Below are 288,358 nucleotides of genomic sequence, written 5' to 3'. Positions count from 1 at the left end.
ATTCTAGTGTATGGACAGAAAGCACAGCTAATGCAGGCGTCTCTCCCTTTTAAGAGGGTCATTTCCATACTAAATCCTGTTTTTTCCTGTCCTGAAGTTGTGCTACTAATTCAATATTTTTCACTGCTGCTGCACTTTTCTGACAGTATGTCTTAAACTGCAGTCCTGAGCTGTTAAATTCTTTTAGCCAATATATTTATATTTTCATTTTATAGAGTACTTTTATAACATGTTGAAGCAGCAGTAGCTTCACCTGTCTGAAACCTCCAAACTCCAAAAGATGCAGATTGTAGCTGGCGTTTCTTGATGAGGAGAGGTGCTTTGGAGAGAGGTGAAGTGAGACTGGAAGGGTTCTTCTCATCCTGGATATATCCAAGCCAGGTAAGAGATACTCATGTGGAGCTCTGGAGCAGGGAGCTTCACATGGACAAAATTGTATGGCTAAAATAACACCATGGAGCCTACTCTGTGCCTGGCTCCTTGCTCTGGCAAAAGGACCCTACATTTAAGAGGGCAGTAGCTGTTTCAGAAGGTCCCTCTGCCATTTTTTTTCCCCCCTGAGCACCATTTGAGCCACAGACACATGAGTCTGGGGAGGAGAAAATGGATTTACAAACTGTTGACTATACATGCTGAGGGTTTATAGTTACATCCCCACTGCTGGGAATTGTCTGTCTCCATCCATAACTCCCAGTGGTGTGTGGCTGGGATCTGGATGATTTGATACCATGGTACTTTGATTAATCAGGAGTGTATCTATTCACACACAAAGCTGCCACTGTGGCTCTTCTCTTGCTCCCCAGATGTGATGCAGAGGTATTTAATGTCCCTCTCAACCAACTTAGTTGTTGAAATAATAGATGAATTTACAATTGCTTTTGGTTATTTGAGGTCTACAACTATCTCTGGTGCTATGCCTTTATCTACAAAGATTGGCTTTCACATGCAAACCAGATCATTGCCTGAGCAAATAATGACTCAGAGTCCAAATTTGTTTGCAGAAATACCACTTGACATGTGAAAAATTTAGAATTGTATGATGAACAGCTGAGCCTGGTCTCCTCAGGCAGTCAAGTGGAAGAAATCAGATTCTGAGAGGCACCACCATGTAGAGATTTTTAGTTTCTAGTGTGGCTCACTCTGGTATCCTCCATGATACATCTTTCCTGTCTGCTAAATTAGCACATGCGTGATGCTTGTTAAGTCATGATGTCCCAAGACTCTGCAACTGGCTTCCAAGAAAACTCATTTTAGCTCAGACATTTCTGAAGACTCGGAAGAGGTCTCCTGGTCTCCTTCATCAGGTCTTTCTTACTGTCTTCCAGAAGGCAACCAAAATCTGTCTCGGATGAAATTAGAATTTCCCTTCACTTCTTACTGGAAGCTTTTCCAGAAGATCTCTGCTCCTTCCCACCCCCACCCCCCCTCCAACATATTGAATATATTTTTATTGTAATGCAATCACAGAAAAGTACAGTTTCAAGGTGTTGTATCTAATTTTCAGTTTATCTTGCATGTAAATTCCAGTATTTCAAAGAGTGCTATTAAATATTCTGAGTATCATTTAAAATATTTACAATTCTCTTAGCCAGATAAGACACAATATTTTTAGTTGAAGATATTCCCCAGACATCTGCTTTTTTCTAGCCCATATGGTGGAATGTGTGGCACATCTCATCTGTACGTTATGCCGTACAATTGCTGCCAAAAAGGATTCTAAGTTACTATCTAAAGCAAAGCTACTCAGTAATCTGGCAAAAACCCTTTCCAGAGCTCTGTATTTCATAATCTCTGAGCAACCAGACAGCAGTGTCTTATTCTGCCCTTTTTTTTTGGAATACTGTTGGAATGTGATGGACTCATTAGTGGTGTGCTGGCTTAGTCCAAGATCCTCTAGAACAAGAGATTATTCACAGTCCTCCAGCTGATCTGTACCTGTTCCACAAGGACCCTTCACCAATGGATTTTTTGACTCTGGTCTCATTAGCATAAACCAAAGGCTGCAGTGAAACTCTCTTGGTTACTACCTAAAGATTAAATAACAGCAGAAATGTGTACTGGGGCTGTTTTGTTGCTAGAGCTACAGTCTTCGTACTTTCTCTGCAATGTTTTGGGGAAGTGAAGTTTGGTTTAGGACATCCTCCAATTAAACTGTAATTTATAAATTATATTAAATGTGACTTATAAACTATATTCTGTTATTTCAGCTAGATTTAAATGGTAGAGAAAAAGAGAGAAAGAGGGAATCATCAAATCTTAAAGGGTGGGGATGGACCTAAAAATCATTTAGTCCCAACACCCCCGCCATGGGCAGGGGCAACTTCCACCAGACCAGGTTTCTCCAAGCCCCATCCAGCCTGGCTTTGAACACTGCCAGGGATGGAGAATCCACAGCTTCTCTGGGCAACCTGTGCCAGGGCCTCACCACCCTCACAGTAAAAAATTTCTTCCTAATATCTAACCTAAATTTTCCCTCTTTCATTTTGTGCCCAATAATCCTTATCTTATCACTACAGTTTCTGGCAGGGTCCCTCTGGTTTCCCTGCAGCCCCCTCAGATACTGGAAGGTGCTGTGAGGTCTCCAGACAAGTTTCTCTTCTCCAGGCTGGACAGCTCCAACTTTCTCTGGGGAGGATTTCATAGGGGAGTTGCTCCAATCATCTTATCAACTTTGTGGCCTCCTCTGGACTTGCTCCAACAGTTCCAAATCCTTCTCATGTTGGGGACACCAGAATGTCCCAGCCAGTTCTTTAACCACCAAGTAGTCCATCCATTAAATCCATGTCTCTCCAATTTGGAGACAAGGATGTCTGTCATGAACCACAGCATCATATACATATATATGTGTGTGTGTGTATATGTATGTATGTATATATATATATTTGAAATCCTTGTATATAGATTTGACATCAAGAATTGACACAATTAAGATTCTGAACTTTGATTAGAGCCTGGTGACATTCCAGGTTCGTACCCCAAATGCTGGTGACCTTTTCTCATGCCAGAGGTGCAAGTGTGTAAGAGTGGATGCACATTTCAATGAGAGCCTAAATTGCTCAAAGCACTGTGCTTTAAAACCTCTTACTACAAAGTCTGTTCTACAATAATAGGAGTCCCTGAGACTCTCATTTGAGCTGTGTCACCTCTCTGTGCTCCCTGAAATATTTTGAGCAGCTGTGTGTTGTGTGCATCAAATGAGGGGTTCTACTTTTACACCAGTGGATATTGTTATTGTGTTAATCACCCAATACAGGCATCTGGCTGAGTTTAAAATCACTGCTGAAAAACCTTCTGTGCCTAGTGCTCAAAAGAATGTCTTCTTATAAGCCTCTTCTTTCTCCTTTCTTAATGATGCCAACTTCTTCACCATCCCCATGGAGTTAGCTGCAGCTCCTGGGCAATTAATGTAGGAAGACACATAGGATATTAGCTCAATAAACCCATTTCTGCTGTATTGCTTATCAGCTAGGCTTGACTTAGTTTCATGCATTTATTCTGGAGACAGAAGTTGTTTGCATGCAGCCTTCTTACTGCAAATGATATTTTCCTGATCTGTGGTCTAAGCCAAACACGATGTTTGCAGCAGAAACATTGCAGGGAAGAGGAATCAAGCTTTTTAACAAGGCCGGGAATGTAGAAGATTCTCTCTATTTTCATGTCCTAATCTTGAAAGAGGTGAAAGGAAAACACCATGAGCCTGCTAAAACCCCATTTCAGTTTCTGCTCTCCTTGCCCCTTTCCATTTGAGGAGTTGCCTGTTTCTTTCTCACCACTGAGGGAGAGGTGTGAAATGCTCTTTAATTTGGTTTCAGTCCTGTGAGTAAATCCTGTTGCTAGATCCTCTCAGTTCAGCTGTTCTCTGTTGCACACACCTTACAGAGTGTCTTTCAATTGTTGTCGCTATTACCCATCTGTGACATTTATTTTCTCTTGCTATAATTCTTGTCCCTTCCCACTCTCAGCAGAGGTGGGTGGTGGGGAATAATTGCACCCCTTTTTATTTAGGTTTTGGTGCCTTTCACTGGAATTTTTATAGACCTCTTGATATTCTGAGGACCTGTCTTTGCCTTTCCCAAGTGTATAATTATTCTTGTTATCTTTAATTAATATGTGCACATAGGTATATCAAATTAATTCCTTCTCTTCCTTGCCTTATTATAGCTCTGCAATAGGGGCAGTTTTGTTATTCTCTTATATACATTTGTTATTCTTTCCCTGTTTGGGGCCTCTCAATTTTTGCTAAGGGAGAGGTTGTGCTGTGAGGAGGGTTTTCTGCTTTTTGGTAGGGTCACCATTCCAGTTAGAGAGCCCAGGTCAGCATGGTTGGATGGCAGGCTGCAATGAGATGCTGTTCCACCAAAAGTTGGCTAAGAGAACCAAAGGGAAATAATAACTTCCCAGCTCTATTTTTCTTGCAATGTAAGTTATGTTCACTTCATGTATTTCAGAGTATGATGAAGACCCCTGTGGTTTTTTGAGTACAAAGCATAAATACGTATCACAGAATGATGGAATGGTTTGGGTTGAAAGGGACCTCAAAGAACATTAGATCCAGCTCCTCAGTCTTGGGCAGGGACAGCTTCCACTAGACTAGGTTGTGTATAAATGTATATTAGGCCCTCAATTCAAGGAGAACTCTGCAGTGCTGTGCTTCAAGGGACAGCCTATGGGATATGTGGAACTGGAGCATTCTGAGCATGGTCAGACACGACAATAAATTGCAGAAGTCAGTGCCCATTAAAAAGCACAAAACCCCCCAGATTTTAGGAATGCGTGTATTTTTGTATCTTATTGGCAGACAAAGGAGCTGGACTGCAGAGATGTTTCTGTTGTACCTATTTTGTTCCCCTTTACAGTTCTCCACAGGGTGTCAGGGAAGCTGCTGGTGAGAGAGCTCAGAGTGCTGCTGTTGCTGGGAGGGGATTTTGCTTTCCTCCCCCAGCACAGAGATGCAGGCAGCACCCGCCCTGGGCACAGGACTGGCCAGAGAGGAGCATCCACAGCTGGGCTAATGAGCACCAATTAAAAACCTGACCCAGGGTAACCCAGCACGGGCAGGAAGGGTAGAAAACACAGGACAAAAAATTTTGAAATAGCCTCTTATGCAAATAATGCAAAAGCCTTTCACTTGCCTATATTAATCTTGAAGAAATTAGCATTTAATTTCTATAATTAGCCTTTCATGCACTCCAAGGAAGCGAGCGTACACTTACACACTCATTCCTGTTTCTTTTAAATCTTGAAGGCTTTGCCACTCTGTTGCTAAGGGGAAGCAAAGGTTGGAGATGGAGAGAAACAAAAAGCAGAACTTGCTCCCAGGTGTTGGTGAATCATCAGGGAATGGAGGTTTTTAATAATGTCTAAAGGAAGGCAGAGGGGAAGTGTGTGGGTGTAAATTTAGTTTTCCTGAAAGGTGCAGAGCTGACAGAGCAGGGGCTGCTGTCCAGTGAGTGCAGAGGACCAGAGGGGACAGGGCTGGTGTCCTCTCTGTCTGAGTCACCCCCTGGGCAGGATGGTCCTGAGCATCAGACCAGCACCCTTGGTGTTCCTTTGGGCAGTGATGGCCTGAACAGAGTCTGTTCAGCACAGAGAAGAGAGGGTTTTTAAGAAAAGAGAACACACCATGGAGGTATAAAGTCTTAAATCTTAAAAAAATTGATCAAGGTTTTCTGTTTCCTTAATTTCAAAACCAGGAAGATACTAGGTGGAGCAGGAAGGTAATGAATAAAAAGATGAGAATTGGAAGGAATTCTCCCACATATGTTGATGATAACTGAGTCTGTGGAGTAAACCTAGGGACTTTTATACCATGAATTTTCAAAGTTAGTACTGTCTCTTAAATGTATATTTCAATATTTGCACCATAAATCTGATCCTGAGAGTTGCATTTTTAGTCCTGTGGCTAAAATTCCCCTGTCAGCAATTGATGCAGATCAAATGTTGAATTTCAAATATATGCAGCAATCCACAGATCAAAGATTGTGCATGGAAACCTTAGCAAACAGCTAAGAAAAAAAAAAAATCCTGTATTCTGCTTGTAGGTAGCTGGCAAACAAGAAGAGCTGGGGGGTGGAGAATGACTGGAGTAGTTTACTATGAAATATCTCTGGGATGTAGTTTGTCATCTGTGGATGAACATTATAAAGTGCTGCTGCAGCCCTGCCAATGAAATACTGATAGTGGAGCTGCTGCCCAGCTGGAACTTTCTCAAAAAACAGATACAATTATTTAGGTCCCGTAGTCTTTGGACATTGATCATGTCAACAAAGACATCCCACAATTATTAGGTGCCAGGTGATCTATGTTAGTGTTCTGTGAGAGGTTCACACTTCCCCTGCTGTTCTCTCAGCAGCTTTTCCATGAGCCTGGGACGTGCTGAATGATTTTATTCCAGATCAGAAGAGCTGAGCTGACTTGAGCCCTTGCCAGGGGATGGGTGCATCACCTTCCAAGCTGTGCTCAGCCACCTTGGCAGCCTCCTGCTCCATGCACTGTGCCATGCAGGCTCTTTTCCTCAGGAAGGGGTTTTCCTTCCCTTTTTCGTGGAATCTGTGGCTTAATCCAGCTGGTGGTAGTACCCAAAACACAGATCTGCCTGGGATACCTTCTCCGCACCACCCTCCTCACAGAAAAGACTGAAGGAAGATGAAAATGGTGAATTAGGAGAATTGGACCTCAAGTCCAAATCTACTGAAAATAAAATAATCAAGCAAGATAAAGGACAATAGGCAAATGAGAAGTTTTTGGGATGGTCCTCTCTTCCTCAACCCACTAACAAAAAAAAAAAAAAGTTGATATTCTATATTCTATATTCTATTGACTGTGCCAAAGCCTCACTTGGAGATGGAAGTTGTATCCTTTCATCTAGAAGAAATGATAAGAATTAAACAGTAGCCAAATGTCAGCTTGGTTAGTCAATATATTGCCTCTGACTTTCTCCTGAAACTCAAATACTGCAAAATTTTGCCAAGGAGATTATTTTCTGCCCTGTTTGTTTGGGGATTTTGGAGCCTTGTTCTTTCACTTGCACGCAGTGGATGACCTTGTCTTTGTCCTTCTGTTCTGCAGCAGATAAACTTCACAGCTTTTAATACCTGTTAGGGTTTTAGTGTGGTGTGCAGGCTTTCCTCTTGTGGTATGACTGCAATAAAAAGTGTCTTCCATTTTGAAACATTCTGTTAGATTAAGGTTTTAAAAGCAGACATGCACTTTCTTCTCTTTTTAATGTTTTTGGTATGATTTCCCCACCCCACTGCTCCTCTTTTCTCCACTGAGTCAAGACTCCACTGAATATTTCACTTTTATTTCATCTTGGTTCTCTGAACATCATTACTGAGTGTGATGCAAGCTCCAGAAAGTTGTTGATTATCTTTATTAGTGTCTTGAAGCTCATCAGTGAGCTGCCAGGCTCAGAGCTGGAAATGGAGCCATTCCTTGTGAAAACTTTTTAGGAGGGAGAGGTGTAAGAGCAGAGTCATTCCTCCACACTCTAGTATCAGAAATGAGAAGCCATTTCTCTTGCTTGCTCCTGCTTCTAGCAGTCCTGCATATTTCAGATAAGTCAGTAATTTAGGACTAGAAATGTTACCTGGAAATGTCATCTGAAGTCAAAGAGGTTAACTGAAACTGCATAATCCAGAAACGCTGAAAATACAAGAAAAGCACCAGGAAGTTACTGGTGCTTGAAATTTTGTTTTGCTGTCCCCTGCAAACAAACACAAAGCTTGATGATTCAGTGCATCTGCAGTTTCAGAGACATATATTGAGATTAGAAAGTGAAAACAACATTATACTGCTATGCAAAGCCTGCAGCAGGCAGGAACATATTCTCACACTTCTGTGGGACATGAACAGGTAAAACCCAAGCAATACCTCATCACCTTGGAATGAATTTGATTTGTTCAAAAGCATGGGACAATTCAACAATAGGAAGGGTTATTTGAAGTTCATTATGATAAAGTTCTCAAAAAAAAAAAAGAGTTCATAACAAGACATTTTATTTACTTCTGTCTGTGACTCCTCCTAGAAAATCTAAGAATAGATTATCTACAAAATGTGACTGGTATTTTTCTTGCTTCTTTCTTCCCTTGCCTTTTCAAAGCAAACCATGTAGGAGTGTAGGAAGAATACCTTCCAGTTTCTCAGGCATTATTTCCCTCAAGATTATTATGACAATAGCCTGGCAGTATTTTTGTATATGTATATATATGCAACTTGAATTCAAAACACCAACAAAACCAAAGCTAAAAACAGAATATAAAACTCCAGGCACTTATTAAATCTAAGCTAAATTCCCTGCTGGTGCTGTGCTGGGAAGAGAAAGAGTGCAGCACTGCTTGGAGGGCAGCGTGGCAGTGAAGCCACTTGGAGCTGTCACCTCCACTTGGGCAGGGTGAGAACGTGTCAGGGAGGGGGAGACCAGAGTATCTGCCTGTGCTTCATGCTGAGAGAAGGAGTTGCTGCTAGGAATAATTCCAGCATGCTTCTTGCAGAGCTCTGTGCTTTTAAAAGCAGCAGTAACGTGTAGCACAAGCAAGTTGCTGTACACTTGCTGGTCGTGTTCATGCTGTTCTGTCAAAAGGGCCCATCTGTGTCCTAAAAACCAAGATCTCTGGCTGTCTCTGTCATGAATCCTTTGGAACACCCTTCCAGGTGCTTCCCCTGGGAAGTTCAGGATATTCAGAGTGTCTAGGAAATGCCATACCTATGTTCTACAGGATTTTCTTTCCTGCAATCTTGGTCTGGTCAAAGGCATTGCACCAAGCTATGTGTCTTGACCCTTGCTGCCACTGAGTACCACACTAGCAGATCTTTTATTAAAAAAGCCTCTAAATCACATGTACAGGCAGTTGTTACTATTATTATTATTATTATTATTATTATTATTATTATTATTATTATGTTGCTGTTGCTGTTGCTGTTGCTGTTGTTGTTGTGCCACCACATGTTCAGGCCCCAGGCTGGTAACCCTCAGTGCAGTGTGGGCACAGGACCTGCTCTTGCCTCCTCCATGTCATTTTTAGGGACTGTGATTTGAGGAGAAGCTCCTGTCAGCCCCAATTCTGGGGCTGAGGGGCTGCAGGGACACGTTGATGTTGCAGATGGAGGAGAGGACCGAGTTTGTGACCTCCCCATTCATCATTTTGGGGAATTAGAGTTACTTGCTCTTTGGCAGTGCCCAACCACTGACTGGGAACACGGACAATCTTCTTTAAAGGTGTTCTCAGGCAGAAAAGCTCCATAAGGAGCCAGCAGCTGTGAGCTTTTGCTGTGGTCTGCAGCAGTCCTGGAGCCAATTACATTAACATGGGTGAATTTACTCTCCTGGACTCCTGCACCAGGGACTACCCTAGCTGTGAAAGCCAGAGCCCAGAGTAAAGAGTTCTGGCTGTGCTGCTCTGAGAAGAAAATACGTTACAGAGAAATGAAAATATTGAGTAGGTGGCTTGCGGGTTGATTGCTAAAAGCTCTGTTTAACAGGCTCAGGTGCTTGGGTACCAAAGATCCTTCACTATTTGCCTCTCCCAAGGGTAAAAGTGTGGGGTCAGTTTAGTTAGAGCTAAGCTTTTTTAGCCATATAAGATTTTGCATCTGGCATTAGTGCACTGGCCCATACAGAAAAAGAACTGATTGTCATCCTGCTTTAAAATTCAGATCAATAAAAAATTAAGCCCCTGCAGAAGTCTTCTGTTTTGTTTTCTTTTTACTTAGCTCGATTGGAAGGACTTAGAGGATTAATTTCTCATATGGCTTCTTTCTATTCAGGTGCAAATGAGCAGAACCAGTGACTGCATATGTTGAGTTCTTTATAATTTGTAGCTGAAGCATCAGAATTTGAAGTTTTTCTGGAAGCTGTTTTGGGACAGAGGCCTTGTGGTTATCATATGAATGATGGGCCAACTGCTATGTTACCCATGTGGTTACAAGTTTAGGCCAGGCCAAATGGCCACAATTTGCTTTATCTTGGGCTCTCTCCAAGCTGTAATGAGAAATTTTTTCCATCCTATCTCCCTGCTTTGATTTCAGTGGTGGATTAATAAATCTGCAGGACCAGAAGAAGAATTATTGACCATCTATTCTGACCTCCTCCTCAATAAAGTTGATAATGTTTCTCAATCAAAACACTTACTTGAACTAAGCTAAATCATTATTTAAAAAAATTAAAACTAAATAATCCTGTCTTCAATTAAAAATTTTCTGAAATGGCAAATCCAATGGTTTAAAACTCGGGGAAGGAGTAGTCAGTCCAAAATTTTTATAACCTTGGGATTTAACCAGGTTTTTAAAGCTACTTTTTACAAGCCTACTTTCAAGGTTCGATAAAAAAAGCCTCACAACTCCCACCACGAAGTTCTGCTAGACTTACTATCTACTTTCAGTCTTCAAAGCATGCGTGGGTGGTGATGGATGTAGATGTATTGCAGAGTGAATATAATTGTCAAAAATGTTAAAGCTCTTTGAATTTTCTGTTTCTATAGAAAAATGAATCTACTCCTTTTCTTCACCATGAAATGCTGAAGTTGATATTCAGTTGTCTTGTTTATGGAGAATGAGGATCAACACATGTTGTTTTGTTAAGTTTGGGTCTGATTCCCACACTAAATATGTTGTGGTTTGTCCAGAACTGGAATAATAGTGTTCCTTGCTGAAAACAAATACAGATCCATATCTTGTTCATATATATAAGATGATTTATAGGTGCATTACTCACACATCTTTTTAGTTTGGATTTTAAATGTAACATCTAGTGCACATTTGAAATATGTCCGTGTTAATTCACCAGGAGAAATCCTTACCCCATTTTATTCTGTGAGGCCGAAATTTATTGTCATTATTTTCCCTTACACTAAGTGTAAGTTTTTATTCTCCACAAAGCACTGGTGTATGACACTTCATTTGAGGTGTTGCATCATTTTGTCACCTACTTTTATGGATAATGAAGCTTAGAGCCCTGTTTGTGGCAGGCACCCCAGACACCTCCAGGGCCATGGTCTGCCCTGATTGCAAACAGAGCAGACAGAACCAGTGCAGAGGGAAGCAGCTTGTCTGGGATCCCAGAGGAGATCAAGAAGGGAGTTGGGAACAGGAGACACTCATCCTGCCACACCACGCCAGGCTGGGACACTTCTTGTGATGTTTAAATCTGAGACTTCCCAAAGAATTGAAGAGCACTCTGTTAGGAACAAAACTTTGCTGGGATAGCAGTAAAATCAGGTGGTCTCTGAGAGTGGCAGCTAAGCAGCAATGTTACAATAGTAAATAATTATCAAAGTGAAAAAAAACTCAGTTAAAATTAATATTGTTTTAGCTGTTTAAATGCTGACCTTGCAGCAGTGACTGTGGCAGTTCAGAGTCTGAAGGTATAATTCTGAGTTATCTGCAGAGTTGTGTGGCTGCCAGCTGATGATTATTTTTCTTGAAAACCATTTTGTGTGCATATATGAAAATATTGTTTGAGAAAATTCGAAGCAGCATTTTACCAATTTCTCTGTGTATCACAGGAAACATGTCAAAGCACAAAAATAGCTGCCACCAGAGCACTGCACTCATCCCTCCCTGTTTGGCTTGGGCTTGTGTGGGAAGTTAAGCTACAATAACAAGAGGCTCCACCTGTGGTTATCACTGCAGCTCATTTACCTGCAGGGAGACTGATGAACTTGGAAGAGCAGCATCGTTTTGTGCTCTTTGTCTTGGCCTGAATGAGTCTGTACAACTAATTAGTGAATTACCACAGCTTCGAAGAGAGAATTTTACTTACTCTGAAATAACACAATTTTTGAGAAAGGTATTTAAATATATATTTTTCTTGAAGCAGTGAATAAATTGAGAGGATCAGTATTTTGCTTTATCAGGTTATAACTGGATAGAAAATGGAGGATTTTGGTAAAGTTGGGATTCTAGATTCTGAATGTGAGTTACAAGAGAAACAACTGGATATGAGGCAATCCTGGAGATGCAGATACTGGGGAAAAGAGGTAGCAAAGGCCATAGACTTTTGGGAACAGAAATCACATACCTGTTATGTTTGACCTTGTATATTAAGCTGTGGAGGTGAAGGCAAGAGCTGGGCTTCTGAATTTAAATAGACCCAATTTCCCCAGGATGAGGGAATTGATGGGCATATATAATTGGGTGATGCTACTGCAGGGTCACAGTGGAGGCGGGGAGGTCAGCCTGAAGGTAAGATTGCAGCTGCTAATGGCTCAGCAGATCATGTTCTTTCTGGAAATAAATATTTAGAGGGGCTGGAATGACTCTGTCTAACAAAGAAATTATGCATGCAAGCTATGAAAGAAAGCAAGGCTTATAAAGACTTTGGGATGGTTACATGGAGATCGGTCAGAGACACAAAAGTAATTTAAAAGAGGGATGAAAAGAGAAAATGTTACATACAGTCTATAAAATCAGTTTAAAAGATAATTTTTTTACTCTGGAAAAACTGGTCAGAAGAGGTAGTATGTAGATTGGTTACTGCATATTTAAACACAGATTGAAATGTGTCTGTTACAACCATACTTGTTAAGGAACCTTTGAAACAAAGGGACAGAGAAATCCTGATTTTTTTTTTTTTTCTCCTCATTTATTTGGAGTAGTCTGCAAGGATCCTGGAAAAAATGATTGCACATTCACATCATGCCATCATCCAAGTACATGGAAAATGTTTTGATAGGTTGCTGAAGATTTGCCACCAAACTACAAGGGCTTTACATCACATCTCCAACAACCTTCAGCACTAAGAAGGTACAGTTAAACTCTGGGGTTTCTCTGAAGTATCTTGTCTCCTTCCCTCTTCTGCTTTGTTTTATTTTATTTTATTTTATTTTATTTTATTTTATTTTATTTTATTTTATTTTATTTTTATTTCCTTGTGCTTTCTCCTTGATTCTGGTGTTTGCTGCAATGTGGTCATTGGGGGTGCTTCAGTTTTAGATTTGATCAACAAGCTTGTGACAATGTCTTCTCCAAAGGACGGTGTGTCCTCCATGAATATTGCAGTGTTTTTTTGTTTTATTGTACCAAACATTATCTGGGGGTTGAGGGGTGTATTTCAATAGAGCCTTAGCTGAGATTTTCATGGTCACCAGAACTTGTGGGTTCCTCATGAAATATTTCATGAGGTGATTTGTGTTTTATTCTTGAAAGGACTTGTGGAAGTCCAACTCCCTCCTCTAATCAAGAACAGGTTGCTCAGGGTCTTGTCAAATACAGTTCTAAACATCTCCAAGTATGGAGACTCAAGTTTGGACAGCTCATTTCAGAGTTTCACTAAACTTAGAGAGGTTTGTTTTTCTTTTCTTTATAATTTCTTTTCTTTTTCTTTTCCTTTTTTTTTTTTTTTTTTTGAGGAGGAGGAGGAGGTGGTTGTGATTTATTCGCCCAGTCTTTAGCTGGAATTACCATCCTGTCCATTTTTTCTTGTCCTATCTTTATGCACCTTTAAGAAATATCTGATAGTAAATCCTGCTAGTAACCAAACAAGATGTTTGCATTTCTGAACATTTTTACAGAGAGGAAATGGAGTCCTCCTTGAGGTCACCTGCAGTTTTAAGTGTGGAAACACCTAGAAATCTGGTCATGACCAGGCAGTTGTGGCAGTAACAACTTCTCCCTGGTTTATCTCTGTTTCACAGTATTTGGTATCACAGTTAAATTGTGTTATACCTCAAGAACTTAGGTTAGAGAAATGCCCCAGAAATGCCAAAACAAAGCAAGGGTAAAATATGTGTGGAAACTTGGCCTTTCAAATGCATTTTTCTTCTCTCAATGGTGGCAGCTGAATTATCAGGAGTTTATTCTATTTCAAGTCCTTCTTAGGCTTGTCAAATATTCCAATATTTTCCAAATTTAAAGCATTTCAATTTTAAATCCATCAAAGTCCTTTTGAGTAAGATATCCAGTAGACAACATCCAATCTCTAGTAGACATTGGTACATAATTGCAGTGTTCTCTTAAGAGTAAGTTATTAATTAGGCTAACATAATATTCATAACTGCATAATTCAGACCTGCTAAGCTCTAAATGCAGAGATTTTTTGTTTCTTAAAATCTCATTCTAGCTTGTAATTAGTGTCTTGAAGCAACTGAAGGATTTTCTGTTTTTCTCACACTAAAATAAAATTTTCCTTCCAGTCTACTTATTTTTATGTGAAGCTTGATAAAAATGTGGCATTTGCAGGCAGATTCTGGGGAAGACATGGGAAATGAGATATACATTTGGAAAAATCTCAAGAAATATTTCAAGTGAACAATTATACACAGGGAGATGTTGGAGGGATCTTAAGGCAGAGAAATGGCATCTGTGTCAGAAATTGTATATATCTGGATGCACTCACTGTGGAATTGACTGCAAAGATAAGAAATTAAGGCAATCACTCTGTGCTTCTGATGACAGCCAGCATCAGTACCCTCCTTTCTCAAGTTGCTGAAGCAACAGTGCTATTAGCAAAGCTTTATTTATTCATTTATTTTCACCATCATTTATTTGACCTGTTCTTGTTTTGTTCTTAAGAGGAAACAAAGGAGATGGAATGTCAAAGACTTGTCTGTGGTAAGTGAGGGATGAGGCTGGGTAAAAATAAAGAAACCAGGCAAGAGAGTGTCAGGTTTCTCCACTGCTGGTGTGTTTTCCTATCTGCTTTCCCCTTGCTTTGCACAGCAGCACAAGGGAATGCTGTTATGTTGACTCTGGTTTGTAGTATTCGTGTTCAGCTTCAAGTCTTCAGTGAGGTTCAGCTATTCTCTCAGTGCCTATAAGCGGAATCTTGAAACTGAATTTCTCAAGTTTGTTCAGTGTGTTGCAACTGGCTGAAATACCCAAACATATTCCACTTCAACTAGATTTATCTTCTTGTTGGTTAAAGCTGTATGAATCACAAGTGTACCCAGGTAGATTCAATGCTTTTTGAACCAGTACGAAACCAGAAGATTTGGAGTCAATGCTTTGTTCTTTAGTCCTCTTGCAGCCATCCCAGATCACCTGGCTGACAATGAATTTTGTCCTCAAGTTTGCTGTGGGGGTGACTCCTTCACTGGTGCCTGTGACAGGAATCTTCCAGCTTGAAAAAGATTTTCCCTTCAGGAGAAGGGAACCTCCAGGTCTAAGACGGCAGACGTCCTCAGGCTTTGAAAGGGACACTATTCCTCTCTCAAAGCCTTTCTTTGTGCTGTCCCATGTGAGGATTTATGTGGTCCTAAGCCCCTGATGGTGAGCAGCACAGGCAGCTGGGGTGGTCTCATCCCACGGAGCTGTTTTGGGAAGCAGCACTGACCTGCACCAGCTGAGGATGCAACCAAGTTCTTCCAAAGCCTAACCTCAAATCCTCCTTGTTAACACAGCAGCCAATGCACCCATTGTGCTTCAATCTCCTCCTTCTCAAGTAAACATATGCTGAGGTTTGTTCTTTATCACTTTGAAATAAGGTTTTTCCCAACTTTGCTAATTAGCAGTGTTGCCCAAACAGAAAGAAACATATGGCTCGTGCCGTGCTGACTTGAAGCCTTTGGAGTTTCACTGGAGAATAATTAAAGTGATTTTGATTTACTGGCGTGATGAAGTACGAGCCACTCTCATTTGGCCTTATGTCTAGAAGCTCTGAGACAGTAAGGCACCTTAGCAGGAGAGCTGTAATAATTAACACCAGCCAGATTGTTATTATTGAGATAGCTTTGTTGCCGTTAACAATCATTTGTAATTACCAAGAGGTTTTACATAATTCATGCTAAAATCTCACGTTTACCTGTCGCTGGGGCCTTGTGGTTAGCTCAACTTATTTAATACTGAATGCTTGAGGTATTGCAAGGTTTCAATTCTACTTGAAATCATGTAGCTGGTTATAATGAAAAATCCTGTCAAATGAAATTCTTTCCTTTTTTTGTTTACTGATAACATCAAGGAACATGCTGTCCACTGAAGATTTTGGGAAGTATATATTTATCTCCATGTTTCATTTTGAAAACAGATGTGCATGAAAGTGCATATTTCTTCACTGAAAAATTGAAAAATTATAATACTATAATTTTGACTAAGATATTCAAAACCAGGTCAACATCTTCCCTGGAAATCAAAAAATAAGAGATTCTGATATACATAAAAACTCAGCTTCCTCCTAGGAACAAATTAAGGCAGAATTTTTGCCAGCATGGATAATTCACTCTGTGCTCCTGTGCTCACCATGAACTGGAAATAAGTGAGCTTGTTTGCACATCATTGTAAATTTTACTCCTCAGATGGCTGCTTAACAAAAGGTGTGTCATCTCCTGCAGGTTACTTAATATGAACACAACTTCCTCTGAATAACTTGAAATTAAACTGTGTAATGTGGGTAGTGGATGTCATAAATAACACACTGCTTATAAATATGCACCTCTTAGAAAATGCAGAATAAATAACTGATGCCAAAACCTTCATTCAAAGGCAAAGGATGTGAAAACCATGAAATAGGAAGAGCTTGATTGAGAGTCATGCCAAATAATTTTCAAAATAGGGTTCTCTGGACTCTGTTTAATGTAAGCTTCTAGAGATGCTCCAAGGTGTCTGCATCTAAATCTGCACAAGTTGAAACTAAAGCCAAACCATGGTTTGGTTTGAATTCGGGATGAAATCTCAGGTGCTTGGCAGGCTCTGGTGAAGCTGAACAAGCAGAAGGATGCCTGGAACCAGATAAGTTCATGAACATCTGGTCAGGTACAGTCTGATGGGGACAGTTCCTCTTGAAGGCTTCATCCTGCCCTGGAACTGAAATTGCTCTTTTAAAGTTTTGAAGCTAAAATCATTTGACTTTTTCTCTCAGGCAACACATCTGAATTGTGTCATCTGAGCTACAGAACTTGTTTGATGCTATAAATGGGACTTCAGGAAGCTTTTGAAAGTTTTTAAACAACTGAATTTTTAAACTTGATTTTTCTTAATTAATAGTAGGAGGTTTCTTTGCTTTAGATAGTGAATCTTCTAAACTGATGTAGAAATCTTACCTCATAAGTGGAAAAATTATCTTAGTTCTGTAAATTACTGAATATTTCATGTGTCCCTTTCAGAAAACAGATGGAAATATGCACTTTGGGAATGTTCCTCTCTAATGTAGATGAGTGACTTCAGGTAATCTAGAACTGTCATTTTTTTTTTTTTTTTTTTTTTTTTGGAGGTAGAGGGAATACATCTAAGGTTTTCTTGTTTTATATTACCAGAGCCGAATTCTGTGTTGGAAAGAGCTCCTTCTGTTTTTCTTGGCATAACCTACTGTGCACAGATGTCACCTTCCTGCTTTTGACCAAACCACAGAATCCAGGAAAGAAATTTCTTCCCCATCCTTGCTGGCATCCCCAGGAGGCAAGCTACTTATGACTCTGATGTGAGACAGAAATGGAGCAGGATTTTGCTTTGGTCTGAGGAAGTCAAAGTTAATCTGTGCCTGAAGAATCAAGAAAACTTGCATTTTGTATGGGCAGTTGCCATGCAGCTCCCTGCTCTGGTGAAGAACATTATAAAAACTTTGGTGCCTAAGTAATTTATGATTAGTTGAAAACTGTTGTGTTTCATTGCTCACACATGTTCTACTCAAGAAGAAGCTGTAAAATGGATCTGGGGCCCATCCTAAGTGTGAATCTTTGTCTCTCTCTCTCAAAGAGTAAAGCTCTCTTTCAAAAATGTAACGCTGTGTGTGACGCAGGAGTTGCCATGGAAAAATACATTGAGCCAATCATTCATGATTTATTTATAGCAATTAGAATGCACATCCCAAGATCCAATAGTAACTTTGATTAAAAAAAAATAGAAAAATTATCCAGACAAAGGATTGAAGCATGTAAATTTTTGGGAATGTTTTTGAGTCTGTATGGTTAATATATTATTTAAAAAATTGACTATGTATGTTCCTGGACAGGGCTTTGAAGTATAAGTGATGCTGATACTTGCTTCTATATTTTTTTCTGCTGATAATTTTATTGCTGTTGTCCTATACTTACCATCTGTTCAGTGCCTATTTAATGGGTATAGTAAATAGCAGTTCAAAGTGATATTTTTCTTCTAATCATCTCTTTTGGAAAACATTTGTGTAAAAGTGAACGCTTTGGAGAAATCTGTACACCTGTATCTTGCTGGAAACCTGGTGCCCAAGATCCTTAGAGCTGGATACACTTGTCTGTGGTGCTTTAGCTACTACAGGCAGTGAATGCCTCCCTCCTGATTGCTTCCAATTGCATCCAGTGAGAAACCTCTTAGTTATCTATTTTGATGAACATTTACTGTATTTCATTGATGACTTTTTTGTAGGCAACTGCTGAAGGATCAAAAATTGTGATCTCCTGCTCATGGGGTAATCTCAAAATCCATCCTGTGGATGCCCTAGACCTGGAAGTGTTCAAGGCCAGCTTGGATGGGGTCCTGAGCTGCTTGGTCTAGTGGAAGGAGTCCCTGAACCAGAGATGATTTTTATGGTCCCTTTCAACCAAACCATTCTATGATATTTGCTTTATTTTGGGGCAATTATAAAAATCAAACAACAAAACCCACAAGTTTTCAAGCTAAAGTATTTCTATTTCTCTAATGCGTGTTTTCTTTTCTTATTTTTCTTCTCCAGGTACATGTCTTATGGATACTTTGACTCTGTTAGCAGCTAAGGAACTTCTCTGGAGTTTATTGCCCTTGTCCTTCTATGATTATGTGGCTTGTTGAATTTCATTTCAATTTGGCAGTTCATGGAAGTGTCAGCTCTCTTTGATGTATATCTCTCTCAGAGGTTAAATCAATAGTGTTTTAAGCATACCTCTTGCTCTCCATGCGGGAAATGCTGGAGGAACTGTGATTTTTAAGCTTTCATATTTTGCACTGACAATGTAATGTTGAGGAAAAAAATCTACCTTAACGAAAATCTGAAAGCAATTATGGTGTAGCTGCTTTTAATTGACCTGGAGTCAATATGAGGAGTAAAAAGCCTGAGTTTTCAGTGCTGTAGAGCTGGGTAGGGAAGAGATTTTTCTGATCATACTTGTGCTTGTCTCATTCTGTGTGGGAACTCAAAATGTCCCTCAGACATTTTTGGAGGTTCCAGGCCCTGATCAGAAGCATTTGAGACCCTGGCAGGCAGCTGGAAACAGCTGTGATTTTGGGTTTGAGCCATGATTTACCAACCTTGCGGGAAGAACAAGAAGTCACAAAAGTTTAGATATTATAGTAGAAGTAGTCACAAAGTAAAGGGAAGAATTTTTGAGTGCTGTACAGGGGGGTTTTAAGTCCTGTACAGGGGAGTTTTAGTTTTGTACATGGGGGTCAGAGGTTTTAAGATGGAGGGATTTGGGCCTGTCCTGTCCTCCTTCTTTCTTCTTCCTTACCTCCATGTTCTTGGTGATGTTGGCACTCACAGATTGGTTTAGAGTAGAAAGGCACCATTTAATATAGGTAATAGGCATTGGGGAAAAACTGTAACCATGTAACACGTAATGTACCATATAAAAGATAGAAAATCACCATTTAATATAGGTAATAGGCATTGGGGAAAAACTGTAAACATGTAACACGTAATGTGCCATATAAAAGAGAGCAGCAGCCCTGGTGGGGAGAGAAGAAGCAGTCAGAGTCAGAGAGGATGTCAGGGTGTGTGTGTGCCTCTGCCTGAGCTGCTGGGCAAACCACAGCAGCCTGAGAAGAAAATCGTTTAGATAGCTTGTAATAAAGTGCCTTGAGACCAAACAACAAGAGGCTGCTGAGCTTTTCTTTGGAAGCACGGGTTGGAGGAGAGACTTTTCCACCACATGGAGCCACCCCGACCTAGGATGGTCTTTGACAATTCTGCACCAGCTCCATGAATCAAGGGACTCCTGGTGGGAAAGGCTGCCAACCAGCTGCTGGAGCTCCTGAGCTTGTACTCCTGCGCCTGCAATCAGTCAGGATTCCTAGGAGAGGCTCCTCACCAGGGAATGTTCCTTCATCTGCTCCCAGCTGGTCCTTCACAGGCTCCAGCTCCCCCTTCCAGCTCCACTGCAGCTGTGTGAGAGGTGAGGTGAGCTGGGGAATGAGAAGGGTCAGAGGCTTGGGTAGGATGCCTGGGATTGTCAGGAAGCCCTTCCACAAGAGAGAGAGGCTGTCACAGCTATGCTGGCCACACCAGCAGCGTGAGGCTTTGAGGATCTGTCTGAGCTGCTGGTGGGGCCACACGATGCCCTCAGCTGGGTGGGGATCTCATCCCTCAGCTGCCTCCACATCCTTCCTTGATTTGGCCACAGGTAAATAAACAGCTGCTCCTGAAGGGGTTTGCTGTGTCACTTGTTGTGCCACAGACTGTACCTCACTGTGAGGGGGTTTCTCTGGTGTGAGCAATAACTTTGTAGCCACAGAAAGATTTAAAATAATCGTGGGGTTCTTCTGGAAGTAGCAATAGAGAGCTGTGTCTGTTGAGAGAACAAAACATCAGCAGTGCTGGAGCTGAGTAGAAGTTACACCCTATATCCTGTCTGCAAAACCAGGCTCAGAAACTTCACAGAGAAACAAGCTGACAACCAAGAGATTGTTTTCCTGCTTTGCCACTGGGAATTACACCTGCAGCTGACTGGAAGCTTCCTTTGTCTGCAGGCTGAAAGCGTGGCAAGCACTCTCCCATCTTTATTAGTTCAGCTTTCACCTCCAGCGATGCAGAGAAATGCCTGGGGTTGGGATGGCATTTTAAGCTGGGATTCATCAGCTTCAGCTGGTAGACATCCGCACTTCAAACAGACTTATTGTTGAGTTTCCCTTCAAAGCTGATGGAGAGAGCTAGATATATTTAAGAAGTGATTTATTGCATACCATGAGAGCTATCCAAAATCAGTCCCATGTACTGAACCTTAGAAGTTTCTCTTCCTTTGCTGGTGAGAGAGGAGTCTGGACAAACAACTTTTTCTTTGTTTTCATTTTGCTTAGTTAAATCTAAACCTTGCAAGTTGTATTATTTATGCAAGCAATTCTTCAGTCAAAGGAGACTAATATCTAACAGAGGATAAGCTATTCTCTGCTTGTTTCTTTTGTGACAAAATTTGCTGGCCACAGATTCTTGCCTTGAGTGAATTGCCCTTAACTTTTCCAGTGATACAGACACATGGACCTGTTAATATTTGCAAGGATCAACTGGATGGCTGCTCAACTGTATTCTCCTAGACAAAAGCTGACAGGTTTTTGTTTCATTTTTTGCCCTAGAGTGAACACTTTCCAAGGTGTAGCTGTCAGCTACTTGCTAAAGCTGAAGAAACAAGAAATGTGTTGACCCAGCCATAGCACTGGCCTCACTTGCATGCCTGAAGGCTCTATCTCCAAATCAGCTCTGACACTATCTGCAATTCCCATTCCTCTCGTTTTAGGTTTATTAGGTTTTTTTCCATGTGTCTTTCTAGTCATGCGTTAGATGTTTATGTTTAAAACTTCTACAAAAAAATATCTGGGCTGGGTGTGCCCTCCTGTGAGAGGCTGCTGTGGACAGCTGAGGCATGGAGACACTGCAGTGTCACTTTCTTGTCCTGGGGAGGGCACAGCACAGTGCTGCAGTTGCCATCTCAGGGTTGGTGGTGCTTCTCTGCTGGTCATGGGCAGAGGAAGAAAAATGCAAACTTAAATTATGTTCTTACATTGGTGAAATCAAGAGAGCTCAGATGTTTATTCTGGTGTAAATGGCAGGTTAAATTGACCTGCAGCCACATGGAGCTGAGATGTGTGATGGACAGGGACTGTTCATTTCCTGGCTGGGCTGGAAAATGCTGCTCAGCACTAGGGGTGTACCTACCCCAAAGGATGCCCTAGTGTGCACTGAGTGATGCTGAAGAGCCCTCCCTTCCCTATGTGACAGCAGACTTGTGCCCTCTGAATCTCCTCTTAACTCATTTGTTCCATCCCTGCAAGACTGTCCTTGAGGAGGTGAGACTTATGTAATTCTGTCTGCCCCAAATCAGTTTCTACTGATGGAACCTGGAACAGGAGAGGAGTTTCTGACAATGAAGCTAAATGTATGTTCAGTAGTGCCCCTCAGCATTTTTTTCCCACCCTGAATGTGTTCTTTGAAAATTACTGGGGTATGGATGGTGGAGGCATTTTACTTTATGTGGGAGGACTGTGCATGTGAAAAGCATTTGTTAATATTTCATCTGGGTTCATCTCCTAATGGCAGGAGGGTTTCCAAACCTAAGGCTATCACAGGGGTGCCAGTGCTGATGAGAACTAGCAGATTTATGATCTTCCTCCCCTCACTGGCAAACAGGGAATCATCACAAACAAAGGCAGAAGTCTTGCAAAAGCTGATGTGGGGGGCACACATAAAGCTGTTGAGGAGCTGAGTTCATCCACCTTTGTGTCTGCTGGGAGGTCACCCCAGTGAGCTGTGGTGAAGCAGGGATGGACAGATGCCAGCCTCACATCCTCCATGGGCTGCAATGAACACGCTCCTGCAGCACCCACCCCAACAGTTCATGTTCCAACAAACAGCCTGATCCTGTGATTCTGGGGTTCCCAGAGCAGTTAGGAGATAGGATAGGCCTGCTTTGATATGTTCTTGGAAGTATTACAGAGCCCAGTATTCGCCTCTCCTGGCAGCAATGCAGAGTCTGGCCACTATCACATCCCTGGGCAGCTGCCAGGAGCTCTGGCAGGGTTCAGCTGCCCCTTGTGGATTGAGTGGTTCATGCCCTGGTGTTGGGAAGTTCTGCTGACTGTGTGCCTGCTCTTTGTCCTGGCTGTGCCAGTCTGCAGAGGTGGGCACATTTGCTTAGGTCATAATTCTTTGATACTGGATTTTTTTTTTTTTTTTTTTTTTTTTTGTCAGTGCTGGAGGGACTTGTGACTTTTATTTATGGCACTGTAATCTTTGCCCAGTTACCAGTGTGCAGATTTGGAAACATGCTCTGTTGGACAATTGTCTTCTCAGTTGCTCCTCACTACCTAAAGCCATCCCAAATCCTCCTCGGTGTCTGTTCTTAAACATTTCTCCATCAGCAAGTGCCTGCTTCCTCCTCTTCTCTTTCTTCAGCTGGAGGCATGGCATCATCTCATTCCTCTGTCTTTCCAGATTGTAACAGGGCTTGGGTTGAAAGCAAATTTGGGGAAATTTTAGCTGAGTCTGGCCCAAGGGTTGAATTAATTTTGGACCTCACAGTGCTGTGGAACCTGGAACAGCAGCAGTGAATGCCACTTGCCATGTGACCAGGAGAAGAAACTAAAAGGCTCCAGCAAAAGAGCTGTTGCCACAATGGGTGCATTCCTCAAAATCACTGAGGGCAGACCAGTGCCATGTTTGATGTTTTCTCAAATTGGCTACTTCTAGTTTTAAACAGTACAAGCATTTCAGGAGGGTGTGAGCCAATGAGGTTGTCTGTAAAAATTAAGATATCAAACAGCTTAAAAATCTCTCCTAAGTTCACCTAGGTTTGAGTTAAAAGATAAAAAGCTGGAAATAAACCCAGAGGCTTATTTTGTTTATTCAACAGTAGCCCTTAGATCTTGGTTTATGACTCAGATTTCTATTCCATTCCATGCAAATCCCCAAGGCTGGCAGGAGTGTTGAGTGTTGATCTGCTGGAGGGTAGGAAGGCTCTACAAAGGGATGTGGACAGGCTGGATCAATGGAGTGAGGCCAATTGTATGAGACTCAACATAACCAAGTGCCAGGTCCTGCATTTGGATCACAACAACCCCAGATAGCACTACAGGCTGTGGGAAGAGTGCTCAGTTTGTGCCAGGAGAGGTTTAGGTTGGATATTAGGAAGAATTTCTTCACTGAAGGGATGCCAAGCACTGGCACAGTCTGCCCAGGGCAGTGGGGGAGTCACCACCCCTGAAAATATTTAAAATAGTGTAGATGTGGCTCCTGGGGCCCTGGTGAAGTGATGGGCTTGGCAGAGCTGATTCAACTGCTGATGATCTTAAAGGTCTTTTCCTACCCAAATGAGTCTAAGATTCTGTGAGAAGAGAATCTCTTCTAAAAGAAGACTCTCTCTTTTTAAAACTGTCTACTATGTAGGCTATGTATGAGACTTCCTTCTCAGGCAGGAGAATAAATATTCCCATATGATATTAAAAAACCCCTCAGCATTTTCTTGGTCACCCCAAAATCCATCCCAATTCTGCATGTAAAACTGTGCAGTTTCCACTCTTAAAACCTGAAGTTTTAAGTAATCTATAGGCTGGTAAAGAGTACAAAAGAGTAAGTGAAGTTAATGCAGTCTGTGAGCCACTTCATTTTTGGTTGCTGAGACAACCAAAAAGAAAAAAACCATTGGTTCTCATTAGGAACCAATACTGACTTGTGGGAATGTGAACCTGGAGAATCCCTGAGAGCCCAAACTGCAGCATCACAAACATTGCAAGCTTGAGCCCAGCTCTCTGCTGGAGCATTAACTCTTCCCCCCAGATGCTTTTTGTGGGGCTGCCAGGCTGAATCACCAGCTGATGTGTGGGGCAGAAAGGAACAATGCTCATTTAACCTCTCCTGCCAAACATGCTGCAAGGAGAAGGAAATCTGTCTGCAGGAAGAACTTCCTTTGTGTTGCTTTGCTGCACGGGGAGCAGGGGTGAAGGCTCATTGCCAGCCATGGGCAGGAGCTAAACTTGATGAAGTGCATCACTTGCTGCTGTGACACGGCACAAAAAGAGCATTTCTGCCCCGGATCCTCTGTGGATTGGGATGCTTTGTAAATGTTTGTAAATTCTTGTGCCTGCTTCCTTTAGCCTTCACCAGGTGATGCAGCACAGGGAAAGGGGGGAGAGGCTCAAAGTTGTTCTCTGGAAGGCTTTAGGGAGCTTCTCTTGGTGGGAGGGAGCATGGTAGAAGCTGGGGTTTGAAATCATAGCCTGACTTCTGGGTAGTTCAGAGCTTTTGATTAACCTGAGAGATAAAAAGGAGAGCAATAATTTGAGTGGCATTGAAACTGTGCACAAATGATTTAGATTTGGTGAGATTGAAAAGCTGACTTGCACCTAAACTTTTTGTGTCAGGTTTTTCCTCAAAAAACAGGTATAATAACCATTTTTTTTGCTCTTGTCCACCTTACACTTACCTTTGTTTTAAAAGTTTTATATAAAAAATGCCTCATATATGAATTTCCACTTAGCATAATGGAACATGCATAGCAATTGCATTTCCTATTGATGCTGCAATACCAGCAGTTTGTTGCTCACAAACCCATTTTATTTTACGTCTCTACAACAGTATAGAAAAATCAATGAACTTCTAATTAAGACTTTAAAAGAAATTTAGGCTAGTACTCTAATCCTAGATCAATTTGCTTTTATTTCATAACAGCATAAAAATTTATCTTCTGAGACTATTATTAACTACTTCAGCTTTTGGATGCCCAGATACAACACTTTGGAAGAAGTGCAATTAAATTATTTATTTCACATCCATTCTGAAAATTCATGAATAGTAATAATATTAAGGGAGAGGACTTAAAACACTGGTTTTGTACTGAAGGAGGGGGAAAAGGCTCTGGATACAGAACACATTTGTTGCATGAAGTCGTCTTCTCTGTGGAAATGTAGGTACCACATACTATTGGTGTGAGGTTTTGCTCAGGAATGTTGTGAATATTTGTGCAAGAGCAAACAAACAGCAAAAGAGCATTTTTTTGGTAATTTAATTTTCAGAACTAAAACCCAGAGATGTATCTAGTGAATATGGACTGCTGACAGACAAAGCTCAGTGCTGGTGGTATTTAGTCTGCGATGTTCTGTTACAGAAACCAAACTACTGCCTCTCCTCCACTGTACCAAGTTCAGCTCTCAAAAACACATTTGGAAACAATTGCAAAGTGTAGAAATAGCACCAGTTGTAGAGCTGCAAATAACATTATTGGGTTTTAAAAAAGGGCACCTAAAACTCAAAGCAAAATCTTTACATCCCATTCCTGCCAAGTGTTTCCAGGTCTGATAATTGGACAGAACACAACTTGCAGAAGAACCTAGAAGTTCCATCCTCTGGTTCCCACCTCTTGCAGATGCTCATTTCTTCCCCAGTCAGAAGATAGGATATGGGAGTGCATGTAGAGGGAAAACTCCATGCAGTAAGTTTCTGTACTCAAAGGTAAGGTTTTGGAATACTTCAAAATTAGTTAGTGAAATGTGTAATTATTAGAACTGTGGGACTCAATGTGTTTTGAGATAAATCCACTGAGGGACTCAAAACTTTTGGAGGAGTTATGTATGTACTCACACTGCCAAATGGCATCTCTTGTGCAAGATTAATTCTGTTTAGAAATGAAGGCAAGAATGGTAATGGTGACAGAAAGATGTTTTTCTTCCAAAAGAGATTGAATAAGTTTTGAAATTGACATAGGAAAATTAAATCACTGCTGGACTAAAGAAGACCTTGCTGTCAAAAGCATAAGCTTTGGGACTATGTCTAGAGAAAAATTGGCAGTTTTTGTGAATCCCTGCTTTGTGTTAACAAAGCCAGTCTATTATAGTTGGATTGAACTCCTTTACAAGGTGTGCTTTGTGGATGATACAAAACTCTTTGAGATCAGAGAAGGAACAGCACAGGATCCTTGTCCACTCACAAGCAGACAGTGTGAGAACTGCTGTATTCTTAAATTGATTTTCTGGCAAGCAAAAAGTAAAATGATTTATTTTCTTTTATTAGAAACCTATTGAATTATAAAAGTAGTTGTGCGCTGCATTTAGAGGTGTAATAAGTTTAAATTCTGTAGGTGAGAAAGTTCCTCCCCTCTTGTTATCTGACATGTCTGGTGATAACCTCTAGTTCTGTACTGTCTGCGTCAGGATGGTGAAACCAGATATTGAACTGCCTGGATCTGTTGTTATTAGAACTGATAGGACACAGGGTCTGTAAGGAACACAAAGCTTCCATTTGACCTCCAAAGGCAGAGGATCAGATTTAGGGAGGAATACAATGCTCTGCAAACAGGTCCCTTGCAGAGTTGGGGAGGGGGTGAAATGGATTCATCTATATGTTTCCATGTTTGAGCATGGGAGGATCTGGGCTTAAATTCAGCTTTCAAAATCAAAGTCTAGAGTTTTACCAGAAAGCTGCTCAGGATCTGATGTGAGCTCACAATAGGCTCGTTGATTCACCCATTGCCTTAATGCAGGAATTGTATCATATTTAAGCCACTTTATATGGTTCACATAATAGCAACCATCATGTTGATAATAAAGTCCCACTGGAATCTGCCCAACAAAAATGCTGTACTTTTTTTGTAGGAACTTTCTGCATTATTGGTTTATACATCTGAAAAGTAGTTTGAGAGGACTGCTGTCTCCACTCTGCTTTAGAGTGCTGGATCCAGAGCTTTTTAAAGAATTTATAGTCCACTTTGACCTGATTATACTTCTGGAATGGCCTTTCTGGCATGTCTCAGCATGGGATTGACAGAAGTAAACCATCCTTTTTTTCCCCTCCCACAGATTTCAAACGCCTCAGACCTGCTGATTGCAGCACAGCCTGGACAGCAGACATTTTTTCTGCATGTTGCTTCTGTTCAAGGCTTGTATTTGAAGTGCAAAGAGAAGACAGTAGCTTGCCCAGGTACAAAGAGCAGAAGTTTTCCCCTGTTTCTCTGCTGCAGTGGGCAGTTACATTTATGTTTTATCTAACTGGTTCCCAGTAGCACTTCTGGGAGAGCCAGAAGTGCACAAAACATGGTTCAGCAAGTGGAGTGAGCTTTGCTTTGCTGCCTGCATTGTGCTCCTGCCCAGAGGGTCTCCTGAGAGTCAGCAGAGGTGGCACTAAGGACATGCCAGGTGTTGCTGGGAGGAGCTGCAGCTCCTGGAGTAAGCCAGAGTTAAGCAGGGAGAGACAATGCATAGGTGGCTTCAGGACAATGGAAAGAGCAGTGAAGCTGGGCACCACTTGGAGCATCCAGAGATGTGTCAGGCCACCAACCTAGCTCCAGATTCCTTGGGATACCCTGCATTCCCATGTTAGCTTTGTGTCTGGAATTGCAGCTTGTCTCCTGTTGGCAGTCACCTGTGATTATCATCTCTGGCGTTGGAAGAGCAGGAGGAGTGGTGCTGCCAGCCTGACCCGGAGGTTATTCTCCTGCAAAAATAATCTCAGTCCTGTCCACCACTCCACTGGAGTCCTGCCTTGTCCCTGTGCCATTACCTGCCCCAGCAGACAGAGGGGACTGCAGCTTGTTTAGTGGTGCTCCTTGGCCAGCTGAAAGCCCTGCAGCAAACCTTGGGATGTACATGCTGCTATCTGAGGAGACTGGGCCGCCCCATTTCTACAAGCCTCATGCAAAAAGCAGATTGCTGAAGGATGTTTCCTCCTCTCGCCACTCTCTGCGTGGCTGATCCAGAAAAGGGTGGTTTTGTTGAGACTTCAGTAAGGAAGGGGGGCGTGTGTATGTGTGTGTGGGGAATAAAAAAAGAAACATTAGCGCGTTCTGACGGAGTCGCGTCCCCACTTAACTTAATGACAACCACCCACCCACTTCACAGGGGTCAAGATTTCTGTATCCTGCGTGTGGGGGATCTGTCAGTAATGCTGTCCTTGTTACAGCAGTAGCTGAACTCCTCTTGGCATAGCAGGCTACAGGGAACTGCCAGCTAGCAGCTCTGTCGCTTACGCTCCCTTCATCGAGTGTTTGCGTTTGATTGCTATCTTGATTAGCCAAGAAGGCTTCATGTTCCTGGAATGTCCCTGGAGTTATCTTAGTGCTGAAGGAAAATGAGGGAAGAGTCTCTCAAACTGGACAGTTAAAATCTTGGGTCTCATCTTACCTGAAAATCACCCTTACCTCCATCACCTCTCCCCTTTCCTCTTAAACACTGTAGGCACAGAGCCACCCCTGACTTATACTGAAATTCAAACCTTTCCAGGCTTGTCTCTGTATTAGGTAGAAGTCTTCTGGGATCTAATACACTAAAGGAAAATAAGCATGGACTGAAAAATTGCTATTGTGACCCTTGGGAACGAAAGAAAAAGATAGCAACAACCATTTAACAGTGACTTCATACCCAATGATTTGAAACTCTAGAGCTGTCAAGGCTCTCTAGACACTTAACTTTGCTCGAATAATTTTCTGAAGATGTCTGTTCAAACAAACCTCTACAGAGGATGGTTTCACCTGTGCACAGGAGCTCTTTTATCACTCTACTATTCAGGGTTTAGTTGGGTTTATTCCTTCCACAACCTTCTTTTGCTTGGTGCTATACAGACAAAATTCCCCCTCTCAGAATTATTGGTAGGGAGTGGATCTAGCTCAAGAACAGTTCATCCTCCAAATGACTAGAAAATGAAACATTTTTGAAGCACTGCATCCACTGTGGAAGCATTAATTCCTCCAGCAGTGGCTCTCTCAGTAATGCCTGCATCCCTGTTGTGCTGGGCTGAGGTTCAGAGTTCTTACTAAAACCAACAAAATCTCTCATGTTTCTCAAATACCTGATCCTTGTACTTCCTTTACAGCCTATTTTAAATACAGTGCTGACTTCCTGAGACAATCTGCATCTATTTTCTTACTTTCTGGTCAAGGTCTTCATAAACTTCCAGATAAAGTGATGCATGTTGGAACTCAAAGCTGCTCCCCTCCTGCTTACAGGGATCTCTTGATGAAAATTTTGGTCACTGCGAGCTTGACATGGACTGTATCTTTTTATTCTTCACACCTGTGCAACTTCTGACATGGGTAAAATGTTCCATATTTTACAGCTTCAGAGTTTTGCCAATAAAAAGTTTGTGTTTCAAGCTAGAAATAGCACTTGGAAAACTTGCATTTCTTCAGTTGAAAAGTAATGCTGTTTTTGTTGTGAATGCTCTTCTGCTCTATAAATCTGTCTTAAAATCTGGAAAAACTGGAAAAGCTTTACAGGCAGTGCTTTTTTAAGTCCTACATAGGTTACATTTTGTCATCCATGTTCTTATTTCTGCATTTCCTGTGGGTTTTTTTTAGCTTTGTATACATAGCCATGCCCCATTGTCACTAAATTTGCCAAACATGATGTGCAAGTGCTGCAAAGGTTCCTCACTTCCTATTGCAACTTTAGATCTGAGCTCTAAAGTCACCCTTTCTAGACTCATATAGGACATTTCCAGTTAAAATCCCTTCCATGTTCTTTCCACTGGGCATCTGTGGCTGCACCTTGGATCAGGAGAACAGATTTTCCACATCCTGGAGGTGTCTCCATTGGCTCTGTTGTCTGTGTGTATTTGTTGAGGGTTCTCCCTGATCCTCCTTTGTGACATGCAAATGATAAATACTGATAGCAATGTTTTAACCACAATAGCATTAAAACTTGGGAGGATGTAGCTTTTCTTCACATGAAAAAGGCACCAAAAGCTGATTTTCCAGTTGTAGCTTCAGCTTAATGTGGGGAGGCATGTGAAGAAGAGATTGTTTCTTGAAATTTCATAAAGTTAATCCTACTCACTGGAGGTTAGGATTTGTAATTTTAAACTGGCAAAATATTAGATGAACAAACTATTGTTGTTACTCTCAGGAAAGAGATTGATTTATAAGGAGAAACAAAAAGTTGTTTATAGCTCATTATTTATTATTTTATCTTTAAGAGGTAAAGAAAAGCAGGGACTTAACATTGGTATGACATGGAATACATGGCAAAAAGTAAGTCCCCCTTGTTGTGGTTAGTGTCTGATAGATTAATTAATGTTAGATTGAGTAATTAGAGAACAAAATAAGAGAGGATATGAAGTGACAGGTCTGGAGTTCAGGTCTTTTTTCCCAAATGACTAGCTTGTTTAATGTGAGATCTTTTTAGACTAAATGAAGGATCTTGGTAATATACAAGATATTGTGCAATATTTTTTCATTATAGACTATTGCTGCAATTAAGTAAACATATTTTAATATTACTGTGACACAAACGAATGCACTTATCCTAACCAATTGACTACTCCATATCTGTCAGATTATATGCAAAATACATAGTTAATAAGTAAACATGAAGATGAAAAGGGGATTTTGGAGCTGTTTCTGAAGATGATGTGGCATCTTGCCTGCTGCTAATCATGTTTCTAACACAATGAGGTTTAGGCTGGAGTTAGTTTAAACAAATTCTTGTGAGGCTGATTAACTCAGTTTGTTTGGTTTATGTGAACACGCTTCTCTAACAGCTTTGGTCCTATTTAACAGGCAAGGGGTTATCAGTCTGAGAAATAAGCTAATAAACTGGAGAAATAATTAGATCTTTCTGAGCAGACAGATGGCAGGGTCATGTCCTTTGATACTGAGAATACCAACAAGCTTCTCTAGTTTTACAATTAGATTGTTTCATCTGATAATGAAAAAAAAATACAAAAACAAACCTAAAATAATAGCTGAAAAAATCCAAACAAGACAGATCATGGTATAAATCTTGTTTTTTTTCCTTTATAGGCGATCTTTAGTGTAGCAACATTTTTACCATGATCTAAAGCCCAATAAAGCTATTAGTGGCATCCTAAGTACCAAGCCAGACAGAATACTGGCATGCTGTTAAAAAAATAAAAGGAAAAAAATAAAAACTTCAGGGTTATGAAAGATTCCTTCAAAAGCAAAATGTTTAAGCTCATCACTTTTAGGAACTAGGTCTGGCGTTGGAAGGCAAGGAGGAGAATATGGACTGGTTGAGAAAACGTGCAAACCACTAGAATAGCAGCAGAAAGACATTTGCATTTGTGCTGGATTTGGGTGTGCTGAGTTCATAAGAGGACATCAGCTGGGAGGGGGCCACAGGAAAGTCCAGGGCAGCACTGGTATAAATGAGGAGGGGGCAAGAAGGGTCCTGGCCACCCCAGTGTAATCAGACTTGAGTACAAAGTGGGTTGGAAAGGTCTAAGCAGTACCAAGAAGTGTTACAAATTTGGTTATTGCTGAATGGGTAATATCTTAGCCTTTTAAATGGGATATTGGCCATTCTTGGAAGTCATAGAACCATAGAACAGTTTGTGTTGGAAGGGACACCTTAGAGACCTTCTTGTTCCATCCCCCTGCCATGGGAGGGGACACTTTTCACTACACCAGGTTGCTCTAAGCCCCATCCAGCCTGGCCTGGAACACAGAGATGGAGCATTCACAGTTTCTCTGGGGAACATCTTCCAGTATCTCACCACCTTCACAGTAAAGAATTTCTTCTTAATCTCTAATCTAACCCTGCCCTCTTTCAGTTTGAAGCCATTCCCCCTCATCCTGCCACTGCATGACTTTGCCAAAAGTCCCTCTCCTCCTCTTGTATCCCCTTTAGATACTGACACGTGCTCTAAGATCTCCCCAGAACCTTCTTTTATCCAGACAAAAAAACATTAAAAAAGGTTCAAAAGCACTGCATCCCAAAGAGGAGGTTAAAACTGTGGTACTTAATTCACAAAGACCTCTTGGTCATTGTATGAGGTTCAGAAGGGAATAAAAGGCTGCCACTGAGAAAGAAACATGGGAATGTTTAGTTCTTCATAACTGCTATTTATAGGCATAAGAAACAATATTTAGGAGACTCAAGCTCTTACAGTAGTGTGATTTTAGAGCTTTATGTACCAAACTGCACCTATTTACAGTCTTTGCCATGCATTGTTCTCTACATAGTAGTAAATTTATGTTTGTAGAACAGTTTATCAAACCTTTCAATCATTAAAATAATTCCCTACGCACCTCAGAAATGTTCTATAATGACTATAAAAAAGCAAAAAATCTTTTCTTTCTTAAAATAACTTGGAGTGTAGGAGAAGGCTTTGAGTTCAGTCTAGCAGTCTCTGTCTTGCTTTCACTGATTCTGCTATTGACTGGGTGTGATGGATTCACTTGATACTTTATCCAAATAAATTCAAACAGCAGACTGGCTCAAGACTCAGTCTTTTGTTTTACAGGAATTACATAATTGGATCTCTCAGTCTACTTATGAAATATGGGAAGCTGTCTTTTTAATTGCTTTGGTCATTACTGTTTTATGGAAAATGAGTATTTCAATGGATTTCACCCAGTTTATCACAATGCCTCTTTCCATACCAGGTTTTGAAATAATAGTGGAGATCCTAAAATATAAGTAGTTTTGGAAGGTTGTGGATGACCACAAAGACTATTCCCTTTCTGAACAGGTAGCCTTTTTAAGCTTAGTTCAGAACTGATGGTAAGAGATGTGATCCTCTGAGGCTGCATCAGGACATCTGAACTAGGTCTGTCTCTCTCTCTACAGGAATCTGTTTCTCTTCACTGACTATGGATGAAATTTAGGAACCTTTTCTCCTCGTGCTGACACAAGCCTTTGAATAACTGCTGAAGACTTCATAACTTTTTCCTTCTAATGAGGTCCATTAGTGCAATTTAAATCCCATTAAGCTAATTGTAGTCTGTTAGACTACACGTCTCTGAAAATATGTTTAAAAAACATGAGGGATGTTTAACTCATCAGCATGTTATATGAAGTACTCAATTAATATTCAAGTAAATTTCCCTTGCAGTTATGCTTGTATCTGGAGCAGTTGGGCTGAGGGGATATTCACCATAAAACATCAGTGAAGTATTGTGAAGTAATTGCCCTTTTCTATCAAATATAGAAAGTTCTTCCTAGAAAGTTAACCCCTTAGAGTGATGGAAAGATGAAATAATACTCTTGGAATATATTCATTTAGGGGATGGGTCTATATATCCAAATTTTGCCTTCTGTCAAAATAAAAATTGAAGTGTCCTTGCTTCTGGGATCCCTCCCAGATGCATTGACATGAATGCTACTGCCTACCAGTAAATGAGTGCTTTCCATTTCCGTAAGTTTGAATTTCTTTAAGAGGTCTCCCAAAGCAGAGACACCCCAAATCCCTGCTCAGCCTAGGAAAAATCTTGGCTACCATCTAAGGCTATATGACAGAAATAGAAGCGCCGGCTCTCCTGCGTTAGAAAGCTCTTTGACACATTCGTGCTACTGCAAAAACTTCTCAGATCTTTGTTTCTCCAAAGACATTTCAGGCTCAAGCCTTGAATGAATTCCTGCTGGGGAAAGTTGGATTTGCTCCCCGCAGGCAGCCAGACGTGGAGCAGGACCCGTTTCTCACAGCAGGGAAGGAAGTGGGGCCCTTCCAGAGATTTTTGCCAGCAATATGCTGGGTTTGGCAGGGCAGCCCCAGCCAGCCCTGTTGTTCCTGGGGAATGAAACAAGCTCTCAGATCTTATTTCATGCAGGTTTTTGTAGGTCAGAGCTCACATGGCTCTGACTGGGAGTGTACTGGGGCTGTGTGTTCATAGCCTTCACCTGGTGAGGAGCTGGCTTCTTCCTTCACCACCTTTTTCTTCTGGTGTGTGTCTGTGCTCTGGCCCACTGGGATCAGTACAAGAAAATCAGTGTCCTCTAGAAATGGCAGTGGATGTAAGTCAGGTTAGCAAGAGACTCAAATAAGAATTGGTGGATTTTTTTTCTCATATAAAACCAGAAAGTCATCAGTTTTTCATGTTGAAGCTATCTCTTCCCCATCCCAGCTCACCTGAATTGACACTGAAACCTCTGCAAACACTCATAGAGAACTCAGACATTAGAAACTTAACTTCTTTCTTCCTTTCTTTCCTCTGTATTTTGTAGTCACTTGACTTCCCAAATCTGAATCTTGGTCAGTGGTACAAATCCTCTTTGGGCTTGTACCCTACTGGGCTCATGAAGTCTGCAATGAGTGGAAGTGGTGAGTTGCAGGGGAAGGATTTTGACATCTGAGAAAGACCTGTGAGAGAAGGCTGCTCTAATTAGTAAAACTTGTGATTAAAGTAAGTATGGAGTAGGGAATGAGAGAAGAGAGGTTGCTGCAGCGACAAAAGCTGTGCAGGTGCTAAATGTGCTGATTATAAGCTTGAACTCCTTGGAGAAAATGGATCCTAACAGCTTATTGCTGACAAAAAGTGGTTAGGGTGGAAAATTGAAGTGTAACAAGTTTGGGTATGTGGAAGTGTTACTTGTGGCTTTCAAAGCAAGAGAGACACTCTCCATTCTGCTTAGGAATAGGGGAAATTAGTGTTAAATTTGGGGGTTGTAATAGGAGGAGAAACTGGGAAGCAATGAAGCTTCCAAAATCAGGATGATAGATTATTGCAGTGTTTGGTATGAAATCTTGTAATGGTTGTGTATATTTCCAGTGGAAAAATAGCTACAAAATAGAGTTGTGTGTTTCCTGTAATGATGCAAGAAATGTGCAGCTACTCTCTGGGTTATGGGAACACTGAAAATAGGGGTGGGAGGTGACCCCCACCACCACTGATGTGGCTGGAGACCAAGGAGCAGTACCAGGACAGTTACTGTCAGCCAAAGCTGTTTTCATTTTTAACACTCCCTCTTATTTCAAGAGCAAGGATTTTGTTGTTGTGGTTGTTTATTTAAATCAGAAGATGCTCTTTGCATCATATCTTTCCAGAGATGAAGAGTGAGAATAAAGTATAGACAAAGTTGGTCAGGTTCCTTGGTATGGTACCAGGAAGTATCATAAATGAACTCCAATAAATGAAAAAAAGCAGTGAAGGGAAATATGGAGGGAATGGAGGAGAAATACCCTGAAAAGGAGGAGAAACATTAAAGCAGCTCTAATCTACGAAGACTGCAGGGCAATATGAATTTAAGAGCTAGTAGGGAGATTAGGCAAATGTTAGGGAACTTTTTTGCTCTTTGAGTTTGTTTTCTTTTTTTATTTTCTTCCAATGAGATGTTTAATCTGGAGAAAAATTGAATGTTCACAACAACAAGGCTAGACTTAAGTTCAGGAGGTCAGGTCCTCATCAGATTTTTGTCTTTCAGTCATAATTCAGAGGAGAACTGAATACAAAAGAAATCTTTGTGAAATCTGTTTGAGAGCACACTGAGAAAAGCATTGAACTATGTCTCTTATGCTCCAGTCAGGCATATCTTTGAAGCAATAACATTTCCCCATGGAGGTAGGAATTGATATGCAGATCTGCCTGTTGTCTCTTGACTTCCTGGCACCAAACAGATGAGTCTCTGTCCTCGTTGCTTTTCCTCTGACTTTACAACTCCTGGGTCATTCCCTAGGAAAAGGCTTTTAATTTGTGCACTCTTGTGCAGAAGGCAGAAATCAGGGTGGACAGATCAGCTGCTAAGTGCAGAAGGCTTCACCCTGAATTTTGATTTCCCTGATGCACTTTTCTGCAATCCAGGATAGACCTGTGTGCAAGAGTGTGGCAGTTTGACACACACGTGTCCTCTTGACTTCAGCAGTGGTTGGCTTTGGGTGTCGCTTACTCAGCGCGTCAAAGTGAGAACTCGCGTGCAAAGCATAACTGAGCACTGTGAATTTTATCCTTTGAACAGCGTTTTTATGCACGTGCAGATTTTACCATCAAACTCGTGCCCTTTTAGCTTCTGGCATCAAAATGCTAGGGCTCTATCTGATGCAACGCTTGAGCTCAGCTGGGGCATTTCTGAGACTTTGAAAAACGTGCTTTGGCTTCTCTCTCAAATATCTTTTGTCTTTTACTGGTAGAGTTCTAAAGAAAAACATCTTATATAAAAGATACTTCACCTTGGTTGAAAGAACTCAGATGCAAGAGTATGTTCTGGCATATTTTACCTTGGGCTGTGGCTAAACTCGGCATACATTTTGCTAATTTCTTTTTGAACTTCAGCTTCCACTCTTTCCATCTTATTTTGCGCCATTGTCAGGCACTCAGCTGTATCTGAAATCTTGCTCCCAGAAGCATTAGAATAGCTGCAAAGTGCCAGTCTCTAAAGCAGACACTACGTAATGTGGTAAAACACAATAAGCAACAGTTTATTAAAAAAAAAAAAAAAAAAACCAACAAAAAAGATATGTACATGTGCATCTCACTGCCTGATTTGAGACTTCCAGGTGATAAAAGAACCTGGCACAATGAGGATGTGGTTTTGTTCCTCTATTCCTGTTCTTTAATAATATGAGAATTTGAAAGGCATAAATATGCAAGAATTTTTTTCTCCCAGTTATTTTTATATCACAAGGCATGATAAGAGAAGATACTTTAGGTGAGGTATTTTAATAATGGTCCTTTTTCAGTTGCTGATGATTGAAAACCAGCAGCAATAAGGTACAAAACTTGTCCATGAGGCAGCTTCTAAATAATTACTAGGCACAAGCTTGTCAATGCTATATTAAAACATTATTAAAGTTAAGGGAATTAAATCAGCAAGAGTTGTTTATCAGCTTGCTCATGTATCTGGAACAAGTTGAAACAGACTGTTAAGGGGCTTTCACAGCATGTGGGAGAAGGCTACAGTTCTTTGTTTGGGTGGATTGTCCATAGTGGAATTGCTTTAGCAGAGCTGTGCAGAACTTCCCCTTCTCCTCTTCTAATGAGTCCTTGTCCCAAAATTCACAAACAGAATGGGGCAGACTTTCACAAAAGGGAGAAGGCTTTCTGGTGGGACCAGCTTTAAAGCTCCATTTTTCTGCAAAAGTTGCTTCTCTTCTAAGTAAATAGATAAATGATGTTGTCTAGTCGTTTGACTGCAGTAATCCAGACTCTAATGAATGTGACAAGGAGGAGGCTCAGCTGGAGAGTGAGGAAATATTGGGAGACAAAGTTTCATGGTTCCTCATGGTTTGATGCATTTTCTACCCCATGAAGAATACTCTATTTATTTAGGTTTAGAAAGCTATAACACATTTGATATACTTGAATATGTAAGTTAAGCAATCCAAAGCTGAAGTATGGGACACAGATATAATATGTGATAGATTTTATGTATTTCAGTATATCTTCAATATTTTTCCCATAATTGTGCTGAATAATCCTTAGAGTGAGAGAAATTATACTTTTCAGTTCACATACAGGTTTTTGGTAAGTAAAATCCTGTTTCTCTCCATCTTCCTCCTTTTTCCTTTGGAAATCTGGACAATCAAAAGAATCTGGGAATGCTGCTATAATTAAATATGGGGAATTTAGTGCAGTGGCCTTATCTCCTTGGTCTCTCCCACAAGGAAAGCTCTGGGGTGGGATGTGTTTTTACAGAAAAGACAATGGTTATCACCCTCATGACACAAGATGAGGCACAATTAGTTGCTCAGAGATGGCTGTAGACAGCTGATGCTGCCTCAAGAGAGACGGACTGATGTCTCTTATGTTATTTGCAAAATCAACAGTGTAATTTGTTCATAATTGTGTTTTTTTTATTGCTTGGCTGAGAACTAAGCCTTTCCTAATGGGAGCACATAGAATTGATTTGATCAACTGTTCCTTCTGAAATCCTGAGGAAGAGAAGAAGGTCAGTGCAGCACAGTCCAAGATGGACCATCCTTATTAGACCTTGCATTATGGGCACAAATGGGAAGGAAATTCTGTTTAAACATATGAAAATACTTTTGCTGCAAATGTGGTCCAAGAGTGAAACAGAGTCCCCACAGGGGGTGGTGAAATCTCCATCCTCTGAACTATTCAAAACCTGACTGGGCACAGTCTGCTCTCCTTGGCCGTGTTCTGAGCAGGGGATTTCAACTAGAGCTTCCTTCCAGCCCCTGCCATGTTATGATCAGAAAGTCCCCCAGACCAGGGGTGGCCAGTCTGCTCTGTGTGCTGTTTCCAGTCTAATGCCCCATGGATAAAGAAAGGTGGGGTGAGTCAAACACAGCGTGAACAGATAACCTGCAAAATTACATGTATTAAACATTTCCTTCTGCTGAATTCTCTTTTGTCTGTCCCTTAACTATCACTATTCAACCTTGAGTCCTACTTCCCAACATCCCAGTATGTTCTGTCATTTACAGTGGCCCTCTCCAAAGCCAGGTGAAATTTCTGTGTTGTTTCCTTCTGATTTTTGACAAACAGGGATTCAGATCCTAATCTAGCTTTGTTCTCTGCTGGTGGCACATCAGGGTTGTAAAGAGGAGGCATTTTCCTCATTAATGACTGAGTCTCATGTTGCCTGGCTATTCTCAGTCAGGATCTGATGGAAGCTGCTGTTCTGGGTCTCTCTAAAGGAAAAACCTGAGATAAAAACTCAGTTTTGAGGCAGTTGATGGAACTGCTTGGGATATACAAACTAATCACCCTCCAAAGTGATTTGTCTGTAGAAATTACTGCTGTGCTGTGGCTCCGTGGAGCCTCACTGAGTGTGTGCATGCACACACACTTCCTGCCAGTCCATCCTCTCTGACTGGCAGCTATTTTTGCAAAGCTGCCTTCTGTTTTGTCTCCTGCTTTGCTGCCTCTGCTCACACACGTCTCTCACTGATGCCATCCCTCCCTCGGATGGGCAGGGAGCTCTCCCCCCACTTAGAGCTGCTTTGCTTTTCATCCCACTCCACCATCTTCCCCATCATGGGCAGGGCTCTGAGAACTCTTTGCCTTTTCATTTGGAAGGGCAGATTTCCAGTTTGTTATTGACTATTACTTTTAATTCATAGCCACATGCAACATGTCTTTTTTTTTTTTTTCCCCACAGAAACTTCCTTTGCTGCAACCTTTGTCTTACAGGCACCTGCAAGCTCATTATTGATTTGTCCTGCCAGCTCTCCCTGCTCAGTCTCCATGCTGTCAGGTCCCTGGCTCTGTTTACTTCCTGCAGCTTTTATCTCCTCACATAAAGGTGAAGGCAGATATACCTGTGAGGCCTCTATTGTCAGCAAAAATGGACTTCCACTGTGGCCAGAAGTATAAATATCTTTCCTGTGATATCATACAAAAAATAAATTTAAACAAGGCCTTTTTATCTGTCTGCACCCACAAAAAGTGCAAAAACTCTACCAGTGTATTTTCTATAGCTTTATAAATAGACTGTTCCTTTCCTTTCCCTGCTTGCTCAGGGTAGCTGAATGAAAACCATCCAGGGACATTTAGTGCCCTCCACCCCCTCAATAGACATGGCATTAAAAAGAAAACAAAAAAGATAAAAGGGTTTGATGTAAAATGACCATTTGCTTCAAAAGAGCATTGACTGAATAATAGATCAAGCTTCACTTTGGTGCAGTGTTTTTAATAAAGGATGTGCCTTTGCCCACATATTTCTGCTCAGCATTAACTTGAGAAATTGAAATGTTTGAGTATTCTCTCTAATTTAATAATCAGTGGTTAATTCTCCTCTGGCCTCTTCTGATACTTTTGCTGGCATGTATTGGCCACTCAGAATATGAAGCTGAGATTTAAATTGAGCTCAAGCCTGCAAAGCTTTGATCAGCCGACTAGCTTGGGTTTCTTTGGCAGAAACTAAAAAGTGTTGGCATTCAAATTCCCAGCTAGAGCAGAACCAGAAGGTGCTTCTGCAATTCCTGCAGTGACACTGATTGGTTTTGGTGACACAACTGAAATCTGTGGTAGGGGTAGGGCTGACTCAGCCACACTGAAGTTTTAACTTTAGACTGTCTCATACTTTGCAGGGAGTTTTCCAGTGGTTTAAAATAGAGAATTTGAGGTTGTGCATCTTGGATCCCAGGCCCATGTCATTACAGGTGACGTGTGACTTGTCCCCAGCCCCCTTGTGCTGCAGGAGTTCTGCTCCTTCTGTCAGTGCACATTGCTATTTTGGCTTTTTCTCCTCTTCCTGCCCCATGGAAAATTCCCTCTTTCACCCTCCATGGGAAACTTGGTGGAATTCTCATGCCCCCATCACATCATGACCTCTTCTACTCCTGACACCATGAGCTGAGCTGGATCAATGGCAGTTGACCTCCCCAGGCTGAAGAATGACACTGGTGGCTGCTCTAAACTGAAATTGTACTTCCATGGGCTAATTTAATTTAAAACCTCACTCTGGCTTTGCTGAAAGGGAAAAATAAGATCTTTTGTAACCCATCTTGTGTTGATTTGCTGTGTGTTAGCCTTGACTTTATCAATATTACCTCAAAGGCTTTGGGGACATTTGTTTGAACCTCTGTGAGATGGGAAAGGATAATTCCAGATTTCCATCTGGTTAATTAAAATCAATCCCTGCTCTTCTAAGGGGGGAAAAAACCAAACCAAACCAAACCAAACCAAACCAAACCAAACCAAACCAAACCAAACCAACAAAAAAAACCCCCACCAAAACAAAACAAAACAAACAAACAAACAAACAATCAAACAAAAAAAAACCCCAACATTTTTATTTTTGTAGTTTCCTCATGGCAATCTTCTGTACTTGCTGAGACCCAAATTCTCTAGAACCTAAGGTAAGATTTATTTAAGCTTCCAGTTGCTCTCTATGGAAATTTTGAAATTTACTTGAAGGACAATAAATTCAGTTCATCACCATCAGCATAAACCCCTATTGCTCTCATCCAAATTCAAATTCCTTGCTGATAATTTGAGCAGTGTACTGGCTTTGATAAATTCCTTTCCTCACATTATTTTATCATCATAATTATTTGGTGTTCTGCTTTGAATCTGCAAATTATCTCGTACAGTTATATTTACATATGCAATAAAACTGGGCACATGATTTATTGTCTTGTCAACAGCAAAATAAATAAAACAGTTTGTCAGAGATTATCCCTGACTTCTGGGCAGAGCTGTAATAAATAAATAAACAAATACCTAGATGATAGATTTTTAGAAGGGATAATCTTGTATGAAACAAGTTTGAGGCTCAAGACTTTAGCAAATACACAGCTGTGGGAGTTTTGTCTGAAGGCTGAATCTCAGGTCCTATTCAGATTAGAGATGGAATTCCAATAGGTTTTTCATTTTGAAACATGTGCTGCTAAAATATTCCTCTGCAAAAGGAACACAGCCTTTGAGTTGGAGCATTTGGAGTTTAGTCAATAAACCTCTCTAAAAGACACAGTGGATGAAGGTCCATCAATCACGTATTATGATAGCAATGTGGCAAAGAAGTAATGTACCAAATAAGTGTTGAAATTTATGGCTGTAGCTTTTATAGGTTATAAAGAATAAAAGCTTGGGAGATGTATTTTTAGTATTGTTGGTAAATTGCTTGGGTATTTTGATTGCAAATATTATAAAATTAGATGTAGAATTAGTGGCATGCATTTTTATTTCCAAGAATGTGTAAAAAATGCTGATTGAGAGGACCACCAATCTCATGCAGAATAAAAATCCACACATATGCATTTTTCTAAAAAATTGTCTTAGAGCCGTTTCTCATGGTTTCTACAATTTTTTAAATTATTTTCCTACATTTACTGATAACCCAAACTTTTGGTTAAAAATATTTTTAATTAAACCAGTTAAGGATCTGAGAGTCTCATCTGAAATTACCAAGGTAAAAATTAACAAACCAAATTTTACTTGCTCTTCATTTTGAAGCTGACCCATGAACCTCCACAACACCTTCAAGATTTGGTGACAAATCAGCACACTCTATTTACTGAACAATAAATAATGCATGAGCAGTCAGCACCCTGACAGAAGTTGAGAAAGACTGTTGCTGAAATGTAACTGTAAAAAAAAACTGAATTAAAATATGATGGTGGAAGTGATTTTTGAAACGGAAATGGGTCAACAATGTCAAATTACCAATTTCTTCTGAATGACTCACCAAGCCATAGTACTTATAGTAATGTGCAGTCAGCAAGAAGGAACTGGGACAATAACTGTGGATTTCCTTCCTTTTTCCCTCACATTGACCTAAAATTCAAACTGTCCCGAGAACTGCTAGGACAGGGTGTATCTTTGTCGGAATCCAGAGCTTCCCTCTGGCTGCCCTGGGACCCTGGCAGGGGTCAGGAACCCCCCTGGACAGAGCCCCCAGAGACACTGTCTGTGATCTCTGGCCATGGAAAAGAGTTTTCAATCTTACAGGATGAATTACCAGCTCTGAGTGTTTGATATAAATAATAATTAAGTGTGGCATGGGTGCAAAAGTAAAATTTTAGGATTCTAGATCAGGGGATCAAAGGGGACAAGATGGAGGAAATTGGGTGTGCCTTGTCCTTTTTCTCCTTCTTCATGCCCTCCATGTTTCACTGTGGTGTTGGCATTTTTCTGTTGGTTCAGGCTGGGGACACACTGTTCAACGTAGGTGACAGATATTGGCACATTATTGTAAATCCAGCCCAGGGAGTTTCTGGTATTTAATGTTTGTAACATCCCACTGAGGGCAGAGCCCCACACGCTGCCCTGCAGGACAGAGCTGGGCAGGGCAGCAGAACATGTGAGAGATAAACAGAATAAACAACCTTGGAACCAGCACAGACCAATTATGGCTTCTTCTTTGGCAGGGGGCAGAAAGACAGAGACTTTCTACAATCTCAGAATCACCAATCCACAGATTCCAACATATCTTAATACCTTTCCTAAATTTGTCCATCCTCTCTTCAGTCCCCCAAAATGTAGTGGCAGCTCTTCAGGTCAGCAACACCTTTTTTGTTACCTCCTGTTCTCAGTTTTCCCTACCTGAGCAGAGGCAGGTTTGGTCCCTGCAGTGGTGAAAGTCTCTTGTGAGGAATTGTGGTTGCCCTGCTGTGCTCTATGGAACAGGCAGGGCCTCTCCTTGCTGGGCTGGAGTTCTGGCTGTGCTAACCCCATGGCCAGTATGTTCCTGAAGATGCCATCAAACATCCAGTAGGCTGGAAAAGACCTCTGGGATCATCGAGTCCAACCTTTGACTGATCACCAGCTTGCCAAGCAGACAACAGCACTAAGTGCCACATCCAGCCTTTCCTTAATCACCTCCAGGGATGGCTATAGACCAAAGGTCTATGATGACAAAAATCCTCCTCTAGACATGTCTCAAAAAGATTTTAGGTGACCCACTCTGGATAACCAACAGCCTGTGGATATACCCAGGTGCAATCAAATCTCACCTCACCTTTAGGACTGGCAGGAACTTGGTGTCTGCAGAGAGGAGGCTGGGCTCTGTGGAGTCCTGCCTGGAATGGGAAGACCAGACAAAATATACAAATTATTAGTGCTTCTGTAGGCTTCTGCTCCAGCCTGTACTCTGCTTCCAGCCCAGGGCTGGAAAGGATGAGGAGATCTTGCTGGTGACACGCTGTGTTCTGCTGTCAATGTGCCCTCAGAGCTCCTCAGCTCCCCTTCAGCCTTCTGTGCAATACAAACAGAATTTTTTCTGTCTCTCCCAACTTGTGGAGTGTTGCCCATGGGGATCTTGGCAGGTCCTGGAAGCCTCTGCCTTTCAACATGGACAAATGATTGTCAGGTACCTGGAATATGGGTGGCTAGGAGATTTTCTCTGTGCTTCTTCTGCTAAAGGATCCTTTGATCTTTCAGGCTAGGAAGCCTTACTCTAATAAGCCAAGGTTTGTTTGTTTTGCTGAAGAAACATCAAAGAAGGTAAAGACCTCTTGGGTTGTGTAAGAAATAACTAGACATGATCCTAACCTTGTATATATGCAATGGCTGATCTGTTTGTCTGGAAGGAATCAACACAGACTCATCACACTTTGAGAAGTGAACAAAAGCAGAGCAGAATTACTGAAAGCAGCAAACCCCAAGCTGTGTATCAGGTGAATCAATTCAAAGGGAGCTGCAGTGAGAAACTCAGCGTGGGGTTTTTTTTTAAGTCTTTGTGTGCAGGTTGCTGCACTAGAATGTCTTCTCCCAACCTGCAATACTTAAAAAATTACTATAGATTTCTTGTAAATCGGCACTAATAACAGTTGTTGAAGGACTCTTTGCCAGTCCTTTTGCATGGTGCTGGAAGTAATCAACTCTGTGTAAAGTAATGTTTGTGGAATGCAACATTGCCCTGGGGAATGATTTTTCTTGCCACATTGACTTGTCCATACCCTGCAGGTACGCTTTCCTTAGCTGTGATTGCTTTGCAAATACAGATATTTACTTTCACGTAACTGCTTAAATGCTGCTGTAAATATGAGCCTGGGGTGGTTGTTCATTCACCTTTTGGAGCTGTTGGAATAAGTCCTTCTGGCCCTTACCTGCAGTGATGGATGTGGGAAAGGATTAGAAAATATTAACTGTTTGCTCTTTTGGCTTGCACATGGGGTGAGAGAGGATATCTGCTTTAGTTTTGAAATTACTTTGCTGTTGGGCAGAGCTATTTGTGCTCTGACTTACTCTAGTGCACTTCTGGAAGGTATCCTAGAGAGTCATGTACCTTCCCACAGATATGTGGGCACCTTTCCAGGCACAGGAATGGGCAGAGTGAACTGAACTGAGCACATGGTAAACAATTTTGCTTGCTCTGTAAGGTGCTAATGTTCCATGGTCTTTGTTTGAGTGGCAGCACCTTGCAGTCATTGCTGGAGTTGAGCCTTGCTGAGCTCTGCAAAGGAACAAAAGTGGACTGATAATTTCCATTTACAGCTGAAGAAGCTGAGATCTCTGTCAGATCCAGGTAATTTCTGTGAGGTTGTGCAGCCCATACACAGCTGAACTATGACTTGAAGTAGAGATTCCAGCAGTGTCTAGTTCTCTTGACACAAATGAAGGTCTCTCACCATTCTTGTCAGGCGATTTTCTAATGCACAGAGCAGAGCTACCACACTGAAGACTGTTTCTCCTGGACCACTCACACCTTTTTCCAGGTGTGCATGGTCTTTTTTTGAGGACTATGGAGCACAGCTTCTATCTGCCACCTCTGTGCTCTGCTCTCCCTATTGTGAATGGGTGAGCCTTGAGCAGAGCCAAGTCAGCTCTTGGCTGCTCTTTCTCAATGTGGCCATCAATGATGCTGAGGACATGAACAAAGGGGAGACTTGGAGTCTGGTGGTGACTCCCAGAAAAAATGTGCTTTCTGTCCAATTTTTGACAGGATGGAACCTGAGGTCAGTCGTTATACAGGGCTTGTGCCCAAATTGCAGGATATCCCAGAGCCATTCCCCTGCCCAGTTTTTTTTCAGGTCTTCTGGAGTTGAATTGTGTGTTATAGCATGTCCTGATAACTGTTGCATTTAGCAAAACTGCAGCTTGTGTTGGCCTGTGGGTAACAACCCTTGTCATTATTGGCAATTAATTATGTCCTGGAGTCTTGCTGAGTATCCTGTGTTTACCAGAATCCCTTACAAATATTGCTCACCTACCTTTTGTCAATGCATGTATTGTGCTCTAAAAGCCCTGAGTGCATTGAGTAAGTTCAGAGGAGACTGGCTCACATTTCAAGGTAAAGAAATATGGGTTCTGCTCTTTAGAGTTAAAGCCTTCAGGGATCTGAAAACTCTTCCCTTGAGTATGCAGAACTTTGTCATTCTATATCCTCAGCATCCATCCTGCACATACAATATTCAGAGGCCTCCCTGCAAGAATGCCCAGCTCTGCCAGCATATTTGGGCATTCCCTTTCTCTTGGGAAGTTCTACTTCACATGAAAAAATTAAATGCACCTGGAAACATAAAATGAGAACCATGGAAATGGACAGCATGAGCCAGTAACAATTTTGTATTTTTTTATATTATGATTATATTCATATGTATTTGTATATTCACACACACACACACACACACACACACACACACACATATATATATATATATATATGAAAACATATTTTCATTAAAATCCAAAAATCCAGAAAATGCACTCATTCCCAAAAGCCATTTAAATGCTGCCTGTCAGAAGCTGGAAAAGCACCCCTATGCTAATTTAGCAGGGATAAAATGGCTGTCTTCCAAATAAGGACTTTATAAACTGGAAATGCTGGGTCTTTAGTAGGAGAAACAATTTTGTAGGACTTCTGCTTTGAACATGGTTATAGGTTTTCAGTGAAATATCTTAATTTCTCCACAATGCAGGAATTCCTCATGGAGTTTTACCTGGTGTGGGGCTGTACCAGAGCAGGGTTGCACTCACACACCAAGGGGTCAGGGCACAGTGGGAAGGATGTTTCAGCGTGGAAATTTGGGGCATTTGTCACCTGAGTAGCAGAAACCCTCCACCAAACCAAAATATCACAGCAGGCTATTCTTAAATGTTCCAGCCACTGGCAAACTCACCAAAGCAGTGCTGAGGTGTACACACTGTGTATCTGTTGTGGATCTCCTCAGCTGTATTAAAGATTGATTGAGCTGCACCAGCCTATCTCAGCAGTCATCTGACTCAGTGCACTCTAAAACCAATATGAGCCTGTAAACCTATTTAACCTTCCCATCTGGGAATGCATTTCGTTGAAGAGGGCAGCCTGATGTTCATTAAAATTAAAGACAGAAAATAATAATAGATAATGCAGTGCTTTTCCCTTGGCAACGTAGAGCTGGCACCTCCTTGATGTTCCAGCTTGACCCTTTGTGTTGCTTTGAGAAGATATGTTTTCATGTTATCTGGGATATTTTCTCTCATTTCTCCCCATACTACTTGTGCATTGGCATCACCCAGTTTGTCTTTCCCCATTCAGACATTTTTAGGAGGACAGAATATCTAAATAGAAGAGTTTTCCAGCTATTGGCCTCTCTTTTAGCATATATTAATTGTCAGTAGAGACCACTGGACTTGTTGTAAGACCAAGAAGAACAAAGGAGATTCAGCACGCAAGGTATATAAAAAAATGTTTCTTTCATTATGGGCATCACTGTGGCTGTTTGGGTCTAAAACAACAACAATAATGCTAATTTTGTAGATATTATATGCTGGTTACAGCTACAGAGGTATCTTTCCAGTATTGTGTGTGCGAACTTGTTGGATCAGTAGTTACAGGATTTTTCAACCTTGCACAAGTCTGGCTTACCTCAAGTTCTGGAATTGGACTGATTTCTCTTGAAAAGTAAGAACTGGAAATGAATAGTAGTTTTTAAAATGTTGAAGGTGGAAGATAGTTCTCACAAACTGTAGCCCCAGGACTAGAGCAGTTACAGATTCAGAAAGGCAATATTTCAATATTAACATGTATAGACCCAGTACAGAACACCAGGATTATGATAATCAAATTAATGTGTGCTGGGTGTTCAGCTGTCTGAGGTCACTGCTGTTCCAGCAATGCTGCTGATGTGCAACATAAAAAGAAAGAGTGCTCTGGTATTTTTTTTTTTTTTTCCTTTGTGGAGAATTGTTGCTAAGCAATTGAGAAAACAGTAAGGCAAAAGATATGAAAGCGTAATTCACTTTGTAAACAATAAAGATCTTTACAATTTTGGAAGAAACTGCAGCAATAATACATAACATCAGAAAGGGGAAGCTCTACAGAACATCAATAGAACATTATTCAAGCTGGGTTTTTTTTAAGAGTGCCAGATTGACAACTTGATGCTGATGTAGAATTGAGTTACCATCACTGATATCAATCATTTCCCTACCATGGTTCACAGAACCTAAAACCACAATGAAGTTAGAGAGGAATGCACATGAACACACTCACAGTGCAGATATATTTCACCAGTGTAACTTCATCATATCAAAACTCCTGACAAGTTTGAAGGTGGGGGACTTTTCTTCACATTAATATGACTTTGTACAGTTATTGCTTTGCAGATGGTTTTGCATTTTTTCATTTTGTTTTTCAAGGGTGTCAATAAAGATCTGTATTGCAGTGGCTTTTGTGTATGAATTAGTACAGGAATCACTGATTTCTCAAAGACAGAAGAAAATGTCTTGATCCTAGCAAAGGCAATTTCTTGTTTATCACTTTTCCAAAAGTGTTGACTCCCTTGTTGGGCATTTCCAGGTCAGCACCTACCTGGGTGTTCTGCAGCATTATTCCTTGTATCAATCCTTGTCTGATTAAACTGATGAAATCAATGGAGTGAAGTAATTTTACATTTCCTGAGGATCTGTTGTAATGTAGAAATATTTCCTTTTCTCTCAGCTGGCATTTTCATCTGTCTTGGAGGTGAGTTTGAAGGCTGCAATATACTTTCATCTTTTAAATCAGCTGCCAATTCATTAAGGAAGGGTGTCATAATCTGTTCTCCTGTCATCTTTATAAAAAAGATCCATTATTTTCTTTGAAACTCCCAAAACAGCGAGTCCACAACTGCTCAGTGCTTCTGGGTACTTTCTGGGAGATTGCTCAAGCCAGCTTTGGGTGTTGTGCAAAGATAGATGAGGGAAGATCACACATCTTTCATCTGGGCCTGTGAAATTGGGCACAGAAACTTTATTTCTGCCTGTGGTTGCTGTATTTCACTACAAACTATTCTCCTTCAGGAAATTTAGGGGAGAAGACCCCAACATTCCTTGTAAGGTGTGTATTCTGGCATCCTCACCTGAGCCAGCCCATGATGTGGGATGGGATGGGATGGGATGGGATGGGATGGGATGGGATGGGATGGGATGGGATGGGATGGGATGGGATGGGATGGCATGGCATGGCATGGCATGGCATGGCATGGCATGGCATGGCATGGCATGGCATGGCATGGCATGGCATGGCATGGCATGCTGGACCTTTCCAAGCTGTGTCCCTTCTGCCTTCAGCAGAAAGGAGACCTGCAAACACGATTGTAAATAACCAAATGAGCACCCACATTGAATGCTGCCAGGAAAGCAGCCTAAATGGAATTCTGGTGCTAAACCTTTAATTAAAGGCCTGAAATGAATTTCTAACAAGTTGCTATGTAGCTTTATGATCCTTTGAAACCAATGGCCCAATTCCTGTTGATTACAGTGGGTCCAGGCTTTCTTCTGAGGTGTTTCTGCTATACTCACACCCTCAGAAATGCTCAGGATGTCAAAGTGTCTGTTAATTTGGTGAAGATTCTTCCAAGTTCACAAGGAGACAGAAAAAAAAAAATTATTACTGTGGATTTTGGCTAGCTACAGACAATGTGAATATTTGTTTCTGAAGTTGCACTTTGGGTTTTATATTTTCATTAAACAGCAGCAATTCAGACTTCTTTTCCCACACAATTCTGGTAATATAAAGAGTTTGATACATATGTGAACTCATCCATAACAAATTACATGGAAACTATGGAAACACACTGCTTAATGGAGTACAAGGTCAGGCTGTCTCATACTAAAAAATTAATCATTCCTCTGGCTTTTTTTCACAGGATTTCTTAGGAGGTGGGGAAAAGAGATTCACATCAGTAGGACATGGCAAGACTAAATAGTGGAATTGATTAGACCTAGATGAATTAATCATTGAGGACAAGCTGCCTCACAAATTTAATTTTTTCTTTTTCCTTTTCCTTTTCATTTTTCTTTTTCTTTTTCTTTTTCTTTTTCTTTTTCTTTTTCTTTTTCTTTTTCTTTTTCTTTTTCTTTTTCTTTTTCTTTTTCTTTTTCTTTTTCTTTTTCTTTTTCTTTTTCTTTTTCTTTTTTTTTGGTGGTTGTTGTTGTTTTTTTTTTCCCCTTGTGTGAAAGGAAGTGTTTATTTCTGCAACTATTTGCCTGGCACATTCTGGAGCACTCGTGTCACTCACAGACATGCCCTTGTGTCCCTTGGGATCCTTTGCCCTTTCTTGCTCTGCAGTGGCTTTGCTGGTGGTCATTCAAACAGGCCACTCTGCTATAGAATACCAAAATATTTTCAGGATATGAGACATGGATTTTTTTAATTTCTACTCTGTCTGACTGCAGGAAGTTTGGTTCTGTACTGGGTGTTTTGATTAATCCCAAAATGAAATGTTATATTTGTCTTTGTGGCAGCAATGATCTCCTCTTTTCCACGTAGACTTCCTGTCCAGGACAGGTTTATCCAGCACTGCAGAACAAAGATAACTTGTCATGGAATTTATCTTAGATTTATTTGGGGTTTGGTAAGATCTCAAGTTTTTGCCCCCACTTCAGTGTTTTCAGATTGTGATAGAAGCAGAACCATTATTTTAAAACTGAGATAATTCAAATGGTTGCAAATCCATTTAGTGTGTAAACCCATGTATGTTTGGACTCACAGCATACAACACTTATTACTGAGGAGAGCTTGCATATCAGTCTTTCCCTGGAGCTGAATGTGATACAGCCAGGTCTGTATAAGAGTGAATCCTGAATTCCAAATGGAGAAGGTTTCATGGATTCCAGGAGCAGGAGAAATGAGCTGCCAAATATGCAAGCTTGCCACCCTTAGTCTAATTTTATTTAATGGAAGTACTTCATGGAACTGAACCAGGTAGTTTGACTTCAATGGGATTTTAGCATATGCTTGAATGTTCTACTGATTCTGAGATCACAAATCTGGTTAATTTTTATCATCTTTCTGAAACAGTGCATTCACAACTACAGTTTTCTATAGAGGTGAGCTGTTTATAATGATATTTTCTTTAGAGAGGAGATAGGGAAGAAGGTATGGAGATTCCACTGCCAGTATTTAGGACTCTGGCTGGGCTGGCAGGAGAAAACTCTCCAGGCCTGTGCCCTGCCTGTGTCAGAGACCTGATGTATGAGGAGCTTGGATGGGAACCAGACAGGCTCAGGGTGCTGAACCTCAACATTTCCATCCTCCCCATCCATTTGTCCAGAGGAGGAGAAATCAAATCTCTATTTTGTGGCTACGTTTCCATTCAGAGAATTTCCCTAAAAACCTTTTAATCTTCTACCTTTCTAGTTTTCTTGGTGATTTTCAACTATTCTTCCTGTGAGATTTGAAGTATTCTGCTTCAAGTTTTTGTCATTTTTTAGTTTTTCCTATTTTTCTTTTTTTTTTTTTTTTTTTTTTTTTTCTTTTATCATGTAGGAAAGACTCACACAAACCCAGATGAGACCTCTGGGCTCATCTCACACCACCACAAATCTGCTGACCAAGGTTTGTCATTTTTTGGTAGTGCTGAGTGTTCTGCAGCCCTGCAGATCAGTTTCATTGCTTTTCCTGACACTGAATTCTCAGTTTTGTATTAGAACACTTGTGTACAGTTTAGTATTTTGAACAGTCACAGAAAATGCCACTTTGCTTATCAATTATTGCTTGAGTTTACTTTCCTCTTCAAGCTGTTCTTGTTCCCACGGTCCATAGCTCTGCTTTCCTCAAGTTTAGGTTACAGTTGATATTCTCTGAGTGCTGCCTGGCTGAAAGTCCTCCCTTGCCATTTATCTAGGCTGGTATGAGCTAAGAATGCACATCCATTTTCATGAGCATCCCCTCTACTTTGTAAGGCCAGAAAACCTGCAAGGATTTGGTTTTTACTGCCTTTCCTATTTAGGGTTATGGACACAGGCACACCCGAAGCTTTTCTCTCTAAAGCTGCTTGTGTGGTGTCACTCTGCGACATGAAATAACTCACTGAAGCAGGCTAGATGTAAAAGGAAAGAAAAAGAACCCAAAAAAGCAAATTTTATTTTCTGATTCCTTTATATATATAATAGCAAAAATGGCAGTGGGTTGGAGGGTAAAATTGCCACCTCTCCAACCACACCGGTCAAACCAACAGTCCGTCAATTCTCTCCTCTTCTTCACAAAGAAGAATTAAAAACAATCATTATTTACATGAACATGCATGAGAATACTCAGCTAAAATATGTAAATATCAGAAGGCATAGGAACTTTTAGAAGAACTTTAAAACTCTCAAAAGAACAGGGTGACAATGTGGGGATGACTGATGCATGCAGGGAGAGGATAACTTAAACCTGGGCAGGAATCTTGGGTTGCCATTCCGATTTCTTGATTAGACCCTCTGGCTTGTATACTTAGAAGGAGCATGAATCACCCACTTGAAGCTTTTCTGCAGCTGAAATCGACTTCCCTGCAGGTTGATTCAATATTGCCACAGCTTTGTCAGCTCCCCCAGGGTGAGTTCACCCACCTTTTCTGTAAGGAAAAGAAGCTCACATCGAGCACCATTAACAACTTCCCTGCGTGTGGGGATGCGTCCACATCTACTCCACTCCCAAACTTAAACCAAAAGTAGTTCTGAAACTCAGTACAGGCTTGTTCTCCTTCTGCCACCCCCTTTACCTCCAGCTCAGCAACCTTCTTCTGCAGGCAGATGGCTCCCACCCCCTCCCAGCTCCCCTTGCCACCCTGCCAACACCATGCCCAACCACCCCTGTCATCTGCCTCTTGTCTCTAACCCAGTTCTCTCTGAGATGACAGACTACAGTCTCCTCTTTTTCTCTAAAAAGCATGCCAGTACCCAGGAACCCTGGTCAAACAAATGGGGATGGGGATCAGAGAGGGAGTGCAAGGCCTTCCTGTGAAGGTTTTTTGACTTTTCAGACAATATACCTGACTTTTTAAGGGTATTTCTTTCTTCCTTTCCAAAAAAAAAAAAAAAAAAGCACACCCTCACTTCCTCCTGCCAGTCTGATTAGAAATGCTGCTGGAGCACAACGTGGGAGCTGCAGTTCAACACTTGGTGCATCCATTCTCTCACGAGGCTTCCTGAATTCCTGAACACCCCCCAACCAGGGCACCTTGCCAAGCCTCCTGTATCCCATTCCATGCTTTCCATCGGAAACCCAGGCTGGAGAGATGGAAAGAGCAAGTGGCATTTCAACATCATCAGTCACCTGTCATTCTTGTTGGCTATTTTTACAATACAAATGCTTTGATTTTCCATTTTCTCTAGCGCATTGAATTTTTTTTTTTTTAAAGCAGAATCCCTCTTTTTATAGGACAAAAGACCCTAACAATCACAAGGTATTTTCATTCCCTCAATTTATCTTCAAAATATTATCAACTTTAGTAAAAAACTGATTTCTGCAACATGTAAAGTAGCCTTAAATGTGACTTTTTTGGAGACATCTCTCTAAGATGTGCTGGCTCCAACTCAATAGGGTTTTGGTTTTTTGTTTGTTTGTTTTGGTACTTCTGAAGTCCCCTGATCACAGCACTCTGGTTAAGTTTTCTTTGTGTGTTAAACAACGTTGTGTTCTCATCTCCCAGCACTAGACTTGCACACAAACCTTTGCAAATTGGCCCCAGGAGAAGCTGGGGAATTTATAATCAGGATCACAATATAATTTTCAATAAAGTGTCCTCATTTAAGATTTCACATTTGAAGTTAGACATGTCCCTTTCTAGTTCAGGGAACAATTTGGGACTGCTTCTATCTTTAAACTTATGGCTATAAAGTACCTTTAATCCATTGCCTCCCACTGGCACACTGGGCTTCCAGTTAGGCAACATTTCATCCCTTCTTTTCATTGATCTCTTGTTTGTTTAATGTAGTTTCCATCCCTCAGTCCTGCAGCAACGTGATTCTCAGCTGTGTTTGGATTAGTGATAGTGGAGAAGGCAGGTTTAAGAAACAATCCTGATTTTCCTTACTTTTTTAATACCTAAACACAGAAGCTCTGTCAAGAGAAAAGTACTAGTACTGCAGAGGGTTCTAAAGTACTTTTAGAGAGACTCTTCAAGCTTTCTCAGTGCTTGATGTATATTTCAGAAGACACAATCCCATGTAAGGGAACTAAGAAATCAAGGAAAATACTGCAATAATTTGTCACCATGCAATATACATACATACTATCACATTAATAGATATTTATCTGTACCTTGAAAGCATGCCAGGGGATGTAGAGAGGTGTACTCATGCTGCATTCCTTGGTGTTGTGGAATCTTTTGGGGCAGGGGACAGCTGGTCTTTGCTGTTCTCATTTTGCTTTCATTTGAGTTATCAATGAGAAATGTCAGCTTAAATTTTCATGGTTGAGACTGTGCTAACATTTGAAAAGCTCACTAATTCCATTTATAAACCTAACAGAGGCCAGGCTGGACAGGGCTTGGAGCAGCCTGGTCTGGTGGAAGGTGTCCCTGCCCATGGCAGGGGTTGGAGCTGGATGATTTTTAAGGTCCCTTCCAAACCAAACCATTCTGTGACTCTGTGATTAGAAGTGGTCACTGGCAGACTGAATGAGCTGCTTTCTTCTGAGACACTGAGACATTATCAAAGACTCTACAGGGCTGAAAATCCCACCACAAAACCAATAAAAAAGGACTTCATGACTTTCAAAATCAGCTTGGTGTCTTGGATGACAGTTGATACACTGAAAATCAGCGAGACTTTTGTTCTTTAGCAGTTTAGGAAAAAAATCCCCTCCTTTACTACATCTGATGCTAAAGCTGAGATAGGCAAAATCCCAGAAGTGAGAGGTGAGTCAGGAAGACAATATCACTGTTTCCCCAAAACTGAAACAATGATCAGCCAGGCTGTGGTTCCTACTTTCTCTAAAATTATTGAAGGTCTTGAGGAAAAAAATGCATGAAAGGCCTCAATATTTTTACTTTTGTAAAATTTGCCCAGAAAGCCTTTATAATATGCTACTGATTTTCAGTAGTCTCTAGCATAAATTCTGCTTTTATTTTCTTCTTGGACAATGTACATTTCATTGACCTATTTTTGTCCATAGTATATTTTTGTTGTTATTATGCAGCAGCCTAGAAATAGCAGTGGGTATTGAGAAGAAATTTTAATTTACAGGACTCAGTAAACCTTACCAAGCACAACTGTTTGTATTTTGTATTTCAATTTACTGAAGGTGCACAAAGCTGTCCTCTCTAGCTTTTACACAAAAAAGTCACATTCTTAATATAGATGTAAGAAGAAGAAAATGCAGAATAATAAATTTGGACCTGTGATCAGGGGTTTTTTTTCCCCCCTAAAACTCATTTCTGAAGAATTAAGTGAAAATGCTATTAGAAAGAAAGTGAATAATTAAACACTATCTTCCAGAAACAGCTTTTTCTGGGGTTCTATTTAACCAGCTTCATTTAGAAAGCTTCAGAATCCATGATGTAGTTTTAATGTCATTTAAATTTAGCATTCATATTGCAGGACAAGGAGCTGGTTGCCCCTGTACAGCAGGGCCCCCAGTTTACATACAGGCGTGAAGTCAATAGAGATTCTGCTCATGGTACCATGGGTAGTAACCATGAAAGGAAAGGAAAACAACACCCTGCTTGCCCCCTTGTTGCTAAAAAAAAAAATGTTTGTGAATTAATAACTGCTCTTTTTTTTAAGCAGTTATGTTAGCATAAAAAGGGAGAAAAATAATCACTTTGTGGCTGGGGCAGCAACCCTGGTGACTGCCTGAGTGTGACAAACAGCAAGGGTGGGAGAGGGAGAAGACAGAATATTCATTATTTTCCCACTGGGAAAGGAGGAGGACAGTCTGGGAGCCAATATTTGGAGTCCATGTAAGCCATGATTGCTGCCTGTGATCCCCTTCAGCCCCACTCAGCAGCTCTCTGGGGAATTGGTGTAGCCAGTTCCCCATCCCAGGTCATTTATTGCAAGGGGGAGCTCTGCCTGCTCTGCTGACCAGCTGCCACATTCCCATGGCCCAGATGTCATCCCCTATTCACCTGATTTCAAGATGTGACCCTTGGGTATCAAAGGTGCTGTTGGTTAGGAGAGGAGAGGTGGCATTAGCAAGCCCATGGCTGGAAGATGTTGAGTTCTGGTAGCCATCCTGAAAACAGATTTGAAAACTTAGAAAAGAGCTACAGGAATGCCTGTAGACATGGGACTGTGCCCTGGAGAGACTGAGCTTGAAGGTGAGTTAGCTTTCCATCCCTGAAGATGGATGATCTCTGAGACTGGGGAATGGTCTTCAAACTAATGAAGACAAAATGTGATCAAAGAAGTGGAACAGGAAGCTCAGATGAATTCATGCTGAAAACAGAGAGCGTGATTTTGATAGTAAGGATTATTGAGCACTGAAACTGCTTATGAGGAAATACATGGGAACATCATCATCCTAGACTTGATTAATTACCCTTCTAAAACGTGGGCATTTTTCAAAGAAACTGGGTTTGATGGTGGTTTTGGGGTGGAGGATCTTTGATCCCCAAACTGTAGGATGATACAAGGCTCTAAACAATTCCATGCACTTCTTTATAGGAAACACTTTCTGGGCCACAGCATATTTTTACACACTTGGGGTATTTCTCTCTGTCCTGGAATGAATAAAATGCTAATCTTAATGTTCAGTTGTTTTTCATTTAACATTTGAGAGAGACTTTTTTTTTTTTTTTTCCTTAGAAATTTATGGCTTTTCTCTGTTTTTATGGCCTGGAGGTTTTCTCTCCCTTTTTTATTTATCCTCTCATATTGCTATGGTTTGAAGATACACAGCAGTGACGCAGGCTGCTGTAGGGGTTTGGTCCTTTGACTGGTTTCTATTTTTAGAGTGTTCTTAGTTGCACTGAAAGCAGGCAGCAGCAACTGTATTGGCCCCAGTATCTGGCACAGCTTTTGTCAGAAGATGCACTGTGAATAACACATCTTGCCCTGTATTTAGGGACTATGAAGAACAGGATCCTTTTAAAGAACTTACTCTACCTGTATGAGTAACAGGTCTTGTGGCTGCCCTGATCTGCCCCTGGATGAAGGAAACCAGGATTAACGTGGCTCAGCATCTCCCCTGTGCCCAGCTGTGTTTGCTCACCTTGCAGAAAGCCAGGCCAGCTCTGCTGTTGCCCAGGTGGCCACCAGGCACCAAGCCCTGGAGCACAGAGACTTGGCAGCCCAGAGGATCAGCCTGCCTGTTCCTTCTGCCCAAAGTCTGATTAAAAAGTGGAATGTCTCCTCCAAGAGCTGGAACAGCTCCTCATCTCAATCCTCAGAGCAAGCAGAGATGACAGAAGAGCCAGGATTAGCTCTTGCTGGCAGAGCAGAGTCTGTCCTTCAGCTTGCCAGAGTCCAGCTGAGCATCCTTCATGCAATCACCCATGGCCTCTTCTCTTTGCCAAAGCAAAAAGAATTGAGGCCTAATTTTATCTCAGTATATGGCAGTACCACCTGGGCATTCCTAAAATTTTCACTGGTCAGAATAATTATTTTTTTAACCCTGCACAGAACCTGGTATAGCTTTTTATCAGTGTGTGCTTTAGAGGAATGAGAAATTCCCAGTTCTACCCTTTCCTGCAGCCACCTTCTGTCTAACTCAAACACCCCATAGGAGAAACATTCACTTGGGATAAATAAAATGAAGTAATTTTGTTAGCAGTTTCCTAGAAGAAGCTTTGCCTGGGAAAGATTTCTGAAAAGTGATTTTCCGTGTATGTGGTTTCCTTTTTTTAACTTGAATTTCCTCTGAGGTTTTGTCTCTATATTTTCTCCTGGATAACCTGAAGTAAAAAACTTTTAGCTGAGCTGCATTTGAAGAAGGAAAATAATAAGAAAGAAAGATTCTGTTTGAGATTTTAATCTTTACCATTTAAAAATATTACTAAGGTTTGTATCGAAAGAGCCCCGAGCTAATAAGAGTGAACAGGGCTAAGTGAAAAAAAAAAATGCAGGCTGAGTGGTGGTGTGGGTTTTGACTTGATTAAAAAGGGTTCTTCTTCCCATCCAGTGTGAAAATATTATCCATGCCAGGCATTTAATGCTGTATAAATGCCTTGCTGAGGGAAGAGTCTTGTACAGGCTGTATTATTTCTCCCATTTTCCTGTGACTCCTCTCCCCAGTCTCGTCCCCAGGCCTTGCCCTGCTCCTGTGGGTATTTTGAGCAGTGATGGGCACTGAGCAGACCATGTCCACGTTGCAATTGCAGGCCCTTTCCTGGGCTCAGGTTGGTGGCCCAGGACACCTTGGGGCACCAGTCAGGCACCATGAGATTTATCTGAGGGAAAAGCCTCAGCCTGCTCTCAGACTCCTCCATGCCACGTGGGGACATCAGGCACAGTCCAGACAGCGAGCTGACAGCTCTGTCCCCAGAAATGTCTGCCTTAAGTCAAACCTACTTAAGTCTGCCAAGAGACAATGATGTGCTCAGAATCTGCACGGAGTGTGGCTCTCAATATGTTGCATTCCACTTTCTGTCCTGGATTTATCACCTTTTCCCCAGCACAGACCAAACCCATGGGTTGAGAAGTAGAAGAGAAAACCTCCCTGTTCTATTTCCCATCCTGGATCAGGTCTCATGGACCTTTGCCTTGTGACTACTCTGAAATAATTCTGTCTAGCATCTGATTTAAAAATATCTCAAAGTCAAGATTTGTGCAATATCATCTGTTCAAAGCAACACCCAGACTGAACTGCAACTGTACACTCAGTGCCCCTGCTTGTTCCTGAGGAGGAGTGAATTTAGTCCAAGAATGGAAGGATTTCTGCAGCTTCTCTAGCTCCTCTATGATAAACTTCTAGTTTGGGATGTGTTCTGGACTTGCAAAAGGCATGAAGCCTCTTAACTTTTGTATTTTTTTGTAATTGCCTTATTTATTGCTACCCTTGAGTGCCCATCTTAAATCTAAATGCCACATGCCAGTGTATCTTGCCCTAACTAAAGGCAGAATAGGAAGTTATTGAAAACAGATTACTTGTGATTTTTAGCTTAATTAGAATTTTATTAATAATTAATAGGAGTGATTAGAATAACCTTCCCTGTATCAGTCATATATCAGGCCTTAATTTTTTTTCCCACTATCCAGTATTTTCCATCTGCATATTCACCTGAATTGCTGTTTTTATCCCTCCTGCTCCTCTCTGTGCATCCCTAGAGTCTGAACACAATCCTAATAAAGTTTCAGGGCATGTTCCACTCTCTCCTTCCTGGCACCCCCTTCCACAATGAAATTCATTGTGAAACTCCAGGAGAGACCACTGTTGCTGTTGTGTGTGATGGAGCAGGCCATACATGGGGTTAGGGATGGTGGTACCTTGGTAATAAATGAATAATTTGGGTCAGAAGGGATGTCAGGAGCTCTTCTAGTCCAGAGCAGGCACAGCACCCCAGATGTAGAGTCTGAATAGAGGGGAAGGATGGCTTCCCTTGACTCAGTGGCTACACTTAACAATAGACAAGTTAACTTTTCTAACTTTTTTTTAGACAAGTTTGCCCTCGAGGGAGGCTGCAAAGGAAAGAAACACCAATATTCCTCTCTTCTCCAGAAATCTGCTGCTGCATAGAGCCCCAAGTGGGAGAGATAGCCAGGATGGGGTGTGAAAGCAGCAATGCTGAGGATGTTTATTTAATGGTTTCTCAGGTGTGGGCTAGAGCTGTGGATGCAGCAGAGCAGGGGAAAGGGTCACATCAGTCTGTCCTCCCCACAGGCTGCAGCCCTTGAGAGCCCTCACACCCTCAGGGAGATGAGTTTTGTACTTCTCTGCACCAGAAAGCCATAATTTAAATAAAAAAGAGGCTGTTTAGTACTTCATTCTAAACTTCTGCCTAAAACATGCCAGAGAATTGTTCCTGCCCTGTCCATTGCATCCCAGCCTCTGTTTCAGCTGGAACAGACCTCTCAGATACAGAGATTTACTCATCTTTTAACAACACTATGAGGTGCAGAGTTTGCAGCTTCCCTTGATAAAATTTTTAATCTAAACTAGCCCCTGAGTGGGAGAATAGATTTCAGACTATTCCAGAATAAACTGGAACTTTAAAATATTCTATGAAATATTTCTAAATGGATTTGATAACTATTTAGAGCTTAATCTTACAATTGGAAAGAGGTGTCTTGACATCAGCAGCAGACCTGGCAGGCACTGTAAGACCATTTCATTTCACTAAGAAACACTATAATTGCTACACTATAATACCTTAAGTTTATTCTTATAGACATTAGCCTTTACAGTAATGCAAATATGTTACTAGTATAAATGCTATTAATTAATAATATTTATTAATTTAATCTCATTTGGTAACATGCTGACCCAGCATGGAGCTGCCAGTCAAGCAAAAAAAAAAAAAAAAAAAAAAAAAAAAAAAAAAAAAAAAAAAAAATCAGAACCCAAACCCAAATGACAGAATCTTGATGGATGATGTTTTTGTCATGAGCACTCATTGCCTCTGCAGTTGCTGATAAATTCAGGGCTTTTCTTATATCATTGACCAGCAGCATGAGAGTTCTGTTCTCTCATGTCAGTAGTTAATAAAATGTCATTTGAGCATTCTTTTTTTTCCTAAATGCAGCCTGAGATCTGGGTGAGACCTGGATGAGGGCTGGACTTTGGGAAAACCTGAGCAACCTGATCTAGTGTAAAGCTGGGATGGTATTGTTTTTAAGGTCCCTTCCAGCTGAAACCTTTCTATGATATTTGTGCATCTATAGCAGCCATGTGAACCAGTTCAGTAAACAGTGGTTGCCTCAAAAATTTGAGGAAAACTATGCCCTGGACAATTCTTTCAAAATTGTTGTTGGTATACATAATAGGGATACCCTGTATCCTGCATTCCTCAGGGTTTCCAGCAATCAAATCCATCCCAGATCTCTTTCTGTCTCAGGGCTGAAGTTTTAGGCTCTATGGGGCTGTGGCACGAGGCAGGTGCAAAATCTCAGAAGTGTTTGAACTATGCAAGCAAGCAGAAGAAAAGGATTAGAAGGAAACTAGAAAATTTCTGCACAACGTGTTGCTCAGAGCCATAGATACCAAGATAATTGTTCTTTTTGAGAGATTATTAAGACCTCTGTAGTGGAGTCATTGCTGTATTTCATTCCCATGACTGGAGCTTCTTCACAAACTCCTATGTGTGGTGACTCCAGGGTGTTCTCTGTGAGCAGGGGCAGAGCTGTGTCCCCCTGAGAGCAGAGGACTGGCTGGAACAGGCAGGATTCCAGCCAGGAATGTGCTCTTGGTACCTGCAAGGATCTTTCCACTTGAGTTAATTTACTTGTTATGAATTCCTGACCTTTACTTCTGGGAATTGCTCACACAATTAAGATGTGCCCTACAAGATTGTTAGTGTGATCACAGCTGAAAGGATTTTGGGTACAAGTATAGGGTCTGAGAGTACACCAAAAACTCTGTAGTATCTCCTTAAAGTTTAAATTGGGTGGTGATGGTGAGTGCACCTCATGTCTCTTCTTTTTTTTTTTTTTTTTTTTTTGGTTCACTATTTTTTACAAAGTAAAATATTTAAACACTTTTCCAGCACAGATAGTTGTCACACCTGATTACAGAGCACACCCCTGGCAAACTCCACGTGCAAACACATTTTTGGTCAGGCCCAAGGACAAAACAAATCCTGTTTTACAGTTAAGAGTCTCTTGTGATGGAAACACCAGGGCAAAAGCGTTTTTATTATGATAATCCAGAACTGAATTATAATACCAGAAATAGTTAAAAGCCATGCCACAAGAGTTTCCTAGAGCTTCTGGCACTGCTGTGAGCCTGTTTTTCTTCCCCTCCATGTTTTTATAGTGTAGTAACCCCCCCCCCCAAAAAATGCTTCTTATGAACACATTGAAACTACTTTAGGGGGAAGCAGTTTGATCAAGTGCACTCAAAGTTGCCCTTTGCAGAGGCCACTGAGCTGGGATGACACACAGCTGGCACATCTGTGTGATGAGAGAGGAAAGGCACCCCTCCAGCTGCAAAACCACAGCAGCTGGATTTGTAAGCTGTGCTGCAGCACTTGTAAGTTTGCAGTGAGTCTGGTACAAAGCAAACCTTCCAAAACTTTCTGTACCCACTCATTTGTGAACCCAGAAGCTATTTTCTACTCACAGTATGAAATTAAATCCCTTCTTCACCCAGATAAAAGTCTCATCCTCTCCAGCATGCCAAAATGGCCCAGCAAAAGATGCTACCACCAACAGGTATCATCCTGCCCCCATATTCCATTGAGTTCAAGCTGTTGGAATTACCTGGTTTCGTCTTCTGCACAGAAAAGTTCTTTTTTCTTGGAGCCAGCTCCTTCATTATTGAAATGGAGCATAAATTTTATTAAAATATCTTCACTTACAAAGGTCAGATGATGGTATACTATATTATAGTAAAACATTCTGCTCCAATGCTAAGTTATTGTCACCATTCAAAATGTCTTATTCTATATTTGGATTGTGCAGATTTAGCCTCCATATGTTGCTACATTTGCTTGTTTGAAGTGTCCTTTTCATGAGGCCTGTTTCCACTCCTCCTGTCTCTTTAATTCATTTAAATAACACCTTAATTTCCTCACTGATAAAGAAAATAGCATAAGTGGAAATCAAAAGTTCCGTTCCATGAAGGATAATGGGTTGGGATATTTACATTAATTGGGTCAGAGCACAACTTCTATTAAACTACTGCAAAATGCAGGTAACCTGTTGGAGCAACATTAAATTGCAATGTTTTAATGTGACTCAAATATATCAGTTGGTGTGTTTCTGAGGGAAATTTCATTTAAATAGATGATTTTTGTATTGAAAACTTCTCTTATTAAAAGATAGCTTTAGATGTGAGATCATGCTGTTGACAAATTGCTGCTTTGCTTGGGCTGCTTTCTCTTTTCTTTCAAGATGTATCTTTAAGACAACGCAATTTCTCAGCATCCTTTCAGAAGATTTCCCCTCAATGGCTTTATAATTCCATATGTGAAGACGTAAATAGAGGCTATGACACCTCTTTATAAAAACAAAGACTTTGTAGGACCTCTTTATGTTTTGTTCCACTTAGTTAATTTTCCTCCAACAGCTTCTTTTTCAATAGTTTTCTGTATCTTCTTGGTCAATTACACAAATGAATTGCCAGGGAAGCAATTTGCTGTCTGCTCGTGTCATTGCTGTGCAAAGTTTGACTTGATTAAACTTGCCACGCCACCTTGCTTCTAGTCTTTCTGCCACTTACTCTGCCAAATGCAATGTTAATCCATCTTTCATAAATGCAGCTCAGTGGTTTCATTGTCAGTGATTTTATTAACCAACAAACCACCTCACAGCCACTTGTTGCCCTCAGCTTCGTAACATGACCCTCTTGGGATCCAAATAAGTGCTGCTTCCTGAACAACTCTCATTTCTTTTACAAGCTGTAGGCATCTGTGTATCCTTGGTCTCTGCATATTTTCACAAGTGCTTTCACTGTTTGGTACAGAGCTGATTGTCCACACTCCTATAAATCCACGGAAGTTGTGGATGAGCTCCACCCAGCATGGAACTGCTCAGAATTTGGCCCCAGACAATTTCTCCTCCAAATTTCATACACTTTCTTTTCTATTAGTCTGGCTTTAGGAGTGACTCCAGCCCAAAATTGCCCAGGAATGAGTTTATTTTGTGGCTACCTCATTGATAAGACTCTCATGGGGATGGAGGAGCCCAGTGGGAATGGGGAATATAGAATCCATACCCATGTGGGTATGAGGGGCCAATGCACAGTTTTGGGAAGCTGGGAGGTGCAGACCACATCACTGGGTTAGGGACCTAAGGGACCTTCCTGCTGGGGTCCCACAGCCACATTTACTTTACACACAGGTGCTGCTCTGGCATCTTTGGTGGGAAAACTTCAAAATTTCTTTTGATTGTCATGTTTTGGGTTTGTATTTATAACCCAGGACCAGGCTCTGAGGGCTGGGACTGTGCTGCCCTACTTAGTCTGATCCTTGCTCCCTGCTGGTTTCATCCCAGACAGGGTGATGTGCATCTTGTGGGGAAACTCCATTCTAAGGAGATCAGAAGCTTTTGATCTGCCGTGGCAGATGGGAACTGTGAAATGTCTGATCAAAGGGAAAAGGACCTGAGATAAAGCCATGCCCATGAGATGAGATTCAGCCCAAGTGTGCTTCCAGCTCCAGAATCTATTTCTCTCTCTGTTTTTATTCCTAGGGTGAATTTGTCCAGTTTCTAAGTGACAAATGGCTACTTCAGCATAATTTCTGGTTTCTTTTGCATGTCTGCTGTTCTGCTGACACAGAAACTCCTCCCTGCTCTTGGGGAGAGTGTCCTAGATCCTGAGTCTCCAGAATTGCTGCTTTCCCCACTCTTTAATGTACAATACAGAAGCAAACAGCTCCAACAGGAGAATTGTGGGAAGGAGTCACAACCAGCCAAGTGCTTGGATGTAAGGACTTTTCCCTAGGTTACAGGTCTGCAGGTTCTGACTTAAATGGGCGCACTCACATTGAGGAAGAATAATTTTGTGTTTTGGTTGAGCAAAACTTTGAATTCTGCACTAATGTTAAAAAAACCTTCCATCAAAATCAGTATATTTCCCTGAAAGGGTTTGGTTTCAGTCAGCCAGCAGGTTCTGATGAACAATCAGAGTAATTTTATTTCCCTCCCTCAAAAAATTCCCAGTATGTTTCCTAATTACATGTCCAACAAAAGATGGTTAAAGACCCAATTGTAGCAGGTGTGGTTTGAATCTTCCAAAGATCATCTGCTCATCCAGGTATCAGGGTGCATAACTCAGGAAATTGCATAAGTATGTAGGCTATGGATGACAAAGAGAGCACAAGATTGTGCCTAAAATAAACAGAAAAATATAGAAAATTATCTGTCATCAAAATCACCTCCAAGCATGTTTCAGAATTTTCCATGAAGCATCAGGAGGGATCTTTGACCCAAGCTGAAAAAAAATTATTCTGTCTTTCGTTATGTATCTTAGTCACAGACTGACACTTTAGGTTCATTTCAGCAGTGTTTGTGCCATCAGAATCCAGTGTGAATTCTCCTGTGACAGCATTAGATCAATCATGTTTTAAAAAATGCAAGTAATTGCATCTACTCCATCTTCTGAGACAGTCCAAAACTGACACTTTGGGTTCACTGCAACCTGAGTTGCTAACACGGGTTGGAAGGTGAGAGATAAGTATCACAAAGCTGTATTTTTAATATTCTTATGTAAAACAAGCTGGTTTCAAGTTAAAAAAAAAAAAAAAAAAAAAAAAAAAAAAAAAGAAGAAGAATATGAGCAAAACACCTAAAATCGGTTTTTGAAAAATGGGATGAAATGATAAAAGTTGGGGGCTTCACTGAACAAAAAGCACTGTTAGCACTGATTGAACATACACTGAGGTTATAATTTTAATGGGTAGGTCAGGCTATTTGATATACTGGTGTCTGCAATAACCTCTGATCAAGATCTTTAAAGGGAATCTTTGCTACAGACGGACCCAAATGGAGAGTAGAAAATGCCACTTGGGTCTAATACCTTGGTGAAGGGCTGGTACTTGTGGTCTTTGAGAAAAATTGGTTACAAGCCCAGAAAAAGAGCCTTTCCTCATGCTGTAGGTGTTCTAAAAGGTTACCACATTTTGTGCATCTTTGCTAAACCTGCATTTCCTTTTCAGAGCCTCGTATGCAGGCACTGGGATTTCCAGACAAGCCAAAACTAGGCTAGGACCAGAATGGGCTTTCCATGGCAGTGGCACAAAACCAGTGCAGCACATGTGGAATATTCTTGTCAGCTGTCTGTTGCTGGCATGTCTTAAAATGAGACCAGGTGTTTTTCAGAATGGAGCTCACCTCCAAATGGGAAAAAGTCCCAGGAAGTTCTCAGGTCCATATTACACAGAAAGTCAGTCTGGATAATTACAGTATTTTCTCCTGACCTTGTCAGCTGAAGATACATTCTACACCACCTGGCAAGGCTGTGCCAGCAGAGAGGAAGGGCAGTGGCAGTGGAATGAGATGATCTTTAAGGCCCCTTAAACCTGGCATTTTGTTCAGGTGGAAGGAGGGTGAGCAATGAAAGCAGTTGGGATTGCATCTTTTCAGTTTCTCAGGGTTTCTAGTCGGGATGGACCAGCAAAATTCTTCCAGATAGCAATGGAAAAACAAAGGCCAGGGGAATGGCACAGGAATTGCACAGGATTAAACTTTCTCCTTCCCACTTTAATGTTTTCATTAGTCCTTCCCAGGCTTCATCCACAGGTAAAAATGGATATTTGATAGTCACTGGTTGTGTCTGTGCCACAAGTGTAAGATCTGTGATGAGGCTCGAGGTAATGAGGACACATCAGGACAGTTTTTTCCCTCCTTGTTGCCTTAAACTATTCAGTTTTCTACAAAGAAATGGGAATCAAAAGGTTTTATTGATTACCTTAATCATCTGAATCTGTTTATCATGTTCCCTTGATGCTGTGAAATCAAAGCACCGCACCCCTGCAGGGCTGAAAGGTCAGACTCGAGGGCCATTAAAAGCAGCAGCGTGCTTAATCAGGAGCCCTTGCAGAGCAGCACAAAGACACCCCTCCCTTTCTGTGCACGATTTATTTTTTAATAACAATGGCCAAGATGGCAGCCCATGGAACACACTGTGCTGGGCTGGCTGCTCTGCAGCAAGGCTCCCTGATGTGCAGCCCCTCTCTGCAGTGCCAGTGTCAGTGGGAGCAGACTGGAACTAGCAGTGCTGCCTCACTGCTCCAGCCTTGTGGGTCTGACTCACTCCGGGTACAGAGAGCACTTGCAGGACTCGTGATGCAGATATGAATTTTTAAATGGTGTGGTTTCATTACCTTCTGGTTTCCCACACAGACTCCACTGCTGGGCAGCCCAAGGTACAGGACCCCACTCCCTGGGTCTTTTATGGGCTATCTGGCCTTTATCAGAAGATGTTGCCTGGCTGGTTTGGTAGATTTGGCTTATTAGCTTCAAACAGAAAGACGGATGGATGTGGGACTAGATGAACCTTCAGCTGAGCTTTTGTCAGTGTAAATGAAGGAGCTGAAAGCTAAGATTTTGTCCCACTTTGTTGTAGCCCCAGGAATCCCCGTGTGTGGGATCACTCAAGTTGAGTACAGGTGTGGTAAGGATTTTTTCACAGAGGAGTACAGCGAGAAAAAAGAGAAAACAATTTCTATTTTTACTGCTTGTTTTTCTCATGTGGAATGTGTTTGGAGAATTGTTTACCTGGGGTGAGTGCTTGATTGTATTCTGGTGAGGACTGTTTGAGCCTGATGGCCAATCCAATCCAATCTAATCTAATCCAATCCAATTCAATCCTGTGTCAGGAATCTCAAGAAGATGGTCACAAGTTGTGAGTTAGTTAGAGATGGTAGCTAGAAAAAGTAGGTTTGTAGTTTTAGTATCTCCTTTAAATATTATATTAATGTATTGTATTAGAGTTATAATAAATAAATCATTCAGCCTTCTGAACTGGAGTCAGACATCATCATTTCTTCCCACCAGGTTCACCTGCATTTACAACACACAGGGCATCCTTGATAAGTGGCATGGACCTCCCAGCATCATGTTCTTCAGAGAAGTTTAGAAGGCAGAGTGCCTGCACCAGCTATCTACACATTTTATACAGAAAGAGTGCGGCCTTGTGAGTTCACACCCTAAAGAGAAACAACCACCCTGCCCTGCATGGTTTGCTGCCTCTCCTTCACCCTCTCAGAGGAGATTCACTGCCCCATCTTCAATCCCCACAGCCAGAGTGGCTCGGGGGTTGTGTGCACCTCACCCTCTCCTCTCTCCAGCTCCAGTCATGAAGCCAGCAGCAGCTTTTTGCTGCCTGCAGCAAGCAGAGTCCCAGTGATGAGGGACCAGGGGTTTGCAGTCACAGCCCTGATAACAGAGGCGTGTACCCAGCTTGATTCCTTCTCCTGTGGCAGAGGAGCTGTAATCAGCCAGAGCACCTGAGAGACAGAGATCAGGCTGTGAAACAGGCAGCATGTGCCAGAGGACTGCACCTCCTCTGTCTGCCCACCTTTCCCCCTTCGGGATACAAGACTATTATGGTATTTTTCATAAAAAGGAAAGAGTTTAAAGTGGGAGGGGGCAGGCAGAGGGTGATGACATGTGAACAATACACGAGTGACAGAGGCACCTGCTGTCCTAAAGCATTTTCAAATGTTAAAAACATATAATTGGGGGCAGTTGAAAGTTGAAAGAGTGCATGGGGAGCTTTAAAAATGGAGGGCTGGTGCTTACATGAAGGATTGCCCTTTCATCTGTCTGATCCTGGCAGCCTCCAGGAGCAGTCATATTCAAATGGTGAAGGATTAGGAAAGAAGTTTCATGTGGTGGACAAAATAAGAATCACATTTGCCCTTTCCTTTCAAATCGTCCTTTTTCATTCTGAGACTTTGCTAAATAAATAAATCTTCACACTGAGAGCTACCATTTATTGTCTGCATTTCTGACAAAAACCTGCTTCTTTCACACTCTGTTTTGTGAGCCACAGAGACCATTCCAAAACCCCAGGGAAATACAATTGTACATCTAATTTCCTACTGGTGAAGGCAAAGGTTTTCAAGCAGATCTGATGACTGTGGGCAACCACTTTGTGAGAAATCCAAAGGGAACCTGCAACTCAGAAAATGCTGAGCCTCCTGAAAGCTGTCTGCTCAGACAGAATTTGATGGGGGGAGGAAAAAAAAAGTTTACTTGGGTTTGTGTTTTTTTTTCCATTTTTAAGTTTGCAGATGGAGCTCAGCTCATATGGGAGCAAGGGATGAGTAGCGTGGAGATGAGGCAGACATAGGGCTGTGGGCTGTGTTGAGACTGCACCAGATAGATGTGTTGATCCCTTGGCATGAAGCATCCTCTGCTGTTCCCATCCCAAACAGCTCCTGATCACAGACTAACAGCTGAGCTGTGGTGTTGGTTAGCAAAACTCTCAGGAAAGGTTATAGAAGAGCCTGCTTTTTATCCAAGACTGAATCGGGAGAGTTCATCTCCCTCCAATTAAACCAAAGTTTTCAGATCAGCTGGGTATATTTTACTGATCTTGTTGCACAAACTTATCCCACTTGTGTGGCCCTGAGATAGAAATATTTGAAGATTACCCTGTGTTTGCTATGTGTGCACAAGCTGATTCAAAGAGCAGGGAAAGGAGACGCCTCAGATTTCTCTCTTTGATACCCTACACCAATGAAGCGTCACCATTTTTAGTAGTGACACATGAAGTGTAGCGGGATAAATATCACAGAATCATAGAATGGTCTGGGTTGTAAGGGCCCTTAAGGATCATCTCATACCACTCCCCCTGCCATGGGCAGGGACAGCTTCCACCACACCAGGTTGCTCAAAAGTCTCTCTAACCTGGCCTTGAACACTTTCTGAGATGGGGCATCCACAGCTTCTCTGGGGAACCTGTGCCAGGGCCTCAGCACCCTCACAGAGAAGAATTTCTTCCTCATTTCTTGTCTAAATCTACTCTATTTCAGTTTGAGGCCATTCCTCTTAGTCCAGTCACTCCAGACCCTTATCAAAAGTCCCTCTCCAGATCTCCTGGAGCCCCTTCAGGTACTGGAAGGTTCTCTAAGGGTCTGAACTGCCCCAGGTCCCTCTGTCTTTGTAGGAGAGGTTCCAAATCATGAATGAAATCCCATCCTGAGGACACGATGTTCTGTGAACTTCTGAATAACTATGCAGCACAAGAAGGATTTTGCTCTCATCTGAAGGACCAAAGCTGGCTGAACACTTTTTCTGCATTCAAGAATCCTGAAGAATCCTGAAGATTTGAACTTCTTCTAAAAGTCATTGATTCACTTCAGGCAGAGTGGTATAATGGCACGATGTGTTTTGCTGTGTGTATCCTGATGTAACTGCAAGAAGGATCTCATGTTTGCAAACCACAGTAGTCCTTTACCTGACTCTTGCTTTTTGGAAAGAAATCTATCCTGCCCTGAAATCAACCCCAGATGTCCAACAGGCAGCACTGATCACAGCCTGTGAAAAGTCTGCAAGAGAACTATTTTGAAAATGTTGCAAGTTATTGCCAAAAGACTATTCACTGTTCTTCTTCCAAGAGAATCTGGCTTTGCATGGCTGTACTTATCCTTTGTGTGCTGGTCCAGAGCCTGAAAAAGAAATGGGCACCAGGCAACCCAAGTCATCATTTCCCCATGATCCCTGAGCAGGGACAGTCTGGGCACACTGGCCCCAGAAGGCTGATGGCAGCACAGACTGGAGGGTTGTGTGTCATTCTCCAGTCCCATCACCAATTTTCTACATCACTGCTGGCATGGAGCCCTCCCTCCCTGCCTGTATTGCCCTATCAGAGCAGTGTAGGCAACACAGTTTGCATGTGGAGTGGTCTGAACTCAGAATTTTATTCGTGGAAAGTGTAACCATTTTCTCCTGTATAGACATGAAGCTCAAGGCTGCAGAGAGATAACAAGGAGATAACACAAGCTATGTCTGGCTCTGGCAGCTTCTCCTTGAGTGTGTGAGGAGGGTAGCCATGATCATCTGCCAAGAGAAAGTGATTCTGGAATGTTTGAAGCCCTTTGGAAGCTTTGGAGCCATTAATTTATCTGGGGTTTTCTGTATTTATTATTATTATCCTGCATCATTAATATTTACAATATGTGGGGGTTTTTTTCTTGTAAGCCATATTGGTAACATTTGATAAAATAATTTCAACTGGCTGTGTCTCAGGCAGAAAATTTAAATTTTCTTTGGAATGATATTTTCATTTTGTGAACTGGACCACCCATCCTCAGAACAAGAATACACACAAAAGCCTGCAGAGCCGTGATGTGACCACAGAAAATATTTCCTTTGAATCAGCGCTGTTGCATGGCTTGAAGCAACACAAGATTTATGTGTGTTTGCATGCTTCAGGCATGAAGCATCAGCAGGGAATACAGAGCAGAGTTTAACCTAATGGACATGGAAGATACACATATTTCCTGCAAGAAAATCTCCCAGCAGGGTGTAGATGTGTATTACAAGTTCTGGCCTTTTGGACAACTGTTCATTTGTCCTAGAAGTAATGCTGCTTTTTAAAGAGCCTTCCTCATGCTGCTGAGACCCTTCCAAAAAGAAGCACACTAGCACTAGCTGGCACACTTAATGAATATTCATCATTAATGCATAAACCATAATTTGTATTCAGGCAGCTATTTCTTCCCCCTCTATGGTGGCATCAAAGTAGTAACAGGGGTTTTAAATGTGAAGGGTTGATTAGGAAGAGAGGGGAAGGCAAATTTCACACTTCAATTAATGCTTTTGAGTCAGTCCCTCTGCTAGCAGATTGCCTAAACACAATCGGCTGCTCCCCACAGCTGCTGCTGAGGATGAGAAGCAATCCAACTTGCCCCGAAGTCTCTGGCTAACAGCAAAGGTCATGGGAAAGCAGTGTTGTGGCATTCGACAAGTTAACACTGCAATTAAAAGAGGCTGGGAAACAAAACCCTGCTGATGGCTGGCTTGTCAGCGCCACATCTCTGCCTGCTGGCTGATGCTCAGGACAGCTGCCCATGAAAAGCAAATGAAACCCGTCCCTACTGCACAGCCTGCAGCAGGAGTGTGTCTTTCACACCAGGAAAGGCACAGACAGGACTCAGAACTGCTCAGATGACCTAGTCGTGGCAACGTGCCCCTCTGCTGAAAGCGGTGTTTGGTGCAGTGCAGCCAGCCCTGCAACCTTTCCAGAAAGATACGGGGCTGTGTGTCGGTTCCTGTTATCCCCAGATTTGTGCTTGTGGCCTCTTTCAGACCCTTTACCTTTACACACCCTCCTTTTCCCACTTATTTTAGCTGTTGGGGCTCAGGGAGGAGATGGAAAGCACAGGAAAGAGGGGATGCTTTAGACAACCCACAGAGTTTGCTCCCAGTGCAAGGATCTCCAGAAGATCAGGCTGAAGGATCTGGGTCCTCACTGGATGGAAGGGATGGTTTGGTGTGGAGGCAGTGTGCAGGCAGAGGCACATGTGTGTGCTCATGTTAAATGTCCCATTAGCAGCCTTTTGGTTGTTAACCACACCTCTGGTCACCCCCAGAATTAGTGTTTTGACTTCATGACACACAGCCCACTTGAGGGGCCAGGCAGCAGGTTGAGGGATCTCTCTGGAGTGGCAAAAGTAACTCAACAGTAGTTTTTGGCCTTTATACTATGTGGAAGCAGAAAAAGAGGAGGAGCAGCCTGAAGATCCCTTCTGTACCTCTCCCCCTGCTCAGGGCTGTGTGGGACATTGAGAGCACCCACTTGAGTCCAACCCAAATGAACCCAAGCTGGTTCTCCATGGTGGCTGGGCTGGAACAACATGCTGTGGTGCTGCCCCAGTGCAGAGCTGTGCATCACAGCCCTGTATGTACCTGCTGCCTTTTCCCCTTTTGTGGGAACTCAAAATGTCCCTCAGACATTTTTGGATGTTCCAGGCCCAGGTCAGAAGCATTTGAGACCCTGGCAGGCAGCTGGAAACAACTGTGATTTTGGGTTTGAGCCATGGAATGATTTACCAACCTTGCAGGAAGAACAAGAAGTCACAAAAGTTTAGATATTATAATAGAAGTAGTTACAAAGTAGAGGGAAGATTTTTTGAGTGCTGTACAGGGGGGGGGTTAGTTTTGTACATGGGGGTCAGAGGTTTTAAGATGGAGGGATTTGGGCCTGCCCTGTCCTCCCTCTTTCTTCTTCCTTACCTTCATGTTCTTGGTGATGTTGGCACTCACAGATTGGTTTGGAGTAGAAAGGCACCATTTAATATAGGTAATAGGCATTGGGGAAAAACTGTAACCATGTAACACGTAATGTACCATATAAAAGATAGAAAATCACCATTTAATATAGGTAATAGGCATGGGGAAAAACTGTAAACATGTAACACGTAATGTACCATATAAAAGAGAGCAGCAGCCCTGGGCGGGGAGAGAAGAAGCAGTCGGGGTCAGAGAGGATGTCAGGGTGTGTGTGTGCCTCTGCCTGAGCTGTGAGCAAACCACAGCAGCCTGAGAAGAAAATCTTTTAGATAACTTGCAATAAACTGCCTTGAGATCGAAGAACAGAGACTGCTGAGCCTTTCTTTGGAAGCTTGGGTTGGAGGAGTGACTTTTCCACCACACGGAGCCACCCCGACCTAGGGTGGTCTCCGGCACCCTTTCTTTTGGGCAAACATGCTCAAGACTTCTGTGTAATGCAAAGCTCACCTCTGCAACCCTCCATGCTATCCCTTTGCTGAGGAAGCACTATTTTGAGATTTCAAATATATCAGTAAGTGAAAAAAAAAACAAACCCTAGAACATGTAAATGTCTTCAAAGTGTGCAAATCCTTGAGCATTTTTGTTGGGAAGAGGTTCTTCAATTAAACTATTCTCTGTGGTTCCTCCAGGGTGCTTCATCTCCACTGTTCCCTCCATCCAGGTGTGGGGCATGAGCATGTGCAGGACAGAAGGAACCACAGAAATACCTGTCTGGTAGAAAAGCCTTTCCAAAGTGCTTTTTCATAAGGCATTCACCATCCCAGAAAAGCACAGAGATGCACACCAAGTACATGGGTAAAGGAAATGCAAGCAAACTAAAATTCCTTAGGGCTGTCTCCCTCCACTCTTTCTCAGATACAAATAACTGTAAAAGCATAAAGCATTGGAAGGTCTGAGTCTGAGTTATTTATCAAACCCAGAGATCAAACATTTGCACCCCATTCTATCTCTGCAAATTATGTGAGAGACCCACTGTCAATCCTGTGATGGGTAAATGGATTATTTTAATTCTATTTCCTCTCCTTTCCATCCCTTATAGTGCTCTCTGAAATGGGTTTCCTTTCCCTTGGTTTATTAGATTTGTGTGATTTTGGTTTTGTAATATTTTAAAGTGATGAAGACCCCTCCTGGCTAGTTTTGCAGGCTGAAGGGCTGTGTGCAGCTCATTGCTGCTGCCCATGAAATATTATTTGATGCCCTGTGAGAAGAGGAGGAGGTTCTTGGCAGACCAAGAGACAACTGGAACAGTGTCCCATAGCCGTGTGTGGAAATAGACCCATTTTATTCCTCTGAATTACATTTGAAATATCTTTACTGAACGTGACAGGTCAGAAAATGAAATATTCATTCTGCAGGAACTTACAATTTTATTTTCTAACAAGCACTAGAATAGAAATTAAATACCAAGTGAAGTTGGGGAATTTTTTGTTCCTGAAACGTTGAAATGTCTTGATTGAAATGCTTCGTAATGGTAATTTAGAACGTTTTGCTCTTATTTCTGCTTGTCACAATGGTAGCTGAAATTATTCTATTGAAACAAAATTATTTAATCTATCACTGTGAAATGTAATTTCTGGTGAAAGAACTGATGGAATTTGATACCTTCTTGCAGCATTTCCCAGTTTTCACACTTCAGTCAAAAGAGCTCTTATTGTTGTAAAACTTGGTCAAGCAGCCCTTTTAGACTGTCATCTGTGAAAGTTTAGGTAAAAACAGTGCCAATGAATAGAAAGGCAGAGCTTGATAACCAGCATGGAGAAAGGCATGGAAAAATAAGATTTAAGTATCTTTTCCATCTTTCTGTTCACTTGACCTAAATATTTAATCTCAGAGTTCCCTTTGTCCCTTCAAGTATTTGTCTTAGCATGGGGATGAACGTCTAGCCCGTGATGACAGAAAAACCCATCAAAGCTCTGTGGTGATCATTTTCCTTCTAACATGGAATTTCTGCAGCACCAGGCAGGCACCAGACCTGAGAAGATTTTCTCTCTCCATCCTGACTGAAACTGGTAGCCATGTCTGCTAAACTCAGTGGTTTTTGGCAGTCCCTTTGAGTCTGCCTTTGCACAGGATGCCTCCAAGTCCCACTCTGGATGTGCTCCACTTCTGATGGAGGCTGTGACTTTATTTATTTATTTGGAGCTGAGCTCAGGGGGCTGTAGCAGCTGGACAGGGACGTGTGTAGGGGTGGAGGAGGCGACAGCTATTAGATGCTGCTTCACAAAGTGCTTCTTTTGCTGGCTAACCTCCTTCTCATCCATGCTTTTCGAAGACCAGCCAATTCTTTGAACCATCTGGGAACTATAAATGTTGAATTTTTGCATCAGGTAGGCAGAGGGGCACCATGAGTACTCACGGGGGCTCTTGGAGAGGAAAATCCTTCCCACAGGGAGCTGTTCATCCACCTTGGCAAGTGTGACAGCTCTCTAACACTAATGCTCCTATTACCTCTGATATTCAGCTTTGCTAGGCAGGAGCATAAAGCCCACAATATTAGCATCCAAGCTACGTGTCTATTAATAGCTGCTCACCAGTTCTTAATTAAATTGACATATATTGAAGATATGTAGCTGAATTAAACCAGGCTGAATGCAGAGCTACTATCAGAATTTCTAGACTTTTAACCATATTTTCCATTGTTGCCTTGTCTTTATGAGCACAGTGAAATTTTCCTGAGGATGCTGCCCAGGCAAAATGCAGGGCACATATAGAGAGATAATAAATAACCTGGTGCTCATTCTCCCCTGCACCCCACTCTCTTTGGCATGATTGAATTCTTCAGCACCTAATAACAGTTCCTGCCAGCACAGCACCAATTCGAAATCACAACACACTGGGAAAAAAAGTAAGTTTAGACAATATTGAAATGAAGCAACTAAAAGTTGGAATTGAAGTCTTGGCACTGAGTACAAAGTCTGAAATTTATTCTACTTCTGAAACATCCCAGGCTCCACTTTGGAAGAGCCTATTGTGGATATCTTAATTCAATGTCTGAGGACTTCATGACTTCATTCAGGGCTTTTAAAAAGTCTATTAAATGTTCCAATTGCTTTCTCAGAATTCACAATTGTCCTCTGTGACTGACTGTTTTTTTGTTATTTGGTTTGGGCTTTATTTTTTTACCTCCAGCCTCAATAATTCAGACCTGTTAACTGCTGGCTGATTTTTTTCAATTCCTAAAGAGCACTGAAATTTCAACCAGGTGCTGTAGCTAACTGGTTCAGGCTATAAAAATTCGAAGGATTTCCAGAGGACCTGGCTTGTTCCCACTCATGATGCAGCTATGCCCACTGATTTTAACATTTTTGACAGACATGCAGTGATTGGTGAAGGCAGGCAAGGGAGAGTAATATATCACCAGAGTATAGGATCAGTCAGCTATAGCAACAACAAAAACCAGCAACACTCTCTCCAAACTGAAATAGAAAGTAATGTCTTCAAACATAGACACTCACTCCTCCAGTGGGAGTCACTTGCCCAGGTTGTCAGGCACCCACACTTTATGTACCCTGTGGGGACATTGTAAAGTAACTCCATAGCCATCAAGCATTTGTGCTTTTATAACACTTAATCTTATGCAAACTCTCTGCCAGATCATGCCCCAGAAAGGCCTGTCCAGCTTCTAACTCTGCTTGTGTCAAAGGAGGATTTTTGCTTTTGTTGCACAAGCCAGTAGTTAAATTCACCTAAATGTGTCAAATCAGAAATGCTGGAGCAAGATTTCTGCAAGAACTTCTGATCTCTTCGAGAGGTGGCACAGCAAGTTGGGGTTAGCACAGAGCTTTGATGTATCACCTGCACTAGTGAAGAGGGAAGTGAGTAATAAAATGAAATGACTCAATGAATTTACTAATGGATTTAAACACTGTGATGAGAAATTGAAAGTACTGGAAGTGGAAAGACAGTTCAGGAAATGAGAAAAAACATGAAAAGAAAATTTGTCATTTGACCAAGGTATTAACTTTGGGAGAGGCTGGCTATGGTAAGGCAGGCATTCTAATGGTGGATCATCAGACACCTCAGGAGAAGTTCATTTCATACACAACTTCTTCATTGAAGTCTTTGAAATGTGTTTTAATTCCTGCTGTTTATCCTTAATAATGCAGCCTTCCAGTGCCTGAAGTCAGCCTACAAGGAAAGGGACTTGTTACAAAAGCATGTAGTGTCAGGACAAGGGGGAATGGCTTTGACCTGAGAGTAGATTTAAGTGAGATATTAAGAAAATATTCTTTACTGTGAGTTTGGTGAGGCCCTGGCCCACACTGCCCAGAGAAGCTGTAGATGCCCCATCCCTGGAAATGTTCTAGGCCAGGTTGGATGGAGCTTGGAGCAACCTGGTGTGGTGGAAGGTGTTTCTCTGATAATTCATATAGGTGGGCTCCACAGGGCTGAGCAGAGGAGGCTTGGCTGTCCTTGTGCAGCTGGCAAACATAAGGGAGAGGCATGACTTGAATTGTTCTGAAACCAGACAGCAGATCTTCTGTGTCTCTGTTAGGAACTGATGTTTTCTTTCAATGTTTGTGTCTTGGGATATTGCAAATGAAAACACTACAAAATAATACCACAGCAAATTCACATGTTGCTATTATATGGAATTACACAATGAATCTTTTAAGACAACAAAGATGATAATAATTAAAGTGGCATTATAAAGACATTCCATGGCTTTTGGTCTCTCAGTTGCTTTAGTGTCTGTCTGGGTAAATTGACCATATGAGAGAATTGGCCTCCAATTTATAGTGTTTTAATCAAGATTGAGAACTGTGCAGTAATGCTTCATCCTTGCCTGAGTCTGTAGTGCTTGAAACACAGAGTTTACTCGGAAATGGACAGCTGCATGCTGCTGGAGATTTAGCAATTTAATAAAAAATCTGCACACTTTCAGTTGGTATGTGCTATCTTTTGAACAAGAAGATACAAAACCAGAAGCTTTGAGCTAGTTGCTGTTTTCTGTTAGTCATGCCTTGGTTTTCATATCCTGATGAAAAGAAAATAGCTTGGGTTGACTGCCCACTCAGGCTATCTCTGAGGACAGCTAGAAAATGCTCTTCTTCAGCATCTTTTCTTTAAAATCACAGACATGCAATGGTGGAAAAGTGTTTTTTGGGGTGGAAAGGGCATCTGTGTTTCTATTTTAAGAATAGAATCTGCTCAGAAACTGCATTACCTTTATCTAATAGGACCCTCTCTGCTAGGCAATATTTTGGTGATCTTTCAGAAGGATCTAAATATTAGTCACAGAAATCATATCAAGGTCCTTGGTTTGGTTGAACCTCAACCACTTCCTGTGATAGGACATTTGTATTGAGGTAGTGATCAAACCCAGGAATGTACATAACAGAGATGTGGATGTAGTGGTGTTCATTCAGACTATAAACTTTGCAATCCAAATAAATTGGTGACTGTTTAAAGTGGGGTCAGTTTAAGAAAGGTTTTTTGTTACCCTACACAGACACTAAAATGCCTGGATGTAGAGTATAATGATTTAATCACTAAACTTGGAGATTTTTAGATCTTGAGATCTTTAAGATCTTTAGATCTCATAGCACTGAAACACACTTATGGAAATTAGGAGTTTGCTAGAGGACACCACATGGTGCTGAGGCCTTCACTGATTTTACGCCTGTGGCAAAATAAAAAAATCTGCAGATGTTCTTTTATAAGCAGCAAGATCATCCCAACACACAGAGGTCAGAATCTGCTGGTGAGGGTTGCTGAAGCTTCTTAATTTCCTTTCCCCCTGGCCTTTGATTAACAGACTGTCAGGGCTGCTCTTTGCTTGCAGCCCTGCAGCACTGGCAGGTGTAAGTGAGAAAAATGTTGAGTTAACTTGGCTGGGCCAGTGCAGTCAGTGGTGACCCCAAGGACAGAATGGATGTGTCATTGTCAATGGATTTGCTCAGAGCACTTCAATCCATCAGGGTGGTAGTTCGTATCTAAAGGAAGCAGAAGGCCAAGGAGTGCCTTGCCACAGGATATTTCCAAAGACTGGGGCTCAAATACTTTATTTCTTGCTCACTCTATCTCTGAGACTGGTAAGCCTTGAAAACACCTGAGATTTGTCACCTAGTGTGAGGCAAACAAGCTCCTTGCTGACCACAGGGCCAGATGGTTGCAATGATTTCTGGAGTGTTTTGCTATTTCTCAGCTTTGGTTGGAATTCTCTGTCATTTTTTAAAGGAACAAATAATGGACTCTGGTCAAACTGGATGCTCTGCCTGTGCACGCTGCTGTGACTATTTTCAAGTTTATTATTTGGTTTGTCCTTTCCACAGAACTTGGTACTGCAGATCAGAAAGGCAGAGGCTGGGGAGAGCAAAGGCAGGGAGAGCCCAGGTAGACACAATGGCTGGTGAGGATGGCCCAAGTGAAAGGAGAAGAAGAATTAGCCTCTAAGAGTGCCCAGGGGAAGTTCAAATTAGATATCAGAAAAAAAATATCACTGAAAGACTGGTTAGGAATTAGAATAAGTTGCCATGAGGGGGTGGTGAAGTCACCACCTCTGGAAGTGTTTGAGGACAATCCAGAGGCTCTTGGAGATATGGTTTAGGGGTGATTAGGCTGACAGCTGGACTAGATGATCTTGAAGGTCTCTTCCAACCTTGATTACTCTGTGATTCCGTGAATATTCACGTCCTGCACTTGTGGGTGCCATAATTCAAATATGAAAGCAAATAAAAATTATGAAAGCAAATAAAAATTAATTATGAAAGCAAATAAAAATTATCAGAATAGAAAGCCAGCATGCTTACTGTTGTGTCTCCTAGGGAAAAACAAGCAAGATGTTTTTCCATGCAATTTTTATTTTCAGAGACTGAAACGGAATTGCCTGTAAAGTATGTTATATAAACTGGCACTGTAACATTAGCCATTGCTCTAGAGAATCTGCAAGGTGGGAGGTGGTAATCAGGATGAGTGGCAAATAAAATCCTCATAAAAGACTGGGGCTCCTAAAAGACTGGCCTTTTTAACTGCATGGTTAAAATGCTGCTTGAAAGTGCTCTTGTACTAAGGGAAAGTTAATGTTGCTAGCACGGCCTGAAGCAACTAATATCTGGATATTTTTAGCAAAAGTTTGGCCCTCCTCCTCTTTTTGCATGCCTTTGTGTTCATGACACTGTCAGAATAGAATGATTGCAGGAATCATAGAGATTATGGAGCATTTTTTAACCATTAGAATCCAGTTTTTAGGTAGGTTCAGGTGGTACTCTAGAACTTATAGGTTCATGTATAGCTGTAGTACAATTTCAGCAGCCTGGTAATATTTTATCTCATTCATGTAACTTGTATGTTTTGCATTTAATGAAAGGTAAATGTAATATAAAAGCACAGGCTTGGAAGAAGGACCCCAGGGCACTGATTTTGGTCCTTTGCAAGAGCAGGAGACCAAGAAGTACTCAAAAAAAATCCACAGGCTTATCTTCACACCAAGGAGCATTGAAATCATGTCCCATTTGGGCTTGTAGTAAGTCAGAAAATGCCTTCAATGTGTGACAGAAAGAGAACAGAAGAGATTGAGGGAATCCGTAATGTCTTTACACTCCTCTGATACCAGAGAACTCGATAAACAGGTTTTCCTTGAGATTATGGAAGAGAGAAAAGGTGGAGGAAAGGGGCAAGCCAGAAATGCCTCAAAATTCTTGCTTATCTTACTTAGGGAGAAAATTCCCTCCTAGGGAATTCCAAACCTGTTGGAGTGCATGCCCTGCACACTTCAGAGAACAGAATTTCATTGAGAGCCCCAGAAAATCAGCCTCTCTCTCATGTTGAAATTTGGCTGCTTCTTGGTGTCCAGAGAAAGTAGGGGGGAAAAAAATCCACCAACCAGGAATTAAATTATGCAGCAAGATAAGAGAGAAATGTGAGATTCTTACTGCCTGCTGAATGTACCACCAGCAGCCCTGAGGTCTGAGGCTTGTATATTTTGGCTAAAAAATGAAGTCACTGCCTACTGTCTCCCCTTACAAACCTGCCTGGGTGTATAACAGATCATACAAAATGCTTTATTCTCGTGGAAAATCGAGGATGATTAAAATAGAGCATTAGAGAGCCTTAGAGGGGGTGTAAGGCAGAGACATTCTGGTCAGTATTTCCACAATGACTCTCCAAATGAGTGCTGATTTTGCTCTCTAAGACAATCAGGTAATTGTCTTAATTGCTTTTAATTTTGAAAAGACCTTGACTCCATCAGTGCATCTCTAATTATGTAGTTGTTATGCTGCCAGACCAGGAGTGACTGTCATTTTTTTTAGGCTGTTTTGTGCTTTCTTTGTTGAAGAGGAATGGGTCTAGGTTTTTTTTTTTTTTTTTTTTTTGTTTTTTTTTTTTGTTTTTGTTTTTTTTTTTCTCTTACTTTTTCTACATATGCAATCAAATTCTCTGCTGGACCTACTATTTTTAAAAATAATTATTAAAATGCTGGTGATGGTCAACAAGAATTTCTGAAAAAAAATCCCTCGGAGTGGAAGCCTTCAAGTAATTGCTTAGAGTTGAGTATAGGGTTTTAAATGTATACTTTGGCTTTTAAACAGCTTTTGGCTTTTAAACAGTTTTGGCCAACAAATGCTGTTAAAATCTGACTCCCTGGAGAGGATGTCTCCCTTTAGCTGCACTGCAAGAAGTGCTTCTTCTTTGTCTCTCATAAACAAAAGAATGAGGTTAATGTGGAAAACAGCACTGCAGCATGCACATACAATTTCACTTTCACACCAGAGCAATACAACTGCAGCAGGGCTTCTCTTTGAGCCAGGTTCTCCCACTCCACAGGGAATGGCTTTGTTTTCTCACTGCTGTCCTCTTTTCACCCCTTTGGTCGCAAGGTCTGTGCAAAGCTCCTGCTCCTTTAGCAGCCTCAGGCAGAGCAGGGGCTGCACCTGCCCAGCTCCCAGACCCTCGGGTGGCTTGGCAGGTGCTGTGTCAGCTGGTCCTTGCATTTGGGGATAGGGACCAACAGCCCTCACTTTCTTCTTGTCTTCCCATTGATGCCTCAAGCTTTAGTTTTTCTATTTTTCAGATTCTGTGTTGCTTTAGTGTGTGGGTCTGGGCTTCATATTATGAGATGGTGAGCTCTCTGCATAGAGTAGGGAGATAATTCCTTCTCTAGCTGGGGACCAAGGACAAATTATCCAAATCTCAGGCCCAAGAGCACAAACAATGTGGGCTGAGGAGAGAAAAACAAGAAGGATGGGACTGCATAACCTAAAGCTGTAATTGGATAATTAACTCCAATATGCAAATGGAGCACAACTTAGAAAAGTGTGATATCCCTTGACCAGTCATGCATTTTGTGACCATTTTGGGTTCAGCTCGGGTGTAGCCTTGGCTGGGCTCTTGTGTTGCCCAAGGTGGATCCATTGAGGCCTTTTAATAAATCCCTCCTTTATTCTTTAACTCTGTCCAGCCTCTGCTCTAGGTCAGCCTTGTGGGTCTCAGATTCAGTCAAAGAAAGAAACTGAGAGTTTCTAGCCAGGCAAAAAGCCTGGGAAAGAGCTGGGAAAGAATGTAAATAATTCTTTATCTCTCTTGTTTTTCACATTGTTTATAGTTAAGTTCTATCACTGTGCGTCAAGCACTCTGCACCAATGGTATGGGTTGTTTGCACTTCAGAACCAATGGATTTGGTCCTTGTGGAGCTCTGTATAAAAGAGCAGGGTATTTTGTATAAATAGGAGTTTTTACTCTCAGCAGCCTTCTGAATCAGAGTCTCTTAATTCCCGTCCTGCCTCAACAGCGGCATCACCTCCCTTGTCCTCTGCCCTCCAGCCCCAGGGAGCCTGGGCTGTACTCTGAAGGAGTCTTCAGCTCATGTCTCCCTCCTTTTTGGATACCCCAAAGGGGTAGAGCTGTAGGGCATGACCCCAGGAGATGCAGTGTATAGTGACCTTTACACACATTCATTTCAAAAATTCAATATCTAAAACTTGTTCCTAAGACTTCTTTTTTTCTCTTTCAGTCTAGGATTAATCCATACTGAAATAACCTGCTTGTTTTCAAATGAAAATTACATCTGCTGGTGTCACCTTATAGAAATTGCTTTGGAAAAGGCCTGAATTCAATGTGGAGGCCTCTAGCCAAATTCATCAGTATCCAGCCTGACCGTGTGCCTACCACTGGCAGAGAACCAAGGCAATATAAAAATTCCTGTCCTCCTCATTTTGTGCAGGAGAGCTCAAAGAGGGGCTGATGCTGCACCAGGGACATTCAAACTGTTTTTCTCTGAGGAGATACAGCCTGTCAGTGGTGCTCCTACTCCACTGCCTTCCCTTCTCTCTCCCCTCCTCTCCCTGTACCTTGCTGTGAGATCTCACCTCCTCCCACCGTCTCACTGGTGTCATGATGTACACTTGGCATCAGGCTGAGTCTCCAAAAGTGGCTGCAAGGCAGCAGGGTGGCTGCTGGATCAGACATTTGCTTGCAAGGTAGATCCCTAGAAGGGAAGAGAGCAACTGAATAGTGCAGGAATCAGCCCTATCTCTCTCTCTCTCACTTGGAGGTGGATTTTCCTTAATGAAAATCCAACTTTTCCATGCTAAGATTTTTAAATGCCTTTTCCATTTACATAAGAAATGGACTAAGCCTTGCCAGTGAATGATTTTGCTGAAGGTAACAAAAAGAATCAGCAGCTGAAGTTTGGAAATCATGCTTGGTTACTGGGAAAGGCATGGCTGGTGAGTGGCTGGAAGAAAAATGAGGGATCAGCCCTTGGAGATTCCATGCCCAGCTCTGATTCAGTTGGTAATGCATGAAAGTTTCTTACCCTCTTTATGCCTTGGGTGATCATAGTGGTACACAGTGGTACTTGGTTATCCCCAGGGCATTTAGGTGATTTATGAATATGAGGCTTGAAAAGTACATTGCCATCAGACAATGAGGGATATTACTGTCTACACATGCCAAAAAGCATTTGTAGCCTCAGCACTCTGGGTGAAGGCTGAACACAGAAAATGTTTTGAAATAATAATAATAAGGAAAAAGGAAGCTGTTAGATTTTCCCTAACCTGCAAAAAGTTATGGTGCAGTTGTTTTTGAAAGACTTAGCCATAGTTTAGAACAGTTTAACCACTGCTAATCTTATCCTTGGAGGTTAATTTTGCTGCTGCTGGAGAAAAACAACCATGTGCTATTCATTGCTTCTTATATGGCACTTACAACAGAGTCACTGTACACAGAAAAGCAATGCAAGGTGAGGTGTCAGGAAAATTTCAGCTCCCAGGAGGAGAAACTGGGGAGCAGCACAGATTTCTTCATAAGACAAGCTGCTCCCTCAGCAAGCTGGGAGAAAAGTGTTCAAGTCTAAAAATCTTCAAGTGGAAAATCATCTCTTTAAATGCTGGAATTGTAGGCTCTAATTTTAGGATTTTTAGGTTTAACTGACTGACTGTAGTCATTACAATGCTCCATTTTTAGGCACTGCAGGTATTGTAAGTCTGATCCTCTTCTAACATCCTGTTGCTAGGAAGGGCTGTATTTGATTCCTTTTCAGGCAGTTCAGATGGCAGTGAACAAAGCCAAGCAGGCTTACAAAGCAGAACTTATCTGTGAAACATTCCCCAAGTTGAACTTGTGCTCTCTGTCCCTTTTTTGACTCACAGGAGTGGAGAACAAGCCTGGCTGGGGCTGTGATGGAGGAGTGAAGTGGCAAAGAAAAGTGTGTGGCTTTGATTGCTGCTGGCTGAGTGCTACAGATGTTGAGGTCTGACTGTCTGTAGAGTGGCAGGCTGAAAACTGGGAACAATTTTTCCTCCAAAGTGAGCAGCAGGATTTACTCACAGGCTTGGAGGCAGGTGGAGGTGTACAGAAAAATTCACTGCTCTAATGGCCCTGAAGTTTGGGACGACAGGACTTCACATCCTGTTGGCATCAGTGACACAAGGTTTGTGGCAGTGGGGAAATGCCACAGCACAGTCTGTAAGTCTTCCCATCCTTCCTGATTATTCTTCATTTCTGGAAGACCATCTGAACTAATTATTCTCTTATTTTAGATTGACTGCTCAGTGAAAATTTGATGCAGTATGAGGGGAGCAGGCCAAATGGAAATACAAGAGATGTGAGATTTGCTGGTGTGTCCTCAGAAGGGACTGCAGCAGAAAGGTTTTTATTTTTAAACACACACAACTGAGGCCAGATCTCTTCAGGCTGCTGAGGACTCCCCAATTCCCACAGGGTTCCTCCTGAGGGAAGATTCTCCTGTCCACATTCAGACAGGCATTCCAGGAAGCCTGGCAGGCAGGATGCATGCTGCATGAGTTAAATAAGCATTGTGGAGCATCTGCTGGCAGTAATAATATAATTCAGACTTGAAATTCAGAGTTAAGGGAAGTTTTTGACATATTCCTCCTTGTAGGTAGCCACCAGAGGCATGGAGATAAAAACACACATGGAAAAGTCAGAAATTTCTTGCTGCTTTAGGCTTATTTTAATTTGTCACTCAGTAGGGGATGTATCAACCCTTCACTTTGCTGATATAACTAAAATTATTACCTCTTCAACTCTGAGTTTTGGGGTTTTTTTGTGGTGGCTCTGGAGCTAAGAAACTCAAAAGAATGAATGCACCACCTTCCAGCAAGTTTAGCTGTTATTGCTTGGTTTATAACCAATAAGTCCATGTGAAAAAAGGAATCAATCTTCCTAAAAAAGGAGGATAGAGAGAAATTTGAGCAGTTTAACAAAAGGAAATGGGACACAGAAGTTGAGGATCCTCCGAGCATGGGGAAATGCTGAAGGTTCCAAACAAATGTAGTTGTTTGCTTTCTTCATTTATCATCGTGTGAGGAATTTGTCCCTGTTCTGTGTGATGGTTGCCTGCAGCTCCTTGTGTGCTGTAGCTCAATCAATATCCCCCTGTGCTTCTCTTTCCAGTCTGTGCAGGGTAAATCAGTGTCTGCATTTCTTCCTTGTGCCATTGGAGTTTGCTTTGTGTGCTGCAACTGCAGAACATTTCTGGCTAAGTTGCAGAATACTGAGGTTGACTTTCTACAGAGAGAGGTTCAGGCTTTGCCCCAAATTTCAGAATCAGATTACTTGGTCTTTGTGCAGCCTCCTGCCCTCCCATGTGTCCCATCATGTTCAGGACTGTGGGAATCCAGGGCTTCCCTCTGGCTGCCCTGGAAGGTCTGGGACCCTGGCAGGGGTCAGGAACCCCCCTGGACAGAGCCCACAGAGACACTGTCTGTGATCTCTGGCCATGGAAAAGAGTTTTCAATCTTACAGCATGAATTACCAGCTCTGAGTGTTTGATATCAATAATAATTAAGTGTGGCATGGGTGCAAAAGTAAAATTTTAGGATTCTAGATTAGGGGTCCAAAGGGGACAAGATGGAGGAAACTGGGTGTGTCTTGACCTTTTTCTCCTTCTTCATGCCCTCCATGTTTCACTGTGGTGTTGGCATTTTTCTGTTGGTTCAGGCTGGGGACACACTGTCCAACGTAGGTGACAGATATTGGCACGTTATTGTAAATCCAGCCCAGGGAGTTTCTGGTATTTAATGTTTGTAACATCCACTGAGGGCAGAGCCCCACACGCTGCCCTGCAGGACAGAGCTGGGCAGGGCAGCAGAACATGTGAGAGATAAACAGAATAAACAACCTGGAAACCAGCACAGACCAATTATGGCTTCTGCTTTGGCAGCGGGGCAGAAAGACAGAGACTTTCTACAATCTCAGAATCATCAATACCACAGATTCCGACACAGGACAAGACACAGTGACACTGATGGAAAGACCTGGATCAAAGTGTCCCTTAGCATGTTGCTGGTACTCAGGGTCAGTCATAAGAAAATTTTGGTGGGAAGCAGGGATTTGGTGGGCTGGTACCCAAATGGTAGTTTGGGACAACCTGTCTGTGGGGTTTTCCAACAGTTTCCATCAGAGTCCCAATCCTCACAGCATCTTTGCAGTAGGAAAGGGGGACTTGACCCTGATGCAATTCCATTTCACCGATGATGTTTCACTTTCTGTAATCCTGGAGTGAGAAATGTCTGTGTCCTGCTCTTAAATGTCTCCCTGAGAATCCTCATTCTTAAGAGTCAGGAATGTGAGTCTGGAATCAGAAATCAAACAAACCCTAGGCCTACTTTGGGCCTCCAGTTCACTCAAAACCAGGCCTGGCTTGTAATCTCTCCTGCTGTAACTTCTTGATTTGTAGAAGGAAAGATCAGGGAAATTTTATGTGTCCACGTCTCTGTTTATTCCTTGCTAAAGCCTTCCTCAAGTGACCATCCATTTTTTATTTGATGTGTTTGAGCATTTCCAACATATTCACCATGGTTTCTCTTGTTTGAAACAGGATTTTCAAATTCTTCTACTCCTGCAATTATCTCTTAGAGTAAACGGGGGTTTTTATGTAAATTTGTAGCATTAGGCAAAGGGTGCATGATATCCACACTCCTTTTCTCCCTCCAGCAGGGATCATCCTCTCTTTAGCCAAATGTGCTCCCTTCCCAGCTGCTGAGGTTTATGGATTTGTGCTGTCACTTCAACACACAAATTTTTCTTTTTTTTTTTCTTTTTTTTTCTTTTATTTTTTCTCTCCATTGATCTGCTGATTTTAGTAGCACTGGGAATCCATGAAAGGAAATTAATTCAGTTTAATATATTCAATGTGTTTGTTAGAACACCCTTTGTTGAGTTTGAATAATTTGAAATAGTTCATTTTATCACCACTCTCAGGTCCTGGCTCCATCATTTTGAGTCAGATATAGAGATTTAAAGGTAAGTTGAAGCCAGTAGCTTGTTGGACTATATTCCTGATGGAGCCCAAGTGTGGTGATAAATTGTTCATAAACCACATCACAGAACACTCCTTATTTTGTCTTTGAATTACATTGATGTCTTCCTAATTTGCTTTGATATTGCTGTGCTTATTTTAGGACACTTCTGATGAGTGAAGAATTTTTTTTCTTCCGCTTCAATATAAATGTACTATCTGTAGTTCTGTTGCACTCTGTTCAAATTTTATTCCGATGCTGTTGAGGACATTAAACCAATTTCATTGCATTAGTTTCTGCCTGTCTGATTTCAGTCCCAATTCCAGGGGCATGAAGCAAATCATTAGTCAGAAGTAAACTGAAGAAATACAAAATATCTATTAAAATGCTTTCTGAAAAGTAAATGTCAGGTCCATGTGAGTGTTTTGCCCTCAGTGGGTTCATTGGGCTCATCTCTACTCATCTCTATATCTCATCTAGCAGTGGTGAAGTTTGTCCTCACACCAACCACAGATGAAGCTCAGCTGTCAGCATCTGACAGAAGACCCTCACAGCCAGGAGAAAATCCAGGTGGATCAGCTCCAGGCCACACACAGGCATCTAAGTGTCCAAACTTGGGAATTATGGTTGCTTTCTCTCCAAGTAGTTCTTCCCCTGCCCTGTAATTCCTGTGCTTCTGTGCTCCTTTCCGCTCCATGTCCCAAGGAAGACAGTGATCCCCATCCTCACCCACCCAGCAGCTCCATCCCACAGTAGCCAGGAGGCTCTGGTGCTCTTTCAGAGCCAGCTGAGATGGAATGGAACCAGACCTGCAGCTGAGGTTATTTCATCCTTGGACTGTTGGTTGAGGCAACTGCTCTACTGAGTGTGTCCTTCACCAAACACAACATTTTGAAGCTCAGGAAGCCCAAACACAATAGTTTAGTCAAGGAAGCATTGCCTTTTCTTTTGGATACACAAGGAACCCTCTGGCCATCTCAGAGCACACTGAGATTCAAGGGTTAAGCAGTGCTGGTGAGCAGAGAGGCTGCAGCAGTTCTGGGACTTGAACAGAATTTAGACTGCCTGATGTCACCTGCAGGACCTGATCAGGGAGACAAAAGAAGTGTGCTCCCCATCCATCCTCACTGCTTTCAGGATCAAGTGCCCTCTGTTGGGTCTGGGAAGGGTTTGTCTGAAGTCTCACTCAGTTTCTGCACGTTTAGGGATGGACACATCATGTGGCAAAGAGAGGAAGTATTCAGAAAATAGTGTACCAAGTCATAAGAAAACATAGTAATGAAACTATTGTGGCCAAAGAGAGACAGCTGCAGCCAACAACTCCTTAGAAAGTGGTGGTGAAGTCAGAAAATTCTCTTTGTGTCTGGCTGAAAATGGGGATACTGTGGGCTGACCTCATCCTGCTGAGTTTTGCTGACCAACAGAGAACAAGGAGTCAGGAAACCACTGATCTTAGTTAGGCATCTCTCCTCTTTCATTCCTTTCACCCCCATTTTCCACAACTTCACAAGGGCAGGATGCCTGACTCTTTAGTCTGTGGCGTCCACTGTGGTGTCCCTCTTTTGATTCACTGCAGGATTTTATATTTTCTTTATACCTTTTAAGGCAAGTTGAGTCCCTCATATGGGGAGCAGCCCTGTTCTGAGCATGAGACTTCCTTGGCTCAGATGTTTTGTGAAAGGAGCAGATTTTTCCATTGTTTCTCACTACCTTTACTGCTCTTGCACTGCAGGTCTGGCAGCTCATCAAAGGCCTGAAGCAATGATCAGTCCAGTGTTTTTTAGGGACAAATAAGTAGCCCACACATGGTCTTGTGGGTATTAAACAATGTCAAGGAAATCTGAGAAGTATTTGGAGTCCAAGAAAGGTGAGGAGCAAAGCAGGTACAAAGCAGATTGTCTCCAGAGGGACCAGGAAGAATATGTAATCCTTTTACAAAATAGCAAGTCTATTACCTTCATAGTGCTTCACTTTAGAGTGGTATCCTGGCTTTCAAAAATCCTTTGTAAATTGAATTTGAGCAGATGTGTGCCCTAGGAAACCTCTCAGGAAAACAAATAGGTGGCTTTCTGTCCTGTAAATACAGTCAGCCTGCATTTTCCTTCTGAAAATGATGCAGAGTTCAATAGTTCAAATGAATTAGAGTGGCACTCACATTATTTATTTCAGCCCTGTAAGATGAGCTTGACACAAATTAATTACTGACAACTGTCTCTGTGTCAAACACATAATCAACACAGAAATCTGATTCTGACATGCAAAAAGGGAAACCACTATTTGCCAATTCCTCTCAAAAGCTACCTCCTTTCAGGGGTGACTTCTGGATGTCACTTCCAGCCTGTGTTTCTCACAGAGTGCAGGGATTTATGGTCCAAAATACTTGATTATAAAGAGATTTTAGTGAAGGTGTACCTCAGCCCAGAACAATTTGTGAGGAGCAGTGTCACTCTGAGGATGGAAGGACTCTTGGCTCACACAGAAGCATGGGGAGAGCCACAGGCCATTTCAGGGAAGGACAAGGATGACACCCCACTGCACTGTCAGGTGTGCAGAGCACCACAGCACACTCTGGTCCATCCATTCTTTCACAGACCTAATACATGCCTCCTTTACATGTGCAATATGATGAATATTGTGCAGGTCACCTCTTGAGCAGCAGAGATGGGAAGCACTTGAGTTAGCTAATTGTGTTTTGCTTTTTGGGCTCCCATGTCAATGTAGACACAGCCAAGAGATCCTTTGACTGGCCCCTTGTGAGACATTACCTACAGCACATGGGAGGTCTGTGCTGTGCCACCCCAGGGTGATTCATGTGGCACTTCCAGCTCTGAAATTCTAGCAGAGTTTTGCTTGCAGAGGGGGAATTGTGTGGAGCGACACTCAGTTGAGTTTGATCAATGCGAGGAGAACTGTGGATGGCATTTCCTGCTCTCTATCCCCAGTAATTGACTGTGTGTGCTGATATAAAGGTTTGGCAAGAATTTGATACAAGAAGTTATAAGGTTAACATCTCCAACTGAGTTGCCTTATATCCTCAACCCTAATGAGCTACCTGTGTGCCTTCCTGAATGTCTTTGGGTGGAAAGCCAGAGTACATCTAGTAAATAAATTGCTTTCCAGCACTGCCTTCAAGTCTGCTTCCTTCAAATGAGCACAGACATGAAACACAGCTGTGAACCTATGCCACAATCTTTCATTTTAATTTGTGATTTTAACCAAAGCAATAGTCTTCCCAAGGCTTGCTTCATCACAGTTCAAAGGTGTTCAATAAAACATTAACTCTTGCTGGTGCAGTTCCTCAGAGTTTTGGCTTGTTGGGAGAGCTGCTTGTGGCTGCTTTGCATTCCGAGCTTGCTGTGTGCTGCTTGGGCTCATTCCGCTTCCTCACAGATTCATATTTAAGTGTGGTCATCTCTCAGAAGGAAGGCTAAGTTAACTTGCTGAAAAAGCAAAGAGCTTTCTCTCCACAGAGCGAAATTGCAAGTCTCTTCCAATCTCATTTACGTGGCTGTTATACAACTGTGGACACCTGATTTACGATGCTGGCCTGATTTACAACTCTCCGAGACCAGATTTAGCCCTAAGAGTTTTTTGAATTAATGCAAGTGGAAACATAGCTGGGGAAAAAAAATTAAGAAGGAAAATGCACTGTAATGGTTGCTAATGAGAAGAATAATTATGGGTAACTGGTGATCCAATACACAACATCGCTGAGCTGAAGTAGTGACATTCAGATTTATGTTCAGGTCGCTGGGGCACTGCAGCACCTCTCTTATAGGGAAAGGATGAGGGAGTTGAAAAACTCATCAGGCAAGTGCCAACCCCCTTCCTTTTGGGTTGCCAACCTGGTGGGAGGAAAGAGAACACTGGCATGCTCTGGTTCTGAAGATGTTGGCTCCAGCAATACACTGCCTGGCTGACTCTTGCTTTTTATTTTTTATTGTCACCGAACCCATGAAGTCAGGAGTCCCAAGTTAAGTAAATAAATAAATTTTCACATCTACTTTTAACAAAAAAATATCTGCAAATATGCTTTTCTATGGGAACAGATGGTTCAATAATTTCTATGTCTGCAGAATGTCTTGTTTTGGTCATTATCTCTGTTGTTTTTGTTAAGCTTTTGCTTTCTGTCAGTTTTCACCATTATCACATCTCGGGTTGCATTGGAACCCAACTCTCTGACTGCAACAAAGTGGCTTTACCAATTATTTTCATGATTCCTTAAAATACTTGCAGCTTTCATTCTAATTTGCAATGAAATAGCAAAATTTCGTTCTCTAGAAATGGGCCTAGAAATTGTCATAGAAAATTATCATAAGCTCTCATTTTAAAACAATGGGCCAAGGGACAGAGTTTAAAGCACAAGATAAATAACTTGCACACGCTGCCTGCACTGGAAGAAGATGGACTGTGTGTGTTTCCTTCTCTCATCTTTGTCTTGTAGACCATCCTGCTTGATGGACTGCCAGGCAAGGGCTGAAATGTGCTTTAGACATCCTTCAGTGGCACTGCTTTTCTCCTTCCTGACCAGTGGGATTTAACTCACACTGTTTAGAACAGAACTGCACACTCCATTTGGTACAGCTTCAAGAGCAACATAATTACAGGAATAAATCACCAATATCTGCACAGTGTTTGTGGAAACTAAGACTATAAAGCATTAGAGAACTGCAAACACTGGCAGCTAGAGAGGATGGTGCTGGAAGGCAGTCTGTCTCTAAAGTTACCTCCCTAAGGAAGAGGGTTAATTATGATAATTATGTGGTTATTCTTTCATTTCTTTGGGGACCAGAACTTTGGAAATGGGTCTGAGCTGGGGTATAGGCAGAAAATCTAGAAATTACCCCAAATAGAGTAACAGTGGTGTTCAAGACACCACCTTCCAGAGATGAGAGCATGGAGGATACTTTTCCTAACTCTCTCAAACAAATCATGTATTGATCTTTGAAAATACTCCAGCTTATTGTTCCTGTAGAAAGTAAAGGAGTTTAAGAAGTCAAAAAAGTGCTTATGTCTGCTATGTAAAGTTGACTTTTATGATCTTGGTCCTCTTGAAGGAGTCACAGCCAGCCCAAATTTACAGACAGATTCAATATACAACAAATTTAGTTTAGATTGCTTGAAAACCTGCAAGCTTGGCTCTCTTGCTGACCATCCTCCCCTTGTCCAACCATGGTAATTCTCAGTATTAGAGCAACACGTATTTCTGGAAGGTGCCTCCAAGTTGTGGCTCCACTCAGCACCACCATAAAGCTCTCCAGAAAACTTCATGGTGTGTGTACAGACACCCAGCTTCAGGGATTTTTTGGCTTGACATGCACTAAAGAAAGGATAACCTCAGCTACTGAGTGATGGTAAATTTGTAATGGATAGTTATGGAAATTACATGTATGACCTTGAAGGTTTATGGAAAGGTTCTGTATCTCCCTCGTGTTTCTTGAAGGAGTTATAGAATCATAGAAAACAAGAATAGTTTAGATTGGGAGGGACTTTAAAAATCATCCAATTCCACTCCCCTGTCTTGGAGAAGGACACCTTCTACTATCCCAGGTTGTTCCAAGCCCCATCCAACCTAGCCTGGAACACTCTCAGGGATGGATCAGCCACAGCTTCTCTGGACAACCTGTGCCAGAGCTTTACCACCCTCACAGTAAAGATTTTTTCCTAATATCTAATCTAAACCTACTTATTTCAACTTGAAGCCATTCCCTCTTGTCCTGTCTCTCCACATCTCTCTCATAGGCTTCCTTCAGAATATGGGAGTCTGTATTTGGGTCACCCCAAAAAAGCCTTCTCCTTTCCAGGCTGAACAATCCCAATGCTCTCAGCCTTCCCTCACAGCTCATCATCTTGGTGGCCTCCTCTGGGCTCGCTGCAGCAGTTCAGTGTCCCTCCTGTGCTGGGGGTCCCAGGAGTGGATGCAGAGCTGCAGGGATGCAGCACAGCAGGGATGCAGCACAGCAGGGATGCAGTGCTGCAGGGATGCAGCGCTGCAGGTGGGCTCTCAGCACAGGGGCAGAGTGCCCTCCCTGGCCCTGCTGCCCACGCTGCTGGGGGTGAAGCCCAGGCTGGGATTTGCTTTTTGGGCTGAAAATGCACATTGCCAGCTCTTGCCCTGCCTCTCACCCACCACACCTCACAGGAGGATGTGCCACGGCTCTTTCTGTTCTAGCCAAGAATGGATGGTCAGAGCAGGAAGAGTGACAGCTGACAAGGCACAGCAAATGATAAATCAGAGCCCTGCAGGGGTTTAGGCAGCCCTCAAGCATAGGGAGTGAATTTCTGCAGTTTTCAGCTGATTACAGTGAATGAGGAGTGTCACTGGCCTGCTGGTACAGATTTAGGCTGCCTTGCCAAGGAAAAGCTTGTTACCTGGGTGAAACTGTGTAGCCTCCAAATAAAACACATCATAAATGAGAACAAGTGCCCAACATTTATATGAGCAGGCTGGCTATTTTCTTTTTGTGATATATACCAATTCTGAAAGGCAAACAAGAAGCAGAATCTATTCTGTTCTACAAAATTTAGGATAACAGAGTTTCCAAACTATTTAAATTTGGAACAACTCAAATACTAAGAAGACGTCAAAACCAATATAAAATATTTTTTTAAATATAGTTCAATATGGCTTATTCATTTTGCTTTGATTAAAGCAAGAACAAATTTCTTGTGACATTTTCAAAACAAAATGGGACAACCTCAATAAGTCATTTGCTTTTTTTCCCTATCTAATAATAGTTTGAAAACAGTATCCAGAGAAACATTTCACTTGCGGTGAAACTTACAGGGAAAATTCCTTATGGCTAAAATATTTCAGCCAGCTCTGGGATTGAAAAAATTCTGGGTTAACATTTATTTTACAGACAGATCTATTTTGATGCAGGACCACCTGGATGGTGAATACCAGGAGATAAAACCAACACATACAAGTCTCAGGACAAAAGTTTCTGTCATGGATAAATCAATGTCCCAGCAGCACATAAATGGAAAGTGGAAGAGGAGAGACCTTAAGGCCCTGATCATGTGGCTCTATTGGGATTCAGGTCATGCTGATGTATGAAAAGTGTTGTCAGGGAACAGTAATTCACTTTACTTTGGACTAGATAGATGAGGAAACATGGAACCTTGCATTAGTTCTCAGATGTGAAATTCTCAGTGCCAGTCAGGAATGAAGCTGCAGGGGAGAGAAAATCTAAGGCTTAGCCAAACTTTTAAAGGGACTGGTGACACTGGATTGCTAATGGAATCTTATTTGTGCAAGAGTAATCCAGAAACATCTGTGTATCTTTTCAGAACTGGGCACCCAAAAAGTGAGGAACACATCCCAATTTAATAAAACATTGTCTTAGTGATTCATTCTAAACCATTTCTGGAGGAGGAAGTGGGCACCAATACCAAGGTGGGGTTTGGCCTCTTCTCTCAGGCAGCCACCAACAGGGTGAGAAGAAATGGCCTCAGGCTGTGCCAGGGGAGGCTCAGCTTGGACATCAGGAAATATTTGTTCATGGAAAGGGTTGTTGAACACTGGAATGGGCTCTGGTGGAGTCACCATCCCTGGAGCTGTTCAAGAACCAGCTGGATGTGGCACTTAGAGTCATGGTTTAGTTGGCAAGGTGGAGATCAGTCAAACATTGGATTCAATGGTCATGGAAGTCTTTTCCAGCCTAAATGATCTTATGATCCTGCGTTTCTCTTGACAGAAGAAATTGTGGATTTGTAAGTAATTTGGCAATGGTCAGTACTGGTTTACAAGAACACATAAGCAAAATAAATATGACCTTTTTATAGGACTTTTTTTAGCACTTTGCTTTCCCATTTTCAGACACCTTTTCCTAAGAACCTTTAGTTACTGCCCACAAGTGGACTTCAACAAGATTACTAGCATGGTGTCAAGTGACATCAAGTGGTCATTTGAAGAAATCTTCCCAACAAAGCAGTGGCCTTGGGCTGCCCTGCAGACCCCAGAGGCTGAGACTCACAGAGCTGTAGGAAAAGCTCAGTCCTGACCCATGGAACTGAAATAAAAAATGAACATTCATCTATGTGTCCACTCTGTGCATGTCCTTTTTGCCATCCATCAAGGACCACCCCATGATTCCCCCGAGCCATTTTGGGAAACAAATCCTTGAAACTACATAAGATTTCTCTACTCCCTTGGACAGCTATAGCTGTTGGCATCAGCCAATAAATTCCTAAATATATTGAAAAAGATCTTGTTCAATAAACCTCATATTGTAACTTTAACAAACTTTAACAAGTCCTGACCATCAGGGCTTGTTTCAGAAGCATCTGAGGACTTTTTGCAAAATGCAAGTGGGTCATGTTTGGGGGAATGGGTGAAGAACAGTCTTGTTAGATGAGCAGCCCTGAGCAGCCTGCCCTAGGAGGGTCTACTTGAGCATGGGAGTGTGGGACTAGGTGGCTCCCAGGGATATTTCCAGCCTCATCCATTCCATAAGCTGGGATTCTGTTTGGTTGCAACAATATTGAAATATTTATTTTGAAAACGCTGATGTGTGTTGGTTTGCTGTTGGATTTTTTTCCCCTCAGTATGTCCTTATGCTTGTAATGTGGTTTCAATCTGCTACAGTGCCATTTTTCCTGGTGTAAAAACACTTTCACCAAACTTTCACCTGCTGTAATTCCCAGAGTTGCTGTGTGAAAAGCTTCCACATCCATAATGAGCTGCCCAGCTCTGGAGCCAGAGACACCAGTACTTGAAACATTGCTGTCTACACCGGTTCTAGATTCCCTCCAAGTCTGATGTACTCCTAACTGGACTCTGCATGTTTTTCATGGAAGCTTAGGACAAAATAAATGTCATAAATTCATCTCAGTTATTCTCTATGGAGGTTGTTGCTGTCTCAAAGCCTCAATGTTCTGGTAACAATTAATTGCAGCAATTTCAAAATTTTTGTCTCTATTTTTTGCAAGTACTTTAGATTTAATAAACCCAGTAACTAGACTAATGTCATCTCATCCATTTCCCTGGTTTCCCTTGTGATACTTTGGTGAGATTATGTAGCTTCAGCCTTCTTTTCAGCTATTAAGGTTGTATTCCTAAGTATGTAACACAGAAGTGATTAGCATCCTGAAAGTGCTGTGAAAAATTGTGAATTGAAATAACTTATAGTATTTGTTGTATCTGTATTCCTGATTTATTCATCATTTTTTTTCTTCAGCCTTTCAATTAAGCCATGTTGAAATCATTTGAGGTACAAATATTAGACATGAGATACCCCTCTCTCTTTAGAGGTTTAAAAAAAAAAGCTAACCTGAGTAGGAAGTAGGAGTATTGGCTCATTCTGGCAGCCTTTCTTATGCCACAGTGTTAATTTCTACCAAAGATTCCCTGTGCCACTGATAATATAAAAGTCAGAAGTTTCCAGCACCTTTGGAAAAAAAAAAAAAAATAGTGACAGGGTTTAGTGCTCTGTGGTGATTGGATGGCTTCAGATCTGAGAAATGGATTTATGTGTTGTTAGACAAGATCTCCAATGGAACCTTGCTTCCAGGTCCTGTGAGTGGGACCTGCAAGTGTGAGGGGCTGGAGGCAGGCTCTGAGGCTCCTACAGGATCCCAGGACAGTTCCATCATACCAAGGAATCTCCTGGATGCTCCCATCACCTGTGGGAATCCAGAGCTTCCCTCTGGCTGCCCTGGAAGGTCTGGGACCCTGGCAGGGGTCAGGAACCCCCCTGGACAGAGCCCCCAGAGACACTGGCTGTGATCTCTGTCCATGGAAAAGAGTTTTCAACCTTACAGGATGAATTACCAGCTCTGAGTGTTTGATATGAGTAATAATTAAGAGTGGCACGGGTGCAAAAGTAAAATTTTAGGATTCTAGATTAGGGGTTCAAAGGGGACAAGATGGAGAAAATTGGGTGTGTCTTGTCCTTTTTCTCCTTCTTCACACCCTCCATGTCTCACTGTGGTGTTGGCATTTTTCTGTTGGTTCAGGCTGGGGACACACTGTCCAACGTAGGTGACAGATATTGGCACGTTATTGTAAATCCAGCCCAGGGAGTTTCTGGTATTGAATGTTTGTCACATCCCACTGAGGGCAGAGCCCCACACGCTGCCCTGCAGGACAGAGCTGGGCAGGGCAGCAGAACATGTGAGAGATAAACAGAATAAACAACCTGGAAACCAGCACAGACCAATTATGGCTTCTTCTTTGGCAGCGGGACTGACAGACAGAGACTTTCTACAATCTCAGAATCATCAATACCTCAGATTCTGACAATCACCAAGTGATGGTTCAATCCATCAAGACATGAAGGAACCTGTTTCTTCCTTTGTAGCATAGAGAGAGCTGTGGCAGCTCTCCTGTCCCTTGTTCCAAAAGGCAGAAACCCTGGAAAATGGAATCACTTTATTTTTAGGACATCACCAGAAAAGATAGACCTCCATGCTGTAAGTTTGTTAGGTGTAGCTCTGAACTGAGCAGGCATTTCCAGAGAGAGCCACTGCCCTTGTCTCTTATTTCTGGATGTTTAGCCAATCTTTGGCAGGAATGAGAGTCCTGGTATTGGGAAGAGTAATTTGCTTTTGGGCAGAAGAAGAAATGTCAGGAGGCAGCTGGAGAGACTGATAGCACAGGGTTGCTGTTGGGCAGAATTTCTCTGACTTTTAATTGCCAGCTTTGGGTCAATTTTTGATTTGTCTCCTGCTCTGCTCACCCTTTCCCATAGCAATGAAGCAACTGTAAATGCTACTGTAAGAGTAGCAAACTTGCCTAGGAAAAGGTTCACTTTTATACCATGCAAATTCAGATTGTGGGAAGTTTTGGCTCAGTCCCTTTCTGTCATTTTTCAGATATCAGTTCTTTTATTGAAACTCACCCCACTTCAGCTACTGGATTCAAACTTTACAGAGGTTCAGCAGTGCTTCCTGTCCCAGTGTAGTCACATTTCCATGTATAATTACATTTGTATCAGTAATTGATCAAAATGACTGATACAAATGACACTCAAAATGTTACTTTACCATTTTTGCAGTCACCCTCCTGTGAATTTTCCCTTCCCACTCTGAATTTTTTCCAGACATTTCAGTCTCTTTGAAACCTCTCTTTTTACAGGAGCAGCAGTGTTTTTCCCAACAGGTAAAATTATTTCCATTCCAGGTATTTGCTGAGCAGTTAATAACTATGTCTTATAAATCAAATGACCCAGCACTTTCTGAAAAGCCATGAAAACTTTTCTATCAGTAGGAATATGTCAGTATTTTAATTAAATGCAAAATAATACTCATTACATCTAATAGTGCAAGTAGAATAGGCTTACCATTTATCCAAATAAATGAGCAAACAGTCCAAATCCCAAAGCAGCAGAATGAAATGGAATTAAACTGCCTGTGATGGTCTCCCCCCTAAAATAATCATTCCTGGTCACTGTATCACAGGTGCTTCCATTTTTCAATTTATTTCTTAATTACATTTTCCTTTCAGAGTTTTTTCTCCAACTTCAAATGCCATAATTCATCTATCACTTTTTATTCCTTGGACTCAGTCAGAAATGGAAGAGGGGGAGCAAGCAGGGTCACCGATGGAAATGGAAAATGGCATCACTGTATTTATATCCAAAATAACAAATGCAAAAGTTTCCAAAAGGTAAATAATTTTTAAAAAATTAATAAAACAGCCAAGAGTAAAAAATATCAACAAAGTACCCTCTGGTTGAGTCAATTTTGTCCTGCACGTTATCAAACTCCTTCTGCAGAGGAAACCCTGAAGGTTTGGCTTGCAAAGCACAAAGGGGCAGGTGACAAGGCACTGCTGGAAGGGGACTCAGGCTCTCAGATGCAGAATTTGGGCACCTATGGGGAGCTGCAGGCAGGGAATCCACAGCCAGGAATTCTCTCTGCCAGTGGAGCTTTGGGGTGGCTGTGCTGTGTCACTGCCCGGTGCAGGGACCTCACTCTCCAGCATCATGGTTTCAGTGTAGTCCAACCACAAGTGACATCCCACCTTTGCCAGGCTCCCAGGGAATATCTGTGCTGCTAAATGGAAGGCATGGAACCACCTTAAGGGCTGGACATCTATTGTTGACATTACTTAGCTGATAATTCACTTTTCAACTCTGTTGTCGACCCATGCCACCCACTTCTAGACAAATTCAGGGCAGAAAGGGTGAGCTCTAAACAGCAGAGATGTGAGCCAGCTGCTTCCACCTGTGCTTGGTGTCTGAGGCTGTTTCCTTTAGCAGCACAGGCACGGCTTAAGCAGCTTTCTGGAGGAATTGGTGTTGATGTTGTACCCCAAAATAACAATTGCAGTTCTTTAGGGTTGAAAGTTACTGATGAGGCACTGTCTTCCCAGAGAGGTGGTGGAATCACCATCTCTGGATGTGTTTAAAAAAAAAACTGGACATGGCACTTGGTGTTATAGTTTAGTTGTGGTGTTAGGGCATAGGTTGGTCTTGATGATCTTCAAGGTCTCTTCCAACTTCTTTATTCTGTGATTCTGTAATTCTGAGGCTGGGGTCACCACTCATTCAGAGGCTTCACCAAGAGACACATGGAACAGATTCTGGAGCAGATTCTAGAATCTCCTGGACTCTTTGAAGGGAGTGAGTGAATTTTCCATGGCTCCAAGGACCCCACGACTGACCATGGCTGCAGAAGAACTCCAGGGACTGGGGTTGTGCATGGTCTTCTAGGAAAGTGTCCACAGCGTTTCTCCCCATCAGCACTGTCTTTCTGCACATTGCATGTCTGTGTTCTGGCCAGCTGGAGGAAAGCAGAGTTTTTGAGCAGTCCCTCATCACGTGTTACTGCCTTTTCTGTCCTATTTGCATCCCATAGGCACTGAGCTCTATTGAGGTGTATTTTTACTAACAGAATCTGAAAGCCTAATAGGAGTGACTTCTCTGTCTTTATCAGCAAAAAACGCATGTATAATCTGATATGAAAACTACTAATCCATTAGGACTTGGACATTTCATTAGCATGCAGAGAGGAGCTTTTATTGCCTGCTCAAGCTCATAAACTTGTCTCCAGCTGGAAGGAAGTGGCATGTAGTTTGAAATCCTGGAGTTGGGCAGTACATGCTCAGCTGCCATGTCAATCTCATTTGCCCCAGGGGGATGCTTGCAGCACTGTACCAAGCCCACACATAAAGGTCACACGAGGAGAGGCTGCTCCTTGTCATGCTGCTCTGCAGCAGCAGCTCTGCCTCTGCAGGCACTCTGCTGGGAGCTGAAGTCTTGCTCGGGGAAGTGCTGCTTGGGTTGGGATAGTTTCTAAACTGCTGATCAGCTAAGCTGTCCCCAAGAGCATGGAAATGGAGAAAGGAAAGGAAAAGCAATTTACTGAGAGTCACAGGTAAAAATTTACCTGGGCTTTCCACCCAAAACCATCAATTCCTGCCTTAGAGTGATGAACAGTGTATAATACACTGGAGAAAATCTTGTGTCCTTTGTTCCCACTGTCAATTCCTTCTGTGCTGTCCCAGCCATGCTCTGCTCACAGTCCCTTTGGCTCTGTTTCACCCTCACCTCCGTGTCTTCTCCTCTCCTCTTCTTCTCTCACTGACTCTGCATATGCCTAGCTGGGCTTTCCTGCTTCACTACCCCTTTTCTTACATGGCTTAACCAGATTTATCCTCCTTCTCCCATTCCCCAGGCTTAGGAAGGGTTCTTCTGTGCTAGCTCTTCTTCCTAAACTGGAGAGCATTTGAGAGATTTGAGCCTTGAGTGAGGGCACTTCTTCAAAGTTCTCCTGGAGAGGACAAGGAGGTTCAGGGCTGGCTCTACCCCTGGAAAGAAAAGTTCAGGCCAGTGTTTCCTCCTCCTGAATCTTATATTTCATCCACTGGTAGAAAAGATTATCATAGTCTATTACTGTCAGAAACATGGTGTAGAACTACTGTAGGGAGACTTATGCATAGTACTGGGTTTTATAGAGGGTTTTCTGTTGTTCCTCAGCTAACCCTAACCATAAAGTTGCAACTTTATCTTGAGTTTCACCTTTAACTTGTTCTGAGAAGTCTGATAACAGAAATATGCCAATGCCACTCAGTGACCTGATAAAGCCAAAACCAGTCCTGATCCACAAGAACCTGATCCATTAGGATAAAGGCAAAATCCTCAGTGTATTTCTCTGACTACTTCAGCTGTTACACAATAACTATATGCAAATCCAGGGTTATTTCTCACAGCTGGCACAGCCTGGCTTAGATAAATATAAAACTTGCTTTAAGGGAATAGCTTGTAATTGGGTTAGGCCCAGGGTTTTAATTAGATTTACATAAATGCACACAATGCATGGCAAAAATCAATAACCTGGAGAGCTTCTTTGGGTTTATTGTTTAAATCAGCAACACCAAGTCAGCTGAATTTAACAGGATATCTGCATACCCCATCCCTCCAAAAATGGCACTTTTTACATGACTGATGGCATGTTTGAAATGTGCTGTGCTGTCCCATGTTTGTGTCCTTTTTTATCTGTCTGGCCACTTGCAGTTTGGGTGCTTGCAGGCAGAACCCTGTCAGTACAGAAGAAGTTAGGAAGTATTTTAATAAAGGAAGAATTTGAGATTTAAGCTAAAAGCTGTGCTATGCAAACAAACACCTTGTAGGTTGATGTGAGGTTCTCAATTGCCTAAATCAAAGCATTTACCATCCCTGCAATGGTAAAGAGGGAAGCAAAGTCTTCTTCTTGTGGTTAGAAGTAAAAACCTGTGAGCTACACGTATGTTTCAGAGACAGGGTGTGCTGATTTTCTGTGAAGGACTCGAGAAAAAATAATTGTTTCATTATTTATTTCAACTGAGAAATTGAAATTGTTAAAAAGTAATTGCTTTATTATTTACTGATAAAGACTTCCTTGCCTCTATTCATCAACTAAGAGGAAAAAGACAGATAGAAAATTGTATTATCAGCTAATTCTTAAATGGAACAAGTTAAGTGCAGTGTCAAATGGATTTAAAATACCCCTAGAGTTCCAAATAGCTATGCATTGCATTTTCTAAGGAAAAAAAATGGCAGATTTTCTTTTCTTTTCTGCTTTGTTTCCCACCTCAGTATGGTCTTGTTGACACTGCTGCTTTTCCACATCTTAAGGAGCCTTTCTTCCCTTAGGAAAATTTTCAGACAATAGGGGTAAGACTTTTATCACAGCTTGGTATTGAGCTCGCTTACAGTCAGTGGAGAACCACCACCACCATGAAGTGCTTCAAAACCCTTACACCATGCCTTGACACAGGGAAAAATGTCACTTTCCAGGAGTGCCATCAATGCAGAGTTATACACTCCCAGGGTAACTTCCAGGGCTACAGAACTCGTGCAAAGTCCATTTCTGAAGACATTTTGTGATATGGTCTTTAACTGACTGAGCACCATCGAATTCTCCTGACTCTTCAGCACCTCAGTGGACACAATTTTTGTCTCCTCACTGGGCAAAGTGTGGCTTCAAGCCTTTTTACTGCTGCTCCAGAGCCCAGTATACTGTCCCTCACCAACTGGGATTATCACTGTAGAAACATACCTGCAATTTTGGGGTGTCTGAAGATGTTCAGAGAGTTCTAATGGAAGTTTCCAATATTCCATTGTTTTTCCTTGGAAATCCCAACTAGATCCTTCTGCTCTTCTGTCTATAAACCTGAGCTCTTCAGCTCTCCACCTCCAACCTGGTTTTTTGTTCTCTTTTTTCTATTGTATCATTCAATCCTGCCTCAAATCCTTCTCCTTAATTCAGACCCTGTCTTGCCTCTTTCTTCTTTCTCCATTCTGTCATTTTGATGGCTTCTCCTCCCAAACTCATCTCCCCCTTTCTTCCCTGCCTTCCCTGCCTCACCAGTGCTTCAAGTTTCTTGTTCTTTTCACCTCCTTCACCTTGTCCTTTTTGTTCCTCATTTGAGTGCTGCACTGTGAGATTCAGCAGTGATGGAAGAGAAATTCCAGCTCCACACCCACCGCCCCTGGCTGCAGCAGGTGCTGCCCCATGGATCACACACGTCAGAGATGTGCAAATCTGAGGTGAAAACTGCCACCTTCAAAAGAATCAACTGCCAAATTCAGAAAAAAAAAAATCAAAAAACAAACAAAAAACCCCAAAAAAAGCCCACAAAAAAACCCCAAAAAACCAAACCAAAACAAAAAAAACCCCAAACAAACAAAAAAAACACAAAAAAAACCCCAAAAAAACCCCATTAAACTGAGTCTTATAGCTTGGTGGATTTTCACAGCTGTAACCCCAAAGAACACACCTGCACTAAATCCAAGTGTGCTCACCGTTTCTATTGAAACCAAGCAAAGCAAAACAAAACAGAAAGGCTTGCTGATATTAAGACAGAAAAGGAAAATATGTTTCCTCTTCTCTTTAATTCTTTTTTCAAAGCTCTAAATTTTTTCCTCTACCTTTTTTTACCTAAAAAGAAGTGAGAAAAAAACCCCAAACCATAATAATAAAAACAGAAACAAAAAGCCCAAGTAAGCCCTCATTATATTCTCAGAGAGGAACAGCTGGGGTCACCTGTCCTGGCTGTGTCTCCTGCAACCCTCCCTGCAACCCCAATTTCCTTATCAGTGTGGCTGTAGGAAAAGCAGAAAAGGCCTTGGCTTTGTTTGAGCCCTGCTCAGCAGTAACAAAAAATATCTCTGTGTTACCAACCCTGTGTTCAGCACAAATCCAAGACACAGCCCCAAACCAGCTGCTGTGAAGAAAATTAACTCTACCAGCCAAAAGCAGCACACCTCAACAATGTTTGATGCCAACACTGATTTATAACTTCATAAAGGTTATGTCTAAACCTGATGAAAGAATGGAAATTGTCATTGTTGAGGGTTTACATTTCTATTTTGTCTGCAAAGTAGATAGAGTGAACAGTAGTGGCATGTTTGTATTTACAGGGTAAGAAATGGGCTATCTGAGGCCTAGGATAACAAGCACTTAATAGAAATAAAATATTTGGACCAGCTAATTTTTGAGTTTCTATGTTTGGTAATTACTTCAGTGGTTTTTCCCTCCTTACTGTCTTTAATTTTTTTATCTTGTTTTTCATCTTATGCTGTACACAGCAACACTGTAGTTCAAAAAAAAAAAATAGGGTGGACTGATAAGTCTATTGAGTCATGTCTTCATGTGAAATTTCTGCTAACTGGACTGATCCTGTAGCCAGAAGTATCCATGTAAATATAAAAAACCCCAATATTTATATCTTTACCCCAATGCAAAGATAACTGGCACAGTTCCGTGCTTGAGCATCTCATCAGATATTCCTGAACATTATCTTGGTTGTCTCAATTAGACAGATTGAAATCAGGGGCTCCACAGCTAAAACACAAGGATTCATTTTGACTCTGTAAGGAAGAATTGAATCACAACTTGGCCACAGATGCAAAATTTGCACGCATGAAGAAACATGCAAATATGCCAATAAAGTATTTCACATGAAAACAACAGCCACTAGAATAAACAAAATAAAAAAATTAAATTCTTTCCATTCAGCCTTTGAAAGAGCATGAAAGAAATTCCCTTGCAGAAATTTGAAAGTATGCCCAGGCAAGATATATATGGAAAGAAATCTAAATTTGAGGTAGGAACATGCATCTTGTATAAAAACATTGTGAAGGGTTTTTTGTTTGGTTTTTTTGGTTGGGTTTGGTTTTTTTTCAAAATAAAGCATTCTTCAATGAATTTTTTAAGACTCAGTTTATGCAGAGAAATGCTAATGTTACTGTGTAGAGGCAGCTGCTGGGCCAACTCAAATCAATTTTGGACTGCATCCTATAAAGTCTGTCTGGAGGAAGCATATGCATTTTTAGTGCCTGGATTTGAAAAGTAGTCTCTGAAATAACTTGGTTCAATATTTGGCAGACAGGGAACACAGAAGAAAAGCTGAATCTTCAATAAAATTGCCACTCCTATTCACAAGAGTAATATAGCCCAAAGTGAAACTGCACAAAGGAACAAACAGGAAGATGGAGCAAAAGCCACACAAAACCACAAGAAAAGATAAGCAAGGATCAATGTTGTGGCAGAATTGACAAACTGCCTGAATGAAAAAGGAAATCAGTTCCACATGGCAGCAAGGAGCCAATAACAAATGAATGATAAGAACAGGAGACAGCAAAAGAAAGAAGATCCTGGGCTGAGAACCTGAAGAAATGGGATGAGGGAATGGTCCTGGACAGTATTGCTTACCTCTTAAACTGGAGAGTTCTGCCTGCAGTACACAGGCAGCATACAAAGTGTATCCTGCCATCCTTAAAAATAAAGGATGCACCAAGTGACTGGTGGCCTGTTGGAACTCAAAATGTCCCTCAGACATTTTCAGAGGTTCCAGGCCCAGGTCAGAAGCATTTTAGACCCTGACAGGCAGCTGGAAACAGCTGTAATTTTGAGTTTGAGCCATGGAATGAGTTACCAACTTTGGAGGTGGAACAAGCAGTCACAAAATGTTAGATAGTATAGTAAAAGTAGTTACAAAGTAGAGGGGAATTTTTTTTAGTATTGTACAGGGGGGTTTTAGCACCTGTACAGGGGGGTTTTTACTTTGTACATGGGGATCAGAAGTTCTAAGATGGAGGAAAGTGGGCTGATCCTGTTCTTCCTCTTTCTTCTTCCTTACCTCCATGTTCTTGGTGATGTTGGCACTCACAGATTGGTTTAGAGTAGAAAAGCACCATTTAATATAGGTAGTAGGTATTGGGGGAAAACTATAAACATGTAATACATAATATATCATATAAAAGATAGCAGCAGCCCTGGGCAGGGGGAGATAAGAAGAAGACAGCAGACAGAGAGGATGTCAGGGTGTGTGTGAGCCTCTGCCTGGGCCGCTGACCAAGCAGCCGCAGCCCGAGAAGAAAATCTTTTAGATAACTGACAATAAACTGCCTTGAGACCGAACAGCAAGAGCCTGAGCAGTTTTTCTTTGGAAGCATGGGTTGGAGGAGGAATTTCACCACCACATGGGAGCCCAGAATAAGGCAGGGGTTCTCACAGTGGCCTGGATCAGCACTCTTTTTATAATTAGTTTTGTGGTGAGAAGATAATTTTGTGAGGATGCACAAGCCCACCTCCTCTGAGCCCTCACTGGTGCACAGAGATGAGGTGACCAGTCCAGGTAGAGCTGGACTGAGCTGTCCCTCCACCAGCTGGCCAGAGTGGTGAGCTGTGGTGGCCTTGGATTGTGGTGGTGATAACAGACTGATAACGTCAAAACTTTCAAATTCTCAAATAATTTTCCTCTCAAAATTCATTACTTATCCCTGGCTCACTGCAGCTGGAGCTGTTCTGACTGCACAGTAAAGCTGGATTTTTCCATTACATGTCTCATGGAAATAATCCATAATGCAGAATTTTCAAATTGGACTATTGAGATGCTAAATTAATGGGTTGGCAATATTTTTATTGTGAAATACTGCAGATAGATTTCACTGGTTTCTTTTTTGCTCATTTTTCTATGTTAAGAATTTGTACAAAAGGAGTCAGGCTCTCTGCAGTCATCTGGGTCTTAAGGTTACTCCTGACACTGGTCAAGTCATCCTGCAGTTCTCTCAGATGTTTTTCCTAGGTTGCCACAGCTCCTGACATTGGCTAAATGCTCCTGGAATATTTTCAGGAATGTTTTCTTCCATGTTACCCCAGGGCCATAGGAAATAGGAGCTGCTGGTAACCCTGTGGCTCATGGTACTCTCCAGGAGATGGTCTGAATCGTGCCTGGTCAGTGGTTGCAAAGCACAAAGAGGTCCAAAAATATGGTAGTTAGGGAGAAAAATTAAGAGATCCTGGGCACAAGGAGTCCCTCTGATCAACCAGTCTCACCATTTGCATAATGAAAGACTTACTGAGGCAGAAATATATTTATGAAGAGCAGAGTCCTTCTTTGAGCTCCTTTGGAAATTTAGCCTTGCACAAATTTCAAGGTAAATCTCTTAAGTGTCTCACAAAAGAAAATAAAGTTGAATATGGTTTGAAAGTAAAATTCTTTAATTAATTTCTCCTCTATGTTCATGCAACATTTTAAAGCAAGAATGAAATGTTAAATTTCAAAGATCCTTGAAACACTAGGGTGTGAGATAGCCTGACTTTTTCCTTTTGTTTTCTTCCAAAGACAAAATCTTTGCAGAAAATCAACATGACTTTAGTATTGATTCATACTTTTCTTAAGCTATATTTAGTTACATTCAGGTACCATCTTTTCAGATAAACTCCAACTTGCCTGAATCTACTGATGGACAAAGCTGACCACACATCTGGGGCTGGCATTTTTACTTAGCAAGAGAAAGAATCTACCATTGTTTCTCCCAAGGTTTGATGTTATACACTTTAATTATTGCCAGTCATATCAGTGAAACTGTCTGTGTAGTAAGGTACTTGTAAATGTTCAGAAAAGTGATAGAATCCAGCCACAGCTCATTACCATGGCTATAGTGAAATGGTAATGGTGGAATAAATTGCCTGGTGTAATTATGTATATGCCAGATGCTCTTAATCATTCCACTTCAAGCCTCCTTTGCTAACTGCAATTTTGAGCCTTCTCTGAATTGAAAGGAATTGGTAAACATAAGTAATTAAAAAGAAATTAAATGGATTTTAGAAGTGAATTACTGCAGTTCCTGCAACACTAATAGAATTAGCACCTCTAAAATCAGTCTGAGCTAGAAGATGTGCTTTATATGGCACAGAAGATATTTCATTTGTGGTTTGCACTAAAATAATAGTCACTGTGCTAGTGTGGTTAAACATCTCAATAGAGCCATGCCAGGCTAGTAAGGAGAAACTTATTCTTTCAGCTGATTTATTAAAATAGAAAGCCACATCTCAGCTGGTGTAAATCACCATATTTCCACTTACTGTTAGATGCTGAACTGGCTGAGCCCGTGGCCCATCCTCCATTTGGATTCATGCAAACAAGGGTTTGTTGGCATCCCTACCCATAATAACTGATTTTTGGCTCTCTACCTAGAACTTCTGTTTCAAATGAGACAAAGTTCCTGTAGTGAAAGCAGAAGACGCCCTACTATGAGTTAGGTTTATTTTATTATGTTGATATTTGAAGTACTTTTTTTCTCCATTTTCAATACTCAGGGGACATGAAGGACCAAAACAGATTGCCACAAAGAAAACAAATTTCTGATCAAAAGTTTTCCTCAGAGGCTCAAAGACACCTGTGCTTTGTCAGAGTTTTGTGACATATAACAAAAGTTCCATTCATCTGGGAGAATGAAGGTTTACCAGCAGAGGAAGGTGGGTAAGAATGACATCTGTTGCAGAAATCACCCTGGAGATCTATAGTCTGATTTACCAGTCACATGTGATTTTGTCTGTGTCTTGAAAGCCACCAAGAATGAGCCTAAAATCACCTGCTGTGCAGCTTGCTGTAGCACTGTAGCACCCTCCTGATGAAAGGTTTGTCCCTGAACCTCCACAATGGCAATTTGTGGGCATTTTCCCCTGCTACATTTTCTGCTTCTACTTGATCTACCTTTGTAATTCCACCTGCAGGAATTTGCACATCTTTTTGTTACTCTCCATGAGTTTTCTGTCGTCCCAGTCAAATTTCTCAAGATTGCCCTGGACCACAGTGAAGTGTCAAGAGATAAGATTCCTTTTCTGTGTATTTTGTGCTAAATACAAGGCACTTCCATGGTTTGATCCCAATAAATTCTTCATTTGCACCTAATTATCTTATCCCAAGGGTATTTCCTACACACTGGGGTGGAAGAAAATCTATTTGTGTTCTCAAATACAGATTTATTAGGGCACACAGCTGGTTTGCAGAAACACAGATATTTGGGCTCTCAGAGTACCTTGGCTGTGGCACCAAACAGGTGGGGATTTGTCTCCTTTCACCAGGCTGCAAGTGGAAAAGTGGAAAGTTGCTCCAGCCATCTGTATGTTCAGAAGTATGGAGAAAATGTGAAGGGAAGTTTTTCTGCTGAGATGCTTGCCTGCCTCCTTAGAAACACAGTGGACCAGATCTTCCGTTCCTGATTTGGCTTTCACTTCATTGAAGAGATGGAGTTATTCCAGCAGACAGCAAGGCCTGAACAACAGCACTTTAATGGTTTTTGCCTTATTTAACTATTAACATTTGTTACGGGATCGTTCATTAGATGAGGCATAAAGTACAAGTATTTTTATTAGGTTTTCATCTCTCCTCGCCCATTAGGGAAAGGTTCCACTTTCAAATTAATGTTAGAAGGGCTTTAAAGTCTTAGCTATCCCTAATCTTTATGGTTTCATTCCAGTTCCTAATACATCGTTTGGTTTATCCTGTGAGCTGGGAGCTATATATTTGAGGGACTTAGTCCAAAGATACAGTATAAGCAGATAGTTTGGTTAAGCTGATTTTTCCAGTTTAAATGAGCCTAAAGCCCATCATGCCCAGGATTATATTTATACTTGTGGTTAAATTTGACAGAATTTGAGCATTCTTTGTGTATTGCAGTGTACAGCTGGAAAAGTAGAAGGCAGCAAGGTTAGTAGTTTATATGTAAAGTAGAGCTTGAAGGAGCACGTAGACAATTTACATTTTCATTCTTTTGTACATCACTCAGGGAGAAAGTAAATATTTTGGCAGCTTAGATCATGTGATAGCGAAACAAGAGACTTCATTAATTCAGGTATTTCAGATTCAGCAACAGCAGAAAGGAGGGATTATGAGTGCCCAATTTGAGCCAGCTGGAAAAAACTAAATCTAGACCAAGGTCAGGTATATCACAAATGAAGGAATGGTATAAAATGCATTTAATTTCCTGAGAGCTGTGATAATTTTTAAGATAAGAGCCCTGTGAAGAGAGTCTAATACACCACTCAGCCCTATCAAGCTTTACAGGTTTTCTAGGTGTGTCACAGCTGATTTTAAAGGACGATTCCTAAAAAAAACCCCAACCTGCAGAATGTTCTATTTTTGTTCTTTTAAGAGTTCTTGTCTTTCTGACTACTGCCACTCACAGAATTGAATGACATTTTGTGCAATCTTGTTTAGTGGAAACACTGGAGCTCTCTGTCAGTAAGGAGGGACTAGAGCAGCCTTTCACTGCTGCAGCCAGCCCCCAGCTCTGTGCAAAGCTGTGAAAAATCCCCTCCCTGGCATTGCAGACTCCAGCACTGCAGTGGGCTTGGCTGCCTTTAGCACTTGCCCATGGTGGCAAAGGCTGCTCCTCACCAGCAAAGCAAAGCCTGGAGGAGTCCTGCATCACTGAGGCTGGCAAGCATTTCCTCAAGCTTAATTTATTTTGCAGAAGCCAAAAAGGAGGGAGCAGCACTAGCCAGGGGAGAGACTGTGGGAACATCACTTCCTGACACTGCTGTCTCCTCAGCAGTTATTCTAAAACCAGCTTTTGTTCCAGAGGGTGAAAACTTGCCATCTTCCTCTACTTTTTCCCTCCTCTCATCAGTCTATGCCTTCAGTAATTTTATTTGCATATTTGCATGCACATGGGAATATGTGAGCACACATGTATGCACACACGTTTTTATATAGGCCTGTGTGTACATTTTGATTCAAACTGAAATCATGTTGCTGCTCATCTCTCATAGACTAAAGGCCCTGTTCTAAAGGGTAAATTTTCATATATATTCACTTCTGCTTGAAAATCATGTCCAACATTTTGGGAAGGAATTTACACAGCCCCCTAACCCAAACCTATTTTCAATTCCTGACGTGGCGAAGGTTAGATGTGTCTGTGAAAGAGTCTCTGTGTGTTCTGCCCACTTCTGTGTTCACTCAGGTAACAAAAATCCTCTGACCTCATCCAGAGTGCAGCAGCTGGCTCTGCAGCTCAAGCAACAGCAGCCAAGAGCAGGAGCATTGAAAGCAACCAGCAATGGAAGGGGAGGATGGCAAAATACCTGCGGGCCACTGAACATTCCCCAGCACTCAGCAATGGCCAGCTGTGAGTGCTAATTGGAGACATTGCATCACTGACCTGCTGTTAAAAGGGAAGGGAAATTATCTTTGCTGCCTTCAGTTCTGCTTCCAAAGGAGTGGCTGCCTCTCCTGGCCTTGCCCAGCGTGTTGCAGGTGTGATGCTGTACCCAGAGCACAGCTCCAGCAGCAGCTGAGAGGGTGCAGCAGGGCAGGGCAGCAAGGAGGGCTCAGCAGTGAGCTGGAAATTCAGCTGGACTCTGATTAAAAAATCTGCATCACTGTGAAATTCAGTTGTGCAGAATCTCTCTCCATATCAAAGTTAAATTTATGTTTAAACAGGAAAGAAAGCAAAGGTGCTTTCAGAGCACCAAGTGTAGTGTCAATCCATGGTAGCCTGCACAGCCAAAACCCATGAGCCTGTTTCCCCCCAGAGACCCAGGTGGTGCACGCAGCAGTTTGAGGTCACAACTTCCTCTGATGTTTGCATGTTATTCCCAAGGGCTGGTGAGCATTCATTTACCTTGAAAACCTGTAAATGATGGCTCTGGTGTGTTCATACAGCTGTAGGGTTCTAATGCTTGTACAGCTGCCATGTGTCAATAAATTTTCCATAAAATAATAATAAAAATACAAGATTATTACTTTCTGTAACCCTCAGCCCAAGCAGGCCTTGTTCTAGGTTAAACCCCACCTCTCCTCTGAATACCTCTGTGTTACCTGCTTGTGCCTGGTGTGCTGCTCTCCTGGTAATCAGTCCCTCGTTGCAATCATCTGCCACACTTCTCTGAAGCCAACACTTTGCTTCATTCATTTGGGATTTTATTGCCCAGTGTGAAAAGATGTGATTAGATAAAGGAAACATGAGAGGATTGTTGTAGCCCTGTACCAGCAGCTTGTTTTGGCTTGACACCAGGGTTCAAATGGAACACACAACTGCAAACCTGAGGAAGCAAGGCACAGGTCTGAATACTCTCAGCACAGGGCCTCTGAGGGGTTTCTGCAGAAAGGGCAACGTGCTCCCAGGAGCTGTGAACAGCTGGGCAGGCAGCTGGAGTGGAACATCCATCAGCAGAGCCAGCACTGCTGTACAACTCCATGTGCAGAAGAAGCTTCTTTGGTGATGGAGAACCTCAGCCTAGAAACCTGGACTGAGTGGAGGCTGAAATGACTTTCTCAGGATAAGGCTGGAGACTTCCACTGCCAGGGAGGAATTACCAAGACACCTTAGTCATCTCTTAGGAGAAGTTACACAAGTATTGAGCCCTCAGTGGTTTTGTAATAAACCCAACAAGCTCATCTTCCTTTGGTGGATCCCCAGTCACAAGGGTGAAGAATTTGCTGTTTGCTACAGCTGAGCACAGAACAACCTGCACTTCTTAGTAATGCCAGAGTAATGCTGATTTTATGCAGAAAGGATCAGAAAGGAATGTTGTGTGCTCCCTGTTTGGAAAGCAGGTTTTCATACGTGCCACATGGTCAATGAACCCTGGGATTGCCCAGGACTTTGTAGGTGAGTTTTACCCTGCCCTGGGAGAAGAGAAGGGGCTGCACCACCCACCCAGGCTGCCACAGGGTTCTGACAACATGGCAAACAAACTCCACAGAGACATTATGCAAACTACTTCAAGATGGGTTAGAAATATGAGCTGCAAATACCAAACCAGGGGCTAATCATGTGAAGCATGCAAAGGGAAGAGATCCTCACAAAGCAGCAGCACTGAGAAAGCTCTACTGAGCACCATGTTTAAACCCCAATGAGCCCAGCAGTTTCAAATTGATAATCTGAGTAATAGAAGTTCTTGTAGCCAAAACATGGAGCAAAAGCAGGAGGGCAGTGGCCAGGCTGCTGTAACCAGAGGCTGGGAGCACTGCTGCACTCTGGGGGCCCTGGCACCACAAGTTTGTAGTTACCTGCTGGTCACAGTGGGATGCTTTGCCAGATCTTTGCCCATCTCAAAGAATAGATGGATTTATCCATGCCAAAGCATTCACCTGCCTCTCTGTGAGGCCTAATTTAAAACAAGAGAGGAAGAGATGCTCATGCAGCGTGGCTCATCTGGCCTATCTAAATGTTTTATTTCAAGAAAAAGTTTTGCTAAAGGAAATTCTAGGAAAGGACCATCTTCTTCTCTCTTTCTACTGGTGTTACACAAATCTTTTGTTTATTACCCTGGGCCTTCAGGTTCTCAAATGGGCAGTGCCTGTGTTAATGAGCACTGTTGGGCTCCAGGTGAGCAGGTCAGGGTTGAAGAGCCCTGGGTGGAGCTGGACATGGCCTTAAACAGAAATGGGAGCACAGAAGAGTCTTTTGGGGTGAAATCCCTGTTCAGCAGGTCACCAGGACACCAGCACTGGCAGCATGTTGGGCTTGGGTAGTGTCTTCTCTGTGACTCCAGCCCAAAGGCTTGGCATCGATTTTGAAAGTTTTTGAAAGTCCTGAAAGGCTCTTTGCACCTTGCTGCTAATGAGATTTCAATGTAAAATAAAAGGAACATTGTCTAACCCAGATTAAGCTTGCTCCTGAGTTATTTTTAGCTTGCCTAAACTCTTTCAACCCCTTTGGTAAAACTCATCAAAATTCATCTCTACTAAAAGGATGTAACTTCAAAGAAGGCATATGCATTAAATGTCAACATACTTTACTCATTATAAATTACAGTATCATTAAATCTAACATGAGTTAAATGGGAAAGATTTAATTTCACTATCTTTAAAATGAAGGCATTTTATCTTGGGAAAAGAATTTTCTTTTAAAAATGTTTTTAAAGTAAAAGGGGCACAGAAGGTTTATTTTACATGCTATCACATTTGTATGTAAAAACAAAAGCAAAAACTCCATTGTTCTGAGGAAGATGTGGCAATAGTAGCTGACTTCTGCTCATTTTACAACCATCTTTTTGGATACACTTCTAATTTAAACTGTGGAAACCAAAAACGTTCCTTTAAAACTGGTTGTCATGGTTATAAAATCCCGAAAGAAATTATGTGCGTCTGCATCTGCTGAGGGAAACATTTATGGCATGATTTAGCAGAGGGGGGGCAAGCAACCACCCACCACAACCCATTTTCAGACTCGCTTATTACATTACTCAAATTAATTTATCGCCCTCCCCAAAAATCCAGGGAAAGGATTCTCACACGTTTTTCACTGCATGCAGTTCATTAGCAAATATCATATGGTGAGGGGTTTGTTCTGTCAAGTTCTAAGAGGTTGGGGGGGTTTTGTTTGTTTGTTTTCTTTAGTTGTCTTTGTCTCAAGCAAGCTTATCTAGAAATATAGAGTGTGCTAGACTGCCAGCATACAGTTGCTGTCACAATTGATGTCTTGGATCTCTTCCATTCTTTTTCCTTTCCCTGATCCAGCTAGAAAGTCATCTGGCCAGGATAAAAAGCCAGGCTGAGTGCTGCAGGTCAGACTGGCCTGAACAAATGTCTTCATTTCAGCATGGAGCTCAAAAGGAGAAAGCAAAGGACAAGTGGAAAAGAAAGCTAAAGAAGAAGGGAAAAAAAAAAAAAAAGGGAGAGAGAAAAGGAAAGAATAAAGAGAAATAAAAGAGAAATGGAAAGGGATATGAAAAGAGGCATCACCTTACTGAAGGAAAACAAAGTCTTCTGTGAAGCCACTGCACCTTCATATGTTCCCAGGAGAAAGTTTACCAACCTGTTGAAACTGTAGGTTTATTAGAAATTAGTCTATGTTCAGTGAGGCCTCCTCTCTCACAGGGATGCAGGAGTCTACTCATGGCTTAGAAACCATGGTTTGACACATTTCATTTTTCATTAAGGAAAGCTGACTGCATAGACAATTAAAAAATTACACTGTGAAAGGCTGAGGTTGCATTTCTTAATCTTTAGGGTGAGTGATCTGTTGACTGCAGGAAATCTGTGCTTTTCCTGGCCCTGTCAATGTAAACAGCAGATAAGGATGATGAGGGCATTTTAGATAAACAATTCATTTTGTATTATCAGATTGTGAGCCTCAAATGGGATTCAGAGTGTCCTTATAGCCATTGATGCAGGGCTTTTCCCATTTAAACTCTTCTGCTGGAGAAGGAAGTCCCAAGCATGAAGCACAACCCTTGTGAGAAAATTTGGAATATAACAACAGGCTGAGCTACTTCTGAAAGGCTGTGGATATTCTCAGACTCCTTGACTTTCTGCCACCCATGAAATCAGGGATGTCATTCTTCACTGTTCTGTTTTCTGTGGAAAAATATTTCAAGTGAATATTTACTACATTCCTGATGGAAGCCTTAATTTATGGCAGCTGAATGGAAGAATATAAGAAACTGGATCAGAGACAGAATTGTGCTTCTCCAATCCTCTTGCCTCCTTCCATTACATCTCAACAAACAAAACCTTGCCATTGTTTTTGAATCCAGAATGTGACTTCTGAGTGTTCATGTGCTGCATGACCACATATTTGGCTTTCCTTTTGTTGCCTGTTAAGTGAAAGATGTGCTTTCCCTTGTCTGCACTACCTAGCTCCTCACTCTGATGCTTCCTAATGGCTGGAATAAGCCTGAGAACAGGCAGGCAGCAGAGCTGCATCCATCCAGCTCCCTTCAGCTGCTCCCACTGGTACCCCCTGCCTCACCTGCCAAGCTCTGAGTAGTGGAGCTGAGGTCTTTGAATGTTACAACACAGACATATATATGAAAAACAGATAAATATGCCCAAATTCTCTTCCCATATTGAATAATGTCTGTTCTGCAGTCCTAGATCTCACACAGAAATGTGCTTTTCTTTGAGTGGTGTCTATATCACTGATTTATAATCCTATAAGTAGATTGCAGACTGATTAATCCCTCATTTCTCTCTGTCCATCTATTTCTCATCTCAGTTCTTTTATTTCCCATTATTTATTTACCCAGCAGGAAATAAATTGGTTCAATCTATTTCCTTATCCTATCTTATTTCTCTGCTAATTATTAGTAGACAGACTCAGCACCCTGTGGGAGGGTCACCCTCTGCCTTTTGGGTACCTTTGGAGCAGCAGTCTCACCTGCTCTCAGCTGGGATGGAGCACATCCTTCTGCTCTCTCCAGGGACTGATGACAGACTGCTTCACTGCAATCAGATTAATTTGGAAGTGTGTTACTTCCCTGGAGAAAATGTCACACGATTACCTAGGGGAGGGATGGAAGAGTTCATTAAATTGGTCAGTCCATCTCCCTGCCAATCAGTGGCAGCTCGTGGCAGGGCACACTCCAGCTCTGCCCCAGGTGCCTGGTGATGTGCTGCCAGCCTCTGTTCTTGGCAAGGTTCACAGCCAGCACCTGCCCAGGTGCTGGCTGGGATTCCACCATTCCTGGCTGGAACAAAACCTGTAGGGTCTCGTCAAAGCCACACAATGGGATAGAAAAAGCTCCACCAATTTCCACATGCTTTGGTTTCTGCACTGAAGGAGCACCAAAGCAACGGTGGTTTCAAGAACAGGTCAGCAATGTTATTTGTGTTTATGTCCCAGGTCAGGAGCACTCAGAGCCACTCCTCCTGTGCTCTGCCCTGCTGCCTGATCACCCTTCCTCCTCATATGCTCCCCTCTGTGAGCACCACAGACAGCTCTGGCTAAAGATGTTGAGTAGCAATAATCCCTGCAGCAGCACTTGTGAAGGAATCCTCCCCGGGCCAGCTTTGCTGCTCTTTGGGGATGTCACCTCAGTGCCCCTGTCCCATGCTGCCCACACACTTCAAACATCCCACCCTCAGGCTTGCAGGACCAGCCTGCTCATGCTTGAAAGTAATGATTTATAAACTTTGTTTAATGCAACCAAGAGAGCAAAAGGCTTTACTCAGACAGACCTGGCTAGATGGAAATTATTGATCAGGAGAGGGTCTCAAAGTGGCTAGAAAAATAGCTGACACCAGTGGCATACCTGTCTTTATCCATTTCTGAGTTGTGCATTACAAATGTTCAGGTGGCTTTCAATGCCTGGCTCAATTTGTGCCTTGAAATGAGCAGCTGTTTTATTTCTATGCAGACAGAGAATTTTCGGTGCTGAAGAACTTGCTTGGTCCATCTTCATTACTCCATTTAATCAGATGTGTAAGATGATCATTTTAGCCTCATTCTCTGCCAAATAACAGAATCACAGAATGGTTTGGGCTGGAAGGGACCTGAAAGCTCATTCAGTTCCACCTCCTGCCATGAGCAGGAACACCTCTCACCATGCCAGGCTGCTCCAAGCCTCTCCAGCCCAGCCAGTTTAACACCACTGAGGACAATTAGGAAAAACTTCTGTAAGAAAGATGCCTGTAAAGGGTGCACAGATGTGAGGAGGGAGCTGGACTGAACTAAACCTCTGTCTCTGCCCTGTGCTGCTGCCCTGTGTTGGTTTGTACATGTTGTTTATATCTGGATCCTAAATCAGCAGTAGTATCAGCCATGGAGAGTAAATCTTCATCCTGGTGTGTTGGATGATGCTCTCCTAAAGGGATTGAGATGTGTAAATATTAACTTGTTTCCCTGGCTTCCACAGGGCTTGTTTAGGCAGAGGTTATATGCACAGGCAAAGCAGTCTGCAAAGCAAAATGGGTGCCCCAGGGCCTCAGGAGTTTTGGTGACTGATCCTGCATTTTGGAGAGCATCCTTACCACGGCAGGTTGCAGTGCAAACCCTGTCTGGGTTGTGGAAGGAATCTGGGATCTGGTCAGGGCTCATCCCATGGATAATGACAGAAGTTGCCAGCTTGCTCAGGCACAGCTCCAAGACCACACAAACCAGTGCTGTCAGCCAAATCAGGTCCTGCAAATAAATCCATTCTTGCTTCATGCCCCATCCTGACAGTTCCCTTTCCAGCAAGGCTCCCAGGGCTGGGACGTACAGCCTTGACACTCTCCCAGATGCCCACTTGGAAGAAGCTGCTGTGCTGATGCTGCCAGCTCCCAGTCTGGCAAAAGCCAACCCCAATTACAAAAGACAAGCAGCAGGAGCAGTCCCTGACACTGCTTTCTTCAGCAATGGAAATTATGGTCTGTTCTACCAGGGTTTGCAGGCTTTGGTCTGTTCTCCCTCCTGTGCTGAGCCCAGGGTCTCCTCACCCCAGCTGGGGATGCTGACAGTAGGCTCAGAGAGTCAAAAAATTTAAAAGCTAACAATTAACATTTTACACCATAAATGGAAGAAGTTTTCTGCACCTGTCCCTACAGATGGCAAAACCTATCTGTGGACAACTAGATTTGGATGCTTTATCCTCAAACTGAATTAAGGCCACTCTGTCTCTCAGAGCTGTGATTACACCACACCCAGACCCCATTCCTGGCTGGAACAAAACCTGTAGGGTCTGGTCAAAGCCACACAATGGGATAGAAAAAGCTCCACCAATTTCCACATGCTTTGGTTTCTGCACTGAAGGAGCACCAAAGGAATGGTGGTTTCAAGAACAGGTCAGCAATGTTATGTGTGTTTATGTCAAAAAAGCTCTTGTACCTTGGCACAGTCAGTTCTTTTGGGAATGCATTTGTAACCAAGCTAATGATGCAAGAAGCAAAGGGAGCCATGTCTTAGAAATTATTTAAATTTCTAAGAGAAATACTCTGCCTCTATCCCACTGTCCTTCAAGGTCTTTATTTTCTATTTGAAATGTAATATTTTTGAAGCAAGGTTACCCATTTCCAGCAAATAAAATGGAACATGTTATGAAAAAAGGTCATAAGAAAATACTTATTATCTATTAGATAAAGTACTCCCTCCACAACCTGATTTCTTGGGAGAGGGAATTAGAAGTTTTATGGATGAGGTATCTGTGACCAGCTCAATTGATTTATTTCTTATTGTCTTCAGGCTAATGAGGAGGAGGGCCAAGAACTGCTCCTATTGTCCTGTAGAGAAGTTCCACTGTAACAATAGATTTATGTATCTCCCTCATCCCCAAACCACCTAAAAATAAGATTATGTTTTGCTCATTAATCTCAACAAATTGTGTTCTGCTTTGGTCAGGAAAACAAGAACTATGGCTTTTATGGTGCTCAAGAAAAGTAAGGACACAAACACTCAAGGTCAATAAAATGCACTTTTTATTCTGTATCAATGAAAATATAGCCACATGTAAATAAAGACGTGTGGAAAAAAAAAAATCAACATTGATCCTCCCTGAAGAAGTACAGTTCATTGTGCTAAAACCCATTTTCCTTTGGGTTAGAAACAGTTGTCTGCCAATGCTTTAAAGTGACCCACGATTTCCCTTGTTGTTGAATTTTAGCAAACAGGAAAGTGCAACAAGAAGCTGCCTACAGATAAAGAAATTTCCCCCATCCACACACAGCAACGTCCAGAAGTGACAGCAGAGTCACAGTCAAACCAGAGTGCTCCCACGCCTTCCTCCTGGGAGCATCCACTCTGCACAAACTGATGTGGGATTTTCAGCAGAAAGATGGTCCTTCCTTGGTGCAATTCCTGGTTGCTTTGCAGGTTTCAGATATGGTAGCAGAGATGCATTCCTTTCATAGCTGTTCGCTTTCAAACACTTTAAATATATATATTTTTTTTTTTCCTCTAGGTTTTTATAAGCTTCCTGCTGTCAAAACACAGTTCTCAATTGCTTTTGTATAAATAATCCTGAAAGGCAGAGGCATTTAAAATCCTCCCAAATCCTCAGTATATTAACAACAGCAAAAAGGATAGCTGGGCTGTTCAAAAATATTGTCGGGAACATGAATGTCATTTGCATTGGCTAGTGTACAAAGAGCAGCAAGTAGTAACAAAAGAAACATCACCCGAGCAATAACCCTTTCCCCCAATTTCTTCCTTGCAAAAAAAAGTGTTTTCTCAAAATACTTTTCCTCCCCACAGTCCAGTGTCTGTGAATCACATACATTCAAAAGCAGCAGTTACTCTGTAGATCAGGTTTTCCAACATGAGCTTTTCAAACCAGTTGTTTTGCCCAATTTCTCCACGAGGGTTGCACAAACACAATTATACCAGCTGGTGCTTTTTCAGCTAATGGGATACCATGAAGCTTGAACACAGAAAGTAAGGACATCGAGGTGTAAAAAAAAAAAAAAAAAAAAAAAAAAAAGGAGGATTTAAAGCTCACTATGCTTTCAAAGTCCTGCTAATGTTTGTGGAAAGATTCCCACAAGCCAGGGATTAGTCCCTCTTAGGTGCTCGAGGGTGGAGAGAGACACCACAGCACAAACGTGCCACAAATGTGAGATGGGGAGTGCTGAGCTGGCAATACAAGGGGAGAAAAAAAATGCACATTACAATTTCAGCAGGAAAAAAAAAAAAAAAAAAAAAGGAAATAGAAGGCAGGTTGTGCCAAGGTGGGGTGCTCAGCACAGCCCCGTGGATACCTTGTGAGGGCAGGCTGATTTTAGGTTCAACATCTCTGTGCAGGTTTGTACAGCAGCTTCTGCTCAGTTTAGCTTTCAGTTGTTATTTTGGGGGGGGGGGGGGGGGAGGCCTAAGGAAAAAAACCTAGAAAAACAATACAATGTTTTGACTGTAATGAGGTCCCCTGCAATGACCAGTCATTAAAAAATTATCTCCCCCTGCCATTAATTGTGATTATTCTGTGAGCATGCTCCTACCAGGATCCTTCTGCAGACACCACTGCAAAGCTGAGGGTGCACAGATCATGCCCATCCCTTGTCCCTCTTTCCTCCCACTATAAATTCCCTACATTTTTCTTCATTTTGGAGCCTGGCATGACTAGCTGCCTAAATGTGTGGGAACTCATAAGCATATCAAAGGGATGGGGGAGGCAGGGGAGGAAGCCTAAAACCCATGTGTCCCTCCCAGAGCCAGGACTTCAGCCTTCAAAGCCTGGTCTGGGGTGGGGGCTACACCTCAGGGAGCCCCACACGAGCTGCCCCTTCCCTGCTCTGCTCTGCCCCAGCACCCAAAAGCTGAGCACATCTGCCCACAGCTGGATCAGCGATCTCAGAGGGAGGGCTGCATGGCAGGATTCAGCCTCACAGCACCTGGTGCTCAGCCTCCTGTCTTTGTCATCATCTCTGTCTGTGGTAGCAATAATAGCTTTATTTTTAACTGTGCTTCTCCCCAGAGAGGGTTTGCACAGCTTATGTACATATCTGGCTTGTGCAAGGATATTCTAGACAGTCATGAATTTTGAGCAGTTACTTTGGATGGAAATTACTGGCAGTGCAGACACCAAGAATGTGTATTTTGGATTCAAATATGTGTTAATTAAAAAGTGCCCTTTCCTTGATCAGGTCAGCTGATTTTTACGGCAATCCACCTTGCTGTCCCCAATCTTCAAACACATCCTCGACATTTCTGCATTCAGCATGCAGCATTTAGTAGGGCATGAAATCTTGGACCCATTTGCATTAGACAAGGGCCTGAAATTAAAATTCTAGTACCCACAGTTCTCAGTTTTGAGAAAGCTCAGCCCACACTGGGACTCAGTGTCCTGATCCCTCTGCAATAACTGGGTTAGAGTTAGAGAAATTAATGGAAAGACTTCAACTGACCTTAGAAGGAATATTTACACAAGATGTTCAAAGCTTGAAAATATTTATCTCCAAAACAGAGAACACAATTTAGAAGATCTGCTGAGACCACTTTACTGACCCACTCAGTCACTGGCTAGTATTTAAGCAGGACATTAAAAAATCAGCTCTTGCTCCAATTCTTATTAGCATATTCTTTCTTCTGAACACAAATAGCAAAACAGATCATTACCTCATTAAATGTGCTGATGCAACATCACTTAATCAATCTCCCCATTTCTACAATTTGCTAGCCTAATGATCTAGGCAAGAAAACAAGGGAGGAAGTAAGGAGAGAGAAAGAGAAAAGATATAAACAAACAATTAAGGAAGGAAAACACTACTTTTCATTGTGGAAAATATCATGCTTTTTGTGATGTAGTTTTCAAAACACAAAAATTAACTCAAGATATGCAGCTACACCTGCACATAAAAGCCCAGCCAAGTCTCTCCACAGAAGAACAGACAATAAGTATGTAAGGTTTATGAAGCATATCATGTCCTAATTCACGTGAGAATGGTTGGCAGTACTAATGGGATTTTGTTACACAAACTGTGCTGATAAGGCATTGGAGCTTTAAACAGTTAGCAAGAGTATTTTTATGGCTGGCATGTTTTCCACACAAGATATGCTGAACCTTTACTTCTGCTTGCAGCCCCACAAGCTGCCCACGTCCCTTACAGGGTTGCAGATCTCTTAAATAATCAACAATAAACAAGCAAGGGGAGGAACAAACCTGCCCTAGGAGAAATGCTGCAGCACCAGCTTTAGGAGCATCTCTGTATCCCTGTGAAACCAGGCTGACATTGAGGTCAGCTGTCAAATGTGCCCATGGAAGTGAAATTTTGCCAACTATTGCACTTGAGAAAACATGGTTTGTGTGCAAGTTTTCTGGGAAAGCTCATTAGCCAGTTATAGCCTCCACAGAAAGGAGCCACAGCTCCCCTTGTCTGAGTGCAGGGATTTTACTGGGACAGCTGAAAGGAACATTTACAGATCTGCTTCACACTTCAACACTAATGAGATTTTCCACTGGTATCAATAAATTCTCCTGCTCACAAGTTTAGCATTCCTTTGGCATGCATTGCCAGATAAATCCTTTATTGTCTTTCTGGTAGCTTGCCCAATTCCCACCAGGCAGATTTTTAAAACCCAAATTCTGCCTTACTGCTGGCTACTGCCTCTCTCACCTGATAAATTCAATTTACCACTTGATAGAATTAGGCAGTTGGTGGCCCTCAGCCCTTCCTTCAAACAGAAAAGAGATGTGTCTGGGAATCTACAGACCATCAACAGGTAGTAGGAAGAGCTGGGAGGTGCCATTGCATCCTTGCACCCATAATCCTTTTCTAAAATCGCATTGGGGAAGGATCCTGCAGAATAAACCCCTTGTGTGATTGATTTCAGGAGAGGGATGGTCACACTCAAAGGATGTTCACAGTCACCTGCTGATGACCTCAAAGGGAAGAGCTCTGAACATGCACTGAGTGCAATGGGGCTGTTGGTATCCAAAAGCTGGCTATAAAAAAACAGTTGAGGTGATATTTCAGCTCTGAAATTTTAAGGTACAATCTGACTGAACTTGTTTGTAATACCAGGGCTCCTAATTATACTTTAAAAAAAAAAAAAGAAAAAGCTGTTGCCAAATAGCATTTGATGATTCAAGTGAAGAAGGCAGTAATTAATCCTGCAGGGACAACAGAGGACTAATTAGAAGCAGAGCAGAAATTTTGTTTTCCTTTAGAAAAAAAAATGCCTTTTTCCATGAGAGCTCAGATAAGACACCCAATTTACAAACTGAACTGTGGCCTCCAACTAATGGTCCTGGCAGCAGCCTTGGATGCAAGTGAATTCCCAATGATTAGTCAGAAAGTGGTTTTTTTTGTTGTTTTTTTTTTTTCTTTTTTCTAGGAAATAAAAGTGGGGACAGAGAAAAGAGGTGGAACATGTCAGGAAATTCTACTGAAAACTAGTCCAGAACAGAAAAGTGCCCACATGTCTTGGCATAGGACACGTGGAGAAGCTGAGCAGAGCTCTAGATTTGCCTGAGGAAATACAGAGAAATTTTACTATCACTACATGGCACTGGTTCAAATTTCTCTTGGGGCTGAAGTTCACCCAAAGTGTAACTGGAGTAGGAATGGTCATACACATGGCAAAAGCTGGTGTCTGACTCGAGTTCCCCTTCTCAAAGTGGCTCATTAAAACCCACAAACACCCCAGTCCCTGCCATTCTATGGAACGCTGTGCTGCTCAGGAGTGTACAAAAAGGCCACAAATGAAATGAAATGAAATGAAATGAAATGAAATAAAATAAAATAAAATAAAACAAAATAAAATAAAATAAAACAAAGGTTTGCTTAATAAAGTAATGCCCTGAGAATGGCAGAAGCCTTGCCCTGTTATTCCTGTTTAATTTGGAGACTTGTTGCTAAACCACAGATTGGAAAGGACTTTGTGAGTAACCCTGTGAGCCATCATAGAGATTGAGGAGCTTACAGAGTCTGGGAAAAATTCTAATTATAGATCCAGGTGTAAACCTTTGAATGTGCCTAGACAAGCAGGGAATAAGCCTGGGAATGGGGCTTGGGCAGACTCTAGGAATGTGCACAACCCCATTGATGTGCCCAGATCCTCTGGACAAGCCCAGGCCTTTTCATCAGTGGTGTCCACACACTGAGAGGAGCAGAATGAATCCAGAGGGATGAAAATCACCTCCAGATCCAGCCACTAATGAGAAAGCTGCACATTTCCTACAGCCAGGGCAGCACTGGAAACCAGCTCCAATGCTGTTGGTATTTTGATGGCATTTTCAGACAGGGTAATCACCTTGCACTGGACTGGGCAAGAGGCTGGAGGAGGGTGTGGGTGTTGTTGATGTGTCCATATCAAGCCACTGCTTCCAGAAACTGCACAGTCACCATGACATTATTCTCAGTGTTTGGCACCAAGTGTGGATTTCAGCCGATGCCCGACAAAATGCTTAATTTATTTATATGCCATAGTTTTAGAATCTGCCAGATTTCTCTGCTGTCTGATGACTATTGGCTCTCACAGCTATTATCTTGAAAATTGGCAACATGCTCCTCCGCGTGGCATTTAAACTGAAAACCAGAAAAAAAGAGGACATAACTAAAAGCCTTCAAATTTTACCTCCTGTTTGTGCTATTAAAATCTACAGAATCACCAAATGATCAAAACAGAGCTTTGGACTTTCTGGAAATCACTTGGTCCAACTCCCTCTGTTCATAGCAGGGCCAGCTGCAAATACAGAGTCCATACACTGATGCTACATAGTTTAGATACTCTATGCCACTTTCCAACAGGTTTTTGGGATACTGGAAGAGCTTTGGCTCACCCGAAGCCCACATTTTCCCCTAACAGCATAAATGTGAGTATCCTTTAATGGACTTTCCCTGTCCCACAGCTGTCACCCCAGAAAAGTCTGCCAACCTCGTCCTGTCCTGGAGCAGGGAGGGCTGAGCCCAACCTAGTACAAAATCCTTTTTATAGGGCTTTTAATCAAGGCTAATTGATGTATTCATGGCAGACAGCCAGACACAGAGTTGGTGCACACCAGTAGTCTCAGACTGTGGGCCAAACAAGCTTGCATCTCTGAGAAGAAAATAACAAAGCAAATAACTTATCTGCTTTACAGAAAACAGATAAAAAGGTTTGTGTGAATACTGCCTCAGATTCCTAGTTCCACATGCCATAAGTCAGGGGGCCAATTAACATAATATAAGAAATAAATACAATTTATTCAGCATGGCCTGGTCAAGCCCTTTTCAAATGCTTCTGCTATTTGAGCATACAAAATCAATATGTGCCTTCTTGTCCCACTGTGCACTACAAGGTCAATTTTCTGCCTGACTAAATGCACCCTCAGTAAGGATGATTTCAGTTTGTCATTTGTTAGATATCACAGCACTGATCTTTGCACAGTATTCTTTATGCCAGTAAGAACATTCATGCTTCTCTGCCAGAAGAAATATGGACTTTTTGTCAACTTTAGCTCCATTCAGCACTTTGCTTTAAGAACATAGTTCATTTGGAAATGCACCATAGCATATTAAATCAAATAAAACATGTAGAGATTGTGTTATCCGATTGCACAAAAAAAAATTAAGGGAGAATTATAAAAAATATTCCCAGATGTGGAAATCTAGATGGATCAAACTTTTCCCCCTATAGCGTATTAAGAGTAATGTTAACAAGCCCATTCAAGCCCTCCTCTGAAAGAAAATGGTATTTGAAAACCATTAAAAAAAAAAAATAAAAGGTATCACTTTGACACCACCTCGCTTAGGGAAAATGTATTTATTTTGAGAGACAATCTGTCCAATTCTGACATCCAAAAATATAGGATTGGGTTTTCTAAATGCTCAATGTCCAAGTAAAAAAACTGTAAATTTCTCACAATATATCCCTCTATGTCCAAATTCCATATTAAACCTTTGGCTTTTTTTTTTTTGTTTGTTTGTTTTCCCTTCCAGTTCAGGACATTTTTTCCCCCAAAATCCTCTAAGCTATTTCATGAGCACAATATCTGTTTTCTGACCCAGGCAATGATGACATCTGTGGAACAGTCTCAGTTACTTCCAGGGAACTGCTCTTGGCTTTGCAAAGAGTACATTATTTCTGCAGCTTTCAGCCCTCTGAAACTGTCCTGGGATTCAAAACACACATTAAAGTCTGATCTGATTATCAGATTCAACCTTCACACCTGTGCAACAGGGTTACTCTCCATGTGGTGGTAAATAAAGACTGAACTTGAGTCTAGCAATGAGCCCAAACTTTGGTGCAGAGCATCAAAACCCTACAGTTGTGCTACTTCTGCAGAACACAGAAAAGAAAAATGGACAAAGCTAAAGTTTGTCACTTCCAGAATCAGCTCTGCTCTAACCCCTGTGCCCTGGCAAAGACAGAAAAAATAAAAGATTTACAAATACAAATTTAGAAGAACTGAATCCTCACCACAACAATATTATTTTATCAGTAATTATCCTGAAGTGCTGTTCTATCTCTTATATGCAACATTACACAAAAAAAGCTATTAGAAGTACTCTAGTTCATTTGCTTTGGGAAGTGTTTACTTTTCTGTACACATTTTCTGGACACATTTTATTTCTGTTCCAAAGTCCAGAAAGATAAAATCCACTCGTGTGCAGGTAAAATGCTTTGGACACACAAAGCACAGGGTAGATGCTAAGGATGCTGTTCCCAGCATCTGGCAGGAACATCTGTACAGGTGTTGAGTTCTTACAAGAAAGGAAAGGAAAGCATGCAGCCAAGAGCTCCCTCCTCATGGTGTGTCACTGCTTGAGCACTGGCCTGGGTGGAAGTGACACCTGGGTGTCCTTATTGCACTTAATGACTACAGGTGGTTGCTTTCAGTCCAGCCTGAACTACAGGACTGTTAAACATGCTTTTTAACAGAGAAGGAAGGCCCCAGTCACTCATCACATCATGCACAACACGAGGGGACAGGAGACAAACTGCTGACAACTCCATGAAGCAACATGGAATGCTCCCAACATGGATTTTGGAGGCAAAGTCCTTCAGAATCACACCAGCCATAGCCAACCCCACAAACTGGGCATCCCCCAGCACACAGAGCCTAGGACAGCCCATCCACAGCCTGTGCCTGCAGGGTACCATCTCACCACTGCTTTGTGCAGGGTACAAGCTGTTCCACTGAACTTGCAATGGACAGTGCTGGAATATCAGAGTCAAAGCAGCACTAGAAGCAGACCTGGAGACACCGTATTTGTTTCATGAACTTGGTATTTTACACTATTTAGCCACTACACATTTGAAATGCTCAAGCTGCACTTGAACTGCAAAAGACATTCTGGGCCTGCCCAAATGATTTTCAAGGTCAGACTAATCATGTTAACACATTCTCTCATTGTAAAGTGGCACAAAGTTACACCTGACTTGCAAAATAAACCTAAACAGAGATCCCTTTGCATGCCATGCGGTTCTACCTAGAATTTATATCAGTCATAGAGAAAGAAAACAAGTCTGTCACAAAGGCAGAGGAATGCCATTAAGGCTAAAGCTTTCTAACAAAACCAATCCCCATTATCCTGCTGTCTCTTTTACAGCATCACTTCATGGCAGGTTCATGTATTCCAGGAATTTTAACAAAGTCTGGCCCCCAGACTGAGCCTGTGTGGCTCAGCTATTCACCAGGCAGCCCTGGGCAGTGGCTGTGTGTCTGTCTTAACCAGCAGACAAAGTCAGGCAGGAACATTCAACACTTGACATCTTGGCACTTAAACTGCACCCACAAGGTGTGTGCAGACTCCTGCAGCAACCCTGTAACTCCCTAACCCCATAACCTCCCCCTTCTTTCAGAGTCTCAGGGTGGGACTTAACACAGGAATGGAAGTTCCTGTTGTTGTGCAGGTGCAGGTTGTTCTTGCAGCCCAAACCATGCTGCAGAGTCATGGATTTGCACTTCTGTCAGAACAGCAGCTGCAAAATACAGCTGAAAATTTTGACAGAGGCAACTGTAGCTGTGGAGAACTAAAATGAGCAGGTGGGATGATCACCAGGCTTTGGGAAGAGCTGTCCCCTACTGTGGCTTTTTGTTCTTTTCAGGTTTTTGGGGGGTTTTTTTGGGTTTTTTTTTTTGGCATCTCTAATTTCCTAAAGAAAGGGGCAGAAATGGGACAGAAAAAACTATCATCTCCCAAAAATACTCCACAAATTGACACTACAGAAGCAATGATTTCTCTGTCTTTCTTCCGAGCTTTTGTAGCTCTATGAGTTTGGATTTCATGGTTGAAGATCTGTTCACCCTAAGATGTAGATTCCTAATTGCCACTAGTGATGGTTTGTTTGGGTTTTAGGGATTTTGTTAGGTTTTCAGGAAGTGATTTTGTTCAGTCCATTTTTCTAATGTTAAAAAATGGATCTAATACTGGTGTGTGTTTTGAATGCTCACTAATTATAATCATGTATTTGATATACCTGAATCGTAGTGATGCCTTGTGGTACATACATGTTTTACTCCAGGCACTTTTGAAAACACAGGATCTTGATACAAGAGGTCATTTAAGGCAGAGCCAGAGGGAATCCTTCTCTGAAGGAGCCACTGTGCTCTGCTGGGCTGGCCTCAAACCACACCAGGTAACATCTCTGAGGCTGCAATGGCAATTTCTGCTAAGCATCTTGTGTACCTGCATTCAAACCAGTGCAAACTGAGAGGCAAAACCCCTCACCACACTCAGGGGCAGAGTCCAAAAGTCCAGCTCCAAACTCAAGATCAAACAAGAACCAGTGCAAAGCCTGCCCTGCTGCAGCCCTGCAAAGCCAGAAGCTTCAGCCCAGGAGGTGGAGAGGGGTCTGAGCACAGCCCAATGCTGGGAGATGCCAATGGGAGTCAGCTAAGAGGAAGGACAGAGCCTGACACCAACCTGAGGGACTCAGTATGTGTGGGACCTGTGGGCACTGCAAGTCTGCTCCTGAATCGTGCCCCCTCCAAGCACTGAAACCCTCCACGAGCCCACGGCACGAGCAGCACTCCAGCAGGGCTCCATCCCCCCAGCACCACCACCACGCTCCCACCCACACATTATCATCCAAGCACCTTGGACTAAAGAGAATTACATCCTGACCAGTTATTTTCTCTCTTTCTAAAAGCAGCTGCAGACTGATAAATGTCCTCGTGAAAGAGAATGGAGGGGGATTTACTGCAACTTTTTAACTTCAGGCGTTCAAACCTGCTCATGTGGTTTCCCAAGAAGCTGAACTACGAGTGTTCTCTCCCTTGCTCAGACCTCACACTAAGTTTTTCTGCCAGGGGCAATAGGGGGGACAGTGGGAGAACAACCTCAACCCCACAAAAATGGGACATGCTGATGAAGATACTGACAGAACTGGACATCACCACTGAGTGCTGCAAAGAGAATTTACATAATGTTACTCTAACAGTTCAGTAAAAATGGCATCAGTAAAAGGAGGCTTTCAAGAAAGAAGTTACCCCCAAACACTCAGGGAGTGCAACTGAGAGAGTTTCTGTTAGTTTCATTTTGTTACATAAATCACCATTGTTATTATTCTTATAATTATTATTTCTTACGATGTTAAAAGAGCAGGAGGATACTTGAAATAAAAGGCTGTGCATGCACAATACCCACACAAATAAATTCCAGTGATCCATCCTAGCACCAGGCATGGTGCCCTTCCCTGCCCACTGAGCTGAGCCCTCCCTTTAGGAGTAGGGGAATTCATCACCAAATATACAGTATATTGTCATGGAATGATACCAGGAAACAATACTAACAGGAGTCTGAACGTGTCCTTCACGTCATATTAATCTACTGTTTAACTCTGTCTTTTCTGTCAGCAGAAAAGAGAGTAGGAGGAAATAAAAGCTCAATTCACCCAGCCTGAGATCAAAACTGTCATGGCAATATTGGCAGGTTAGACCCTGATTCTTTAAATAGTACATTGCCTTTGTTAAACAAAAGTCATTCTTTTATTACATAATAGGATTATAAATAAATGTAAAGTGTGCATGCAGTCAACTGCATATTATACAAGCAATATCTATGTTAATAATTGCTTTCTTTGGCAGGCCAGAATCCAGCTGGACATGCAATATTTACATATCAAAATCCTTGGTGTCTTCAAGTCATATTGGATGCAAGTGAAAATATATATGTATATATATTTACCGTATACACACACATTTATATATATATATATATATGTATAAAGGTATATATACACCTCTGCATATATACTGTATACATATATACACATAGGTATATGCTAAAAGTGGATTTCATCTTTTTCAGATTCAGGTGATGCAGGCCTTGAAACACTAAAAATATCCTGACAGGGTATCTGGGGAGGGGACTGGGGTGATAAATGAGACTTGGGGGAAGAGAGCTGGGATACGTTCTTTTCGGACAATATTTTTAAAATTTCTGCCACCTGCTTCTCAAGGGCAGCCATCCTACTGCTTAGCAGCTGGATATCTTCTTTGAGTTCGTGCTTGACTTCCTGCAGCGTGGTTTGTAAGGCCTGCTCAGGAATGGGGTAGAAAGGACACCTAGCATCCGCCTGGATGGGGCTGTGCTCCAGGGGGCTGCGAGTCTCACCAGCTTTATCCAAGCGAAGGTCACTTTTTGTTATTCCACTGTCACAAGAGTCTGTTTTCCTCAGTGGGTTTTTATTTACACCGTTCTCTGAGTCATTGGACTTGGGGTCATCGGACAGCAACCCCATGGACTCGGCCTTTGTGACGTTGTTCCAGTCCTCCTTCTTCTCCTCGTGGGTGCCCATGGTGTTCTTCAGCCGAAGCCAGCCTTTCCCGTTCCCGTTCTTCATCCGCATGGGGCTGTTCACTTTGAGGCATTTCTGGTCTCCGTTGCCGTTGGGCTTGAGCTCCATCACGTCGCGGTTGTTCTGCTTCACGGCCTCGCTGCTTTTCATGTAGGCCAGGGTGGTCTGGATGGGTGTGATCTGGGACACGGTGACCACGCTGGTGCCCGTGATGGAGGCGCCGTTCTGCACGCTCCTGCTTTCCACCTGCAGCTGGTTCCGCTCGGGGTCGACGTGGGTCGAGCCTTGATTGCGCATCTCCTTTTGCTGCTTGAATTTCTGGAAGAGTTTCCGCACAGGGTGGTCCACGGGGATGCTCAGCGTCACCTCGTTCTTCTGGCGCAGGCGCTCCTCTTCCTCCTTCTTGACATCGCTGATCTTCCTGAAGATGATCTGTGGGGGATAAATCCACAACAGAGTCAGGACCCAAAGGACATCGCATGAAAGTATTTATTTGAGATGGGTAAAAAGTCTTGAGAACAGCCATTTCTCTCTGTATTCTTAATTCTGATGTTCCTTTCCATCTTAATTTTTTGTAGTGAATTCAAATGGAGCTGATCAAGACACAGCAACCTCAGGGTTAATAGGTTATGCACACATACATACACACACTTTCTTAACAGGATACATTAAAAGTAGGTTTCATCTTTTTTCTTGATGCAGAAGATATTACTACTTGAAGAACTAAAAATACCCTGACACCAAGAGAAGGAAAGAAACTGAACAAAGAGAAGAAAGCCGTTGACAAAGAACCCAAATACTGTGATGCCAACCTACCCATTACTCACACTCATACCTGCTCCATCACTATCTTTAGTACAGATCAAAAGGAAGAAGTAATTCAGCAGGGACTACATAGCTGCAAGATAAATTCAATGTACACACCCTTCTAGAGGCTGGAAAATGCTCAATACTTTTTGGTTTTGCTGTTAGGGCTAGGGTTTTTTAGGAGCATTGGAAGATGAAATTAGGTTCCCCATGGGCCATATGTGTAGCTTCACACATTTTGCAAATGTTTATTGCAGAATTAGTATGTCTAATATGTGTAGGTGAACAGGAAGCACCACAGAGAAGCAGTGTGACAGGGCTGTGTGTGGCTCCAAAACCCAGCAATATCCACCATCTCAGCATGCCATGCCATTTAATGCTGAGTTATTTCACCTGGCAGCATGTCTCAGGCTGCTACAGAAAACAGAATTTGAGCCTCACGCTGGGGGAGGATCCACTGAGCAAAAACTTTTTGTTGATTTTCTGCATGTTACTCATATGATTTTATTTTTTTTAGGTTCATCCAGTTTTCTTGAATGTGGGACTGAGGCAGAGTGGGGAAGCTGGTTCTCTGTTTGACAAGAGTGTGAAAAGCAGTCTATGATTAAATACAAATGTGGACTGTGAAGGGATTGTGTGGTAAGAAAAGGAAAACAAAGCCCTTGAAACACACAAATAAAACCCTGTGTCACTCAGCTGTAGGTTTTTGAAATATCAACCTGAGTATCCATATTTGAGTTTCTATTTACTTTCAAGTCTCACATCTTCAGAAGTCAGCAGAGAAGTGCCAAGATAGCTACAGATCCTTCACTGCATGAATCTGGAATGAGCTGGACTTCAAAGCTTCATTAGAGAGCTTTCAAATGCAGCAGATACATCCTTGCCTGCTGCTGATAGATGCAGCTGCTTATAATAATTTGATTAACTTGCTTATTAGAAGCCCAGTTCAAAATATATAAACAAAACCAAGGGACAACCATGTTAGTTACTTTAACCTAACTACTCTGACCTAAATGCAGCGACATATTCCCTCATTTGGGGGCTCCTCTTTATTAGCAGCTGCCCTCATGGAGCTTCTCCCTCTCTCACCAGTGGGGAGAGCAAATAATGGCATGAGAAACTGCCCTTGATTCAAAATTGAGTGATTACATTTAATTGAAGCCACACTCTCTAAAGGCACATTTGGAAGACGGGTTGTGTGTGATGTTTTGTTTGTGCCTCTCTTGCCCTGGAGGGCAGCGCAGCACCTCTGGCAGAAGACACAACAGTGAAAGCAACCAGCTGCAAGGATGTGTCCCCAAGGTGTGTCTCAGGGGACGTGGCTGGCTCTTCTGCTGGTGTCCCCACTTGGCTGTGCTGCTCTGTCTTGTGCTGAGTCCCTGAAAACATCTGCAGTGGGGGAAACATCCTCTACCCAATGCTTTAAAAGGTTGTGTAGGGACAGGACAAAGGGGAAATGGCTTTAAAATGAGAGTAGGTTTAGACTGGAAGCTAGGAAGAGATTATTTACTGTGAGGGTGGTGAGGCATTGGCACAGGCTGTGGCTGTGTCATCCCTGGCAGTGTTCCAGGCCAGGTTGGATGGGGCTCTGTGCAACCTGAGGGAGTGGAAGATGTCCCTGCCCATGGCAGGGAGTTGGAAATGGATGATCTTTAAAGTGTCTTCCAACTCAAACCATGCTATGTTTTCATGACTCCTCTGCTTTCTGGCCATAAATCTGTCTCCCAGCTTGAGCCCCCTGCTCTCCTGCAGCCAGCCTGTGCCTGGCAGCTGCTGTCCAGAGGTGGTGGGGGATGCTGGACTGGAAGCAGCTCCAGCAGGCTGGCACAGGCCCACGGTGCTTCCCTGGCCAGTGTGGCACGGATGTGCCATTAGGAAAGGCAGGAGGCAACTCTGACAGCTTCTGTCCTGCTGCATTATAACAACCAGAATGCCAACAACAAAAGACCACAGCAGCAGTTTTTGATTCTTCTCACAAATCTTGCACTTCACTGAAAATTACCCTCACCTCCCCTTTCTCCCCCTGTCCAATCTCGGTTCTTTTGTCCCTTTTCTAGACTCAGTTCAAACCTTCTCCAGACAGAGGTCATCTCCCCGCACAAAATAATTACCAGTGACTGCTGCTGCTGGGTTTGGCAGAAGAAAAGCCAAAACCTCTCTAATCTGACACCACCCGTACCTCATACTCCTGAAGTGTGTCCTTATAAAAGTCAGGAAATGACTGTGAAGTGTTTTGCCCCAGAACCACTTGGCCAGGTGTCATTTGGATGGGTTGAGCTCAGTGGCAGGGGGGTCTGAGCCTGAGTGCTGCTGTGCCTCAGAGCAAGGCAAACACTTTGGGAACAGCAAAAAGGGATGGGTGGCCAAGGTGGCAAACGCCATCAGATACACGATGCAAATCTGGTCTGGCTGTACGAGGCCAAGGGCCCACTAACCACTCACAGCCATGAGCTTTACCCCTCCTTTATGCCCATGCAGTGGAGAAGACACACACCCAAAGCCCTGCTGCCACCTCCTCAGAACATATTCTCTCAGCTTCTTGCAGGACACAAGCTGGCAGAGATCTTCAATGAATTATTTCCCTTTTCTTCTCTTGGGACAGAAAATGCTCCAGCCTGGAATGGTTATGGGCAGCTCCTTTGAAGAAGCAGGTCTGCCAAATGCTGAATTAGTGCAGAAAATGCCCATGAACTCAGAAATCCAAGGGTTAGCTGAGAGTCAAGAATTCAGGACTGATCTACCTCAGTGGAGCCCTATTTCCAATGGAGCAAAGGTGGGATGATGCACAGCCTGGGCCTCTCCCCCCTTGGCCTTCTCATGTAACCTGTATGTGTTCACAGCTGTTTGTTATTTTCTTTTTCACTCTGAAATGCATAACCAAGCAGACCCTCACATCCCAACTGACCCTGTGGGATAATGGCACTTTGGATGGAGAATGAGGTCTTGGTCTTCACTCTCCCGCTGAACTACTCTGCCAAAGAAATCATTTCACCCCATGGACAGCTTCCCCTTCTTCTTTCCCCTCAACCAAGGAAGATGCACCCCTAGCACAGCAAGGACCTAGTTTTGGTCAGGAGTACTTGAGAACAGTAGAATATGTACAAGTAAAGGAAAAGAAAGATCCTACACAGAGAAACTGAGGGGAAAAAAAAACCAAGATGTGAATTCTAGCACTAACAGAGCAATAGTTATTTCTCATTAACAATTTTTTTCCATATTAGGAGATTTTTTATGTGGCTGGATTTAATCCACTTCCAAAGTGGTTTAAACTAAACCAGAATAGTTAAAATGTGTTTACATTTACAAATGTTTACATGGAAACTTAATTCTATTAATGTGTAATAACTTCAACCAGCTTTTTTTTTTCTTTATAAATAAGAATAGAAAAACATCTGGTGCAATCTGACATTTCTCTGCAGATTGGGAGAGCATTATTTTGAAATCTTAAATTGGATGAGCTATTTAATTTGCCCTGAGCCTTCTAAGAGAAGTTGCACATAGGCCTGCCCAAATGTATGTCCCAGGAGCAGTCACAATCTTCAAAGAAGAAGCTGAATTAAGTGTGTATAGAGTTTACTTCAAGGAGTAAAGAGACACACTCCTGTCTCACACCAAGTTCTAAATACATTAATGTAACAGATATTAAGTGCAGGACTCCATTTCCTTTATGGATCAGGCTGTGAAAGATTGTTCCACGTGGCACAAATTTTGCCCCATGGGACCAGGCTCCTGTGTTTCTCTCGGTGTACTTATTTGGGGTAGAAGGGGCAACAGTGATGACATTAATTACTGAGCTGGCAAAGATGCAGTTAACTTTTAGCCAGCCATGTGGACTGAAATACTCAACCTCAGGCTGCTTTCCCTCCCTTCCATGCCAAGAGGTAACTCATGGGAGTGTGAACTCTGTCCCTTCCAAAGGGGGACCATAACACAGGTCCTGGCAATGGGTATGCCACTGCTGGAGCAGCTCCTGTGAGGTGCCAGCTCGTAAAACCAGCCCCAAAGCCAAGTGCAGATGAGAGCAGCAGCAATGAGGAGTCAGGGAGGCAGCTCAAAGCTGAGCCACACACACTGAATTAAAGAGTAAAGCTGTGGCCTTTTCAGGGGCTTTGAAATGCATCCCTTGTCTGCTGTCTTTTTTTGTAGCAGCACTGTGAAAATCATCCCTCCATGACCTTGCTCCATACAGGAGATCTACACAAAGATCTCTTAATAAGTGACTCCAAGGCATGTACGTGAAGGGATTACAGAACTGGTAAAAGTCTTGAAGAATTACAGTGAGTACATAAAAAGTGGCAGGTGTTTGAGCAGAGACCATCCTGCCCTGTGCCTGAACATCCCATGCTGCTGTTAGTGGTGTTACACCTGTGCCTGCTCCTCTCCACAGAAATTCACAGAAAAGGGACAGCCAGGGCTCCAAAGAAAGCACAGTTGTCATGGCAATGGATGCAGCGTGTGTGCACTGACTGGGAGGGGGAGAGGGGAGGAAGGAGGGAGAGCCACACAAAGCCATCAAAAAGCAAAGATTTTCACAGTGTGAAGACCCTGTCCTGGGAGAATTGGTTTGACTCAGCTCACTGGACATTTCTGCAGCAGAAACACCACACTTCAGTCCCCACAGATAACTCAGGAACCACAGGTCACTCTCATTAAAGCACAGACCAGGCTGATGTCAGTGCTGATCATTTCTCAAAAGTTTGTGTCGGGGTAATTATCTTGTCTGCATCAATGCCTTGTAGAAGCCCCATCTCTCTTGCATCTGATTGTTCACCACTCTGTATTTGTCCAGATCCCTGTATTTTTGTTCCTATTTAATACAGCAACTTCTTAGAAGGCATATGAGACTACTGAGATAAGAATCATAAAATCACAGAATCATTAAGGTTGGAATCAAGATCATCAAGCCTGAACCAGGTTAATAATTCTGAAGAAATATAGGGCTCTTTTTAACCTGGACCCATCTGGCAGCACAGGTCCAGAGCTGTACTTGAAAACACTGCAGATGGAGTAAGTGGGATGAGCAGACAAAGTGAGTTGGAGCTTCCCAAGTGATGGAGGCAGGACCTCAGGGAAATGCACCTTCCTTGAACCACACTGCAGAGCTGGCAGCTGGTTTGCAGTTGGCTGAGACCCACCCAGCAGCTCCTTCACCAGCTTTCAGATCCCACCAGAAGGATTTGGACTGGTCCATCTCCTCCATGAATATCTAAATTCCCATACAAAAGTGAATTGTGTACACTCACAAGGTGTTTTGTGTGTTAGTCTTGGCATCCTTTTATATAAGCCTTTTTGCCTTTTTTTTTTTTTTTTTGGAAATAGGAGAGCTGCCTTCTCTTGTCTTTTTGGCCTGAAATTACACAAGCTTAGCCGAAGCTGGCAAATGGATTTTAAAAGTTTTAAGTGGTATAACCAATATCCAATACTGCAATAACACAGATCTCATTTTCTCTGGAAATAATGCTATGAGGCCTTACAACATAAATTTCCATAAAGATGTCTGCAAAAAATACTATTAATTTTCACATCTTGGAGTGCACTGTACAAAAGTAATTTACATTTTTTTCATGCTAATGTGCAAGGCAGATTTATGTCAGATCCAGGATTTAGACACAGGATGCTCTGGCGCAGACATGTGTGCTATTTCCTGCTCCTGAAAATACATAATACATAAATGCATTTCCTGCTCCATAAAATACACCCAATTTCCAGAGCACAGACACTCGGAACAGGGCTCACCTACAAAGCCTCTGCAGCTGAACTCACCCTCCAGGAGCCCTGCACAGGGAAGGGAGGAAGACAAAGGCTCTTGGAAGGTGTGAGTCATTTCACCTGCAGCTGGATGTTAAAGCAGGTCAGACAAGCTGTACCCTGAGCTGCCTGATTGTCTCTGGTGTCTGTACAGGCTCTGTCCTGTCTCCTGTGTGCAGACACCCTCCGTACATGGTGGGGATGGAGAATTCGAATCCCCACCTCTGGCAGTGCAAATGTCAGGGTTTGGTGCAGAGAATGTAAAAAAGCCTCCTGCACAGCTTTTCTCTGTGTATGTGTGTGTGTTCTGCACCCTTCATCTGGTGCTGTTTTTATTTCCACCCCAGCGTGCTGGGGGTATTGCCAGCTCCTGGCTGGGATGAGTTCCCCACAGCCCCAGGGCCCAGCCAGTCCTTACAGACAAACTTTATTCTTCCAAAAGCTGCAGAGGGAGGACAAGCCATGACTGCTCAGGAGACCCTGCCAGACTGGTGGCACTCAGTGGGAGCTTATGGAAAATCACATGGAGCAACTGGATGAACCACCAGCAGGGAAAGGAAATCCACCCCTTCCCTCTTGTTCTCACTACACTTCCCAGGAAAACTTCCAGCAGGGCAATGGAGATGCCCTTCCCACAGCCCCCAGGAAACTGGAGACCACCTGGGATGTGTCTGTTCTGTCCACCCACCCTTTTGCACTGCAAAGCTGATCCCACTCCCAGATGTTGTAGGACAGATGCTGCTTGGATCACTCCCACCACTGGCACAAAGCACTGCCAAACCCAGCACACCCTTCCCAGGCCATTGCTCTGGTGGGCTCAGGGGGGTCTGGGATGCTTCACCCCTCAGTCCTTGAGGACTGGTCCTCTCTAGGAGCATTTAGCTGGGAAAACAGGGCATATCTGGCATCCTCTTTTCTGATATTCTGAAAACTAGGCCAGACAAACCCAATTCCTAATGCATAACCCTTGGTGAAAAGGCTTGCTCCAAAACAAACGTGTTTTTAAAATCAAGGCAGGTCCCAGAGAACTAGACTCATTATTAATACTTCATGTTGAAATGCTTTTAAATCTTATTTTTCAGATATTATCTTTAAAAAAAAAAAACAAAAAACAAAAAAAACCACTTCCATTATATCTGAAATCTTCCTTATTTGTTTACATTAATTAAAATGTGAATTTAAAAAGTCAAACTATGAAAGATTGGACAGAAATGGATTAATAGGAAATGACCCTACACATGCCTTGAGGCTGCTTCCCCTAATTCACTCCTGCAAATCTCCATAAACTCTTAGCTCACTTTATTAATCTGCACTCCAAGGATGCAGAGTAGATGGTTTGAAATGATGGCTTTATTGTTCCTCTGCTCTCTTCAGATAGCTTCATTTTGATGTGAAATTCAGCCTCAAAAACAAACTGCTCTAACAACTCTTTTAATTGCTCTCCAGTAAATTCCCCTTAATCCTCCTGTCCCAGGAACTGTTTTGTTTAAACCATTGCTCCATCTGCATGTGAGAAAGGAATCACTGTCCTTGGCTGTGCAGTGAAAATGACTGACTGCTGAGCAATTAGTTAATCTCCAGGATAGCGATGTTTCACTAAACAGTCTTTCATGCTGGATTTTGGAGGAAAAAAGATTTCTGCAGGTTAGTCTCTGCAGCTGCTTGAAAGAAACAGTAAATAATAGCCTTTCTGCAAATTTCCATTGATCCTGACTTCACAGACACAGTAACATGCTACAGCAAGAGCTTCCTACCAAGCACATTTTAATTTTGCTATGGAGAAACTGTATTCACATACATTCTTCCTAAGCAACTATTGAATTGGTCTGCAAAAGATGTGAAGATTTCCAATCCAAATAACAAAGTGATGTCACTTCAAGGAAAGGAGAATTATTTCCATGACGCTGAAAAAGCCCTTTTAAGGGATATTTAATGGCATTTTATGTGCAAGGAAGAGGTTCCTTCTTTTATGATGAGTTAATAAAGATCTTTGTCCCCCAAGTTGCTCATCTAAAGAAAAATCAGGAAATGTAAGGAGGGAGACACCCTTTAGAAAAGCACAACAACAGCCAATAACAGATTTCCAGAGTCCAGAAATTCCATCATCTCTTTACTGCTTGTCCTGTGGTTTAGAAATTGATTACTGTAGGTCAAATTTTATTCTGGTTCCATGTCATGTTTGCAATCAATTCTCACAGCACCTGAGCACTCTTGCAGAGAGACATCTGTGCACGCTGGCAGCCAATTAGGCTGATCTGCGTTTGTGAATATTAAGAAGAAAGTGTTTGAGAGTTTGACCCATCCAGTTCATACTTGGTATGGATCTGAAGCCATCCTGGTTTCATTTAAAGCATGTCTGGATAGAAGAAGAAAGAGGAGACAAGTGGGCAGGGATCCAAGTCTCATTTGTCACATCCCCGGAGCATCGTGGCCAAACACACAGAGCACCAGGCTGGGATTCACAGGGATGGATTATCCTGCTGGCCTGACCTTCTGCCAAGCGGGAAGTCCTGCACAAATCACTCTGCCTCTTCATGTCTCCATCTCCCCCAGTAAGAGAGGATAACACTGCCCTCATTTCCTCAATTAACTGGAAATCCCTCTGTCACTGCTAACTATTTACAACTGAGAGACTAAAACCCATGGCTGACAGCAGAGAGAGGTCACTGTGCTGGCCTGTGGCCAAAACTGAGGCAGTTCATAAAAAAAAAAAAAAACAAAAAAAAAACAAAACAAAAAAAAAACAAACAAACAAACAAAAAAAAAACCACCCAGTAATTGAAAAAATGCAGATAGGTGTTCTCAGGGTTTCAGCTTGAGATCAAGGGCACAGGGCACTGCTGCCCTAAGATGTTTAGGACAGTGCACAATGGATGTACAGTGTCACATGAAGTCCTGTCCTCAAACCCTGAGACATCAATCTCAGAGTGATTAAAGGTATGAACACCTACTGACACCTACTCTGCAAGGAAGGATCAGTCAGATCACTCAGCTGGCATGATGGATTCTTTAAACAGCGTGATTACACATTCAGCCAAGTGTGGGCTGAGCTACCGAGTCAGATTTCCAAAAGAAATGCCAAAAACTTCTCCTCCTTTGGCAAAATTATACAATTTCTCACCAAGTAGAAGAGCATTATCTGAGAGCAGCTCAGTTTCCTGAATCAGGAGCTCTTCTGATTATTCAGTCACTCAGGCCTGAGCACCTCCTGCTCCATCTTCTCATATCCCAGGGGAAAAGATCTCATGGATTTCCTGTGGCTGCAGGTTCAGCTGTTGTCTCTGATGTCTGCTGGGCTCTGTTTGTCTGCTTGGATGCTGAAGAAGGGCACTGTGCACCTTTGGAAGTGGGGAGCTTTGCCTCTATTTTTAAACGAGACTCTGGAATTGATCTCTTATTTTTGCTGCTTTTTCACTCACTATTTTCTGTTTTCTTTGCTGTAACCCAACAGCAGATGCTTTAGCATGTTGCAGAGCAAACAGATTCAGAATGATTTCAGCAATGCTATCCAAGTGAGCAAAATGCTCCTTCCACATACAAAATTATTTCAATCAATAAACCAGAAAGACTACACTGTTTATGAATTTATGGTGGGTTCCAACCAGGGTCTGTTGCTGCTTGGCCATGTTTAGGGTCAGTCCATTGCAAAGTGAAGCACTGATCTGTGTGGCCTCAGGACTCTGACCTTGGTCCAAACACACACAGCCCCTCTTGGGCTCCTGTCACAACTGGGAGCAAAGAAGCCCAGCTTTACCCTCCTAATTCCTTTTCAGGACCCTAAATCCTACACTGAACTCAATAAAAAGACAAAACTGGATCGGAGAGCTGAAATAATGCATTAAATCAGAGTCTAATCTGTTTTCTGTATATAACACAGTTAAACATGGGGAAAATGAGCAGAGGACAATTTGAGTATGACTGCTGCAGTATAAATATTACTGAACACTCCCTCTCACTGGTTGGGTTTATCCACTTTGGGATTTAAACTCACACCTTCCTTCACTCCCTAACAACCCTCCCATGTAAACAAGTCTAATCTGGACTGGTAATTTGGTGGGTGAGCAAACTACTTGCAGATGTGCTCTTGATGGAGAGTATCACATATCACATTCATCTCTCGTTCTCCTTTCTCTTTTCTTCCTTGAGGATGCAATTATTAGAGAGCAAAGGGCAATTTCTCCTATTTCTTTGTCTGGCATTAAAGCAGAGAGAAGAGCAGATATCTCTTGACAGGATTTCTTTTTTTTAACATTTTGCAGATGTTTCTTTCTCCTGCAAGAAGGCAAGCTGAGGTGCTTACAGAGGGGGAAAGAGGGGCCCTGCAGATGGCTAAAAATCCAATTAGACCCAAGAACCTTCACTGCATGTGGAAGTGAATCCCAGCAAGGACAGCTTCCACTCACCCCAACCAGACCATCTCATGACTTTCAGAGAACTCCACTGATGGAAGGAGATGGTGACATCTGCCAGCACATCACCATCAGGTACCACAGGGCTCAAGAGCCAGAGGGAGCTTCCCAATGCCTCCCAGCCCAGCTGAGGGGTGCTGTGCTCACTGCTAGACAGTGCCCTCTTCCACAGGACTGCTCCCAACTCCATCAGGCAGGCTGGGTCCTTGCAAACTTATATTGACTGGCTGCTGGATCAATATCTGCTATTGGCACTGGCCTAATGAAATGTCAGTCAGCAGCACTGCCAATTGATCCACATTCATCTGTGCTGCAGATTAGTCACCATCTCTGCATTTTACCAGAGATGATTAAAAGAAGAAAACAGCCTTCAGCTCTCCCAGGATCTCCTAAGGAGGCCACGCTCCTGGGCAGGGAGAGGGAAACACAGTTCAAAGCCTCCAGATGACAGCAGGGTGGCTTGAGCTTGGGGCACGCTGCAGAAACAGGGAAAAAGTGCCAAAAGACTTTACAAGTTGCTCTTCAGCCTGATTTAACTTGGAGCAGAAAATCAATCATCAGTAACAATATGCAGCACTAATCCAGCACTCCCCTTTCCCTGCATTGGAGGAAGCTGGATTTACGTAGCTGCCATTTGTGCCAGAGGCCAGCAGCAGGGCACAGAGAGGTCATGCATCCCTGGCCCAGGGTCATTCAGCTGTTTAGTGGATAAACTGGGGGGATGGAACCAAGGTTTCCAACCTAAAGCCCCTATAGTAGGAAAATCCGTACTGAAAAAAGATTAAACATATAAATATATATTTTAGAAATAAAAAAAAAAACATATATAATAACAACCTTGCTTTTCACCACTGTCCTGTCTGGTGTGTAGAGTTTGGTATTTGAAATAATTGAAAGGGCTCACCTTTAATTGCAGTGAATTGCTGCAATGAAATCCAGACCAGGACAACTTACTGCTGCTCAAGTTTTTGTTGGAAGAGGGGTGAGGAGGAGGCAGAACTATTTCTGTTTATTTAGTGACAAAGGTTGTGCTTTTATTCCAATGAAAAATATCAAAATCCTCATGTTTGGCTTCTGGCCAGCCCTGCTTGTTCAGTGTTCCTGCACATCCCCAGCACAAAGCCACACAGAACATGGGCACAGAGGATTTGCAGAATTTGTGTTTTCTTCTCTGCGTTTTTGCCTCTTATTGCTTTTTGCCTGAAGACTAAATGGGCTCACTAAATGCCTAAGAGAGTCTCTCCATTTACAAAGTAATACATCAGCAAAAGAATTGCAAATTGTTCCCCAAATATACTACTCTCTGCTGTCTGCTTTAAGTGGAAGTTTAAATAAATTGGAATCATTATGGCTTTCTTTTTTAACTTAAATATTACTGTAGCAGGCTATAAAGTGCCTGAAGTTTAATCTGAAGTCTTCAGACCTGAAAAAGCATTTTGCAACTGAAAGATTTTTGATTTTTTTTCTAGCTATATCCAACTGGCCCAATAAAAAATAACACCCATTGCTATCAGCCTTGCTTCTGACATTGAGAACATTCTACCTGGCTTTAAGAAACCTTGGTTTTATATGGAATGTGCCACCAGCCACTCTGTTGACTTCATCACTTTCAAGGTTTCGTTAATTTATTGAAAAGCTTTTACAGCAGGAGCTTCAATTAAAACAATGCACTTCCATTGCCATGCAATGTAGAACACCATCAGGTTTTTTTTGGAAGTGCTAAGTCAGAAATGAAGAATTTAAAAAACACAAATGGAAGGGACAAGGGGCAGCCTCTGTAGCTAGAAGAGCCAAGACACCACCTTGTATTAAAAGCAGGGAGGTAAAACATGCTGCTCAGTCACTGTCAGATATTCCTCACCTCAACCAGGGCTAGAAACAGAGACCAATTTAGTGGAGAGAGTCACTGACTCCAGACCCAAAAGTGAAAAACATTCCAGTATTCCTGACCAGAGCAGATTTACACTGGTGGATAGGCAGTCATTTGATTCTTTCCCATTTGTTTCTAGATTCCAGTCAAGGACCTGACCTTTTGGGGCTAAAAGTGAGGGCCAGCCTATGTCACAGCACGTGGAAGGGCTCCAGGACTCCTGTCCCACAGCAGAAAGGCAGGATCCTGCAGGATGAAGCCAGGCTCTTCTCAGTGGTGCCAAGCAAGAGAAAAAGGGCAGAAACTGAGGCACAGGAGTTCCCTCTGAACATGAGGGAAAGTTTTTTTCCTATGCTGTGACTGAGCACTGAACAGGTTGCCCAGAGAGGGTGTGGGGTCTCTGTCCCTGGAGATATTCCAGAACCATCTGGACACAGTCTTGTGCTCTGGGCCCTGCTGGGGCAGGGAGGTGGGACCAGGTGATCCACTGAGGTTGCTTCCAACCTGACCCATCCCGGGGTTCTGTGATTCTCTGATTAGGCTGCATTCAGAACTGCTCTCATCTGTCTCTCTTTTCAAGCCCAAAGCTCACACTGCACCGTGGTTCTGTGCTCAGCCAGCCAATCCTGCCAAAATTACCTCAGTCATTCCCTTTCCTATACAGCCTGTTGCCATATCAGAGAAGACTGAAGGTGTCTAAACCAATCTCAGACACTTCTGAGATTCAGCACTCACTCCTTATCTACAGATCTTTTGGATGAAACCTAAGTTCATATGACCAGTGCCTATCTTACCCATGGGATGCCAGGCAAATGAAGCCACAGAGATGCTGGCAGGGAGAATGTGCTGGGGCAATTGAACAACATCTCTGCTTCTCAACTCAGAGACACAGCTCAAAGCCCACTAGCAGGGTGACCTAGCAATTCTTTTAATTTGAAATCAAGACTTGGAAAGTATTAACACCTCTGAAAGACAGAGTCAGCCCACTGCGCAATAGATGTGAAATAACTCAGTTAAACCATTGGGAAATCCAAATTTGGCAGGAAAAGAAGACCAAAGGGTTATTTAAACTTTGAATATCTATTTAATTTAACTGTATAAAACTTGGTGAAATAACCTTAAAAAGTGTCCCAGGGATTCTTCAAGTGAAACATCCCGCCCAGAAAGAGCAAAGCTTTTCCCAGCTGGGAGCTCTTAGTTGGCAGTGTGGATTAAGGAGTGCTGGCTGTTGGAACACGCTGAAATTGCCTTTAATATGATGACAGTCACTGCTTCAGTGGGGAGGAACCACTTGGGGAGAAGAAAAAAGACCCACAACTCAAGCATGCAAACATTAAGGAGTATGCTGTCAAGAAGAAATATGCCATGAAGAGGATGTGCTACTTTTACCTAAAACTTCTCCCTTTAGCCTTAAGTGGCTGGCATAGCTCTGCCACTGAGGGTTCTTAGGAAACTCAGGAATTACAGCTCACTAGACTGAAGGAATTACAGTTTTTTAGAGGCATCTGTAATTGTCAGCAGAGCAGGGGCCTTCTCTTTACAGCATGATCAAATTAAATTAAGTTTTAGAGAGCAAAGACCCCATTTCAAAGGTTTTGCTAATGTTTCCTCATACTTGAATGTGCACCAGCGAAGAACTCTTCCTTTCAGGTGCAGAGTCAAGGGAAAGCACTCACAGCTGGGAAAGCCAGGAGGAGAGCTACCCACCAGCTAGTGAGCTCTCTACCCCAGCACGGAAACACAGCATCGGCCATGTGAAAATTCAGAGTGCTGCTCCCCGAAGCCACTTGTGCAGAGATGGAGCTGCTGGTGGCAGCGTGGACAGCACCACGGGGCTGCCTGCGTGACACACACCCCGGGATGAAGTGCTCTGCCTGCCCCAAAGGGGGGCAGGAGATGTGGCTCAGGCACTTGGCAGGCAGAGACTCTGCAGAGCTTTGTGTTCATTTCTGAAGGGCACCCGCAGGAGGAAGAGGCAGCACGGGAGAGGGAGCTGCTGGGGTTATGGCGATGGCATGAACAGATGGTGTGGTGAAGAGCCATTTCCTTCCCACTTGCACGCTGACTGCATTAAATCAATCCCTGGGCTTTCGTGGCAATGAGCTAAGGCTGTGCTGTGAAGGGTTTGAACGATCTGGCCACATCCTGCTCGTGGGTATCATTCTGTTGGGTCTCCACACTTCATCTACTCGGGGAAAGCTCCTTCCACTTTTCTCACGTGCTTCTTGGTGATCTTCCCTGCTATCTGTATGGCAGCCATCTCCTCCTTGCCAGCTGTGGATCTCTGTAAAGCTCACCAGCAGTGGTTTTGTTCCCATCCATGTACTCAGGCACTGACACAGGATGCTCCACAGGGGCTGAGCCTGCTGGTTTTGCAGCCTTTGCTTATCTCATTGCTCCAGACCTAAACAAATTAGTTTGTAATCCTCAGTATTGTATGCTCTGGAAAAGCTGGCTTTAAAAGTGATCAGAAATTACCTCATGTAAAACTGGAGTCAATCTCCTCCTCCTGTCTGGGGCTAGAAGAAAACCCTATACCTGCACAAATAACAGGTCTTTGCAATCAATAATATTGACAATTCTGTATTTCCCTATTTTTGGCCTTGCTTCACCCTGTTTACACACAGTTTATATTGCTTTCTACCACTCCCTGTGCACACACAATTAATGAAACACCAGCTGGTGCAAGATAAACACTGCTGCAGTGATGTAAAAAGACACTAGACAAAAGTACAGATCTCTACCTCTGTTATTTTCCATCTCAGATGCTGTGTTTGCCTCCTAGAGCTCCTTCTCAGCTCAGAAACTTTGGCTAAAGCATCTCCCTGTTTTTCTCCTTTTTTTTTTCTGATGTCTGAAAAATCCAGCTAACCCCAAGCCTCCCACACAAGACAGCAATTCTTCAGTCACCTTCTCCCAGGAAAGCCTTGTCCAGGAGGCTGAGTCTCCTCAGGGACTTGTCCCCCAGGGATTTGTCTCCTCAGGGATTTGTCCCCCAGATGCTGGGGGGACAAGTGTGCAACTATGTTGGATGTTAAGGCCATGAAGGTGCTCAGAGGGCTGGAGCACCTCACCTATGATGACAGGTAGAGAGAGCTGGGCTTGTTCAGCCTGGACAAGGCTCCAGGGAGCCAAACCTGAGAGCCCCTTCCAGTATCCAAAGGGGCTACAAGAGAACTGAGAAGGACTTTTGACAAGGGCATGCAGTAACAGGACAAGGGGAAATGGCTTTATACTGCCAGAGGGCAGGTTTAGATTCAATTTAAGGAAGAAATCTTCCCTGTGAGGAGGATTTGCACATGGTTGCCCAGAGAAGCTGCAAATGTTCCATCCCTGGAAGTGTTCAAGGCCTCACTGGATGGGGCTCAGAGCAACCTGCTGTAGTGGAAGGTGTCCCTTCCCATGGCAGGGGGTGTGGAAATGATCTTTAAAGCCAAAGTGACCCAAACTCTTCTGTGATTCTGTAATTCTGTGTCCCCCCATGGGCTAGGGCTGATCCATGGGGCCAGAGCATCTTGCCCTGAAGAAAGCCAGCAAGGCTAAAGCAGGCTGTTGGGGTTTTGCAACACAGCAGATTCTCTGTCCTAGCAGATTCCTGACCATCCCTATTAGCAGCTGCCTGACAGGTTGGACTGAATTTGAGCCCAATTTGGAAGTTCTTCATGGCAGCAAACTCTTCATGGGGCACGTACTACAAGATTTCTAACAAATGCTTTAAGTCATGGCTGATGGTTCATCAGGCTCAGCCAGGAATCTGTTTGGGACATTAATGCATGGCTGCACTGAGCTTGTAAATTATTATTCATGTACTTTTGCAGAACATCTTGAGGTTGTTGGCTGAGTCCTTCACTAGATGGGAACAGGGATAGTTATTCACACATGAAAAACATGCATGATTCAGTTCATCCATTTTCATTTCTAGAGTAGCCTTCCTTGGCAGGATAGCCAATACAGCCTGGGAGAAGGTTGGTCATTCATAATTGAGCTGCTCTGACCAACAACTGTCCCATTTAAAAATGGATTTACCTCAGACAAACAATGGAGATGGGAATTCACTACAGTGGCATGGAGTCAAGGAAGGCAGAATTGGTGAAAATAGTGAAGCTAGACACAGAAATGAATTATGGAGATGACAGGATGCTCTAAGGCCAGGGACATGGACAAGGAAAACTGTATGTCTGCACACTGAGAGGGAAGCAGTGGGCTTGAATGGAAAAGAAAATTTAATCATAACAAAAAGGCTTCATTTCATCTGATCAGTTAGAAATATCCTGATGAGAAATGGCTGTTCTTTACTGCTGTCTTCTGCTGGTTGCTTAGGTTCCCATTTTCACATTTTTAAGGGAGTGTGAAGTGTTTTAGGCTCTTAGAAGAAGCCAGAGCCTATTCCTGATGTAACAGGAGTGCTGTTCATAATAAAAAAGAGGGCAATGGACTGCTTCCAAAGGGATTTGTACTCAGAGAGCACCGAGAGGTAAAGTCCCCCTTCTCTGCAGGAACAGTGATTGATGGAAATTTAATACAGGAAACTATATAGAACCTTTTTGGCAGCTGAGACACCTTTGTGGAGTATTAATAAAAAAATCTGATATTCACCTAGAAGTCAAAGAGGAAGTCCCAAAGTTCAAAATATCAAAAGATCACTGACAGTTTAATTAAGGAGTTAAGAGAATCAGAGGCTTTTATAACTGCTCACAGTGCTCCTTTTTTTAACAGTAACCTACAACTAAAACCTATCTTATGGTTTTGTTATCTTCAGGAAGGGTAACAAATTAAGAGCTAGAGCTGTAAGCTCTGAGAAGTAAAAATACGGGGGAAAAAACCAAATTAATAATATATATTCCTTCCTTCCTAAATGCAAAGAATATTTTTAGCTCTCAGTAAGTTGCTCAGAAATGAAATAATATGGGACTCAGCTTATTTCAGGTGCTTCCCAGAATGTCCCCCTTCCTTCTGACAGCTATGCCCACCTCTGGAATATATTTAAGCATCTCCTGAATTTGTTCCTCCAGTCTTTCTTTGCATGGGACCTAAACTGAGCCAGCTTGCTAATCACAGCCACTGGCAGACAATTAAAAAAGGCACAGTCAATCAGCCATCATCAAGTTGGAAGTGACAGGCTGGGTGTTATTTTTAACTAAAACTAGTGGGATTTATGCACCTCTTGCACTTTGTTTACAATTTAATACTTTCCTACATGCTCTGTAGAAAGCAGCCCCAAAATACCACTGAAAGCAAGGTAAATCTAGGATTTGCAGGACTGCAATGATTATTATGTGCTGAACCAGCACGTTTGGGTATTATTGCATTTGTGAAGTGTGAGCTGAAAAATAATAGATTAATGGATTTATACTTGCACAGAAAAGAAAGGCCTTACACAGGGAGTTTTATTCAGTATTTTAGAAGCTATTTATTTATTTATTCATTTATTTGAGGAGCCCTTTTGTTCAAGCCAAGGCAAAAACCTAATAAATAAAATCAGTGCTGTCTCCATTGCAAAACTGCTGCGAAATTGTTACTGACCATTTCTAGATGGGTCAAAATGGATCCCATTTTGGGCAGAGCCAGACAATTCCCACTTGGATGAATGCTCAAGCTCTGCCTGTGCTTTATGAGCCCATGGGGATCCACTGATAAGATCCCAATGAACAGGCAGAAGTTCTCTTTCCCCAGCCATGGCTTTGGGTGCATTCCTACCAGCATTCCCAGTCTGGCAGAAGTAAGGTTTAGGGAATGGAAAGTCTGGGCTAGAAGCTCATTTTATACCTTCAAGTCATACTGTGCTGTTGCTAAAATGTCTGGTGTTTAGCTCCAGGAAAAAATGACAGAATTAATCATCTCAGTTTTTTAACATCTCCCCATTTTCTTGAAGTTTTCAGGTTGAAATTAGACCCAGCAGCCCCAGTAAGAAGAAATCCACTGCCCTGGAATAATTGCTGGGAGGGGTGTGAGGTAACACAAAACACCTCTGTCCCCACTTTCTGTGTGAATGGTAAAAAAAATCCTTAACTGGAAATCAAAAATGAAATGGCAATGTTCCTTCCCATTGCACCATGCACATTCCCTCCTTTTCCTCTGCAGTGGGAAGAGATCAAAAGCATCAATTTTAATCAATGAGGGGAGGTAAACACAAAATGCTTATTTTTTAATATTTACGAGATTAAAAATAGTAAACATTCAATTTATTTTTTTATTAGCAGTCATGTCCTGTGCAAGCAATGGTGCCTTGAACTGGTATTAGCAGACAGCATGCAGAATTCTTTCCTTGTCAACCAAGGAGAATATCTTAATTATGAGAGCTTTCTAAACAAGAAAATACTTTTAATGCACAGAAAGCACAATAGCAAATAATCATCAATCTGGATCTTCACTCTAACACAGCCAGTCACATTTTTGTCTCCCTATGGACCTGCCCATCCCTGACATTCCTGTTTAATGACCTTTCCACACACAGACAGATCACCCAGACTGCACTGCCTGCCTGAGGAAGGGATGCTCACACCTTTCACTGGGTACATCAGCTGGGTGCCTTTAGTGTCAGCTGCTGAGTCTCTGTGTGCAGAAAGCATCACACCAGCACACAGGATTTTTTTTCTGCAGCCAGACAATGCTGTTCAAAGATCCTTGAATGAGAAGTATGCTAAATTGCCTTGCATTCCTCAATAAAAACCAGCAGACAAACAACATAAAATGACCTTTTGATTTTGATTTAGATATAGGCAGGGAAGTTACACATACAGGAAAAGAATAAGTGTACCTCTGTAATGCCAAAGGATTATCAGAACTGGGTTTAGTCCTGCTTTTAACAGAGCTGGTGATTTGTCTCTTGCTCCTACAGAAGCATGGTCAGGATGTCTGAGGAAGGTATTTAACCCAGAGATTATATCCAGAATAGAATATTGGCCTGCTGGTACCTTGGGGGATTTATGTGGCTCTGAAACACTGGAGGAGAGGGGAGGGAAGGGGAGGGGAGGGGAGGGGAGGGGAGGGGAGGGGAGGGGAGGGGAGGGGAGGGGAGGGGAGGGGAGGGGAGGGGAGGGGAGGGGAGGGGAGGGGAGGGGAGGGGAGGGGAGGGGAGGATCTAAAATCATCACCTAATTCAATTGCCTGACCACTTCAGGGCTGATCAAAAGATCAACATGATCTTAAGGGCAATGTCCAAATGCCTCTTAAACACTGACAGGCTGAGGGTATCGACCATCTCTCTGGGAAGCCCATTCCAGTGTTTGACCATCCTCTGAGTAAACAAATGCTGCCTAATTTCCAGTAAACCTTTCCTGGAGCAGTTCTGAACCATCCCCACATTTCCTGCCACTGGACCCCAGGGAGAAGAGATCAGTAGTTCTCTCTCTTTCCTCCTCAAGCAGCAGCAGGGGGAAATGAGGTCAGCCCTCAGCCTCCTTTTCTCCACACTAGACAAGCCCAAAGTGCTCAGCTGCTCCCCACACCCCTTCCAGCCCTTTCACCAGCTTTGTTGCCCTGGATGCATTCAAGAGTTTCACACTTAGCACCAAGTTCTGCACTCAGGCACAAGAGCAGCCACAGCCAAGCAAGAGAAAACCTCTGTGCTCCCTCTGCTCCTGCAGGGAGGGGATCCAGAGGTGCCACAGCACCTCATTTCCCACGGTCAGGATGACCTGAAGAGTGCCCAGAAGAGATGACCTGAAGAAGAGATGACCTGAAGAAGAGATGAGTGTATGGGAGATGAAGAAGTGGTAGAAAGGAGAGGGAAGGGAGTGAGGCACAGGGCAAAGAGTCCAGCTCACAGCTACAGAAGTGGGACAGCAAAGCCACAGCAGCTCCTGCAGCACTCCCTCTGCTCCCACAGCTGTCCCAGGCCTTCTGGCAGGGCCTGAACTTGAAGCAGTTCTCCTTTTCAATTTGTATGCTGCTTTTCTACCCAGCAAAGTCACACACAGTCCTGCAAGGACTCACTTCCTTGCTTTGAATGCCTTAAATTCAAATCCCCACATCCCTGAAGAGGGGCAAAGACACAAGGAATTGCTCAGGGGAGCAGGAGATGGGAAGGAAGAGCTGCAGAAAAAACTCTCACCTCAGATCTGTAATTCTCACTTGGAAGATCTGTGGGGCTCTCAATGGCAGAAGTGGAGGATGGCCTTTGCTGGGCTGTCTGCAGCCACACAGCTACAAATACACAGGGAATTGCTGCATTATGTGTACTGATAAATTCCTCACATGGGCTTGGATTGCTCAGATTGCTCAGATCCCCCAGCAGTTTCTCCAGAAATTTCCAGCCCAGGACCACCAAGCAACAATTTAGACAGGGTCACTTTATTTGAAGGCTTGGAGTTGGCTCTTCTCACCAAAGTACATTTGATCTACAGGTGTAGACACCATCAGAAGTGGTATTAGATATAAATCAGTGGAATAGTCCTTTAGGAAATATTGCAATTGAGTATTAACATATATGGAGTGAGCAGTGAATGCAATAAAGCTAAACAATAAAAATCTTCAAAAATTTTCCAAGGTGAGAGTCTTTCCAAGCATAAGGGCAGCTGCAAAGTCTCCTAAGATGTGAACAAAATAAAACCAAAAATTATTTTTGAAGGTGTAACTTACTTGCTTGGTAATCACACTAAACAGTCACTTAAGATAAACTATAGCTATAGGACTTATTTTTTTGGGACATGTTCATATAAAATCAAAAAAAAATCAAACCAAACAACTAAAGACCAGAGAGGGAGAGAAAAGGCCTGAGACAAGGATGATGCTCTGACCTCTCTCCATATAAGCAAGTCACTTCCCAGGACTGGTGGGGACTGTGTGAAGTGCAAACAGCTCTGAATTAAGCTCCTGCAATTGTGAGTAGTTTAATTCAGAGCTCAAAACGTGTGAAAGTCCCCAGGGTCACCAGAACACAAGAGACCTTCAGGGGCAAGGGCTGATAGCTGAACAACGCTCTCTGCCTCTGGCATTCTGCATCAGGGCTGGCACACCATTGGGATGGTCTTGAAAATGAAAATAGGGATGGTGAATGAACCTTGGGACAACCTTCACTTTTAGGACACATGAATGCAGAATCCAACTTGAAATAAAGCTTCTCTAAGAACCACGTGACACAGAACTGATGAGTGATTCAGTCAAGAAACCATATGTGATGCATTAAAACCTCAAGCAAGAAGAGGAAGGCAATTTAAAAAGAAATTATTCTAATCTGAAGGAAAAAAGGAAAATAGGACATGTGTGTTAACACAGTCTGATGGCCTCGCCTGCTAAAAAGCCCCAGAGATTCCGTGTGCTGGAGGTATTAGATAACTTCAATTGCTCCCTGGCTCTCTGGCTTTAAGAGCATCACAGGGAAAAAAAAAAAAACCTGAGCTCCCCAAATGGGATTTTGCTGCCTTAAAGGCATTCATCACATCTCCTCAGCTCAACTCTCAGCACACCTCCCAGGAGCAAAGGCACCAGGGGTCAGGCAGGAGCAATTGTCCTCCTCCCCGGCTGCTCCTGACTCACTCCTTGAACACAGCTCGTTCTGGCCACGGCAGAAAGCAGCAGGATGTGACTGTGTGCCTTAAAAGCTGTGGCTGAAATCTTCTGGCTGTCCAGAAGCACAGAAGAATTTGAGCTGTGATTCCAGGAGGGCCAAGGTTTCATCTGGATTTTTCCCCGCGCTGGCACAGGCCGTGCTGGGCTCGCGGCTCAGCAGAGGTGGCACGTTAGCAAATGGAAGCAATGATGAGAAAAGGAGAAAAAAAAAAACCCAGAATGTGGCTGGAGCAGGGGCCATATGGAGGTAGGTAGGGCAGCACTTTTCCAGGACAGACATCCTTGTTCTGGCTCCTGGAAATAAACAAAACACAGCACAGCACAAGTGCAGGAATGAGGTCGAGATGTGGGCATGGACAGTAGCAGGGGATCAAGACCACCCAAGACCCTCAAAGTCTTCCAACCCAATGCCAGGAAGGTGTGGAAGAACTGACTGTGCATAATAACTAATTTGCATAGAAAATGAGAAATTTATCTCCAGGATGGGAAAACCTATCTATAAACTTTGTGCTCCCACAAAGCCTGGGCATGTGTGCATCCCACAACCACAGCTGGAGCAACTGGACCCAGGACTGGTGATCTCTCTTCCTCACCCTTCTTTTGCTTGTTTGCTTGCTTTCATTGATCTCTCTCTTTCTCTGCTCCCTTTCACCCCACTCCGTTCTCCAAAACCCACTGCTGTGCACTTACACAAGGAGAGCAGGGATTAACTCATAAAAATTCCCATGCCAAGTGTGTAATTTACTAATGAAAATTTGCAACCATTTGCAGACCCCTGACTTCTGTTGTTCCTTTTGACCTAAGATTTCCACCTTGGGTCCCCACTTGACAACTGGATGCCACAGAGCCTCCTAAAAATCAGTCATGACTCCCTTCCTCAGGCCAAGCTCCATGGCTCAAGCTTGCAGAGAGGCCCCCCTCCAGCTGTGTGAAATCTTGAGAGGCACTTAATGAATTAGATATTATTAATATTCTCTTTCAGCATCAGAAGGCAGTAATTAACTCTTCGAAGACTTATCCCAAACCCTGCTTTATTACTCAATTCTCAGAGGTAGCTATGTAATCTCATTGTGATTTTAAAGACTATCTTTTCAGAATAATTATTTTCCTTGATTGAAAAAAAAAAATAAAAAAAGGTTCAAAGTCCTGGTACTGCCTTGGAGTGTGCATTAGTGATGTCAGACATGCTGTAAAGATATCAGAGCACGAAACATGATATGCTGCAATACTTTTGCTGAGCAGATGCCTTAAGGAGGTCATTCAACATGCCAGGCTCTAAATACTATTTGGGAGTGAGAAAACATTATTTTCCCACTTCAACAAGACTTTCGCTTGCCTGTCATGTGGAAATAACCTTTTGTGCTCAGTGCTGTTATTAATTTATTAGCCTTTTGAACGTCTAAATGTTTTGCAGTCTGTGGACTGCATCAAAGTGCTGGCTGAGGGACAGGGCAGCACAAACATATGGTGTGTGCACCCAAATCCATGGATGTGTGTTTCAAAGAGCAGATCTGGTGCAGGAACATTTCGGCCTATGTATTTTTGACAGTGATAACAGCCAATTTCTCAGGCACAAACCCCCAAGGAGTTTATTTAAGTTATAATTAAATGTCAAACCTTATGAGTGATGACTACGTAGAAAAAGTGCTAAGTATATATTTCTATAGAAATCAATTAAAGGAGACAATGATTTTCTTTCCATTTAGGTTACATGACTCCAGCATAAGTGCTGCAGCACAGTGCAGCTGTCAGCCCAGCCTCACTGCCTGAACAATTTGCTTTCTGTTCACCTGGTGGAACCATCCTGGACCTCACCGATTTTCCTCAGGGGTGAACGCACCGCCAAACGCTTCTGTGATTCCCAACAGGGAATCACGTATCCTTCCAGCAGATAGGAGGTTTGAAACAATCCCCTGAATATCTTTATGTAACAGGACTTGGATTGTGTCCCTGGTGTTGAATGTAGCATGATCTATTTTGTGCCCAGGAACAAAGCACAGAATTTCTGCAAAGGAATCTCTGGCTCAGCGCATCTGACTGCAATGCCAGGCTGCTTCCAAAGCAGTTATTGACTGAAGCTGCAGGAGAGGGGTGGAGTTCAGCTGATGTACATGAGGTATTTAAAAGTTCATGATCATGGACACTGTGAAATCAAAAGGTGTCGAAGACCACCTTGGGTTGGGGGTGGCTCCGTGTGGTGGAAAAACTGCTCCTCCAACCCGAGCTTCCAAAGAAAAGCTCAGCAGTCTCTGTTGTCTGGTCTCAAGGCAGTTTATTGCAAGTTATCTAAATTATTTTCTTCTCAGGCTGCTGTGGCTTGCTCACAGCTCAGGCAGAGGCACACACACACCCTGACATCCTCTCTGACCCCAACTGCTTCTTCTCTCCCCACCCAGGGCTGCTGCTCTCTTTTATATGGTACATTACGTGTTACATGGTTACAGTTTTTCCCAATACCTACTACCTATATTAAATGGTGCCTTTCTACTCTAAACCAATCTGTGAGTGCCAACATCACCAAGAACATGGAGGTAAGGAAGGAGAAAGAGGAAGGACAGGACCGGCCAAAACCCCTCCATCTTAAAACCTCTGACCCCCACGTACAAAACTAAAACCCCCCTGTACAGGTGTTAATACCCCCGTGTACAGCACTAAAAAATTCTTCCCTCTACTTTGTAATTACTTCTACTATAATATCTAAACTTTTGTGACTCTTGTTCTTCCTGCAAGGTTGGTAACTCATTCCATGGCTCAAACCCAAAGTCACAGCTGTTTCCAGCTGCCTGCCAGGGTCTCAAATGCTTCTGATCAGGGCCTGGAACCTCCAAAAATGTCTGAGGGACATTTTGAGTTCCCATAAAAAGGGGATGGTTTTCCCATCCCAGACTGGGCACTGAAGAGGTGCCAGGTGATTTCCTCCCAGAGGAACTATGCTTCATGGGCTATGAAGGTGATTGGTGACTATTGGTGACTATTGGTGACCATCACCCAGTTCTTAGTGAAATGAACTCCACTCTGCATGCTCCACATTAACATGACCCTTCTTTGACTCTTTCTCCACTCTCAGTACTGCCCACACATTCCCCCAAACAGTATTTCCTTTCCTTCTGCAAAATCTAACGTTTCTTTAGGAATGCTGCTCCTTCTCACTGGGAGTCACTGCCCCCATGTCAAAGTCCATGTACCTGACACTGAGCTAAACAGCAGGTATCTCTACTGGCAACTTGAGTTCCCTGAGCTTTTCCACCTGGGTGATTCACCATGCCAGGGCCTGCAGGGAAACCAATTTTCCTTAACCAAGGTGTGTGTGAGAGAAGAAATTCTGTGACAGCTCAGCCAGGGGGCTACTCCCCATACACACCCCTGGACTGCAGAGCTGAACTCCAGCACACTGCCCTGTCAGGAATAGACATGTCCATGCATTTCTCAGGAAGGCAGCTGAAGTGACAGATTCACAGTTTTAAGAAGGAAAGAATACATTTTGGGGCAATATATGTGGTATTATCTTGTCCCATGAAATCACCATCAGCAATGTCTGAGCAGAGTTGTCATTGCAGGGCTGTAGCTGGTGAGATGGCAAGGGGGGGGGATGCTGAAGTAAAGGCTTGGAGCACTTCCTATCAACAGAGAAGTGATAAGCTAGAAACCACGAGCCAGCTCCCAAGCCCCAAAGCCTTCCTTCAGGTCTGAAGTGGAGCTAACAACCTCGAGCCAGAGGTAAGCTGACAAGCTGGAACCAAACCTGATTATAACTCAGTTCTTTCAGGCTCCAGCACAGACAGAGGGGCACTGCAATCCCATTGCATCTGCTTCTTGCCATGGGTATTTTGTGCCATACTTGGGGTATTAATGAGCACAAGCAATGCACAGAAATTGAAACCTCTGAGAGCAGCTCCAGTGGCTAGAGAGAAGCTAGACTTAAGAAAATAAAACTGTGGTTTTGTTGAACTCCTTTTACTGCATCAACTGAAATTGCCTTGTGAAATACCAAGGTAGCCTTGGTACATTATCAGGTGAGATACCCAAGGTACAGCTGCAGAAAAACGTGTTTCAGCAGCTAGAGGATCACAGCTAATACTCAGCAATCTATAAATCATTGTTATGGGATTTCTCTATGCAAATGAAATTTATATAACCCTCATCAATCGTAAAAAAAAATCATAAAGATGAAATTTTGCAGCCTCAATGTGAATTAAAGGATCCCTTAACCTGTTTTCAAGATATGTCTTCATAGCTAATTAATTTTTAGATGGAGTGTTCTTTGAAAGAACTAATGGATAGTGAGCATTGCTGATTGATTATAAAATGAGCAGGAGGGTTTAAGAAGTGAGCTGTGAATGTAAAATCTATCCAGCTTTATTAACTTCACCATATTAAAATTCTAGACTATGCAACTGCAAGAAGCAGGTATTAATACAGTACCTTTGATGAGTGTATTTTATTTATTTAACATCAATAAATTTCTCTTAGTTGGTCTATAGCATGGAGATCTATCAGATTGCCTTCTGAACTGTATCTTAGAGACTTCAACTTTGAGAAATCCAGAATCTGGATTCTATAAAATAAAACTTTATACATTTAGGTGACGGGATGGAAAAAAAACAACAAAATGAAAACCAGCAGCTATGAAGAAAAGGAAAAAAAATGCAATCCATATGTCATCCTGCTAGGACTGCTCTCCAGAGCTGCAAATCTACAGGTAACTTTTATTGAGCCATCATTACCAACAGTGACAACAGCATTTATCGAAAGGCCACTCAATCTGTGATGACCTGAAAACATCAGTAGGAAATGGGAGGTTGTTAAACACTGCAAGCACCTGCAGAACTGTGCTGTCTCCTGGTGAGAGGAAGGGGAAAACAAAGAGCTTACCCTCTTCCTCAGATTGCAGGTGAGCGTGAGGTTCCTGGAGAAGGAGTTGGCAAAAGCAGTGTAAAAGTCCAGCACTTTCAGCAAGGCTTCTCGCTTAATTATATGCAAATCGCAGTAGGTCAGAGCCCGAACGTTGGCACAGGCATGGGCCAGGCTGGTTTCCTTCCAGAAGATATCACCAAACACATCACCTTTACCTGAAAAACAGCAGGGCAGATTTGTTAAAAGGTAATGCTCAGGCAGAGTTTCTCACATGATTTTTTCACAACCTGTCTTATGCTCCCAATTATCCCAACGCAAGCTCCCAACCATGAAAACTAACAAGGGTAAAAGTTTCAAAATTAGCTGAGGTACTTGAGCATCCTTAGCAGTAGCCCCAGGTTTTGAAGGTATTTATAGATTGTTCTGTGAAGTGTCACAAAGCATAAGACCTTGTAGCTGAGGATTCAAGCAATGGATTTTTCAAAGGCTACTGAATATAATGAGCACTTAACTAATGTTCAGGTGATTGGATACTTCAGGTGTCTGTTCCCAGGTGATTTAGGTGTCCTGGTCTTACAAAAACCTTCTGACATCTAGGTTCTTTCATCCTTGTGGCTCTACAGTGAGGGGCAGGAGCTAACTTCCAGGGCACAAGGACCACATTTTAAAGGACTATTTAACATCTTTAATTCAGTGTAAGTGACAGCACTCCTTCTGGAAAAACCACAAAAAGCCTCACTGAGACTTCTAATTTTTACTTTACCACCTCTAATTCTTAAATACATCCAAATGTATAGTTCTAAACACAAATTCTAAACCAAATTCATCCATTCAAGTAGAGGCTTAGACTTAAGTCTGTATTTCAATGTTTGCTGAGTAAGAGAGGGTTTGACACCTAAGACACCTACACATATAAATACCCTCAACCACAGGGAAAATTACACCCGAAGACTACTGCTGCAGTGTAGCAGAACAGCTGATTGAGGACTGGACTAGCTGTACTCCAGTGCCACAGACAGAGGAGCTCCAGGGATTGGGAGTGCTCTGACTTAGCCCAGTTTTCTTTCCTCTGCAAGGAACCCACACCCCCTAAACCTGTGCTAGACACCCAAGCAGGAGAAGATTCCAGGACACCAGATTCAAAATCCCACTTCTGACCCAAACAAAACCCCAGCAAGGGTGCAGATTGGAGAAATGTTTTCAGGTTTGGACCTTCTGGTTGTTCTGAGACGAGGCAATAGAAAACACACTGAAATGTTCCAAAGTTGCCCCTTGCTGCCTGGGTTTGGCCAGGACCTTGGTGTGTGGTTTGTGGCTGACACTTCAAATCCTGAAGCAGAAACTGTGGTACAAAGGGTATTTTTTGTTTCAGACCCCCAGAGATACCCCAGCTCTGTATTTCAGCAGTTACTAAAAGGGAACTCAAATCAGCCAGCCAGTGGCTATTGATTTCAGCAACTTGAGCAGCCCCTTGGTGAAGGTTAGGGATGTTACAGTTCTGGCATAAAAAAGGTCATGACTTTTAGTATTTCCTCTTGTAAGAGCTTTTAACATTTTGCTCCACTCTACTGTGGAAACACAGAGGGGTAATCTATCCAACCTTATTACTTTTAGGGGTCAGAGGCTCTATTTCTCTATTTCCATTTCTGCTTTTGGTATTGTATCCAGTAAAACATATCTAATATTTCTCAGGCAGGGTGAAATAAAATGTGCAAGTCCTTATCTTCCCTTCTCTGTTTTTATTTTCTAAAAAATATCTCTATAACAGAATCATCCCTTAGAAAGGTTATAACTGCCTCTCATTGAGCTGCTTTTGATTCTACATATTTTTATGTAATTAAATTTAACTACAATACATAACACAGCTGGTATAATTTATAAAACAAGGTGCTTTAAAATGTTTCCCTTAATACAGAGCATTTTCTAGTAACATTATAATTTATCCAATGTACTGTTTTGAAATTACCTTTTGCAGTTAATTGTCCTTGTCTCTACTTAGAGTTCAAACCCCAGTTTACAGACATGCTCAACATAGTTACATAATTTATAGCAAACATCTCTGAAATGCAGAAAATTGCTTAATGGATTTGTTCTCTGAGGTGGACACAGGGCAGAGCTGAATCCTACTTTCAGAGCAGAGTGCAGTTAAAAGACAGTGGTTTTACCACTGAAATATGAGCAAACCACTTGTTCTCGTTTAAAATTTAGGCTAATATGTGGTTAATTTAACCAAGAGGTTGAAAGCAGTGGATGCTCAGCCCGAAACTCAGGACAGCAGTGTGTTACAGAGCCTGTAATCTGTATATAGACCATGGATAAATGAAATAATATTCATAAGCTTGAGAAGATCTTATTGTCCTTCAGTGTGGCAGGGATGTGGGACTGCACTGGCTGGGACAAAATTAACTGAATTCATTCACTCTTCCCTGAGCCATCACTCACTGGATTTGAAGGGTGAAACTCTAAACTCCTCTTACATTGTGGTTTATTCTCTTCAGAAAGTACAAAATCTTGGAAACCTTTAAGGGATCTTGAATTTGACATTTCCCACACACACTTCTGAGCTTGTCTGCTGGTTATAAATGTGCTAAGGAATGTACAGAATGAAAACAAAACCTACCAGATTCTCCAAAACAACACCTCCTTCTTCATAAATACAGAGATTAATGTACTATACTTTATCCCTATTAACTGTAGTTCACTGTGCAGAGGGAGGTAATTATTCACTCAGGACAATATCAGAAGTTAGGAAAAAATTCTTTACTCGGCGGGTGGGAGGCACTGATCAGGGTGCTCAGACCAGCTCTGGGGGCCCCATCCCTGAAATTCTCAGGGCCAGGCTGGATGGGGCTTTGAGCAACTTGGTCTAGTGAAAGATGTCTCAACCCATTCCATGATTCTGAGGGTAATTTTACACATTGGAACCGAATAAAAACAAATTTTTCAGGGTTGCAAAACAGAAAATTTAACTGGCTAGGTCTGGCACAGCTACCCAGAGACACACACGAGTATTTTTCACTTGCAGGGGATGTTCAGAGCTCCAGGGAAAGTGCTGCTGGGGCTGAGCTGGGAATGCAAAGGTGCTGATGCAGCCTGCATAATTTCCAAAGATTCTCTGGAGATTTATTGAGGCCTTAGTACATTCCCTCCCAAATCTGCCCTTTCCTGGGTCCTGACACCTCCTGAATGGAGGCAAAGCTCTGGGAAACCCTCCTGCCCCTGCTCACAGTGCCTGAAGCATCACTGGAAGAAGGAATTCTGTAAATTAGAGTCAAGGGAACTACTTGCCTACATTTTACACATCACACAGCATCATATAATCCTTTGGGTTGGAAAAGACCTCTAAGATCAAGTCCAACCCTTAACCCAGCAATGCTAAATCCATACTAAAACATGCCACTAAATACCACATCTACAGAATTATGGAATCATTGGGTTGGAAAAGACCACTAAGATCATAAAAATTCAGATTTTTGCAACTGAAAGGAGCATAGACAACAAGAGGGCATGTGAAAGGTGTTGGTGGCAGGCATAATTTTTGCTGAAATACATACACTGCTATAATTCTAAATACTATGTATGTGTGCCTGCACATAAAATATACATATTTATTCATGCATAGTCACATAAATATATTTAGGGGCAATCATATGGTATGCAGCTGTATAACAGGTAAGGATATTTCTATGCACTGCTCTATCTTCTATATTCTGATAACCTTGCCAAACAGATTTGGGGGGACAGATGTTCTCTGCAGCCTTACACCATGGACTGACCTGCCAATTTGCCAGACAGGAGCTCATGCCAGGACCTTTCAGGTAGAAAAATTCTTAAGGGCTTTATGGAACCACCCAGGAGCTTGCAGATGTAATGAAAAAGTGTTTGAACTCAGAAACACTCTGTTTAAACAACATCTCAGAATCCACATTTGTATTTATGTAGAGAAAAAATTTATCCTCCTTCAGATGGGGACAGAAACTGAGCTAATAAATATCCTAGCCAACATAAGAGCTTGATGGATCCTTTGGAAGAAAGTTTAGGCAGGCAATAAAATAATAAATTCTTGGTGGGAAATAGCACTGGGTAAAAACACATAAAGGGGGACCAAGTCTTCTTAAGGAGGTGTTTTTCTGTACAGTCTTAGCTAATAAACCAGCAACTCTTTAACTATTTTAAAATATCTCCAAAGCCTCATCAGTCATGCTAACACGAGTCAGACATGATGAATGATGTTGGCTTTCCATCAGGATGCACTCAAATCTTACACTGCTCATGAAAAGCAAAGGCTGATGTTGTTTGAAGATCAGTAAAACTGTATCACAGAGAGAAAATATTTGTAAGTGCCAAATATAATGAAGTGATGGCAGCATGCACACAAATGGAGGTCATAATTACATATATCGGTGTTTATATTCATACAAATTCATATTTCTTTGTATCTGCAGTGAAACCTCCTGCTGCAGGACAGACATGTCCCAAACTGATGCAGAAACCCAATGAGCAGAGAGTGAATCAGCTCCTGTCACCCAGAGCAGCTCCGTGATGGTCAGTGAGCAGTTCTGCATCTCCTTACCATGACACACTGGGACTGGTTGCACAGGTTTACTAAATGATGCAATGTATTCATGGAATAAAATCCATCTGTAGCTACTAAACACAAAAGATTTCCCTCTGGGTGAACTACAGTCCAGTGGAGGGTTGGAAACATTCTGGAGAAGCATCACAGTCTCCTTACTTCACCTTCCTACTTTCTCCTGCACATCTACTATTGACCACTTTTGGAGACAGGCTGCTGGGCTGGCTGGATTTCTGGGTGTCCCAGTTTGAGACAAATTTGGAAATAAACAAATTTGGGAAAAATAGGGCATACCAGACCACAAAGTCACCCCAAGATATTTGGCTTAGCTGAAATGGTTGCCTCTGCCTAAAGATGAGAAGGTGGGGGTGATGCAGTGCTGCAAATCCTCAGGTGCAGCTCCCATCTGGGACATCACTGCCAGCACAGCCCGAGATGGGCAGAGATGATACTAAACTGTGAGAGAGGTCTTCTTTCTCCTGCGAATGTTTTAGCCTCAGCTTTTTCTGGGGCATCCAGAAGGGCCAGAACTTCCTTGAAAATCACATCAGAGCTGATCACTGAGCTGCATATAAACCCACCTCTATGGGACTGCATGTGAAAGGGCAGAATGACAGGAGAAAACAGCATTTCCAGCCTCTGAGGCATTGTCAAAACAGCCAGTAAAGCAGCAAAGACAAGAGACTGTGCCAAAACCCTGGTCCATGCTGGCAAAGGCACTTTGCATTATTTAACACAGTGCAACCTTCCCCATCTGCACCTGGAAACAAAAAGGAATTACCTTTCTTCCACCAAGCAGGGCCCAAAGCCCAGAAAGGTTTCTCTCCTTATCTCCCCTCACTTTTAGTGCAAGTATCATCACTGCCTCACATCCTTCTAGAAGCCCCAGCTCTTGAAGACAGATTATTTCCATTTTGATTTTATATAGAAATAGGTTTCTGTCCTTCCTGACTGAGGAAATAAACCTGAAAGCATGACCATTCCTACCACCTTGAAAACTTGTAGGGCGAATCAGATTGCCTCAAACTGTTAGTCTGATCTGATTTAAAAGAACTGTAACACATGATTTTTAAATAATTTTCTTATTCTTGGGCTGGCAAGACTTTCAAATTTTGGCAGTGAAGCATGCAAGTCTAATTCAAAAACATATCAATTCAGAGAAAGGAATCTTTCTGACTCTGGAGGCTGTGGATCAAATCTATAACACACTAGCTGGCACTAAATTAAGACTGATGTTTCTTATAATTAACAATCATGCAGAGACACAAAAATGTATTAAATTTACAAAACAATATGAAAAATTCAGGTTTGTCAGCAAGAACCAATGAACAAGCATCAGTAGGACTAAATCTTACAATGGCTCTGCAGGTATCAACCCAGACCTGCAAGATCTGACTGATTCCAAGGCACTTAAGAAGAATTGCACAATGCAGACCAGCAAATCACACTTGTTTTCAGACCAGTAACCCTTCAAATATTTTGCAAAATACTTTCAGATTCAGCACTTAAAACCCAGCCTAAATCACATTAATTATTTCAGTTCTGCAAGCTGAAAAAAAGTCAACCCTTTCCTCTATGAATAATTTTCCTCTTAGTTAATTTAGAGCTTTAACTCATTGGAACACAGGGGACTTTTCCTATGGATGAAATAGGACACAGCCTGTTCTGAAAATTGCTACCAGGTGCATGCTACTAACCTGGGGAAATGTTCACAATTAGTCTGCCTTGGTCGACTTCACATGGAAAACAGCACAAAAGTTCAAGTACAAATTAACAAGAGCTTATTTGACACAGGGACCAATTCTGCCACCCTCACTCCACTTGAGAAGAAACCCAAGCTGCAACTAAAGAAATTAAAATCAAGCAATTAGCCACTAATACAGTGAGATGGAACTGGACTAGCAGGTTTTCATGTCACAAAGTGCACCATGTGCTCAGTCAGTCTTGTCCTGCACAAAGCCCATGCCCGGCTGCCCAGGCATGGAAATTCAAAGTGCTGATGCGTGGATACCAAATATCATCTTGCTAATGCCCATGGATGAGAGCTATGGAGCTCCTGGGATTCCTGCTCATCCAAATGGGAGCTGTTACTTGATCTTCCTCTAAAGAACTTTTCTCTGTGTGATTTGGTGGGAGACTCAACCTTTTGACCTCCAAACACAGGTAGCATTAACAGCGGAAATAGACTCATCCCTATTTTCATACCAAGCTTAAGAAACTTGCTTTGCTCCTCTGATACTGCATCATATCCCCTTCCCAGATAAAAAATTTGGAAATAATTAATGAGTCAGACCTTTAAGAAGGTCTGGTTGTCTAATAACAATTAACAGTGTGTTACTGTGGAATGATATGCAGAACATGCTGAGAATTAACATATAATACATAAAGGTAAACAGCTGAATACTATGGGATCAGGACCCTAAGCATGGCTGAAACATGAACTATTCAATTTATATTCATTCTGACCTGAATATCATACTGAGTTCACTCAGCAGCAATCCCCACCAGGATTTCACTGCTCAATATATTTTTATCGCTATGCAGCTTGAGCAGTATTTTTGATCAATTCCTACAATCAACATCTGAACGCAGCAGACCATTATTTTTCTGCTGAAAAAACACCTTCTTTAAAGCTTGTTAATCAATATGCCCAGTTTAAGTTACTGCACAACTTAAACAGCCAGCTGTGCAAGTAGCAGGAAAGCAACTTTCAGAGCCATTTGGTTGGCATTGCCACCGATGTGCAACTCCTCATCAGGAGCAAATTCAGGTTAATTGCAGCAGGATGAATTATCAGGTGCCCTCTGGTAGCTGATGCCTCTTTTCATTAGCTTGGGGACTCCAAACCCCTGGTCCTCCCTGAGATCCTTTGCTGTAACACCTCCCCGTGCAGAGCAGTAGCAGTTAAATTGTTTACTCCTGCTTGAGACGGTGGAAAATTACTGACGTGCCTTCTCAGGGTCACCTCGCTTGCTGGGAAAGTTTGGATAATTAGAGACAAGACTGTTTGCCCTTCTCCATTCTCCTGGCAACTGCAGATGAGTTATGTTAAAATGTCTGTGTCTCCTTCTCCCCAGTGTAGCAGCACCCTGCACATGGAGTGCTCGCTGCTACAGCCAGGACCTGCAAAAGGTGGGACACTGCCCTCGAGAAGGGGAGGTAACTAATGAGGGGAACATAATGGGGCACCTGGATATCTCCTTTAATGAGTCCTACAAACTGCAGGTCTGCAATTGGAGTCATTCTCTTACTGTTAGTATTTCTGTAATGCTGATTGCTGCAGCGGCTGGGCATTTAATTATCCACAAATGAGAACAAAATCAAATCTGGGGGGACCCAATGACACAGTGCTGCAAGTTGCCCTGTCAATCACCAGGCTTCACCTGATTTCAAGCACAGAGAAAACCAAAGCTGGCACTGCTGAGGTAGGAAGAAAGCTGCTTTAAAAAATGATGGTTGCTCCATGAAGGTGGAAAAAAAGAAAAGCACCTGAACAGGATGCCAAGGCTCCTGAGGGCAGCGTTTCTGCAGGCAGGGAGGCTGGATGTGCCAACTCACCCTGGCTGGAGACCATGGAACACACTAAGGGAAGATGGACAAGCAGCAAAATCCATGGAGTGATTCATGCCAGGACCTGAGGGGGGATGAAGCCTTGCACTTTGGATGGAAGCACAAATGTCAGAGATGGGACATGATGGTTCTTAACCTGTTTTAATGTCTTTACCCAACTCACTTCTCCTGGATATTCCACATTTTAAAATACATCAAACCATCCATCCATGGATGAGCATTGTCAAAAAAAAACAAAACAAAGCACCCCTTCTCTCTCTTTCCTTAAGTAAGGCAAACAACACACCACTGTATTAAACCACATTGCACTATTATTTCCTCTGCAAGGAGCAGAGGCTGCAGACAGCATGTCCTGTTCATTCCTGCTCTCATAGTGGAAATTAATGAGGACAAATTTCCAAAGGATACTTACTGCATTTCCTCTACTCTAGGTCACTGCTGGGTGGTGGAGAAGAGGGACAGACTGGCAGCACAATCCTGCAAGTTGACTTTCCCTGGGAAAACCAGGGTGGCAGCAGATGCTTGGAGGATTCAAAGCAGGTACTGAGGTTTTCCCATTAGTCAGTTTTTTTAAACCTAGTCTCCCCCTTAGGCAGATTCATGTTCCTTATGCTTGAACTTCTCGAGGCAGAACAGATCAGTAAAAATTTTGTTTTTCACTGTCTGATCTGCAGTTGCTGTTTCAGGTGCCACAGCTGCCACTAGAAATGTCTTTGCAACTACATCTGGGAGAGATATTCTTCCACAAGTGAATTTTTAGGACTCAACATCCCATAATTACTCAGTTTACTATTCTGCTAAATAATTTGTCAGAGCATGAAAAAACTCTTCAGTGTGTTCCAGGACTAGAGGAAGCAGTTAATCTTGGTTTAAGTTACATTAACAGGTTCTGCCAATCCCTGTAGTACATGATGAACACAGCTCTGAAGCATGGAAGTACTGAAGCCACTTTTGGTAATTAAAGGTAATTCATTTAACCAGATATGGTTAAAAGTCTCTTTGGTTAAATGGGGATTAACATAGATACTAGATTTAATACATATAAAAGGTAGAAACAAAAAAAATCTTACTGTTGTGTCATTCCAAAACACAATATTCATTAATAAATGCAATCAAGTTTTGCATGTAATCCAATAGTGATAGCTCTTAGTTCAGTAAATTACATACTTATTGTTTTCATTCTAAAAACCATTTATTTGTTTAAATACTGCTGCTACTTCCTCTTAAGCCTTTTGTTTTTTAAATAATTTTAAGAAAATATAAGATACCATCACTGAGATTAATTATAAAAATGAAATGGTCCAGTGAGCTGGAATACAAGGAACAATTTCCTATGGAAATGGTTGATTTAGGAGCTTTCATCATAATGCTTCACATCTGAATATGGAAACAGATTCATTCTTACACTAAATCTCTCTTTTCTAAAACCTTAGTGGAGACACTGGAATGCAGAAAAGGTGCAGCAGGTATTTCCAAAGGGCATGGGTGTGAGTTTTCCTGAACTCATACTCCAGCTGGGAGAATCCAAAGGATGCCCTTGGGGAGCTGTTCCCATCCACACTCTGCCCAAGCCCACCCCAGTCCCAGGCTCACACACATTTTTATGGGGACATGTCTGGAGCCCTCTGGAGCCACCCTTAGAGAGAAGAAGCAGCACAGAGCTTCAGTGGGGTCTGACAGCTGCCCTAGGACCAGGAACCCTCTGGATTTGCCCTCAGGGACTGACAGCTCCACCTTGGGAGAAGGCAAATATTCAGCAGGGTATGAGTTCTGCAATAAATGGGTCTATATGAAACAGTCAAGACAGGCTCTGGGTAGTTTTTCTACAGAGCCACCAGTTTTTCTTCCACATAGTTCTGCCTCTGAGGAGGATTCCTGCCCCCACACCAGTGCTGACCACTCAGTCCCACCACATGCCACACCTTTCCCAATCTCATACAAGCTAATGAGCTTTGGGCTCTTTCCCAAAAACCAGACAGCACAGTGGAAGGAAAGGGTGATTTACCTAAATTCCCCCATTACTCAGACTTCTCATGACTGTGGTTTGATACATGGTGTAACCCCATCCCTTTACAAAGTCAGATCAAACTCTTTTTATTTTCTGAAAAGCCAGCTTACTACAGGCAAAAATTTTGCTGCCTTGCAGAGACTGTTTGCAGGTGTTATTCTGGGCTAGAACACAGACAAATGAAAATCCCAGTGTGAAGGTTAATGTGGAAATCCTCCTGAGGGAGTAACATAAAACAAAGTGCATTTCCTCAGTTTAAAAGATGTCAAGCACACAGATGCCATTCTGTTCTGCTCAGAGACACTGTAGCTGTGCCCAGTGAGCCATACCGGGCAGAAAGAGCATTCCCAGTGGCACAAAAGATGAAGGATTTGCTTCTAGAGAAGGATCTCTGGAGACGCAGCATCCCCATCTTACAACTGCTAGCTTCCCATAGTCCCAGCTGATGTTAGGCAAAACTCGTTAATATTCAAACCTCAGCAAAAGGAAAACGCACACCCAGACCACAAAGCATTCCAGCAGAGATCACAGTACCTAAAATAGCCACCACCTCGTCGTCCTGGATGACTTCCAAGGATCCTGAGACCACAAAGCAGAGAGCATCAACGCTTTCCCCAGCGTGGTAGATGAGGTCCCCCGGGGCACAATGGATGGTCTGGAACTCCACGGCCAGGGCTCGCAGGCAGCCGTCGCTGGCCAGCCGGAAGGCAGGGTGCTCGTTGAAAACCTTCCGGTTCAGGTGCACGCAGATGTCTGCTCTCATGTCCTTTGGGCAGATCGAGAGCACCTGGACAAAAGAAAAGATGGAAAAATAATCAGCTGGGCAAGAGACACCAAGGCCACTGCTGTGTGAAAAAACTGGATGGGTGGGTCTGAAGATGTGCCTGGGGGGAGTCTTGAAATCCATCCATCCATCCATCCATCCATCCATCCATCCATCCATCCATCCATCCATCCATCCATCTATGCATCCATGCATCCATCCATGCATCCATCCATGCATCCATCCATGCATCCATGCATCCATGCATCCATGCATCCATGCATCCATGCATCCATCCATCCATCCACCCATCCATCATCCATCCATCCATCCATCCATCCATCCATCCATCCATCCATCCATGCATCCATCCACCCACCCACCCATCCATCATCCATCCATCCATCCATCCATCCATCCATCCATCCATCCATCCATTCATCCATCCATCCATCCATCCATCCCTCCAGTCATTTCATAAAGCTTCTGGTGGGAGTTTTATTCTGATTTGGGGTCGTCTTTTCCTGCCCATCTACTGCTTTCACTTTGTGTGAAAGGGTGATGTGGAAGCAAGGACTGTTCTGTCACACTCTGCTCACTCTCACACTCATTTCCAGAGGTGGAAATGCTCTGTCCTGTCTGTGGGTGTCCCTCCAGACCTGGTGCCCAGGCTGTCTGCCTGCTGCTATGCTCAATCCCTGCAGGAGCACAGAACAGAGCTGAAGGAGCTCAAGGACATGCAAAGACAGACCATCCACAATAGAAAACCACCACATTTTGTTCACACTCAGAAAACCCAACTTTCAGAAGTCTTGATGTAGTGACCACTTACCAACACATGTCCAAACATACCCAGGGCTCAGTTTCAGTGAGATATACAAGGAATTACCTGCTCAGGAAGACCTACTAGACTAGAAAATCCAAAGAGATTGGAGGAAAAAGGAAGTATATTGAAACCTCATTAAATGTAAAGTAAAGGTGAGTGAAGAACTGTCTACTTTGAAGACATCTTCATTGTAGATCAATTAAATAAAACCTTCAACTAGTTTCTTACCTTAAACAGCTTTCCCTATTGAAAAAGTAACACAAATACACTTGAAGAAAGAAAGTGAAAACCTGTGAGTCTTTCGGGTTTGTAAACTGTGTTCAATATCTGCACTCCCTCCTAAACACACTAACATTCTTATAGCCCCAAAATGCACATCAGATAATTGCACTAAGAAACACGTAAAGCCTCTTAATGTTTTTCTAGGATAAATGATAGAAAAGAGCATGAGACTAAGAGCACCCTGGAAGTCTCATATCAGGAAGACTGCAGATCAATAGTACTGATTAATTTCCCATTGTACGGAATTAATCTGGCAGCCTGCTCTGCAGACAGTGCAGGAGACAGGGACACTGGGTTAATGAGTTGATTATTATGGAATAATAGCAGAGGGGGACTCTGGTAACCCTGACTAAGCTTTGAGGTAAATGGCCATGTTAATGAACTCAAGCTACGATTTTAATTTCTGTTTAATGCAGGAGAGGTATAAAACAAATTACTGAAAGTATTATTAAAGCTCCTAAAGCACAGAATGTGAAAAGAATAAATAACTTCTATTTTAATAATAATAATTAGTCCTTTTCTTATTCAGATAGATCAAAGTGCCTTTGGGATCAAAGAATAATGAATGCAGAAAGGTGAAACAGAAGTTATTCTCCCATTCTCTGGACTATGACAGTGTGTGCTGAGAAGGGGCTGCTGTAACCATCTGCACTAACCTCTTCCACTCCAAATGTTCCCATCAATCCCAGAATACCTGGTAAATTTACAGCCTGGAAGGCTGTGACTTGATGTTTGCCAATGCTCCAGGGTATTTGTTCCAATGGACAGCTACAGTCTCTTTCAAAACATGTGTTGTTTCTGAACTCAGGCTTTTGGTTTTTTTTAATTTTCAGCCAACAGCCAGAGAATCTATGATCTTGTTGAGATAAAAGACCTGCAATACTCATAAATCTCTTCCACATGTAGGTGTTCATAGAATATGACCACGTCACCTCTCAATCTTGAAACAACAAGAGAGATAGAAGATGCTTTTTTTGTCCAACACTATGAAGCACAGGCTCACTTTGGAAACTTCCCCCTGCATGAGGTTTCCTCGCTTACAACCAACTTCCCAGAGCTACCAGATCATTAGTTTTTATTTTAGTTGACAAAGAATAAGTCAATTTGAGTTAATGGTATTTTTCTGTAACAAAATGTTGTACAGAACACATTAAGATCCCTGCATAAGTACGTTTTATCACAAAAAATAGTAACAAACACATTTGACAAGGCATATTCTCTATAAGCCATCATTTGCATTAGTAATAGTATCTTGTCTGAGTCACTGTAGACCATATTCTGTATCACATTTGCATAATTTAGTAGGGGCAAATGTCAATTTTACAAACGTTGATTTACCTGAGTCATTCCATTTACCAGTAGAAATATGGGAATGCCTTAGTCTCTCAGTTTAAAAAAAAAAAAAAAAAAAAAAAAGATTACTTTTGGGAGTGATTGTTTCACCTTGGCCTTACTTGTGGATCAAACAGAAAGTTTGTCTTTATTACAATAAAACAGAAACATACCATCTTTCTTAATCTCAATAGTAACTTAATGAAAAATTCTGCTTTCTTTTCTACCATGATTGATGATTTTGAACATTTTTATCTACTCTTGGGCCTGAATCATGGTTATAAGTTTTTTATGTCCCTTTAATACTTTCAGAAATTTAAGTGCTTTTGACTTAACAAGGCCACGAGCTAGGAATTCTCAAACATTGCTCTTAAGAAAAATGTCTGTGTTCACACATGACTGATTACCAAATTTCAGCTTTTGAGCTTCCAAACTGCAGAAAAAAATCAGTTAAACTGTTGAAGAGGTTGTTCATGTAAGATTCTGAGATGTTCCAGGACCCTTTGTTTGTCTGGACTGTACAATAATTGTGTCCCTCAAGAATAAAAGCCACTTGGATGCAAAGCAGCATACCATTTCCTCACAAATACAGACTTAAATACAGAGTATTAAAAGTGAACACTCAAAGAATGATTTTTTTTTGATAGACACAAGCAGCATATCTATCATTACACACTGTAATATGAAGAGACAGAAAAAAAAATCCATTGCACAAAGAAAAGCCAGTCTTAGAAAGCATAATTCAGGAATTCTCTGATGTCATGATAAACTGATTCTCCTAATGACAAATCACTGTACAGAGATATATGGAGATATCAGTTATCAACATCAGCAGTAAATGAGTAATGATCTAGGAGTTAGCCAGGAACAAATATGCTTAATTCAATTTCTCCTGCCTGCTACATTGCCATTGAGAACAGAGAATGAAACAGATGACAAGTAAAACAAATATTTAGTATTAGAAGAATTGCCAAGGCATTGTTGACTGCTATAGATAAATGTAGATATATGTAGGGGGGAAAAGAGAGCAAAGATAGACAATTGCAACATTTAGGTACGTGCTTACTGCATGTTCTTCAAATGAGCACTCCAAATTCAGATGACTATTCATGAAAATTACCTCTTACTGACAATACAAAACTTTGGACATTCTTATTGTGAATTGCTCTCATTGAGATCTCAGCATTTTTAAGGCAGTATGCAACCAAGGAAATACAAACTAGTAGCACCGTGGCTGTCCCTGAGTCCATTCTGTGTACAAATGCACACACGTGGGTAGAAATAAAAAAATTTAGGTTAAGGGAGAGCACATCCTGTAATGCTCAGTCAAATCTCTTCACTGTGAGGGAAATGCCTCCAACACATCCTGGTAACACAAGCAAAGCTCTGCTGGGACATTGGTTCTGCCCTGTGTGTTCTTTCAGCAGCGCAGCAAAAAACCACCAAGAGGAATTTCTTAAGAGGAGATTTCCTTGGAGATGCCGTGGCCTTTTGCAGTGCCACATGCAGTGTGGAAGGCAGGCAGGGTATGCAGGTGGCTGAGGGCAATGCTTTGCTAAGTGAGGGGTTTGGAGCTCTTGGAAGGGACAGGTGCTTGTGCTGCTACAGAATTTGCTCTGTAATAAATCTGCAGCCACAGACTTTGCAGCCAGCTCTCCCCTGCGTGTCCAGGCAGCATGGAAGAACTGAACCTGCTACACATCAGTGCAAAATCAGAGGAGAAAGCTGAATTCTACCCAGAGGAGAATCTTTGCTGGCTGTACCAACACTGATTTCACCAGGAAAGAAGCAAAGCTCCCTGAAAAGCACACAGGTATCCACAAAGACCAGAGCCACTACAAAGCTGAGAGAGGAGAAAGGAAAGCACAGAATAATATTTACCACCTTCTCTCTTTGCACAGGAAACTGAATCTCCTGAAAGCCAGTGTAAGACAATTGCTGAGCTCTGCCATCACCACCTGGCACCCAGCTGATACAGACCCCAGCACGACAACTCCCAAAGCAAAGACTCAACATCTCTAGATCATCTCATATGGAAGTTTGTCTTTATTACAATAAAACTCCCAAAGCAAAGACTCAACATCTCTAGATCATCTCATATGGAAGATGCTGGCAGTGAGAGAATGGCTTGTGGTTGCTGCTAGAGGTTGGAAAAAGGCAGGAACCAGCTCTGGAAGACTCACAGGGTATTGGCACCAAATGTCTCACGGTCTTTTCAGCTCGAGATTTGCAGAGTGGGGAGTTAAACACCCCAGGAGGTTCCATCTGATTTTTTAACTCTCTCATCCATTTCCTTAGCATGTGCAGGCAGTTCAAGATAAGCTTCCTGAACAGCTCAAAGAGCTCTACAGGGAGCAAAGATTTAAAAAAAGCAAACAAAAGCAAATTAATCAAAACAAAAACGGCACAGATTAAGAGAGCATCCACACAGTATCTTTTAGGATGGGTTTACAGGTTTAAGTATTTGTTTAAAAATCTTCCCCAGCTGGAAAACACTACAGGATGGCTTAGCAGGTGTTACAGAATCTGTTAAGACTTGTCAACAAAAAGGGCAGAGGCCAGTGAATACTGAACATTAGCTATCAATCCTCTTCCAGCACACAGGATTCCCACATTTTGGGGGCTGTAGGTAGGGAATATATTGACTGATGACCAAGCCAAGAGCTTTGACATTCTATGGTGTAATAACTAGGACTGTTTCCTGAATGAATAACTGCAGCAAATATCAGAGATACTAAAAATGCCAGCTTTGAAAATAAAGAAAATAAACACCTCCAACCTCAAACCCATTACAGGCCATAGAAAGGTCTTTTTATTTTTGTGGAGAAAGGCCACTCTGGGTTTTCAGACATATTCAGCAGTCAGAATCAAGGTCAGCTCTTTACAAAAAAACCCACAATACTCACTAGGCAGCTGACCAAGTTACTCAGACTTTTAGAAAGATTTGGCTCATATGAGTATGGAATTCTATTTCAGGCCTGGCTAAAAGTGTTACATTTGTCACTGGATGGAGGCCAAAGAGACCAAGGTAAGAAAACAGCTGATTGGCAAATCATAGCATTTTTCTGTAATAATCAGTCAATTTTGTAAGGATCTCCAAGATGATGTATGGAGCTGAGCAGTAATTAACCCTGCATGCATTAGGGTAGTCTAACACATCACTGAGTGTCTTGGCACTAAGAACTGAATGTCAGCAGCAATGGTGTGCTTTGTTTTAATTGTACTAAGATCCAAGCTCACTTGGATTTAAATGCTCTGAAATCGAGATCTGAAAATCACATCTAAGTTTGGCTTGTTTTCTTATTAATAATATATAATCTGAACCAGTGATTAAAATTGATGGATTTCATGGTATCATAACAAAATTAACTGTTTTCTTTAAACTGAGTAACTGGTTATAGATGTTAAAAAAATCCCTAGAAATTGGCTGTAAAGTCCATTAAATTCAGTTTGTCAACACAGATAGAATCTGGCTAAGGGTTAGAAAATCAGAGCAAGATGAAAGGCAACAACATGTCTTTTAAGGAATCAAGTGGTTCACCAGCACAGGGGCTACTGCTCTGTCTAATGCACTGAAAAGTGGCACACTAATAACATCCACAGATGACCCCAAGTAGTAGATCCCAGGTTGCCTAAAGGTTGCATATTTAAAGGTTTTATAGTTTTCATTTTTGTTGTCATATCTACAGCAAGCAAAATTATTGCACAGCCTTCTAATGGGGCAAGGGATTGCGCACTACTGGGAAATCTATCATTAAAAAACAGCTTTTTAGATAAAACAAGGAAAAGAAACATCAGAAAGAATGTGTCATACATCAACAAATTTCTCAAGTCATGACAGTTTCTGGCACTTAAGGCCACCCTTGGAAGAATGGAATTGTTCAGTGCACTATTTCATTTTGTGCTTCTTCTGGAAGCGGCTTTATTTTCTCACATGCAGCCTTGTATAAAGACTCTCAGGGAAATGAGGGATGAAAACAGAGGTGGACAGACCTTCTACAAGATGTGGTCAGGAACTGACATCCCCTTTTCCTGCTCCATCCCTTTGGTGGCAGTGCCCAGCAAATTGCCTGGCCCACCCACTCAGGGATTACTCTCCCAGGAATTAAGTTCATGAGCTGCTCCATAGCCCTGGCATCTCCTCAAGCATGACAAGTTCACCATTTATTCTGTATTAATCCCAAGATATTACACCCAAGAGGCAGAGATAACTGTGAATACTCTTTCCTGGTCCTGCAGAGTGCATCCAGGAGTCAAACAATCCATAAAGGGGAAAAAGGAAGCCCCATAGACTTGTGTGGGGAAGGACAGTGAGATCTTGAGCATCTCTCCTGCATCCCACTCTCCAGAGATCTGTGCATTCCAACTGTACCTGTTCCTAGCTCAGCTCTGGGAGGTGAAGCATGACTCCTTGTTCACCTTGTCCCCATCTGCAAGGAACGACCAACAACACCTACAAGGAAACAAAAATTCTCATCCAAATGCTTTTTACCTGCCCTTCCCAGCAGGGAACTGTGTGCAGCTGTCACAGCTAATGTTGTGGAAGTTCTCTTTGGCCACAGAGCTTGGCAGGCTTCTACTCCTTGGTCATCCACAAGGAAATCCAGCCAGCATTTATGGGCACCTCAGTGTGATGGGATGTGGCAGGAATGGCAGCCTGACTCCTCTGTTTGTCTCAGGGTATCACTAATTATTTCTACAGCTCTTGAAGCCCTTATTAACAGCAAACATTAATAAGCTGTGCTGTCCTCATGTAGAGTCATATTTAATGAAGTTACAACCTGTGTCTATTTACCATAAACCCATCTCCTTTATGCAAGCTTAGCAGTGAATAATTCTAATACTGTGTTATGTTCCTGTGATACCCATTTCAGTCAGTGCAACGTGGAATTGGCTTTCATTATCCCAGTTACCATTGATGTTCAGGTTGAAACTAAATAAGATCACCTTTTTCTCCTTCAACCTATGGCTTTTCTGAAGGAAACTACTGTTAAAACATGATGGGCATTTATTTAATTGCGTTCTGAGCAAATTGTAAGCCATACAACAGCACAAAGGTCAAGATGAGAAAATCTTTGGGTATTACAGACATTTCAGAGTGTTATCATTAGATAAAACCTTGAGACATCTGCATGTTAGTTAATGGTTGTTCTGCTTTCCTGGATAATGACCTATTTCTTACAGAAGAGCTAGTATCTATAAATTTCTCATTTGCTGCCTGGATATTTTAATAAAAACTAAGATATTTGAATTCAGTGTGTTTCATATACCAAATTATTTCTGCAAAGACTTTTTAAATCTGCTTAAAAATGATCATATACACAGAAAGTACTGCCTCTTTTACCTCTCACAAAACAACCCCAGGTTCTGATGGATGAGTGATACTGCTTAATATATAAAAGCTTTTCAGTGTTATCATGTTTTTAACCCTGCTCGTTATTAGATGAGTAACCCCAAAATCTGCATCACTAAACATTAAAAAAAATCAAAAATAAAAAAATTCCATCTTGTTTGAGCCACTGTTACACCAGGAGATGTGTCCATATATTACATATCTCATCCCAGCTGTCAGAGGAGGGCTCTCATGTTTAAGTGATTTAAGAGTGTGGATCAGAGGCCACTTGCTTCCCCTTAGGTAATAATAATAAATATGCTAATGCTTTTAGTGTCATTGTTAATTCCTTGTTTGTGAGCACTCAGAGACAGGCTGAAGCAATGTGGTCTGAAGGCAGGATTTGAAGATGAGTTATTCCCAAGGAGATCAGGGAAGCCAAAATTCTGAGCTTAAAGCACCTCCACTTCAGTGTGGGGGACCAAGTCTTCTTCCACATACAAGGAAAACACACTGAGGTTTTAAATTCTTTTCAGGACATCCTGTTACACAGGCAGCAAGGACTAGATCTTCACTTAACCTCCTCCACTCTAACTTCCACTTTGCTTTCAGTTCTCATGTAAGGACTCATCAGTTTTGGCCAAAATCTTCTTTGGGACTACACACCAAATGTGCTATTCAGGGATAAATATTTGAGGCAACAAATCAACAGATGTGAAGTGGTAGTAATTTCAGTTGAGTTTTTAACTTATATTTTGATTTCAAGCACATTAATTTAAAATCTTCACTTATCAAAGAAACACGTGTTAACCCTTGCTCCATCAAAGCTGGGATTGTTCAACACCATAAAAACCTACTGTAATACTCATATAAAAAAACTCATTCTTTCTTCTTGTTCTTTAAATTTGGGGTTAAAAACAAAGCCATTTCAATGTGTTGAGTGACTGAATGAAATTTACTACAAATTTATTATTATTTATGACAATTGGTGGCAAATGATGTCGCAAAACACACTCCAGTGTGATGACAGAGATATTTGGAACAATTTAGGATGCAATAGAGTATATTAGGTTTAAAAACATCCTTGGATGATAGAAACTGTCTGATCTGTCTGATGGAAAACGAAAAGCTGAAATTCCTCAGTAATTATCCTGTGTCATGAGCACATGTGTGTTTTGCAGGATAATAAGAAGCTTAATGAAAAGTTTATAAAAATTAAGCAAAATGGGAACTCGTGTGATGCAAATATATCCTCACAACAGACTGCTCAGAATGTCATTACTGAAGCTTTGAAAATTAAACTGGCAGAAACCTCTAAGGCCAGGTCCAGGCTGTCAGAAGAAGCAGTGCAGAGAAGCAATCCAAGACCTGGAAGAAGAATCTGCCCTTCCAAGCTGGAGCACTGTCTGGACTCAGCAGCTCAGCTGGGGGTGCAGTGCATCCCACCAGCCCCTCTGTACCCACAAAAATAAATCTGTGTGACCCTGGGTACCTCGGGGTCCCTCTGCTCCCATCCTCTGGCTGCTCTAGGTTCGGTGCAGATGGATGCAATTTAAGTGCAGAGGGTCTTACAGCAAGGCTTGAAGGGTTAATGAAAGACCTGAGGCAAGAGAAACCACCCAACCCAGATGACCAATCTCTAGGACTGTCCCTCTGTTTCTATGATTTTTTCAGCTGGAATTTATAATGGTTTCTCATTTGTGTGGGTGATGTCATAAGACCTTCCTGAGTGGAGCTAAATGTAAGACTGGCTGCAGCACAGCTTCCCAAGCTTTTGCCAAAGGCAAGGTTTTTGCAGCAAAAAGCAAACTGCCTGATCATACAGCCCCTGGGATGCTCTGTGCAGGCACTACAGGCCACTGGAGCTGTTGCTTTTGCAAGGCTGTAAGAGACACAAAACACCAAGTTCTCACTGTGCTCAAGTTCTTACATTTCTCTTGTCTCTGTTCTTCTGTACCATGGGCTTTTCTGGGAAGCTTGATTACCTGCAACTACTGATGTCCAGATGCAGAGGTTCCTGAAATCCTGTTTTAAACTGGGTTTGCATAGTCTTCACCAAGGGAAAATTGTTAAAAACCTAAGTCACAGATTTTACAGGTAAATTAATTATCTAGCTAAGCAGCCACTCCATCTTACAGACCAGAGAACAATGCTTGCCATGAGTCAGAGATTAGGGCTCTAACTGCATTTTTATCATCTATAAAACCGGACATGCGGAAACTATGGTAGGAAATTCCAGTAATTAAAGCATAGGTTCTCCTAATTAACTGCAAAGCATCATTAAAATCTAATGAAACTGTAGTGGAGTAACACGGGAGTCTGGCTTAATAGCAAGGAGATAAATGCAAATGGTAGTTAAATTTTCATGTAGTTGGGAGTTTATACAATAGGACTGAATGCACTTACAGGAATTTAGAATAGAAAAGCTCACTTTTAACACTTGTGAATCAGGATTAGGAAGTTAGGGTATTAGTGTATAAGAAGTTAACATATTAAAGAATGTGGCATACTGAAGCATAAGAATCAAAGAAATAAATATTTTTTGCTACTTAAAATAGTTGTATTTGTGGTGGTAAACTGAATTTCACAGCAGATGACAAATAAGAGAAGTGGTGTTGCATCAGCATGATGTAAGACTAAATTTGTTCTGTGCAGAGACTTCATCCTGGCACACTTGAACAATCTGCATCACCCTCACCCTCCCATATTACACCAGAGATTCAGCTGAAGAAAGAACTTTAAAGCTCTGCAAGCACATGTCAAGAGTCACCTGTCATCTGTCATGACTCTTCCTTAACTCCTCTGGACCCTTGGCCTTTAAGTTCTTAGGAGGGAAACCATGGATACTGGAGCTTGAATGCCTAATTTAAGCTGACATGTACCAGGTCCACAGGAGCCACAGGAGCATGGCTGATCCTCACAGAACAAAAATCTGAACCTAAAACTGTTTTATCTTGCCTTATGTTCAAGGCATTGCAGCTGGAACCCTTCCCTCATCTGACTTCAGCTCTCTGAAATACCCAAAGCTGGAGGAGCTCACTGCACATGCAATGCAGAAAAAGAGTTCTTGAGGACAAGCCTTGAGGTCAGTCCTGGCCCATGAGGAATCATTCTCCAAAGATGATCTTCTTAAACCAGCTTTTGAAGAAACCTAAATGAGGTTCCTTCTGAGGGCTAAAGTCCTGTAGGGCTTCCACCCTGGCACAGAGGCCAAGGGTATCACATTTTCTGTGCCTCCCTACCAAAGGCCTGAGGTGCCAGTCCAGAGATTTGAGCTCAGGGAGATCAATCTCTACTGCCATCAAATTTTTAACTAATTATGCCGATGGATATGCCAATGACCTGGGCATCAGCAAAAGGTCCAAGCCAATCAAACTCATTTAACTGCAATGCACAGATGCCAGTACTTCTCAGGATAATACAGATGTAGTTTAGACACTAAATTATGCTCTTGGGCTAATTTGAAGACCAATTTCCCATTGATTTCAATAATTAAGTACATTAAAATTATTTAGCATTTAGACAAAAGACTGGAAAGCAGAAAACATTTACCACAATGAAAAATAAAGGCATACATTAAAAACAGCTAAACAGTCCATTTTTAAAACAATCATGTTTTTTTCCAACACAAACATAATAAAGGCATAGCATGCAGTTAAAAATTCATTAGTAAATTATAAGCTGCTATACAGTCCACTTTCTAAAAAAGCACACAATGGACACAAACTCTTGCTGTCTAAACTGTTACCTCGGGCACTCATACCTTTTCTGTGTCAATTCCTTTAGACATGGACCAGGTTGAGACAATGTAATCCATGACTCTTTCACTAAGGCCTTTTGGGACTTGATATAATTTTAGGAAATCCCTCACGTTGTTCAGCATCTCATGGTAGCGGTTGGTGTTGGCATACATTTGCTGGAAAATGGTGGTGACGTTTCCAAAAATAGTTGCATAAAGAAGAGCTGGAAAAAAGAAAAAATTGAAAATAAATATGTATGCTCTAGCAAATGCTAATCACAATTCAAGGGTACTGTCAGAGATTTTATGTTTTACATGCTTACATGAGACATTACCGACTTTTCTGAAAAGAGAAATATTCTGGTATCTCACAATACCAATGTGCTGCACTACTTCTGTTTCTGACATTATCAAACACACAGAAATGTGCCTGTCATTTTTAATAATCTTTGCTCAGAGGTACTTTATAGCAGAATTCAGCTATGCATTTCCATATTGCTTTAAAAAAAAAACAAAACAACTGCATCCTACAAATGGTAAGAAATAAGCCACTGTGAAAGGAGAAAATGCCTTCCATCACTCAATGCATAATGGCTTCCCTCCACACAACCATTTCTACCTCATTCCAGAAACCTCACTTTGTTCCAAACCAATTTACTATTGTACATCACCCCTACGTGAGAGGTGGCATTTTTAAAGAAACATGGTGTTCTCCTAAAACCTATCTAATAGAAGAACTGTACTTCCATTTCACACTGTGATATTTATGTGTCCAGTAGAAATCAGATGTCGAAGTTCATCACAAATACAGGATTCAAACCAGAGAAAGTCACGCAATATGTAGCACAAATGAACACAAGATTTCTCTTGAAGAAAACAGAGCAGAATAACAGCCTGTGTGATGTTGCAAGGGCAGGTTTTTTCCTTGCTTTTCTGATTGCTGTGTCATATCTGCAAGATATGGAAAGATTTTCTATACCTCTGTATCCATTCAGACATACATCAATACTTAAGAGTACAAGCATATGGATTATAAAAAAGTTTAGATGGATGAATGCCACATGACTTTTTTATTTCTTTAGCCTTCTCTGCTCTTTTGGACTTTTGCAGCAGGACAAACCTGATGAAATATCACTTCTCTTAAGTGCAACATCCCTCATCTTTTTGAGCATTTGCTGATTTATCATGCACTCATCTCATCAGGTATGTGAGGGCACAATATCCCTGATGTTAGATGCTACTGCAAATCATTATAAGCGTATAGAGAAGCCCTAATTGCCCTCAAAATGTTGTTTTTCTGCAGAAGTAGAATTCCTACAACCTCTAACCACAGCTAGACTGCATCTGCAAATCCAATGCCTGCAACCCAACTGGCCATGCAGACCTACCCAGAGCACACTGATTGAAAATGTGCCCTGCAAGACTGGCACAAAGAGATGCAACTCTGTCACCTGCCAGGCTGGAAAGAGCTGAGAATGCCATGGTGAAAACAGCTTGTCTGAAGCAATTTGCACCTATTATCTCCTCTTGGCAGAGAGGATTTGTAGAAAAATATAAAGCCAGAGAAGAAATTCTAGTTGTGTCTCATGTCCTGGAAAAGTTGTACTTAAAAAAAAATGTTTCTTCAACAAATTATGGGTAGAATCAAACACAAAAAAATCCCTGCAAACACCACCCAGCAATACCTCACTAAGCCAGAATGCACCAGGCTGTGGAATCTGCACTGACAAACTCAGCATTATTTTTCTCTGTTGGAAACTAAAGTCTTCCTTTCAAACTGGAAATGGTAAAAATGGTTGAGTTCATCCAAATACTCCACTTCTCTCACAGGTGGGGAATCTGCATGGGGAATCTTTGAGTTAAAGGGAACCTGCTTAGGTCTGCACAGCTTTGGGGCTGTGCCTCAAGGGCTCTCCTCACCATGGTGCTGCCCCATGCCCACACCCAGCTGGTTTGCAGGTTTTGGGGGGAGAGAAGATTTTTCATAATTTACCTCTCTCTGTAAATCCCCTCCCCATCCCTGTTCTCTACATGATAACTAGAAAAGGAGGTCATTTATAAAAAGGTGATTTTATCATTTTGCAGGTCTTGGTATGCAACAAAATTTGGAGATGCTGACAAGCATCTAATGCTGCTGCCACCTTCAAAGGGTTAAGGCTCTCCATCAATAACCCACACTGTCCATAATTAGCAAGTGAAGACTTGTCACAGAGTCTCTACTTAATGAGCAAATATTGAAGTGACAAGTGCAAATCTTAGCCCTCACCTATTAAAAAAACAAAGGCAGAGAAGCACTACCAAGGGCATTTCACTTTTGCTGTATTTTAATTATTTTTGGCAGGTGGAATTGGCAGTAGAAAAACATGTGCAAAAGGTTCTGAAAGAAAATAAAATGCTGTGCCTCTCTTTACAGTAAAAGTATTTAAACAACCTCTAAAGAAATCTCTGAAGTTGTTCATACACTTAAAACTCAATAGTTTTAATTTAGTCTCTCCATTTACAATAGACAGGAGAGATGAGGTTGAAGGTGAAATTACCCAATTTCATGAAAAGACTGCTTAGGTCAAACTGCATTTATTCACCTTCTCTTTAATGACTTGAATTTCTCCAAACATTTCCTGTTATGTTCCTACAGTCATGCAACACTCATTAACTCAACTGTTCTACGTGTGTAAATCTGGAACAGTCTTCACTAAATTTTACAGAGATAAATTTGGTGTAATGATGCAGAAATTCTTTTTTCTCAGTCCTAAAGGTGAGGCAAGTGGTTAAACTGTAATTGTAGTTTCTATTTTTACTCTGAAGTGTGGAAAATCTCCCCAGAATTACATACAAGAACCCAAGTACTATATTTTTACATATAAAAGCTTTATAAAACATTTCTGAATGATTTAGCAATGGTATTACATAATGTTTTAGCCTACTTAAAAATAAGGAACTTTCTGAAAAAAAAAAGAAAAAAAAAAAAGACTCAGAATTACCTAAATAATCCCAAAGCACTTCAGATCTCTTATTATCCTGACTGTATGCTAAATACATCCAGATAGGAACATCTGCCTTAAGGAACTGAAGGAACTTTATTGAGAGATCTGATTTTCCTTACATCCTGGAGTATTATTAATCCAAGCATATACAATGTTCCTCTAAACTGCAATTGTAAAGAAGATTAGTGAGGGGAATACCAGCCTCTTCTTCCAAATACCAAGTGGAACAAAGACAAGTGGAAATGGCCTCAAGTTGTGCCAAGGGAGGGTTAGATTGGAAATTAGGAAAACTTTCTTCACTGAAGGATTGTCCAACACTGTCACAGACTGCCCAGGGCAGTGGTGGAGTCACCACCCCTGAAGGAATTTAAAACACAAGCAGCTGTGGCACTTGGGGACATGGTTTAGTGGTGGTCTGGGCAGTGCTGGGTTAATGGTTGGACTCAATGACCACAAAGATCTCTTTCCAACTTAAACAATTCTATGAGGCCATGATCCTGGAAAAATATTCATTTCTGCATGTTGAGGCTAGCTGTGACTTCTTCAAATAATTTTTGGAATTAGCTATTCCTGCAAGATTTTTAGGTAGGAATTATTAAACTTCTATCATTCAGGAGGGATTAGATAAAAACTCCAATATACATTTTTTGCACTGAGTTTGCACAGCCTAATTTTGGTACTGAGAGGGTGGCTTCTGTGTACACAGGGGTGGCTTCTGTGAGAAGCTGCTGGAGACCCCTCCACGTCCAGCAGAGCCAGTGCCAGGCAGCTCCAGGACAGATGTGCCACTGGCCAAGGCTGGGACAACTAGAAATTATGGCAACACCTCTGTGATGTCATATTTAAGAATAATAAATTTTAAAAAATTTAAAAAAAAAAGTATTGTGCAGATGTAACTGCAGCCAGAGAAGAGAAGGGTGAGAATGTGTGACAGGAACAGCTCTGCAGACACCAACTCTGGCATCCAGAGTCAAACCACTACAATTTACTAAACAGAAATAGAGTGAAACCCAGTACCTAAATATCTGATTTATGTTTTTAGAAGCTGTGCAGTTTCCTGTTATTTCTTTCCACCTCACTTTAATACCTCTGCTCAGACTGCAAAATGTTTGCAGGCTCTGTTTGGTGCAACACCAGGCAGTGTCCATCTCCGACGTCAAACAGCCTCTCTGGGATGCTGCAGCAGCAAAAAGCTGACACTTCCCTAACAGAAATAGCTTTCCTCAAATCCACCAACACATTTCAACCAAGTTACTACTTGGGAGAAAATAATCCTGCTAAGCCCCCTCCCTCATGAGTGTTTTATAGCACTTCTGTGATTCCAGCCCCAGCCTCCCACCTCTCCCCGTCAGGGACACTCCTGTCTGCCAGCTGTGCCAGAGAAAGCACCAACACAGCCCCGTGCTTTTACAGCTCTTCAAAAGGCCAACCTTGATTCTGAACCCTTGGCCCCACTAAATATTTTGCTGTTAAAATACTCTCCCCCATCCCAGCAGTGTCTTACATCAGTGTTCAATCACTGGTTTTCCCCATTTACAGGGAGATGCCAACACCAGAGCACACCCACTTTTATATTTTCCTTCCAAAACCATCCAAAGCATTAAAAAAAATGTTCCTCCAATTACCCCTGCAGCCAGATCACTGTATAATCCCATGACACATCATCCAGTGTATTTATCATCCTGCAAGTGTGCATTGTCACACCCCCTTTGCACAGGAGAAGCTAATGGGCAAAGGTCTGGATTCAGCCATGAAACTCAGCTCTGAACTCCTCACCAAAACCATCTGAGTGCTGAAATCAGGAGGGAGTTGAAGGGAGTTCTGTCTGGTCAAAAGCCCACCATGACTGCAGGTTCCAGTCTGGTTCCACAAGCAGCCTGGTCCAGATGTGTGTCCTGCATTGGGTGGCATTCCTTCATCCCTCTCTGCAGACACACAGGGTGCACAGCTCCTCCCTAGGTCCAGCTGACATCCACCCCTGCTTTCCTGGCCCAGCAGCTTCACAGAATTCACAGAATTCACAGAATTCATAGAATCACTAGGTTGGAAGAGACCATGAAGTTCATCGAGTCCAAGCCATGCCCTAACACCTCAACTAAATTATTGCATCAAGTGCCACATCCAGTCTTGTTTTTAAACTTTCCTGATACTACAGTAGTGCAAATCCTAAATTAAGAGGATAGTGATAATAAAGACGGGCCTCTAAAATTCCTGTTAACATTGATATTTGCTTGACAAGAACTAAATGATTATGTAAATTAGAATACTATCAGCAGTAAACTGTAGGAACTCTCACTGCTCTTCCCCTTGCAGGGGACAGTGCACAAAAGGGAGGGACAGCTGCTTTGGAGGCAGTTGGGCATTTGGCATTCCTTATGCATAAATTCTTATTAAAATGAAAGCTTTCAACTGCACTTGCACGGTCAGTCACTAATTTTTAAATGGTGAACCTGGGAGCTTTTTTTTTTTTTCCATGAGCACACTCAGCTAATGGAAAATATTTACTTTAAAGCTCCAATGCCTTGCCACCACGCAGATGTGATGACCTGACCACCTGCACTTTTGCACAGAGCTGCAAGCCAAGACTGGCTGAAATGGTATTGCAAAACAGTCTTAAATTAAAGCTACCATTGTCCACAGCTATCAGTGAGTTTGTCTTCCACTCCTGTGGCAGTGATGGGCAACAGCTGGAGCTGGCTAAGGTTATTTAGCAGCACAGACAACAAAATTCCTCATTTCAACCCTCTGAGGATGAGGGGCCAAGGGCTCCCAGGTCTGATGCTAAGCAGCTTCAAATCAGTTTGCACCACATTCCCTGCTCAACATCCCCTTCCACAGCAACCTCAGCTTGCTAGATTACTTTGCTTCTTCACCTGAGAAACAGTGCCAGCCACCAGAAAAAGAGCCCTGCACAAGCTCAGGGGGTTCCTGTTGGTATTTGGATTAAATTTCCTGCATTTCTTTCCATCTGAAAGCTTTACAGGTCTTGGGACTGCCAGGGTCTGCTTCTTCCTCATCACATTAGTCAAGGGTGTTAAGCAACATATGGGAAGGCACAGCCTGAAAAATGGTGGCAATTACACCACAACAGGCAGCAGGGCAGACAGCAGCACTCTGTGTTAACTGAATGGTAAAACATCACTTTGCTGGAAAAATCCTTATTTTGCAGTGAAAAGGCCTTAATCCTAGAATCTTCTTCTCTAAGAGCTCTGAAGTGAAAGGCTGATTAGGGCTCCTTTTACACATTTCATATGTAGTGGAAGTTGGTTTAATGGGTCACAGCTTTTGATGGTGACAGTTGGGGCAGGAATATTTAACTTACCATTTAGCAGAACAGTATGACACAAACACAGATAAGAATTAACTAGTGAAATGAGTGGAACCATTTCTTATAATAATGCTTCATCATTCCTGCTTCTTCAAAAACCCATCACCTCCTTGCCAAACAGCACGTCTAGCATTTCACACATCACAAAGTGCAAAGGTAAATGGTAATTAAAACACAATCACTTCTCTAAAGTAATTACAGTGGGTGCAGGAGGAAAGTAGAGAAGCAGAAGTCAACCAAAGCTCATGAGAATTATGTTCACCATGAATTCCAGCAACTTCTGTGCCTCTAGCACACTTTGCTCCATCCTTATTTGTCAACTTCTCCATTTTGAATATTATCTCCAACACTGCCTCATTTCCATGCAAATCTCTCCAGTATTTCAGAAAATGCTGATCTGTGTCTGTCAGACAATCATCCACATAAATCTTTCTCTTTCCTTTCTCCATCACAAAAATATTCTCAGAGTGCTGTCCTCACTCTTGTTGCTGTCCAGAACTGAGGCCCAGGGATCAAAACCATCCTGAGCCTCTCTCACTGTGCCTCAGTGTGTCAAAACTGTCACCAATAACAAGCACAGGACACAAAGGGTCTCCAGCACTTCTCAACTCTAGCACAGGAACCAAAGGGATCATCTGAAAAAAAAAAAATGTCCTAAGCAAAGCTGGCAGCTGTCAGTATCCCTCTGTGAAATGACTTTACAGCTCCTTGCTGGATTTGAGCCGTGAGGCTTTTTTCTCTTGTTGTTGGTTTTTTTTTTTCCTTTAATACTTTTAAAGGTTTTTTTTTTTTTTTTTTTTTTTTTTTTTTTTTAGTGGGACACCAAGTTCTTGTCACATTAAGATGAACTCAGGATAGCAATGCTGCTGGAGGCAGGATGCCAGAACATCACTTGCACACTGAGAACACCACCTAAATTGCCTGTCTTGTTAAAATATAATGGAAAGTTTGTAAACACACCTTCAAAGTGCTGCCCTGTGTGAAAAGATGCTTCTAGCTCTCTGCTCCTGGGTTCTTTTTTTATGTGTATGCCAGTGCAGAAGTTTGTGCTGTATAAATCTGTGTGCTGGTGTGGTTTAGATACTCATAAATATACAGATATATATATATGTACAAACACGCATTCACAGTGTAAAGGTGAATGAACATGAGACATCAGTGGGCTCAGAATTTTGGCAGCTGTAGATTTTCCTTTGAGTCTTCTAATTTGCTTGTTCTTTCTAGTTCTTTAAAATCCAATTTTGCTTATTCATTTACCTAAATGTTCAGTTTTATCTTAGCACAAATAACAGGAATGGATTTGGGACAATTAAAGGAATTATTCCAGCTATAAATACAGGCCATGTACAGCCCTGAGAGGTAAACACACCTGTTACCATAACAGAGAGTATTTATACAATATCTGTCTGAAAATATTAATGAGACAGAGAACAGTTAAAGCAATATTGCTTCTGTTCAGTAGAACTCAGCCTGAACTCTGTGTGAAGATGGATTTTTATGAGTAATTATAGAGTATTTTTAGGAACAAAATAAAGTACTTAACCCTTAATATTAAAAGCCTCAAGTTTGGAGATTATGTTTCCATCCTATTATTTTCAGAGTAATTCTGCTTCATAAAATGACCACAAAACTGATTCACTGAACTTAATAATATTTCTTACTCAACTAAGTCATCTACAGAAGCACTTTCCCTCTAATTCTCTATTCAGCAAATTCAGCACTTCCAGACAGAGCTTAGCAAAGTTTTGTATCCAAAATTTTCCATCTGATGCTGAGAGATTAGCTCTGATTAAATTTCTCCTCCCTGACATGTTTTCACTAATACCAATGGGAAAAAAAAAAAAGTTTCACAAAATGTTGAAACAATTCACCTCCAGGTTTCATAGACATAAAACCATCCACAGCAAAACATTTTTTCCTCTACAGCAAAACAATTTTTCCTCCAGTCTATTAATTTAAAATATTAGAACCTTGAACAATGGAAGAAAATCAAATTTTAATGCAAAAATAAAGTCTTAACAGCCTAAAAAAAAATGGAACATTCATTACCTTCACACATACCCTCAGTTTATATTGCAATGGAATATTTTCCACAAAACCAAGCCATGAGTTCTTAGCACACTGCTAGCAATAAGGGGCCAATCCAAACTCATTTTTTCCCAATTTATTAGCACCAGATTTCCATTTTATCAGAACATTTGTGCACATTTGTGAAGCCTGCTCCCCACTCCCACACTTGGGCAGGGTCAGGGCTGGGCCACAGCACCTCTCCTCTTTTGCTGGAATAATGCTTGTTTTGTTGAAAAAAATTTCACGCCGACGTTTCCAGACTTTCAAGGTGAATTAGCTTTACTCTACTTTGATGATTCACTCTGGGAAGCTGTCCTCCATGGCAGTATTGATTTAGCTGTGACAGATGCTGAGCTGTCACCAAGCCTGACAGCTTCTTCAGAGCCTCCTCTGTGGCTGCCTTGTAGAGCAGTCAATAGCCAAGTGAAGCCTAACTGTGAAAACAAGCACGTTTCCCACTTTTCTACTCTATGAAATCACACGTCCTGCTCTGTGCTACATCCTCCTGGGAGGAGGAAAGGAGCTGGCCTCTCAGTTTGGCATTCTGAATTATCCATTAACCCTTTGTGTACTCAAAGCACACCCACCCCCCTGCCCAACACGCTGGCGGGTCCGTGTTCATCACAGGTCTGTGGCTTGGCAGTCACTCAGAGCTGTCACAAAACCACTTCTTACCAGGGGAGAAGGCTCTCTGGGGAAGGTGAATGTGCTTAAGGAAAAGGTTTCATTCCCTGAACGATGTTGATTTGAATTCCAGTGTATCTGGGAAGTTTTTACAGCACTTCAAAGAACACCTACGGTCCTACGAAGACACTCTGTGCTCACCTTTGCAAAGTGCCACAAAGCATCCTTGTGAAGAGCAAAATGGCAGGCAACACCCCAAAAATATTTTTGCATTGTTCATAAGAGGATCACAAAGCCAGATAGTTATTTTATTTGTTTATTTATTTATTTATTTATTTATTTATTTATTTATAAATTTAGATGCAGAACTGGACATCAGCACTCCAAAGGCTATAAAAAGATCTGGTTTCAGGTGAAACAAGCTGCCCAAATACTGTGCCATTCACATTACCTCCACTCCTCTCCACCAGTCCCACAGCTCTGCACTGTCCCTTTCTCCATAACACCAAAAATGAAAAGCATTACTGGAAAAATTGCTAGCCATCAATGTTGTCCTGGCAGAAGGGGTTTGAGAATATTCAAAAGAACAACAAGAGATTGCACATACTGTCAAACTAAGACCAAAAACAATGCCTGGTTTTTCATTTTGGCCTCAGTGCACGTATTGCTGAACTCTCTGTGACTATGTGAGACTAAAAAAGTATCTTTATTTCCTGGCAGCAGCTCCTGGAGCTATCTCCTCCCTGACCAACTCCTGATCAGCACTTGTTTCTACCTGATTACCTCTCTGTTTTCTTGCTCACTATTCCAGGAAGGAGATGCTGGAATTAGATTTGCTGCATTTCCATTCCTACATTAACACTAATTTCACTGAAGTCAATGAAATTACACTGGTGTCTGGAGAGTGTCTGAAGAGAATAATTGAGTGTATTTTATCACTTTCCTTTGACTTTTTTGGTGACTGTTTCATGGCATTTTTAAAAGTCCCATTTCACTAAAATGCACTTAATCTGCTCTGGGATGCTGCAGTGAAGTTGCTGTGTGGGACCATGGGGTTCTTGCTGTAAAGCTCCAGACAGTGCCTGGAAGATGCCCAGGATGGGAGCAGAGAGATGTGTACAGTGATAAATGTGACAAGCAGAACCACACTAACTGCTCACCCAGCCAAAACCCATCCCTGACTGCAGCCCCCTCCAGATCTTTATGAGAAGAGCTCAAGAAAGAGGGTGCAGAGTGAACTCCTGCCCTGGGCCACTCCTTTCAGATTTCCCCAAACCCAGAGAGCCCAGGCACTGCACTCACACCATGTATTAGCCACCAACCATCTCCACCAGAATATCTAACACCACTCCACAAATCCATTTCTGGATTTTTTACCTCACTACAACTTTTTTTTTTTTTTGTGCTATTCTGCAAGCCTCACCACCCTCAGCCACCCTTTCTAGGAAGTGAGCAATTGCTGCTCTCCATCCCCTTCACACCACTCTTGATTTTTCAAACCATTGCCCACTCTGTGCTTCCAGTCCTCACCCCATGCCTCATTGTTGTCACCTTTTAGACACCCTTTTCAATCTTACAGCATCTTGCTGCAGAGCAGTGCAGTGTGGTGCAACAACATTAATTTCAATTAATTCCTGCCCAGGAATCCTATTTGCCTTTTGTTGACAGGCACTGAATATTGCACCGATATTTTCAAGGAACTCTCAGCAGCAAGAGTCAGGTGTCATCCCTCAGTGGGAAGTGCTAATTTAGAAAACATTACTGTGTAGGTATAGCTACCTACTCATTTGTGTGCACTGACACTGAATTTCATCACCTCTGTGGTGGGATTGCTGGATCAAACCAGAAACCCTGGTTTCAGGATTTAGCAGACCTGCAGCACAAGGGAGTTTTCTCCTCTGCTTCTCCTAAGCTAAATTTTCTCCTAAGGTGCATTTAGATACAACTATGAGTTAAAAATAACACTCTGCAAAATTTAATAGTTTAATTTTTTTTTTTTTTTTTTGGTTTATGCCAGTATCCCAGCTTAGGTCACAATAATTGGGAAGATTTTTTCATCTTTCTACTACAAGCAGGACTGACTATTTCCCAGAGCAGGACAAAGCTGCTCTTGGATGTTACCCAAGAGTGACTAAGCCAACCCTGAAAGTCCAGTGAAAATAAACAAGAGATTTTACAGAATAAAAATACCAAGATTTGACCCAACAGTTATAAGAGTTATGGGATGGGATATCTCTCAATCATTAACTCTTTAGCAGCAAGAGAAAGCATTAATTTCTAAGACATGTTCAACCCTTCAGTCTGGTAGCCTGAATGTGCCATTAATACTGAATATCTTGCTGTCTTTTTTCACACCAGTGAGATCAGCCACAAAAGCAAGAGGTAAATTTAAGTGGCCTTGATACCTCTGACATATTTTTTCACAGGTTAAGAGCTGAGGGAATGACTGCAGGGTCTCTCCCCCCACTTATTTTGCCATCCTCAGTTGTTTCTCAGCTGTTGCAAGGCAGTCATGGCTGGTCATGTGTGCCAATAATGTCCTTTTTAGGGACAATGACATCTGAAATTACACACAGAATAGGCACGTTGGAATGGGGAGTTTGACATTGCACATGGAATGGGGAGTTTGGCAGTATAATCATATTTTTTGCATGCTACTAAACACCTGCAAGAATCACTCACATTGAGTTGTGCTACCACCAACTACTTCTGTAAGAAACTGCTGCAAGCTCTGCAGGATGGAGTCTTCAAACCCCAGGAAAATTATATTCAACAACCCATCTATTAGCACATCTCTTTAGGCCTTCCAGCCTTCTTATCCCCAAGCCCTTGCAGTATAGTACATTAATTTTATACTGAACTATTAATTGCAGTTGACTTTGCAAAGTTCTTTTCTTTACATTTTTTTATTCAGTTTCGCAAACCCGATCCCAAAGGAGTTCATCTTATTCCCCACAGTTGTTTGATCAAATTGCAAATATTTCCTTTAATCTTTTCAGGCATTCAGATTTATTAACTACAGAGCAGAGCCTCTTCCTCTCCTCTGCTGATAGTCTGGGAGAAACAATCTTTCACATATTTCTCATTTTATGCAAGCGCTTGTTCCTGTGAGTACCTATTAGTAAGCATAACATTAAAACACGTTTACCTAACCTAAATAAAAACACTTTGAACCAAATTTGCAAGCTAACCTGCTTTAGTTCTTAATGATATTAATCTGAAGTCATTTTTCCCAGAGGTTGTGGCCCATAATTCACTGAGGTTAGTAAAAAGTAGCTGCTGATGTTAGTGAGTTTTAGGGTTGGCAATAAACACGTATGAGTGTATTTTCCTTTGAGGAGCTGTATGAGAAATTTCCCAAAGGCAGAAGAAAAGGCCTTTGGGACACAATTTTAATTTTCTTCATGCCTATTCATAGTTAGAATTAGGAATAATAATAATAATCATCATCATCATTTCACAGTCACTTCACATTTCTCATTAATACATACATTTTACAAAGAAAGGTAAATTATTCAATTTTGTTCCATACTTAAACATTTATGATTAAGTTTCACACTTAATCATTTATGTCAATTGTCCCTGTTCTATTTTTTATTAAGAAACTCAGAATGAAATATTTTATAAAATTGAGATGTGCACTCATGGTTTTAAAAATTACTATTTCCCAGTTCATTATTTTGCTGCTTTTAGTACATGAAATAGGATAAGCTTTAGCAACAAAAAAAAAGTAACACCTTAACCTGAGTCTTAGTCTGAATTTGTAATTGTAGAAGACCTTCTAAAGTCAAAGTGGAAGTCAAATGCCTTTTTTTTTTATATAATATGTTCTATTTTTCCACCATTCAAGTAAAGTTTTTTAAACATAAATTAATATTTCCTCCCATTTTTTCAGCAGAAAAACCAAGGGAGGGATTTTTTTCACGCTGTATTTTGAAACAAAATCTGAAAAGAAGAGTAAGAGAAGGAGCAAGAGAGGACTTTTCAGTTCTCTGGAAAACAGGTACATATTAGTTTGGATGTAAAAAAAAAAAAAACCCTTGTGTATATCAATTCTTTTCCTCAAAATATGTAATTTAGAGTAAGAATAAATTTTCAACAAAACTAAGGATTTTCCCAAACACTTTTCATTTTATGTGAGTAAAGATGCCACAAGTTGTTTTTTTTTTACTATCTCATTAACTCCCTTCATTTCTTCCTCCTCTCCACATCTGCCTTCAGCCTCTGCTGAATTCTTCCAGAAGTGATATAGCTTATTTTTTTATTTTGTTTAGTAGCTCAGCTGCCTCCCACCTGACATCACACTAAGCTGTTTTTCTTCATTTTACTCAATGTTGTTCACAACTATTTAACCTAATTGATAGGATGCCTCCTCTGGGTAGAGCCGGTTGCCATGACACTGCAAGAAATTACTCCATATTTCTCCATTCCTGGATCTTCCTGAAGAATTTATGCAGAACATCTTGCCTTCACCAGCTCCCTACCTTCGCACACATCCATAAAAAAAAAATTAATGAGCTAATCCTTGCAGGCAGATTTCACTGGAATAATAGGGCTAAAATTGAGGGTGGTTTTTTTGTAAAGCCTTCTTCTGCTGATACTGACCAAGACTACACAGCTTTATGCAATCACAGAATTGTTTAGGCTGGAGAAGACCTTTCAGATCGTTGAGTCCAACTCTTCACCCAACACTGCCAAGGCCACCATGAAACCCCAAGTGCCACGTTCACACCTATTTTAAATCCTACCAGGGATGCAGACTCCCCCACTGCCCTGGGCAGGCTGCGTCAGTGCTTGACAATCCCTTCCATGAAGAAATTGTTCCTTGTACTCAGTCTAAACCTCTCCTGGAGCAATTTGACACCATTTCCTTTTCCCCCATCACTTTTTACCCAGGAGCAGAGCCTGAGCCCCAGCTGGCTGCATCCTCCTGTCAGGGAGTTGTACTGAGTGATGAGGTCTTCCCTTGAACCTCCTTTTATCCAGGTGTGGAAAAACACCCCCAGCTCCCTCAGCTGCTCCTCATCTGACTTGTGCTCCAGGACCTTCCCCAGCTCCGTTCCCTTCTCTGCACATTCTCCAGCTCCACCACGTCCATCTTGCCATGAGGGCCCCAAAATTGGACACAGGATTTGAGGTGCAGCCTCCCCAGTGCCCAGCACAGGGGGATCATCACTGCCCTGCTCCTGCTGGCCACACAGCTGCTGGTACAAGCCAGGGTGTGAAGACACAGTCCATGCTTAATGTGCCAAGCCAAGGGCACCCAGAGGAAGGCAACAAGCAGTGAGGTGGCACAGCACCATCAGCATCAGGCAGCTCATGAGGATGTGGTTTAGGAGACAAGCTGGGTCACAGCTGAGTACTTTGGCAAAGCCCCCCCCCCCCCCCCCCCCCATTCACATAAATTAAAACATGGAAGGAAAAAATGCAGTTTACAGTATACACATGCCTAAGAGGAAGGAGCCTCACCCTAAAGTGTCAGGCAACCTTCCCGTAATTGCAGCAATGAGATTTGGGACAGCACATTTTGAAGCAGACATGAATGGCTGAGATGCTTCTCAGGGCTCTGCAGCTCTCAAGGAGCTTTACAGAAAAAGGGCACCTTGAGAGGAGCTCCTGCAAAGAGCAGGGGCACAGTCAGGAGTTCCAGATTCACTTGACATCCTACTTGTAAGAGTGGTCCTAGGTACAAGTTCCCCTCAATTCTGGCAACTCCAACCCCTCCCACCTGGCCTCTAAATCGCTCCAAACTTTAATCCCAATTTTCTCACAACTTCCTCTACACCTTCTGACCCAGACCTTTCCAACCAGGATATTAATTTGAAAAGATGAAGCCAAAGCATGTTAAGTACACACCAAGCAGCATTCACAGATCAGTCCCTTCTGGCCTGGCTTTGGACATGATCACACTGCTGGTATTGCAACCCTCTGGGCAATTATGAATAGTTTAAAGGACCACAGTTTGTATCTAAGGCAGTCAGAAATGCACAGCATGGACATAGTGTATTTGTCCTTGTGAATCTCTAGCAAAACAGAATATTAACTGTATTCATTATTTTTACTTACACACACCACTACAGCTGTGGTTCTGCTCTCCAAAACCATGCACTCAATACTGCAGAAATTATACAGATTGGGAATAGGCAAGCTTTGCAAGGTAAGAAAAAATCCATTCATTTTCATTTATACAATATTAAGAAACTTGCTGAGCAAAACCTGCTTTTATTGTTGTTGATGAGGATTCATTTACAAGGCTGGGATAAAAAGCTAATGAAAACTTAAGGAAAAAGTCAAATAACAAAACTGTATCTGAAGTCCTTGATGTTATCTCCCTCTCACACTTCAGAGGCATAAGGCTATTATGAAATTCCATTTTTTAAATTATTATTTCGGGCATATTCACACCAGATTCAGGAACTGATTTATTCAGCTAATATGTTTATTTTCATTTGTGAAACATTTCTGAGTTCTGCAACCAAAGTAACAGCAAATTAAAATTCTCAAAAGTTACAATTTACTGATTATAATTACTAAGAGCTTGCCCATCTCCCATCTCATTTACACAAAATGAATTTGCAGTCCATTTCCAGGTTCCACCCCTACAAGTAGTCAGCCAACAGCAAGTATTTCACAGAACACAGACTCAGAGGGGCTGTGTGGAGGGTGAGAAATGAGCCTTTTGACCCTGCACAGGGCTCACAGATAATTTAAGCAAACCTGTGCCTACCCTGTAAATCTGCCACAAGCAGACACAGAGTCATTAATTGCTCCATAATTTGACAAGTAAAAGAAATTCATGCCACCAAGACTTTAATGCAGCACACATGGCAAAGCATGTCCCCTTGTGGTCTCCTAATTAAGAGGTACCATATATATTTTTATATTTGCCTTTGCAATATCCCTGAAAAATATGCAGAGATTGATATGGCTCAGATTGTCTTCTTCCCAGGAAGCTTTGATTTTGAGTACAAATGGGAAAGAAAGAATAATTTTTAGATTTAAAAACTGTGGGCAGGTGGGGGTGGGTTATGGTGATAGGAATTAAAATTAAATCGGTTTTTCACTATTTTATATTCCACTAGGTAACACGAGACAAAAAACTCAAAGCTAAGGATGGTTAATGACAAAAATGATAGGTCAGTTTGTCCCATATGGAATTTATTAGCCCATAATGGAATGAAGGGGACACAGAGTGCTAACAAGTTTTTAAAAGATGTTTTGGCAAGATCAGTTAAATGCCTCCTTTTTTGACAAATTAGCTTCTTCTATTGAAATAATATTCTCCCTCAAAGGTTTTAAATGGCTTTAATAATCTCCCAATTTGTTTCCTAGGAAGGGATTTCTGCAATGCTCCAATGGTATTTGCATTCAGGGCATTCAGACTCGCAATGGCCACATTAAATATCTTTATATTGAAACTCATGAGGATGCTCTAGCCAGTTACCACTGTGGCACAGTCCAGTGCTAAATTACTGTGAGCAATTTGGAAGTAATTGTTCATCCAGTATCTTGATTTTTCTTAATTACTGGAAGAAGAAAACTCTTCTCTTTTTGATCTCATGATCCTCACATAGGCTGATATGACATCTGGGAAAAGCTACTGAGCACATTTACCATGACTGATCCCCACATGATATTTTTCACTTTCCTTCAGAGAAAAATAAAAAATAGAACTTCTCAGTGGCAACTTCTAAAAATACACAGCACAGTCTTTCAGAAGCAAGTGTATTTCTCACTTTATTTAAGTTTCACCTACTTTATTTCAAATAGAAACCGAATCATTAAAACTCTTCTTTGTTAAAATAATGACAAGGGCAGCACACCTGTCCGCAGAGAAGCAGTGGCTTTGTCCTGTGCATGAATCTAAAAGATGACTTAATGCTGTAATGTCTCTGATGAACTGGAGGCTCTTCACCAGCTCTTTGTATCCAGCAGTTGGTCAGAGAAAAGAACATCACCCAGCACTTTCTTTTCCTGACTAAAAATAATTTTTAACAGGTTCTAAATTTATGGGCTTTACATTTAAATTACAAAAAGACAAGAAGAATCTGTATTAAGTGTAATGTCTTCTATTCAGGGAAGAGTGACAATAGACATTCAGGAGGAAAAAAAAGTTACATAAAACTGGAATCAGAAGAATCAAACTCCAGTGATTGCAGCAGTCCTCTATGAGCTGACAGAACTTTTCAACAGCCCCTTACTGGGAAGGGAAGGGAAGGGAAGGGAAGGGAAGGGAAGGGAAGGGAAGGGAAGGGAAGGGAAGGGAAGGGAAGGGAAGGGAAGGGAAGGGAAGGGAAGGGAAGGGAAGGGAAGGGAAGGGAAGGGAAGGGAAAAGGATGGAAGATGAGGAAGGAAGACTGAGGCTAGACTGAAAATATGCAATATTTTTTCCTGCTGTTGGTAGTAATGGTTTTAGAATCTTTTTACCTTCACTACATGAACTTTTCATGATCCATTCAAAATCGATACAGAAAAGCTGCCACCTATTTTGAGAACCCAAAAAGTGTCTGTAACCTGACAGTTTGACATTATCGGCATTGTTGGAGGTGCGGAATTAACAGCACTGACAACAAACCTCCAGACTGACTCCTCTGCCCCAGGCAACTTCAGAGACGTTCCTGGGAGTTGTGTATTGATTTTAGCACTGGCAGAAGTAAAGAGGAAATTAAAGGGAAAAGGCAAAAGAATTTAGGTAGTGCTTTGCTGTGCCAGCCAAGCACTATTTTTGACTGAGAAAAGAAATGACAAACTGGGTGATCAAAGATTTTAGGAAGTCAGCTGCACTGGGATGGCAAACACAGGTGCAATCTTCTCCTTTTGCCCGTATCCCCAACAACCACCTGACCGTGGTTATTTTAAAGCTGCCTGTTTTCAGCTTTTCTTCTCCAGAAACGTACTATAGCTGCTGCTTTTCCCACAAACAGCAGTAAACATTCAGTGAAAAGCATTTGACAAATAAAATCCTATTGCTTATGCAAAAAGTATACCTATTTAAAAAAGGCAAAACATTATCTTCATTTTCTCCCTTCTTTGTAAGGAGTATAAAATGGCTATAGTTTTCTCAGATGTTTTTCAATTGCTTGTTAATGAACTCAACTGTTTTTGCAGAAGTTGAAAAATAAAGCCTTCAAAAGTATGAAGCATTTGCACAAAAAATACCATCTTGATAATTTGATTTTTTCCAAGAAGCAGGCTTTTTTTCAAGTCTTTTAAAATAACAATTTTGGAAGAAGCACTCCATTTAAAAAATTTACTTTTTCTCCTAATGCAATTATGTAATTGTATTAAATGCTCTTAGTCATTTTTTTTTTTTTTTTTAAAAAGAACCAGGGGCAGGGTACTGCAGGCAAAACTGGTCTGTGCACGAAGCTTTGCTGTGATGCCAGAGCATTTCAGCACAAACATTCAGGATACAGAAGTTCACTTGGATGAGTGCCTTGCACAGTGAAAACTGAATCATTGTTAGGGTCTTCAGACAGCATGGAACAGATCCAGAGAAAAAAAGAGAAGCAGAAAACAAACTTTTAAGAAAATTCTGATGCCTGCATCATTGTGTTGCAGTAAGGACTAACCCTGGAATTACTCAGAATCATCAGCTGCTTCTCTTTTTAATATAAATATTCCAGAGTCACCTTGAATGCTGCTTTTCTGCAGAGACTGAGAGGCTCAGCAAAGACAGGGGAGGGACCAGGCAGAAGGACCTGAAATCAGTGGAGGTTGCTGAAAACTCAGAGGATGTGGGAAAGGGCTCAGAAGAGTGGGCAGGCTTGGTCCTAGGTGAGTGAGTTCACCTGGGAGAGAACACCTGGGGAAGAAACAGGCAGGAACCCAGGGATAGAAAGAGGGATAAGCTAGAAAGGTGACCTGGAACCTCTAGAAGGTGAATGATGAGGGACTGAAATCCCCCAGCCCACGGATGGTTCCTCAGGGAGATTTTCCTAGGGAAGTGGATGCCCAGCTGCCCCTGAGGACACAGAGGAGGGCAGTGACTCTGCCATGGGGAATCACCCCTGGCTCCTGTCAAAGAGCAAATTCTGACTCCAGCAGCCTTTGTGGAGCTGGGTCCCGGATGGGCAGAGGATCCTGGTAGCTACCCTGCCTTGCACCTTCTGTTCATGGCATTCCCAGCATTTAAATACCCACTGTGTTCAACAAGAAATCCACTAAACCTCAGCAAACTCATCTGGCTATTTCCATAGTGTTCTGCCCCCTATTCCCAAGCAGGGAAAAGGCACCTTTCCCTGGACAGAATTTAGAAGGTTTGGAGCTTCACCCAGTGCTTTGAAGGTTTGTCATGTTGGGGCATTTTTGTAACCTCAGGTGTTCATGCTTCAAAACAAATCTGTGAAGAAGATCCTGTGGATGCAGTCCAGCTGTCCACGTTAACTCACCCTTGAAAGTGGGCATTTATTTTTGCCTTCAGATAACACTCCAAAGCTAGTTTCCTTTCACTAATACATCCCTATTAAATTTCTCTGCTAATTAAAGAAGCCAAGGCCATAGCTAAGGAATTGAAAAGTACTCTAATGGAATTACTACTCTGAGGTGGCTTGAATGTCATAATTTCCTTCTCCAAACATAGCAAAATCTTGACAGTCACCTTAAAGACAAAGAGCAAGAATAAATGCTGCTGGCTTTTTCAGGGGAATATCATTATGAATATTAACACCTTCCGTGGTAACAGTAATACAGGGTTTAAATATAGCAGCCTCAGTGACTGAAATGCCTATAAAGCATCTGCCACAAGATATAGCATAAAGAAAACTCTGGGCTGAGAACCACCCTGGAAAACTGCAATTAAAAGATCTCCAGCACAACTAAGCTATGGCTTCCATCAGACTACAAACACAGTCCATTCCAACTCTTCTTCATATTTAAGAAATTACTATCTAAGCTACTTTAACATCAGGTTATGCAGCATTTGTGGTTTTATCATAATATCAAGGCTTCTTTTCACTGTAATATTCCTATAAAATAGGGATACAGTCTTTGCACTATGACATCATCTTAGGGAAGAAGTTAAACGATCCCTCAGCTTTACCCAGTGAACAAGGACAGGTTAAGGAGCTGTCTAACATCAGGTCTCTTGTCTTTCACACCACCACTGCTTCTGTATTTAACAAATAAAACACAACTAAGACCAACACTAAAATGTAGGGTGCAGTGACATCCCTGGTTTTGGGGAGTTTTTCCAAGTTTTTTTTGCATTACAGCTCTTCCAATGTGTCATATTTGAAAGTCAGTGTACTGTCAGGTATTTAATGTTTAAATTTCTGAGTCTATTGAGTGGATACAGAGCTGGCATTTAATTTTTCAAAAAGAGGAAGGAAACAAAAAAAAAAGGACAGGTGGAAGAACAGCAGATAAAATCTTCTCTTTAATTAAAAACAGTATTATTTAAATAATAATCAGGATGATAATTTGCACTGATGGATTTTACCCCAAGTCAGGCAAGACTAAGAAACAGAGTCATCAGAATAAAAAGGAAGCAGAAAGTGTTGAGGGACAAATTTGACAATCCATTTCCTCCTCTTTTTTGTTTGATACTCTTGATGAACATCTTATCAGCAGTTTTAATATGTACCTCTAATGCTGATCAAAAGCTGGGATAAGCAAATGGAGAAGTTGTAAAGCTGCAATCTGTGGCTTTTCCAGCAAAGTGAGAGTAAAAAATAAACTAGTATTTGAAAAATGCCTCCCTGCTGTCAGTAAGAATAATTGCTTAGCAGTAGTTGAGCATCAAACCCCAAATTTACTTAGATTAACCTTTCCCCCCTACATCTTCTACAGAAGGTGGAACACAAACCAGATCTTCACAGGGCCCAGAAAACAAATTATTGTACTGCTGAGCTCAAGGCTATCCTGAAAAGCAGCTCTAGGCCACAGCTGCACACAGCACATCCCTGCAAAGCTGCTCCTGTGGATGCTGGGAGCCAGCACCATTCCCAGCCTCCTGCACTCCCTCTGCCCTTGGAAAATCAACCCTGAGCATCAGCTGCACAAGGGTGTCACAGCACCTCCGAGCCACTGGACACACACAGACAAACACAGAGCAACTTCCAAATCAAACTCCCAAATACCATGATTATTTCCACAGAGTGACAGGCAGAAGGAAACAAAATAAATAAAGGGACTGAGCACTCAAAGTGACAAAATGTAAACAGCAAATGGTTTTACATAACTGGCAAAAAGGGAAAAGTAAAGGAAAAAAAAATTTTCATTAAAGGGGCTAAAATATTGTATCTTGAAGTCTCATTTTAAAAATGGATGCATCCTGGGAAGCTGGAAAGCTCAAAAGGAGAGAAATTTTAGGATGTACAGGCTTTCATCTCTCCATCCTCAGCCTCTGCTCAGTGCTGGCCAGTAGACCCATATTCCTGGTTGGGTTCAAATACAGGCACAGCACACTCAAACCCAAATCTTCCCGGTGTTCTCCCAGCCTCAACATCCAACTCATTTGCAAATCTTCCTAACTCAAATCCTCCCAGAGGACTCTGCTGCAATAACATGGCAATCACGTTCACAAGACTCATCACAGGAGCAGTTTAATGTTCATCCAAGCCAATGATAGCCCTGGTAACGTAACTTGCCCCTGCTTGCCAACATTTCCTGCCCTAAATGTCTCACAATAACTTCTGGGATCAGACATCACTGGTTGTCCTTTGGAACACATTTGGGTATGTGCATAAAAGCATTTTCTAATTCTCTTCCCACCATGTCAGCCTTTAATCAGAAGCAAGGTAAGAAGGCACTGTACCAGATTCAAAGACGTGCTTACACAAAACTCCAATCAACCTGGAGCCCTGGAGTGGAATTAGCAAAGGGATTAAAACAATGAGGTCGAGGAACAAAATTTCTGATGGAATTAGGATCACAAGGTAAAGGAATAAACTTCTCAAGGATAATAAAGTGCCTTGAAATTCTCCCCTGCATACTCCAAGCAGAAGATGCTGTCCCTCTCTTTTCCTTCTTCCCCCACTGCATTTTTTTTTCAGGCCAATCAAAGAACTAACAGACTAAAAGCTCAGAACATTTCAGTCTGGCTATGTTGGTTGTTTTACTTATAGAAATTTTAGAAATGAAATTTTAGAATTGTCCTTTTTCCATGAAGGCATTTTCCACTGCAAACAAGCCCAATGCACAGAACAACAATCCCAGTTTCACCCAGGTTTTAACATGAACCAAGGTCACTACTGACACTCCAAGGTCTGGGCCCTTCTTCTTCCATGAGGTCTGGATGAGGAAAACCACATTTCTCTGCCTTTTTTTCCCTTAGACCATCTCTGGCTGTCGTTTTGCTCATCCTTTACCGAGGTGAAATCTCAGGGATCTGCACAAAACACACAGAAATGAGCTCTGCCAATGCAGCCACTGGAAGGAGGAGGCAATCTGGATCCTCCTCCTTGGAGAATTTAGCACGGCTATTTGGTACTCGTATTTCCTTAAAAGTGGGAGTCTTTTTGCTTCTGAAATAAGTTTGCTGTACTCTGCACCAAGTGCTTGATGAATGGACAGCTCTGTAGCTGCTGACTACAAAAAGGTGGGAGTCTGTCCTTTGTGTGGGAAAAGTGTGCATCAGATTTTCCACTGAAAAATGGGCAAGATGAAAGCCAAAGCAAACAGAATGACTGCTATGAAATGGGCCCAAAGTGCCTTGTTAATAGATGTTTAAAACATCTCAAATATTCTGTACTTAAAGACTTTGACAACATAATTCTGTGAAAAAGCTGATTTATCCTGCATAAAGCACACAGAGCACTCGCCTCCCAAAGGAAAGAAAATACTTATGGCTGTTGCTGTGATAAATGCTTCAGACAACAGCAGAATCTCTCTCCTCTACCAGCACAAAGAAACACAGGGAGGAAGCCTCACATCCCAGTTCATTTACATAGTTAGGGATGGAAAAGAGGAAGAAAAATTCCTGATCATAATTAATTTTAACCTTTTCTAATTTCATCATGATTCATGTTCAAAAATATTTTCATTAATTAATGCATACAATACTGAGCTACATACTTAGCCTAATTAAATTACAGAAATGGTTTTAAATCAGGAAAGTTTAATTAGCAGCAATTATATCCCATGCTATTTCCACTGCGTGATGGGATCACGTGGATTTTTCATAGCAAAACAAAAAAAAAGGTATTTTTCTTGCAATTCAATCACAGTAGAATTACTGTGATGCACAACACAAACTTCACTCTGCCTATACAAACAGATCAGCCACAAAACATAACTCTGAGTTAAGAGATACCCACTTTTACATCTTGACATGACAAACACACCCTGGCAAAAGCCAGCTTGGTGAGAAGACAGAAGAGGGAAGAAGGGAAGAAGAAGGGAAGAGGAGAGGAGAGGAGAGGAGAGGAGGGGAGGGGAGGGGAGGGGAGGGGAGGGGAGGGGAGGGGAGGGGAGGGGAGGGGAGGGGAGGGGAGGGGAGAGGAGAGGAGAGGAGAGGAGAGGAGAGGAGAGGAGAGGAGAGGAGAGGAGAGGAGAGGAGAGGAGAGGAGAGGAGAGGAGAGGAGAGGAGAGGAGAGGAGAGGAGAGGAGAGGAGAGGAGAGGAGAGGAGAGGAGAGGAGAGGAGAGGAGAGGAGAGGAGAGGAGAGGAGAGGAGAGGAGAGGAGAGGAGAGGAGAGGAGAGGAGAGGAGAGGAGAGGAGAGGAGAGGAGAGGAGAGGAGAGGAGAGGAGAGGAGAGGAGAGGAGAGGAGAGGAGAGGAGAGGAGAGGAGAGGAGAGGAGAGGAGAGGAGAGGAGAGGAGAGGAGAGGAGAGGAGAGGAGAGGAGAGGAGAGGAGAGGAGAGGAGAGGAGAGGAGAGGAGAGGAGAGGAGAGGAGAGGAGAGGAGAGGAGAGGAGAGGAGAGGAGAGGAGAGGAGAGGAGAGAAGAGAAGAGAAGAGAAGAGAAGAGAAGAGAAGAGAAGAGAAGAGAAGAGAAGAGAAGAGAAGAGAAGAGAAGAGAAGAGAAGAGAAGAGAAGAGAAGAGATGGGGATTGAAGATTTCCTTGTTGCACTGAAAGGGTGCCCTGTAAATCAGCCTCCAAAATAACACACTCCTTGCTCTACTGTGTCACAAAAAGTGAGCTGAAATTATTATCACGTTGCACAGCTGAGCCCATACATCTTGTAGGTCTCCCCTTATTTTCAAAACAATAGGGAATCAGGATTTTGCCCTGGAACAACACAGATGGCCTGATCCCAATGGCCAAACAGAACTCCATAGCTGCATGCATAGCTGTGCCACAGCAGCAATCTGGGGAGAAAAATTAGGAAAAAAAAAATTATCATCTTCACAGAAACCATTTCAGGAAAAACAGTGCATGAGGATAGTGTCTCTGAGGATATAATTGACAAAACGTCTCAATCTGGTCTATGAGATCTATGCTTAAATGGAATTGAGTAAAGTCCATTATTTAGGACTGGGTTCTGAAATGAACTAACAGAATCAAAACCTAAGAAATGGACTTGTCAGAATTTAAATTTGTCCTCATTTTGTGATATGATATTCTCAACCAAATCTTTTGAGTAGGATATTAGTTTTCTTGATATTTTTATTTAGGTGTCTTGAATGTGAAGCAACTGTAAAATGAATGAAAGAGGGTATTGAAAATATAAAGCTGATTGCCAAATTTCATTTGGGGCAGGAAATGGAATAAGGCAATACTATGTCTCACAAAAGTAGATTCAATATTGGGGTTTTTTTAAAATTAAAAAGTAAGACAGTTAAACTATCATCTGCAGACTGAGCACTGCATTCCCCAGCTGAGACAGTTTCACCTCCCACTCTAAACTTCCTTCCTTTCGTCAGACTAATTTGTTTTGGCCTGATATTTTCCAATGTCAAGGTGAATGTTCCCAGGAAATTTGAGGGAAAATTATTTTGGCTGGTTTTCATCTGTTATAGTTATACATGAAAAATACAGACTTTTTCATTAATTTTTGGAAGTATGTCTAAGAGTAACAGCAGCTCTTGGCACACACCTCAAGCTCAGTGCAATTATTGATCACAGTAGGATAAAATGCACATAAAAATTTTGGAAATATCCTTCTAATATGAAAAGCGTTCAAAAACAACATTTGTTCATCTACAGAAGAAGTGGATTAGTTGTGGGGTTTTTTGAAGCTTAATCCAAAATGTTTCAGACAGAAACAGGTTGAAAGAACAAAAAACCAAGAAAATGTAATGCAGAAAGTGCAAAGCAATATAAAAATTGAAACCAGTGAGACTGCAGTTTCCTGTTCTATATGAAATAAAAGAGTCTAATATTAATTCACTCTTAAGGTTTAGCACTCCAAGACCTCATGCTCACAGGTCAGGGGCCTCTGAGTGGTAGCTTGATGGCTTATCTTAACCTTGCTATTATCTCACATTTCGTTTTTGTGGCTAATATTTCTGTGTTGTTTTGCAGAGCAAAAGGAGAGTGAGGATCAGATCCTAAACCAGTTTGAAATGTTCTATGCTGATTGCAATGGGAAAAGTTTATAGAAAACAGGGACATCATGTTAAAGCCAAAATTTCTCTGACAGTGAATGGGACATAAAACTCCCCAAAGCTGTGTTGGTGTTTTCAATATTTGCATATTATCCTATACAACTCCCATTTTCAGTGTCTGTTAGGGGACTTTTGCATATTTGTAGCAGACACCTGTTGGGGCTTTGCAACGTCAGCCAGGTATTTCCTGCCATTCAACTAAATAATATTGGCTCTGCCTTAAATACATTGCCAATTTAAAACATCAGGATGTATCAGACCATTGCCTTTATGCCTACATATGTTCATCACATTTGTCTGAGAAGCATGAGACAGGGACTAATTTCAGCACAAATCTGTCCTGTTCCCATCTACCCTGGCTATAATAATCCTGGAACTATTTACCATGGAACACACTGCTCCTGGTAGAAAGAATTGCCTCCAGCCCTACTTGTTAGGCTCCATCCACTGAAGCAAAACAATGTATGTATTTTATTATTTTTTAAATTAGGATGAACTACCAGGTTCATAAGATTTATTCCCACAAATGCTACAGCCCAGGCCCATGTGAGCTCTTGGCTATCATGGAATATCCTGACTGCAGACACTTAGATCAGCCACAGCTATGCACAGTATCCTACATTTACCTCTGCCTTCACCTCAGCTTTTAAGCTGTAGATTGGCAAAGATTAAATGTCTCCTGCACTCTTTGAACTCAACCCAAGATCTGAACCAGTTATGTCGAGTCAGCTACAGAAATTCAGATTAATTCAGTGCAGTCAGACCTTTTTTTTTTTTTTTTTTTTTTTTTTTTTTTTTTTGATTCCTGGAATATTGTAATTTGTTTTTCTTCATTCCCTGTAACTCATGTTATGAGTTACAAGGAATAAAGAAAAACTAATTACAATATTTGGTAGGCACTTTACAAAAACATGTGGAGCTCCTGCCCCCAACCATTTAACATTTAAACCAACAAATCAGGTATGGGTTTGGAGAGGAATAAAGCACCACAATATTTATCAAATGCTAAAGTTCACAATTCTACAAAATGTCAGATCTGGAAATTAAACCAAAAGTTTAACTTTCCTAGATGAAAGCCTCAACCTTTAGACACCTCTACCCAAAAGCTCTTGTTTCTATATTAAACATTGCCAATTAAAAGCAGCCACAGCTGAGTCCTTCTCCTTTTCATGTGCACATGAAAACACATCAGTAAACAACCTCCATGTGTTGCCATTACACCTGACCATGCCTTGCTGCTGCAATTATACCCTGACAGGCAACAAACTTATGAGAAAGTCTGATTAATTCTGACATTCTCATTGTAGTAACACAAAAAAACCATTAAAGATATCATGCCACTGCAGAGATGTTTGTGTCACACTGACACCATGATCTGCCTTTATCCACAGCAGAAATTTGGTTAGAAACAGTAGAGCAGCACACAAAGGAATAAAGGGATAAATACCTTTTGCAGAGATAAAGAACAGAGGACTCTGTTCCCTTTGAATTTATAATATTTCAGCAAACATCCTCTTTGTTGCCTTCTCAGCTGGCTGAAAGTGGATTAGAAGGTGAGGATGCATAACTTCTCTATGGCCCATTATTTCTTATTATCATCCAGATGGAACGTGGCTATTAGAGCACCACTAAAATCTCTAATGAACTGCAGTGTTGTAGATTACTAATTCTTCAACAGCTTGTTTGTGTATCAATAATAGACTGTAAAAACAACAACAACCTGACTAATTAGGCTGGATCAAATCTGCTCAGCTCGGCTTCCCGTCCCTCCTGTTCTGGGTGTCCATGTGGGTGTTCAGTACTGCTGCAGCTTCCATTAAACTCCTTTCAAAGCCTCTAATCACTCGTGGAATATTGCAAACATTTAGAAACATTTGTTTAAATGCATATAAGAAGCATTTAAACAAGAGTACACACCATGTTTAAACCATATGAATAATTTTCTCGCTATTTTGTGTATAATGCAGGGGAGTTTAAATCTCAGTTGTTCCTAAGACAGGGAGAAGTGGGAGGGCCCCAACGTTTATCATTAAATCCTCTGTTTAGCAAAACACTCATGATTTAATTCATTAATACTCTGCTATTCCTGGGCTTGTTTGGATTTTTAACAGGGTAAACAGAAACTAGCTCTAAGCTTGTGCTTTCACCTGCTTTGCTCCCTTAGCAGTTGGTGGAACATAAAAAAAGAGCTGCAGTGCTCAGAAGCTTGGGGAAAAAATACTTTTTTCAAAAACATCCAAAGCAGCCTGTGGGATCTACCAAGTAAAATTGTAACCCTGCTCCAAAGCTCACCAACACACACACAAATAAGGTACATCTGTTGCAACCCCTGAAAAATATTAAGGAAGTTCAGCCAATAAAGATTTATTATTTTGGCACAGAGTAATGTTCCAGATAAATCTCTCCAATTCTGTTATTTTACATCCCATTTAACAGCCAGTGCCACCCCTTGACTTCCCAGAGGAGACAGAAAGTGCGAGATGTGGTAGGGCTCAGCACAGCATCACTGCCATGGAATCACACACTCATCCTGGCTCCTCACTGGACAGGGCTCTGCTAAAATCACCTCGTGCACGGGGCAAGGCAGGGCTGGCCAAAAACCTCCAAGGGCTGTGGATGTGCCACAGGTTTTGTAGGATCTCACACACCTGTCTTCCCCTTCTCTCCTCCTTCATTCATCTTCAGACAAGAAGATTTGGTTTTTCTTATCTTATTGACTTGACTTTTTTTTTTCCCCTTTCAAGATTGTGTTTGATTAACTAGAAAGTTACATTTCCTTTAGGTAAGTTGGATCATCAATTTCAGCAGGAAATGCTTGCATTAATGAAGCTCAGTGGTAACTTTTTTTTGTGCCTTGATCTCCTATTCAAAAATAAGGGAGTGGAAGCAGGCATCAGATTTTGTGCTTTGAAATGTTCCTGGATGAGGAAGAAGAAGGAGGAAAATGAAGTTTGTCCTTTCACCACATACAGTAACGATGGATTGTTCCAATGTCTTTACCAACCAGGTGTCATTCAAACATATCAGGTAAAAAAAAAAAAAATCCATACATGGGACCTCATTGAAATAGATGCTGAAGTTTTTGCAATACACCTACATAGATTTTAGGCATGAGCCTAAAAATGGGACTTACCCCCCTAGTTCCAGCTTGCTGATACTTGGAAGATTCACCAATAAAGCAGAAATGTCAGAAATGTTCCCTTCATCGTGGTGTGTGGCCAGAGAACACATAAAGGTGAGTTCTCATTAAACAATGAGGTCAGTGGGACTTAAAAACACACCACGAGTTTCAAGTTCCCAGTTCAGGAAGCACTGAAGGACTGAGTAAAATGAATTTAAAAACTAGACAGGAATTCATCCCACCTCATTCTGCCCTTCTAGCCTTTAACTTAACATCCTTAGATCACAGATGAGGCAAGAGAGATGAGACCTGAGGGGTGCAGCAGCCATTCAAAGGCTGACAGTGTTTGCCTGGGTGACACTGATGCTGAGTTCAGGTTGCTCAACCTTGCCCATACAACATAAGAATCACAACTTTTTCCATAGCTGCCACCATTACTGTTGGAATGTACATGCAAAACCACAAATTTTGTAGGGCCATGGATATGACTGCTCCTCCCAGTGTCCAACTTCAGGAAAAATTCAATTTAAGGGGCTTTTACCTCAGAGCTGACCACCTTCCACTGAGGAAGAACTGACATAATTCTCCCAACATGATGCCATTGGTACAGAGCTGGGCTTTTCCTGCAGAGGAATGCAGCCTCCACTCCATCTCCCATTGTCACAGCACCATGCAGAAATCAGCAGCAGATATTTATAAACCCTTTCCCATCAACTTCATCCTTTTTCAATTCTGATTACACTTCACAGTAGAACTTTGAGATAGGTTTTAATTTTCATGAGACACTTTGGAAGAAATTAAATATTCTGCTCTATTAGAAAATCCTTCATGTTGTTACACAACAAAAATGTAGACAAAGTAAGATAAAAGCTTACTAATCTTTCAACTTTTTAAAAATAACTTTTTCTATCTGTTGGTCTTCTTCTTTTTACCTGCTTGCCCATTTTCTCCTGGAAAAAGAGATAAATAGCTGGAAGTAAGCAAATTGCTCCCAAATGGCTCTTTTTTTTTTTTTTTCCTCAGTCTTCAAGGAAAATTTTACTTCCATCCTTCTACTATACTTCCAGCATATGCTTTTGGTATTTTCTTATACCAAAAGATGCAGCATTTAAAAAAACCCCAAACTTTAAAGAAATAAGGAGAAGGGGGGAAAGGCAGAGGGGAACAAAATGTCTTGTATGATTTTTTTCTTTCTTTAGTGCGAATCTTCATTGATGAAAAAGTCATTATGAAAACCCAGAGGCAAGGACTTTCAGCTCAGAATTATATTTCAGTTACAAAAATTTTTAAAGCCAAAAAATGTCAGAACTCCTGTACTGAAATGAGTCACTAGATGTTTAGGGATGGTCAACCACCTAGAAAAAGTGTGCTTTGATTGCTTGGCCTTGCTAAGACATAGCAGGGACTTGTAGCTGTACCTTACTCTGCTCTAGCATCAGAGATTTGTAGGCTTGGGAGGGACCTCAAGGGAGTGCAGTCCTGAGGGAAGAACAAAGATACCTGTAGCAATGCTCATCAATGAACTGGAGTCTACCAAATCTGGTGCTGGCTCTGCCCATGATCTGCAAAACTGTAAAATTTTTGGTGGACTGGTGTTTGAAATCCCTGTTTCCAACATCAGTCGTTCGTTCCCTCATGAGTGACCTGACTGCCCTCCAGGAAACACAGATCAGTATTTTTTTCCCTTTCAAGCACACTCTTTCCATGGTAGAAGTCAATATTCGTGCTCCCCTTAAGCTTCCATCAGCTTAAGCCAAAGTCAGTTCTTCCAACTGTTCCCTTGAGATCCTGCCTTGTAATATTTTTATGATCTCCTCTCCCTCCAGCTGCTCTACAGCTTTCTTAAAGTGCTGTATCTAAAAAAGAAAGGATTCTAGTTCTAGTCCCAGCAGAATAAATACCTTTTCAGCGTGTTTGTAGCACTGCTCCTGATAGTTTCTGAAGAGAAATTTACAGGTTTTACCCCACTGCTATCTTGCTACTTTAATCTGCAGTCACCTATACCTTTCCTCCTCCAATATCCTCCAAAATCCTCTCCAGCTCACAGCACCAGACCCAGTTACTCCTTAGACTGTGCTTATGCATTTGATTGCCCTCTTTGCACATGGTGCACTGCATTTCCCTCTCTTGACATTCACCTTGCTGATTTGGGGACGCCTTTCCAATTTATTGGGATCATTATGGATTCTGATGCTGTCATCTGAGCTGCTTGCAACCCTTCCCAGAACTCTCCCAATGTGCTCTCTCTGTTCTCTCTGTTCTCTCTCTCTGTTCTGTCACTCATCTCTGCTAATGAAAGTGTTGAGCACAACCACACGCAGGGCAAAAATCTCGCTGGCACTTCCTTCCAAGTTTGACAGCGAATCCCTTGATTATATTTTGAGAGAGATTGTTCAATCAGTTATCACCAACTTCGTTATGACCGTGTTGAGATCATTCACTCATTCACTGTACGGCCACAAAGTAAAAAACTGTCAGAAGACTTCCAAAAAGTTCAGATATATTATATCTACTCAATTCCTTTTATTCTCTAGGCAGTTATCTTGTCAAAGAGAGAAATCTGATTAATTTGCCATGAACTCATCTTGCCAAATCCACGCTGGCTGCGGGCCAGTGGAAGAAAACCAGTCTTAATCATTCATGACCAAAATATTCCTACTGAAACGCAACTGGATTTGACTCAGCACTCGCAGGGATGCACAGCAGGTACCCAGGGGAGAGATGCCAGTTTGGATGCTCTCCTGTCCTTCCTCCAGAACGGAAGGGAAAGGAGTAAAGCTCTTTAAGGAGGAACCCACAGTCATACTCACACACAGAGTATACTTATTTTTCCCAGTTCTACCAACGTTCTTGCAGAAAAAGCCACAGGAAAGATGAATGAGGATGAAAGACACACAAGCCGAGTCCTCAGTGCTCAGAATGTTCAAGAGGAACATGACATTGTACTAGTTCAGACCTACAGAAAGGAAGCAATGAGAAACCAAGAACTGCTACCTGTCATCTTTCATCCAATTACCTGATATCCCCAACTACCACCAAACGTGTTACAGGCAGTACTGTGATAATGAAACCTCCCAGAGACTGGTGCTTTTTGTCTATTTTACACAAAACAACACAAAACCCCCAGCTCTGTCAGCGCCTCTGGATGTGTGACAATGTCACATGGTTTTTTAGTTCTCAAAGTCAACCTAATAAAATTAAAGCACAGAAGTCTCCTGCTGGACATGAAAAGTAGTATTTTAAGGCCTGATTCAATGGTATAATTCAAATTTTCTGTGACAGGACACTTGTTAAAATAATTTATCTCCTCGCTGAACTGCCCATCCTAACTTCCCCTCCAGTTGATAAAACACAGCAGTTATCTGCAAGCAAAACTGGGCCAATATTAATGAGATTTAAGAGAAAACACCTGTTTTTCCACTGAAAGCAGGGCCCAGTGAGAAGCACTTCTCCAGTGATATCAGGCAGGACGTACCTGTTAACTGGCCTGACTTTCTTGGGTAACTCTCCCTTTTAAATGCCAAACACACAGAGGCATTATCTCCTGGGCACACAAAATAAACCAAGGATCTCTGTGCAGACACACACTCAGATCACTCACTTGGCTCTCTGAAACTTCAGAACAGGCAAACACAAAGGGGCTCCCGAGCCCCTTCCATCCAAGCAGTGTGATACTCTGGGGTTTATCTTTTATCTCAGATTTGTTTATCCCTCTAGCACAATATGCTATAAAACTGAGCTGGGTTGTGTTCTTAGCCAGTCAGATATATTTGCTGATCTATCTGGGCTAATTAACACTTTCTGTTTCCTGAGAGATACAGTTGTTTTGAGTAATCCAGGACTACTTGATAACCCCTCTGGGACCATCTCAGGTGATTGCTTGTACCCTGTGTGTGAGCATAAAGGTTCATTTTCAACATTTACGTATCATTTATTCAATAACAATTTTCAGTTGTTTTAAATAATATAGCTCAACAGGATGAAATAACATTTCCTTCTTCATTGTTACCTCTCCCACTCACTGTCCTATCTCTCTTGATACCATAATTTCCTTTAAACACATTAAGCCAATGACAATAAAAGTAAACCTTATATAAACACATGCTAGCTATAACCTTGACAAAAAAAATCCCATAAAGCTTCCCAAGGAGGCTGTTTTACAGTTTTAAAGCTCTTTATATAAAGACATATGTTTTTGCTATAAACTAGAACCTGAATATTTTAAAATCTCCAGCTCTGACAGAATTACAGCAAAACAAGGTACATATGGCCCCAATCTGGTGGATGCAACCAGGTGCTGGAGCATGTCCTGAGAAGGGAAGAGGAGCTGGGGAAGGGTCTGGAGCATAAATCTGGTGAGGAGCAGCTGAGGGAGCTGTAAGTGCTTAGCCTGGAGAAAAAAAAAGATGAGAGGGATCTCATTGCTCTCTACAACTCCCTGAAAGGAGGGTGTAGCCAGAGGGTGGTCGTATCTTCTCCCAGGTAGCAAGTGACAGGACAAGAGGAAACAGCCTCAGGTTGCACCAGGGGAGGTTTAGATTGCAAATTAGGAACAATTTCTTCATAGAAAGGGTGTCAAGCACCAGACCAGGCTGCCCAGGGCAGTGGTAGAGTCACCATCCCTGGAGATATTTAAAAGATGTGTAGATGTGGTATTTGAAGACTATGGTTTAGTGGTGGGCTTGGGGTAATGGTCTGGCTCAATGACATTACATCTCTTTTCCAACTTAAACGATGATTTTATGATCTCACTCTTAGACTCAAGTTCCATTAAAAAGTGGATGAAGCTGCATCTTTTACTCCCTGAGAGTAATTTGATTTTTTTTTTTTACTGTTGAGATGTGATTATACTCTTAAGGCTTTTTCATACAGCTGCTCAGAGAACATTGAGATTGCCAAGTTCAACTGCTGCACTGACACTAATAACCTGGCTCAAAATACTTCATCTGCCCCAGCTGTGAGACATAAGTAAGATTAGTAACAACTAAAAGATACCACGGAAAGACCCTGATATCCTTTCTTTGTAGAGCTAATAGCACTTGGGCTATGGCTCAGCAATCCTAAAGTGTCAAAATGCTTTTTCAATGGCACTCAAGAGGGGAAATTTTCCCTTGCAAGGCAACTTCTCGTAACTTTCTGTACTGCTTTCTTCTTTTTGCACTAATGGGTAAATGTGAGTGAACAGTTTTACTCTCTCCTGATTTGGATGCAGCAGAACAGGTTGCACAGTGAAATTGTGGATGTGCCATTCCTGGAAGTATTCAATGCCAGGGAACCTGAGCAACCTGGTAGGTGTCCCTGCCCATGGCAGGGTTTGCACCCAATGATCTTTAAGGTCCCTTCCAACCCAAATAATTTTATCATTTTGTGATTCTAAGAAACAATTAAGAGCTTGCTAGCAGGGCCATATTGTTGTTGGAATTGACATTCCCCTCACTGGCCCCCATTTTAAGAAACTTTAAGAGCAGCACAAAAACTGGTACTGGTTCTCTACTGCTGAAGAGGTCAAACAAACCCCTCTGCAGCTCCACATCTCTCCCACATCCAGACCTCTGCAGGAAAAGAAACTGCCCTTCCACAGAACTGACTCTTGTAGGACACCCTTAGGGGTACAGCTGGATTTCAACCACAGCTAAACACTCCAGCCTGTGAATTCTCACAGGTGCAAAACCGCCTCCTATTAGTATCTGTCGCTGGGAAAAATACAATTTAATCTACGCTGCTGGCAGTGATTTTTGCTGGAAGGTGCTATCTTACACACTTTCCTCAGGATCAAAAATTAAATCCTATGGGCTCTTGGGATTGCTTGTCTGGGAGGCTGCCAGACAAGCGCTTCCCCACAATGACACACTGTTGTGTCAGCGCGTGGGCTTAGCCACTGCTTAGCAAATTTGCTAGATAAACTTCCATGATTCATGCACGCGGCGTTCAAGTGGCTAACTCCCGTAAATTGGCAGGGAACTGACGAAGAATGCTGCTCCAACAATGAGGGAACCCACTGAAATCATGAATTAGCTTTGACAGATCAATGGAGACTTGACTGACAGCCCCAGGCACCCCACATCACAGCTCTGAAAGGGCTGAGCAGCAGCAAGGGGGGTGCCATGAGCAGTCAGCAGCGTTTGTTTGCCAAATACAGGAGAGTTTAGGGCCAGAGGTGGCTCAGATGAGAGCATCTCACCAATTCTAAAAAGGAAAGAGCAAGTTTTATTCTCTCTGTTTAATAAATTAGAAGGAGGGCAGGACATCTATGTGTTTAATATAGATAACTAAGATATCAATGATATCTATATTTATGTGTCCAGCAGACACCTTCTGGTGAAACATATCCCAGCCCATGGCAGGGAGTTTGGTACTGGGTGATCTTTAAGGTCCCTTCCAACCCAAAGCATTCTGTGATTCTATGATATCAAGAGGAACCCACCCACACTGTCCTTCATCATCTCTCCCATGAACAGCAGTAACTCGGGGTCCAAGTGACAGCAAGTACATCTGTCTCCTTTTCAAAGCTGAAAATCATGAAGCTGGGTATTTTAAGAGGAAAACCAGTTAGCATTTTGAGCCATTAAACTAGAAACTCTTGGAAAGAGGAATCTAGAAAACATTCCCATTTTCCAGAGAGGTATCCTTCAATAACACTACAACAAATTATTCTGCTCATACACAAAACCAATGTGAATTGCCAGGCATGTTTTCACCGTAATTTAAAACCAGTCATTGAAAAATATAATCTCTTCCACAACCATCTCCCCATAAAACTGGAGTAAATAGAAGCCAAAGTAATTATGTATATAAATAAAAGTATTTCCCTGAAGGAAGAACAACAAAGCACCCTTTGCTCAGCTATTCTGGGGACCAATGGATAACTAAGAGATTCTTCTGAGTTTTTTACAGCCTGAGAAACAGTGAATTATTCAATGTTCATTGACACTCCTGCCTTCAGTATCTCATTCTGATATTCCCTTGCTGCACAGATGATCAGAGCATTTCAGTGACCAGTGGAATATACTGGATTTCTCCAACTGCCTGGATGTATATGCCAGGTGCACTCAGCTGGACAAATAAATTCCTGTAATTGCTATATTTATGGGGCCAGGCTGATGCTGCAATCTGCTCTGTGCCACACAGAGCCATTTCACTGTTGCACATGGACAGGGCCAAACCCATTATTCCAGGTTCCACCAGCAGCGTGAAATGTGTCAGAGACCCTCTGAGCCCCAGGCCGGGTGTTGTGCTTTAACCTAGCAGGCAGCTAAAACTCCCCCAAGCCACCTGCTCACTCCCTCTCCCCCACTGGAATACGGGAAAGAATCAGAAAAAAAAAGGCAAAACTCAAGGGTTGAGATGGGAACAGCTTCACAGGACAGAAAATGAAGTGGAAAAAATAATAATGATGAAAAAAGAATACAAAATACGAATGATGCACAATGCTATTGCTCACTGCCTGCTGACCAGTCCCCCTCAGCCCCCCCAGTTGTACTGTTCAGCATGATGCCATATGGTGTGCAATGTCCCTTGGGCCAGTTTGGGCCAGCTGTCCCAGCTGTGTCCCCTCATGGCTCCCTGTGCCCCCAGCCTCCTCGCTGGCAGGGAACGAGGAGCAGAAAAGTCCTTGACTTCATGCAAGCACTGCCCAGCAACAGCTGAAACCTCGGTGTTCTAACAACATCTTTCTCATTCTAAATCCAACACATAGCACTGTACCACCTCCTGGGAATAAAATTAACTCTATCCCTGCCTAAACAAGGACTTTGGGAGGCTGGCTGCTGTTCCCACAGTTCAAGTACAGGAAGGAAGAAATCATGAGTGTATTATTGTTTAAACATTCACTTCTTCCTTCAAAAAACCCCATCTCTCCTGAACTTTTCAAGCTGTTTCACCCAACCACACTGCCACCTTCCCCAAAACGCTTTCTCCCTTATTTTCTGATCACTAAAGGCCTGGCTGTGCTGAGTTGCAACATAGTGATGGTGTATGCACCAAAAGTTTCTTTCTGTTCTCTTTCTTCATACGATTTGGGATTTTTTTTCGTGGTTTTTTTGACTTTTTGGGTTGGTGGTGGTGGTTTTTTTGGGTTTTTGGGTTTTTATTTTTTGTGAAAGACACTAACCCAGTCAGTTTTACATCAGCATCTATGGCTGTGCTGCAGGAGCCTTAGAGCTGCTTGTGGACAGAAGCAGAGCAACACGCAGCAGCACAGGCTGGGATTTGGAGGCTCTGAGCTGACAGAAGATAATGGGGGGTTTACAACAAAGGTCCTCTCTGAATGATAAATGATTCCTGCTGCAGTCAAAGGATCTGACAGGCCTACCTATTTGTTCTGCTCTGCACAGAGAGGGGATGAAATGACCTAGATCAACACAAAAGGCGTTACAAAAATCAGATTTTCAATGCACATTCAGCAACCCTAGGCAGCAAACGCACAATAGGTATTTAAACAACAACCCTTGTAAAAACCTTGCTCTGTTGTCATAGGATGCTTTGTTTGCTATTTTTAGCTTTTCAAGTGTCAAGAAGCAACAGAAAAAAAAAAAAATACTAAGCAGCACTGGACACCAAGATAAAGCAAGTGAGGCAAAAAGAAATCTGAAGCAAGCTCCACAAGATGAGGTTAAGTTATTCAAAGCTCTCTTTCCTGCAAGACAGGTGATGTATTTCAGCTTAAATATCCCACTCGATCTGTCCTCAGTGAAGAAGCAAGTGACAAGCTGCCAATCCCACTGAAAAACTCCCCATCCATCAGAGCTTCCCCCGCCCCTGCCCCGCACCAAGCAATGCTTCATCAGCACCTACAGAATCTGAATCTGCCTATTTTTAACAAGAACACCATCCTGCAATCCTGCCCACCAGAAGGATTTGCAAATCTCTCCAAATACTCCTCCCAGGTCCTGATAACTTTACCAGCATGAATAGGAAACTTGGGGCTTTCAGAAGAAGCTGCAGCTCGCTGACAAGGCTGGCAAGATTTCCTTTCCTATCTGCAGTTTGCATGAGTAGGCAGCTGGGATTGTGATGAATTACTATCTCTGATTCCAGTGCTAAGTTTGAAACATTTATTTGGCATAGTCTGTTAGGGAAAAAAAAAAAAAACAAAAAAAAAAAACAAAACACTGCCAATATCAGCTAATGGTATAAGCAAACTTCTTCAGGAGAACTACCAAAGGTATTTCACAGCCTCTCTCTGCTTATAACAGGAGCATGTTTGTGGACCAGACATATTTATTGACTGAACTGTAATTGAATTTTACTGAATGTTTATCTCAAAACACTGTTTCAAAAGAGAAACTAGAATATCTTGGTTTGAAAATAACTCAGTTCTTAGTTACACCTTTTCATGAGGCCAAATCCTTCTCCAGAACTCAGTGGACACCCTGAATGCCTGGGAAATTGCATTTTCCATCAACTATTTGTTGTGCCTCCCTGTTTCATTTTGGAGCTCAGAGTCCCAGGCTTTCAGCAGCCAGCTCTGCAAAACATGTCTATAAAATCCTGCAGGTCTGATCTCTCTGCACAAATATTGCAATATTAAGCCCATGACCAGTGCCTGTTCCAAAGCTAGTTTATTTTCTAACCAGTGGAAAAAGATCAATCAAGGTTTGGATTTCAGTCAGGAGCATTCATCACACTGATGTGCATGGATTAGAAATCTTCAAATATGCATTGATGTTGTTGCAGGAGATTCACTATTTCATGATAATTGAGCACTTTTACTTGTAAATTTTACTTGTAAATAAACCAAAAAGGTTTCTCCTGTCTGCAGCCTTCCTGCCTGCCACAGTGCTCTTCACCCCTCTCGCAAGAGCAGGCACATTTATTTTGGTGTTATTATTTTCATGCAATAAGCAACTCAGTACTCCCTTTGCCACACTTCTTAAATTTTAGATCCTCTAAATTTTAGATCATCTAAAAGCCTACAATACTACACACAGTTGCCCAACTGCTAAACTCGCAGCTGCTACTTATAAAGTTGATGTCTACATTTAGTAATTTTGTAGGTAATGCTTATGGAAATTATTAGCCAGTGCCACATACACAGGCTGTTGCCAGTGTCAATCTTGATCCTCCTACTTTGTATTCCCCGCCTTTAGGATGAGTTTTAGACATGAAAAAGCAAGGAAGCAACCCCCCTAGAACAGACACAAAGCAGGTTACAATATCCCTTTCCTTTCACCTGCTGAGGCCATGCATGTATTTTGTTGTTGCTGTTATCATCATAAATAGTAGGAGTGGCATTCATCATGTTTTTATGGCTCTCATCACACCTTAAGTCATTTACCACTTAGTTTTTTGGTTTAGTTTTTTTGTCAAATCGCCCTCAACAGGACAAGTCCCCACAAAAAGAAAAAAAAAACAAAAAAACAACAACAACAAAAAAAAAACCCCACACAAAAACAAACAAACAAAAAACACAAAAAACACAAAAAAACACAAAAAACACAAACAAACAACAAACAACAAAAAACAAACAAAAACAAAACAAACAAAAACAATAAAAAAAAGAGGGAAGCAAATATTGCAATGCATAAAAATGTTCTATATCCACTTTATTCTCCAAATCCCCAGGTTCTGTAAATACCACAAATCACTGTCAACAAACAGCACATCAGCTCCTATGGGCTTTTGATGACCTATCTGCATTAGCTCACTAGTGCTCTGGCTTGGGGATTTGCTTTTTTATGGACTTGGAGATGTTTTGCAACACATCAACCCATCATATAAAGATGGTGTTCAGCAGAAATTTCATTGCACCATGCTGCAAGAGTCCTAAAATTGCAACCTCTCTTTTAAAAAAGCATTTTAAAATCTACAAACAAATGTCTTTAATCTTGTAAAGATCTAGAAAGACTGTGGCAGGAAAACTTCCCTTTTATATTTCAGTATTTCTCAGAGATGAGCTCTAAAGTGTTAGCTGAGATAATTATCAGAGAGATTATGCAGATCTTATTATCAAAAGGTTTTGTTTGCTCTCTTGTTACATAATTGCTTAGTGTTTGCAAGGTGCTCAGCAAATAGAAAGCACCAGAGAAATACCACGAGTTACTGATTTAACAGAAAAATAATTCTCCAAATGGTATTAACATTTTGAGTTGTGTCTACTATATTTTGAAGATTTCTGTTTATCTGTAGAGCCCCTCAGTGATATAACCTTGGCAGCACATGAAATGAGAGTTGTGCCTTACCACTCCTGATTTTGGACAATTTCAGGAGAGCTGTGAAACAGCAGGAAGCAGAAAAAAAGGTGCAATATATTGTTTCACCATTTCCTTCACTTCTAGCTTTGCTGGTGACAAAGGACACCACATTCAGAAGATAAAATCAGTATTTATATCTCAAAGCAGTGCCATAAAGCAAACAATCAATTTATGGAACCACTAAATGTTTCAAGAATTGGGTAAAACCACATCAAACAATTCCAGGCTTGTGTAAGTTTATAAGCAAAACTCAGACTACCTGAATTCATATACACTTTGTAACTTTTAACCAAATTCTAGCAAAGACCTTACAAACATGTTAAAAGCCATATTTAAAGTGCAAAGGTGAGGCCTCAGGTATAAACTTGCCATTGGGCACACTTATGTACCCAGACCACTTAGCCTTGACAGCAATTTAAAAGGTACAGTAACTACATCATTTCAATACCCGTTTTCAAGAATTCTAAGTTCATTTCATTATTATTTACAGGTAACACAGGTCTTTTCAAGAAAGCTTAAAGCAAGTGCACTATACAAGCAGGGTACTGGCCACAGAACTTCCCTTAAACACAAGAAAACGAGATTTTACTTACAGCCAACCATCATCATGGCCACCGAAAAAATCTTCTCCCCATCAGTGGTGGGTGCTATGTTCCCAAATCCTATGGTTGTAAGGCTTGTCATGGTAAAGTAGAGGGAGGATATGTACAAGGAGTCTTTGCTGGGCCCTCCTTCCCACTGGCCCGAGCCCGTGCTGTTGTAGCGATACGGGGTGCCGATGCTCAGGGCCAGCTGGTAGAGCCAGCTGTCTGTTTTGATGGTGTTGGTCAGTTCATCGATCACCTCGTAGTCCCCAATGCTGTACCAGATGCAGGCCAGCCAGTGGGCCACCAGCCCAAAGACACACACCAACAGCACCAGCACGGCAGCACCATATTCCAGGTAATGGTCCAGCTTCCTGGCCACCCGGCCCAGCCGTAGAAGGCGCACCACTTTTAAGGAGCTGAAGAGGCTACTGATTCCCTGGAAAGGAATAAAAAGCATTATTTGATCTGAAATATCCTGCTGGTGAGCACAGAAGGCTATACAGCAATTCCTGCATCTGCTTAAAATCTTTCTATCAGATAACAGAATACAAGATCAAACCCTCCTGTCCCTCCAGTGCTTTTGTCCTCGCCAGGCTAAATTGAGTTTGGCACTCACCAGGTGGATAAATTACTTTGTTCAAACTCAGTCTTTCAAAGCAACAGAAGGGTTCTGTAGAATCCAAAATGGAAACAGCAAGTTTATTACAAAAGGAGTGGTTCAATGCTTCACCAGTTTGAAGTAAATTAGAGACTTTTTTGACCCCAAGAAGATAAAAGGAAGTGGAAGAGAAGTCACAGATGGAACTAAACGAGCCCTGTGGAGTCCTCCTGAAGTTTCCCAGAGAACAGCCTGCTATTAAATCCAAGCAGAGGATTGTTATTCTGGCCAAAACAGGGGCACACCTACTTTAAGAACCCTCAAGATTAACAGATTCTTGAGAGAAACATCAGAAAGTAATCAAAGTGGGAAACTCAGAGTAATCTGCCTATTGCTACTCTCATCCACCAAACAGGAGCTGAGTAACTGTCTCTACACAACACTCTCCACCCCTTATTACCCTTCAAACATAACTCTGGACATTTTTTTATTTACAAGAAGCATCCTGACATTTTTTTATTTACAAGAAGCATCCTGACTGAACATGGAATTAAACAACTGTGGGCACATCACCTTCCTGAGCAAGGGAAGTACGGACCACAAGGCACGTGCCTTTGCATACAGGTTTAATTTCCTCTCCAATCAACAGATATTTTCCTAAAGCAAGTGTTGGTTCAGTGTTGTTTTTTTCCTGTCACACAAGATAGATGACATACAAATAAATGGAAATACAAATATTTAGGGAATAAGAGCACAAGGACCATCAGAAAATTAATAGAAACATCTGAGAAAGGATAAGAAATGTGTATGTCCCTCTCAATGCACAAATGGTTTGGGAGTTTTAGAGATGCAGAAAGAGAACAAAAATATGCTCCTGATCTACTGCAATCCCATGATATAACTAACTTGTGCATTAATTAGTGGCTCAAAATAGAAAATTTGTAAAGGAAGGTTTCTAATATAAAACATTCAGAAGTTGAAGACATTTAATTTAAAGTAAAAATTAAGACATAGAAAGCAATGAGGCAAACATTCCTAGTTACTGAGCCAAGATTAAATTGCCCTTTTCTATGCATCATTATCAAATCAGTCTAGTCAAAACACTGGCTAATTATATTATCAAACAGTAAAAGACTGGAGTTTCTGGAGTTTTCCATACCAGAAAAAACCGTTGTCTCTTTTGCACCTTTTTCCCTTTTCCCAGCATTTGAAGGGTAACATACATCTGATATTTCTAGATGTAATCTGTTTGGCACAGTTCTTGTATGCTTTTCAAATCCTGTTGGAATGTGTTTCAGATCCCCAAATCCTTAATAAATTGAAGCTCTATATTTGCATTCAAGCTCTCATGATGACTAATACCACAGAGGGAAGTGGAATTTTCCCATTTTGATTTCTGCATTTTGCATTTACACAAGACAGATATCAGAGTATCATCCTTATTTCCATCTAAATGTGTATCTACTTATTTGCTTTAGGATTTATGACTGGGAGACACTCTGAGCAACCAAGTTTTCCAATAAACTGGGAAGTCCCTTCCAATATTCCTGGCACAATGAACTGTGGCCAATGGACTACTGAACGAGGGTCCAACACCACAGTAACAATATCAACATTAAAAAAAAAAAAAAAAAAACAAACGAGAGAGAACTTCAGACTAGTTTCATAGTTATTCTACAGTATATTTTACTGAGTTAACCTTGACTTTGAAAGCTTTCAACTTTCATAAGAGGGAGAAAACAGCAGGGTGTTTTTCTCATAGGATCAAATCGTGTTGCATTGGTCAAACAGAGATGCATTAACTCTGTTTTTATTAGAGACACCATTCATTTCCAGGATTAAGACCATGGAAGGAGTTAAAAACCTGGAATTCAAACTTGGGGGGCCCTTTTATACACCCAGTAGTTGAAGTTTGTCCCAGTGGCACAGCTTACGCTATACTTTTTACTGCAAAAACAACCCTTGAACAGAAGAGTTTACACAGTGACCTCCATCTCCCACCCACACTTCATCTTCTCTAAGTTACATGGACAATTTAGCAGTTATACAAATAATACAAAAATACAGCATTTATTCCAAAGTCTGGGAGAAAGTTTGTGCTGTCATTTTTTTCCCCTAAGCAAAGGTAACAATCACATCTTTTATGTATAAAACAAAGAGAAATATTTCATTTTAGCTGACATTGAAATGTATTATTTCCAAAGAGTAATTTATTTATTTGAAATGTATTATTTCCAAAGAGCAATTCATTTAAGCAAGTTTCACTGCAAATCTTAAAGCCTATTCAGTTTGACCCCTTACTTAAGCCAAAAAAACAAGAGATATTCACATCTCATGTCTAATCTTCCAAAATAGACAATATTGGAAGCTTCAAAAGCCTCTTCCATAAAGCACTATATAGGAAACAGCAACTAAATAAATGCTAAAGGAATATGTGACATATCACACATAGAGTATATATATATATATATATATATATATATATATATATATATATATATATGTATGTATGTATGTATGTATGTATCAATCACATATGCACTAACTACTGGTTGGGTCAAGCTAGTACCTTCATACTTATAAAATTGCCAGCAATTAATACACAATTGTTAATAGGCAAAGCTTTGTCTCAGATTCAGCAACATCTTTGACAGAAGTTATGTGAAAGACTAACAGCCTTGAATTATATTTGGGCAATTAAGAAATTCAGTTTTCTAAACTCAATTGATTGCAGGCTGCCTTTAATTGCATTTTTCTTTTAACTGTAATTATGCTCCATAATGAATACTTTGAAAACCCTCCTACTGCAGGATGGGCATCTGCTCTGACAGAAGTAACTTTAGCACTCAGAAATCAAAACAGAAAGGTGAATGGGCCATGTAATCCAGTTTGGATTTATTTATGGTGTGAATAAAGCACTTGTTGGATACTGGAGATCCAACCTTCTGGGAGGAGCATTTGTGACTCCATTGCCATTTCAACGGGACCAACTGTCTGGAACAGCTGCTAGGCTGCGTTCTGTAATTGAGAATATCTCCTTATGTTATCAGCCATCCAATCCAGCCCCTTGGGGTTTTGGCTTATGTATTTTATCACATCCTAAACAGATGAGGACACTCAGCTTGCTCATCATCAATCATCTCAGCTGCAGAAATCTGAAAAAACACCTACTCCAAAACTGCGTTTTGGGTGTCAAGTTTGGAACCAAAATCCCATCTGACACACATCATCCATTTAATTATTCCAAATTGAGTCACGGGAGACCTTCCCGAGGACTTTTAAGGCCTTTGGATCAGGAGAGGACAAGAGCAGTGGCTCTGAACCAGCCATTTTTGTACCACCATTTCAATTCAGGAGACAGCTGAAGCTGTACAAAAGACGTAGAGTCTGTCAAATTTATCCAAAAAGATATTTTTGAGGGATGGATGTTTAACTTGGAATTAACTTAGACATTCATGACTAAACAAAGCCCAAGTTGCTTGACACAAGCACCTTTCAAAATCTGTGTTCTCAAATCCTCTTGATACACTAAGAAGGGAAATTAAATTTGATAGTGGAGTCACAAGTGATAACAGCACTCAGTCTGACATGTAGAGGGACCAATCCTTCCTTTTAAACTACTTGACTCTTGCCATTTCAGACCCTAGATGGTACCACACTTTCAAACTACCATATTCCAGAACGAAAGAAGTGTCTAAGCTGTGTGTCTGCATCCAGATGAACTTTTCCAGCCACGGGACTGAGACAAATGTTTCCCAAAATTGCCATGCACGGCGTGGGAACAGATCTCTGCACCTCCAGCAAGAACAGGGGGCAAAGTTCTCTTGCACTTAATGAATCCCTGATAAGCCAGGCAATAGGAAGGATGAAGCTGATAAAGTTGTGTTATACAGGGGTCAGGAGCCAGACATGCAAGAGGATGAAGGGAACACTGTCACCAAAGGAAAATGAAGGTTAACAGGGGCAGGAAATCATCTGAGCCCACAATGACTCTATCTAAAACCTCCTAAGCCAGGGAAAAAAGAGTAGAGTCTGTTTTACACTAAAGGAGCAGCTGAATAGCAGAGCTGCATGTTTGTAAAATCTGAAAAACAATAGCTGGTTACTTGCTAATCTAATTAATCTTTCTTGAAGTTGGAAATTACTGCATAAATGTTTTTTTTGAAAGTAAAATAAAAAAAACATAAACAGCCATTAGTTTCAACCATCTAAATATACAAAATTCTGCATAAACCTCAAAATTAAATCCCAGTATGCTGAAATGGTAAATCATGCATATCTTTTTCTTTCTACTAGGGAATAATGTGTTTTTAACTCTAGGCACTTTTTCTATTAGATTTCACTCCATGATTATTTATTTATTTGTTGTTAGCTGTGGGTACACACGCAACAAAAAGAAATGAAATACGCATTTTAAATGTGTTCTAAAACTGAAATACTTTGAAAATAAGCTTTGAAAATGAGGATCAGTACTGCATCATTTAATAGAAAACACTGTCTCAGAAAAGGTCAGAGGAAAAAAAGAACAACTTTTCACTCAATTTTAACATTCAGCACACTGTGGCTTTGAAGAATTTATGGGGTGGCCAAGAACCAGAGCTATGAAATGTTGGTAGGAAATGTTGCAACTGCAAGCAAAGGGCGATTGCACCATATACAGACGTTAAACCAAATTTAAACTAGCATCTTAATGCTGGACACAAGCAACTACGGCAAAACTTCCACCAAAGTGATCCAATCCTCAGAGGATTTTGCAGCCAGGGCTCACCTCTGTGCAAATGGGGAAAATGATTTTGTGTGGCCACAGCATGGACTGAGCTCCAAGCACCCTTTGGATCCCACAGAATGCTGCAAGCTGATGGCAAACCACCCTGTCCCTGGGAGCAGCCCATCCTTCCTCCCTGGGGAGCAGCAGTGGGCATGTCAGGGGGGTAATTCACCCCACAGAATCACAGAATCACAGAATAATGAGGCTGGAAGACACCTCTAAGATCATCAAGTCCAACCTATGCCCTAACACCACAACTAGACTACAGCACCAAGTGCCAAGTCCAGTCTTTTTTTAAACACATCCAGAGATGGTGATTCCACCACCTCCCTGGGAAGACAATTCCAGTATTTTATTATTCTTTCAGTGAAAAAAATTTCCTAATATCCAACCTAAACCTGACGTAGCTTGAGATTGTGTCCTCTTGTTCTGTCAGTGCTGCCTGGTGGAAGAGATCAACCCCACCTGCCTGCAACCTCCAGCTCTGACAGACGGGGAGGGGAGGAATCACCTCCCTCCCCTCCCACTGAGCACACAGGAGCTGAGGGCTGTCACTGCTGGGAGGAGAAGCCAAACCCACCCCAGAAACCCAGAGAGCTGGATCTGCACAGCAGCCCAACCTGTGCTGTGGATCAGAGAAACACACTGCAGAGCACTGCCACCCAAGGTGAGACTGATCCTGCTCCAGATGAGCTTGGGGAATAAATGCTATTAATAACAGGAGGCTGAGATGCTCTGCAGATGCAGCAGCATGCTCATTTCTTCATTTAACAGCAAATTACTCCACATAATGTGATGTACACTTCACTCCTGGCAGGGCTTTGCAGAAGTCCCCACTGGCTTGAAGGAGGAATTGAATCAGTTCATAAAAAAGTGAACAATCACAAACTAAACTGGACTAGGGTGCTTGCTCTCTAAAAGGCAAGAGCTGGTAAATTATAAATATTGAACTGGAGATAGTAATAAGTGAAGACAGGTGGACTATGAGAGGTAGAAGAGTCAGACACCTGGAATATCCTTACATCAAAAGGTACAAAAGGTTGTAACTCAAAGAAAGGGAAAAACTTGTAAAACTGGGTATCAGTTATAAATGAGTAAATAATCACCCAGAGGAAGAAAACAGAAGCAGAGAACTTGCAATATATAAAAAATTTTTAAAAAAACCCAGAAAACTACACCTTAGAGAGGAAGTAGTGATAAAGTAAGAATTGCTAAATGCCAGATTGAACTTCTCCTTCCAAAAAATATGAAAACAAATACCCAATGATTCTTCAAATTCAAAATTAAAAAAAAAAAAAAAAACAACGAAAGTGATCAAACTGCAATGAAGTAAAAATAATCCAGGCTTGGGCTAAAAATTAAATTAATTGTGAGCATTCCAAAAATGGTGTTGATATTTCCCAGAAAATCTAATGCATGAAGAAGGAAATAAACAGATATATTACTTGAACAAATGTTAAGGGAAAGAGCAATTAGAAACTTTAAGGCAAATCAAAATTCAATCAGTGGAGCAGTAGTTTAGCTAAGCTTAGCCTAGATGGGATCCATCCAAAGTTTCCTGATAGTTTTCTCTGATAATACAGACCATTTTCTAAATAAAATAAATTCAGTATTTCTTTAACATAAGAGGTGAAATTATTATGAAACACAGGGAAAACAGGGACCACCACTGGGATACCAGGGTGACTGAAGAACTTGTGGACATGGTGGAAAAATGGAAATCCTAAAAAGGCAGTCTAGCAGGGGTTACAAGTGGTGACCCTTAATGATTTTTCTGGTTTCTTAGTGACACAAACAGAAATAGTATATGGTCATAGAATCTACTAATGGCACCTTTGGAACACACTGCCAGGAACAGAGAATAACCATGTGGGAATAAAGGGAAATGTGATAAAGGTTGACAATATAGAGTCCCAAGGCATCCATTACAGCACAACTTAACAAAAATGTCTAAAACTACAGGGATCTTTAACTGAAGATTTCTGAGAAAAATAAATATTTGGGTATGTGGGCTAATCCCACACACCCATCCCACATGACTCAGAGCAATCACTGAGCTGCACTCACAGCAGAGGTTAACCCAGCTCCAGGACAGATCAGCTGAATGTTTCCATCATCAAAAGGAAAAGCCAAACCCCAGTTGCAAAGTGAAGATGAATTCTCCACGTGGAGTAATCTGTAAAGCTCTGCCCTAAAGAGATGTATTTGAACTTCATTTCCTGCAGAGAAAGGCAGCTGGAACAGCCACAGAAATGCTCATAAAATTTCATAAATGAGTTGTCTAGACAAGATCAGTCTGATTAAACTAAGGAAAGGAAAATAGGCGTGTTTATGCAGAGGAGGGATGACTTCTTTCTAAGCACATCAAGGAGATAAACATGAGGGAGTGAAAAGAAATATTTAACCAAGGAGGTTGGCACAGGGAGGAATGCACAGACTGCAAATTAAGAGAGATTTATGAAGACATCATGAAGAAAGGTGTATTTTGACCAGTTTATGGGTGATACAATGAACATATTTGATCAGGATGGGTGACACAATGAACCTGCTCACCAAAGCTGATGACTCAGAGACTCAAAATCACCCTGTGAGTTTTATACCTATTTTTTTTCTGCTTTTGCTTTTATCCTTTGAAAAATCAAAGTGAGACAAATACAGTCTCAAGGGGGAATATATTTCACCCCAGCCCAAACTAGACCTCAGAGGAGTTTTCATCTAAGCTAGTCACAGTAATGCCACTACATCCAAGGATGAGAAATAGAAATTTTAGGGCAGAATGACTCCTCAGATTGACTCTGGAGGTGCATCTTAGAACATAAGGAGCCATGCCCCAAATTGCCTGTATCTCCCTGTGGAAAATGCCTGGCCCCATGTTTCATCAGGTGAATCCCATGCTTAGCACATTTTGAAATACAGTCCAAATACTTTCTTTAAAGATGCGTGGGCAAAATCTTCCTTACCTTTCTCTTCACCAGAAGTAAAAAACAAAACCAAAAAAATCACCCAATTAAATCACGCAGCTGATTCTGTGAATTCTGTAATTAAAGTATTAAAGCAGTGAAAGAGGCAGGATTTTTCTAAGCCTTGGGCAATCTCCACCAAACACTAGTTACATGATGTAAGAGAAAGCAAAGTGCTTGCAGATTTTGGGAATGATTGAAATGGTGAGCACTGCCAATATGAGCAGGTGAACCTGCAGGCACACAACCAAAAACGTCCTGCTCTGTGCAGTGCAGGAGGAGTATCCTGGGGGAGGTAAAAGGCTGTTTGAAATGCAACCAGCAAATCATTCCCAAAAGAAATTTTCGTGCTTAGCTACTTAAGTAGAGCTTAGGTCCAGAATCCCTGGTTAGCTCCTTAATTCTGCTTTACTGGAGTTAATGTTAAAAGAAATCTTCCAATTTGTCTCAGAAATCTTTATTTCTTGGTAAACAATTAATATAATAAAGTTGCATAGTTACAAATCAAAATGAGCGAATGACAAAGAAACCCAAAAAACCAGTGACATTTCTGATTTGTCACCACTGTAAGTGCAGAATTTAGAGTTGTATTCAATTATGTAGATACACACAGGAGTAAAGGGCTTTCCTTCTTCTGCACCAGATCTGCACTAGATCTCAGGTCCAGATACAAGCAGATCTCAGTTAATACTTTACCCAGCACCACTGGAAGCAATGGGAGTAGTGACTTCACTGAGCAAAAATTTGAGTTTTTACAGCAAAATGTAAGCAAGCAAGTTTCTTCATGAATTTTCTGAAAGTACCCCTAAATTTATTGCTTGGAATTGATTTTCTGGTTTTTGACCAGGGGGGTGGAGAAACTTTTTTTTTTTTCCCTCTAACCCAAATGTCAATAAGCTGTAAAATTATAAACAAACTTCCAGTGAACTGTTTATGGCACAACCATACAGTGCAGCACATGTCAAACAGTAAAAAACTGAGGTTATAAAGAGAAGGGTGATTTCAAAACATTTTTTCTAGATGCAAGATAAGGGGGATGTGGCATTTTAAACTACTAATTTGTTAGTGCATCACTGTGCCCAAAAAAAAAGGGAGAAAAGACAGTATCATGGCAGTATTTTCACTCACACAGGGAAAGTGGGCGAAGGACAAAATGGGAATTTGTGCTGCTCCCATCAGCATCACTTCAGTGAGCATCTGATCAGATTATTTCATTTCCTCATCTCCTTTGCAAGCCTTCCCTTCCTTTGTGAGCAACAGGGATCACACAGGACTTCAAGCTTCCCTTGAAAGGGCTCCACAAACAATTTCCTCTACTGGACTCTGTATCAGCTTATACAGCTCTGACTGAAGATTAGATTTAAATGGCTTGTACCCAACATCTGCTTCTCAGTAATATATGCATCACATTAAAGTAAAATTAAAAAAAAAAAAAGAAGAAGAAGAAGAAAATGAATTTTAAAAAGACCACTGGGACATCAAATTGCAGTTCAGTATGCCATAACCCACATCAGAGGGCTGTATGAGGCTATCAGGTCACCCACCACCCCCTGCACTGCTCTGGCTCAGCTCCTTCCTTTCACAAGTTGCCCCTCACATCATGGAGACTTTCAGGTGGTGTCTCCATAGGGAAACCTGCAGACATATCCCAGACCTTGTACAGCATTAAAGTAGCTGGTTAATTAATTAAGGAAAAAAAAAAAAAAAAAAAAAGCTGATTATTAAACAGTGGCAGAACTTTAATAAAACCTTAGAATAAAAGCTAATTCTGCAAGTCAGTGCAATGGGGTAATAGAGGTTACTAAGGGAAAGGGGTGAAAATGGTTGAAATTCTACAAAATATATACCTACAGTGGATACATTTATAAGTTAATACCATACCCATGCCACTGTATTATTCTGTTGCGGGTTTTCACACACTACAACAGAATGACAGCATTCTCCATATTTAATTGTCTTCTGAGTGCATAACAAGGGGGGAAATGCCAGGTACTAAGGTTAGTGCTTCTGTCATTACTTGCTAGGAATTTCCATCAAAGTTTAACACTTGGTTGCAGCCAGGATTTAGTTCTGGGAATTATTTTCTCCATGTCAGCCACCTAGATTTCAAAAAGCTAGCAAGCCATAGACTGTACTTCAGAGCCAAAGTCACACTCTTGAAAGGCACCAATTCATCTTCACCTTGCATACACCACTCAGCCTGGTGCCCAAAAACCCTCCTTCAAATACCTCCCACAAAGGGAATATTTGCAGTAAAACACTGCAGGTGTGAACATGGCTACAGCAGCTTAATCAGCTTTTATTTGCTTTCAATTTTACAGACGTTGCAATTTTAGTTTCTATTAATTGCAGTGATACAAAGACGTTTCTGAGAGTGCTGAAATAGATCAATAATAGCAATTAAAAGAAAATTACAATTACAAGGAAACTGTGCTTTACCATGCCCTGCATAGATCACTAAATTTTAAAGGCCACTGGGTCATGTAGTTTTACCTTATTAAACAACAGGCACAGAACTTTGGTTTAGGTAATTTAAATTTCTCTGCTTTCAATTCCAGCCATTGGCTTGTGAAAATTAATTTCTGCAGAAAGGATGATCTTTTATACAACTCATCTGAAAACCTTCAGGATACCACCCTGACTTCATGTCCCTTTCTTCACAGTATGTGACATGTCATTTCAGGACTATGTTTCTGGCTTCTAGGTTTTATTTCATGACAAACTCAGAAATTCATTAATATCAGTTAAAATTCGCAGGAAAAAATCTGATTTTTCAAAATAGTAAGAAGCTTTCTCAGCTGAATTTAACCCTTAATTTATGGAAGAATTTTCTATTTGGCCAAAAGCTTGTCCATCCATCTAATTTTGGGAATATTTACTCAAAATACTTACTTGCAGAGGCTCAAATGCATGTGAAGACAAGAGTCAAACACCTGCCCAATATCCTGGTGTCCAGGGATGCCAATCAAAATATTTGGTGCCAAAGGGAGATTTTAGTATGGTTTGACCATACCTGATCAGCATCCTTGGGCACCTGCAAATTTGCTGACAATTCCATCACAATATGAGACTGATAATTCTGACTTGTATGGAGAAAATGGTTACAAACAACTTTTTGGTAGCCCAGACTGAGAGAGGTCGGATATTTCTCTCTCTAATAGACAGAACAATATAAAGGCTAAGTCTCGAGGTGACATCATTCTCCAGCTTCAAAAGCAGGGAGTCATGATTTCATAAATCTTATAAACCAGTGCATACAGCAGTGGAAGAGTTGTTACATGCAGCTCATTACTCAGAGAAAAAAAAATTAGAAGCACTACAAGCAACATGTAACTTCATGACAAAAATCCAATTTCCAGTTGCTGCAGACTTCACATCCTAATTCCTACAGGAACCATGTGGGACAAAAATCTTTGGGTTCAAACACCATATTCCATTTTAATCCAAAGTTTAGTGCTTTTTTTTTTTTTGCATAATGTTAAAAAAGAGACAGGCAGACACTTTTAGATTAAATCTGAAGTCTCAGAGAACTTTTATACTTAAAAAAAAAAAAAATCAGCCAAGTTTCAGAGACTCTGAGCACACACAGTCTGCTCTGGCTTGTTCCTTGAAAACTGCCTGGATTCCCCACTATGCTGTCCCCTGTCCCACTTCTGTACAGGAAAGGTTTTCTGTGTGGTTTTTGTTTAGCCAGAATGTATTTCAGTGCAGAATATGCTGCCCAATTAGAAAAGATAGGCATTTTTTTTATTTTCTGGGAATATCATCCTAACAAGTTGCCTAAATCTAATGTCCCACTAAGGATTCTCCATTAGTTAATTTTTCTCCAGCCTATTTTACCTTGTTTTTCTACCCTTTCAATAGCACTTAGCCACTTAATTCCTCATCCATCACATCACCTGAGATCACTCTGTGCTGTGCAAGGTGTCTCTCATTATGTTCCCTTTCCCCCTCCCTCTCACACATCCCAATCCCCCCGAGCAGATCCAACAGCCTGGCTCTGTAACTCTAGCCCTGGAAACCTGCACCTCTAATTCTGCCTCAAATAATCTTAACCCCCCCCCCCAGTTCTCCATTTGTGTGTCATAATCTCTCCATGAAATCCTTCTACCAAGCCTCTACATGTACTCAGCAACAAAATAACTTTGATTTTCAGTCATGTTTGCCTCAGGTGGGAACTCCAGCCTCCACCTAAAGTTGTCTGTGAGGGAAATGACATAGTTCCTACTCTGGCCAAGACTGGCTGCATTTGAAGAACTTAATTTTGGCATTATAAATAGTACTCTAGTGCTTAAGGCATCTTAATTCACTTCAAGCACTTGTATCACATCGAGCAGTCTACATATACAACAGAGAAAAATCCCAAACCTCCTTGGACACATCCTTCTTCATGAGTGAGAGATCTGCCCATGGGGAAGAAAAGAAACCCCCTGCAATAGTGTTCCCCCTTCTCACCTAGCTCCTTAACAACTAGCAAAATGTATTTGATGCTTTATGTAGGACTACAAGGGAAATTTGGGAAGTCACCTTTCACTCAGCTGGATTTTAGGGCTGCTCGCTCTGATTTGGGTCCATCCCTCTCCACCATACCAAGAACTCAAAGAGAACCAGGACCTGCACCCAAGGTTTTTACTGCTGAACTCATTTTCTGCAGCTTTATCTGAAATGCCACAATCATCAACTTTAACACTTTTATCCAACCCAGGCCCAAGGCAGAGAGCTAAAACCTAGCAGATTCAAGAGCTAAAAGAACTCTCCTCTCCCCTACTTGCCTTAAGAAGGAAACACCCACTTTCTAACAAGAAACATTGCTTTTAATCAGAATATCTCTCCCAAATATAGATTATGGATTTACTTATTCTTTAGAGTGTTTGAACACCCTGATGCTGGGGAGCCAAAAAGCAATGCAAAAAGCACCAGCTAAAATAAATGTTAAAAACCAAATGAAGATAAAGAGCATTAATAACTGCAACCACCCAGAACACAGCAAGCAGCTCAAAAGACTTAAATGTCACAAATCAAGACATATCACAAAAAAAATAAGAAGATCTCCCCTGAAGGACAGGGAAAAGAGAAAATATAGACACAGGGAGGAAAGGCTGACTGTTTACATACCTGTTTTCAAAATCACTTCAATTCTTTTCAGACACTAGGGAAGGCTGGAGTTGGAGGGGAGGGAAATGAAGTAAATATAAACTGGTACCTGCTGGAGGCTCCAGAGCCACAACACAGCGCTTCATGACAAGGCAATCTTACTGTTGTCTCCTTTATTAAAAAGGAGTTAATGTTTCATTTCTTTGAAAGCAAATGACAGCTGCTCTAGGACCACTGGAATTCATGATACCTTGCTATGGTTATTACATTTTGATTAAAGTTTGTCACTTTTAGGTGTGCCTCAATTATAATGCTCTGTGGCAAGATTCTCTTCCCTGTCACAAATATTGCAGATGGTTTATTTCCCAAGTATAGGTTAGAGAAAGAGGTTAACCTCATCCATTAAATCTGTCCTGCTTGGCAACAGAAATTTTAAGTTTGTTTTACATATTAAAGAACCAAAAATCTGGAGATAGTGCTGCATTTTTTATAAAAATCAGGTTCCTCTGAGTGTGAAACTGGTTACCTTAAAAAGATTTATTACATCTACAACCTTGCTAATATCACCTTCTTACACAGCCTGACTGTACAACCTGGTTTCAGATGGACAGCCCTCATAGGATCTTGAATTTAAGCTGCAAGTATTATCACTTCTGTCATATTTGCTATAAATAAAATGGAACCATGTCAAAAGATGCTACTCAGCATGCAGAGACAGGGATGGAATTTTAAAGGAGCTCTACAAAATTTGCAGCAAAGCCTGCATTAAAAAAAAAAAAATAATAATGTAGGTTTTATATAGTGAGGATATATAAGTGCAGAATTGAGAATTAAAAAACAAACAAACAACCCCACTAAATGGTGTTCTAAGATAAAACTGTTAAAATGTTCAAATCTGTTTATGGCCCTGAGGATAAAAAGCTCTAGAGAAAAATTAAAACAAGTCCTAAAACCATTACAGTTCCATTTTAATAATGAATTTCTGTACACTGACTCGTGCATGCATTATTTGTTGTAGTTATTGCTTGTTTTCTGTATTAGCTTAGGCTGCAAGCTCAACTGCAGAAATGTTAACGCACTTAGCAGTTAAAAAGCTTTAATTCAGCATCCATCTACGATATTTATGCTCTCTCTCCTCCAACAGGTTTTCAAATTTTAGCTGTAGTTGAAGAATTGTACCAAAAAAAAAAAAAAAAGGAAATAAATCTCCCTCTCAAACAAACATTTAAAATGCCTTTAAAAAAAGTTACAGCCCAGTTCAAAAAGTAGGATTTTTAAAAATCCTAGGGCGGGATTTAAAAAAAATATTTATTCAGAGACATTCCTGGCACATTTGTCACCAGCTTCAGCCAGAGCAAATACAGAACTGTAATCAAAGCCTGCAATGGGCTGGGACTGCCCAAAGACTGAGCTGAAAAGGAAGGTTGTGACAGGGGACATCCCAACTGGCCCAGCCCACTTTGACAGGGACTTGCACCAATGCTTTTGGATGACATTCAAGCCCTTCTGAAACCCCCATCTCTAAAATAAACATCCACACATGGTACTGGAACCCCAAGACACCTCTCCACCAACACAGGAATGTCTTGCTGGTAAATCCCAGCAGCTCAAGGCCACCCTCCTGTATTTGCACAGAGCACGAACTGGGTGATGCCTCAGGTTTTATCTTATATTTTTCAGATTCTGTGCTGCTTTAGTGTGCAGTTCTGAGCTTTATATCAGGGGATGGTGAGCTCTCTTCACAGAGTAGGGAGACAAAACAATTCCTGCTCCAGCTGGGGACCAAGGACAAATGATCCAAATCTCAGACCCAAGAACATAAACAACATGGACCAAAGAGAGAAAAACAAGAAGGATGGGACTGCATAACCTAAAGCTGTACTTGGACAATTAACTCCAAAATGCAAATAGACCAAACCATATAAAAGTGTGAGACCCCCATGACTGGTTGTCCATTTTGTGACTATTTGGGTTTATTTTGAGTGTAGCTGTGGTTGGGCTGCCCAAGGTGGATCCATTGAGGCCTTCTAATAAATCCCTCCTTTATTCTTTAACTCTGTCCAGCCTTTGCTCTAGGTCAGCCTTCACAAGGCACCAGGGAACGAACTTGTAAATGAATCCTTAGGTAAAACAATCCTTTTTAGACAGACTACAATCACTTACCTCATCCACATTCTCAAAGGCATTGATGATGTCATATGGTAAACAGGACAGAAGATCAATCACAAACCACGTCTTCAGGTAGTTCATCCGTATGAGCTTGGGATCAGATATAACCTCTCCCCCGGGGCCAACAAAGGTGGTGTGAAAGTTCAAAACTATGTCAACCAGAAAAATAACGTCCACGACGCTGTCCAGCACCAGCCAGGCAATGTTGTTCTGCTTTGTCTTGAAGGACACGTTATATGGAACCATGATTGCTGTGTAGAAGGTAAGAATTAAGATGACCCAGTCCCAGGTGGTCTTAAAAGCACAATAGTGGAGTATAATGTGTGGTGGAGTCTTTGGAGCTTCTTGCTTGTACTGAGGAAGAATATCAGATCCCAGCTGGAGAACCTGTAAGAGGCAGAGAGACAAATGTTCCTGTTTTCAGTGAACAGGATCCAGTGAGGGGTCTTACAGATTTCTTTGGGGAGCAGCAGAGATGGGACTGTGCTCGTGGGACATTGCAAGGCAACCCACAGTTTCTAAATAATCTGATTTATTTAATATATGGAGGCAGCTATCACTCAATGAATGGGAGCAGCATGGCATCTCAGGATATTCCTGCAAAAAGAGAGGTCTTTGCAGATGGACTGAGGGGAAAGCATGCCAACAGCAAGGGAAGTGAGGCTCCATACAGAGGTTTTGGGTACTGCCACACCAGCATATGCTTTGTAGCTATGAACACAGCATCATAGAATGGTTTAGGTTGGAAAGGACCTAAAAGATTATCTATCTCCAACCCTCCTGCCATGGGCAGGGAATCTTCCACTACATCAGGTTGCTCCAAGCCCTATACAACCCGGCCTTGAACACTATCAGGGATGGGGCAGCCACAGCTTCTCTGGCAACCTGTTCCCATGCCTCACCAGCCTCACAGAAAGGAGTTTCTTCCTAACACATAATCTAAACATGAACACTCATTCAGATTTGTAATAGTTTCAAGACCAATTCTTTGTGCCTGACCTCATTTTAAATCACTGCTGAGCCAGAGCAACACCCTATCAAAGGTGAAACAGACCCAGCCTTGCTGGCTGACCTCCTAAAATGAGGCATCATGTGCACAACTTCTGCCTAAAACCCTGCCAATATCACACTTCTTTCATATTTTCTTCAAAAAGTTGTTGCTCCCACAAGCTCAGTATCACTAGTGGGTTCTCCTTTATTTCCTGTAATTATTTCTCTTTTTTTCTGCATAGGACTATAATCTCCTGCTTGCTCACTGCTGTAAAATTGTGGAACTGGAAACACTGTAAAAACAAAGCCAAATTCACTTAAGGCATTCCCAGCTAATCTAATTACCTCTTATCTCAGTCCAACACAAGAAACAAAAGCCCAAAGGAACACACTCGTGGCAATTCATTGCACTGACAACTGAAAGATCCATTTGGGGATCCATCTGGGGATCTGAAGTCCGTATGGGATAAAATAAGTAATTACAGCAACATTAAAACTCATTTTAGCCCTGCACCTGCCCCATACTGGGGGTGATGCACCATATTTCCAGGGGCAGTTAAACTGAAAACAGCAGCCCCAGATGTGTAAAGTTGATGAAACACAGGGTCCTTCATGGATGGAGAGGAGTAAAGGGCTCTGAATAAACTGTATAATAACTAAGAATATTAACTCAAGCACCACAAACAGGGATTCACCATTAATTCTTTGCAGTCTTGTCTTTTAGATGTTTTTAAGAGAAAGCTGATACTGATATCAGACAGCAGCCTCCCTCAGTCTGTGATGGGTGATGTGGCTCCCCAAGATGTCAAATCTGGGCCAATGTCAGGCTGAAGGCATCCAAACCTGCTTCTGCCTACCTGGTCCCACCCTCCCTAAGCCCATTTTTAGCAATCACAATCTGTAGGGAAAGTCAGTGGAGCTGTAACTTGTTATGTTAATTGGCCTTTTTTTTTTTTTTTTTTTTTTTTTTTTTTTTTTCTACAGGGTCAGCAGAATTGCACAAATTTATCCCATGGCCAGAAAAGCACTGCCACTACACAGGCAGCAGTGAGAGAGCAGCAGAGACCTCCAGGAGCCCGTGGCTGCTCCCTTTGGCAGCAGCCTCGTGTCACAGCAGCCCCAGTGTAACACAAAACCCTCTGTGGAGTGGTGTGGTCCCCGTGGAACTTGTCAGAGACAAGCACAGATGCCAAACCCCTGGTCAGACCTATACAAACATCAAACTCAAAGTGTCTCTCCCCCAGTGCCCAGGACAGACTCACTGTCAGCACTTCTATAAGCAACCACTGCAGCACACTGAACTGATGGATCCATGGGGTTTTCCCTGGAATTCAAGCAGCAATCAACACAATCATTTCCTCACAGCTGCCTTGTGAAAATTTCTTTCAATGTGAAAATTTTCACCTGCACTTAACACACCATTTTGGCTTTGCCTCATAATTTGGTTGTTATCTCCAGGTATCTCTTTGGACACATCAGTTTCTAACACTTCACTGATAAATCAGCACTGGGACTTCTTTCCCTGGTTTCTTCAGGCCTGTTTGTTCCCTGCCTTGTTCACTGGGACAGGAGCTGGAAATGTCCTCACTAGAGCTGGAAAATAAACTACTTAGGGCTCAAGCAGAATGCGATTAACATATGCTCGATATTTCCCTGTGCCTCTGGTAGTGGAGTGCTTGGGAGCTCCCACGATACTGTAAAAGCATAATTATTATTCTTAACATAATCTCATGCTGAGTTTGACATGGTGAGTGGGTGGCAAGTGGCTGTGGAGACCATTGAACTATAATGATTATTTCTTTCATGCTGCATGGATTCTTAATCACCAAAGATTACACAATATCTTTGTTAGTCAGCTGCATTCACCACAGACTGCCTGAATTATTCCTGTGTACAGCTAATAAAAATGACTGGTAACTGTTAAGTCTGATAAGGTGAGCAGCACATTCTGCAAGGGATGAGCTATGAAGATAATGCTCCTCCTCAGATACAGAAAAATGGAAAATGGGGCCTGTACAGTGATGGTGAACCCCTCCTCAGTCTGACTTCCTCACAACACTTTGCCTACAAAGCACTTTCCAGCCATAAACTACTTTTAAGAGAGGAGTTTGCACACACTCAAGCAACTGCTCCTGAGTACAACTTCATCCCAGCTATTCCTGAGCACACCTACTCCCTTACCTGAGGTTTTGCTGCTGCCTGATCTAAATCTCCCTTGCCTTTTTTTTTCCCTCTAGCTATAATGGCCCTGGTGAACAATTCCCTCCCTCATTCTATGCAGCTGCTTTGGACTCCTTTGAATATTGTTACCATCTCTTCTTCAGTCTTCCCTTCTCCAGACTAGACCAAGAATGGCTGTAACTGGACTTACAGGACACTGAAATGTCATAAACTTAAAAAGCAGGAGGTGTCAGTAATCCAGCATTTATCCAAGCTGTTGGCGTGGGATCATTCAAGGGAAAATGCCACACTGCCAACACCTGAAAACTGTGGGTTTCCATTCTGATAATTTGAGATTTTTATTATCAAAGTTCACTAAAACCAAGAAAGGTAATGAAACCAAAAAATGAAACATTTAAAGCTGCTATCAGTTCTACAGGATAAGTTCTCTGGCACAAGGGCTGTCTTTTTCAGTAGCTCATATATTTTGACCCTGTATTTTTGACCAATTTATTTTTCATTACCAGTGAACATGAAGATGAAGGCAGCACCTCTGTTACTCATAAGTTAACCTGAAGGTATTCACTTGTTGCACCACCTGCACTGTTAAGGAGATATTTGCAACCTGCCAAAGAATTCTTTTCATCAGTTCTGAAGATAATAGTGATGAGGGAAATATTGTAGGAATGGCTTTGCAGGAAAGTCAAAATCAGGGTTTATATGCAGGCCAGGGGTACCTACACAGGGATACTTCCAAAGTGGTTTGTCAAACAATCCCATTTTTCCAGGAGAGGGACTCGAGGACATCAAACCTGGTTCCATGTCACTGTGAGACAGCACAGTAGAGAAGCACTCTGTACACCCCAAGTTAAGGAACTGTGGATCTCAGATTCAGTCAAAGAGAGAAATGGAGAGTTTCTAGCCAGGCAGAAGCCCGGGAAAGAGTTGGAAAATAATGTAAATAATTCTTTATCTCTCTTGTTATTCACATTGTTTATAGTTAAGTTCTATCACTTCTGAGTCAGAGTCTTCTCATTCCTGTCCTGCCTCGACAGCGACAAGGAACAACCAGAAAGCTGAGGACTGTGTGCACAGAAATTTTGTCATTTAAGTAAAAGTGACCTACAGAGAGTTCTTTTATGACCTGTCCTAAAAACGTGGGCTTGCCACGTGGTGCTGCTTTGCGATGAGAGGAGGCGAGGCTGAAAAAATCAATCGGGGAAATACTTTCCTCTAAGAATATCCTTTCCCAATGGGAATTAGGATGGGTTTTCTTCCCCCCCACCTCCCCAGGAAGGGAGCAGGCTGGTGTCCACCCCACTTACTTCAGCCAAGCGGGAGTGCTTGTGCACCACCTCAGCCTTGTTCATGGGCGTCAGCTGCTGCAGGACGCTGCGGCTGTTGGTCAGCGCCCGCGTCAGCCGGGCAAACTTGGTCCAGCCTGCAGGGAAAGAAGGGAACCGTGTCAGAAATCACATCAGAACTACTCAGGCTTCATCCAGTGCTCATAAAGCTCCTTTCTGCTCAGCGATATTCAGCCTCACACCTGAATGGTTTCTCTAAATTGCCGCACGGAGCCGCTTCAGGCTCCGGGCTTAAAGACCTTGAGAAAGAGGAAAAATGTTGCTCCTTCAAGGCAACACAGGTAAATGTGAAAAGAATCAAAACATTCTTTCTTCTGCCTTCTGGAGACATTGTGTTAGAGGAATGGCATAGTGTTTTCAGCCTTCTGGGGACATTCTTGGCTGCTGAAATCTAATTCTGCAAAGGCTTCCCAAGCCTGCAAATCCTGTAGAAGGAAAATCCTTCCCAGGTACAGAAAGGCTCCTGCTGATTCAGGACCACTGGAGCAGCCCCAGAAGTCTGATCCTTAAGTCTTTACTGGTTTTTGCCCCAGCTATATTTATGGACAAAAATAAACTGGGGGAAAAAAAATTAAGAAGACTGCACCAGCAGCAGTGCTTCAAACTAAAAAAAAAATATTATAAAGCATTTAAAGTCATATTAATAACTTGATTTTAAATGGCATTAAGAAATAAATTTAGCTATTATACTAATGATAAACATCTGCTTTAATTGTAGCCTGGGACCCACACAGTGAATTGCCTGTGAGGAACATTTTCCTGCAGCACCCAGCAAGGAGCTCTTTGTTACTGAAAGCAGCACAAACCCAGGGACATGTCAGCAAGTCATTCCTGCTGGAAAAACACCCCAGTGTTTGTGATGGTGTGGAAGCATCAGTGGATGGGGTACAGCAAAGAAAACAGCAGGATTTACAGCAGTGTAGCAGCTCAGTATTGAGCAGGAGAATTGAAAATCCAAGATCTTTAGGAAGGAGACATTCCCAAGGACACGGAAGGAGATGCTGAACATTCAGTTTAGCCAGGTATAATGCTGTTTTATCAGAAAGTTGTGGATAAAATATCAAACAAGTTACAGACAGGAAAGGGGTTCAGGAGAAGGTTTAACTTCCATTTAATCGGAATGCTGAGTAGGTAAAAATTAGGGAAAATATTTGTATCTAAGAAAGGGAACACAGTATTTCTATGTTAGAATCATCACAGAATCACAGAATGGTTTGGGTTGGAAGGGACCTTCAAGATCATCTCGTTCCAACCTCCTGCCATAAACAGGGACATTTTCCACCAGACCAGGCTGCCCCAAGCCCCATCCAACCTGGCCCTGAACACTCCCAGGGATGAAGCAGCCACAGCTGCTCTCGGCAACCTGTGCTTATTTTTAAATACCTTTTGTTGATAAGAGTCAGGGACTTGGAATGTTAAGGGAAGCCCTGAAGGAGATGAAATAATGAGCAGGAAACAGAAAAGACAATAAAACTTCAAGAAAAAATTATGTACAAACTTGCTTTTGCCATTTAGAACATACATACTGCATTCACACAAATGTAAACCCATTGTTCATCATTTAACAATCAGAACAGCTTAAAAAAACATGACACGCCACCAGCACTACACAAACATTTGTGTCTGGCTATTTATAAATGACCTCAAAAATGCACATAAAAAATTCACTGGGAAAAGGTAAAAAATAGAAGCATTTTATTAACTTTTCAAATGTAAACTTTAAATGTGAGCTTTGGATATGTCTCATGCTTCTGGAGCTTACAGGGATATTCAATTAGGAATATGCACTTTCTCTATTTAACAAGGTCAAGGCAGACTGCAGTGATCTGTGAACTATTAATTTCTAGAAAAAATCCTTGTGCTTTTCATAATTGTCTATAAAACTGCAAGAATGAGACAGCTTTAAGACAGAAGTCAGAACTGCTCTTTATTTTTCTAAACTAGCAATTTCAAAAACCAAGTGAGCCTGGTAATAGCACTGTGACAGCTCTGCCCCAGCATTTCTAGTAATTGCTGGAGGCCACATTGCACACAGGTGATTTATTTTGGGTCACTGCAAACACACAGCAAGAACCAGGGAAAAAGAGCAGCTCTCCTCCAAGAAGGTGTTCACTCACTTCCAGGTACTCACACACTCATGAATTCAGTCATGGTCCTCTTCCCCTGGAAAAATATTTCCCTGTGGTCCATAAGGACAAATATGGACCAGTCCCCAATCTTTATTTTGTCATCCTGCCTCACAGCTGATATGAGTGCGAGGAAAAGTGCTCAGCAAAAACGAAACCATCAGAGACAAACTGCTGGGTGCAGCCCAAATCACCCTCATTTGTCACATTGCAGTGTTGTCTTCTACTCCAGCTCCTGACAGGGACATGGGGATGTCCAGCAGGGAGAAGTGAAAAGCCCTGTACATAAGAAGGTACAACCCCATGCTGGAGAGTGGTTTGGCAGAAAATGGTGTGGGGATTCCCAGAGGACCGAGCTGAACGTGTCCATGGTAGAAATTCTTGGCTGAATGAGACACAGAACTGCCAGCAGGTCCAGGAGGGTGATCCCCCCCATCTCCTCCTCACTGGTGAGGCCAGTTCCTGCATTTCTGTGAGGAGGATTTGGAGAAAAGTCAGAGGCTGGCAATGACAGGAGATGGCTTCATGCACTCTCTAGAAATCTTCCCTGTCATGGTGCTCTGCAGGCTGAGAGATCCCTCTCACAAAAATGCAGGGTTCAAAATGCCACTCTTATAAAAGCAGAACTGGTAAGAAATCCCTTGTCACTGTTCTAGGTAAGAAAAGCATCTGTTCTGCATTAAGCACAAATGCAGAATTCCTGGGGAAGTTAGGGAAGATGGAGCAGTAAACTGCATAACAGACAACAGTAACCTTTTTCTGCAAAAATAAAAAGAAAGGAAAAACTACAATTTTTTTCAAATCCTTCTTTACCACCAGTGAGACCATCAATGTCATGTGAAAGAAAGAAGCCACACATTTTAGCATTCAAAGTTACCACTCTGCTCATCTGCTGTGACCTCTTCTTTTCACAGGACAAACCATTTCATCGTGTCCTTTCTCCACCAAGACCAAAGCTTTGCTTTGTGCCAGAGCAGACCTTCTGCAAAACCCTTCCAGCCTCATTTAGACACGTCAGATTTTCACTTTTCTTTCAGCCCTGTTAAGCCCATGATTCTGGACACTGGAACCACAGAATACAATAACATGACTTTTTTTTCTCCAACTCAGCACCAAGTCCAATATTATTTACCTGTTCCAATCTACCCATCTGCAATAGTGTGAAAAAAAGTACCAGGTTCTTTTGTTTCCTATTTACAACCCAAGAGAATTAAAAACACAGCAACAGCAAGATGCTGGGTTGTGAGTGGGAAGGTGAAAATGTATACAGGCTGCCTCGTGTCTGAAATAATCTGCACAGGGTACATTTCTCTCTTTCTTGACCTTGTTGTAGACTAGACAAATTCGGAATTATATTTAAAACCAATGTGTATGTTTAAATAGACCAGAAAATTTGCATAGCTGCCTACTGCTGTCAATGTTTCTTCAAACGATTCTCTCCTTTCTTTTCCTCTTTAGACAGACACTTGAAAAGAAAGATAATTTTATCCCAAGTATTAGTGACCGTCTGTCCTCACAGATATTTTCAGTCTGGAAAGAGTAAAGGAGATGCACAAATAGCAGGTGCAAGAGGGGCAAAACCAAAAATGTACTTATGAGAAAATGCAACACTTCTGATGCTCTCTTCAGCTCAGCTGGATTGCATCTTTCTTCCACAGCACTGCCTGAAAAAAGCACCCTGAACTTGCACCACTGCACTCAGGTTTTTGGGAAAAAAGCATCATCATCAGATCACACACCAGATCAGGCCAGCAGCTGCTTCTCCTTACAAGCAGTTAAACTTGCAAGGAGAAGCTTGTAAACTTGTAAGGTTCCACACAAAGATGTGAACCACCTCGAATGGAAATTTCTGGAGTAGCATATTAAAAAAATGTATTGTTTCCCCTGATTCTTTTTAATTACTTTCTTACCCATGGATCAAATAAGAAGCATTTGTTCCCCTGCTTCAAAAAAACCCCTCGTGATCTGCATTCATTCTCAGGATCCAAAACAATGATCTCTTAAACAGGAACCTAGCAAAATATTTGCCTGTTTCTATCCACTATTCAAGGTAAAATGACTGCATTCTCAGTAAACTGGAGGTTTAACAGTTACAAGAACAGGACATGAAGAAGGCAAACATGCTGATAGACATGGCCTAAACTACTCCCTGCCTTGGCCCAGCTGGAATGCTGCCCTTCCAAGCTGGCAACTTCCTTCTTCCTCCATGCATTTTAGACACAATTAAATAATTTACATCCACTATTCTCCATGCCTCTTGCCCTAAACCAGACTACCAACTTGACAGCCCTCTGACTGTGGGTCTAAGACAGAGATGACTTTGTGATGTCCTTCACACAGCAGCTGAGACAGAGGTTTCTCTGAAGAGAAATAAAAACAGCAATACCAAATTAATTTTTTTAAAATATTTTTTTCTAAAGCTTAGATGCTGTGACTGGTTGAAGCTGTTGATGTGGTGGCAGGATGCCTGGGGAAGTACAGGAGCACAGGGGGCAGGGGGGGAGGTAGGGAATTGTCAACACCCAAACACCTCCTCAGAGGAGGAAAAGCTTTCCAGAAGGGTCTGAGGAGCTAATTTAGCCACTCAGTAGTTTATGAATTTATAGATTCATACACCACTACAAAAACTGCATGGCTCCTGAGGGGGAAATGGTATTTCAAGGTTAGAGCTAGATCCTTTTGTCCCTCCACCACCAGAAAGTCCAAACTATCCCTCTCACTACAGCATGTGCCTTTCCATCAGCTTCTCCTCCAACAACAGCAGTATTATGCCACACATCTTTCTCCCTGAGATCCCAAATCCATCATTTTTTACAGCTAGGATGGGCAGAGCTCTGTGGCAGCTGCTCTGCACAAATCTCCCCTCCACTGCTGCATTCTGCTTTCTCTGGGTGCAAAATCCTTTCCAGACTCATTCAGAGGCTTCACATTTTCACATTTCTGACAGCTGCACCCTTGGACTGCCACAGGAACCTCTCTGTGCCCTTCTGGTCACCAGCCTGCAGATGGATCCAGCACACAAACACCCCCAGCCAGCTCCAACATTGCTCCTCTTCTCTGCTGCCTTCCCTGGGCAGGGAGAAACGCCAGCCAGGTCCAAGATGTTGATGCAGTGTACGGCAGAGCATAAAAAAAACCAAAAAAAAATCTGAGTAAAATCTGTCCAAAGAAAGTGCAGCAAGGGAGGCTTCCCCAAGCAGAAGTGATGCTGGAATGGATGAGACACAAACATTGAATTGTTTAGTTTGGAAAAGACATCCAAGACTCTTTCCTAAAGGTAATGTGGAGACAAAACCTTGTCATCAGAAGGATTTCCAAGCTCACAAAGCTCACAAAACAGAAAATGTTTTCATATATAACTAAACATAAGTTAGTTCTAAAACCTTTAGAACTCTCACCATAATTTAATTAAGAGTTGAAAATTTGCAGTCTCTCTGACTGGGTTTTTGTACAGTTCCATATGCAGATTTAAGCACCCAGCTAGCAGCCACACTGGAAAAAAGTTAGTTCTTAAACTATATTATGTTATTTTAACACTAAATTCATACATCAGAGTTTATGAAGAGTTAAACATCTCAAGGTGAAATGTGAATGTCCTTTATGGTGCACTTGCTCTGAAAAACCTCGACATGACTAGCTCCCCTAATAAAGCATCAATGTAGATCTACTGAGTTGCAATTAACCTTTTTGTCAGGGTTTGTCTGGTTTTAAATAATGATGACTTTAAATCTGTATAACAGGGAATTATCCCCTACCTTAGATTGCAGGGAATACACTGGGGTTAAGAATTATATTCTGCGGAAAAAAACAAAACAAAAAAAAACCAAAACAAAAAAAAAAAAACCAAAACAAAACAAAAAAAAATTGCAGAGGGCAATTCCAGCAGTGCTTGTGTTGATTCCTGCCTGCAGGAGCACAGGGAACAGATCCCAGCCATGGCAAGATTGTTCTGATCTCACTGTGGAGCACAAAACAGTTAACATGCACAATGCTTAAATAATATATAATTTATTACTTACCCACAAAAGCAAAGAGCTAGCACTGCTCAGAGTTAGGAAGTGTGGAATTCAATTGGAAACACAGATCATCCTTTGGCATAAATAGCATGTATAAATCCAAATTATTTCTACACTCTCAAACAGTAAAATCATGACAATGGCTGGCTGTTTGCTCTTTACTGCAGGCAAAGCATGTCTGAAAGAGTTCACTGTCTCTTTGAAAAAGTTGATAATCCCAGTATTGGGTTTTTAGAGACAGAGGGGAATAAACAGGATTCCTGAATAAACAGATAAATAGTCAAACAATGTTCAATCATTCCCATGGTGCAGTAAAAATATTTCTGGACTTAGAGTCTATTAAAATGAAATTCAAAATAGTGGGATAAATTTCTGGAATTGAAACTCTGTGTGTTCCACTGTCTGATAATGCACTGCACTCCTGGGATAATTTTTACATCCAACCTCCCTTCTTGCTCAGTGTTGGGTTCCCAGTTACCATCCACACACTGCAATTGCTGGGGAGCTCAGTATGGATGAAGAACTAATGGGTAATCTTGGGCATATCATTTTACCTCTCTGAGCTTCAGTTTCTCCTCCTTAAAATGAAGATAATGCTAATTACCTAATTTGCAAGCCATTTTGAGATCTACTGATAAAGAGAGCTAAGATTTATATAACTCTAGACTACACTAGGCATACATTTTAAAATTACAAAATATTTTTCAGTTCTCAAATGTACAGTCTATGTAAAATGTATAATGTAAAATGTAAAATGTACAGTGCCCAACTTCTTACATTTCACTTTTCTGCAAATAAGGCTAAACTTTATACACAAACACAGGGCCACTGGGGAATTAGTTCCCATAAGTGTATAAAAACAGGTGCAAATTTTAGGAAGAAGAAGGGGGAAAAAAGAAAATACTAAATACCGTAAATGTCAGTTAACTGGCTTTTACAAGTTGGTCAGATAGCAAAGTGCTCCTCCCATCACATCACCTCATCCAGGTTCTGCATTTGAATCACCCCAGAGTGGCCAAAGCCTCTTGCACAGCAATCTGCACCAAATTGACCCTTGTGTGACAATCTCAACAAGATATTGAGACCACACAGTTCAGTAATGGGTGAAGAATTTATTACTTGGTGAGTATCAAACAAGGAGCAGTGGCAAATAGTTAAAATTTATTACTGGGGTCCTTCTGGACACCAGTGGCCAGGCATCCCATTCAGTGCTTGTCTCCAGGGTTTGAAAGTTTTTATAAAATGACTGATAGAAGTGTCAGATGACAGGAGGATTAGAGGAATGTTAAAAGCACTGAGGACATTCAAAGGGGATGATGTGCTTGATGACTGAGCACGTGCCATGAAAACACATAAACACATTTTAAATGGAAAACAGTCATCCAGAGAAAAGCAATGAAAATAGTAACTCTAGCACAGGAGGGGAAAATGTCCCAAGCAAAGAACAGTCTGAAAAGGATCCAAAGGTCTTGGTAGATGAGAAATTCAGCATGTAATTGGCTTTGGCAAAAAGTCACCTGCTCTTTGGATACATAACAGTAAAAACTGGGCTTGGAGGCTGAGCAATGAGCAATAATGAGGAATTAGCTGGAAACCCACCTGGCCACAATAATTGCTTCAGAAACTCACTGGGGACCTGGGAGGCTGAAATCCAGGCCACCACAGCTTCATCCCTACTGCTGCCAATGAGCTGGATTAAAGGGCAGCTAAAATATCCATGTATCTGCCATCAACAGACCTCCAAATTCAGTCTAGACAGAGGTTTAAGGAGCTGAACTAATTTACTTTATCAAAATAAGGCACAGTGATGAGCTGATTATATGTGCAAATGCATAGTGGGACTTTCTTAATACAGTGGGGAAAAAGACATAAGAAGATGCCCTGCAAGAAGCTAAAACCAGGATAATTTGACACTTCTTTAATGCCAAAAGCCTAATGGAGAAGCACAAAACAAAGTAAGTAAAGTAGTGGAATCTCAGCTTGTTCTAAATCAATACTGGATGCCTCCCTGGAGGGGATGATTTAGTTACACACAAGTTCACGGGTTCAGCAGAGGAGCAACTTAGTGAAGTGGAATGCCCTCTGTTACATAGATCATACCTTTAAACTCCACTACATTTGTACTTATTATTTTAGATTTGCCTAATGATGAGTGCTCCGTTTTCTACATACAAAGTGTATCCATCTACAAACAGCTTTTGCTTCAAAGATTAGCTTCTAGTTTAATTCAATCTCTCACAGGGTTAGATTTCATTTCAATGGGATTGCATTTTCATTGCACATTAAACTTCCAGAAATTTGCAGACAGTTAATGTGCATCGATGGGCTGCTGATGGAGCACACAAAGGGCTCCAAAGGCTGCATCAGACTCAGAAAAAAAGTACTTCATTTCTGTGAAAGAAACCAAACAACCCTGGACATGGAAATTCCCTTTTCTTCATCACGGTGGGTCTCCAGCAGCAATAAAGCAAAAAAGGATACAGAGGGGGAAGAGGCAGTGAAAATAAGGCCGTGGAGCATCACTCCTGAAAGTGAGGAAGCAAATCCCTCTGTGACTGCTCAGCCTGTGCAGTGTCTGCAGAAAGTGTCAGCAGCACACTGCTGAAGACATAACAGGAATGAATAACAGGGATGCTTGTCCTGCAGGAACAGGAGAAAAAGCAACCTTGGAAGGTCTTCCAAGTTACTGGCAAGCTGTGCCTATCCCAAATGGGTGGTTTAAAATACTACCTAAAATAGTCTTTTATCTAAATATTTTCTAACTATCTAAATACTAAAAGAGAATATCTCAGCAGTGCTGCACTGAGTTGTCTGCTCTTGGCACTAAAACCCACCTGGTGTCGTGGCAAATGCCCATTCTGCCATATCCCCCTCCCCCACCAAAGTCCTTAATTCTGTCATATCCCCCTCCCCACCAAAGTCCTTTCTCCCAGCCCAGGAGTCCCTGGATGCTGCACTCTAGACCCAGGGGAGAATGGAGAACTGGAGGTGATCTCCTTGCTGCCTAGAAGGGAGGGAAACTGCAGATCACAGCAAAAGGAAGCAGCATGAGAACAAGTGGGTATCTATCGTGACCCTTGTTATTACAGCCACAGAAAAGTGCAATAAAAACATGTTAAGGATATCCAAATTGTAACCTATTAAATTACTGTGATGGATTACTGTCAATGTGATGTACTCAACAGGGTACACTGTGCTTCAGCTAAAGGTAGAAACCTTATTTTCATGTTCTAATCCCTCCACCCACTTCCTCTATTATCACCAGGTTGGATACCCCCTCAAGGAAAAAAAGGTTCCCATGTGCAACTAGTTATATATGCTTAATAACTTGCACTTATTAAAGATAAAAAAGGATCAGAATTATAGGCTTAGCAAGGATTAGCAAGCCATAAGTGCATATTTCTGCAACTACTACACTTTTTATAGCCCTGTCACACTCTGAGATAGAGTTGTATCATTATATAGAGTTATATAACCATAAAGAGTTATATCACTGGAAGCATTACAGCATTGTCCCAGACAGACTTGATTATCAGAGTCTGGCTCTATCAAGTGAAAAGGGAAAAAAAAAAAAAGAAAAAAAAACAAAACAACTTCGGGATCCTGCTGTGCCATTTCCTGATCCCATCTGTTAACAGCACACCATCCTGATTTGTAGGGGGCTCGTTAGCACAACTTTGCATCCTGATTCTACATCACATCATTATTCCCTAGAACTTCCCCATCACTACAGATGTGACAAGCCTGATGTCTCACTCCACAGAAACTCCAGATAACCAGTGAGAATCCTAGCCAACAAAAAAATCTAAGTTTACATAAAGGCCATGTTTTTTCTTAACTGATGATAACAAATGGAATAAAACCACTGCACAACTAGGTGAACTCCACTATTAACCAAAATTGCTGATATTTTTTTTCTATACTTAAACTTTTTGTTCCATAGAATCTACAGCATCAAATGGTGTTAAAATTTTAAGTGGCCCCATTCACCCTTCTAATAGTTAGGGCCCAGAAAAATGGCTTAATTTTTTTCCTGACAAATAAACAGAAGATTATTACCACTGTGTGTCTTTGGAGGAATTGAAAGTCTTCAGATGTTTTTAAAAGGCCATTGGGTAAAGACAGAATAAAAGCTCAGCAAGCTGATAAAAGTATCCAACTGTGACCTGACAATGGTACAAACATTAAAAAAAAAAGATCCTTTGGGTTTTATTCACCTAAAGAAAATACATAATAGGATCTTTCATATGCTTGTAATGGCCTCCCACCTCTGCTGCGCACGGCCTCGAGGCAGACCTGGGGATTTGGCCCTCTGCCACCACAGGTGGGACCTGCTGCTTGCTGCTGAATCCAGATCAGACAAATGCTCCTATTAGCAAAGAGGAGCTGGAGGAGGAAAGGAGAGATCAGACAAATACAGCACAGCTCCTTAACCAGAAAATAAAGCACTGGCCCAGTGACCACCAAGGGCAGCCGTGGCCTCCTGCCTCACCGTGAATTCTCACACATCTTCTTCTTCCACGCTGCCCCATCCACAGCTCATCAGCCACTGGCTCAGTGCTTGTAGTGCCACTGGGGCACCATAAATCCAAAACCAAACCAGTGGAGGGGTTCTCTCTATCCTCCAGACCTCCATAGCTGCTGGTGGCACCTTCACTCCAGAGGGAACACATCAACCAGGAGGCTGATCCTTCCTTCCATCCTCATTTTTGCTGCTTCTGCTGGAGCTGCTGGGGTGGTTTAGACACTTTTGACTGGTTAGACACTTTCTGAAGTAATTTTCCATTTACAAGGAATGGCTTTACAGCAGTTTTTGGTCACAGTTTCATTGCCATACATCACAGGTCTCCCACACATCACCCAGCAATAATAGATTGGAGCACAAGTAACAAGAAAACAAGGCAGTCCAATCTTTAGTCGACAGCTGACTGCCTGTACCCTCTCAGAAAACAAGGGTTTTGATCTCTGTCACTGTATTTTATGGGAGGAAGGTGGCTTTTAAATATCCCTTCTCTCAAGTCTTGCTTACAGTCCAGTAAGTTTTCAACAGCTTTCTGGTCTGCAGCAAAATCACAGCGCCCTGGGTGAGCCTGGGAAAAAATTTTCATTACTTTTATTGTCTCTGGCAAGCAAAGCTCCCTCCTCCTCCTCCTTTCAGCATTAGCAGAGCAAGTGGTGAGCACACAGGTAAGCAGAGACACCATCTGTCAGTGTCCCAGACCTCTCTGACTCCCTCTGCCCACACGGGGCTTGTCCCCATGAAATCAGCTCCATTTCTTGCACTCAACAAACACTCTTTTATACCCACATCAGGAAAAAAAAAATATCCCACCTCACCCTGGCAGTGTGCTCTGTAGCAGGACAACTGATTCATTTGTCTGCCTTGTTTTCACAAACCCAACAAGCTGCTCGACACTTTTGGGCAGATCTGCATCCTCAGCATCACTCTGTGTCCCCCAAACCTGCTGTGCCCTGGCAAGGTCCCCACGAGATGCCAACCCCACTGCAAGCAGATCTGGCCAAGAAACCAGGTATTTCCAGGAGTGGGGACACACAGACACTCTGCAGTGTAGATACAAACAGTGCCATGATTTAAATACCTCACAGGAACATGACATACTGAAGCTTCACCACAAAGCAACACACCTTTGAACGGTGCAGAAGGTTTTGGTATGGAGAGATTATTGCATAATGGCATCAATATTTTATTCCTGCTGAATTTTTTATCTCAAATTTACTGCTCCCATAAGTAACACACAGTAACTCATCTGCACCATAGTTACTCATGTATTATGTATTGCATGGTCCTGGCAGAATTTCTTAATAAATATCCTTCTTTTAAAAAGGAAAAAAAAAAAAAGATAGCCCTTTCAATGGCAAATCCCAGCACTCAGCAGCAGCATTTTATTGAAACCCTTTTCCACAAGACTTTAAAAACTCTCCTCTAAATTTTAACGTTATGTGTTTATCAACCTCATAATTCAAAAAGAAAATGGCCTGGCAGCTTCTAAGCACATTGTAATGTTATCTGCAGGGACAATGAATGATGTATCTCTCATAGCACCATGTCTGACACAGAACCACTATGATCCCAGTGCCATGGGATCCCAGAGACCCACACAGCTGAGACACACAGGGTAATGCCACAGTGCTGTTTTCCCACCCCTGGAGTAAAGTGCTGCAAATATTTGAACATGTTTTCTTTATATCAAGGATGCAAAAGACAAGCTATAATTTATACAGAAGCAAAATCAAAATGGGGCTAGTGGTTTGTAATGATGAGGTTTGCTGGAGGGACAGATCAACGCTCTTCCATGCTCTAATCAAAGCACCCTGAGCAGATTCTTCAGGCTCCAATTCTATGCTTTAAAGGCATAGAAATGTGGCTGAACTGCCTCTGCAATGTTCTGGTTGAGTTTTGGGGGTTTTAGAGTATGACTTTGACAGAAGTAAGGGCTCTTAAGACATAGAGCCAAACCTCTTTGGCTGTTGAGGACTATGTTTTGTGATTTCCATCATTAATACCTGGCATTTTAACTAATGGTGCTCTCCAGTGAAGAGCAGCAGCACACAAGTCACGCATTTCACTGCTACTGCTCTTTCCCATAGGAACAAATATTCCTGTTCTGGATGCCACATGGGTTCTGCTCCTCCTCAGCCACAAGATGGGGAGGGGAAGAGCTCAGCCCCTGAAGCACATCCCTGCCTCCCCAGGGAAGGCAGCAGAGTTTGAACCTCCCTGAGGCTGAGAATCCACAGGAGGCAATATTCATCATTTCTGCATTTGAGAGCCACCTCCAGTATGTTCTCTCTCTCCTGCTGCCACAACACTTCTCAGTGCAACTCAGTCCTGTGGGAAGTGGGACAGAGCTGGGTGAAAACAGGGATTTGGGAGCTGGTTCCATGTGAAATACATCTTGGTTCCCCCAGAAGGCATCAAATAGGAAACCTTACAAGAAGATTCTTGTAAACACTGGTTTTTTCCTTGATGAGCTCACACTATGTATTACATATACTGCAGCAAGGAGCCAGTCCCATGCCTTCAGATACCCATAAAGTCCTTTTAATTAACTGGCATTTACCCTAAAACTCTCAGATTATTTCCAGGCAGAATTCTACATTATGGAGCTGAAAGTGAAATAAAGAACATTTGCAGGTTGCTAGCTAAATTGTCGAGGCAATAAAGTTTATGATGGCTGAGAAGGTATTCCTATATCAGGATCTTATAATTTTATAGATAATACTCTCTAGACAAAAAAAAAAATGTCATATTTAGTGTTAGCTCGGAGGGGAGCCTTTCATTTTAAGTCTGCCTTTATAAACTGACTTTTCAGTTATCCAAACACTTGCAATAAGTGCTGTCTAGATCCTAAGAAGCTGTTTGCATTCAAATGACAACCAACTTCATCCTAAAGAAGATGTTTTAGAGCACACTAGCTCCAAGTGAGATATCAAACCTCCTTCAAGCGTGAAGAAAAAGCGTAGTAAAGAATTAATCATCAGGAGGCAACTTCCAAGAGATGTGGGTAATGTCCTTCTTTATGTAAGCATGCATTGTTTCACCCAAAGCAATACACATGTAAACCTGACACAAGACACATGTTCTGTAACTAAAGCAGAGCATGATGCTGCCAGATCCTCTGTACCTTTCCCCACCAATTTCTCCTGCAGGGCTGCAGGCCTGGCCAGGAGCTGTTCAGTGACAAGAGCATTCCAACAAAATCCTGCCCTGCAGCTGATAAGTAACAAGCACAATGCCCACTGCCATGCAGCCATCACTCCTGAGCAGTAATAAATGACTCAAACAGGCTGTTTCACATTTCACCTCCCAGAGGGAGAATGGAAAGAAATATCAATATCTCATCACAAGGAGCTGGAATTATTTTTTCCTGAAAAGATGACACCTGTCCTGTAATAGAAAGAACTCCCAAAACAGTACAGCATTCAAACAACTCAAAACTGTGTCATTTTTAGAAAGTACCAGCTGTAGTGATGAAGAAGTGAATTACAGAGAAAAATGAAGGCTTGTGACTCTAGAAAAACATTGGTAGGGAATTTCCACTTATGGTGACTTATCATTTTTTTTTTTTAATAATTTAGGAGAGTGGCATTGAAACTCTGACAGGTCATGAAACATTTCCTCAGTTCAAGACACAGATCACAGACAAGACACGTTCCTGTGACAGGTCTGAGCTCAAGCATTTACTTCTATCCTTCATAAAAAATAATAATATACTTCACGTTTACCTTTTGTTGAATCATCTTCGATCGGTTGCTTGAACAAAGTGATATCCTTAAAAGTGCACAAGAACAAAACCACTTTTTCATGTTCATTTCTTATAGGTGCAATTTGCATGTAGAACCAAACTGGGGTTCCTGGAGCAGAGAAAAAAGTGACATTGGAATGTGGTGTAGCACAGACTACCCCCAGCCCATAACATTTACACACTATTAAAACACACATGTAGTTTAGCTGTGTATCTCAATATTTCTGCATCCTCCAGACTTTTTAATTTTACTTCCTCCAAGGAAAACAACATATTCCCATTTTTACAGCTTCATTAATCTAACTAGATGACAGAGACAGGAGGCTATATAAAAACTCATTCTGAAATAAAATGCACAGTTCTTCCCCTCTTGCTCTTGTTTTTTCACAGTATGCTGCACAAACTTAGGTCTGAAATGTGGAAAGGTGAGAAAAAATCAGGTGGATGGCATCTTTGATTCCCTCTTTACATAATATGGAGCTATCTAATCCAAAAATCATGGAATATACTGTGAAGTGCTCCAAAATTTATATTACTATATTATTTAAGAGGACCTGAGTTAAACTCTCAATGTCCTATCAGGACAAATCAGATTTTATTTTTATTTTTTTTGTTTGTTTTTTTTTTTGTTTGTTTTTGTTTTTGTTTTTTTTTTTGTTTCAGGTCACACCTCTACCTCCTCACTGCCCTGTCCAGTGCAGCACTCTCCCAGCACAGTTATCACTATTTAATTTCTGAAATGAAACCAAGTGTTTTCCAAATCCTACCACCCACCAAATAAACAACCAAAAACAGCCCTTGGTTTTGGAGTGGCCAGCTTAGCTTTTGGTCAATCCCTCCTGTTTGCAGAGGGCTCCTGCAGGTGCTCAGGAGCTGAAGTTTCCAGGCTGACACACACGTGGCAGTTCCCCTGCACACATGCAGGTGTGCTCCACAAGGGGTGAAATCCTAGAACACTGGAGCAATTTTCTTAGAAACCCCCTGTTCCCCTGCAGGGAATATCAGATGTTCTCCATCCAGCAAGGCTCCCTGTCCCTCCCTCCCAAACGAGCACCTACACACTCTGCACCATAAATGCCTTCACAACCAGATAATTACCTCTGGGACTTGATGTGCTTTCAGCCAGGTGAGAGAATGGCTTTTCTCCTGAGCTGCCTGAGAGCTGCCACACTGACACAAGCCTCTTGCCCACTGTTATCCCACATGGGCACTGCTGGCCCCCCCAAACCTCCTCTGATGCTCCAGGTCTGGGAGCTGTGCCAGGAGCTGCAGCACAGATCCCAGAGGGCAGAGAAAACCATTTGGGCTAGGATTACTGTGGGGAAGGTTAAAACCCACAAGGGTTTATTGAAATTCTACCCAGATTAAGCCAGTAACTCACTACCAGTAAACTGGAGAAGTGGGAGAGATGTGGGACTGCTTTTTGTGATAATTCCAAAGCCATTACGCTGACTACTTGATTATCTTAATTCCCAGTTGCTAACCCAAGACAAAAGACTTTTCATAATTCCTAAAACAGAGTGCTGCAGCTTTCTAGAGAAGTAATTTGCACTTATACCTGGGAATCCATTGGTACCCTTTGAGATGAAAGCAAGTAGGCAAAACACCCTCCAGTACAAGGGTGCTGACAAAAATCAAAGACAGAGGAAAGGTGGCTACTGCTGCAGAAGCAGCAAATTGAGAAAAAGCAGGTAAAGAGGTTTCCTGAGTATTACCATATAGATAAACATGTATAGAGAGAGCCATGCATATACATATATATATAAATATATGTATATGCAGGCATGCCTAATGTGGTTGGTGAATTGTGTGGGCAGAGCTAAGGACTATATAATAAGGGAATGCAGCAAAGCAGAAGAGAGTTGTAGCAAGCTTTTAAGTCTTGAAGCTGGAAGCTACAAGCTGGGTTAGAACACCAAGGGGAGTGTGAAGGCAGCAAACAGATGTTGCCAGAAAACATCAGCCCTTAAAGATCATCTCTAACACAGCAGAGAAGGATGGGAAAACAACCTGAAAACCTCAAAATCTCCCTCTGCCAGAAGCAAAAGTTAATGGGTAAAGGAAAAAAAAAAAATACCAAACACACATTGTGCCACATTATCAAAAATACACAGCACACCTGGACCTACAGTTTGAAAATGGGTGGGAGGGTGCTCTGAAGACACTGCAAGCCTCATGTAGGTGACAAACACAAGCCCTTCCACAGAGTAACCACCTACACTCTGCAGAAGTGCATTCATGTCAACAGATAACTAATCTTTATTTCCTTCTCTGCTCTGATTTTCAGCCTGGAGGATTAGCAGGCAGTGTCTGGAAGGACCATCTTCCACGAGGCTCAGAGAATGGCAAATGGAAGTGAACCCTGAGCACACCAGCTGATTGCAGGGGTGAGCTGTTAGCATCAGTGAGGGGTTGAGGTTCTGGGCTTCGGGTGATGGAGCAGAAAACTGCCTACAGATGTTATGGATGGGAATTGACTCAAGCCCAGAGAGGAATACTGAGTAATTTTCCATAAAGTCCTTCTGTAATCCTGCATAATTTATGGAAAGTGTAGGCTTGGAGATCTGGGCAAAGGTGAAGATTTTATTAAGGCAGCTGCAGCTCAATAAATCTCTGCAGCATCATCAAGCTCCAGCAGACAATCCACAACCCAAAGCAAAAGCATCTGCCTTGTCACAGGAAAGTCACCAAGAGAAGACTTTTCTCTTTTTATGCATAAATAAAATAGGAAGGAATATAATTCTGGCCCATTCTAGAGCAAGAGCTACTCCAGCATTTCCTAAGAGAAGCCAGGAGAGAGCACAGGATCTCTGGGAACCACTTTGGGAATCACATGGACACAGGGCATGGCAGTGCTGGGCACCACCACTGGCAAAGATTCCCAACATGAGCCTGTCCCAGGAGATTCCCCTGATGTGAGGGGGCATCCAGGTGACCTGGAATGCACAGGAAACAGGAAGAGAAGCAGAAAATCTGTGGAACAGACACATCCATATGCTTAGGAACCAAAAAGAGGTCATTTGGAGGGCTCCCCCGGGCACCTGCAGGAACAGCTGGACTTCAGGGCTGGTCTGGCTTCTCTCTTTAATTAACATGTTGGCTAAAATGCCTTGAGGCAGGCAGAATTTGAGAACTCTACAGGCATTTCCTGTTATTTTAGTGCCCACACAGGAAGATTTCGTCTAAAAAAGGAAAACAGAGGTAAAGCATAAGAGGAGGTGTCCAGGATGCTCCCTTCAATGTCACAAAAGGATTAGGTGAGTTTGCAGTGAAATGGGGCAGTCAGGGCACAGGGAGCTCTTTCCTGAGGCACAACATTCCCTTCCCTCAGCCACAGCATGCAGGGAAAACCTCTGGTAAAAAAAAACCATGTCAGCATCAAAGCCCACCCAGGGGAAGCATGGCCTCAGATTCTGAGCTCCAGGCAGGTGAAAAGGAAAGATCCCCAGCCCCACAGCCCCTGCACAGGGCACCGAGAGCCAAACTGAGGAGAACATCTCCATCAGGATTGATCTTGGCCTGCTCTTGGGTTGGTACCCAGTCACCTGGGCTAATTCTGTGCAGAGTAGAGGAACCAGCTCTTCTGGAGCACCTTTAATCTGAGTTTTGGCTTTCTGTCTTGGGAGGATGGTCTGCGCTAGTGAAGGAGACCTTCACTTCCACTGACAACTGCCGGAGCTCACCCTGGGTCGGGGGTGGCCCCATGTGGTGGAAAAGTCTCTCCTCCAACCCGTGCTTCCAAAGAAAGGCTCAGCAGTCTCTGTTGTCCGGTCTCAAGGCAGTTTATTGCAAGTTATCTAGAAGATTTTCTTCTAAGCTGCTGTGGTTTGCTCACAGCTCAGGCAGAGGCACACACACACCCTGACATCCTCTCTGACCCCGACTGCTTCTTCTCTCCCTGCCCAGAGCTGCTGCTGTCTTTTATATGGTACATTACGTGTTACATGTTTACAGTTTTTCCCCAATGCCTACTACCTACATTAAATGGTGCCTTTCTAAACCAATCTGTGAGTGCCAACATCACCAAGAACATGGAGGTAAGGAAGAAGAAAGAGGGAGAACAGGGCAGGCCCAGATCCCTCCATCTTAAAACTTCTGACCCCCATGTACAAAACTAAAACCCCCTGTACAGCATTCAAAAATTCTTCCCTTTACTTTGTGACTACTTCTACTATAATATCTAAACTTTTGTGACTTCTTGTTCTTCCCGCAAGGTTGGTAAATCATTCCATGGCTTAAACCCAAAATCACAGCTGTTTCCAGCTGCCTGCCAGGGTCTCAAATGCTTCTGACCTGGGCCCGGAACCTCCAAAAATGTCTGAGGGACATTTTGAGTTCCCACAGACCACAACAGGAATCACAGCCACCAGCTCAGCAGATCTGTCCACCTTGCACAAGTCCAGCATGAGGCCACACATCAGAATGGGCTGTGCTCAGAATGTGCTCTGAGGTTGACAAGCCAGTACTGCCCACGACAGAAAATGAGACTGGAATGGCTCGTGGTTAAGACAAAATGAAGAAAATTTCCGATTCTGGCAACTTCCTGCAAACCCAATGCCACCAAGAAGGAACACAGGCCCTGAATCTCACTGAGCATGGCAGTCTCTGGTTTTCTAACTAATCCCTGGGCTGTGTGCCAGGCTCAGTGCTCTCCCAGAGCTGGCATGTGTTGGTTTACACACCGTGGAGGCATCTCGACAGTGCCGGGAGCAGCCACTCCACAACCAGGGCCTGGCTTCTCACTTGTGGAGACATGAGGGAGTTTCTTGAGGGATGTGGGGGAACTTCATTCAGCATTTCTTTTCACTTTACCCAGTCAGTTTCCCTTCAGGGAAACAATCCTCAAAACTAAATATATTTTTGAAAGAAGGAGTCAGACTAGAGACAGCAGGGAACAACTACTATTCTTGGCAATCTGAATGCTTGGCCTGAAAAGAGAGCTCTCTTTCTGAGCTGTGGTAACCAAAATACTTGTTTCTTCTCCAAATCTTGCCCCAAATTTACCCATATGTCAAAATGAATATTTCTTTCAGTCTACTGCATGCTTTAAATATGCTTTATCACTCCCAGCACCACACACGAATATACATACTGTTTTTCTTGTAGAGGAGAATTTCAAAGCAGTTTGACTCATAGTTGTCGAAAGTCTGCCTGACTTTTTCAATGGTCTTCTTGTCTGTCAGTTCACCATACATAAAACTGAAAAAAGAAAAAAATGCTCTTTTTTTCTAGACAAACAACATTGTTACAGTCACCTTAAATAGCAAAAGCATTGAAGATGCCATGAGCTGTCATTTACCAAGGTTTAACTATGATTTACACTCCATTTAAATATTTAGAGTGTCACAAGGACACCTACAATAGCAACTAACCATGACCACCTTCTTACTGCAAATAAATCCAACATAATGCTTCATTAAGTGCTTTACTGAGTATATCTTTAAGGATATATGGTCAGAAAAAAAGCTGACAGCTTATGAAACCATTATCACCACAGCTGCAGGCCATGGGAGTATTCCTGTCAAAACAGAGAAAATTGAACAAAACCTCTAAAATCTCCCAAATTTTGTTCAATCCTCCTGAAAATCCTTCTGGAGGAGGGATGTAATCTACTACAGGTAAATTTAGGCTGTTGGCTGAACCAATGGCTGCAAATCTAATCTTGTCAAGATGCATCTGGGACAATAAGATAATTGGAATTCTTTTACTAAATACCAACACAAATTGAGGTAGGATTTAAACAGTCAGGAGCAATGACTTCAATGTGTAGCTATGTCTGCACTACTATCAAACAACCAAATTCACCCTCATTTTCCTCACTGTATACTGCATTTCTTTAATAGTTCAGTGGAAAATACTGAAATGCTTTTGGAGACTCATCCCTCTTCAGACTGAGAATATAAAAATGTAATTTTAACTCTGCTATTTCTTGCCACTTAAGCATCTCATCTTTGCATTCCTTTCCAGGTCAGACCTCCAGCTGGTGTAGGCAAACCCAACCCCCTGACCTTGCTTTTGACAGCCTTTGTAAGGAAACAGCCAGGCTTTTATTGTCATTCTCCCCTGGATTAAAAATAAGTGAAGGCTGCTCTGTGCAAATTCTCAATTACAGAACAGAAAGAAAATGGAACATCAGATAAAAGCTTTCAGACACTTGGAGGAATATATTTTTAATTGATCAGGCTTCCCCCCCACCCCCCATTCTCTTCCTTCACAAACAGTTTGTGCCTCAGCTGAAACAGAAGCCACAACAGAAAACCCTGAGAATATGAAAGGGAAAAGCTATCAGTGCCTCTGTGGTTTCAATGCAGCTTCTCTTATTGATCAACAGACCTCCAAAGGTTCAATAAACATTTATTTTATGTCTACTGGTCTGAAAGAAACAATAAAACAACACAGTGGTTAGAGGCTCAGCAAGCATTAAAGTACTCAATGAAGGCCAGACCATGAATCTTTTCCCTTCACAGCCAGCCCAGGGAAGCAGTGGAGCTTCTCCCACAACAAGGTGGTGCCTGCTCTGGGTGATGGAGGCACCAGAGTGGCTGCCACACCTGAGTGTCCCTGCAGCTGCCTCTTCACTGCTGACACAGACATTGATTAAATTGGCTATTAGGAAAAACATCACTGAAAAGTGCTCCAGCACGGGAGCAGGCTGGCAGGAATGCTGTGCAATCACCACCCTTGGAAGTGTTCAGAAAACACAAGGATGTGGCACTTGGGAACGTGGCTGTGTGGTGAAGGTGGCAGTGCTGGGGTAGTGTCACCTTTGGGACAGCAAAGGAGGTGGCACTAGAGCAGCTGACAGCAGGAAATGGTTTTACCCAGGCACGAGGCTTCAGTAATGTCCTGATTATCATTAACATGCACAGCTGTCTCGAGGACATGCAGAACACAGCCTACTGCTCCTTTTCAAACAACCTCCTTTACCCATTTCACCTGAAAACATTTTATACATTTATATATGAGATGACAACAATAAGAGTTTGATATTTTTAATTTTTTTTTTAATCTATGCCTTTTTTTAATGCTCTGAGGCATCTCTTTGCTGTTTTCTTGAGACTTAAAACAGTGTTTCTCATAGCCCTGAAGGAAAAAATAGCAAGAAATTGTTGAGTGCTTGATTTTATGATACAGAAAATCATCATTAATTAGTGTTAAAATGACAAATCCTACTTGATGATGAGAGGTGGACGATACCAGTTAATGCTGCAAAATATAATCAATCAACTTTATGTTTTAAATTACAAGCAGCTTATTGTTGCAGTAAACCTGTAATGCTCGAATCTCATATTATATTCACAAATAAAGAGACATTTTAAAGGCTTCTGGAACAATAAAAACATTTTTCAGAAGGCAATTTTTAACAGCACCAAAGGAACCTCAGAGCCTTTTATGGCACGAGTTATGTAAGATTTTTGCTTATCACAAGTTTAATTTAATTTAGTCTGTCCTATTTTGTACACATGGAGGGACTCCTACTTCTTTAGTCACTCTGTCTTTTTCTGCCTTTTTTTTTTTTTTTTTTTTTTTTTTTTTGTTATTTAATGCTTGTCAAATGCCTCGAGTGCAAACTGTACAAGACATAAATATCAAAACCACTCTGCTACTGGGAATCTTACTACATAGAAAACACACTTATCAAAGAGAAGCAAGACTTGCTGAAGTACACAGAGAAAGGCACAATCTTAGATGTTTTCTCCACCTCTAAAGCAGACCAGTTGTCATTGAGGATGCCTGGGCTCCCACCTTCCTGTTAAAGCATCTCTAGGCACAGAAAAGGCTCGTCTGAAGTTTCCCATTGTGCTGCTCTGTCCTTTGCCAGGATGCAGAGCAGCAGCATCAGAGCAGGTCTGGGTTTGCAGGGCAGCAGCAGCTCTTTGAGAGGAATTATCCAGGACAGAGGAAAAGTGAAGCACAGAAGGCATCCAACTCTACACCAAATTTACAGCACTCTTCATCCAAAAGCATCATTTACAGGAGACAAACATCCACACAGGAGGAACAGCAAATACAGATACACATCTGCACACATTTAGCTTCAAAACTCTGCAAGGTGAAGGGCAGACACCATTCCTCAGGTGCAGCTCCATGGGTCCCACAATCACCCTCAGTGGGGCTCCTTTGCACAGATTTTGCCTTGCAAGGACACAAAAACTAAGGCTACAGAGGTGCCATCCCAGCACCAAATCTACCCTTCTTCAAGTCCAGCTGTACCCACCATGCATAATCCCATTTCTTTGAGCACAGTGGGAATTTTGCCATTAGCTTCACTAGAGCCAGGATTTCCCTTGCAGGCTGGTTTTTAATCCCACTTGTCAGGGCAGTAAATCAAAACCAGGCAGAGCAGAGATGCTGACCCAGTGCTCCAGTGGGAACAATGGCTGTGAAAATCTCACGTGCAAGGAAAGGCAAGCAGAGCAAAGCCTGGAGTGAGGTCCATTAAAGGATGTCTGCTCTTCCAAAGACGTGATGAAATCACAGAGTTGAGCTGATAAGCAGCAGTACTTAGAAAACACTGATGACACTGATGTAACTTGCAACATTAAACTGCATTTCAGTGTTTTACAACTCTTTATTCTTTCAACGTGTTCATGAAGACACACATGGTCACGTCTGGGGACAACTGGGCACAAAACCAGTGATTTTCCTGGATGCTGGCTGACCTACTGATATACCTCCAGGCAGGGCTTTTCTTTTGTTAAATGGAGGTTAGAGCTGTCTCAGTCACACATGAGCCCCATTCCTCCTGGACTCAGCTCATTTTTACCTGGCACAGCAAATGATAAGTTCTTCCACCTAAAAATTTTAGCATTTTAGCACTCACTTATACCAATTATTCTATATATCAGCCCAAGCTACACATGCAATTTTGAGTGCCACGTGAGCTCAGAAAGAACACATATCAACTCCCATCACCCAATATAGCCTGACTTGTATGTACAATGTGCTTTTTATATAGTGCCTGTGAAACTAAGGAGACTGGCACTCATACTGAGGGATTTCTAAGTGATTTTCCTACCGGTGAGCATATTGTTGCTGATTAAAAAGATGAGAGAAGTACAAAACCAAAGGAATTACCAGCCTATCACAGGACTAACTCATTGCCTGAGCTGGAACAAAAATCACTTACACCTCCAGTGCCTTCAGTTGATCCACCCTCCCTGTGATCTGTATCAGGCAAGACCATCTGAGATGTAAAATCACAGAACCACAGAATTATTTAGATTGGGAAAGACTTTCCAACTGCTAACCCAACACTGCCACATGCATCACTAAACCATGTCCCTGAGTGCCACACCTACATGGCATATGAAAAGTCCCAATATATGGGATGGGGTGGCAAAGAGAATGTAGTGAATTCTCACTGGACTACCAGGAGAAAAGTATGGCTTAAAGACGATTTTGAAGCACTTATAGCCTGAGGCCACTTGACCAAACATTGCAATATTTATAAATTGTTCTTTATCACACTCATCAGTAATAAAAATAATTTGGATCAGGGGCTAGATATACATAGTTTGTATCTGTATATTTAATTTGGTTGGATTTTGTCTTCGAAAAGCAGACCTTTCCAAAACCTGCAATTAGAAGGTGGCACCGCAGCACTCTTAACCCACAGCACTTGTCTTAGAGCAGTAAAACAAACCCTGCATATAAAGCAAATGTTATATATAATGTAACATAATCTGGGCATAACACAGCAAAACTGGACTGGGAGTCTGACTGAGAAAATACCATAAATAATAGCCCCAGATATCAAAAAAAACCCTCCAGTAACATTCTGCTGAGTAGTCTAAGAAGGAACCATTGGCCTTTAAGACCAATCATCTCCATATCTGTCATCAGAGAGCAACTCCAGCATTCTGGAAGGCTGCATGTTCCATGTTACCTACACTGAAAATCTGCCCAGCTCTCACCCAATCTGAAATCTGTCCAGCTCTTACAGCTCTGGAATGCCTCCTAACAAATTAGAAACATCTCTCTGCTCATGTAACTCGTAGAATCCCTGAATGGTTTGGGTTGGAAGGGACCTTATAGATCATCTTGCTCCAACCTCCTGCCATGGGCAGGGACACTTTCCACCAGATCAGTGTGCTCCAAGCCCCATCCAACCTGTCCAAGAGCCAGACACAAGAGTGTTGGTCACGCTTTGAGTGTAGAGAGAGGGCTCCCCTCAAAATCCAGAGGTGGGTGTCTAGAATGAAGATGAAAGAAAAAAACCAATCTTTGCTACCAATTCCATTATCCACAGTAATTCCTCCTCAATTTGTACAATTCACCTCAATGACCTGTTTGAGTGTGCTCAAAACAGGATCCTTATAAATGGTAACAGGAGATTATCACATTCACAATAAGCACCCAGATGGAACAAACCTTTTGGTCTCCTCAATATTTGAAGCACATGTGCATCATTATCAGACAGGTATTGCTAAACCTTCCTTTCCTCAGCAATTTCCTACAATCCCATTCTGTAATTGTAATTCTTTTAATAGGCACGGGCTATAAAAGCACTGGCTCACAGCAAACACAGACAGTTCAATACAGAGGATGGCAGTGAGCAAAGGGGAAAGTGTGTAAGGGCAGCTGTGATCAGGCTGTTTCCTTTGGCCCACAGAGTGTATTGACCCTGTTGCTACTATGTGAATGAATATTTCATTTCAACAGCACGTGCCCATCTCCTGCCTCTTGCCCCTGGGAGGACATTTGGCTGCACAGAGCAATCCCAGATTTTGCTTCCTCCTCTTCCCTGCAGACGAGAGCAGTGACCCCACACCAGCACATGTTGCTTTCTGGAGAAAGCAGTGAGTGCCATCCAGGGACAGGCTCCCTGCCCACCCTGCTCCTGCCAGCTGAAGCACCAGTGTATGGCAGCATCATCTCCCATCATCACTGTAGATCACAGAATCACAGAATCATCACAGAGTCAATGAATGGTTTGGGTGGAAAGGGACCTTAAAGATCCAAACCCCCTGACATGGGCAGGGACACCTTCCACCAGACCAGATTGCTCCAAATTCTGTCCAGCCTGGCTTTGAACATTTCCAGATATTCCATCCTCTGTCCCCAGTGCCTGGAATTTGTCACTCCCTGAAGGCAGAAAGGGAAAACCTACACAAACTTTTACCTCAGCCCTCCCTTCTTGCCCCTGTCCCTCATTTGCTTTGCCCACACACACACTCACACACATCAGGGAGCCATTCCTTCCCCAAAAGCATCTCTTTCTAAAGGATGCAGTAGGCACAGCTCAAATGCACATCCAGCCACAAATCACAGCTGCTCACTCCTGAAAGACCACCAATAAAAGAAAAAAGCCATAAAGCTGCAATGCTTAGAGTAAATATATCAGCAGCCTAATCACTTTCTTGGGAATAAAGATGCACTTTGTGCATTATTGAGCTCTGTGTATGCTTAATAATAGGGGCCAGCGTGGGCTACAGAAGAGCCCACTGCCTCCTGGCATGTAACAGCAGAACTCAGAACAATCTAGCAAAAGTGCCTCTGAACTATATTACCTAAAACCCCACTCTCTTTATCATTAGCTAAAGCATATGCCCACCAATACTAGCCAAGACAAATTTCAAGGTGCTTTACCATGTTCTGTATAAGTTGTGAGTTGTATAAGCTCTGTATAAATTTCATTTAAAGCCTGTTTTAAGACTTCAACATCAGCAAAACAACGCCTTTCTTACCTGAATCCTTTCTCCCCTAAACCTCACCATGCTTTCCAGTAGATTAAAAGTCTCCAAGAGCACCAAGTGGCAGCAAAAAAGGCAATGGGCATACCTGCAGGTGCTACTCTTCTGCATGACGTCAGCTCGGTGGTATCCAGAGAGTTTGCAAAATCCGTCATTACTATAAACTACGGGCCAGTCCACAATCTGGGCATTTCCCAACAAAAAACTGGATTCTGAAAGGACAAAGAGCAAAAGAGAGAAAGGGCTGCTGTCAGTGGCAAAGTAAAATTAAATCCTCCTTGTGATACACAGCAGATGCAGAGTTAATTTGTGACAGGAATTTCCACCTTGACGTTTCAGAGGGAAATCCAAATGGTCATCTAAAAGAATTTGTGGTCAAACAGTAAACTCCTGGTAATGCAAGTAACTTCCTACACCACAAAACACCAATATAAGCCTCAATGCTTTAACAATTTAGAAAGCATTCCTTTATTCACAACATCTAGGCAAGATAGCATGGGTGTTTTTTTTTGATTTTATAGATATCTTGAATGCAACACTAAATTAACGTGCAAGCTGAGTTTTAAATGTGGAATTACATGGGTGCCTAAAGCTGATAATGACTCTTTTGCTTGAGAGAAGGATTTTTTTCTTCCTGGCAACTCTGAGTCTGTTTTGCAGGACACAGCCAGCATCCCTGGGATGAGGGACAGAGTGCCAGGTGACACTGGGGAAAGCAGATGTTTTAAAATTGCAGTCCATGGTAATCTTCAATGTTTTCTTTATTTTTACTGTTAGTTTTCAATTTCGACTATGGCTATGGAACTATATGGTCCCATTCACTGGTGCTAAAAAGCTATTAAAATATAACTATTGACAATCATTGCTGCATAAAAATTACAAATGCTCCTTTCAGCAGTTCTTATAGGGGGAAAAAAAGGATATTTTTACAGATTTTCCTCATAATAGTCAAAGAATGGTTATGACAACAAAAGACATTTACTCAGGTGTGCATACTGATTTTAACATGAAAGTGACACTGAGCTTGCATGAGCTACACATGCCCTACTCAGAGTGTTTACAACTGTGACTGGATTGTACATTCTGCAAATATTATTCTATTGAATATGGAACATGTATTAAAAAAAAAAAGCATTTCTCTCTTTTTTCTTTATAAGCATGAATTTTGAAAAAAAATAATCTAGAGATTACTGGATTTTCTACAGAAAAGTAGATTTTAAAATATTTAAAAGCCAACCAATGGGAGAAATAGAAGTTTAGTTTTTGTGAAATCTAACACTTTTACACTCAAGGCATTTATTTGGATCCATCACAAATATTCTTTAAGCCTAAATGTCAACCTTTAAAATTTGCTTTCCTGCCCACAGGAAGATGCCCTCGCCACAAACCGCAGGAGAAACTGAGTAAAGCCTGAGCATTACATAAAATATCCCTGGATTCCACCAGCTCAAATCCCTGGGAACAAAGGTTTTGCTGGAGCTCATCCCACTGTACTGGCATTCCCTCCACACCAGCATCTCCACTGATGCCTAAAGATTTTTCTAGCTTTTTATATATTTTCATATATCTGAAGCCTTGTAGATTTTGAATATGTGTCCACTTTCTAATACTTTTCCTGTCCTTTCTCATAATACACTAACCCTTTTCTAACACATTCTTGAAATTCTGTTTAATATAATACTTAAGGAGATAATTTTTCATAAGAACATTTTCTTTTCCACCAGCACTTAACAGATAGAGCAAGAAAACAGAGCAAAGAAGCCCCGGGAGCAACTCCAAAGGGCTGACCCAAGGGTGGCTTACTGGGGTAACTGATTTCTTATTGGATGTACTGGCCAGATATATTAATTAATAAACCTTATAGAAATTGTGAAAGTGTAGAATTTTTTCACACGTGCACAGAGCCGTACTTGTGCACCATATTTTGCAGCTTTCATTAAAGAGCTGCTTTTTATCTTAACACTTTAACACTTTTGCAAGGTTTTTTTCCTTCTGTCATGAGGCAGCACCTCCAGTTTGGAAAAGGGAGACAACCCCAACCCCCCAAACCCGAGCTCTCCCCATGGCTGCCACCCCATCACCACCACACTCCAGAAGCTGGAGATGCTGGGAGCATCAGCAATTCTGAACTTCCCATCCCACAGGGAAACAACCCAAGGTGGCAAGTTAAATTTGTTAAGATTGGTCTTTGTAGAACCATCTCTGGCCGAAATTCTGCTCACACACCCGGACACAAAGGGCACAGCCCGATGATGATGCACTCAGGGATGCTCTGCACATCCCTGAGCTCCACAGGCCAAAAGCAAACAACCTCCTGCAAAGGCTCCCCAGCCACAGCCATGGACTCAGTTGTGGATTCCCACCACGTCACTGCTCCAGGACACAGAGCACACAGCAGAAGACACGTGATGCAGCCAGATAAATAGCATTTGATGCTTGTCTTCTATGGATTTTATACTTCTTTGCACCTGAGGGTCTCAAAATATTTGATAAGGGATTCACCAAACCGATCAAATTCACAAGAAACTTGGGAGGGGAAAAAACATAAAGCCAAGCTATTGACAAATTGTTGTGGGTTTGTTTTTCTTTTAAATCCCATAAAATTTGAGGTAAAAAAGACACTAAAATCATCTTGGTAGATATTAGTATTTTTAATTTTTAGGGTTAGATCAGATCTATAATATTCCTATTAGAAACTTGACCATATATTAAGAGGTGTTTTCTTTGGTCCCCTTGAATTTTCCTTTACTTAATTGACTTTTTTTTTTACCCTTGTCTCCTAAGCAAGCAAATCTCATTCATCCATGCTCAGCACAGGAATATGAATTATAGAATCTTTTAGATTGGATTGAGCCCAACTGCAAATTCAGAGCTGCAAATTCAGCACTGCCAGGCCCACTACCAATATCTGTGTGTATAATGTGTGTGTATGTGTGTGTCCAATTCCAGCCAAAGGAAAATCTTGAATCAGTGTTTGCCTCTTGTTAGAGACCAATAAATCCAAGTGCAGAAATCCATGTTTCATTAATGGTGCTGCTCACTGAGCAACTTAATAAAATTGAAGGAAGAACAGGGCAGTGTCTGACCCTTCCTTTTTCTTAGGTACCCAAATCTCAGTATTCACAGAACCCTCTTTATTTAATCTACCTTATATTTTATCATGAGTCATTATTTTCTTCAATCAAGACACAATTATTCTTTCCCTATTTCTACAGTTACAAATCATAACTCCATGCAGATTTAATTCTACATGAGCCAGTCCATACCCAGCTGTAAAAATCCAAACTGTATACTGAATGACAGGACATTTTGAGCTAACCTGTCTGGTTTTGACCATCATTTTTTAAAGTCATGTTATCGCCACTAACTATTCATTGAAAGTTAATTTCTGCAGTTCCCTCCAAAAAGGATGGATCCACAGCCAGTTCTGGACTAAATCCTGTGTGCCTGACTCTTATTCCCACAGTCAGATTCATTATTTCCTGGCTAAGAAAGGTCATCACACTTGTGTCTTTGATTATGATTTCCACAAGTCTATGGCAAATTCCACTCTGTCCAATTTCCAGCTGGCTGCCTGCACCAGGTGTAAGAGACAAGAGCTGAAAAAAAACTCATTTTATCTCCGTCTCCAGTTGCCACGAGGCAGCCAAGAATGGAGGTGTTCAGACTCCTTTCATGGGAGAGGCAACCCCTCCTTCCCTGCTCTAGTCTTTGACAGATAAAAGGGATCTCTTCAGAAGAAAAAGAAAAGGAGCCAACAAAAGGTCTGGACATGCTAGGGTGATGAGCATGGCACCAGCACTGGGATCTCCATAGCCACATTCAGATCCAACAGACAAGAACTATATTCTGCAAGCAAGTCTTTTGAAAGAGTATGTTCCATTGGAGAATTTACTTTAATTATGTCACAATTTCATGGCAAGATCACAACAGGGATTGCCAAGGACAGCCAAAGTTATGAATGGCAGGGCATAAATACAGCTGACATCAGCTGTAAGGTGCTGTAAACCAAAACTTGTGCAACATCCCTGCTGTGGTCCAGAGAGGAAAATCTCTCTCTCTGAAGCTCCCAATCTCACAAGTATTTTTCTACACAAGCTGGGGACTTCCCCACTGGTCAGCGAGACACTTGCCACTGCTGAAAGCAGGACAGAAATTCTGACAGACTCTGGTCTGATCCAACACGTAGTGAAACTCCAGGAAACTGGGATCCAGATGACCATGGGGTGGTATCTCATACTCTGAAAACACTTACATGCAGCTGATTTCAAAATTCATACAATGATTACCCCAAAATCGCTGGTGACGTGTTCATCCTTCCTGGATTTCTCTGATGCATTGAAAGTGCGTGTTCACTTCCCATTCCCTTACAGATGAAAGGTCAGATTTTATTATTTATAAGCTTGTCTTGATGTCATTGCCTCCACCAACCATCATCTCCACCCATTCCCCTTTGTGATGCACTGTAGGGAACCCAGATCAGAACTCTGTGGGCTGTGCATGCTCCTTGACTGGACACCTGTAAACCCCAGTGTCTGTCTGTCTGTCTGTCTGTAAGGAAGGAAAGCAGGGTCTGCCAGCAGACTCATCTCTCTCAGAGTTGCCAGATTCCTCTCAGGAAGGCAGCAGGCTTTTTATTAACTAACATAACTCTCCTATTTGCAAGGTTTAATGCTGATGGCAAGGAAACAGGGTATTAGAGGCATACAGTCAGCAAAACTTCAGGTTGGAAAACTCAATTGAGGAAAACAATTTTTTAAAAGGCACTGTATTTGCTGTTGCCATGCTTTTATTTTGTAAAAAGGCTCTTTTGTATAAAGGCAGCCTATGCTGTAGAGCAGCAAGCTTTTAATCTTACTCTATCTTGCAGTAGCTAGCACTCAACACGGTGCTGAGCCTTGTGTTTGTTATTAAAAAGAAATAAAAAGACCACAGTGTGCAAGCAATTTTTTAACTAACAAAATGCCTAAAGCAGTGTAAAATTCATGTTATGTAATGACAGGAGAGCAAGAACAGCTAAATCATTCCAGGAGATATGCTTAACCAAGTGAGAAACGTTGTCTATAATCATCTTTTCTCAAGAATGCTTGGGTACCACTTGCAACCAAAATTGTTTAAATCACCATTTTTGAGAATTCCCTCTTTTCTCAAGGAAACTGGCAACTGACCTTTTTTAGAAAGGTCACCACTGAAAAGATGTTCTAAAGAAAATAAAGCAGTAGCAGAATACAAACAACAATGATTATAATAATAAAAATAAGTAGAGCTTCCATCTAGAACAAATTCCTACCTCTATCAGCTTTACACAGAGCTATCCTTCAGAACTACCACCCTTCCACTGCACAGCAAAGGCAGCTCAGACCTCTTGGGGGCTGGGAAATATCTGGAATTTGCCTTTTTTTTGCTAATGTAAAAGCCCCAAACCACTTCAACTGCTGTGAGTTGATCCTCCTCAAAACTACACAGGGTCAGCATATTGCTGCAGACTTGTTTAGAGCATCTTGGAAAACTGGTGGTGCTCCTCTGTGGGTGTACTAAAGAAATTCTCTTTTTCTATTTTCTTAGATTTCCTAAGCAAGTCCTGGCCCTGACAATACCTCGTGTTGTCTGTGGTGACTCCAACCATGTGCTCAATGTGCTGTGTCCCCATGGAAGATCCTAAATCATCCTGAAGGGCACAGCCCTCTGAAATCTGCCTCAACAGGCACCAACATCCTTCCAGCTCTGGGGCTGGCTGCAGACAAACCTCTGTTCTTGAAGCACAACCTCCACCAGCACTTTGTCCTCCTGTCTGTAAAACCACAGTGCTGTTTTCTAACAAACCTATAATTTCCCCCGTGTCTTTAAAGCATGCAAAACATCAGTGTCATCCAATTTAACCAGTACATTAAGTGTTGCTTGCCTGAAAAAAAAAAAAAAACTAAAACTCTCAAAGGACTGACTCTTTACATCACCTTTCTGTGCCAGTGCTGTCTTTATTTAATACTCATATTATGAAGATGCAGTGAGGGCTAAACCCAGAGCAAGGTGTCATCACACTGACTATGCTGAAATTATCCACTTCCTGCCTCAAAAACGTGCTCCTCAAATACAGCAGAAGATGAATAACCCAGCACTGGCTGAAATATTAAACCCACATGTAAGCCACTCAGCTGGGAACACAGAAGCTTTCAGCAATTTCGCAAGTAAGCTCAAGAAGAAAAATTAGAGCCTGCCTGAAACCAAGAAAATTAACTAAAAAAACTAAGAAAATTCTCGAAACTAAGGAATTTAACTGCAATCATTTGGAATGTGGAGCCCACAAACAGCCCCTGCCTTTACTGTGGCACATCACTGACCCCAGGAAGAGCTCTGAGGAGATAGGACATGACAGCATCTCTATGAGTTACCTGAAAAATGACATTTCCAACAGTTCTGATCATAGTTTCTCCCCCACACATCCATTTATCCTAGAATAAAACTAAACCTCACCTATCCCAGTTATCATTTAAATGCCACTGCTGAATCTGCTCTCTATTAAAATTATGCAGAACACAACACAGATGTACTGAGACTAAATTCAAACTGGAGCACGCTGTAGCTCTCACTCAAGGCACAGAGGCAGCCTCAGGGAGGAGCAGAATCCAGACTTCCAGCTTTATACAAATGAGTGCTGCCTTCACATCCCCAGAGGAGAAAACTGTGGCAACAGGAGCTCTTCAAACATGGGGCTCTTCTTGCAAACACTGAGCTCACCCAGCTCACTTCCAATAGCCAGTCTCCTGAGTGTGCTGACTAAACAAGTAATGTCCTATTTTTGTTTATCTGAGAAACAGATTATTAGAGCACAAACTCCAAAATCTTCTATTATTTAGTGTTATCAAATCAGAAAATCCTATTTCCTTCAGCTCTCCAAGAGAATAACTTAAAATCCCAGTTCACTACCAGACACCACCCCATAAAACAGGCTAATTAAATGTATTTCCACTCCCTGACATTATTCTTTGGCTGCATACTCCTTCCAACTGCACCAAGAAGACTTGAATGTTTCCTCAAAACAAAACAAAAAAATTAATCGATTTAATTTTTTTCCTTCTCTCAGGTTTCAACATTAACCTGGGAATGCAGCAGCTCTTGCAGTGACCTCTTGTGGCTCAGCAGCGCTCAAAGTTCCCCCAAAAGGGAGGATGGAAACCTCCCCCAGTAACACCCCAGCCCACCAAGCACAGAATGGAAAATAAGAAAGAAAAACAAGCAAAAAATTTACCAAAAAAAAAGCAAAAAAAAAAAAAAAGGAAGGAAGGAAGGAAAAGAAAGAAAGAAAGAAAAGAAAAAAAGAAAGAAAGAAAGGAAAGAAAGGAAAGAAAGGAAAGAAAGGAAAGAAAGGAAGAAAGGAAGAAAGGAAGAAAGGAAGAAAGGAAGAAAGAAAGAAAGAAAGAAAGAAAGAAAGAAAGAAAGAAAAAGAAAGAAAAGCCCCAATTAGAAATGAGACCACAAATCAGCTCATCATATCTCAAGGAAATCCAGTTTTTCCTTTTGCTAACAACATGCCATTCTTTAATTTTCTAAATTAATAAAATGGTACAGAGTTTCCATAACTATTTTTAAGTAAAAATAAACACTTTAGACTATGCAGAGCTCCCCAATTTCAGCAGCAGTCAGACATGCTTAATCTGTCTGCACTCAGCGAGCCCACTTGGAAAGCAAGGAAAACAGGGTGTCTGCAATTGCAAACCCCTCACATATGCCATCTAGCAATGCTTGCCAGTGTAAAAATCCACTTTGCATTGATTTATGTGCCAGCAAGTGCCCTGCAGTCACAGAACCTGCAGAAGGAACCCTGTGCCTTCGAATGCCAAAGAAAACCCCAATGACATGAGCACCTTGCTAATAATCCCTCTTTAACTTCTGAGCTGAACTGGAGGATGGAAACTTTTACCCCACGGTGCATCCTTCTTTCATGCAGGGATTTAGGGAACTGCTGAGCTCTGCATTTTTCTCAGAGGATCCCAAATGATAGACGTCCACTAAACTTGAAGTACTTTGCTTTAAAGAATTTTCTCTGTGCAGCATGTGCAATTTAATCCGTGCCAGAAGAAAATGCAGCTTGTTTTAATTCAGGGAAGAGAAGCCCACATGCATCACATCCCACATCCCTGCCTGGAAGACAGGAACCCTACACAGCTAGTAAGAACAGAAGAGACAAGAGACACTTATTTTATCTGTAATACCAGTGGAATAAAAATTTTAAAGGTGCTTTATTGCTACAGATGTGACACTTGTTTCCCCTTCCTTTCCTGGTAACCCACCTTGACAAAAATCACCTATAAACAGGGTTGATCCTTTCACCCACCAGTCACAGGGACCCAGCAGGGCATCGAGGTCTGTATGAAGGAATTACTTTTTAGGAATCTAGCATAACACTGAAAAAGGCCAGGAATAAAATGCTAGCTTCATTAAAACTCATGCTGAAATTCCCAAGTAAGCCTTACAGAGCCAAGATTTCATCCCGGTGTCAAAATGCTTTTGTGAAAGACGCACCTTCATGAGGAAGCTTCTAAGAGTTATTGCAACAGAAACAATATCCAATAATGATGACTCTTATCATATAGATAAGATTATATATAGTTTTTCACTAAATTCATCCCCTCTTCCAAACTGTTATCAGTATTTATTGTGGATTCCTGCCAAGTCCTAGAGCCACCCTTTCCACAAATTCATGCTCTGCCATAAAAGCAAATTATGCCATTAACATATACTTAATTTTTCTGCTGATAGAATTTGTGAAGGCAAGAAAAAATTTGCATGGCTCAACTCACTAGATGACTCTGCCCATGGAACAGGTCCATAAATCCCAGCCCTGATCTAGAGACTTGCCCATTCCTGTACCCTCTTTACTTCCACAGTGCTGACCTGCTGAGCACAGGTCAGCATCCGTAAGAGCTCTGAATGCACTGAAGTGAACAACAATATCAGTAATAACGGGCACAGCCTGCTGAGAACATCTTGGGAGAGAACATTGCCCTTAGGATGGTCCTTATTAAACATCCCAAATACTAATGGCAGTAAAAGGCAGTCACCTTAATGTGATTTAGCCCAGTGCTCTCACAAAACACCTTTCAGCTCAGCAAAACACCTGATGATCTTAAGATCTAGGGCACAGCCAAGGCTGTAGCGAGATCATATCGATCTTTGTGAGCCTCAGATAAGCCCCAATGTATTTTCACTGTGCTTTAAAAGAAGAAAAAAAAAAAATATTGCAGAGAGTGAGCTGAGATTACCCTGAAGACAGGTCTGCTTGTCCCTTTCAGCAGGCACAGCAGCCCTAAGGACAGACCTCGCTCTCCCCATGGGCTTTGGCTCTCCTTAAGTGGAGCTCAGCTGTGGTGAGGGCACAGACCCTGCAAAGCAGAGGCTGCCAGGCACCCCCCATGCTTTGGGAAGGACCTGCAGCCTGTGATGCTGCCCAAAACTCCACCTTCAACGCTGACCTAAAACCACAAGGTGTAAAGTTGTCTCCAAAGGTGACGTTTTTCCCCCAGGCAAGGTGATACTGTGGGACCTCTCCATCGCTCTGACAGCAGCTCCATCCTTCCCAAACACCCTGGCAGGGAGAGGGGCATCCAGCAGGGCAGCCCAGCTCTCCCACTCTCCAACACAGAGGGCAAAGTGCCATGGTCACACCATTTCATGGCCACCCTGGTCTCAGCCACCCCGTTCCTTTCTGCTCGGCTCCTTGTTTTGCTCTTGGCTGCATCCTCCGAGTGCTTCTCCTACAATTTTAAGCTAATGAGCAGCCAAAGATGAAGGTAAAAAGGAAGGGTTCATGACATTCCTAAAGAGAAAGTGCCCAAAAAATGCTAAAAATTCAATATATGATTTCTTTCAACACCAGGCTAGACACCACACCAAGCCTGCACGCTGTGTTCCTACTACACCCGCTCCTAGTCCTGACTTTCCACATTTTAAAATTATTACAAATATGTCTATAAATTTTGTTATTAGGATCCATCTCTGGTAACTCTGAGTAATTTGTCTCCATCAACACATCATTTTGAAGCCATTCTTCTATTTCACCTGAAGAAGAGCCTATCTGCTGAAATACCTGCCTGATTTTTTCCAGCAGAACCTGTAGCCTAATAGAAGTTATTACCCGTACCTACAAACCTTCTCTGGGTTGTTAAGAAAAGATTTATGATCAAGAAGTGCAATGGGATTCCATAAATGTGGCAAATCTCAAAGGAGAAGGTTCCCGAACCAGTAATGGTGACAGAAAGGCGCTTTTTGGGGGGAATGCTGAAGATGTATTTTTAAAAACAATCATCAGTCTTTCCTTCATCCCATTCCTCAAATTGTCAATGAAAAACCCCTTGGAACTTGGTGAATCCAAGTCTAAAAACAAACCCAGCATACAGCCAGCAGACCAAATCCTTGTCTTCTTCCGAGCACTGGCAGGAGATACCTGAACCAGATTTGCTCCACTGTATACTATTAAGTTTGGATTAAATAGTTCTGAATCCAATGAAAATTACTATTTCTATAAAGGATAAATAAGGCTATGTCCTTGATGACAAAAATAAGAACTAAATCATGTTTCAGCTCACAACACTGACAACTTACATGAGTTAAATACAAATTCCCAATCTACTTTCCTCTGTGTGTCCAACAGGGAAGATTTACCTCTCTAGTTAGCACCATGCTTAGACATCATCAGTGGCAGAGAAAAAGCAGAATGAATTACCAGATCAGCATGATTTATGCTCTAAATTAGATTAGGTTAAAAACTGGTGTGGATACATGCTTTTAAAGTATAATGTTCAAAAGCCTTCTGAGCTTTTCCAATTTTTGATGTCTCAAGGCTTTATTGAGCTTTCACAGGGAGGATGTGTGATTTATTTAGAGCACAATACAAAACCATAGCATTCCCAAACCATGCTCCCGGCCCTGCCACCAACATGCTGCATGACCTAGGGAAATCAGCTGTGATGCCCCAAGCCCCCATTTACGCCACAATTTGATGAACAGGTTGAGAAAGCCTCTGTACATCCTCTTCCACAAGGAGCCGTGAAGTGTAATTAAATTCCACTCAACACTTTGAAATTGTCAGAGGGAAAGTGCTATATAAATGCCTATTAATTAAACCTGCATTTAATATTCTGGGAAATAAATACACTACTGTGGGAAAGCAGCTCTTGGAGATCGGGCAGCTACAGGGCTTGACAGGGAGTCCAACAGAACTGACAGAGGAAGCCCCCCAAAAACAGCTTAATACAAAGCTGGCATTTTAACGCACAACATTTTAAAACAAATTCCAACTCCTCATCCCAGTCCTGTTCATGAGGAAAATCCATGAATCCCCCAGTTCACTACCTGCCATCAAAATGCACTCCAAGCCAGCACACCAGAGCACGCTGGTGTGGCTGGGAGGTACACCCAGCCCTGTGCAATATGGAAAGGTGGAAAGGAACGTTTTTCCGCATCATTTCACAACCCATTGGTGTCTTGATTAATACCAAATGTAGTAACTCTTCTCAATGCTCTGCTCACCTTTCCCCCTCCTGTCTCCAGGTGTACACTGGCACAGCAGTGCTTCCCCATGGAAGCATTGCCCTAAGCTTGGGCTGACCAAGGAGTTATCTTTTAGTAAAACCCAAAGCCGAGCTCTCCTACATTTATGCAAACACTTCTATGTCTCAGTAGTTCTGACCAGTGCAAAAACTACATTTAAAAATGAACGTAACTATCAAAGGTCTTGCCTAAAGCAGCATCTACACCAGCACACCCAAAGAGACATTGGGCTGCAAACACATCGTAACTTCAATGGAGCTGTGTACAGCGCTCTTGATCAGTGCTTTGCACTAGACAGTGTGAAATTAATTCCGGCAGCAAGGAATAACAGTCCTGAGCTAGCCCTGTAAATAATCACCTAACAGAGGAGCCGTAAATGAACAACTGCAGACAATTCTTTACCCATTTACTCAGCCACAGGACTACCAGCATCCACACCACAGTCACTCCCTCACCGCTCTCCCGGCGCCTTCGCCACAGACTTTAAAGTGCCAGACTTTAAAGAATTGCAAAAAACTTTGAACCCCCTGAATAGAAATAGTTGCAAATCCTAATTATTACAAAACTAAAGAGCAAGAAAAAGGGAAAAAAAAAAAAAAGACCCGATGAGCGGAGAGGATGACAATTTATTGTCTCATAAAAGAGAAGAAGGTTCGAATTGGCAGTAGCGACTGCGATGTAAGAAGTGCCGGGAGACAGGGTAAGGACCGCGAGGGGATGCTCCGGAGGGGATGAGCGGATCCCGTTCCTTGAAGGCACCGCTTTGGCACGGCAACGCCGGAGGGACGGATGGATGGATGGATGGACGGACGGACGGGCGGATGGATGCGTGACGGGGGGAATCTCTCACCGCTGGAGCGCCGGACGATGTTCTCCAGGAAGGTGTTCTGCGGTGCCACCAGCCCTCTCTTGCCCCCCGGCATCCTGCAGCGCCGGGCTCGGGGGCCGGGGGTGCGCGGCGGCAGCGGCGGCGGCGGCGGCGGCGGGGGGGGGCCGGCGGCGGCGGCGGCGGCGGCAGCGCCCGGTGCCCGTGAGTCGCGCAGGGGCGGCCGCGGCCGCTCATGGTAGTGGCGCCCCCGCGGCGGCTGCAGCGCGGTCTGGGGCCGCGCCGCGCTCCGCGCTCCCAGCGCCGCGCCCGCCCCCCCTGCGCCTGCGCGCCCGCCCCGCCGGGCCGGGGGACGCCCGGGGACGGGGGGGGACGGGAGGGGATGGGGAGGATGCGAGGGGACGGGAGGGGATGGGGAGGATGCGGGCGGCACCGCCCGGAGTCCGCGAGCATCCCCCGAGCATCCCCCCCCGCGCTGGTCCCCTGCGAAGTTCTGCCCTGAGCGAAACTCACGCAAACACCCTGGTTTTGCATCTCTACGTTGTTTTGTTTGTGGTTGTTCTTTGGTTTTTTGGGTTTTTTTTTCCCCCGCAGCGGTTTGGGTTTGAGGGAAAACACTCGGGAATGCTCGTGTGGCACACTGGAAGGCGGCCGCACTTTGCCCGCAAAAGATAAACGCAAAGTGCAGCGTAACGTGTTAAATGCCGCTAGCTTTTCCTGAAGCCATCAAGATATTTCTCTGAGGATTCTCCCCTCTCAACAGGAGGGGGATTTGGGGCTGGAAACCTCTTTTCTGCACGTGTTGAGGGACCAGGCTCTGCCGCGCCGGAGCCCCGGAGGAGCAGGTGAGTCAGTGCCACACCCGAGCTCCCGGCTCCGCTGCGCCCTATTCCTGACCCAGCGCCGTCCTCCCCCAGCCCTTTCTTCACTAGGACACTATTTTTTAAAGCTGTGGACAGTAAAATCCTGGAAGGAATTTCTCGACCTACTGCTTCTGCCTCTGTTAATTTTGCATGATGTTGCAGACAGGAAAGGATCGTAGCAGGAACTAAGACGTGGAAAATCAGTGTTTGTCCAGAGCAGGAGCGAGCTCTGCAGAGCACATCCCGGTGTGCCGCACGCTCCTGCCCTGGTTGGCACAAGCAGCAGTGCTTCTCCCAGAGGACATCATTCCACTGTGGAAAAATCAATTTATTTATTTTTTCATTCTGCTTGCAACACCTGCTCCTTCCTGTGCTTGAGTCTTGGTCCAGCAAAGCACACTGAGGTCACCTGCACTCCACGGCTTAAAGTTTAAAATCTACCATACCCGGAGCTGTTGCTGGAGCAGCACTTTCCTGGGTGCCACTACTGCTGTCCCTGGAAACTGTCTGGTTTTCCTTTCATTTAAACAAATGCAAATCAGGAGTAGCTCAATTGGGAATGCTGACAGAAAACAAGTTTGAGGTGTGAACCACACCTGATTTGTCAAACATTCATGTTTTCCTCCCGGGCATCTTCAGGGTTTTCCTTAGAGTGATGTGGTTTAAAAAATGCTCCTGCTGAGTGCTGCTCCGAGGTACAGGGAAATTTTTCTCCCGGTAATTAGATGGCAGGGGCCAACACCTTTGTTTGTTTCAAGTGAGCTGTAGCTCGCCTAACCCAGCTGTGCACAGGCAAACACTGTGTTACTGATGTGTCTGGACAGTGCTGCCAAGAGCTCTGCTCCCCAATTCCCTCCCTCCCTCCCAACCAATCTGAATTTTTCTACTCATTTCCCAACCTCATTTTGAAACCTGGACTTGCTACTTGCCCTCCCATGCCCCTTTTCATGCTCACCCTTTCCACTAAATTTTTCATGCCCAAGAGTCACTCCATCCTCCCTGCTCCATCTCCTCAACTTCAGATCCCTCGTTTAAGTTCTGTTGCTGTATTTCCAGTGGCACTCATTAAACAATAGGTTATGGAGAGGGACAAGCTCCAAAAACGTATCTTTAAATGTCACAGACATCAGATAGAAATGGCAAGACGTGGTGGGATGTTTTTATGACGTGGTGGGATGTTTTTATACCAAGGTTGCAAAAAACTCCAGAGGACACTTCTTTCTTTTCCTGGAATGCTGGATGAGGCTAAAGATAACCTTGAAAAGAAGAGTCTGACAAAGAAGGCAAACTGGGAACTGCAAAGAGACTCTTTGTCTTCTTTTGGGAATCTTCGAATTGTACTTGGAAGCAGCATTGAGCCACCATGCAGGAAACTATCAGAAAGGTCTGAGGTCAGTGTAAGTAGGAAAAGACAACTAGGCAGCTTCTTTCCAGATCAAAAATACCCCAGTCTCAACCAGTGGCAGAAAACCCACTGTGATTCAAAATGCCTTCTTTTTTCCCCCAGAATAGGTAAGTCAAAACATTTTCAATTTTAAGGAATTAATTTTTAAAATATTAAAAGGGGGGGGGAAAGTAGTCTAAGCTAAATGAAACAACATAACTGATGGATGATCAGAACATACCCAGTTCTTCTTTCTTCCTGGCTTGCAAACTTTATTTCTTTAAGGGAAGAAAGTAATTTTCCTTTCCTAAAAGGAAAAAGGCAGAAAGGGAATGAGCACATTGCTGTACCAGAGCAAAAGCAAACATGATTGATTCCTTCCTCTTCTGCTTCAGCATTTCCTTTCTTCTGAAATTTGAAGCACCTGCTCAGGGTGATTTACCTCTTTTCTGGTATTTCTACAAAAGGCACAATACCCCAGATCCACCCAGCAGTGGGCAAGCACGGAGCTCCCACAGCAAGTGGAGCCAGCACACACGATGAAGTTCAGCTGCATGTGGTGAAGAGCTGACCCTTGGAATCTAAACCTACAGGAGAGGGTTATTTGACTTCAGGGACTATTAAACATTTCAGAACTGGTTCTTATTCACAGCACAGAGCTTTAAATGTGTCTTCTGTGAATTTATGAATTGAAGAATCATGGCTCCCAGGGCTCCTAGGAGAGGAGGGAGACACAGAGCAGCATAAACAGGTCAGGCACTGATCCAGCCCAGCAGCCTGAGTCATTGGCACATCCCAGCTGCTGAACAGATCCACATTTCCTTTGCTCTCCGTGCTGGGTGTAACAAGGTGAGTCAGGTTTTCTGGGACTGCCCTGGGGGCCCAGTGAGACTGACCCACATAGGTCTAGAAAAGTTGTGAGCAGAACTGAGTCACGGGATACCCCTGGCAAGGCTCAGAGCTGTTTTCTACCCCAGGTGTACACAGAAGACTTCCCATTCTAAAAACCATCATCAAGATGACCATGGGCTTTTGTTATGAACAATGTGACTTGTACATATGAATTCCAAATTAGCAATATTTGATTTCCAATGACCTGCATGTTTTACTGTAACAGCTCAAGTGGGAAACAAATGCCAGAGAGAAACATTTGAAGGATGTTAAATGGTGGAAAAGCGGGTAGAGTTTTCTCCTTAAAGACAAAAAAGTCTGCACCAAAGAAAGTGACAGAAGATACTTTTCTGCTAAGAGGCATCAGATCCTTAATAAATCTTTCTCCATGAGTAAATTACATCTGTTGTCAGATACTGGGGTGGGACAACAGGAGAGCTCATACTAAAACTTTTTCTCCTCAGCAGGGAGGACTATAAGGTCAGGGGCTTTTTGTTTACTTGATCCAAAAACATTACCCAAGATCTGGGGGGGGGTTTGTCAGAAATCTGGAGGAAGCAAAGCAGCATCTCTGAGCCTGCTCACCATAAAGGTGGAATCCGAGTCTGAAAGCTGCTGAGGGGATGGCATCAGATCTGCATTTCTGCATTGCCTTCAGAAAGTAGCCTTCAAAAAGGAGGAAATACCTCTGGTCATAGCAGCAGCTGATAATACCAGAAAAAATACTTAGGTGACAAAAAATAGAGAGGAGGAGGAAATAAATTGCTGTTTCTTTCCTAAAAATAAAAAATTGCAGTTCCTTTCCTTCCCTGTTTTGGGAGGTTTTGCTTCTTACTCCATTACAAATTTGAAAAAGCACTTTGGCAGACAGGAAATCAATAAAAACTTGACAAAAGTCACTGCTTTTGGTATACAAATTGATGGAAAGTATTGATGAAACCTCAGACCTAAAGTACTCGCTGGATTCTAATTTGGCACCAATGAGAATTCTTTATTCTCTGTTGTGCTGGGCAAGTTAAGTCTGGACAACTAGACCTGGAGGTTATGAATCTCCTGTCCCTCAGTCCCTTTGGCAGTGCAAAGCAAAGGGTTGCAGAACTTAAGGGAAGCAACAGCATTCAGCTGAGTCAAGCACACAGGAATTAAGAAGAATTAAGGCTCTCTGTGTATCTTGTACCTGGGATGCACTGAGGATGGCTCAGTACATGGATAATGGCTAAGCCTTTCCCTTTTACACTTCTCATTCAGCATGGCCTTGTGCCACGTTCCCGGGACCCCAGCCAACCTCTGCTCAAGTATGGCATGATTAATTTTTTGTGTGTTGTGCTCATCACTAATCTGCTGGTGCTCTGTAGGCACCATTGAATATCTTCTGCATTTTACCTCGTCGTACCAGGATCAGACAGGAAACTGGGGCACAGGGAGATTAAGGTCAAAGTGGCCAGGGAAATCACAGTGTCCAACCTGAGACATCCAGGATTCTTTAGGAGAGAAGTCCAAGTCCAGCAGAAGTTTCTGCATTCGGTATCTGGAGGCTTTGGTTACAACTGTGAGAGCAAAGCACTTCTCCAGAGCACAACATCTGCATTCCCCAGGAGCTCATGAAAAATAAAGAATGGGCAATGGAGAGCCTAGGTTTGAATGACTTGCAATACTTCATGGAAGATGTGGTATTCACATGCCCTCTGAACAGAGAGAGACTTAGCTTTCTCAGGATTTCTCCTGAGAGAAGCAGAGAAAAGAGAATCAAAACAATTCTTACCTCATAATTGCTGTTTGTGCCATGTGGAATGTGTTCTAGAGATTGTTTACTTAAGGTGATTGCTTGATTGAATTCTGGTGATGGTTGTTTGGATTCATTGACCAGTTGAATCCATATGTGGTGGGACTCTCAAGAGAGAGTCACTGGTTTTCTAGTTAGTGATAGTTCTTGTTAGCGTAATATAGTTATAGTATAATACAGTATAATAAAGTAATTAATTAGCCTTCTGAAATCATTGGAGTTCAGATATCATTCTTCCTGTGTCAGAGATCCCAGCACCGATAGGAAGATAAGTGTTTAACAGGAGATTTAACAGTAACAGCTTTGGATTGTTTTTAACATGACACTTTTTATAGCCCTTGCCTTATTATTTCATAGCTTTCATTTTCTCTAGTGGGCACACCAAGGATATTACAGGCCAAAATTGCACACAAGTCAGAAATCAGTGGGGGAGGTTTACACACACACATACATGAAATATTGTGGGGAATGTAACTGAAGACTGTGTTGCAATACACAGACATAAGGGCAGAAGCAACCCAGCCATTATATGGCCACTGCCTCCTTTTGGAGTGCCTAGAAACCCAATTTTGCTTTTCCACAAACTTTTCTTAAGCCCGAATCAGACACTTGGGAAAAGAGCCTTTAACACATTATCATTTTATTAATGTTGTTTTTCATAGTACTTCACCTGCAAGGTCTGTGCTTCAGTTATCATGAGTCCAGCTGTGCAGACACAGGGAGCCATTAAAGCTTCTGAAATGACCTAAAATAACACCTAGAATTGAACAGCATCAAAACTTTCCAAGTCCATTATCACTGCAACAGGCAGGTGCTGCAAGGTCCAAACCAAGGCTTGTGTGTACTTTCTCCCTGGAAAAAAGGAAGTCCCTCATTTTCAAGGGCACAGATCTCATAATTCTAACCCTGAAAGGAAATCCTGACACATGCTGCAGCACATCTGTGGCTAGGGAAGCATACAGTGATAAGAGTGAAAGTTTTCATGTCTTTAGGACTTTTCAGGAGAGAAGAGGTGAAAAATCTCAAACTCCTACTTGGAAAAGGAGAGAGGAGTCCTCTGATTTAACCTAAAACCCCAGGATGACCAGTGCCATAGGCTGGCAGCTTGCAGATGCCCAGGAAGCAATGTTTGGGACAAGGGTAAATCACAGTCAGAGTCAGATGTGAAAAGTAAGTGGTTGGTGTTCAGTAGTCAAAAGGGTATGTGGAGTAAGGGCAGGAAATGTTCTTCCGTCATAAGGATAGCAAATATCAGCACCCACCTTCATCACTGGGGGCTCTGATGAGTCCATGGAAACTTCTTCTCCCAGAGTTTCATCCTGAGAAATAAGTTGATAGCAACCAATAATTTATTGGCAGGCTTTACAGGGTTAAATCACTGTATTAATTACAGAGGACCAAGAGAAATGGACTCATGCCCTTTTCTTCTTGCTGTTGTTTTGGTGGGGGGGGGTTGTTTTGGTTTGGTTTGGGTGTTTTGGGTTTTTTTTTTGTGGGGTTGTTGTTGTTGTTTTGGTGGGTGTTCTTTATTTTTTTTTCTTTTTTTTTGGGGGGGGGGGGTTGTTGTTTTTGTTGTTTTTTTTTAAGGGGAAAATATTTTTACCCTGGACAGGTAATACATTAAATAACAATCATGTGAAGATGGGATGACAGTGCTTCAACATCATACTCTTCAGCTTATTTTTGTCAATCGCTGAATCATCACAGGAAAGATTCAGAATTGGAAACAATCCACTGGTTTACCTTAGAAGAATCATTTTGCATTTAAAGTAGTGTCCATCTAAGAACAAGTCACAGAAGCACATTCTGCTTCTCTTGGCCTTTTTGACTAATCCTGGATTTTTACCCCAAAATCATCCTTGAAGGGAAATAATCCTCTAGGGAAATCCAAGTCAGAGGCAAGGACTGCACAGGCTCACAGGTCCTTCCTGGGTACAGTTTGCAATACAGTTAAAAAAACCCTGCTCTTGACTCCAGGGTTCTATATTTTGGGGAGTCTCTGGACTACTTGAACCAGCAATAAATCCTTCGCACCACAGGGGCAGGAAGCTCAGAAATAAATGCTACCCTAGTAGCAGAAAGGGATATTATTTTCAGGTAGGGAGCAGATAACAGCCTGGATTAAGTCTGATAGAACCCCAAATAGTATCCAAAGGTCACAATCCCAGCAGAGGGGAAGTGGGGGAGTGTGAAAGGAACAGCAGCAAGTAACCCCCACTCTTGTGGAGCCATGGCCACACATGGGAGATGAGAGGAGAGCAAGCACCCTGCTGGAGAATGGAGCCATTTTCTGCATCAGAGCTGTTTGTCAGGCTTCCTGCAGACTCCAAGACATGAATTGCTTTGTAGGCTGTGCTCTGACCACGTTTCCAGGCTTTCTGGGAGATTCCAAAGTGAAGACATTTTCTTTGCTAAAGAAGGGCAAGCTGAGAGTCCTACAACTCAAGGATCTGGGGCTCTAGTTCTCACCATGGCTCTTTTTTTTTTTTTTGGATAGTAAATATTTTTGTCCTTCCACAGGTAGTAGCACACACATGGGAAACTGCACTGGCAGGAGGGGGGACAGACCAGTCAGTCATCATGGGTGCTTGTGGTAAAGTGAGACATCATTTTCCTTCCCAGGGGTTTTACAGGTTATTCCCACATCTGACACCTCTTTTGGACCCTTCTCCATGTGAGAATCGTGCCAGTTTTGGGGCCCCTTCTGTAACCGGCAGGAGCTACAGAAAATAAACCTTCCCCAGAACTAAAAGCCTACTGTGTTCACCACATTTTATGTTACAGGGATACCTCTGAGACCCTGGGGATTGTGCCTCAAGCACACTAGAAAATCTCAAGACTTTCTCACAGCTCAAGGTTGAACATAAGTGGGTGACATTAAATGTCCTGGAACTTAGGTACCTAAAAACCCAAACACCAGAAAAAGGTGTTAAACTCAACATTTGCTTCTAATGCAAGCAATCTAAGTTAAGTGCTTTATATGTTTGGGGGAATATGTTATAATAATACTGATGCAGTTAAGAACAAGTTGTTGGGGATTTTTTTCAATTTTAAACTTATTTATATACACTTGTTTATAATAATTATCTTTGATAAGGAAATTACTTGCATCAGAGCTTACCTCAACTGCAATTTTTTTTTTTTTTTTAGAAATCATCATTAGAGCTCAGCATGGGGCTAATTACAGGTTTAAACATACTTGTTAGAACCTGTGTTACTGGAAAGCCAGAAAGTGTAGCTGTCCAAGTGTAGGATGAGTGGTGGCTGGCTGGCTGCTTTTTCTTTTTTAGATTAATTCAGTGTGAGTTTTCATATTGATTTTCACGGGAGCAGAACGAAGCCCTTGAATTGGTATGTTTATAACAGTGACTCTTCAGAGAAGTTAAAAAAGACTGAGCATGGAATTGCCTCTTTTTAGTGCAGTTAATCTCAACCTATCACCTCACTGGCAATGTTTTCTCACATTAAGTTTTATTAGGATTTGTTGCTGGCTCTGCAGAAAACACAACATAGAGACAGAATCTGCTGACACACAGACCTTTCATAACAAGTCACACAGCTGCTACTCCAGCACTTCTTTGGAAAGCAGGAACATCTTATGTGACTAATTGATTAGCATGGAAAAGGTGTCCCTAATTTGCTGTTCTGTTGGATACACAGAATAACAGCACTCTTCACTAACACAAACTGGCCCAGCAGATGGGACCCTGCTTAAAATGCTGCTCAGCCTGAGTTAAGTATTGGAGGACACAAAATTCTGCTCAGTGAGAAGGAAGGATGTGCCAGGGCATTGACCAAGCAACTAAAAAAAAAAAAAAAAACAAAACAATAAATCTTCCTACATGCTCTGGTTCCTTCCCTTATGTTTACAAACAGTGTAAAATAAAACACACTTTTCTGTTTATAGTGGGTGACCAGCCTGAAGCCTACAGACCTTGCACTG

At 42.0% G+C, this 288,358-nt stretch overlaps 1 protein-coding gene and 1 long non-coding RNA gene across 2 annotated transcripts; one reads left to right on the top strand and one right to left on the bottom strand.

Annotated features, from left to right (window-relative positions):
• The first annotated feature begins 12,607 nt into the window (after positions 1-12,607).
• Positions 12,608-17,313, top strand: LOC146767428 (uncharacterized). Its single transcript, XR_014955802.1, has 3 exons — positions 12,608-12,741; positions 17,034-17,094; positions 17,184-17,313. It is a non-coding gene; the product is annotated as an uncharacterized LOC146767428 (long non-coding RNA).
• A 101,814-nt stretch (positions 17,314-119,127) lies between these two features.
• KCNH5 (potassium voltage-gated channel subfamily H member 5) lies at positions 119,128-279,672 on the bottom strand. The gene is made up of 11 exons (XM_021554525.4): positions 279,519-279,672; positions 267,210-267,333; positions 260,518-260,624; positions 255,406-255,534; positions 240,978-241,093; positions 236,497-236,889; positions 220,920-221,349; positions 180,544-180,743; positions 168,780-169,032; positions 158,110-158,306; positions 119,128-131,325 (listed from the first exon to the last, which is right to left on the bottom strand). Exons 1-11 carry the CDS (start codon positions 279,589-279,591, stop codon positions 130,378-130,380), a joined length of 2,970 nt encoding a protein of 989 aa, XP_021410200.1. The 5' UTR covers positions 279,592-279,672; the 3' UTR covers positions 119,128-130,377.
• Between the last annotated feature and the right edge of the window lie 8,686 nt (positions 279,673-288,358).

Source organism: Lonchura striata, chromosome 5 (assembly GCF_050655825.1).
Source record: "Lonchura striata isolate lonStrDom1 chromosome 5, ASM5065582v1, whole genome shotgun sequence".
Lineage (NCBI taxonomy): Eukaryota > Metazoa > Chordata > Aves > Passeriformes > Estrildidae > Lonchura > Lonchura striata.
Note: the sequence above shows the minus strand (reverse complement) of the source record. Positions and strands in the feature narration are given on the sequence as shown.

Bases quoted from the DNA above. Each gene is read 5' to 3' on its own strand.
- KCNH5 (XM_021554525.4), bottom strand. From the start codon at position 279,591: ATGCCGGGGGGCAAGAGAGGGCTGGTGGCACCGCAGAACACCTTCCTG. The intron at 180,744-220,919 runs GTAAGTAAAATC...TCTTTTTTCCAG, and splicing joins GGCCATGATGATGGTTGGCT to CTCTTCTTTATGCAACTATT. The intron at 169,033-180,543 runs GTATGAGTGCCC...TCTTTTGTCCAG, and splicing joins AAGGAATTGACACAGAAAAG to GTGCTCTCGATCTGCCCAAA.